Genomic DNA, 288,358 nt, shown 5'->3' on the forward strand with positions numbered 1-288,358 from the left:
TAGGGCATTTAAAAAAAAAAAATTAAATCAAAGGCCTTAGTTAGGTCAAACATGGTCATGTAAAAAGCTCAGTGCTGCTTGTGGAAACATCACATCTCTAGCAAAAATAGAGCATTTCTGGTGTACCTCTGAGTGGGCCGAAGGAACACTGGGATGTGGGCAGACTCTCCTCAGTCAGGAGAGTGAGTCTATTGAGAACGCGGGTTCCTAGCTATGGACAGGAGTGCAATACCATGAACATTTCTGTAATCCAATCTATCTCCTTACTTGAATATGGTATGGTGACAATTCTGAGATCTCTAATATCACTGGAAATCTGTACAAGTTTCCAGAATAAAGGGGTCCAAACATGTGCTCTGAGAACTGTTCATACTTTGTACATTGAACAGTAGTAGAACAGACACAGTCTTACCAACAAGGACTTGAATCAAGGTCCTCCTTCCCAGCCATGCACCAAAGTGTTTTTTTGTGTTCCCTCTCCATACTTCCTGTACTCTTGCACCCCTTTATGCCCATGGCCCAGCATTAAAAGGAGGTGGGTGAAGGATGCTCCCTTCCAAACTATTCTTATAGCCTAGTGATCAGGAGAGATGGGAGATGTGGGTTTGAACCCTCTCTGGCTGAGGGGAAAATTAAAATTATCTCCTACTTGAGGTCCGTATGCTATAGTTGCTCGGGTAGAAAATAAAAAGTGGGTAGTAGTGGCTCCAGCACCTTTTATAAAGTATGACCCCCTGCTTCATATTTCAGTGAATAAGTGGAGGCAAATCACCTGGGAAGAGGAGTCTGGGATCTGAATCCTAGGTGGATGGAGATGCCGTCCTGCAGCCCTGAGTTAGGCTTTCAGGTTCCAGAGAAGGGTGAGATGTGTAAGAGTTAAGACGCATTACATGCTCCGGTGGTGGGGGGTTGGAGGCACTAGGCTGGGTACAAGGAGAACTTAGACACTTAATAGAACTAATACACATTTCAGGTGCCTATGTCCAAATTGATAGTCCACCCTCCCACCTCCATGGTTGCCTGAAGCTCTCTAGGGACCTCTTGTTGTGACCAGAAGGGTCCCAAGGTGACTTCAGTTCTGCTGTCTTTGCATGCCCTGAATTGCCCCTGTCTGAGCAGGTTGGTAACTAACTTCTACCTAAGCCCCATTGGAATCAGAAACCAGCTATCTCCAGGTTATAGGGTCTGCTGGGTGAAGGACCTCTTGGTTGAAGATGCACCGCTGTGCAGAAAGGAAAGCCAGAGTCCACGGTGACAGAAGACCTCGTGAGATGAGCATGTGGCAAGTGCCATTTGAGCATCTGAAAGGTAATTCTGGGGCAGACATTCAAAACCCCTGTTTTTACACGTATTAACCTTCAACAGCAAGAAAACAAGCAATCTGACTCTGTAAGCACATAGTGAAGACTCTCAGCTGGGAGGTCATCATGGGATCTGGTCCCAATACTTTTTGGAAAAGGTAGGGGAAATGCTCATCCATGTAATATCCATTTTCTATTAAACATGCCTTGCATAAAAGCCTAGAAATGACTCCCGTGTGCGGACTCCGGTGAGGAGGGGCAGAAACCAATGGCACCAGCACCATCTCCTCCTCCCCTTCCAAGCACATTTTAAACATAGTGAGGCCCCAGAAAAGACTTGTAGGTGCCAGCTGTGAGGACTGCTGTCCAGCTGCCAGGCTCTAGGGTCCAGCTGGACAGAGGTACCTCCCTTTTAGCCCTATTTCCGGCACCTAAATTATGGGGCAGGGCAGGAGTTTGGATATAGCCTTGTGCTTATCATTTCCTATTGGTGAGCTCAAACGGGCTTTGGAGTCATGTGCTGGATTTTTTCGATTACCCTTCTGAAGTGCTTAATTGCCCTCCCACACAGCACAGGGGGCCTGTGTCCCCCCAAATGGCACCTGGATTCCCTTCCGTGCACCAAGTGCCTACAAGGTAAGCACTGCAGCACCTAAGTTTTTTTATTGAAGCACATCCTAGATTCCCCAAAGTGGACTCACAGCAAAACTACCGAAGTAATGTAAGTCAATGCATTAGCGCCCTGTTAACTCAGCTGTGCAGAAACTAACCTCTGGCTAAATAAAAGCAGCAAGCAAACAGGTGAATTCTACTCCCCAATATCCCATTTGTGTTAATGGGGCATAAAATCTACCACCTCATTCACCTTAATCAGAACTTGCTTTGAAGCCTAGCTGGGGACCATTAAAATGCTTACATTGCTAAACATGGGCAATTTAAGAGAGAAACATTCAATTGAAGGTTGAGGTGTTGTTTAACAATTGTCTTTTTGTTTTGCAGCTACTTTTTTCACCAGGCTGGAAGTGTTTTTCAGGATGCAAAATGAGAGACGGGAAGGTTTATCCAGTGATTTATTTTTTTTTGGCAGAGTAAGGATTTCCATCGATTGGGCAATACCTTGAGATTTGGGATGAAAACAGGGTGTCAACTTTTGTTGACTTTGTGTCACGAGAAACATGTTTATGGCTGCATAAACTGAACAACCTTGGTTTCTTTTGTTGCGCTGCAATGTGGTTGCCACAAAAGGCAGCGATCATTTGTGCCAGTGGATTGTGATGGGCATCTGGTTGCTTTATGGTGGGAGAGCGTGGGCAGCCGAAAGCTGCCTTCCCTCTCCAGCCACCCGGGGCAGGTAATCTCAGGGCTCGAAGGGCTCTGTCCTGCTTGTTCTGGGAAATCAGGCCTTGGGAGCGCCTGCCCAACTTTCCCTGCTTCCAGAAATGTAGTTGGGGGATTCTGGGGGGTGCATCTCTGGAAGCAGGGGAAATTGGGGTTCCCTGCTTCCCCATGATGCCGCAGCAGTCTCCTGGGCACATTTCTAGATGTTTGGAAAGCCTTTCCCTGCTTCCAAAGGTGTGCCTCGGAGATTGCCTGATGTCCCCCAGAATCAGTGGGGAGACGGTAGGTGAAGGGTTTTGCCCAATAAAGAGATCAGCTGTGCTGGGACATATTTGGCACATCTGATCCATGTCTACTTCAATCCTTGGAGCAGTAGATTCAAATTTCTCCTCTGCCACAGACTTCCTGTGGGATTTGGGGCAACTCCCTTGTGTTTCAACTGTCTGTAAAATAGGACAATAGCTCTTTGAGGAGTTGTGACAATAAGCATGTTAGTAATAAAACAAATCTTAATGTTTTTGCATACATATGTAATGGAGGCCATATAAATAATAGACATTTCTCAATTCTTCTTTTGTAGACGTTTTAATGTTTGGGTTGTTTAAGAGGTGTATAGTTAGTGCAAAGCGACTCTTATTTGTGAGCGTTCGCTGGACTACGTTGAAGTGCACTTAAAACTGCAACCGTTTGCCAAAAAAGTATGTTTCTTTGTGACTAGCATTTTACTTTGTCAGCACCTATTTAGTGTCGCTGGTTTGCTTTTATTTTGCTTATCAGCTGGGATCACTTGTCTGTGCCTAATCAACCTGCTAACAAGCCCCTGTGACCGCTCCTTTCCTTCTGATGGCTTGATTGGATTTCCCTTGAAGACTGTGAATTCAGGTTGGCTTTTTAACATGTAAATGAGATGTTTTGCCTAGTCTTTGATACAGGTGTTCAGAGCAAAACTTGTGTCACTTGTAAGTGTGAAGGCACAGAGAAAGCTCAGTTCAAACCATGCTGCTTTTATGCTGTTTTTCCATCCCTCCCCCGGAGCACTGATCCTTCCTTGGGGTTCCTTTCAATCCTAGTCACTGGCCAGCTACACAGTCAACATGAGAGCAGTCCCTCCCCGCTCTTCCCCCTCCCTCTCCTTACTTTCTCTTTAGCTTCAAACAAGCCCGACTTTGAAACTCGAAACATTTCGAAACTCTTGAAACATTTCGACTGCCCTCATTTCGTTTCGAGACTGTTTCGAAGCCTTCCATTTCATTTTGATTTCACTGTTTCAAGCTTGAAACAAGTCGAAACGAAACAGCTGGCAAAATTTCGTGCGGCCCTGCTACGTGCCTCAGTGGGGTGATGCTAAAACCCTGCATCCTGAGTAGGTGGCCACCTAGCCCTGGTCAATAGGAAATGTGTAGCCTATGGATGTGTTAGAGTTTAGATGCTGGAATCAAGTTTGCAAGGAAAATGTGTCCTTCCACTCAGGATCTGGCGTCTGGAGCCCACTCCTGAGGTTAGATACCTATGAGTATTCCTTGAAAGCACCAAACTGAGGCCGAACTGCAGTCACCTTTGAACTTTCAGGTCAAAACGAAGGCATTTTCTCTTCAGACCCAGAGTTGGGATGTTTTGGATCTCAGTTTTGAACATGGGTGCCTAAAGTCATCCAAGTTGTGTCTTAAAGAGCCAACGTTCCTTTTTCAGACTTGACCCTAAATGCTCAGTAACTTGCCTAGGAATCAGGTTGCCACACCACTGACATTAATGTCAAAGGAAGCCTTCAGATTAAGCCTTGGGCTGCTCAGCAAATAGGTATTTAGGTTGTGATGACTACATTGATGTTTTCTTATCTATAACCATTTTAATAGCAAAGCCAGAGGAGCACATTTTATACACGTGTATAAATATGTGTGTATGTTCATGTGTGCGTAGTTAGAGAGCGTCTTCTTCCTGTGATCTTGGGAGGCATGGGGGTCCCGAAAGAGAATTGCAGGCATTCAGGGCTATTCAGGACCTGGTCTTTAGAGCCGGATTATACATTAATGAAATGAATAAGAGTTGGGAGGAGTTTTGGGTCCAGAGGATAAAGCACTAGATCAAGGACCTAGGAGAACTGGATTTTACTCCCAGCTTTTTCAAGATGATCTGGTTCATGCAATAACCATAGGAGACGTGGCTTCACGTCTCTGTATCTTAGTTTTGCCATCAATAACATGGGAGTATTGACAGCACCCTCATGAAGTGTTTTGCTATTTACTGATTAAAACCCAAAGAGGATCTGGGTATTATTATGCTTCAGTGGGAGGGGGATTGGGCCCTTTCTGCTTCCGTTGGACATTGCTACTGGTATAATCCTGACTGAGGGACCCCGATTGAGAGAGCATGAGGTCTCGGGTATTACCATGGGAACCACAAATGATCACATAAGGGGTGAAGAAATTATAAGAGGTTTTAATTGAGAGAAGATGAGGTTTAAAGTAGTTACTATGGAAACCAGAGTTGGCATCCAGAAGAGGGTGCTTGCTTATCTGATATTCTGATTGGCAAATCACTATTTAAATGTTCCAGCGGTCGAGGGTTTGGGGTGTGAGATGGGACGTCTGTGGCATAAATGCCACGGATTCTGTTAATGCAAAATACTTAAGCAGTCCTTGGAGTGGGGTCTAAAATGCAGAACTGCCCACGCCCAGGAGAGCGCACTAAGTATTGGTACTCAGTGCTGGTCTCTTTTGCTCTGGATTAATGAATCCTGAATTCTCTTCTGCAAAGGGGAGCAGTGTGAACTAAAGGGCTGGAAAGCGTCCCTTCAGCCCCAGAATAGACTTTTGCCGGGTGGTTAGAGCATCCTTCTGGGAGATCAGAGAGTCTTGAGGACGTTCATTTGCGAAATGTGGTGGAAGAGGCACTGAAAGCCAGGTTTCACACAGTCTGGGCAAGTGCTCTAACCACTGAGCTATAAGATACCAGTTAGGGTGGGCAGTAGGTCCCTTGCCAGTCATTTGTGAGAATTTTATTTGGAGAGCCCTGCTGAAGTGCTCCTGGTTTACAGATCCTGATTGGGCTTAAGTATCATATCAGAGAGGTACCAAGCTGCTGAAACCTGTTAAGACTGAGGCACTGGCAGAAGCAGAAAATTAGATGCTGGGGGAGCTTAAATATTGAAATCTGAGATGCTTATATAACATAGGCCCTTCTGCATTTCGACAGCAGGCGGGGGAAAGGGCTTGAACATCATCAATTTGGTCTAAATCCCATTTTGCTCCAATAGGGCACGTGAAAGAAATACGTTGTAAAAACTCTCGCATGCCGACAGCTTGCCAGCGTAGATCCCCATGTGGACGCTCACAGCTAAATCCTGGTTCACTGTATGGACTGTAACAGGCCATAAAGCGGTACAAGTGCAGCGTTTGGCACCTGTGCACAGTTTGTGGCTCAGCTGTATTTCTAAACTCACACGGAGCCTGCTCGGTGGGGCTGTGCTGGTCAGCAGCACAGTAAAATAGAAGTATCCCCATAGGCACCTGCATTAGGCTGAATAAATCCTACAGTTTTAAGCTGCAGAAACACCCCAAGGAGCAGACACTAATTGAAGGAGAAGAGTCCTTCCATCCTTTGGCACAGTCAGTTAACGGGTAGGGCATTTACCTAGTGGTAGGAGATGCTGGTTGGGGTTTTGAACATGTATCGCCTGCTTCCCAGCAAAGTGGTCTCACCACCCGGCTGTAGGCTAGGCATTGCCCAGACTCCTCTTTGAAACCCAAATAGCCTTCTGTATCCAGAGTAACTGAACTGGTACAAAATCACACCTAAGATAAACCAGTGCAGCTCTGTTGTAGAGATGCCAAAAGATTATGGGATAATTAAGCCAAAGTACATGTTTTTGAAGATTGCTTATAGTGATTAGCTCCTAAAGTGTGCTGTGATTAGCAAGACTGGTTCATATGCCGGCCTCCTCTCCTCCAGGCAGTATGACTAGCTCAGGTAAGGTAACCGTGATGGAGTGGAGCGAACAAGCAGTCTGAGCTGAGTGAATAATTTGCAATGAATAATTTATAGGAAGAATTTTTTCCCTTCCTTTCTGTTCATAAATTGGCCATGACGAGGTTGTGATTGAAATTACATGCTGAATTTCTGCAACTAATTCTTGATCTATCATGGACATTTTTCTCCGAGTATTTGATTGACAATATTCAAGCAGGTTTAACTGGACACATTACATCGCTTGTTCCTATTCTACAATTGGATGATGGTAGCACACAGGATAAAGCCTGCTGGAAAAAAAGCACTCGAGAATGCAAATTCCCCATCTGCTTTTTGTAGTATTCAATTCCATTTCAGTGCTCTTGTAACCCCTGGTTAATGTGCGCACCATCTTTCCTTCTGTGAATGGTCTAGAGAGGATGTGAAGCCCTTAAAGATTCAGGCTTCTTGACTCAAGCTGAAGAGACTCCTGCTTTCCCCTGTCCAATCCCTGCGTCTCCTAAAATTGCTCGTTGTTTAGTATCTCTGTCAATTGAAATGGTTTTTTTCCAGCATTTAGTGCAACGTGAATGAAAAGGTGGTCAAGCACAGTGAACATGAGTTCTTTTAAGTCTTTGGATGACTATTCATACAAACTAATAGTACAATCTTTGCCCAGTTCTATGCAGAGTGTAAAAAGCCCCAAACATCTGGGGTTCGGCCCTTGAGAATAAGAGGTGCCTTGAAAGTATCCAGACACGGTGTCCTAAGCTCCAGTAAGGCGGACTTGGGCAAATGCAAAATATTGGAAGGAACTGTTGATTGCATAATCTTCTGCACAAAAAAAAAAGAGGCATTTATTTATAGAGCTACTAATTGGAATACAATCCTCACTTATTGTGATAACATCCATTAGTCAAGAAGCACAGATGTCACTGTAGTGAGTCAAACAAAAATATAGAAGAAAAGAAATAAACAGAAGCAGCACTTGACAAAACGATAGTCTACATCTATAACACGCTTCTCAGCCACAAGGCCAGTAGAGCTCATTTTCTCTCTCTCTAAATTGCTCATGTCTCTGAAATGAGCATGCATACGGCTGTCTATCTGCATATGTGTATATGCAGGACTCACCTTGTGCATCACAAATATCTCCACTTCTGGTGCAACACTACAAACTGGTTAGGATATGAAATCATAAATAATGTATTCCATCAAAATGCTAGGGCATGTTGTCAAACTAGATGCACTCAGTTCCTTCAGCTCTTCCCCATGTGCTTTCCTATCCCACCCATTTATCTTCTTCATCGCATAAATCTGGATCCTTTTCAGTGTCTCTCTCTATTCTTCTTCACATGTGGTGTGATAAATGGAATGCAGTCCTCCAGCTGGGGTCTAACCAGGACTGAGCAGAGTGGTACTGTCACCTGTTGTGTCTTACGTGCCATGCTTCTAGTAATGCAACCCCAAGTTGCATTTGTTTCTCTTGTGACAGCATGGCATTGCTGACTTGTGTTGACTTCGTGATCCACCACAAGCTATAGGTTGTTCTCATCGGAGCTAATGCCAAGCCAGTTATTCCCCATTCTGTGTTTGGAAAAATCAAGATGATATTGCCTACAGAGATTAGCAGAGGATCTGAAGTACTGAGATTATAGCTGTATGGCTTGTAGATAAATCATGCAGGACACTGGATGGAATAATAGATAGTCCTTGTGGGAAAGTCTAACTAACCTAGTAAATAATATAATTACACAATACTTTTCTCTCCTACTTCACATATAAATAGGCAAAGTATAAAACCAACCCTTTAATAATAAAAACATATTTCATCTGTATGGTGCTGATCAGTGAACTCAGTGAAATATCCAAGTCTTGTTGTGTTTATTACCACTTTAGATGAGGTTTTCATTGCAACAGTTTTTATTTGCTCCGGGTCATAAAGCCAGTGAGTTTGACTACTGAGGATTGCCAGTGGCATGGAAAGATTCCTTAAGCAGTATAATAGTGCAATATTAGCATTTTTATACTGATAATAGCATAGGTCCCACTCCTGTTTCCCTGTTTCACTGGGCACAGCTTGGTTAAAGCAGAATACAGGGCTTCTTGTGTGATGCTGCTGCCCAACTGTCAAGCGTTACCTGAATACTTGAGCCAAGGAAACTGCTGTGAAAAATATTTCATTTCAGTTGTATCAATTTATGTTAATCCAGGTTCAGGGCTAACCCCATATTTTCAAATTGATGCTGTATGTTAAAGTATGCTGAAAGGGAACTTCTTTTGTGTGAAACTATTGGCTTCCCTCTGTCTTCCTATGTGATTATCGGTGTTAGTGAAACAGCATATTATAAACTAGAGACAATGCAAAAACGAAAATCTTAAAATATCATTTGATACCTGTGGGGGGAAATGTTGACATTTGCCAAAATCAAGAACTAGATTAATGAGAATGCAGGAGCAATGTAATGAGCAAGTGACAAGCTAGATCGGTATGAAAGGGTGAGAGAAGCTGAAAGCGGACAAGACACCAGAACTACACAACAGGGAGCTAGAGATGTTCACAAATGCACAGGGCAGGGAGAAACCCACGGGTGTTTGCAAGACAATTTCACACTCTTGTTTGGTGCAGGGATCATTACTGATGCCTAGATAAGACAGAATTAGAAAAGATGCACGGCAGCATTGGCCAATGGATATAGAATAAAGGTTGAGGATTATTTTTTTTAGACGAATTATGTACGTCTCCGTAGAATGACAAATTGGATGGAATTCTCCCGGAAAAAAAGAGGTGCATCTTGCTTCTTTTGAATACATACAACTGTATTTTATTGAGACGTTAATTATTGCAGATGATAACAGAAAAAAACCCATTCTTTGCAAAAAAAGGAGACACAATGGAATAATAGCATCACCCCCGTATCGGAGTAAAGAAGTCGGAGCGCCGAAACACTGCAGCCTGGGCTGCTGCAACAGTCACTCCAGTACAAAAATACCTCTTCCTATACAGGTCATCCTGGCTCTATTATTGCTTTAGCTGGTGATTGGACAGATGAATGGGAATGAGTCACTTAAACACTGAGTGATCTCCTGGCCCACTGCAATCAACAGGAGTTTTGCTGCGGACTTTAGCTTATAGTTCTGAAACTTGGGTATAAGAACGTTTACTTGATGTACAGTGGGGATGTTAGTAATTAAATCATGTTTGGAAAGTGCTTGGATGGACACGGTGCTACTGCAAGGCTTGCTGAGTTCGGGGACTGGTGTATGTACACTGTCCTGCTCTATGTATCTATGTACAAGACCTGCTGGTGTACGTACAAGTCCCGCTCTACGTACACTGCATTACAACTTGAGTTTTCAAAGCAGCTCCTGTTCATTACTTGTCTCCTTATTGTTGAACACTACTCAGATCCCATGTACAGAAGCTGAGAGGTCAAAGCCGCCTGCAGGACTAGCCTGGGTCTTGGAGCTAGTGTTCTGCAGCACCGTTGAAGGCTGTAGGCTGTTAATGTACACACAGACCATCTGTGACGTGTCAGGCATGAGCGCCACTTTGATGTGCCTTCTCCTGCCCTAGCCTATTTCCAACACTGCTGCCTTTATCAGTCTATTTGAAGATGTAGTCAAGTGCCCTTCTACTCACAGCTGCTCTACTGTAGCAAATACTTGGACACCCATCACAAATCTTATGTCATCCTGAGGATTTACACGAGTCCTCTGTCCCAGGGTGAATATCATTCTAAATCCGTGACTTTGAATGGATGATGTGTAGTCTGTCAGTGGATGTAGCTGTGAAACCAACACTTCCCACCAGGAGCTCCAGACTGATGCTGTTGAGTAAGACTAGGAGGATTCAGATCGCATAAGGATGTTGAACGTTACTGCCTAAAGTAAGTTCCATTTTTAACAGTTACCAGCAATTTAGTAGTGGTTACTTAAAAACACATGCCTTACTTTATACTAAAAATGCCGTTCTTCTTCCCAATTCAAGAGAACATGGCCCTGAGACCGGTTCACTTGATACTCTAGATGATTGCTTTGATTGTGTAGTAGAGGTGGGCAACAGATCTGACCGTTTTTAGTGTCGTGTTTTCTGTGTAATGCGATTCAGTGGATTTCTCCAGTCTGCTAATGTAATGTTGGAATAATCGCACTGAAGCCAAAATTACTCCAGCTGACACTCGCTGAAGATCTGGCCCTACGTGTCTTTGATACGATGGTGATTGCAGGTTTATTCCAAAGACCCATGGGTACAGACTTCACATTTTTTCCATTAAGTTTTGCCTACTTAGGAGCAGCACAGTCCCCATCTACTACACCCCTGTGGGCTCAGCGGGCTTGGTTTCAGTTCCCAGTTCTGCTCCTGATTTCTTGGGTGTTCTTGTGCAAATCATGTAACCTGCCTCCATTCCCTCCTGGAAGATGAGCAGAATAATTATTCACTGGATTTCTCCTTCCTGGGATGATGTGAGGAGAAATCCATCAGTATGAGGTGCTGACAGATAATATAGTAATGGTGGTCTATAAATGCCCTGTCACTGTATTATTCAACAGAGTGCTTCCATCTTTGGGGCCAGATGGAGGCACTCTGTTAAATTATACAGTGATAAGAGCCATATTTTCCTATTTGCTTTCAAACTGCTTTATGCTCTATGCTGAAGCAGAAGGCAGTGAGATAAATATCCTAAACACAATTGCACGGGGAGAAGTGTTTCCAAATAAATATGTGCACGCTGGAAAATGCTCGTTTAGGTTCTGGTGTCATTGTCAGGCTCTTGAAAGACTCTGGAAAAGAAAAGTGCTGTTTTGAGGCTCCTGTCCTCCCTCTCAGGTCGCTGCTTTTCCCTCTCTCTCAAGCATCGTGACACGTCTAACAGTTAGTAGTGCTGTTTTGCAGGATCAAATTCACCCTCTCCCCTCGCTGGCTTGGAGCCCATGGTCCACTCCTTCACTACAGAAGTTGTGCTAGGAATAATGTAACGATACAGTCAAACTGGAAGCATTGGGTTAAATTTTGAGGTCCTTGCTCAGTTCATTTGCAGCCCAGGCTCAAGCCAATTCCCAGTGAAGCCCAGTTATGTATACCAAGGTCAGGCTTTATGATTTATTCAGGCACAAGAAAGAGCAAGGATTCAAGCGGATCGTATTTAGTAATGGCATCAGACTAGCTGTCCCTTTTTTGACTGGTGGAGAAACTGAGGCACCAATAGGTGAAGCGAGTTGTACAATGTGATGCCACCACCTAGTGGCAGAGCCAGGGATAGAAATCAAGTCCTGCACCCGGTGTAGTGCCCTGTGCAGTGATTTCTGTTCGCTTGCTGCTTCTGGGTATCGTGGAAAAAATAAAAGTGAAAAATAGAAGTGGAAACTTGAATGAGGCACAGCGAGCGGCTTGGCAAATGAAGGTGAGGCATGGAGCTGACAGAGGGATGGCAAGATCAATGCAGCACTGAATATGAAATGACTGGCGGAGAGCTGGAGGGAGGTAGATGGTAGAAAATCCAGCTGTTATCCTATTTCATCCTTCTATTGCACTTAATTAACAATAGGTCTTTAAGTGGGATGCACTCAGGCATGCAGCGCACAAAGCAGTTAGTAAGAGGGCAGCGTACAGGCATTTAGAGCATGGGAGATGCAGAGATTCTGGGTGGATTTGAGCCACCGTTTTATCTTGCACACCTGACATTTACTCTGGAAGGGAATGTACAGCAGGAAATGGAGCACTGTTTATTGCATGACATTTATATGAAAAACACTCAATCATATTCCTTACTCTTCATGCAGTAGGTAAAAGAAAGAGATTGATAGCAACTTGCATTACAAACCTATCAAGCAGTTTCTTACTTAGGGCTCAACTTGCTGTCTTTTTCTTTAACAGGGCTTTTCAATCTATCCAAAAGTTATTATCCTTGCCAAGCCATGATCTTCAGGGGGAGGGAAACCTCCTCTGGCTGACTCAGCAGACCAATAAATAACATTTGCCATTTTCTCTTTAGACTTTTGTTCCATAACTCTTAAGCTTGTGAATGTGGCTGTGTAGCAAATGCACTCCAGAAGAGAACAGCGCTGTTTCTACACGGAAGAATGCCGTGCCATTCAGATATTCAGTCGAGCTCCAAATAAGCTAGGTCAAGTAGCTGAGCATAATAGCGACATTAGTGCAGAGCAGAGCTAATTGGCCTGGGTGGAGCATAGTGCTAAGATGACTACTCCATACCACGGAGCTAGCTCTGAACCAGCTAGCTCACATTTATCTTCGTGGCCTTGGAGTTTGCTGTGCAGAGGACCCCAGCGTAGATATGCAGGCAGAGCTGTGCTTTCAACAGGTATAGCTTGCCTGGCTAATGAGAGCTGGTGCCATAGGCACCGACTCCAAGAGTGCTCCGGGGCACAAGCACCCACCGAAATGAATTAGCAGGTGCTCGGCATCCATGGAGCTGCACTTGCAGATGTTAAAAAGAAAAAAAAGTGCTTTACCAGAAGAAGCAGCATATTATTTCAGCCCAGCTGTGCAGCATCTGTAAAGATTGGGTGCTTCAGCGGGGCTTTTGGCACTTTTAGGTAAAGCTGATTCAATCAGCTATTACATAAAAGTGCGAAAAAAGCCCCACTAAAGCACCCAATCTTTATAGACACTGCAGAGCCAGGTTGAAGGAATACGCTGCTTGTCCTGCCCACGTGCGGGTTTTGGTGTAGGAACGAGCCGAGTTAAAAGTAAAACACTGTTTTTTTTTCTTTTCTTCTTTTTTTTTTTAAGTCTGCAGTCACCCACTGAAAAAAAAAAAGTCACCGCCTATGGCTGGTTTTACTACATGGGGGAAATGGCAGGTTGCCGGTATGATATGGCTTCATCCACATTAGGAGTGCCTTGCTGGAGTGCTTCTTTGCCAGGCTAAGTGCTTGTAAGGTAGACATACCCTTCGTCTCTCTGCACAATCACTATTGAGTGACAGTCTGCTCTCAGGCCTAGCTTCTCCCTAAAGTGGCTGAACAGGAAAATCCTGGGAGTGAGGATCATTTGTGTGGCTACACTAGGGCTTACACCATTGCGGTTCCCTGCATGCAGGAGCTGCATTGGAGATACTGGCCACATCTATATAAGATGCTTGCTGCGCAGTAGCTCATTACTACGGCGCAGTAGTGTTGCACGGCATGAACTGTGATGCAGCGCTACAGTGCAGGAGTAACAAGCTACTGTGCAGTCTGCATCACCAGGAAGCTGTGTGGGGACACTGTAGCTTTGGTTACTGCACAGTCTTGAGTACTTGGGTATATGCAAGTACTAAATGACTGCGTGGTAACAACTGCACAGTCAGAGTCCTGTATAGATGCGGCTACTCTGTCTCAGGAGCAGGTGGGAACGGGGAAGTCTGTTTTCCCCATGCTGCCAGTTTGTTGAGCAATTGCAGGCTGAAGTGTGCTATGCTCCGCTTCCTCACTATTACCTATTGTGCAAGAAGAAAGCCTGAAGACGAGCTGCACCTCAGAAGCATGCCTTTGATATGCAGTGCTTGCTTGGAAGCACTCTCAGGAACGTATGTGCTACCCCTCATTCAGGTGTGCGGCTAAAGGCACAATCTACACCACAGTAATACTGGGTAACTACACTGAACAGAGGACCCGTCCCCCAATACATCCTGAACTGAGAGCTGTGCAGGGGAGACTGTACTCTGCTATGGGGATGCTAGGATGCAGCTGTCACCTCTCTTTTCTCATCCCTGCCCTGAGAAAATTAAGAGGAGAAACCAGGCAGGGACTACCGAAGCAGCTACTGAAGCAGCCAAAGCTTCAACAGCTCCACGGCACGCAGAGACCCGTCCGTTCTGGCCGCACTTACTCTGCCCTGGGCTGAGTGATTCCACTTCTCTCCATCCCCGCTCCGTTGAAGTCCCTGTACCTCAACTTCCCTCCTGCTCTTTTGCCCTCCCTGTCTCTTCCCCTCTACCCAGTCCCTCTCAAGTAAACCCCACCCTGCCTCCCCAGCTAATTCCTAGAACTGAGATGACATTTGCCACTGTCACACTCTTCACTCTGCTTGCGAGAGATGCTCCTTTTCCCACCTTTTGACTCTCTAGTCTGTTTAGCTTGTAACACCTTTGGGACAGGGATGACCTATTATTTGGTCTGTTCAGCACCTAGCTTTAGAGAGCCGGATTCTTGGTTTGTTTATTCGACGCTACCATAGCAAACGCAATAAATAACAGTTCCTCCGTGAGGGTTGTGTTGCACACCTCCCTGGTTCAGCCAACCCCAGCTCTGACAATCGGGCTAGGTAAGGAGTGCTGAATAGAGTCCTGCGTCTGTGACTGACTGCGGATAAGGTATTTCTCACTGCACATTTCATTGTTCTGCAAAAAGACCTAAACTAGCGGAGACACCAGAAGCAGCAGAGCCATGTTAGTGTACTCTGGCCAAGGTGCATTAGCCCTCCTGAGAAGCAGGGTGCATTAGCACAGCTAATACTGCTTCCAGAGCCTAGCCCAGCTCAGTGCCTCCTTATGGCCCTGCATTGCACTGTACAGAGGCACGGCTGAACTCTAGAGGCAATAGGACCATCATCATGTTAAGCTCCTAGTTTTTGAAGTTTATAGACCGGGAGGGGTGAAGAAGTCCTGGACTTGATGACGCTTAAAGCTTGAGACATTTGGCCATACTGGCCTGTACTAAACCAGAGCCATGCAGGAGCACTGCTGGATGATCAAAGGGGACTGAGTTTAGTTTGTGGATCTGCCACTAATTCACTCCTTAAACTTTGGCAAGTTGTGTGACTGTTCTCAGTGCCTGCTAATTACCAGCTCCTAGGGATGTAGAGAGGCTTAATCAATTAAGGTTTAAAGGAAGCTTTCAGATCCTGGGACAAGAGGCATGATGTATATGCAAATCATTATCATGTATCACTCCATTAGATCTTGGTGTGAAATCCTTATCCTGGCACTCTTCTCACATGAGTTTTACACCACTGTTGTTTCTCAGTGGAGTTGCTTCTGATTTACAAGAGTGCAATGGGGATGAGAATTAGGCCCCTTGTCTTCAGGTGAGTAGCCAGCACAATAAAATGCTGCGGAGAGATCCTTAATACTACAGCCACCTGTGCTTCCATGGGAATGGAACTGAAGTAAGAGCCTTATTTTGTCTCTAGAAGTGGGAGAATTGCCCCCCAACACCATCACTTGACCCATCACCTGGCCTTTTCATTGCAACCCATGTTGCTATCATTGAATATTACAGAAAGCAGCACGTGCAGCTTGACTGCTCCAAGCGATTCTTCGAATTGTCCAGTTGTTATACAAACGCCGTCCTGCCAAATTCATGGCGCGGAGCGGCACTAGACTGTTCTATCCGGTGGGCGGCAACACACTTGGATTTCTCTCTTTAGGCTCCTGAGAGGCGGTTGGATGAGACTGTGTCTCCCACTTGCTCTCTGTGAGTAAAACGGTGATCCATGCTTCAAAGACCTGCTCTAACCTTTCGTGTATACGTAGGTTGAGAATTATTTTGGACCAGCTTGAGCATCAGCAGTGGCATCGGCACAGCTAAACGGAACTGAATTAGCTCAGATTTAGGGCTCTGCTCTAGCCTTTTTTCCGCTATAACAATACTAATGTTTCGCACTTAGGCCTATTTACGTATTCAAAGAGCTTTGCAAATATTACCTGCTTACTACTCAGGCCACCTCAGAGAGGTGAGATAGCTCTGATACTTGCAGCATGCTGATGGGGGAGCAGTAGTATGCTGCTTGGCCATGCAGTTGGCCACAACCTAGTTTAGTCTCTTCTGTACACGTTCTTACATTGCATCTCTCCCCACAGCATCTGGGTGTGTGGTCCAGGGTTTGAAGGACTTGCATTGGCAGAGGATCCTTTCTGATCACCTGACCCTTTTAATGCTAACTTTTAAAAAAAGGCTTTAAAATGACCCAGGAATAACAGTTCAGGAATGCTATTCTCTAGCCAAAACGCGAGTCCTGATCTTTCCTCCTAATCCCTCTATTTAACCACTGGCGGTTCCTTTATCTTTCATTTTCCCCCGTTCCCAACCTCAAGGTCATCTCCAGTGCTTGTCTCCCTCTCCCTTGTGTCTGACCTCTTGCTATATCCTCTCACTTATTCCCCTGAGATATTTGTATATAAAAAAAAAATGCCCCTTTTCACTGAGTGAGAAATAGAATATTTTCTATTTAAATACTGTATATTTTTTCTTCCTGTTTATAAATGGTTATAGACACGCACGTTTACAGAATCATTGACTTGGATTGTAAACCCTTTAGAAGACTTATTTGTTTTCCATGAGTGTATATATTATAGCAATTAGCACAGTGAGCCCTGAGTGCTAATCGCAACCTCCATACAATTTAGTAATAATGATAAAAATGGAGTCAGGGCTAAGGACTTCCAGACTGAGTATAATGCCCTAGATGCATCCTTCCCTGTAGGAAGAGAAAAAGGATGGCTAAAACAGTAGGTGATAGCTGGGGAAACTCAGGTTCAATTCCCCGCCACACCACAGACTTTCTCTGTGCCCTTGGAAAGTCTCTCTGGTTTGGTGTGTTCAATAAGAGGGTTACAGCACAGGTGTGTGGTGAGAACAAGCACTTTAAGGACTGAGGTGTGCAAACCCTATGATGATGGAGGCCATCTAAATGCCCCAGATGATAAGGCAGGCAGAAGTGGGTGCATTGTGAGATCTTGGTAGGTAAGTGAAGAGTAGACAGATTCCCATGTGGAAGTTAACTGTGGCCCCAGAGGCCCTTTCCAGCCTTATCTTGTCATATCCTAAGAGTGAAGAAGAAATAGGAAGGGATGAGAAGAGTCACTCCTCTTTTTTTTAAATAGAGTTATAAAAATTCAGATCACCTCCAAATTGGGGATAAAAGTTGCCACCTTCTGCTTGGATGAGCAACATAGAGAGATCAGGGAGTAAATTATTTTTACAGTCTTATTTTAATTATTCTAAACAATCTGGCTTCTTTCATTTCTTTAGGAGACAGTTCCACAGCCTGGAAATATTTCTGGTAGGCGGCTTCTCTTTTCCCCTCTTTTAGTTGCATCCCAGCAGTGCTATTTATGGTGCCCCACTCCCTTGGAAGTCCCTTAAGCAATCCAGCTCCTCCCTTGGTGGTTATTTTTATAAGAGTCACGCTTTGCAAATACATGATAAAGTGTTTCATTTTCTTGGTACTCATTGCAATGGGAAAACAGCTACCTCTTCTGCTGCCCTCACTCTTGGTAATGATAGAGAACAGGACTTGGTCAACGTAGGGAATATCATTCCTCCTTTTTCAGACTTTGGTGCATTGTGCTCATCAATATTGCTCAGAGGCAATTTCAGTGTGCAAGAGCCATCTGAGGGGCAGTATCCAAAATACATATGCATTAAGGACAGTGCCAGGGCTTCAGCTGCAAAGGAGATGGAAGTGAAAGCCACTTTTGGGGCATTTATAAGAACACACCTAGAATCTCAAGCCTGAGAAACTTGTGCTGGGTTGGTTTTACATTGAAGTGCAATGAATTTACCAATAACCCACAGCTTTCTAGAATACTATTCAGTGATGCCTGGTTCTTTGTAGTATGCCATAGAAAGCTGGCATATATTACAGTCCAAGCCTGGTACTGTTTCCTTAAATGTTTGTGTTAAAATAAACCTCTGTGTCTATATATAAAATCTGCATTTGAGTGAAACATCTCCCATATCCTACATGGTGACTCTGGAGGGAACTTTTGGCTTGAATACTAAGAAGCGAAGTCACCTTTTCTGCTGCGCACAAATTCTGCAAAATACAAGTGATACATGAATATAAAAATAGAACAGAAGAGACAAATAGTTGGACCAGATGCTTAGATTCCTGCCACCTAGACTGATTTCATCGGAGTATTTTCACTTGAAAAGTATATAAGCGATAAAAATGAGAAGAGTAGGCTGGACCCTACTCTCTTTACTTCTGTGAGCAAAGCTGCTGTGCATGGCTAGACCCACCAGAATCGTGCCTTTCTAGAGCAATTTTCACTGTAGTGTGTAGGGTACAAGTTATAGTATCAGTCCTGTTTTGCCATCGGCTCAATAGACACAACTTGGATAAGGGAAAAATATGAAAGAAATTGGACCTGATCGTGCACACACCTCACTTTGTGATGGAGAATCCTAAAGCAAATGGAGCAAGAAAACATAGAAGTCCTCCTCCATCTTAAGCAGGAGCAGGATTCCTCTTGCAATTCCTGCAATAGGTGGATATTTGACAAATGTTGCTGAGATTTTGTAATAACATAAGGGTGACAAGAAACACATGACAGACAGAGTGCATTTGGCTCTAATGGGAGGTTTGTCTTGGTAAAGATCATCCCTCGACAGCTTTATGGGAAAGGGATTAAATTCTATGAGAATTCTTCAATAAAGGCCTAATGAAAAGGCCACAGAAGTCAATGGCAAGGCCTGACTGCAGTATGCTTTGGATCAGGACTTCCGTATTTAAATGGAATATACTTCTCAGTGCTTAACAGTGTAAATCTCACCTCAGTGCTGCAGCTGCATGATGAAGGATAGTTTTCATTCATAGCCAAAGCATTCCCTGAATTATTTTTTAAACTTCCAGGAGAGAACTTTTTATTCGGGAGCTGTGCAGAGCAATTCTCCGTCACTGTCATCTTGGCGCTTTTCTCAAGCGTGGCGATCCTCACTTTTTCAAGCATTGGAAGCGTTATGCATCTTTAAGCATTAATCAAACACTCTCCTCCCGTATCCCATGTGGCAATAACCTCTCATTCTGTCTGATCACCCTTCATGAAAACAAAAGACCACTGCTGTTCAAAATACCATCCCCAGTGATTTTCTATAAAGCCCCGTTTAGTTGAGAGGCTGCTTTTCATGCCTTCGTGTCTTGCTGTGTTCAGGGCACGCTGGGTGGGGGTGAGGGGATCAAAAGTCCTGCTATATTCTGGTAATGCATAAAGGTCCCGATCAGGATCATGCCATTACCGTGTCTGATGTTGTCCATGGTGTTGAAGTGATGATGTAACCATAATGGTCCAGGAATTATGGGAGAGGCAAGGCTTTCTTCGGGTGTTATCTTTTATTGGACAGACTATGGAGTTGGGATACTGTTAGAGAAGCTTTTGAATGCAAAACACTCAGGTGGCCTGAAGACGAGTGCTTTGCACTTGGAAGTTGGTCTAACTTTATCCAGCTATACATCTGGACATATAAAAGATATCACCCCCAAAATCCTTCCCTCTGAAACTGTATATACACACACTGATTTTTCCTTGCCCTGTTTTCTCCTTCCCTCCTCGCCATCCCTGTATTTTTTTAAAGGCTATATTGCCGTTTAGATGGTTGTCTTGAGTGAGGGACAACACATAGCTGCACTGTAGCATCCCAGGATAGGACTTGTCTCTCTGAAAGCCACATCAAACCCCCCTACTGACTGCAGGTTGCTCTTGCCATCTTCTCTCCCTCGTGTGCTCAGGTAGGCTGGCCGGCTGCCAATGAGGGGCTGCACAGAACTGAGACGTCACACTGTTTGTCTGGGGAAAAATACTGGGTATGCAACTCTTGCTTTCTCAACCCTTCTGCCCTGCACCAGGTAAGTAGAGCGGCTATGCCCAGCTTTGCAGGAGAGTAAAAACCCTCCCATACCTTTCTGTGCCATGAATGCTGGGCCATGATCTGACCTACGAGAAAGAGTTATTCGAAGGTAAGCTGGAAACGAAAAACAACTAGGGTATGAGATGACATGCTCCTAAGTTAGGTATAGAGGGCCCCAAAGGTTTTCAGGTGTTCTTCTATTTGATTTGTCCTTAGATAGAGGTAGCAGGGATGGCTGCTTTTCTTCAGTTCAGCTGGCAGCCAGCTTGGGTGACTGATGCATTGTCAGCTTTTAGCCCTGCGCTGCATGAGCAGGGGTGTTAAATCCTTAGCTAAGGGACCTCCTTCCTTATGTGTCTGCATCGTGCACGGGTTAACACGAGCAGAAGCAGTCTCCACTCACAGTTTGGGCTTGTCTTCATCACAGAGTTCACTTGAGTTTTAACTTGAATGTTGCCAATAATTCAACTCCTCTCTCCATTCAAAACCCCTCAACTCAAACACGCTGGCACTTCTTTTGCTAGTTGGCTGGCCCAACGAGGAGCTTGCGTTAACATAGATCCTCAGCTTCTAATGCGGCCACTGCACGGTTGGGGTGTTATTTTGCAAGGTGGCGGCTTTCACTCAATAGCCCATGCCTAGAAGTCCTCTGTGGTGGCAGAGCCCTCCTTTCTGTGGGCAGAGTAATGACAAGTTTCTGCTAGCAGCCAGCAAAGGCATGTGTAGAGACTCCCATACTTTTTGCTAGCTGCCGCGGTTCCTTCAGCAGCCAGTTCCCTCCAGAGGTGCATTTTGTCTCCTGTGCAGTGGGGGAGCTGCCAGAAGCACATGGGTGCACATGCACTGTGGAGGCTGCGCGGGGGCATTGCTTTTTGCCACCTGCCCTTCTGGCAGCAGAGCAAGGCATGTGTAGACAAGGCCTCTGTCGAGCAATTGTCAGTTCCTTCATCATCAAAAGCCTTCCACAGGTGACAAGGCCTGAATTTTTAAGAAAAAAAACCATTCTTTTCAGGCTGCTATCACTTTTTTTCCCATCATAAAGCAGCAAGAGGTGATACCTGCCCTGTTCCACCCTCTTCTTTATGTGCCACTTTACATAGAAGCATATTTCCAGTCCAGCAATCAGATTGACACAGGAGCATGGCAGTATCGTGTGCATTGAATTGCAGGACTGAGGACTGATGCCCTGCTGCCCTTTTCGAACTCTGCCCCTCACTCTTTTTTTGCTATTGTCCACCTCTGCAGCTCAGGAAGAATGAGCGAGCTGGGACAGTGATTATTTTGTGCCCAAAGCCAGAAGGTAAGAGAGATCCTACTCTTCTGGAGATGCAGGTGACAAGGGAGACTCCGCGTGAGATATTATTTCCCTCCTGGTTCCAATCTGGATTCAGTTTCCAAATTCACTAAATGAGCAAATATTAGAAATGCATAGAGACAGAAAGGTCTCATCAGAATAATGGCAGCTAATAAGAAAATCCCAAGCACTGGCGCTCTGGGAGAAAGAAAGAAATATTAAAATGTGGTCATGGCTTTATTGAGGCGCTCTCACAATACAGCGATGAGGGCCTTACAAATACCTAGCTGGAGGGAGGAATATTTCCTGCTCCCAAAACATCACCAAAGCATTAGCACTTAGACATTTCTCCACAAAACCGCGCCGGCTCCCGAGTCTGATGTTTCAGACTGAACGGAGGGAAGATTAGAGCCAGGCTGTGTGTATGTGTCCCCTAGGCAAAAAGCAGGCATTAACCTCCCGGCTTGTACACATCGTACTGTACCGCGGAGCCCCCCTCGGCTCCAGGCTGCTTGCAGGACACGCTTCGGCCTAACGCTAAACATCATTTTCCAGCTAAAGGTTAATTACTCAGGGGGACATTTTCATCCAAGCTGTTGCCCGCAGGTTGCAATCCCTGCCTGAGTTCTATTTTTAGCCTCGCTCCTTCCTTGCTATTGATCCCAGCCACCCTGCGTTAATTAGATACACACAACACACACCACATTTGCAACTCATTTATCAATTCAGTTCAGCACCTCCATCCCCTGAGATGTAATTTGGAGCCCTCCTTGAATCATGCTATTGATCTTCCCAGCAACTTTGCTATAGGATTCTCTGTGTTGTAAACTATTTATAGATCCTTCCCCTCTTCCTCTCCCCCTGGAGAATCAGAAATGGGCAGCGTTAATCAAGCTGCTATTTTTAAAATGGGGCTGACGGGAAACCAAGCATTTCCTTTTATTTGTTCAGTCGGTGGCTAGACGCCCCTTCTTGCATCTGGGAATCCTTGCCGGCATATAGGTTGTTACTATGAGTTTGGCAGTGCACAATCTGCTTGGCTGACATGAGAGGAGATTTTGCTTCGCTGCAATCTTGTGCTGTTGGCACTGTACACTCATCCTGCCACTCCTTAAATCGCTGGTATCCATAGCGGAGAGTAGGGGTGCTGGGTTTGGAGATGCCTCTGAACAGGGCCTGATTTTAGTTGCTCAGCACTCAGTCTGGTGCCAGGAACCCAGAGCTTCCTGCCTAGAGGGTCTTTCTCCTCCGCTCGGGGTCAGACCCATCATTGTATTTGGGGTCAGGAAGGAATTCTACCCCGGGGTCAGATTGGTATGGACTATGTGTTTTTGTGTGTGTGTGCGTGTTTTTGCCTTCCTCTATACATGTTCCTCTTTCTGGGATTTTTCCAACATACTTTAACAACCTTTGCACTAGCAGGATGTTGGAGGCCGTGGTCCTCCTCCTTTACCTGTGGCGGGTGCGGGTGTTATGTCTCGTGTGGTGTTAAGAGGCTAGATTTGTGTGGGGTGGTGGGATGATCCTGCCTCACACGGCGGGTCATAGATGACCTCTGGAGCTCCTCTGTGACTCTGCAAGGCACTTCGCAAAGAACTGGTCCCTGCACTGCCGGTGCCTGTGGAGAGAAAACGGCCCGGGCTCTTCAAGCAGGCTAACGCAGGGCTGTCAAAGTCAGCTGGCTGCACGGGGGGGGGGGGGGGGGGGTCTGTGGCCTGGATTGGCCCCTGCACACCCCTTCCTGCCCTTCCCAGCATACCAGCCAGCCTGTGCCCCACACAGGTGGGGTTGAGACCGAAACTAACTTACAGTCCAAGCGTCCAGGATCTAGAAGAGACTCCCCCAGAAGTGGCGCAAGCATTTACTCTGCACTCCTTCACAGGGCGTTTGGATGCTCATGTGGAGGGGCCACTTGCCTGCCTATGGCGGGGTGGGGGCTGGGTTGGACACCCCTGAATGCGGTGCGGACCCCGGACCCCCCGCGCTGCCCCTGCCGCGCGTGTCCCGTGGGTGCGCAGCGCCCGGAGCGGGCTTGCGCTCAGCCCCAGCACCCCCTGCCCCTGCTCCCGCACAGGGTGCGTGTCTGGGGTGCCCTCTCCCACCCACGAGGGCCGGCGCCCCCCGCCCGCCCGCCCGCCCGCGGCTGCCCTGTGGCACGGGGCGCGGGGCCGGGCGCGGCGGCGGCGGCGGCGGCGGCGGCGGGGGCGGGAGCCCGGCCGGCCCCGGGGAGGAGCCGCCCGCACCGAGCCGGGCGCCTGACGCGCGAGCTCCGCCCGAAGGCTGCGAGCGCCTCGCCTCGCCGCGCCGCGCCGCGCCTCGCCCGCCCGCCCGCCCCGATGCCGCCGTCCTGCCGCCGGGCTTGAGAGCTCCGGGGCCGGGGCCCCCGGGAGCGGGTCGCATGGCCCCGGGGCGCGGGCGTTGGCGGCTGCGGGCTGCCCGGGGGGGCGGGCTGGCCGTCCCCGTCCCCGTCCCCGCGCCCGTCCCCGCGCCGAGCCCAGGGGGTTTGGGCGCGCGCGGCTCTTGATGGCCCTGCGCACTGGGACGGCTTGGCTTGGGCAGGTCCTGCGCACAGCGTCCCGGCTGCGGGGCACCTGGGCCAGGCGCTCCAGCAGCCTCCTGTGCCTGTCCGCCGAGCCCCCGCCCGGCCGCCCCCCGCCGCTGCCCCCGTGCTGCTGGCGGCTCCCCCCCGCCTGCCGCCGCTGCTGCTGCTGCTGCTGCTGCGTGCTGTCGGATCCCCGGGCGGCCAGGGGGGGACATGGTCCTCGCACTCGCCCCTTGCTGGCGGCCATGAAGAGGCAGAACGTGCGGACCCTGTCCCTGATCATCTGCACGTTCACCTACCTGCTGGTGGGCGCCGCCGTCTTCGATGCCCTGGAGTCCGACCACGAGATGCGGGAGGAGGAGAAGCTCAAAGCCGAGGAGATCCGGCTCAAGGGGAAGTACAACATCACCAGCGAGGACTACCGGCAGCTGGAGCTGGTCATCATGCAGTCCGAGCCCCACCGCGCCGGCGTCCAGTGGAAATTTGCCGGCTCTTTCTACTTTGCCATCACGGTCATCACCACTATCGGTGAGTGCCCGGGCATCTGTGCACTTGTTGGGCGTCCCGTGCCGTGCCCGGGTCTCGCTGCCCCTGGGGGAGGCCAGGGCAGGGGATGTAGGGGAGGAGGAGAAGCCCCTCAACGTCCCAGCCAGGCTCTGGCTGCTTTGCGACTCGCTGGGAGAGACAGGGCGGCCTCCCAGCCTGGCAAAAGGGGATCCCCAGGTTCCCCCCCTCGGTGGGTGCTGTGGTCTTGCACGCTCAGGTCCCCTGTGCTTATTACCTTTACTTCTCCCAAAGTTTTCCTTTGGCCCGGTGGGGAGCTGATAAGTCAGAGGGTATTTGTTATAGCGGGGCCTGCATTTGGGGGTGAATGGGTTAATGGCCGGATGATCACTGTGGTTCATTCAGTGCCTAACTTCTGAGCAGAGTTTCCAGAGATGGCAAAGTGATCGAGCAACAGTGGACAAAGCCACAGGCTGTCGGTTTGTCCCGGTTCAGTTGCGTTTCCCTGAAATGCAAACCCGTGCCTGGATCTGCAGACACAACTGTGTCTAGAGCTGTTATTTGGGCTTGTGTTGTGGTCGCACTTTGTACTCGCTCTGTATGAAACAGGATGGTTTTCCGAGGCAGCTGCTCCGTCCTTCTCACAGCACTTTGAGATGCTCCTCTACCAGCTGGGGAGAGCTGAGAAGGTCACTCTGGCTCTGTGGATGGTTGATAGTGCATTATATTGAACAGGACATGAAAGCCCAAGCTCACGGTTGTTAATGCAGGCACACACTATCTTCTTACTGTTTAGGGCTTGTTACAACAAATCTGCACATTACCACCTGCAGACACTGTCAATTTTCAGCCCAGTCTCCACTCCACTCTCCTTTGAGTTGTTGGGGGGAAAAAAGTGTTTACTTACATTTATATTTTTACTTTCTTACCTGGGGCAGTAAATCGTTTTTTCTTGAAAGATCATCTGACACCGTGAAGCCTATTTTCCCTTACGGAAATGATGAGATTTTTTTTTTTTTTTAAGGGATAGTCCCTTTTTTTTTAAAGCAAAATCTTGTTGAATAGCTTTTTTCCCCTTTTTTCCATTGTGAGACTTCTTTATAGGAATAGAAACTGTGTTAGAAATACTATGTGTATTTTCTCAGGCCAAATGACACACATTTATTATGCATTTACTGCAAAGTCAGAACTGGCTTCTTAGTTTGTGCAATGGGACGTCTCTGCCTCAGTTTCATTGTATAATTTATTTGTGCCTTAAGAAAACATTGAACGATCTTATCCTTATGGATTATGTATGGGGCTTGTGGATGTTTGCCTGTTTACTTGCTGTACTTTTGCGTTTGTGACTGTTAACTATCTTTTTCAGTCACTGGACTATGCTGGCACTAGGCAGGGAGGGGGTCACGTGGTTCATTGCTTAAACAAAATTTGCTATGGCAAGGAGCAAAACTTGCCCTTGTTTTTAAAGTTGAGGGAAGTGGAGCAGCACTTTCCTTTCAGGGGCACCAGACCTGACTTACGGGAAAAGCAGAAGTCCATTTGCTTTAGTTTAAAAAGAAGGCTGAAGTTCATTAATATTAGTAGCAGTACATTTAATTATTTTCTACAATGAAAAACTTGGATACATTTAAGAAAATCAATTGCATTGGCTGTGTATATTCCTTGCAGCAGGTGATAGTCTTCTCCCCACTGAAGTATTTTGAGAAGTCAGCATGCTTTTAACACTGAAATGTGTATAACAATAGTGAAGCACTGGAGGAAACAGCGGTGAAGAAAAGGAGCCCTACCTATCTGTTATGCAGAGGAGTAGTCTCTAGCATAAGGAGGATCAACGTCCTCAAGTTTATTAATAAACAGTTACTCTGTATATCTTACTACAAAAGCACTTTTCCCCTCCTTACTCTGGCCTGCAAAACGTCTTTCCAAAATTCAAGTTACGCAATGCTGTCGTCCCCTATAACAATTGTTCTAAAAAATGAGTCACTGAAATTTCTCAACATTTCTTTTGCCTAAAAAGGATGTTTCCAGGAGAGAAACTTTCCCCCCCACCCACTACTTAGGGTTGTAGGCCCTGAAAGGAAATACCAAAGCATTCTGCATTTTTGGTGAGGCTTCTTGCATTATGCAATAATATTACATGTTCAAGTTAATTTTTGGTGGCCGTTCCCATGTTTAATCTAACCTTGAACACGCTGCTCCCGCACACCTGGCATGATCCCTCCAAGAAAAAATCAAGAAGCACATACATCTCTATGCATGAGTGAAGAGGCTCTCATCACTCACTCACCCTGTACAGTGACTTGTTGTTATCAATACTCTCATCCTTTTTGCATGCAAAGATAAATTGATGACAAGCGTTTGTTGTATTGCGTGGCATGCCATATTCACCCCCACAGACTGACCTCCAGAGACCTGTAAAGCAAATCAGTGCATCAAAACCTGTAGCAGTCTGCATATGGCAGTGGATTAATTTACGTCTTCATTGAGCTTTTTGATATGGCCGTGCTGGCAGCATGTCTGAAGCAATTACCTTTTTACTGTGTTTACTGTATGGCTTTCATTTGATCGGAGGCATTTATTGTGGACCTCGAAGCGTGGTGCAACCAGAGTCGATCACCTCCAAGAGGCTATTGCCAAAGGGACCCAAGCAAATGCAAGGTCGGTCTGCCTTTTTTGGGCTTCGTTTTGTGTTCCCACTGCACGCGCATGGTGCTGAATTGGACAGCTCCCTGCAGCAAATGTCCTGCAGTCTTCACCTTTTGCCAAATTGGACGCCACAAGAAAAAGGCCCCGCAGCTAGTTACTTCATTTTAAGCCTAGACGATCAAAGACCAGTTTTAATGGAAATATCATTAATCTGAAAACGTCCAAGTCAGTTGAAATAATAGGATTCGGCCAACTTTTTGGTTCTGGGCTAGGTAGGACATTTCCCATTTCTCTTCTAGCAGTAGTTACTTGTTGGTCATGTCTGGCTTGTCAAGCCCCAGAAAGGACAAAGCATCGAGTGAGTAAGAGGGTTTCTATTTTGTACCTAGGAGATCTTTCCCAGTCACAGAGTACAATACACTTTTAATTCTGCTTCTTAATGTTTCATTGGCAACAACAAGTAACACCATTTCAGTACCCCTATTCTTGAAATCCCGCAGCAGATCGGATGAACCATCCTTTTCTGAAGTTTTTGTCCTGTTACAATGCGGAGAAAATGTCCCATTGGCCAAAGGAGCTAATTAGGTGCTCTGGACTCGCGGTGCTCTCTGCTTTTATTGCAGTATTTTTCTCACTTCATTGTTAGCTGGTTGCAGATCCCATCCACTTCCCATTATCCGGCTGAAAAGATGAGAGAAAGTGAATTATCCCAGTATTTCAGTCACATATTTATCTCTTAAATGTTTCATCAACATTTATACCACTGAGTAAATCAAGAGGCAGGGTATCATGAATACAACACCAATTTTTTTTTTTTTTTTTGTAAAGCAAAACCCCAGGATAACTGGTAACATGGAGCTCCATCTTCTACAGGTTTCTAGCAGTGAGTAAACTGTTTTAATTTAGGCAGGTGTTGGCACTGTCAAAATGCGTTATTGGTATGGATATCACTCCATCATTTAGGCTTTTAAGGGTGATAGTCATACTTGATTTAACACTACAGAGCTCTCGTAAACACTGAATATTTCTGGAGGCTTGCACAGAATGGAAAGAGCCAAAAGCTGCTTATGGTGCCCTAAATTGAATGGAAGCAATAAACAAGCAAAGAAGGCTCTTTTCCCCAGAGAAGTGTTCACATTAAGTGGGCCAAAGGGGGACATGGCTGGTAAGATGCAGCGGGAATCTAAAAAAGAGCCACTTTCTAGCTGTTTGACCTGTTGATATTTTAAAATCAGTCCATACCTTACTACAGAAAGAGAGAGCGATGCTCAGTTCATACCTTACTACAGTAAGAGAGATCAGACAAGTGCGGACATTGTTGGAGACCACTAAACAGACAGCCCCTGCAGATCTACCCAATTATCCAATCTCTATATACAAATGAGAGGAGTCCTTAGTGCTAACAGATGTAGCTGTCTGACAGAGAGCTTAATCCTGCATTCAAGAAAACAGTTACAAATATGTTTTAGTCCTTTCCTATTCAGAATGGGAGCTGACTGCTTTAACCTCTGTCCCTCCCCTTCAGTTTACCCTTCTGCAAAAAGTGGTGTAATAGTACTTAGGTATAGCATGGGTAGTGTGAATTTTTTAAACTAATATTTATAATGTTTCTAGGGAAAGGGCTTGATAAGCACAATGTTTATAATGTTTCTAGGGAAAGGGCTTGATAAGCACTCCTCCCTCTAATTGGCATTTGGATTTGGATTTTTGACCTAGTCCATTGATGGTGGAGTGAGGGAAATCAGAAAAAAATGCTATAAGAAGAAAGTTAAAAACAAAAAAGTGCGCAAAAAGCATGGGTGGTGTTGGGAGGGGGGTATAGGAACAAAGATTTCCATGCTCTGGTCTACCAACCAGTACATCAGCAACTAGCCATGGACCTGAAGATCTTATCTAATTCAAATAAAACAGATTGGATTGGAGCCATTCGTTCACTAATGCACTCAGATCAAAGTGTAGGGCCAGATCCGGTGCATATAGCTCAACTGAAGTCAATGAAGCTATGCTGATTCATGCCAGCTGGGAATCTGGCCCAGAGTATTAGATACTGGGACTTTGCACTCTGTTCATTGCATCTTCGTGGTTTAGCCGCATTGTAGAGCTCCGACCACTCAGCCGATGGATAAAGAGGCTCAGCAAATCTTTTAAGTCTTCTCTTGTATTTCTCTCTGCATTCAACTGTTTAAAACATTTTTGTACTAAAGCAAGTGTGCTGCTTGTTTGGATGATTCACAACTTTGTTAATGTGTGTGTGTGTGTTTTAAAGTATTCATGAGACAGTGAAAAGAAAAATGCAGGGTTTTCCCCCAGTTACATCCTGTCCGCCATTCTTTTCACAGTCATATTAGCAAACTGATTTGAAAATAGTTCATTAACAAGGCAGAAGTGTAGTTTAGATTGGTGTTTCCCTCATGCAACTTAGGGAAATTTAGCTGAGTTTCTGGAGCTATCAGTCCCTAGTAAAAACTTACAACGGGCCTGAGCAACGGGTGTCACATTCTTATTTCTTTTTAGCATTTTGGTGTCCTTCCACTCTCTACTCCTTGCTTCTTCTTCCTAACATTTTTGTCTCTTCTTTTTCATGAAAGAAAGCCCACAGTCTTTTACATGGCCCCTTGATTTCTTTCTGTTGTATAGTTTCTATATGTACTTGTGGATTATTTTCCAATGTCTGTATCAGGGATTTCCATTCTTTGTGGCCATTGCTAGGCATGTCTTATGGGACTATATTTGCACACCTCTACTGCATAAGTGAGCACTGCCCTATGCATCTTTGGGAATGGAAACTAGGTGCAAATAAGCAGGCTGGTATAAAGGAAGAAGGTAGAAAAGGATCAGAGGCATGGCTGGAGAAGGAGAAGAAATTGTGGGGGGAAACAGAGATGCAGGAGGAGGAGAAGGAACTTGAATGACAAATGGGGGGAAGGTGGTGAAGTTGTTTTAATCATGGGCTTGTTCCTACTGCCAGTAACATCAAAAGCAAACTGTATTAATTTACTTGGACCGACCGGGCATATGGGATCTGATCCAAAGGACAGCTATTTAATGGAAAGATTCCTTTTGGGTCTGGTCCAAAGCCCAGGGAAGCCATTGTTATCATTTGGTCTGATCCCTGTGGTGTTGCTTAAAGGCAATAGGAATTGAGGGTGTTGAACACCATCTGCTGGGGCCTGTTACTCGATAAACACCCAGGGTAGGGATCAATACTGTATTATACAGCATCGCGTGGAACTTGTGTTCAAAGTGCCGTAGAAACGTTCAGCTGTCGTTCCTTGCACCACCTGTCTGGGGCTGGTCAGCTCCTAGAAAACCTCCTCCGTTTAGGGCCACGGAAATAAAGTAACTTTTCTCAAGAACCAGGATTAAAATGAGGCATTTACTAACTTCCCAACAGCCCTGTTCTTATTGCCCCAGAAGCACCCAGTTTTAGTTTATAGCCAGATTAAACAGACCTTCCCAAAGCAGGGATGAACCAGTGGCATGACTGTATTGTGGATTTATGGTGATATTAATAAACTTCTTTGGCTTGGGTCTCAAGGCTCATTGTAGCAGCTGTATATAGAAATGCAGCCTTAGTATACAGGTGTTGTTGCTGTTCTATTGTTATTTTTGCTTAAGGGAGTTAGGCACCAACCTTTACTGACTCACAGAAAATCCACTGCTCTGATGATGGCTGGATGCATGATCCCTGGTCTGTGTAACACAGGCCAGCACAGTAATGGTCCTCTCAGCTTTCAGGCTGAGTCAACAGGTTGCTGCTGACTTAAGCAGATGTATTTATTGTACATCGGAGACTGTGGGTAGCAGTCTGTTCCTGCATTACCTGGATTTGACCAGGTTTTGTGATTTCGGTGGCTGCAAATAAGGATGATAGTACCAAGAAGAAAGATGCAGCGTAGTATTTTGATGCTCTTTGAAGAAAACTATGAAATGTTAAGCAACTCGGGACTTGTCATTTAGGTTTATTCAAAAGCCACTGCAACTACTGCAAGGGCTAAAGCTGATCAATGGGCTTTGGATCAGGCCTGCATTTGACATGGTCTCCACAGTCCACATAGCCGTACTTTGTAGCAAACGAGCTCCTAGAAAAATCTCTGTAATAATACAAAGCAATAACAGTCATTAGATGAGGAGAGTGTGATCAATGTATTGACCTAGAGCTATCAGCTCTCCCTGTACAAGTCTCGTTTTCAGGCATGCTCTTTTTCTTTCCCCTTTTTAAAAACAAACAGCAAAACATTCATGCTTTGATTTCTAAGTTTATCTCATTGAAATTGATAGCTTGGCTTAGTAAAAGTTTTTGCAGAAGTGCAGCATTAAGCAACACATCTAAGTTTCAGCAAAGAGAAATCTGAAAGAAGGATGTCTGTGCCCTTTTCTTTTTGCTTCTGTTTTATAAAAATATTATGCTTTCTTTTTCCATCGTCTGACAGTTGCCAGCCTCTTCTGATCAGCTGAGAGACTATTATTTTAAGATGAACTTTCTTACTTTCTGCTTCAGGGAAAAAAAAATATCCCTCTAATTTTCTTGGAATGTATTGGAGAATGAATTAAATATTTTTTTGGTGTCTGACATGCTGTCACAGAAGACTTATGCAACATTAAAGTGGCTCAAGGCTTGCTATTCTTTTAAACTGCTTTCATAATTGAGATGATTAGGCTATCAAAGTGAAAGGCAAATCTCTGTTAAGGGGCACGTGCATGTTGGTTAGTGTGATTAGGAGGGAAAGAATATTATTTTTGTCCTTTGACTCAGTTCTTGAATCAGATTGGGGCAGTACAAGAAAGAAGAGCATGTTGTGGAAGAGGAAGCTCACTATGGGGTTCAAGGGATCTGCCATGCAGCAGATGGTCTCCTGTCATTGAAACGGATAGCTCTCTGTGCTAAGGGTGTCGGCCTCCTTGGAAAGCTGTGATTTTACTGAGAGTGATAATACACAGAACAACAAATTCAGTCTACAACACCTCTTTAATTGTACACTATGAGAGGTTATACCAGGAGAAAGGGCACTGGTCATTCAGGGTGTGAAAATTCATAGCAAACATATTGAAAGGAACCTGGAGAAGACAAAAATCCACAAACAGCGAAGGCTGGATTTTGTCCCCTTGCAAGTTTACACCAGAGAGGCACCTTGCACCAGGGAAACTTCACTATGCTGCTCTCAAATTATTCTGTACTCCCCAAAGCTATTGGATTTATGAAGCTGGGCTGGGATTTTGAGAGGGATGTGTGTCCATATAAGATTCCTGGTACCTTCTGTTTCTGTGAGGTCTGGAAACACTGAAAGTTTGCCTTTTAGCAGTTGGGTATCAATAAGATCCTGGATGAGAGAGGCATCCCATAAAAAAAAAAAAAAAATACTAACCAGCTGTTTCTGAGCTCAGCAGAAATTCTATTTGGGACTCAGATTGTGGACACAAGGGGCATGTCTACACATGCATTAATGCACCTTTTCTAATGCTCATTAAATTTAGTACCTCCAGTCTGAGGTACTAAATTAATGTGCATTAGGCTGTGCTAGTAGTGCATTTCCATGCTTTTTTCAGTGACAATGCACAGTAGACTATTTTACATTGGATTACGGCAATGTCATGGTTTTTTTATGTGATGCTTTAATGCACAGTAAAATAGTCTACTGTGCATGTGTAGACATCAATGCACAGTACAATAGTCTACTGTGCATGCGTAGACATGCCCAAGAGGTGTTTTTTTTGCATCTGAAAAGGTTTTCTCTTCTCTAAGGTTCCATATAGTATGCGCACCATTTAGCTTGCTACAGTAAGACACAACGTTGGATTATATTCGGAGGTTTTTGGGTCCTATGCCATTGATCAATTACTATTAAAATGAGATCAATTTAGTTCCAGGAAGGAAATAATTGAAAGAGTAAAATCTCTTCCCTTCTTTCCCATGCAAGAGCATCTGAACTTTGCCTTCGTGCCCAAGCAGCAGCACATACGTATCCGAGAGCAGAATCTAATGCCAACTCTATTGATCAAGTGGAGAAATTTAAGTTCTTCATGAACATGCATGGTTGCACATGCACATCCATATAGACTCTTCTTTCATTTCCCCCCATGTTGCTGTTTGTAGTGACAGACTTGGCAAAAGAGGAAGGATATGATAGCATTTGCGGAAATACATGTCCAATATTACCATATCCACTTGATTAGAAGATGAGGTTTACCTTCCTATTTAATATGAGGAAAAAAAGCCCCTCACCTTGAAACTGAGGATGAGGCCATGGGGGAAGGAGGGAGGGGGGGACCTGGGGCTGGAGCTGGAGCCAAAGTTGCAGCTGCCCCCTGCGCCCCCTCCTCAAAATGCCCTGCCACTTCTCCCCGCAGCTCTCAGTCTCCCCCCCACCACTGCTTCTCCCTCTCCACTGCACGCTTCTTTACCTTTGCTCCATGCTGGCAGGCTCCGTCACTGCTGCAGCCCCATAGCAGCAGTGCTGGCTCCCTGCCATACATGAAAAAAATTATAATACATTTATAAATTTTCCATGTGTAGAATCTAATTACAGGGGTGTGTGGGGGGTGTTGTCTTACATTCAGGGTTGTGTTATATTTGAGTAAATATGGTAGTTTCTGAATTTCTTTTGGGGGCCTCTGTTGGATGAGACCATCTGGCGTTTGAATGCAAAAGGTTTAAGCTCATGATTTGCTCTTAAAGCAGGTCATGACTAGTACAAAAATGTCCATTATTATTTAAAGGGCGCTTTCCAAAACAATGAAGGTTTTAGTAGTGATGTGTTTGTTTCGATGAATGCAGAGGGGAAGTCAAAGGAGCCAACAGAAGCTGATGCCTTCTCACGTATGCCGACAGAGGCAAATTATGTGTATTTTGAGTCAGTTCATGAGTGTTCATTAATGCGCACAGAGGTTACTTTATTGCTTGAAGCACTAGAAATGGGTTGGAATGGCTTCATTTTTGTGTTCTTTTTCAAAGACTGACCCCAATCTGGATTTCCATTTAAGAAATATATGCACAGGTCTTCTGTGTTCTTGCGGCTACAACTCAGTGGGCCATATATATCCGTGGCATATTTTATCCGACTTTTATGTCAGGGTGAATTTGAACCTATTCATTATCATGTCCTAAGTCCTATTTTCCTTTCAAGCACACTGGGGTCTATTTACAATCCACAAAATAACTTGATTCACTCTTCACAGAGGCACACTATGCCTCTCTTGAATAGAGGAGGAAGCCAATGTTCTGAGTGAGTCTTTTTTTGAACCTAAGCTTTTATGACCAGGTCTTAGGATCCTGCCCCTTGATCTTCAAAATGAATTTCCATGGGTGATCTCTCTATCATTCAGGGAATGATATTCTTGGGCTGGTAAATCTTTTGCAACAACATTTTTTTTCCCTTCCTGATTTTAGATGAGAAAGGAAGAGCTAAAATCAATGTTGTGAATCAACTAATATATATATAGTTATAGTTATATACTATAGTATGTATATGTGTGTGTGTGTGTGTGCGTATATATATATATATATATATATATATATATATATATATTTGATTCACAACATTGCAAAAAGGGCCAAAATAAAATGTTTTTAAAATGTTGAAACAAAATGGAAGGATTATCCCAAACTATTTATATATATTTTTGCATTTTTCTCTATAAGTAAATCTTTGAATTGTTTTTCCCCCCAAAGTTTGAGCGATTTTTTTCTTTTTTGAAATGTAAAATTCATCAACATTGCAAGTCCTTTGGGCTTTGAGGAATCATCTTTGATTTAAAAAAAATGTTTGAAGAAACACTTAGTCAAATCGAACCATTTCCTGCCTATGCAGGGGATCAGACTCGATGAGCTATTGAGGTCCCTTCCAGCCCTAATGTCTGTGAATCTGTGAACCATTTCTTTTCACTTGCTAACTCATTTGAAGTGGAGGGTATTTACAGTATGTGATCACATGGCTGGAGTGGACTAGAGTGGTGAAGTACTAGGTCCTGGGTGGACCGGCTGCCGTGTAAGGGCTAGACTTTAGCTGCACTGGCATGTTCATGTGGCAGAAGAGTGGCGATGGTGTGCTCGTCTGCCTAAGGGAAGGTGGCCGTCAGGGCGTGTGCTCCATTAGCAGAAAGCCGAGGAAGGTTTGCATAGTAAGTTTGCGTAGTACTCTGAAAGAGAAAAGCCTAGGCAGGTTGTGCTGTGTTCCTACTCGCTCCCTGGGAGCTGGAGCCTGGCTGTTTGGGGACCCCGCACCTTCTATCCAAATGCCCCGCTTGCTTCTGCCTGCTTTTGTCCTATGCAGACAATGCTTCTGACAACAGCTACATGCCTGTCTCTCCTTCCTGCAGCATACTCGCAAAGCCACAGTCTAGCCCTTAATTTGGTGAACAGCTATCGCTACTCGGAAGGCTGCTGAAATGCTGTTCAGTTGCAATCTGTTTCCCTTAAGGCAGGTAGATGCCCCTTCTGTGGCGCTCCTGAGAGCCCTGGTGAGGAACACAGCCCGCTCTGTACACACTAAACCCAGAAATGAGATGGTAAGACTCCCCCATCCCTGCTCTCCAACATGCCAGCCATGGAGATGATCAGAGCACCAGGACAGGGGATGGGAAAAGGTTTCCCAGGGTGGCTTATCAGAGAATTGAAAGGGAGTCAAGAGCCATCCAGTCCAAACCCTGTAATATGGCAAGGTTCACTCTTTCTACATCATCCCTGCCTTTCTGTCATCTTGAAAATCTCTGAAGGTGATCCCACAGCTCCCCCGGATAGCTTGTATGATTGTCCTACAGTTTTTATGCTTGGGAAGATTTTTTTCTGAGATTTAATCTATATCTGCTGTCCTGCAGTGTCAACTCACTGTCATCAGCTCTCTTTGGATAGGGAGAATAGAGGACAGCGTTCTTCCTCTTCCTCCTTTGTGGCAGCCTTTCAAATTGAAAACCATGATCACATCCTCCCCTTATCTCCTTTTCTCCGAACTAAAAATATATAATTCCTTCAACAGTTCCTCGCGTTGCTGGATTTCCAGCTCCTTTATGATCTTCATCTTTTACCTCTGCACTGCTTTTTTATAATGCAGTACCCACATCTTGACACAACCCCAAATTGCATTTGCTTTTTTTGTGACAGCATGTCGTTGCTGACTCATTTTGAGTTTGTGATCTACCCTGACCCCCAGGTCTTGCTATTGCTGAACCTATTGTGCCCCATTCAGGATATATGCATTTTGTTCCTTCTCAAGTAGAACCTCCTGTTGTCTTCATTGGATTACTTTTGTCCTCTTTAGCCCAGTTCTCAAGGGATTTATCAAGATCCCTTTGAATTTTAAGCCTGTCCTCCAAAGTGTTTTCAGCACCTCCCCTTTTTGCAGGTTTGATCACTCCTCTCCTGATCCCAGAATATGAGTCATTTGTAAAACTGATCAACAGAACTTGACTCACAACTGACCCCATGGGATCCCACTGCAGACCTCTTGTCAGTCTGACACCAAGCCATTTATAGTTAATCTCTGCATGCAGTTATTCAGTCTATTAGGTATCTGTCTCATGCTAATTCTGTCTAGCCTACACTTTTCCCGCTTGCTTCTGAGACAAGTGTGAAAAGCCCTACTGAAGTATATTATGTTCATTGCATTCCACTTATCTCCCAAACTGATAAGTCTGTTGAAAAAGGAAATCACCTTGGTTTGACATGATTTGTCCTCAACAAATTATGTTGGCTACTAGCAATCCTTCCTCCTACTCTGATTAGTGATAAACTGACTGCTTCATAGTTTGTTCTACTAACTTCCCAGCTCTTGACATTGGGCTATTTGGTCTATAAGTGCTACGTTCTTTATTTTCCTTTGAATGATGGGCACTATTAGCCCTTCTCCCATTGCTTGAGACTTTGCCAGTCCTGTGTGAATTTGCAAATATAATTTCCATTGTTTTGGAGATACCTTCAGCTAGTTTCACCAACAGCCTGTGGTGATTTCCATCATGCTCTGCTGTTTCAGAACAAAAGTGTCTATGTAGTTTCCCCCCTATTTGGGCTAGTTATATAGGCGGTAGTGTATCTTTGTACTTCTACTAGCTACAGTTGTTGAAAGCATTGTAATATGCCTTCAGTTCATGGGATCGATTGCTATGGATCAGGGACTCCAGGAGCCTTATTTCAAGAACCAGTTCTGTCTTTGGATGTGTGGGCAATGCCTTCCCTTGAAGTGAATGCAGTAGGGGGCAGAGGTACAAAAGAAAGCAGGACCCTGGATACAGGTTTGGTTCGCAGCACTTCTGAAAACTGTAGGTATCCCAGCAGGGGCTGTGGGATGGCGAGTACTTCAAAACTGCAGACCTTATTTTGATGACTCATTAGAAACTGAGCCTTTTTGAAAATCTGCTCCAGGACTGAATGGTGAGCACATGAAAGTCTGGCTTGATTGTTGAAAAAAATCCATTTGGGAGAGCATTTCACACACAGCACAGATCAGGATTCGTTTTTGAAGAACTTAAATATGGTATACAGGCAGCATCTTGGATCTTCTACCTGGCTTGCTCAGTATCTATGTGAGTTTTTCACTGGCCGCATCTAGAAGAGCGGCAGACTGTGCAGTGGTTACTGCGCGGTCATTTAATACGTGCATAATCAAGTACTGAATGACTGCACAATAACCAATTGCATTGCACAGTAGAAGCCCTGCATGGTTTTTGTTTCCCCTGATGCTATTGCACAGTAGCAACGAGCTGCCGCACAGTAGTTCATTACTACTGCGTAGTAGCGTCGTGTCCCAGTTAGTGCCTTCCAACGCTACTATGTAGTAGCAACGATCTACACAACAGCTCATTGCTACTGTGCAGTAGCGTCTTGTGTAGACGCCGCCATTGTGTCTGTTTTGTTTGAGGCTTTCCTGCTGGGTTATTGGAATAACTCCCCAATTCTGAGTAGCTGTGCAGGCGTCCAACTACTTTTCTAGGAACCCTCTGTTCATTGTCAGCAGCAGTACACTAGCGCTACAGCTGACTTTTGCACAGCTGTATCAGTAAGGGTCTCAAAGGATTGGAAAAGGGCAAATATACTACATATCTTTGCAACTGGGAAGAAGAAGAGGACTTGGGGAACTATAGATCAGTCGGCCTAATTTCAATACCTGGAAAGATACTGGAACAAATTACTATGAAATCTGTTTGTAAGCACCTGGAGGATAATAAGGGCAATAAACAAATCATATCAAAACCACATAATTTCTTTTTTTGGCAGAATAACTGAGCCAGTGAATGGGGAAAGGAGTGGATGTGATATATCTTGACTTTTCATACAGTCCCAAATGATATTCTCATAAGCTTACTAAAGGAATGTGGTCTAGATGAAATTACTGTACAGCAGATGCGCAACCGGATACAAACTCTTACTCGGAAAGTATCTAGAGTTCACTGCCAAACTGGGCAGACATATTCAGTGTGCTTCTGTAAGGGTTTGTCTTGGACCTGGTACTGTTCATTGTTTTTTATTCATGATTTACTGTGGAGGGGGTTTGCAAGCACTACGGATGATGGGATTAGAGTTGAAAATGATCTTGATAAATTGGAGAAATGGCTTCAAGTCACTAAGATAAACCTTAAAAAAGACAAATGATTACACATAAGAAGGCAACAGTAAAAGCACAAATACAAAATAGGGCTATCTGGTGAGACAGAAGTACTGCACAAAAGGATCTTACTGGGGATCACAGATTGAAAAGGAATCGGCAGTGTGATGCTGTTGCAAAAAAAAGGCAGCTCTCATTCTGGGATGTATTAGCGGGGATGTTGTATCTAAGACACAGAAGGTCATTATTCCGCTCTACTCAGCACTGGTCAGGCCTCAGCTGGAGTACTGTGTTCAGCTCTGGTCACCATGCTTTGGGAAAGATCTAGACAAATCGGAGGGATTTGAGCAGAAAGTGACAGACACGAAATGAGGTTTAGAAAACAGGGAAAGAACTGGCTTGGTTTAGTCTAGAGGAGTGAACACTGGAGGGGAGGCATTATAGCAGTCTTCAAGTATGTAAAAGGTGGTTAGAAAGAGAGCCATCAGTTATTCCTTATACCCACTGGTGGGGGGTGGGGGGATGGAGTAATTGGCTTAATTTTCAGCGCAGGAGATTTAGGTGATATATTAGGAAATATTTTCCAGTTAAAAGGGTAGTTAAGCACTGGAACAGTCTCCTAAGTCATGTCCTGCAATCCCTTTTTAAGGCAAGGTTATACAAACATCTCTCCGGGACTGTTGATACACACTGAGGATCCTGCCTCTGAGCAGGGCACAGCTTGCTTGAGGTCATTTCCAGCCCTACATTTTTGCGATTCTATGAATAATGTACAGAAATGTTTTGCAGCACTTACATTTTGACAGCAGGCTTCATCACTATCCAAGCTGAACCCTACAGCACATGAGTCAGTGCATCTACTGCAGCCTCCCTATTTTGGAGTTTCTTATTGCACATTATGTCACGCTGGAACAAAGTGGTTTCTCTTCTTTCCTTGGGTCACATGTACATGAACACTGACATTTCCATAACAAGGGAAATCATCTAGTCTCATAACCTGGCAGTGACCAATGCCTGGATGCTTCAGAGGAAGGAAAGCTATCCCATAATGCACTGTCATGGTGGTGGTGATTTTGTTGCTAACACCCGCAGCAATCAGTTTATGCCCTGAAGCATGGGATTTGATTATCCTTGTCATTATCTTAGCTACAAATGTTATTAGCAGCCATAAAATCGCCCATTAAAGTGAGAAGGATTACTTGCCTGCATCAAGAAGAGAACAGATAATTTAGTAGGCAGGTTTTTAAGTCCAACCACATTGCTCTTTTTCCAAGGGTCACCCATTATTGGACCTTTAATTTTTTGCACTTTATAATACCTCTTGCCCTTCCCCCCACATACTCTCTTACGGTCTTCATGCTGTGGTGACTCTCCAGGAGCTGTGGAGGGCTGGGTGAGGTTGTGGCTCTGCCCACTAAACTGTCCTGAAGTGTCCAGAGGAGTCTATAGTACAAAGCAAGTTGCTCCTTCCTTATCCCCGTGGGCTGTGCAAATACCTCCACTGTAGGCAATGAGCTGAATGCTCATTGCAAACCACAGCTCTGTTCCTCTGATTAACTTCTAGACTCTACTACTTGTCAAGGATATGTTTTTCTTTATGTGGCCCAAGCCCATTAAACTGAACTTTTGGGTTTCCCTGAGATAAGAACAACATCTTGCACGAATGGCAACAACATTTGTGTATGAGGGCAGAAAGGGAAAGAGCCTTTCAGTGGTAGCTCATGTACGTTAAAACAGTTTAATGATTCCCTCCACCCACCACTTTTGTTTTTGTTTCTTTGTATCACTGTCATCCCATCCTCCGCTGTCAACAAGGAGTGGGAGAAGGTCACTTGTCTGCCTCACCCTAAACCCCCCCCACAAAAGGAAGTGGTCTGGCAGACTGGGAAATGTTCTGATCACTGTTATGTCTTTGTAGATCCAGCTTGAATCCATTGGTTTTTGTGAAGTCGCTCTGGATTGTTATGAAGGCGACTGAGTTGAGAAATCTGGACCAGAGACTCCATATTTTGAGAGAAGGTTCCCCGGCTCCTTCCTTCCTTCTATACGCAATGCATCCGTACTGGTTCCTGCAGCAGCCTGAAAGGAACAGAAAATGTTCCCAAACACAGCTATACATATTTTACAGTTAAATACCATACTTACTTGAATATAAGACGAGGTTTCCCCCCCAGTCAACATGGGGGGGGGGGAGAAAGCCCCTAGTTTTAAATTCACATAAAAGGAGACCTCGTTAAATACACTGTCTATATTTAAATTGCTGCCAAAAGCAGCATGTGCACAGTAATAGCAACCAACAATGAAGTTGATTAAATGCGGCCAAAACTGAGCATGAGTAGCATGACTATAAATACATAGCCCATAGGAGCAAACATACTGGTGAGAAGTGTGTGTGTGTCCCTTTTTAAAAAGACAAAGACCCCAAAATACGTGAGTTTTGGGACCTGGCACTGGGCCTGGAGGTACTGAAGTGCCAGGCTGGCACCAGGAGGGCCAGAGCCAGCCTTGACACCCTCCCATTGGTGCCAAAAGTGTTAAGAATCATAAAGCATGGTGGAGGGAGTGAGTTGAACAAAGAAGTCACTCAGTCCATTGAGTCCTATTGCTGGGGTCCCAGGCTCCAAGCTGCTACATTTGATGTTAGCCAAAAAAGCTAAGATGCTGATAGGAACCTAATATCATTTTTTTAATTTGCAAAAATATATATTTTTATATATATAAATAAATATATTTATGTTGCAATACTTCTACCAAAAGTGTCCTGTGGCTGATGTGGCTAACCTGACAGTCCAAGACACATCATTGCCATTGTATCATATGCATTCCCATCACAATATCTGCACCAGGCTCCCATGTGTTCATGCCTCTGCTTGACTATCACCATTACCATAGCCTGTCACAAAGTCATGCAACCTTCCTCTATACCCTAAGTTTACCTTGTCCCTCTTCCCCACTACCCCCTCCTTTACCTACCACAAGGCTAGGCTAGTGCTTCCCATCTGAATGGTAGTGGCCATTGAGCATAGATTCCCTCAGAGCCAACACTTTTTCAAGTCATGGTGAGCCACTACTGCATATATTTTAACTTTCTTTTCACTACCACATCTGAGGTGTGGTTTTCTTTCCCATTTCTGATGATTCCTGTTTCTTCACCTGCCTTTAAATGTCTGTAAAACATCACCAAATGGGGCCCCAAACAGTTTCCCCAGAATCCCTGTCAGCCCTTCTCTCAGCCTGTCACATATGATTAGTGTGGCCCTGCCCTCCATAAGGTGAAGCCAGAGCAGGTTGCCCTGTGCCTCATCTGCATATAAACTTTTGGGTTATCCCAGGACTCATGACAAGAACACCCAGTTCCAGTCAGGAGTGGGGAGCTGTTTAGCACATGGCGGGTTATCTGGAATACACACACGTGGAGCACTGCTGAGCTGTGGGGTCACCATGGCTTGAAATGCTGTTGACTTTGTGGAGCCCAGCCTGATGAACTCTATTGTAAATGATGAGCATTTTGGCTGTAGATTAATATCCTACATAGATTGTATGGGAGTCTCCTTTCTAGCTTGCTCTGAAGGCCTTATGGCTAAGGGCAAGAAAAATTCAGAGGCATCCAAATCCTAAGCCTCTGGGCTTGAGCCTGCATGTAGGATGCCCACCAAAGGACTTGGAAACATCTGAAGACCTGGTTGTGGGTGGAGGATGTTTGCTGGTAGTAGGGCCACTTATGGTTCTGGACTCTTGGATTTTGGAATTAGTTTTGGCTATTTGGCCTGGGCTACACAAAATAAAAAAAAATAAGTTTGTTCTCTCTCTAAGGAAGTGTTAAAGTGCTAGTTAAAAAGTGTGTTTATAGAGTATTTGTGCTAAAACATGCATCAGCTTAAAAAAAAGTAAAATGCATCATTTCTGGATAAACTAAGTCCATGGGCACTATATGCAAATTGCTACAGCTATGTTTATTTCAAGGTCGGGTTTTTAAAGTTTGCTCCTCACTTCCATGTGCTCAGGGAGAATAGGGCCTGAAAGTAAGGGCTTGGGGGGAAGGGGTGGCAGGAAGAGGCTGGGGGGGGGGGCAAAGGGGCTATCTAACCCCGCCTCAGATTTGTTTTCCCTGCTGTAGCAGTGGGAGGTTGACAAATTTGAGACAAACCTCCAATAATTAGATTGTATACCTGGAAAGCTATATCAAATTAATACATTTTCCATATATAGAATGTAATTACAGGATTAAGGAGTTGTCTTATCAGGGTCATCTTATATCCAAGTAAATATGATATTATGTAAGCAGCTAAATTAATTTATGTCTCTGTTACTCACTGAAAACACTCATGTATTCTTCTACATCTTGCACTAACTGTATGTCAGCACTGTGGCAAAATACAGAGTTCAGGAGCCTTGCTTCAGGACTTAAGGCTTGTATATAATGTACAGGACCTTGGACAGAGGTTTTGAATAAGGGTTAGGTTAACTACTAGAAAGGACATTTTCTTCTAGAGGGCATTAAATGAGTAATATATGTTGACCAGTCTCCATGCAATCACTCTATGAAGTGATATTATTAGTGAGAATATACATCTAAAATTGATATGGCTTCATGGAATAGTACACCTGAAGTAGCTCTTGGAAAGTTGGTCTTTCTGAGTCATCGCCACTGACTTCGGTGGACCCGTTCCTTTTATTTTTTTTGTGAGTTGACAGGAGAAATAAGTTCAGAAATAATGTCCTTGCCAATCCAGGGAGCAAGAGAGTGTCGCTGAATCTCCTGCATGGCAGTAAAGCTAGGCTTTATGGGTTTGCCCTTCAGCACTAATCAACATAGGCAGCTTGTCACAAAAAGTAGTAGAAACTGTAAAAGTTAAAAAGATAAAGCAGCCCATTAACATGGAACTTTATCTGGGTGAGTGAGTGACGTGGATCTGAATTCTGGGACCTTTTATGGAATCCTTCAAATCTGAGAGAGTTTTACTTGCATATTGTACCAAACCCCGCAACCCCAGAAACTGGCACAGGAAGCTGGCAAGACAAGTTCTCACTTTTATATAGGAGATGCTGTGGATTAGGGTCACAAATTAAGGGTTGGGGGAGAAAGGGACAGGCATAGGTGAATAAACATTAAGGTACATAAACTTAAGATCCAGGCAACAGGTAATAAACAGTGACACTATGGTGAAATCACCCAAGAACACGTAACATATATAAATACTTATAAATACTTATATATATAAATACTTATACTGCAGTATATACACTTGAGAACCCATAAACCCTCCCACAATTTTGGAGTGACTCCAACTCAGCTTCTGGTCCCAAAAATTCTTAATTGTCATCTGCTAGGGCCCCCATGTCTGAGCCCTGGTGCTGCAGCTCGCAGTCCTGGCTCTGACGTGCTCCTTTTGGGTCTGTGGCCACACATCTCTCAGCTGCGCGTTCCACACGCAAGTCATTGCTTTTCCACTTTCTTTGTCCCCTGCACCCTTCTGGGTATTGTGGTGCACATTACAGTTCATTCCTCCAGTCCCCTGGAGGCTTCTGGGAGTAGAAGTTCACACTCCCCTTCTTTTCTCTAGTCCCCTGGAGGCTTCTGGGAGCTGTAGTTCACATTACAACATTACAGTTCATGACATTCAATGTTACAGTCCATTACAATATACAACAAGCTGACCAGTAAAAGGCAGACTTGTACAGCAGATAAAGGGGACTTTGGAAGCAAAGGTGGTGCTTTCCCTCTGGAAAACCGAGTGTGATTCTTTTATTAGGATCTTGGGGACCAGATTGGTTCATTCAGTTAACTTGCTGAAACCAAATGGGCTGTCTTAGATGGGCTTCAGTCCGTCTGGTTTTCTACCACTGCATTTCCAAAGAAATGTGTATGTATCCCAAGGCACAAGGGGGTAGGAGCTTTCCTTTAGTGTGTGTGCATGTTTTCCTGTTAGAACCTCAGCATCATTTGACGAATATGGATAATCTCTCATATATAAGCTTTTAATGCGACTTGCTCCATTTCCCTTACAAGTCGCAGGAGGCTCTTTTCTAGGCCTACAGCCTTTAATCTTTCAGAGGAGAGAGACAGCTTTTGTCTCTCTTCCCCTTCACCTCCCAGCTGCTGCAGCACTTGATACGAGCCCTGCTGCTTTAAGTGCCTGAGGCATGAACAAGACCTAGGGGCCTAGACTTCCCCTCCATATTTTGTTTAACAACAGTCCATGCTCCTATGTTCAGAAAGAGAGAATAAAATTAAAAGCTCTGCATTTAAAATTAAAGTGCTCCTGAATCTGAGCTGATCTTACAACAAATGTTCCTCAGTTCAGTAGTAATTAGGTAGAGAGACTAACGGCCTGCAGAAGTTTGCTTACTGCTCCACAATAAAATGTAATGTTTGGTTCTTCTCATTCATACCAAACTGTTTTTATTACACCCAGTGATCGCTACAAGGATGAAGTGTCCAGGATCACTGGGAGTGTCTGCATTTGCAAATGCTGCTGAATGGGTTTACTCCAGAGTAAATTACTCCGGAGTAAACCCATCTTGGTCAGGTGCCTACATGAGCGGGCATTTGGAAGCAGATTTGCTTCCAGTAGGAGCAGCCCGGAGAGGGGTGCTCCAACCTTGCACTGCCTCCCTGCAGCAGTCCAGGGGAGGTCCAGGCTAACCCTGGGTACTAGCCCAGGGGCTGGCAAGGAGCAGGATGCCAGGAGACAGCTGTCTCCTGGTGAGAGCTGGGAGATTGCTGTTTGCCCCGCTGAGATGCCTACTGCAGCTGCAGTGGAGCCTGGGTGGGAACACTGTCCTCTTGCCACAGCAACAGGGATCTCCTGGCTTGGCTCCCTGATTGGGGCAGGGGGATTGAAAAGAGCTGCAAGAGAGGGGCAGGTCCTAGCCCCTTACACTGATCTGCTGATGGGACAGCTAGCAGCAAGCCCCCAGCTGGGCAGGGATTCCTAGCCAGGGGCTCACTGCTAGCTGCCCCACTAGCAGATTGGGACAGGGCACTGGGACCTGCCTCTCCCTGCAGCTCTTTCCAAGCCCTGTTCCTTGATCACTCGATTGGAGCACAAGGCTGGAAATGAGCTGTGGGTCTGGGACCTGCCCAAGATGGGGACAGTCCAGGAACAGGAAGGGGAACAGGAAAGGTTTCTACAAGTATATCAGCAACACAAGGCAGATCGGGGAAAGTGTGGGTCCCTAGTGACAGAAGATGTCAAAAAGGCTGAAATACTCAATGCCTTTTTACTTGTCTTCACAGGCACGGTCAGCTCCTGAGTGCTGCACCTGACAGCACAGTTTGGGGAGGAATTAAGCAGCCAGCATTGGCAAAAGAAGAGATTAGGGGCTATTTGGAAAAGCTGTATGGGACAAGTCCATGGGGCCAAACAGGATGCACACAAGGATGCTGAGAGAGTTGGCCAATGTGATTGCAGAGCCACTGGCTATTATCTTTGAAATATTTTAGTGATCAGGAGAGGTCCTAGTTGATTAGAAAAGGGAAAATCTAGTTCCCATCTTTAAGAAAGGGAAGGAAGAGGATCCAGGGAACTACAGATCAGTCAGCCGCACCTCAGTCCTTGGAAAGAGCATGAAGCACGCCTTCAAGGAATTCATTTCTAAGCAGTTGGAGGAGAAGAAGGTAGTTAGAAACAATCAGCATGGATTCACCAAGGGCAAATCATGCCTGATCAGCCTGATTGCCTTCTATGATGAGATGACTGGCTCTGTGGATGTGGGGAGACCAGTGACAGTGATATACCTTGATTTTTGCAAGGCTTTTAATACAGTCTCCCACAACATTCTTGCAAGCAACCTGAAGAAGTACAGGTTGGATGAATGGACTGTAAGGTGGATAGAAAATTGGTTGGCTCATCAGGCTCAAAGGGCAGTAATCAGTGGCTCGATGTCCAGTTGGCAGCCAGTCTCAAGTGGAGTGCTGCAGGAGTTGGTAGCCGGGGCCAGTTTGGTTCAATATTTTCATCAGCGATCTGGAAGATTGGATGGAGTGCATGCTCAGCAAGTTTGCAGATGACATAAAGCTAGGGGCAGTAGTAGATATGCTGGAAGGAAAGATTCAGAAAGACCTAGAGAAATTAGAGACTTGGACCAAAAGAAATCCCATGAAGTTCAGTAAGGACAAGTGCAAAGTCCTGCATTTAGCATGGAGCAATCCCATGCACTGGTACAGGCTGGAGACTGACTAGCTAAGTAGAAGCTCTGCAGAAAAGCACCTAGGGGTTACAGTGGATAAGGTGAATATGAGCCAACAGCGCGCCCTTGTTGCCAAGAAGGCTAACAGCTACTGGGCTGCATTAGTAGGTGTCTTGCCAGCAGATTGAGGGAAGTGATTGTTTCCTCTATTCGGTACTGGTGAGGCCACATCTGGAGTGCGGTGTCCAGTTTAGGGCCCCCCACTACAGAAAGGATGTGGACAAGTTGGAGAGAGTGCAGTGGAGAGCAATGAAAATGGTTTGGGGGTTGGGACATGTGACTTGTGAGGAGAGTCTGAGGGACCTGGGCTTATTTAGTTTGCAGAAGAGATGACTGAGGCAGGATTTAATAGCAGCCTTGAACTACCTGAAGGAGGGTTTCAAAGAGGATGAATCTAAACTGTTCTCAGTGGTGGCAGATGACAGAACAAGGAGCAGTGGTTTCAAGTTGCAGCAAGGGAAGTTTAGGTTGGATATTAGGAAAAACATTCTCACTCGGAGCGTGGTGAAACACTGGAGCAGGTTACCTAGAAAGGTGGTGGAATCTCTATCCTTGGGGGCTTTTAAAGCCCAGCTCAACAAAGCCGTACCTGGAATGATATAGTTGGGGTTGGTCTTGTTTTGAGGATGGGGTTGGACTAGATCTGACCTCCTGAGGTCCCTTCCAGCCCTAATTCTCTATGATTCTGTGATACCTGAAGGGTGGTTCCAAAGAGGATGGAGCTAGACTGGTTTTGGTGGTGACGAATAACAGAAAATAATAGCAATGGTCTCAAGTTGCAGCAAGGAAAGGTTAGGTCACATATTAGGAATAACTTTCTTAGCAGCATAGTAGTAAAACACTGGAACAGGTTACTCAGAGAGGTTGTGGACTCTCCATCCTTGGAGGTTTTTAAGACCAAGCTAGACAAAGCCTCAGGTGGGATGATCTAACTGGGGCTGGTCCTGCTTTGAGCAGGGGGTTGGACTAGATGCCCTCCTGAGGTCCCTTCCAAGCCTAATTTTCTATGATTGTATGATACCTGGATCAAGGTACCAGACTGGCAGTAGCCCATGTTCACCTTTTTGCTGTGATTGTGCCATCCATCTTCTTCCTAATAGCCTCCCAATTAGAGCACTCATCCATGAAATGGGTTATAATGGATCAGCCTGAGGAAACTCAAGCCAATGACTCAGTTCTCAGTCACGGGATAGTCTGGATGGTCCCTGGTGCTAGAGTTGTATTAACCAATGACCATCTAATGACCATGCATAGTCTTACAGCAGGGTCCAGAATCCAGGACTCCTTTCCCCTTAGAGACTACTGTCATTACTGGGCTACATTGTCATCTTCCCTCTTGCTTACTTTCCTTCTGGACCCTTGAATATTGCTGTCTGGCTACTCAGTAACCCAGTTTTAACAGGGTCAATGGAAGGCCCCTCCCCAGACTAAGCTACAGCTTGATGGTGGGAATGGGAGTTTTGTGTCTGAGGTCTCTTCAGGCTGAGGAGGAGCTAAACCCAACTCTCTTCTCCGCAAGAGAGCATGCTAACTAGTAAATACTTGGGCAAAAGACAGATAGTGGCACTTCCACCACCTCTTTCTCTGGCTTTTGGATTTAGTAATGAACTACATGTATGCTGGTCACAAATAATTGCTAAATGTCCGCTATTGCTGTCCATGGAATTAGAGATATTAGATACCTTTGGGCACCTATCTGATCACAGTGCCTCTGGGGCAGGAGTTAGGTGTGGAAGTGGCTGATCTGCTTCACTCCTGAGCTAACACAATAGCCCAAGTTACATGACTTGAGTATCTTTTCAAGCCAAAATTGTGGTACCTGATGAACTAGGCGTGCAGTTCTGCGGGTGAAGGGCGTGCAGTCAATTTAGATGCTTCTTATGACTTAAATTTAGGCATTTAAATACTACCTAAATCCTGTTTAGACACCTACAAGACTGCTTTGAATCATGTCCTAAGTGATCTCAGAGCTGAAATCCCACTTCCAGAAGTGACTTTTGTTTTGGGAGGCTAAATTCCATTGCTTTTCAATGGGACTTAACCTTGTAAGTGCTAATGTCATTTTGAAAACAGAAATTAGGGTGCAAATACCTCACTAGCTTTTGCTACTGTTATCCCAAGAGAATGAAATGGGCACTTGCCTTCCACTGATTGCAGTTAGAGATAGCTGTATAAATACCTTTAAATATCTGGCTGAAGTTCCTGCTCTGAATAAGTTACAGTCTCTTTTGGAGCATGACATGAAGGAGTGCAACAAATAATAGGAGGGAAGGGAAGACAGCATATGAGTAATGTGGTTGCAATATGGTTATGTGGTTACATAGGGAACTTTGTTCCAAATTATTTGAAAGGGGTGTTTTTTTTCCTAAAGTAAGTAAACCTATGAAATCAACTCTTCTGTGCCACTGAGGGTGCTGAGCCCTTTTCAATGTAGAGATTTTAAAGCACTGTGCAGAGCATGCATGTATCATTACTTCCACTTTACAGACAAGGAAACTGATGTGCAGACATTTAGGCCAGGCGTTGCAAAATTGGGTCTGCCTTTGCATTTCTTAATTTTGGGTGCCCAACTTAAAGCATCAGAGTATCCATCACCATCCTGGGCTGGCTGATGAGTTCAGACCATAAAAGACCTTATGAGTTACTTCCCGTAAGGCTTTTGTGCACGCTAGGGCTGCAGGGAAGAAAGTTTGGAGACATTTGTAGGAGAAGCAGACAACTGTTATTCACAGCTGGCATCTTTGGGCTAGCAGATGGGGGAGCAGGTGAGATGATGAGAGACTGGAGGTGATAGGAGAGAAGGGGCAGAAACATATGAGATGTTGAAGGTGATCACAAGACATTTGCAAAAGATGTGGGGGACGAGGGAACTATGGCTATAAAAGGTGGGGTGTGAGATGGCAGGGTTGGGGTGATGAGTGAAGAGTAGGAGCTTGGCAGCTCTGTTTTATCTTCAGGGGCAAAAAAATCCTGTTGCTTGCATGTCAGCTCCTTGCCTCTACCTGCCCTTGCCACCGTCCTGCTGTGAATGGAAATCATTTCTTTGATTTTCTTTGATGTTTGCAAAGGTAGGCGAGAATTTCACACCTGAGTGCCATTGCCTGCAGGTGTTGAACATCACAGCTTTTGGGAGTGTCAATTAGAACCAATTATAACTTGATTGACCTGCATTAAAGCGCCTGTAGGACTTGTATGTGCACAGCTGAGATTCGGGATCTGAAGGCAGAGCTTGCTCAGAAAGAGTCTTAAAGGGCCTTACACTAATTTTCAAGCATTTGCAGTAACAGTTCACAGTGCACTTATCCTAAAGACCTACCAGTTTCAATACAACATCCCAGACCAAATGAAGCTCAAACCAGATGCATAAAAATAGGGCTCAGGCAGTCTAACCACAGCATCCACCACCCATAGTGGCTTTGTCTATAACACAACTATTGTCCCACAAAACTTTTGCTGCTGCTGTGAGTCTACAATATTGCTACCACCAGTGGAGGGAGTGGGAGACTCTTGTGGAAGCAGTGGGAAACTCGATGGCCCTGCTCAAAAGGAGTAGGTGATATGGGGACAAAACACCAGAGTTGCAATCGGGAGCTTCCACAATCCTAATTTTCCTAGGCAAGACCAAACCCTTCTTTAAGTCGGGCACCCAAAACTGAGAAATGCAAAGGTAGAGACCACTTTTGAAACATCTGGCTCAAATCTCTGCACATCGGTTTCCTCACCTGTAAAGTGGAAGTATGCTTTGCACAGTGTCTTAAGAGCTCTATGTTGAAAAGGGCTCCGCAAGTACTAAGTACTGTTGTTATTCCTGTGATTAGAGAGAGCAAGATTGCCTCCATAAATGGAGCTGCCAAAATCCATTCCCAGGACCCGATTGCCCTGACTAAGAATGACTGCATTCACTTTCCTATAGCATAACTCAGCACCAAATAGTCTGGGCTTCAGTCGCTGTTGTTACTGTGGTGATGCTGAGACAGCCGTGCCGCTTCCTTAGGGGATTGTGTATGTTGAGCACGTTTTGGTAGTGCTCTGAGTTAACATTTTTTTCCTTCCTCCACACTGCCAGTCATTGGATTTTCTTCATTTTGGTGATTAATTGCTCTAAATACTCTGGCTCCTGGACTGCAGGAGTACAATTTCTGAGATGTATTTCATTTGAACTTGCAGTGCAAATACGAGAGAATTTGGGGGAGTGCGTACACCCACGTATCGCTAGGTAGAGGTGGCTGCCAAAAGGACACCGAGTAAAAGAACAGTTAGTTCTTAAACAAGGGTATAATCTAATCAGCCAAAAGGAGAAAATTACATATGAGAATATATAGCTCCTTTTTTTCCCCCTTTAAAATTTACAGCTAGTATGAGCCATGACTAAAGCAGCTATTAAGTATATATAGGCATCTGTGCTTCTAAGAAAAATGTGTGGTTGATTGTTTGGGGATCTGTGTGGAAAGAGTTGGTGGATCTCAGCTCAGGTCCTAGGAGCCTAATTTTCATTTCACCAAGACCTACTGTGTCACTGAAAAGCACCCAAAACGCTGGGGCTGACCGGTGCATCGCTCCTTCAGGTGATGCTGTCTGTCTTGGCTACTTCTGTAAAGGGGCTGTATGTGAATGCTCATGGGGTGCATCTTAACCTTTTCTCTACCTTAGTCCAATTTTTCAAAAGGCAAACCATTTCTGAGCTTTTAATCAATGTAACTGTATAGAAAGGGATGGGGGAATCAAAAGCCTTCTCTACCTTCTGAAAACCTTGGTATTGCCTTTGCTGTGTTCGGAGGAAGTTGGCTGCCAGCGTCATTAATCTAGTATACATGCTACATTTGCTTCCTTGCATGCTCATAGAAGGTATTCTGTGTAAATATATTTTAGTTTGCTGAGCCCTGGTGGGCTGGGCTGCGTGCTGATCACATCGTGTGCCTCCAAAAGCACAGTGCTTCTCCTGGCTGAAAGCAGCACCCTCCTTTTGGAGCGGTTTGACCTCACTTTGACTTGGAAACTTCAACAAAATGTTAGGTTTATTTTACCAGTGGTATTGTTGAAAAGTAAAGAAAAAAGCCAGACTGACAAGCAAGGATGGGGGAGGACTAGTGCTGATAAGACAGAGAGCAATCTACGTAAGTCCATGAAGAGCCCATGGTTCCTATTCATGGCTGGGCCGATTCAAAAGCTGAAGGGCAGTCCCTTGGGAGCCAACTTGCCATTTGTTGCCTTTGTCTGGAGATGGCAAGAGTGACTGGCATCTCAAATCTGTAATAGCTTCTGCATTGTCAGTTTAATGGAGCACTTAGTCTCTCTTTTTGCCTCTCTCTAAAGGTGAGTGACCAGATGGAAAGGAAACACAAAAGACAAGGAGGAGCATGTCCCTTGGAAGAATGCATCAGTTACACTGGGCCAGGATATATTAGAGAGGATCAGGGTAATTCTCTCTGATGTGACACTACTATTGGATGTCCTTGGTAGCAGAATCAGTTGCCTTAGTCACTCAGGCCCACTGTCTTTCACAATAGCATATATGGATAGGGTATGACAGTTGAGCCTAACTTTTTCTGGCAGGCATGCCAAAAATTAGGCCCACACCTTCCCTGAGTGCCACTTCCATCTCCTTCCCCTCCCCAATGAGTGATTCTGCTTTCCCTTCCCTGCCCTGTGCCTCTACCCAGTCTGCTGCTCTGCTTTCTGTTCCCTGCTCTACCTGCCAGTGTCTTGTCTGTCCCCTCCTTAGTCTGCCATGCGCCACACATGGAGGCTGCCTGTGCGCCTTGTGGCACACGTGCCTCAGGTTGGCCACCCCTGGCGCGTGACACCCATCACAGAGCCTGGGTTCACACCAGATGGAAGTGGCCATGGATCTTCCTTCCAAGGATGGTGGAATGAGTTCAGACTTCAGCCTGCTTAGCGTGCAAGTCAAGGGCCACCACTTTGCTGAATGTCTGCCTGGCCTTCACTGGAAACCAATGCAAAATATGAGGTCGAGGGGTTTTTATTCAGCTGGGACTTAGGAGGCCAGTTTCATTCCCAGGTACCCCTGAAGCTCCCTGGCTTTAGATAAGTCATGTAGGACCAGACTGAAAAGGGACTGAAAAGTAAGTGCCTGGCTGGGACTTGGGTGAAAGTTAGATGCATGTGTCCAGAGCTGGCTGCCTGATCCTGGGCTCAGCTTAACGTTAGAGATGTCTTACTTTTTGACATTATAATTTGCCAGACATCTGCAGTTGCACTGCTAGGCTTGGCAGGGTAGCTCGATACCAAGCTGAGGCCTAAGCCCCATTGGGAATCACAAAGTAGGCTCCTTAAATCCCCTGATGGGCTCAGTTTGGTGAGCGCTCTCAGGGCACTGACAGATGTGCAGCTTCCCACTGTAATTCACAGTGCTTACACAAAGTGCCATGAGTTACAGCAACCCGACCCCATGACCCAACAGATTTTCTCTGTTGGCTGGGAGGGGAAATCGATCTCCACTTCGATGGAGAGAGGCTGTGTGTCTGCAGCCTCTCTTTGCCTAGCCTTGCCCCCCCACCCCAGCTCCAGTGCTGTCATCAGGATGGGTGGGGGAGAAGGCAGGGGAGGGAGCTCCGTTCTCTGTTCTGTGTTCAAGGAGGGGGCAGGTGAATTGGAGCCCCCCACTTTGGGGGCCTCCAATCCATGCACCCCCTCAGCCCCTTGAGTGCAGGATGGGCAAATCCTGGAGCGGAGCTCCCTCCTCTGCCTTCTCCTTCCTCCAATCCTGATGACAGCACAGGGAGTGAGGCTGGGCTGCATCAGATCCGCCCTGGTCCTGGGCACGGTCAAACAGAAGTTAATAAAGGTACTCTGCTTTGGAGCACCTTCATCTGAACCCTCATTAAATGAGGGTTAATTTGTTGCACAATGCAGTACTTTTAGACTGCTCTGCAGCCGTACAGTTCGGTCAAGGCACTGCTGTAGAGGACTCTCAAGGGGCCAGGTGTGCAACAAATATCACTTCTGTCAGCACCGCACCCTCAGAGTACACCTAAGCCAGCCTGACAGGATGGGGATCCTCACCCAATACAATTGTGACCATGGCTTTGTTTTTAACTTCAGCTGAAGGAGGATCTTTCCCCTTATTTTTATTGAAAGCACTAGTCCAGGAAGTGGAAGACCGAGGGCTGATTCCTTCCTGACCATGAGGAGGGGTTCAAATGCACCTCTTCCCCAAAACACCTGAACCATCAGGTGATAAGCTATTCTTGGTGGTGCAGAGGGTGCTCTCCAGTCCTTTTGTTAATGTGTGCCTCTGTGTAGAATCAGATTCAAGATTCATGAGGTCAGAGCGGGAAAGGGCTCAATACTGTGGCCTTGTGGTTTGAGCGTTGACCTGCGGGAAGTCCTTGATTCTGGTTGTTGCTGCATGGACTGTTTCTGCAGTTTGCATCAAGCAGTCACTGAAGAAAATGCAGACAGCCCTGAGAATAGGGGCTGGGATCCAAGACCCCTGTGAATCTAGGTTAGAGTCCTGTTCTCTCTCTAATTATTCTTGCTCAGAATAGCCTACAGGGTGGCAATTAAAGCACTGTCCTGGAAGATGGGACAGGTGGGTTTCATTCCCTTCTGGCTGTGATGGGACTTACGCTTGGGACTCCCACATCCTGAGCAAGAGCTAAAATCATTAGGCTGTTTATGTAAACAGAGGAGGTTGGGCTCTGGCCCCAGCATCAGCAATGATGTTAAAGAATGAGCTAGAGCTGCCGGTCGTTATCTTCAGGAGAGGACTTCAGGCTGTGGCTACCAAATGGAGGGAGATGCCTATGCTCCACAGAGGAGCAGGATTCAATCACGCCCCTGGTCTCACTTTCCTATTGGCCACCTTAGATAGCTCCCTGCTCACTGCCTGGCCTGTATGGATCCCATTTTGATGCCCTGATCTTTCCTCATGCACTGTCTGGGACAGGGCTCTGCTCATTTTCACTTACAGCAGGTTTAATTAATACAGCCCAGGCCTAGGGTGGGCTGAGGGTTGGCCATACACACTGCAATGCTTAGGAAGGGTCTCCAGCTGGCTTGTCCCTGTGCTGGCCCACCACAGGGCGTTCTCCCCAGCCTCTGTGCCCTACTGACCTGTTTGCCTGGCTGCACGCTGCATCTCTCTGTCCAACACCATGCCTGCATGCTGGCTGCCACCCACTCCCATCCTTGCCTACCTGTTGCAGGAGCAGCTGGCAGTAAAGTTGGGGTTTTCCTGTGTGCTTCATGGTTTCCCACCCGTGAAGCCACTGTTGGGCCTTTTTCCTGACTGTGGGGGGCGGGGGGATTGGAGGGTTTGCAGTGATCTGCAGTGGGGGAGCCCCAGGGGAGGAGGAGAGCAGTGAGTAGGCAGCAGGTGGTGCGTGGTGAGCTGGATACAGTCTTGGTGGGCTGGATCTGGCCTGGGAGTCATAGGTTGCTGAGCCCTGCTCTAGGAAGCCGGGGGCCTAAGTTGGGATTTTGGATTATGCTGGGGTGAGAGCAGTCATCTTGTGGTTGAGTACTGCTGCACCTGGCTTTTAGGTGCCCAATACTCTTTATTGGATGTAGCCTTTGATCTGGCTGTGTTTTATTTCTGCACTTTTCAAGTAGGTTTAAGAGTACTTCCTTTCTTCTACTCTTTGTCTGTCTAGCCTTGGTGGACGGTGAACTCTTCAGGGCAAGGAGTACCTCATGTACGCTGTGTATAGCACCTAAGTGAATGGTCGAGGCCTCTTGATGCTTATGTTGAAGAAGAAGGAGGGAAGAGAAGGGAAAAACAGAAACGTATTTTTTCTTTATGGAGTGAAGTCATTATTTTGATTTCTCACATGCATCTGTCATTGATCATCAGGTGCACAGAAAATTCAGTCGTTTAAAAAACCCATGCTTATTCTGCCCCAGGAGGGTTTAATTTGCAGGTATAATTAGGGTGGAGTAGAACATTCAGTATTTCGAATGGCTTTGAAAGCCTGCTGACACGATGTGAGCCACCTTGCACTGCTGCTTCATTGTGTTTGGTCATGTCCTACGGATACTTTTTGTTATAACAGCATAGCTGGTACATGCCCATGCGACTGCTCCACGCTGGCTGGAATCAGAACTGCTCAAGTGTGTGTCACGACATCTATCATTCGAACCCCTCTCCTTGGCGAGGTATTTGTCGCAGGACTTTCCGGGGTCTTTCTGCTGTTGCTGTGGTGTTCTGAGTGCAGTATGAGGTCACAGGGAGGACAGCATTGTTATAAAGAGTATTTATGCAGTGGTCTCTGCAACCCCCTATTGCAGGCTATCTAAAAACTGCCAAAGTTAATTGGCAAGATTAATTAAAGTGGAGTAGTAGTTAATAATGGCGAGGAATGGAGCAGCTAGATGAAACAACATGGGCAAAGGGGAAAATAAAAAGAATCCTGAGCAGAAAAGCCAGCGAGGAAGGGGAGAGAAAATAGGCAGAACCTCCTCTAAGCGTTAACTGGGCAAATGTTATGGCATTCTGCATGGGCACATAAGGCTGTCAGTGCAGCAGGAATGCACATTGGCTTGCTAGGCCAGGGATCATGCTGGCATTTATACAGCCCCCCCGAGTGCTAGAGCTTGACAACCTTTGTCTAGTATGAACAGACTGGGGGCAAAAACCCTTGTGCATTGTGTGAGTCCACAGCCCCATTTGTGGAAGAGAGGCTGCACATCACTTGCAGCCAGGGGCAGAGCCAGAGCGGGTGTGGTGACACTGCTGTACCCCCGCTTTGGCTGTGCACTGCACGTGCAAGGAGGTCTCTGAGCTCACCGGCATGTCAGCAGAGCTCCTGCTGGGAGCATCTCATGTGCCCTGAGTGCTATGAGATCACCAGCTGGTCTGCCTGCAGTCCCTGCTTGCAAGCAGCTCCAGAGCCTGTTACTGTTTTTCTTCCCCTTCTTCCCCCCAAGGCCATCAGTAGGGGACAGGAGGGGTTGAGCAGCAGTGGCAGGCCATCGCAGGATCCACCCATGCTCGTGGCCCCTCCATGCAGCAATAGAGTGGCTGCATGCAAGTTTGTTTTACTCCATGAGGAGTATGTCATTGAGCTGCTAGACTCACTTTTTGTATTATTCTGCTGCTCTGACTTCTCTGCCTGTATCCCTCTGGTCATCTCCTCTGTATTGTGATGTTCAAACTCTGCATTTTCCTAGTCCTTGTCAAACTAAGAAGAATCTAGTTGGTGTTAGACTGCACTGAGGGGAGGGGGACTAACCTAGCCAGAGCAGCCCATGTTATGTACCTTATGGGTGCGTCTACACATTGCAGTATGGCGGTGTTGCTACAACGCTGTGCTTTAGTACTTCCTTTTGGAAGTACTAAAGCATGGCACAGTACGGGCAATTACTGCGCTGTGAGGGCAGTACACGCTTAGGTTTCCCAGGTACATCACCGTAGTGCTGTGCTAGATCTGGGGAGCTGGTGACAGACCCATGTGATCGCTACATCGCTGTAGTGCACCGTACGGTGACATAGCACGCCACTGCATTGCCATAGGGTGACGTGTAGATGTGCCCTATGAGTAGCAAGTGGTTTTCCCAGCTATGTGGTGAGGGACTGAGGTATTTCACTAGCGGCCAAGAAGCAAAGAGTGGTTTTCTAAGTGAGGGGTGAAGACAGTGTTGTGGAGTGTGGGAGACCCCGGTTCAAGGCTGTGCCTTGATGTTTCTCAACACCCCAGGTGAGTACCCCGACCGCTGGGCTGTGGAGTCAGTCTCTCCAACTTTGTGCAAATAGTTCATTGTTTGTTACTTTAGAGAGTGAGCAAGACAGAGAGATTGCTTAGTCCAGCATTCAGCGTGCTCGCGTGGGACGTGAGGCTCTGAGCCCTGCTGCGATGAATGTTTAATCATCAGGGTGGAATGGGTCCAACAAGAGAGACGGAGATTCAGAGACCTACCGCAGAGCAGTCAATAGAGACCTCGTTTGGGCATGCCCGGGGCTGAGGAGCGAAACTGTAAGGCTCATATCGGGCTCTGGGACATGTCCCATCTCTCAGGTGCACGTTAGTTGTGAGCTTCCAGCATGGCAGGCAGACCCTTGGGATTACACTGCAATAATGCAATTTGGGAGATAAGTTTCCTTGGCCATCCTCACAGCTGGGAAAGACTGAAAGGAGCTTTGAGAGCCAAGTGATGAGCTAAAAGCTTTGACTACAGCCACACGGATTGAGGGAATTGAGGATAGAAGCTGTCAGGCGATACCTGACGGGCAGACCAATTTTCACGATGAACATGTCGCTGATGGTGGACAGGGAAGCTTTATTAGAATGACTTCAGAGCCCAACGTGACGATATAGCCAATTTAATGCATTTTCCAATATCCTGTGAACAGGAATAATGCGACCGAGTTGCTTTTTCTTCTACCCCTGACATTCATCATAAAACAGAAAACAATGATGTTGTGACTCAGCCAACCCGAACGAGCCTGGCAGTTCTTTTCTGATGAGTTGGGACTGAGTTGTGATTTGGAGTCATTTACTCTTTGTTAGCTTTCAAGTAATAAGGATTTCAGTCAAAGGCCCCTGGTGAGGCAAAGATGGGGCACTTAGAAAAAGCCATTCCTTACCTAACTGTTTATATTCCTGTTAGGAGCATCAACACTGGGAAGAAGAGAATGGGGCATGCTTATTTTCCAAGCAGATTCACACTAAGTATATTAAAAAAAAAAAAAAGAAAGCATCATGGGACCCCCTACCCTCAATGACTTCTAAACCAGTTTTGCCCAGTTTACAAGTCAGCAATTTGTTGCCAGCTGCCATTCCCATAAGCTCAAGCCAGTTTCCGAAAATCAAACCGTGGTTTCCCCATTATGACGGTCACCGCCAGTAATCCTCTGCAATCAGCACACAGGAAACAGCTTTATTGGCAGTATGTGAGTTAGTTTAGAGTCCATTCTTTACGGTAGCGAACTTATCACGTGAACAGCAGTAAAGCCTTGTTTCATTCAATATAACAGGCAGGTGTAGCTCGTAGACAGATGGAGAGCTGCCACTTTGAGTAAGAAGAGGCGGCCACATCTTACTTCGGTCAACTTTCTAACCGCAGCCACATTTTTTATATTTTGTTTTTGGCTCGCACGCTCGTGTTTGCGGTTCTCTGCTCTTCTGCAGCCAAGAATAGGATTGCAAGCCGAGCGTGTCTTCTGCCTATCAGGGGGTAAGGAGGTCTTGTAAATACATACATCTCCCTTTGCCACCCCTGCTACTCTTTGCAAAAACAAACCAAGACACAAATCCTGTAGCATGACCACCTGGGACCTGGTGTGATGCATGGAGAAGCCTATAGGATAGTTGAGGCTGATTCTGCCCTGTGCTTTTTGTGGGGTGAAGTTCAGGAAGAGGACAAGGACTGATCCTATCAAGTCACCTTTTGCACCTGTGGGATTTTGGGCTGCCCTGGGGGCTGGCGCAGCCTCTGCAGTAAATTAGAGAAGCCATCAGGAATTGACTGCATTGTCTGGGAACTCAAGCTGGAGCAGCCTGGACTCCCTCATGGCACTCTTGCCCCCACCCCCTCCTCCAGGTCTGCCTCTGATTCCCAGCCCCTCTCCCATGCCCCTGCATTATAGTGATTCTCCTCTGGCCTCCGGGGGTTGTTTGCAGCCCCTTTGCTTCCACATATGGGAGTCAGAGCAAAGGAACAGAAACTCTCTCATTGTTTATTGGAAAAAAAGACCTGGAAAATCTTTTTAGTCGCCGAGTTCATTTCCTAAGGGCAGTACAGGATTGTTCTCTGCGGCATTCACCGCTGTGTTTTGTCTTCTCTCATTGTAAATGTCTACTCCTTTTAGAAGAGTTCCATCGACTTTTAGAGAGGATGCTATTTTTACGATAGGATGTTTTTTTTTTACCTCCTGAGAGAATGTAACAGAGAGTTTTCTCTCTACCGCAGCATTATATGAATTGGGTCAAAAAAAAATGATACAGCGTCTATCGTGCCCTGTTAAAGCCTCCAAAATTATTCTAGAGGACATTTAAAACCTGACTACACATTAACTTGTATACGTTTGCAGAGTAATCTTGGTTGGCTCCTGGTAAATGTCAGACGGTTCTGATCAGTTTCATTCACTTACACATTACAGGGTTTTTCCATGAGAGATCACTTTGCTTTGGCAAACATTTCACAGAATAATAGACCTGTAGTCTGGAGCCAGTTTCTAAATTTTCAACCTACTTCTTCTTGTGTATTACTTCCTTCTGTCCCTTCTAATTTTATTCCCTTTTACTACCTTACATCAAATGTTTACATCCCTCAGATATTTATAGGCTGTTATCAAGTCCTTGTCATAGTTTGGCCAAAGTGTATGTACCTTTTTTGCTCCTTTAGCTTCTCCTGATTAGCTTTCCAACTTCCTCAGAATTTATTTGGTTGTTCTTTGGGCTTCCTTCTCCTCTTGAATTTGTTGATCTCTTTCTGGTACTGGGTGGTCTGAAAAGAGCAATCAGAAGACATCTTTCTCCCCCTCATTTTCCCATCAGAGCATTCACTTTGATTATATCTTTCAACAGCTATTTAATGTTTTAATCCTGACCTTTCTCAAGAGAGTGTGAAGGCAAGAGATTTGCAAATCTGACAGCAGCCTTCTCAGCTGGTGCCTAGACTTGAACCGGGGATTTGCAGAAGTCACAGTACACTCTGTTGTATGAGCTGTGGTGCCTCACTCTGTTGGAAAGGACCCAGGGAGGGAGGTGCATACTTCCTCTGTACAAAGAAAGGCTGTCCCAGGTAGCATCATCTTGGCCAACAGAAGAGATTCAACCAGAGACCTCTAAAGCTAAAAGCACCAATCTGTTCATTTCAAGCTAAGAAGCCAGTTTCAGCAATTTAAAAATTTGACAACAACGTCATCCTCTGTGGACAGAGGGAGATCCATTGTACAACAGCACAAAGGACACACAGACTTGCAGTCTCCTGCTCTGCAGCAAAATGGGAACTTTTAGCATCATAGAACTGAATTCGAATGTACTGGGCTAAGTACAGACAGTCAGCAAGCCAGAGGCTGAATCAGTTCAATCTTTGCAGGTTAGTCTAAGCTATGTAGATTGAATGATAAGCAAGTGAACAGACATTCACTTTTGAGACCCGAAATACAGCTTCTTGCCTGCAGTGGCCCAGTCCAGAAGCTGCGGGGCACTAGAACATGCCTCCCTGCTCGGCTGGAGCAGACAGCTTGGGCAAAGGCTAGCCTGCCCACCCTGTGACGGAGGGTTTGCGGTAGAGGTACAAAGTATCCTGGGATGCTGGGGATTGTGAGTGCAATTGAATTTGGAGGGGATCTGGGACAGAAGTTCATTAAACGATTTTAACCGAAATCAGTTAAGTCTGACGCTACATTCACATAGGCTTCTCTTAAGCTGGTTTAAGCTCTTTTGAAAGTGGTTTATGCGCACTTCTGTTAGTTAGAGGTTTCTGTTTGCTTGTACTTGTACTTGTTTGTGTGTAATTTCTGTCCCTAGCCTTGGTCTAATGCACTGTTCACTCCAAAGAAGAAGAGTCAATGGGACACCCCACGGCAGTGAGTCTCAAACAGGGTGTCAGGACACCTGGAGTCAGGAGATAAGCAAGAAATAAGTGCAGGCTCCAGCTCCTCCATGCCTGGTCACTGCCCTCCCCCACTGCCTTGCTCCTCTGCAAGGATGTAGGCACTGTAATAAATGAATTAGTTTTTTGAACTCAGTTCACAAGTTAGGGAAGAGTGCCTGGAGCCTAATGGGGGAGGGTGCCTCGAGTCTGAAAAAGTTGAGAACCGCAGCTCTAGGGAATCTGCAGTGGTGCTTGAAATTGTTGCTATTAAATTTGTTTATATGGTCATATAGTTACTCAGAAACAGAAACAGGTGGAAAATGTGCAACCTGGGAACAGACGGGAGATGATCATCACTTATAGTACTGCCAGGATGCTTCCCTCAGGGATTAGGCCTCCCTCATGTTCATCACCATACACATACAATGGATCCCTGCCCCAAAGAAACCCTGTCATTGTAGGTATCATCTTAGTGCCTTTTTTTTAAATTTCCACTCCCATATTCTCTTCCGAAACCCTTGTCGTCCTGTATTTGTTCACTTGAGCTAGCCACCAAAACGTCCATAAAATTGCTACCTATAAATTTCCGAGGCAAGGCAGAGGTTTAAAAATAACAGGAAAAAGAGAAGTTTCTTTTTATAATTTAACAGTATTCTCACTTCAAAATGAAAAATGAAATATAAAGGCCACTTGGGGGACAAACTGTGATTACAGAGCTCCCCCTAGAGGCTTCGAGGGAAGCTGGCAGGACGGAGCTGACCTGCACGTACACCTGGTCAGAAAATGGAAAAACAAAGAGACTCTGTTATCATTTTCTACTGTGTACTTTAGCTTTTAACTGAGAACACTGGATGCAGGTTGCTGCTGGGATTCAAACAGACCAGAGCCGTATTTCAAAGCATTCATCTCTCCTAAGAAAGCTTTCGAGAGTAAGGCTCCTCTGATCTTCTGCAGAAATGCTTTTCCTTTTCTCCCTTCGAATCTGTTTTGTTCGTAGAATTAGGCATTTCTCTCCCACCATCTGCTAGACAAAAACAAGCATTATTAGAAGTTGATAAATCAGTAATTAAGCCTGCTTTGCTAAAAAAAGATTTTTCTTGAAACAATTTAACACGCTTATTTTTGGCATCAGCTGTTTAAGGGGTATTTCAGGTTACAAGAGATTTACATAGTGCTTTGAATGTACAAGAATACTATGTTTAGCCTACCTATATAGATAGACTAAACATACCTGATGTTCCAGTACCAGCTAGTATTAGTTCATAGACACTGTAAGGTATTGGGGACTTTTTGCAACAGTCCCTCTGGCAGGGCCGTCCCTTGTGGGGGTGCGAATTGGGGCGACTGCCCTAGGCCCCATGTTTTGGAGGACCCCGTGGACCTGGGCGGAGCAGTGGCAGTGTGGAGCTGGGCGGAGCGGTGGCACCACATCCAGCTGCTCACTACCCCCTCCCCCTCTCCTGCCGCCAATACTGCCAATGGCAGCGGCAGCTTCTTCGGGTCTGGGGCCCATGGGATTGGAGCAGGGGCGGGGCTCCACATGGGCTGATTTGCCCCAGGCCCCACACCCTGCTCAGGCCTCTGGGGACCTGCCTTTGATATACTGGTTTTTGCCCTATGTGGCATTTGGCCATACTTCTAATTCTTCCCAATCGGTTGAATTCACTTGATTAACATGTCTTTAGGTGCAGTTTATTTTCAAAGGAGTCCTTTTACCATCCACAATTACATAGTTGTTGCTTGATGGCTTGTTTCCCATGTGCATGTAGCACTTGGAACATTTTGCTTTGATTCTCCACCTTCCCCAGCCCAACCATTATGGCAGAAAAATGAGTGCAAATGTGGCAACATAGGCCAGTGGTGGAGTTGGCTGTAAAAACTCCAGTAGATAGCTTGACATTGGTTGTATACGCTGGTTGGAAATGCTTGTGCAAGGAGCAGTTGGAGAAGCTATAGAAAACTTATTGAGGTCAGACTTAAAACTGTGCTGGTAAAATACGTTAGCGATGCCTTTGGAATAGAGATGGTAATATCGGTCAAACTGGTTGTTATGGGGCTTCATTGATTGACATTTGCAAAATATTTTGAGACCTTCAACTAGGGTTTGCTGTGGAATGGCTGTGTCTTCAGTTAATGTGCTTATTCTGTTGGCAATCTCCAGGATCTCCAGCAATTACATGTTTACGGAACAAGCAGGGACACATTATATGGGACTTTACATGTTGCTTGTACCTGTTACATGGACCTATGGTGAGATACATGGTTATCATTAAAATGAGTTCTTGGTGGCTCCATTACTGTACTCCCTGAGACGAAAAAGTATAGACATAGATCTTTGTATGATCTATGAGGCTTTGGACCGGCTCCAGTTAAGCAGTGGACTGGAAAGTGAATTGCAATTGTGGAATTATTGGATCCCGGTTATTTATTTGTTGTGAGTTTCAATTTCAGGAGCATGGTTTATGGCTATCCATTTTCAGCCTACATACGCTTAATATGACATTCCTCATATACAGCTTCTCTTTCTTCCTTTTATCCTTGTTGATTTATTGAGTACTCATCTGGGATTGCAGAAACAATTTTGTTTTCCTATTGGATTTCTTTTTGTCACATGCATTTGGTTTATTATAATTGGCTTCATACTTACTAGACATTCTCAGGTATTTCCTTCATTCTGTTGACTCTGGAGACTGTTCGATTCCCTACTCGCAATAGGGCATATTTAAAGCTGGAGACGATAGATGGCTTTATGGTTAAGAATGATATTTGGGAAATTTGGGTCCAATTTCAGACTCTGCTGTATGCACCCTGTATAACACCGGGCAAATCATTTAACCTATTGAGCACCAATTTCATCTCTGTAAAGGGGGAAGAATAGTTTATGTGTTTTTAATCTGTGTTGATAATTAATAGGAGTGATGCGTGGTTTTAATATAAAAGATTATACCTAGACTTCGAGCAATTGACTACTACCCTTACTGCGCTCAGAGGGTAGTAGTCAATGGCTTGATGTCTAGTTGGCAGTGAATTGTGGAGTCCTAGGGGTTGGTCCTGGGCCTGGTTTAGTTCAATATTTTCATCAGTGACCTGGAAGATGGGATGGAGTGCATCCTCAGCAAGTTTGCAGATGACGCCAAGCTGGGGGAAGTAGTAGATACACTGGAGGGTAGGATTCAGAGAGGCCTAGAAAAATTGGAGGGTTGGAACAAAAGAAATCTTGTGAAGTTCAATGGGGACAAGTGCAAAGTCCTGCCTTTAGGATGGGAAAATCCAATGCACTGGTAAAGGCAGGAGACTGACTGGCTAAAAGCAGAAGTGCTGCAGAAAAGGACCTGAGCAGTACGGTGGACAATAAGCTGAATATGAGCCAACATTGTGCCTTTCTTGCGAAGAAGGCTAATGGCATACTGGACTGTATTGGTAGGCATGTCGCTAGCAGGCCAAGGGATGTGGTTATCCCCCTCTATTCAGTACTGGTGAGGCCGCATCTGGAGTCCTGTGTCCAGTTTTGGGCCCTCCACTGAAGAAAGGATGTGGACAAATTGGAAAGAGTCCAGCGGAAAGCAATGAAAATAGTTTGGGGGCTGGGGCACATGACTTGTGAGGAGAAGCTGAAAGAACTGGGCTTATTTAGTCTGGAGAGGAGAAGACTGAGCGGGGTTTTAATAGCAGCCTTCAACTCTGTGCAGGGTGGGTCCAAAGCGGATGGAGCTGGACTGTTCTCAGTGGGGGCAGATGACAACAAGGAACAATGGTCTCAAGTTGCAGCAAGGAAAGTTTAGGTTCGATACTAAGAAAAACTTTTTAGGAGGATAATAAAATACTGGAACAGGTTACCCAGAAATGTAGTGAACTCTCCATCCTTGTGGGGGGGTTTAAAACCTGGCTAGACAAAGCCTTGGTTGGGATGATCTATTTGCAGATGGTCCTGCTTTGAACAGGGGGTTGGAGTAGATGTGACCTCCCGAGGTCCCTTCCAACCATAATTTTTGATTTTATAATGTTCTCCATCAGCTGCATTTGATATCAATGAGAGGTCCCTGAAGACTCAGGCCCTACCATAATATCAGATGGAGTTTAGAATAGCACTTAAGTCTCATCGAAGTAAGAGAGATATCAGCTCATTCTTGAAGTTAAGCAGATTCTTGAGTGCTTTGCTGACCTGGGACTGATCTAACCCTGAAACACACCAGTCTGCAGTGCTTTACTAGAAACCTTCCCTGCTCTTTGTTAACACAGGATTGAGTCTATGGACAGCCTGCGAGTTTCTTTATTTCTAATCGTATTACTAATTTCAATACCCTATGCACATTATATAATAATAAGCACTGTAGTGCTGTACAAATATATGATTATGTGTTTTGAGGATTTAGCCAGAAGTTTTATACATAAATGACAACTATTTATTTGATAGGCTACTAATACTAACTGAATTAATTTCAGTATATAAAGATTCAATTTGTAATAAAGTCCAAAACGCATTATTTAGTTCCCAAGATCCAGTTAACTTAGACCTGTTTGTTGAATATGAAACACCCACGAGATTAAAAATGAGCCTCACTAATATGGCAGTAAGTAAATACAAACATATTAGCCTCTGGATAATAGAATTGTAATGGAAAGGAGGAGCAGTGTTTCATCATATTATTCAGCAGAAGAGACTCCAACATTGGATGCTATTGTTGTATACATTTTTTTACTTTCTTTCAAAAAATTTTTAATACCGGAAGTCAACAGAAAGCCTGTATGGCTGCAATAAAAACAAAAATCAAACTTAAGAAAAGACAGTATTATCCCCCTCCTGATGGACTTGACTCTGATAACATTCTCAGATCTGAATAATTTGACTTTTTATCAAAATGTTCATTTTCCTCCTTTTCCCCCTTGATTGAACTATTCAAAAATGCCACCACTTGGTTATAGTGCTTGTGACCATTTTTAGTGCCTTTCACAATACGATGTTTGGAGGGAAAAGAAGTGCAAAAGGAAATCCTCATTCAGGAAAGCTTAGGCATTTGTTTTTTCTTTTAGCTTGGGTGGCACTACCGATTTTATTTGCAAAAATATATTCCTATGTGTGTGGAAAATTATGGATTTATCCATCATTGAAAGAACACTTAGCTTCTGCTCTCCACACCACTGGCAGCAATGATCTAAAAAAAAAGACTGTCAATGATGCCACTCTACTGCTTTGTGGGCTGCTTAATCTACAAACTCCTTTGTGCTGTCTCCTATGCCTGCCCTTTCAGATGGGAAAAAACTCTTCATTATAATCCATTTAGCTCTTCTCTTTTACATCACTCTTTCAGACTTGCATTAACTGTTATGGGCATTGAACGATGTCAGCTGAGAATTGTTGGGTGGTTAGGGCATTGGCCTAGTGCTTGGGAGACCTTAATCCTTGCTGCCCTGTAAACTTCCTGGGTGACCTTCGGTGAGTCCCTTATTCTCTCTGCATCTCTGTTTCCTATCTGTAAAGTGGGGATTATGATACCTGCTCTGACTCTTAGGTGTGCTATGAAGCACTTGGATGCTGTATCTGTACCAAGAGCATTGCTTATGGAAAAATGTGCTTTTCACTGTCATTGCTTAGCCTCCCTTTGCCTGGTCAGTCACCTTGTGGAGTTCTGCTGTAAGCCTAGCTTCTGAATTGCCTAAGGCAGAGGTTGGCATCTTTTTAAGAAGGGCAGGCTGAATTCACGTAGCCCAGTCCAAAGACGTGCTATTGTTTGTGATATCAGTGAGATGCTGTCACTGCCCTGGCTTGCCGAACTGGAAAAAATATCTTTGCAGGCAGGATCTGACCTGCAGACCATAGGTTGCCAACCTCTGATCTAAGAGGGTTGCCTTTTTTATAAAGACTTAACCAGAACCTAGCCCAAGGGGTCCTTCTCTGAATAGTGCTACTCTGCTAAAACAATGCATGATAAAGTTTAGAATAAGAGGTTAGTCTCAGCAGCTCAAAGCAGAGGTCTCAGGAAGTCAAAGTCATGCCAGACACCTCTTTAGGCATTCTGAGAGTGGCCTTTGTGATGATGCCCTTGCTTTTTCCTTTTCTTGAGATATCACAAATGAGAGGCACAACAGCAAGCTCTAGAGAGAGCACAATGCAATTCTCTCCCAGCTCACGCAGACAATGCGATTTAGGGAGAGAAGAGAACTGGTTGGAGAAAAAAAAACAACATGCTGTGCAAAGCTACCTTTTAAATTTGGGTGAATATTTGGCCTCATCCTAAATGGATTGAGTAGAGAGCCTTGTAATGGATTTAATCCCATCGCAGACTTTGTTTGCTCTATCAGGCGGGTAAATGGCTTTAAGCTTCTTGCCTCAGTTTTCCTAGCTAGTCATAACAATACCTACTTAACTCCCACCCAGGAGTATCTATGGGGCTTAATTGGTTAATGGTTGTACAGTGCTTTGAAAGTGAAAAGACCAATATAAGTGCTAATTATTAACACAGTTGATAAAATGATCCTTTGCACTATAATTCATTTCTTTTTTTGCTGGATGAAGTGGCTAGTGGCAAATTAGCTAATGTTCAAAACAATTCATTCCAAGGCCCTGCTTAGCTGGGTTTATCAGCCATTGAATTATTATCCCAACTTTATTGTGCAATATGTAACAATGTGCTATCGAATATGCGTCAGCAAAAGCATCCATTAGCAAGACAAGATGGGTGTAATGCTTTAAGGTACAGCCGAGCCCAATTACTCTGTGAAAACTCCTCTCATGTTCAGCAGCTGCCAACCATTTCAATTACATATTAATGGAGTTTACAGTATAAGTGGCTGTGCCATTTTCTCCTCCTCCTTTTCCTCTGGCAGTGGCTCATTGCAGTATGCAGTGTTAGGAATATGTCTTTGTGGCAACGTTTCAATCTGTTACTGAAAGGACTGGTCTGATTTCTCCCTTAATCATGTCCCTGCAAACCCATTGGAAAGCTGATAAGTTTGCAGAAGCATAAAATGAGACCTGAATTCATTCCACCCTTTGAATATTAGGGTGGGGAGTGCACATGGCTCTCTGCAAGTCACTGGCTTGAGGTATTTAAAGAAGTCAAACTTTAACATATGTTAAGGGCAATAAAATGTTCAAGTACAGCGAGCTAAAGTGTGGTGGCATGTGACTGCCCCCATGGCAGGTAGGGCGAGAGATTTTTCTTTTTGTGGGCTCAGTCCTGCTGCCCTCAGATGATGTGTCCATTCCTGCAAATGGATGGGTTGCCAGGATCAAGACAAATCTGTACAAGGTCACATGCTGCAATGACTCTGCCCTACAAGCCCTCTGAGCCAGTGGGCTGCAGAGAAGGTGTTGCATTCAGTTACTTGTTCCAGCTCCGGGTCTGGCCCAAATTAATGTATACCCCGGTGCTTTTTCAAGACAGTGTTAGATGACCCTAGCAGCAGGTTTGCTCCTTTTAGCATGAGATGGAGCAGGCCCATAAACTCTGCACCGTGAGAATATGGCTCGGGATACCGACTTGGTCACTTATGTCAAGAAATGTCAGTGAAGAGATGTTATACTCCTCATTACAGCTACACAAGCTGGAAAAGGTAGCAGCTGCCTTCCTTGGGGCTGTCAAGGTTTCAACGAGTCTTCCCAAGGAAGACTGGAGGATGAATTTATCCTGGGACTGGCATAGATCATAGCCAAGGGGTGGGTGAATCCAGCTTGTACTTTCCTCATCCTGGCACAGGTTTGGCAACCAGAGGATCAGCTCTGTCCCAATCCAGAATGTCCTCTGTGCCTGGGAAAGGGGCTCTCGGTCTCTTTGAAGCTAATTTGCATTGGCAGATTCCCCAGGGAGATTCAGCATATGGAAAAGCCACATGGGGCCATGGGGGATTTAACTGCAGGCTTTAGCTGACATTATTTACTAGCTAGGGGCTGTGTGATTTGCAGGTTCTGAGCCAAAATGCTATAGAAAAACTTGTTTTTGAAAGCATGCGAGAGGGAAAATAGCAGTATGGAGAAGTTTGAAAAAAAAGGGAAAAAGAGAGAAACACGTCTCTATTTATCCTGGTGGGTTGCAGATGTGTTGTGAATGAGCAGTTCACCTTGGGACTAAATGTGAGGGTGCCCAGCTAGAATAAACTGAGAGGGAGAATTTGTTTTAGGATGCCAAATTTGTATCCCTGCTGAAATCCTAGTGGGGCATTAGTAAAATCCTAAACACAAAGGGCTCTTTAATGCCCTCCTAATTCTTCTGTCACCATGAGGGTGAGGATAGAAAACTCAGAGGGGCTGATAATGGGAATGCAAAGTATCTAGAAATACTTTACCTGGAGTTTTGAGTTGCCAGCATCTCTCAGGATCAGGTTGCAGATCCTTTGATCCCTGCCCAACTGGACTTGACTTTCTGAGAATATCTGCAGAATACCTGGCCCTATGGTGACCCTTGTAGAGGGACAGGGGTTTACCTATGATACATATTTATCTTTGGGGATCTAGGAGGGGCAAAGAGCATCTGCATGTGGATGCATTTCCATCTGTGGTCCTTTGTTCCCCATGGAGGGGGAATCTGCTAAGACTATGCATAAACGTGTTCAATATTGCTGTGTGGATTTTGAGAAGAGACATCACCTTGTTGGAGCAGGATACGAAATAGTATTTTTAGTCCAGGGAAGAAGTATTGGGAATCTTTGGAGAAATCTTTTCTTGTGAGATTTCCAGCCCAGATGTAGAAACCCAGGAGGGGTAGATGTTGGACGAAGGACTGGAACTGCTGGATATTCACGTGAACTAAATCTCTGACCCTTTGGGGGTTTATCTCTTGCTGCTTTTAGTATTCATCGTCACAGATGCATGGCCATATGGAAGCCGCATTCCTGAAATCTCTCTGCATGTTTTCTGACAGGACCTCAAAGAGGTCTCCCGGTAGTAGATCAGTTCATTAACACACTTCAGCAATCCTTGTGTTGTAACAAATTTTTCTGCGTTGGTTTTTTTTCAGCGATTCCCGCTTCTTATGGCATATTGGAAAATGTTTGCATTACAATATAACTAAGCAGAGACCAGCTGACTGGCACTGAGAGCTCAGGGCTGAAGTATTTAAACTGACAAAGGCTTATTACAGAATTCATTCTTGATCCATATAAGGGTGCTGGACAGCACAGAGCTGGAGCTAATTAAAAGTGAGCACATATAAGGAGAATTAGAGGAAATAGCTTGCAGGGAAAATGGGAAGTAGCTGGCTTTAGCGGTCCAATCCAAAAGGAAGTTGTGAAATATTAGCTAAGCCGAAATTGCATCTCTTTCTGGAATTGAATGCACTGAAGACACATTAATTAGTTTGAGGCTTGTGTTTTTGTGGAGTCAAAGGGAGAAGTCTTTGTGATTTTTGCTTCTGAAATCAATAGACACCCCATCCGGATTCTCACTTTACGTCACCCCTTACAGATTACTGGTACCTCCACTCTGCGTAGGTGTAAGGGAGTGCAAAACCTGTGGACACAGTGCAGCACCTTCTCTTGCCTATTCCCCCAGGGCTGGATGGGGAGCTTTATTGCACTGTGTTGTTTTTGCTCTTCTCTGATCACAAGGAGAGGAACTGCATCTGGGACAGAGCGAGCAGAATTGTCATCACATGCCACTATCCCTGATGCAGCCAAATCCATCTCTGGAGCAAAGCTGGGAAAATGCTAATGAAATCTGTGAAACTTTCACCTGCTTCCCCTCCATATTGCACCAGGGTGATGTGAAGGTATTGCTATCACTGCAGTGGCATCCTAGACCATCATGTTACCGTGCAAGGCACTAGACAGACACGGTGGATCCTTGGAGGACTGTCTGACAGGGTGGGAAAGGTCATTTATGTAGATAGGAGCTTACAGATAAAAAAGGGGGCAGACTTTGATTGGGATGGGGAGTCTTTTCTGAGGGTTTTGAACACAGATGGACCCTGCAAAGTCTCCATGCTCCGCTAGGTTCTGCTTTGACTTAGGATCTGCACAGATGTTGCTCTGAAAAGGGCAGAAATGGATGAAAGAAGGCATGAATTACATTACACCAGCAAGAAGCAAGCTGTTTTTTAGAAAAGGCTGTGAGATTTCCAAGGGGAGAGCCCTAGTTTCCCTGTCTGCTCCTATTTGGGCAGATTTCAGTGGGAGCTGTGACTGAGTGAAGGCTGGAGGATGTGGTCTCCTGTTGTGGAAGAGCAAGGCTAAGTTTCCTGTAAGAAAACAGGCAATAACGTGCAAGGGCCAGGCTGTTTTCCTGGGGAGCTGGTTTAAAAAAGAAGAAAAAAAAAGAAACAAAGGATTTCATAAGGGGCAGAGAAAAGAGCTAGCGCCACTTGCAAGCATCTCAGTTTGCCTTCCTTTCTTTAGAGTTCAAATCGTGCCCTGCTACTTCAGCGGCTAATAACGAACCGTTTCTCCTGCAGATCTGAGGCCAGCTGTTGCTTGCAGGAGGGGACGTTGCAGAGGAAAAGCTGTATGCTGATGGGAATAAGTGGATGGCCTAAACTTGAAAGGTCTGCTTGTTTCTCTGGCATTGTTGGCATCCTCAAAAGTCCTATTGTACTCTAGAGCGAATCACATACTCACCCCATCTCTATACATGTGAAGTTTTATGTGTGTGTGTGTGTGTGTGTTTCACAGTTGCCCTTTCCTTTCATAATTTGGTCCTTTTTAGAGAGTGCTCTAGAGATTTTGAATTGCTCTTCTAGCACATGATGCTCCCGCAGCGAACACAACCTTCACCAAAAACTCTCCAAAGAACTCCAGCAGCTAAGATTAACTGGGACACCTGCCAAATGGGAGGACTCGGAGAGAGAGAGAGAGTGCACTGTAGCCTAAAAGTGACACAACTATGGACAGCCGTAGCAATGACCTTATCTAAGGGTTGTGGTCACAGCTCTTGTCCACCTTCCCAAAATAGTTTTCTGCGAGCTAAATCCCCTTCTGCACAGGGGCATCTGGAATAGTAGCATCCACGTGTTCCTCATATTCCATTGAAATGTTTTGGAGGGTGATAGTTAATTTAGATGTTGCTAAGGGGGTTAAATGACATCCATGAGCCTTCTGGGCTCTTACTGCTGAGGTATGTATTAAAAACATCAAATGGCAGTGGAAAAAAATCAGAAATGAGTGTCTGGTGGAGGGAAGGGGAATGGTAAAGACATATAACCAGTCTGGATCAAGAGATGAATACAGGCCCAACAGCTGGAGTGAAGCTGATTTCAGTACAGGTTGACAATAAAAGTTTCACAAGCTAATATTTCAAGTCTGTGCTAGCCTTCAAAATGTTGACTGATATTCTGTACCCATTGTGTCATTGCCAACTGTAGATGCCAAACCCTTGCAGAAGGTTAAATTGGAAGCTGGGTCCAGTTTGTGTCCTCTACAGCGCTATATCACCTCCTGCTGATTGCAGGGGCCTATTTCCTTTCATCCAGATCATGGTGGGATGTCTTATTCTCATGCTCTGAAGGCACAATGCACAGCCACGTTGAAGAGCTGGAAAGCATGTGTAATAACAGGGGTGTAGGCTGTAGCCGTGTTGCGTGAGAACAATGGTTTTGTTCTTGGGCTTCCTGAAGTCACTGGGAGTTTTGCTATCGACCTCCATAGGAAGAGGATCAATAGGCCAAGTCTTGAGAAGTTCCTAGTGCCAACAATTCCAGTGCAATTGGTAGCCTTCAGTTTAGGAATAGTGCATCCTACATTTGGGCTTGGGCTTGGATTAGATGATCCTCCTGCAGGTCCCTTCTAGCCCTGTGGGCACATCCCCACAAGGGCACATGTGCATTTCCCCACGGACAAATGGCCGCATCAAATTGCCCTGGGTGGGGTAGGGGAGGCTGAGGCCAGCACCTGGCCTAGCCCCAGAAGCCTTATCTGGGGTCCTTCAAAGGATGCAGTGGTGGCAATCCAGGCACACAGCATCTGGCCAGCAGCCTAGCACGTGGCCCTGGCTGGTTAAGCTCCTATTTCGAGCAACGCGCACTGTTGCTATGTGCACCGCCCTGCTTTTTTTTGCCCCCTTTTTTTCTTTGGTACTGGGAGTTCCTGATATCTAATTTTGCCTCTGCACTGCAGCTGTGCTGCACGGAGAACCTATTCATGTGCACTGTGTGCATTTTGCAGTGCCTCAAAAGCCTTCGAGGTGCCGCAAACGCACATTTCCACTTGTGGGGATGTGGCCTATGAGTCTGGTTTCTGTGCAGAGCAGTTGCTAATTGGCTTTCTCTCTCTCAGGGCTGTGCCCAGACAGGTAGGGGCATACAAATTGCCTCAGCAGACACCTCTGCACATGGCTTCATTGCGAGAGAAATTGTCCCGCAACGGGCAAACTGCCCTTGCACAGCTCTCCCAGCTCTTCACCTGTGCTGGCCCCAGTAGTCTTACCTGGTGGTGCTCAGGGGCAGCACAGAGGCCTGGCCAGCAGCCACAGCATTGCTCTGGATGGCCCGGCCCCTGTCTGTGCGGGCGCACTCTTGTGTTGTGTGCTTTGCACTCCTTTTGTTTCTGGGGTTTTTTGCTACCGGGACATTCCAGCAGCCAATTTTGCTGCTGCATTGCAAATTTGCAGCTCTGTGCACATTTTAACACTCACCACTTGCAGTTTGTGGTGCCACGAAGAGGTTTGTGGTGCCACAAAGAGGTTTGTGGCACCACAGACTGCACACCCCTGCTCATCTGGACATGGCCCATGAGTCAGCCTGAATACTGCAGGATCTGATGTAGCAATAGTCTCTTGTTCTTAATTGTTCTTATGCCTTCTCATCCATACGTAAAGGCAGGGGGAAACTGCAAAAGACAAAGATTTATGTTAAATAAAGTGTAGCCCAAAGTCCTCAAAAGCAGTTGTGGCGAATATAAGTATGAAGCCTTGCTAATTTGCCAAATGCTGAGTAACACAGAAATCGAGTCACTGAGAAATTCCCCAAAGGCAGTTGTATTCCCAAGGGATGTGAAACCAGCAGCGCTTAGGATTTCATGGCTTATTGCTAGGTTTGACCTTGTCTTGTTGTTCAAGCTTAGATGAGCATTCAAATATCCCTCGTCTATGAAGTGGATGCTTAGCTGCTTTTTAGGTGTGTTAAATGGCTTAAGTGCTTGAAGGAAAAGGAAAGCTGGTGTTAAGTGTTGCTCAATTGTTGTATCAGTCCACCATCTTGCAGGAGGCATAACTCAAATGGCAACAGATTGCCACCTTTGCTTATTAGTTGAGCTTTATTTTAAAACAAACCTTATCTAGACTTAATTGTGTGAAAGTGCCAAAAGCATGATAGGCAGGTTGGCCAGCTGGCTGGATAAATAGACCAGTGCACTCAAGCACATGCAATTATAAGTAAGTACATGTAAGGAGAATCAGAGAAAATATTCTGCAGGGAAAATGGGAAGTATCTGGCTTTAGAGGTCTGATCAAAAAGGAAGTTGTGAAATATTATATCAGCCAAAATTGAATGCCCTTCTGGAATTGAATAAATCGAAGGCATATTCATTAGTTTGATGTTAGTGTTCCTGTGGGGTCAAAAGGAGAAGTCTTTGTGATTTATGCTGCCGAAATGAATAGAAGCTCCATCCGGATTCTCACCTTGCATCACCACGTACATACTCCTCTACTCTGCATAGGTGTAAGGGAGTGTCTGTTTGCCTGACTTGCCTGACAGCAAGTTTGCCTGACTAAAGAGTGTGTGAACAATAAGTAACCCCTGAGTTTAGTATTCTGGACTTGATGCTTACTGAGGGCTCTTGTCCTATAGAAGAAATTCAGTGTTAGTAGAGGTTCCCCATGTCAGGTCTTTATCTGTATATTCCACTGTTTAGATGAGACTTGTTCTACCCATCCCTTAATGGAACAAACTCTAGGGTGCAATCACCTAGTTGTTCAACTGCACACATTAAGGCTTCACATCCATTTGTGAAAGGTTAATACCATATCTGATTGAGACTCTGGAAGAACCTATGGCAGGCAGATTATAAATCCTCTTGCAGGGATTGGGTCAGGATGCCAAGTCTGATCCTTATGAAAATTGCCAGAAGATCCTTATGCCTCTCCTGAAAGGCAGCATTTCCAACAGCAGAGTATATCCCAGGGGTGGGCAATTATTACAGGGGGGAGGGCCGCTTACTGAGTTTTGACAAGCCATCGGGGGCCGCATGACAGGCAGCCGGGGCAGATAAATATTAATTTTCTAAATTTTTTAGGGGCCCTGCGGACCAGATAGAATGGCCTGGTGGGCTGCATCTGGCCTGCGGGCCGCATTTTGCCCACCCCTGTTATATCCTAATGCATTGCCTTTGGGCTACCTATTTAATCAGCAGCACCACCTCTGCAGCACTTGGATTTTGTGTTATCATTGCCTTGCACTTATTAGTCACTCCTGTCTGTGCAAGGCATTACTACTTCACAGTATCATAGTATCATAGTGCTTAGGGTTGGAAGGGACCTAAACAGATCATGAGGTCTAACCCCCTGCCCCGGGCAGGAACGGGTGCTGGGGTCATATCACCCCAGCCTCCTCATATCTCTCATACCCTCCTCCTCATATCTGTCTAGCCTCTTCCTGAAGACCCCCAAGGTAGGAGAGAGCACCACCTCACCTGGGAGCCCATTTCAGAGCCTGGCAGCCCTAACTGTAAAGTAATGTCTCCTGATGTCCAGCCTGAACCTTCTCTCTAACAATTTGTGGCACCACTACTTGCATGAGTGGAGAATTATGATGGGGTAACAGAATGATTTTAATAACCACAAATGATGCAGTGCAGTAGAAAATTAGGCCATTGGATGATTCTTAGAGGTCCTCCACCCAAGTACATTTCAGATCCAGTCCTTTTCATCCTATAGCAGTGGTGAATGCATGTGATGAATGCACATGATTTGTAGGCTAAGTACAGACAGTCAAAACTCCCAGGCTGAATCGATCCAATCTTTACAGGTTAGTCTAAGCTGCATAGCTTGAACGCATAAGCAAATGAACAGACATCCATATTTGAAACCGGAAAGGCAACCAGACCCCTGCAGTGACCGATACCAGTAGCTGGGGGGTGACAGAGCATGCCTCCCCACCTGCCGGCCACTGCCAAAGGCATCCACATGCAGGTAAGCAGAGGTCATCCTTGATCGGCTGCCTAGCACCCCTTGCCCCCGAACTCTTGTGGCCCCCCCAGGAGATAACAGTCCTTCCAATCAGGGGCTGGCTGGGTCCTCCAGCCTCAGAGGGGGTTCCCGGCCCCTGGCAGGGTCCCTCAAGCCCTAACCTTGATGCAGAGAGGAGATTTCCACCCCCTTAATATTAGACTTTTGACTTGAGCGGGGCAGGTCCCCAGCGTGGAAAGCCTGCAGCAGGGGCCGGAGAGCTGGGAGGGCAGCTGAAGAAGGGGATGGAGTCCCCTAGCCACATCCTTCCTCAGCCTCTGGGCCAGCTGAAGAGGGGGAAGCCTGCAGCAGGGGCTTGGCTTCACCCCCCACAGAGCCAGGAGCTGGGCTGGGGTCCCCCAGCCACGCCTCCTCTTCAGCCTCTGAGCTGGCTGAGTGTGGTGGTTGCTGGGGGGAAGCCTTCAGTGGGGGCTTGGCTCTGCCCCCCAGAGCTCAGTTGGTTCCCCTCCCCATCAGCAGGCCCAGAGGCTGAGGAGGGGTATGGCTGGTGGACCCCAGCCCAGCTCCCAGTTCTGGGGGGGTAGAGTCAAGCCCCCGCTGCAGGCTTCTCTCCCCCACTCTTTCACCAGCAGCACCTGGTTGGGGGTCTGGTGCTGGGCTGGGGGGGTGAGTTTTTCCCTCGCAGCCGCTCTTCAGTCAGTCGGAGGAGTGGTAGTGCTCCAGCTGGGGAGCAGAGGGTCAGACCCTGCTCCACTGGAGCAGACAGCAGAGTCCAAAAGCAGCTGGGGATGCTGGGAACTGGTATATGGGACAGAAGTTCCATAAACTGATTTGACCTAAATCAGTTAAGTCTGATATTACATCCACCCAGGTTTATCATAAACCAGTTTGGGCCATTTTGAAAGCAGTTTAAGTGCACTGAACTTCTGTTCTGTTACAGGTTTAAACCGGTTTCTGATCACTTAAACTGGTTTATGTGTAACTTCTGTCCTTAGCCCCATTGGCTTATTAGGTGCAAACGAGCTAGATAAAAGCACCTCTCAGCAAAATATTTGTATGTAATATCTGCTAGTGAGGCTGCCTAACAGTGTGGATTACAGACATTTCATTCAACTACGTTTCTGGGGATCTCAAAGGTTTTACTACTGGAAGTCAGGGGAAAATTTTGATTGGTTCATAGATGTGTTGATAAATCATGGCCCAGCGGGCATGTGGATTGAATGGGACGGGGAGCAGCAGAAAGCCAAGTGCAAACATCTTTCTTTTTCTCTGTCTCCCCGCTCTGCAATCCCTTGTGCTTGCCATAGACACTCAAGCAATCTGTGCAAGTCAGGAACACCACCTACATTTAGATGAGCTCCTGACCCTTTTTTCCCCCCTTCCTCTTTATAGTGGGCATAAAATTGACTACAGCAATAAATAGAGAGCAGTAAAGTGTTTCCCAATTTATTGGTGAATTTATGTATAAAACTGAATGTGAAATAATGGCTTGCCGCGGGCACTTACCTAAATCCTGGCCACTGTGATGTAACATAACATCCAGGCTGTCAGGGGTAGGACCTGGGGACCCCTCCCGTGCTAGACTCATTCAAGCAGAGTAGATCAGGCCTTTGATAAAGCTTTGGCCTCCCCGCTGCTGTATCATTTCAGCTTCCTTTCCTCTCTGGGTTAATAAACAACCAATTCACCCTGTTCTCCCTGGTTACAAGCTAGCCAAGATGACTCTCAATACTAGACCGTCAAGGTGAAAAGGAAGCAATCGTGGGGGATAAAGAGAGCAATTACATTATTTCTGTGTATCCATCTTTTCTCAAGGCGGTGTTCAAGCTCAATTGGAAGGATTTAGATGGTGGATTTCCCTTTCTTGAATGAAGTTTAATCTCTATCTCTAGGTAGCGCTTGAACTACCCCTGAAAGGACCAGCCGGTGTTCCAGACCCAGGGGGCTTCTGTGGCATAATTACTCTTTTTCCCCTGAGGTCAAAGCAAGTAGTATTTAGAAAGAAATTGTTTCCAGGAGCTGAGGTTACATGATACTGTGGGAATTCATTTCAGGAGGCCTTTTGCTCTCAGTGCCACCAAGAATTTGGCTTACTTGTTACGAGGAGAAAGGTAATGCATTGTCTGGAAGAGAGGTTCAAGACGGTAGAGTCGTGGCGCTGATTAAGAAATGCAGGCAAAGCTATGCAGAGCCCCACTAAATTCATCTGGCAGATGTGTTTGGGCAGAGGGTTTTGTTCCTAGGGAACTGGGGTCGAGGCCAAGACAGACTGGAAATCTCCTAGGGGAGTCCTGAAAAGAGCTAAGGAACTAAGTTCTTTCCTGTAGCTGAACAACTGCAGCGTACACCACTTGCAATGCATACCAGATACACGCATAATTCATTTACCTGCATAACACAATGCATTGTCACCTATTGCTTATATTATAAAAAGCTCAAGCTAAGTCTATACTGGTTAAATGCATAAACCACTTAAGTCAAGTATCCAGGTTATAGCCGTATTGGTCTAGAGGAAAAGGCAATCAGGACTTCTAGTAGAGATGATATCTCTTATTAGACCAACACGATTTTTGCAAACTTTTGGGCACAAACACCCTTCATCAGGCATTGGAGAAGAAATTGTAAAAGTTTTCCTGGGTGCAAATGAAAGCTTGTATTTTATAGGATTTCACAGCTGAGTCAATAAGTGGAAAACTCCTCTGGGCAGTCAGTTCATAGCTGATATGAAGCCTCTCTCCTCCTGTGCGGATCTGTGATGATGCAAATGACCTTGAAACAAAGGCACGAGCAGGATCTCAGGTTTTAGGTGGTCACAGTTGCTTCCTGCTTCATACCAGCTATGAACTGTCTGCCCAGAGGAGTTGTCTATCTATTGACTCCTCTGTGAAATTGTATGAAATATGAACTTTCATTTCCACCCAGGAGAACTTTTACAATCTTTTCTCCAATGCCCGATGAATAGTGTTTGTGTCCGAAAGCTTGCAATTAAAGGTTTGTTTTTTTTTCAAAAATCTTGTTGGTCTAATAAAAGATATCATCTCTACTACGAGTTCTGATTGCCTTTTCCTCTAGACCAATACGGCTACAACCTGGATACTCTGGTTAACTGCATACTCATTGTAATTGCAGCAGTCTAATTTGCAACTAATTTCACTCTTTTTAACAGCCCTAGAACAAATGAAAGGGAAGCAAAGGTGTGTTCAAGAAGCCTTGAAAGGTGTGTTTCACAGATGCTATCTGCCCTTATCTTCAAGGCTTCTAGTAGCAGCCCCAACCAAGCTATTAGGAGCCTTGAAAATAAGGGAAACTCATTGATTCTGGGACTGCTAATACCACAGTGCTGATGGTCAACTCAATAAAGCTAGTTAGGGATATAACCTGGAGCAGACTCATTTCCTTCATTTTTAAGGCTTCTAATAGATTTGGAGTTACTATTATCCCCCTTAAAATGAAGGTAGCCAGCCAATTTCCCTGTTGCTAATACCCCGGCACCAACAGTGCTGTGTACTGACCACGCGCTGATTATTTACATTTAATTGAGATAAGTGCACATTGTGTAAATGCATAACTTTTCTTCAGTCCCGAGGCTACGTACATAAATGGAGTACATTGTATGTACTTTACCATTAAAAATAGTTACACCTAGATAAGTAGAAAATCATCTGATTTAAATAGGGTTAATATATATTTTTGTGAACCAGTTGCTAAATGCACATAAATTTGCTTTAGGGGCAGGGGGAGGGTCTCATCATCCACTGATCACAAGCATTTGGCCAGATGCCGAGTATCAGTGAAAGCATTTTCCAATCCTAAAGGTTCAGTGGCGTTCATTTGAAAATTCATAGTACAAGTGCTACTTGTTTTATTCATTATCTTTCGGTTCAAATTGCTTCATCCTATTAGGGAGCAGATACAAAGCACCATGTGACTTGGGTGTTCAACCACACAATATGAATAGTGAAGAATAATACAATTAGTTTGCAAATAACTTGGTGTCTGAATAATTTTTGGCCAAAGCTATTGGGTGAATGCTTATAAGCAACCAATATGTTTAAAAAACATCTGGAATGGTTTCCAGTTATTTTGCTTACCAAAACTGGGTTGAATTCATAATAAATGCTGTTTATACTGAATAATTTGACCAGGGAGGACTGGAGTGTGGCCAGCATATCCATCTATTTAATAGGAGCTAAGGGTGTTCCAAGGAATTATAAACCTCTTGGTCTTATTTCAGTAGCAGGAATAATAATTGAGGAATGAATTAAAGATGCAGTAATAAAGCACCTTGGTGAATATAAATTAAAAGTGACAAAACCCACGCAGCTTGGAGGATAAACCTTTCCGTGACTCAGTTCCCCCTCTATCACTTTGGTTCCTTTGTAGACCATAGGAACTGCCATTTACTGGTTAGACCACGGGTCCAATTTGCCCAGCATCATGCCTCACACAGTGGCAGGGAATGGATGCTGAAAGGGAGAGCGAACAGCATATGGCCAGGGTTTTTTTCTATTGTTTCGGTCTCACTTGCAACCTCCAGCATTTAAGGTCTAGGTAGTTCTCATCTCCCTTTGCTAGTTAAGATTATAAACACCCTGGGAAAGCACTTTTCCTGAAGCATGTCCAGTTCATAGCTCAAAGGGACCTTGATCTCAGCTGGAACTTTTCAGTATACAAATATTAAGAGCAGGAATAAAGTTGCCTCTTTTTAAAATGAAAAAAAACAACCCTCTTAGGTATTTTTGAAAATAACTAAGCAAGTAAAAGGAGAACTGGCGAATGCAATTTATTTAGATGTGCAAGATGTTTCTGAGAAAGTAAGTAGCTATTAAAAATTGGTAACGTGCTGGAAAAAGGAAAGCACAGGTTTATATTAAAGAGTGGTTAAGGCATAAGGAAAAAAAAAGGATAGGACAAAGAATTGAAGTCTTTGCTAGGAAAGAGGTTAATCACAAGCTCCCCCCAGGATTAGGCTAGTGAAGAGTGATGATGAATAAAAGGGACTCCATAAAGACTGTAGAAGCCTCAAAAATTGTGAACTTGATGGCAGATGAATTTCAGTGGAGCCAAGGATAAGGTAACACACCTTGAATGGAACAGCTTAAATGCTTTGGACACACTGATGGGTCCTAAATTAGTTCTGTCTTCTCCATAAAAAAGGCCCATAGCCGTCATTGTTGAGGGCTCAATGAAGATACCTGCTCAGTGCATAGTGGGGGGTTGGAGAAGTGAATATGGCATTCACTTGAATTAAGAAAGGAGTTGCGGAGGAGGAGGCTATGGATAACAGGAGAACTGACTGTGTATCCTCACTCGCATGCTGAGTTTGGTTTTGACTCCCCATTTTGTTAGAAGGGAGATACAGCAGCACAAATGGAAATGTCCAGAGAACAGCAATGGCAGTGATCAGCAGGATGTGGTTCTTCCTTTCAGGGGGAACTAAAAATGACTAAGGATAATTGGTTTGAAAAAGAGAAGATAGGATAGATATATTTAATAAAGCAAATAGGAAAGAGAGAGGGAACTTGACACTTATCAGTGTTTCTTTTTTTCAGCGCAGTTCCTTGTAGTGTCATAGCCATAAAGGTAGTAGATTTAAAATGAATACTAGGAAGCATTTTTCATTCAGCCTGTAGTGAATCTGAGGATATTTTTGGGGAAAATAGGTATAAAGTGATGAGGAGCTGTAGACGGGAAGGAACATCATCTCATGGAGATAAATCTACTTAAAGAAGGTTTCAATATGTGGGAGAGAGGGTTGGAGCCTCAGGTTATTCTAGCACTGGTTGTGATGATATCCTGAGGTCATCCCATTGGTGATGACGTCTGATGATATCCGATGGGGTTGGTGTGTGGATCATATATATTGCCAAACCTGAGCTTCTGCTCGCTTTCCAGCTTATAAAAACTGTGGCATGTACTAACAGCTATTTGCAGGTCCAGAGATGGATTTGGTTGCCAAGAGGCAGCCGATACACACGGGCACATGCATTGTGCAGTGGAAGCAGATGTGTTAATAGAGAGTTAATTCCTCACAGGCATCTACTGCCCTGCTCAGTCCCATGGATGGATCTGAATTTTGAAAAGGGGGTGTGGATGGAGAGGCGCATCATCACATATAAAAGCAACAAATATTTTTCTCTAGTTAAAACTAAACTAGAAGCTTTGCGAATACAAGGGGCTACGGCGGTATTATTCAGTTTAAGATTGAAGTAGAAGCAAATATAACTTCACTGGGATGAGTTAAAGACTATCCGCAAGGCTGTGCAATGGGATCTTTGTTACCAGGAGGAGCTAACAGACAGCACAACTGCAGAATGAAGGATAGCTTGATTGGTGGAACATCAAGACCATTAAAAAATAGAGAGGGTCATTAACACATATGGGATGAAGAGTTTGGAAGGGATCAGGTAGATTATAATAAACCATGAAGTCAATTGACTCCCTCAGCACTACCTGACTAGAAATGCTGCTGCCACTGTCAGGCAGTTGGTTTTAAACACCGGGTGGAGCTGGAATCAAAGATGCACCTGAGACCTAAGTTTCCAAAAGTGGTTTGCAAACCTGAGCCTGAGTTTGAGACAGCCCTGGCCAGGATAATCATGGTGACTGATTTCTGCTTTTGCATGTAAGGCTTGCCGTCTTGCATATTTTCACAGGAATCTAGAAGAAATCCAGCTTTTTGGATCCACTTGGTGTAACTCCACCAGCATCAGCGAGCTAATGGCAAGGATGAGGCACAAAACCAAGTGTACCATGTGGCCAAACTGTGGACTGGCATCCGTCCATTGGGTCAATAGAGTCATGCCAGAATTTGTAGAAGCTCCTTTAAAGAGGAACCCCTGTGCTCGTGGAGACGCTCATCCTGAACCACTCTGTGGTTTTATGTCTGTTCACGTGGGGGACTAGGTAGTGGGAAAGCAGGGAAGAGATGTCCTACCGTGTGAACTCTGGGGGCAATCCTGTTGGTTCCTGGGAACAAATACTGTATAAGGATTCACCACTCACTTCCCCGGAGCTAAATAGTATCCACCAACCGGTGCCAAGAGGGAGGTCTTCCTCACCCTGTTCCTCCTCACACCTCTGAGGAGGCTGTGGTACTATTGCCATTTGCTAGGCCAAATGTGGCTTGCCATTGTTCACACACACAAAAAGGGTCATGGGAAAGAAAAGACGAAGGCTCCTTGTGCTCCCTTCTCCTTCATTGCACATCTGTGCAAAGCAAGCTGCAATCTGCCAGAGTTAACACGTGCTGCTCTAGTAACATCGTCGTTAAAAAGCAATGCATATTCTTCAGTACATGGACCCTGCAGAGAGCTGTCGGGAAGCTGCAGGCATCGGTCCTGCTAGCTGAGTGATGCTGCTGACCTGGCTCTCTCACTTTCTACCAGAGCACTGCTGTGAGTTTATGGGTTTATCTTTGCTGCACACCTGTGAGCTGGGGAGGTGCTGGATCCCTGCTCTACAGATGAGAGCCGAGGCACAGACTGATTAAAGTGAACTGCCCAAGTTGCACTGGGAATTGCTGCCAAGTCTCCTGAGTGCTTGTCCAGAGCTATAGCTGCAATATCCACCTCCGTGTCTTTGTCCTTCCCCGCTGTCCTTTTCGTTATCCCCACCCATTGCACCGTGTGCTTTCTGGGCACTGACCACATCCTCTTGTGTATTTGGGGAAGCACTGTGCTTACAACAGGGCACTCCAGAAGTGGATACTAATAATGATTCATAAAAATCAGTGCTTGGTCATAGACACTTCATGAACAAATCCATTACATCCTAGGAATAATTTTTCCACTAGCAAACCTCTGCACCATCCCGTCCCCCTACAAACAAGACTTTAAAAGGGAAAGGTCCATAGAATAGATCAGTCCTGCTGGGTATGTTTTGCTTAAACTGAAAACTGGGTGAGTTACTTTATTTGGAAAGGAGCAACTGGTTCGGAGACAGTTACTGCTTTTCAGCCTTAATTATAGGAGGGCGCTGTTAAGCCTCAGATTTGCTGCGAGTCTGTGGATCCGTTGGCTCAGATCCTTTCTTAGGCACATGCTGATCTTATGAGTCTTATTGGTCAGGTCACTGATCCGTGGATAATAGGCCACTGGGAGAGGAGCAGTTTTAAGCTGTACCTTTGAGACTTTGAGGGTGTGCTGAAGTTGTGAGGAGGATGAGGGCTGGTGAACTTATACTCACCATGGAGCACTTGGAAGTATCTTGGGCAGTGTCTTTCATGTGGGCATTGACCCTGACCGAATGGCTTCAGGAAACAGATTTACATGAGAGGGGGTTTGTTAAACCATGGCGAGAAAAACCTGATGTTGGTAGCATTCAGTTGATGCTGTTGTTACTTATTATTTATTAAGCAGGTTGGGGCCTCGCTGGGATCAGCACTGTAGAAAACTAGTTGTAAACATATGGCCAAACTCTGGACTGGCATCAGTCCATTTGGTCAATGGAGTCATGCCAGCAAGAACTTGGCCTACAGTCCCTGTTCTGAAGAGCTTATAATTGAAGACAAAGCAAGATGCAAAAGGTTGGAGGTAGAAGGACGGTCAGATACAAACAGTGTGTGCATGTCTGTCTTGCCTCCCTTTTTTGTAATTTGACCCATTTTACAATTTGTCATTTGACCCATTAGAGGGGCGGGCAATTAGTTTGGCTGGAGGGCTGCTTAATGAGTTTTGGTGAGCTGTTGAGGTCCGTCCCTTGACAGTTGCCCTGCCCCCTGGTCACCATATTGGGACTGGAAGTCCCACCCCCTAACCCCTGACCTTTGCCACTGGAAGTCCTCCTTGCCCCCCCCACCCCAAAATACTTCTTTGTGGGGGTGGGGGGGCCAGGAGGGGTTGCCATCTTGCAACCAGAAAGAAACCAAATCATATACTAAAAGTCAAACACCTACTATAACATATTTTAATTTTATTACAAAAAAATATTTCTCGTGATTTGTGTTCATGTACTGTATAGAGGGGATTCCATAATAACTCAAAAATAAAGTCTTACTTTTGTATATTGTGTGTGGGTGAGGGGGTGTTGCTGGGGTTGGGTGTGTGTACGGTGGGGTGTGTGTATGGTGGAGTCTGGAAGGAGTGTGTGTGGGGACGTTTGTGAGGGGATGTGGCTGTATGTGTCGGGGGCGTAGGGTATGTTGGGGTATGTGTATATGTGGGGGGGTTGTGGGGGCAGGGTGTGTGTGTTTGAGGTTTGTGGACTGTGAGGGAGGGTGGGGGTGTGGGAACCCCCACACACTCCCTCCCCATGGTGTGCAGCCCCCATTGGTGGCAGCACCAGCAGATGGGAGTGCTCGTGCCCCACTCAGGCAATAGCTCCTGGTGGCCCACGGCTCCAGTCAGTGCTGCTCATGGGGGCAAGGAGTGCAGTCTGGCTGGCCCGTTTCTATTGTGGGGGATCCATGCAGTGTGTAAGCAGCTCCCACACTAGCACGGCACCGAGGGAAGCCCCATGCTGGAGCCAGCTCCCTTCCTGGTGCGCAGGTCCCGGGTGTCGGCTGGAAGTGGACGGGAGCCCAGCATCCCCCTTGCTCTGGGCAGCAGATAGGGAAGCAGTGGGGATAGAGGCAGGGCTGGGCAGGGTAAAATTTGTTCATGGGTGCCTGTGGGTTGGATGAAAGTGCTTGGCGGGCCAGCTTTGGCCCGTGAGAAGTATTTTGCCTGCCCCTGCATTAGATCAATGTGAACCTTCCCCTAATACCCTTCAGCTGCCTGCCTGAACCATTGCTGTGTCTAATATCAAACTTTTCCTGTAGCCATCAACATAGAAGTGGGTCTCAGGAAGAGGGATGCAAGAGGAGACTGGCCTTATGGATGAGTTTCAGGGAGGTGATTCCAGAGGGACAGCTAGGAAAGGAGCATAAAGATGTTTATGGGAAGCCTGGGTTATGTGGTGGTAGAAGCTGGCATCATTGACAGAAAAGAAAGAGAAATGGGTTTCTCAGTAAGATACAGAAGTCAACAGGGAAGTTGCTAAATGCTTGAGTTTACGCTGCATGTACATGCAACTATGCAGCTGTATGTGCACCTGCATAATGATAGGGGAGCATAGTTTGGTGTAGTGCTGTATCTATATACATAGAGGCATAGCGCATGTGCCAGTCAGTGCACTAAATTGTGGCAATCTGGCTGTCAGATTTTAACTCCATCTAAGAAAGATCTCAGGACTACACCAAATTCACGGTGTGAGATGAGACTGAATGGAACAGGCGCCAGGCAGTGGGACTGGGCAATATCTTCTCATCCGGCACTGGGCTCTACTCAGGTGCGGGTCAAATGGGCTCTGTGAAAGAGCCTAATATCTTCATTCTGTTCCTAGTGGATAAGGGCCCATGCGCCATAAGAATCAACCCCCTTGTTGGCCATGGTACTTCGAAACAATAGGGCCTGGCTCACATATACAGCCTGATGAGAAAAGTCTCTGCAGCTGAACAAACATGACAATTGAACTTCCTTCGCCCACTTCCAAGTAAGCCCTGAAGCTCAGAGAAAAAGCATGTTGGTGGGATGTGGCAGAGAGTTTGAAATGCTGACAACCGTGCCCACAGTGTGGTTAAAGAGAAGTTGGTCATATCCAGGCAGGTTCATCTGGACCTACCAGGCAGCATGAAATAACGCTGCCACTTCATCCTTACCACGCGCTGCTGGATACTGCAGTAAGATCTGAGCAGCAAGCGGTCTCACAGGCCCTCCTCTCACAACCAGTGTGGCTTTGCTGACTTCTAAGGATGTGCGGTGCTGGGAGGGAATCCGATCTTAGGAGCCCCGAGTTGAAACACTTCATTTCCTTCCTCTTTGTAAGTTTTCTCTTTAGCAGACTGATATTACTGGGTGTGAAAGAGGCTCTGCCAGCTTCAAAGAGAACTGTGCTTCTCTGCCTGCCTGGTTATTTGTTTAATGCCTAATGTCTTCAAAGCGATAGGCAGTGTTACACCTCCCAGCGAAGCCCGCTCAGGCAGGTGGCTAAGCACTATCCTCCCCGTACTTCAGATAGGTGAAGTGAGAGGCAGTACGTGAGTGGCAGAGTCAGATCAAAAGTTAGGAGTTCCTAACCTTTAAATTAATGTATAATCCACTAGGCTGCATTCTCTTCCGACAGCCTTCCTCCTCTCCCAGATATGCAGATAGCTGCATCACAGATCAGATCTTTCCCTTACTCCTTTTCATCCACTCCTGGCTGCACTTCTTGCTTTCACTGGTGAATGAGGCTGGAACAATGGTTCTGGGACTTTACTTTGCGTACCAAAAGCTGCTATTTAAAGCAACTTTTGGGCAACCTTGCCACAGCAGGGCATTGGCTGCCATGGTTCCCCTGCTCTATCTGTGGCAGGTTAGGGTGTCAGGGTTGACTTTAGTTTTGCTAATAGGTTAGACAGTGGATTTGTATAGGACGGTTTGGCTCTGGGGTTGGACTAAAAGACACCTGGAGGTCCCTTCCAGCCCTACTTCTCTATGAGTCTATGAATTACACCTGCATGATGGATCTCTGAACATCCTCTCTCCGGATTATATAGCACATTCGAGGTGCTGAGATATCTCAGCCGTTTGATTACCATGGTGACGTGTGCAGTATAGGAGTCTGACTGAACTAAAATTGAGTAGAATCAGTGTCGACAGTGTGTAAAGTATTTGTATTGTGCAGCATTCGATTTGTTATTTAAATCAGAAGTGCGTAGTTGTGGAATTTAACATTTGGAGATCATCTTCCATCTGAAGACTGCACTGGATGGGCTGTGTTGAGCAATTGCCCTTAATTCTGATTTTCTGCTCCCATTGACTCCAGTGGGCACTTCAACCGCATAGAAGAACAAAATATCAGAGGTACCCAGTAAGGCCTGAACTGACAGTTTTGCCATCTAATAACATGGTTTGGTATGTTCCTATATACTATAACAAGCTGGCTAGCATGGCGTTCCTCTTGCTATTGCTTTTGCCTTGTGTTCATTGTCAGTTTTTATACTGTTCTATATGATATTACTATATAGTTTATAATTAATTGAATAGGCCCAGCCACAAGGGAGCTGTATTTCACCCGGGTGGGAAGATACAGTCCTCTGTACAAAGGCAGAAATGGCATTAGTGCGAAAATCTGTAACTAAGCTGTGCATATTCTATTAAAACCCACATTTTTGTTTGGATTGTGGTTTTTTTATTTACTAGTCATGGGAAGTGGCAGCCTCTGGGGCATCAGCCATAGGAAAATAGCTGCTGGCTAAAAGTTTCTACCGCACAATTTCATGTCGGTGGCTTCAGCTTCTGGTTGCGAGGATAATCATTTTCATCAGTCCATATCTGGAAGCACAGATGAGCCAACAGATTTCACAGCAGTTTGTCTGTAAGGGCTACAATACTCTTTGGTTTCCTGGCTACTGCTCTGTGCGCAGAGAAGGTGAGCCAATGAAACGGGTCAGTACCTAGCAATACGGTGACTGGTGTTTAAGAGCAGAGAGTGTTAGTTAGCCACGGTAGTCTGAAGTCGGGCAGAAGGCAGTGTAGAGATGCACCGTATAGACTAACTAAATCAGATATCTTGCAAGACTACCTAAATAAAATATCTTCTTTAGGAAAGATATCTTATTTAGGTAGTCTGTAAGATATCTTATTTAGGTAATCTGTTAGGTACATATCTACCCTGCCTTCCATTTGGTGTTTCTCCAGCCTTTTGCAGCCCTCTGTTTTTGCTGGAGGCCAAAATGACATGCTCCTCTCTGTGAGCTCCCCACGTGGTCTCATGGCTGAGAAGAATTCCCTTTCTCCTCCCGCTCTCACCTTGCTCACGTGCAACAGGAAATGCTGACTGTTTCAAGAATTGATGAGGAAAACTTGCTCTTATCTCTTCATATGCCTGGTTTAGAAGCCAGGATGAGGTCAAATGCATGCATGGCCCTACACCATCTAACAGCTGCCACGGGGAGATATTGCACCTATCTACCATCTTATATTCCTTCTGCATCGTGATGCCATTATTTCAACAGTTTGCTGTACGGCTTCTCTCATCGCGCCATTGTGTGTCTTGTTTATACCGCATGTTGCAGACAAGCTGTTTTGCAGATGTTTTAGGGAGCCATAACATTTCAAAATTAGGATGATGTTGTTCTTTTTCTCCACCTGCAAGGCCAGGTACCTTAGTTACTGTGAGTCCCACTATACAGGGCTTGGAGAGAGCCAGAATGTGTCTAAGAATCACTTAAATTGCTTTTCTGGAAATATAAATGCCACTTCTCAATATCTTTCAGGGCTAGAAACAAGCACCATCTAGCACAGTGGAAACCTGTGACTCCTTTCTACTGGTCTGACTCTCACCTTCTTTGCACAGCAGAGTTCGGACCATAAAGCTATAGAAGATCATTGTGTGTCCTAGGCTTCAGTGTGCTATAAGGTTTGAGGGGCTTTTAGACTGTTGTTTTGGGAGGTGGGTGGTTGAGAAGGAGAGAATTTCGTTAAAGAAGAAAATGTAGATTCAACACAAATAGCAATGGACATCTCAGTCTGCCCAGGGATGTTGGATGTTTGTAAACATGTGGGACTGTGCCCCAAGGTGGTGGATAAATGGCATAGTTTTGAGGTGGATTAGATGCATAAATATAATTTATCGTGGGGTTATGCCACTTACTGCGCAAACAACTCCTCAGAGGTGGTGGTAAGGTCCTGGTGGAAGTTGTGCCTATGCAATCTTTTAAGACACATCTTTAATCTGTGCAAATCTGTTTAGCTGCAATAATTTCAGCAGACCTACACTGATTTCCGCCAGCTGTAGTCCCACACCATCGCTTGCAGTGAAATGCTACTCCCTCAGTCGCACCCTGCTCATCAGGGAGGTGGCAATATTACGATACTCAGTATAAATATTCAGTATTATTTCAAAACTAGAGGTTTCAGCTTACTTACTGTAGCTGAAATTCTGCCAGAACATCATGTTTAACTTTCTGGCGCTTTAAGAAAAGTTTGCAGGGATTTCGGATGACTGCAAATGGTCAGGCATTCAGCTTTACCACTCATCGGATAGACAACACCTTCGACAGGCTAATTCCCCAAGCACATGTTGGACCACTGGGTCAGCACCTGTTTTGAGAAAAGAGCCCAGCTAACTGGCACATGCCTGCCCTGGCGACCCTTGCTTTGATTTGTGTGTGGGAGGGCTAATTGTAGAAAGTTCCCAGCCTGGAGATTAGCAGAAGAGGATGATTGGATTTTGCAGTTAGCTGGGAAAGGTGAGTTGTTGCAAAGCTGGAGGCTGATGGAAGTGTGGAGTTTATTGTGAAACGAGGGCCTGACCCCCGTGCCCTTTGAAATCAATGGAAAGACTCCCATGGACTTCAATGGACTTTCATTCTAACAGCATGAAGACCATGAGAATTCAAACCTGCTTGATGCTCCCAGATGCTTCATTTTTCCGGTTGCGTAGACAGACACAGGTGGCTTGGGTATCCCCAGAGCATGCATAAGGGATTGGGCCTGCTGGGAAGGTAGATGGAGGAATGCCTGTTTTGCGAATCCTGGTTCAGAGCCTCCAGGATGTTGGCTGAAGCTAGTGCTCTGAGCAGCCCATTAGTTATGGGGTGATCTTAGCACTCAGGTGATGTTGGCATGCTCAATCAAGCACGTAAAGACTTTCTGAAGCCATTTTAAGCCTAATATTGTATCTGTTTGCTGTGTCCCCAGGGTTTTAAGCACACTCTTATCCACTCCCTACAGAATTACCTTCTTCAGGATGTCACCTAGGAGTCGAGGCAAGTGTCTCCTTCCTAGATGTCTCTCTCTCCCTATTGGTTTACTCCCTGTAAGCCGTTCATATGAGACCACCCCCATGAGGCCCTTCTGTAGTGCCCGTCACCACGTAACCAAGTACAGCTTGAGGACACTAGATATGCAGTGAAATGTCTTCTCTGGACTTTGTGGACTCTTCTCCTCTACCATACCTAGTCATAGGAATCTGCATGGGAGAGCATAGACAGATTGATGGATGGGTAATTTTAATTACATTGAGTATTGAGCCAACCTGTCTGTCTGTGTAGTGCTGATGTAGAATTGTATTCTCCAATGGCCTGTTCAACCCCTGGGTCTTATACCACCCTACATTAGGGACTTTTTTTGTCATTTATTTCACCTGTATTCTCTGTTGACTGTTGTACATGCTATTTTCCAATTCCCCTCCTTGCAGACCTTTAAATGACTGCTCCCCTGCTTTTCTTTTTTAGCCCGTTGAGGTTGGTTTCTGTGATTATACTTCCCATGGAGTTAGATGGAGCAGCAATATGCAGGATGCTTACAGACCTGGCCTTGGATGTCAACGTATAGCTATTGTGTCACTTTTCCTTTACAAAATTATTTGTCTGGATGCTGAGCAGCAAGAACAACCTTCCTTGCTGTCTTGTGCAAGATGTCTCTCCCTGGTCAGTTGGTCACCCACCCCTTTCCTCTGCAGTTTGTCCTGGTCTGGTTTAGGCAGCTCCCTGGGTGCCTAATTCAGGGCTGTAGACTCCATTGGGCACATCAGAAGTAGCCATTGAAACAATCTGCCTTACAGCACTGAGATGCGTTTGAGGGATTTAGCTTGAGTGTCCACCTTGAAGCTCCCATGGAATTAAAATGATATTGAGATGCTTGTGTGTGCATTAAGATGTCTCAGAAATATTGGCCTTAGTGATTTGTCCTAGATCAGTCAGGCGGTGCATGGCTGAGCCAGGGATAGCATGCACGAGCCCTACGTCCTAGTCTCCCACACTAATCAGGATACGGCACCTTCTTCCTGCCAACCTGGCTGATGGTTCATTCTTCCATTTCCCTTCCTTGTTGCAATACACATCAAGTCTGATTGAGTTTTAGAAACAGAGAGTCTATGAGTCACTGGTAGTGCAGGGTGATGTGTGTAGAGGGTTGCTCTAGAAGATTTATTTATGGCATGCTCCGAAATAATACTGTAATATCCTTTTCCATCTCAAATTCTCCGTCTGGTGCCTGCTTACTACAACGCTGGGTTTTTTTTTGTTAAATAAGATTATAGTGTATTGAGGTTGAAGCAGGATATTGTTGGGATTTTTCTCTTCAAATGTAAGACTTTAAGATGAACTGAAAGTCTTTGATTAATAATTGAAAACTCGATGTACTAGCATTGGGTTTGACGTCGTTCCTTCCACCCAAAGCCCCGGAAAAACTCGGCTAGGATTCGGAGGTTACCTGAGGTAAAGGTGGAAAACAGATGGGTGTGAACAGATGCTGCCGGTGCTGGCTCCCTGGCACTCAACGAGAGTTCACAGGCAGTAGATCTGTCTCAGTGAAACACTGTGTGGCAAGTCATGCTTCACTAACGTACTCATCTACCAGGAAACTATTTTCAGTGTATGTCCATTTGAACAATGAGATATAGCACTGCTCCCAGACTGGTTGCACTATCCGTAAAGCACTCCTGGCAGGCCCAAGAGATTTAGGCTCCTTGTGGGTATGATGGAATGAGACTACCCACAGAGATTCACTGCAGCAGGAGCACAAGTATTCTCTATCCTGGGCCAAAACCTGCGCTGTCGAGCCCGGTGCCTTGCCTCTGGCAGTAATCAGGACCTAATGCTTTAAAACAGGGGAAACCAAGGTTTTGCCTGAATCCTAACCATAGTCTAGAGACTGTAAAAGTGGTTCCCAGCCTCTGAGGAAAACGCATTAGCTGGAGATTTCTGCTGATGATACGCTCAGCCAATTTCTATGACTCTATTACGGACCTGATCAAGTATTATCTTGCATTTGCTTATGCTATAGTAAAATAAGGGCCTTTACACGCAAATGTGGTGCATTTCCCGGCAAGTGGCTAGTGCTAGCTTCGGTGTCATTGAGTTTAGGTGGCCCTGCTTCAAATAAGACCATATTTTCCTCCTCCAGAACGGAGCCTAGCCATTGCGCTCTGCTGGTGAGCACCTTACAAACACGAGTGTCTTAGCCTGGATATGGTGGCTACAAATTCTAGGCAGCCCATCTTTTATACTGGTGGATCAGCAGTGGAAAAATTAATAACGATAGCTGGATAGTATATAGGGTGCATTGGAAAGAAACAGGTTTCTTCAGCTTGCTGATAAGCCCGAGCTGCAGGGAGAGGGAGTAGCTATGGTGATGATGGCTAATGCGGGCCCAACAGACTGAGAGAGCTTTACAGCTTTTTGCATGAGATTATAACTGGAAAATGCCATTTGAAGTGGGCTAATGTCAAAGACTGCTATGGGGACAGTGAAGCGCATATGTTAAACTGAAGGCCCAGGATTTCTTGGGTTAGCACTTGCAGATTATGTGACAAGAGAAATATTCTGCCCCATCAGGGTCTGAGAAATTTAAATATTTGTCTCCCGTCGCTCAGAGGCTGAACGTCTGGAGTCTCTGGTCCCCTCTTGCAGAGCTCGCACTGAGCAGCCTGTTGCTTAAGTTATCCAGAATAAATTCTTAGAAGAGGAGCTGACGAAGTTTCTGAGCAGTCAGATCATTTCTAGCTTGAATTTCCGGGCATAAAGCGATCGGTGCATGGTCAGGAAGCAATTAATCCCTGCCGACAAGGAGCTAGTTGCTTTCCGGCCCTCAGGTATTTTGGTATGAGAAGTGCCTTTCAAAGGAGCATCTGACAAGGATTACTCCAGAATCAGTGACCCAGTGTACGAGACCAAAGGGCCTGATTTGGAATAGATGGTCCTCAGCAGGTATATATTTATGATGTCCTATTAGCTTCAAGAAAGGGCTGTCAACTGACCCCAGCTGAAGACGTGGCGCATGCTTTTGTGCAATTCACTGTACAATCTTTCCCCAGGCATTATTTGAATTCTTCCTCTGCTTGGGGATTCGGTGTGGAGACAGATACAAGAACTTATATTAGGGAAGTAACTTCAGGACACATTTAAAGCTTCACTGATGCATTTATTCCTCTCATTTCTTCATTTGGGCTCACAGCGTAAAGCGGTAACCCTGACTGATGGGTTGTATAAGTGGCCAATGTACTCGGCGCGGTCTGTCTTCACCGCTTGGAGTGCTGTAGGGATGCCTAATCTTTGCCCAGCAGCCTACCTACATCCCAAGGATCGTACTTATTTTGCACAGAATAAATCATAGTACGGCTGCCTTGATATTCGTTTCACAGGACTAAAATCCCTGCATACGGTGCTGTAGCTTGATCACAGGAATAAAAAAAAACAATGCCTAGTACAGCGGGGCTGGGATCTCATCTATGGCCTCTGGGCACTATTATCATACAAATTAATAACAACAACAACCACATGTATGCCCAGGCCTTCAATCTCCATTGACAACAGCTTCCTATTAAAGATGAGGACTGCTACAGGCTGCACTGTGAGCTTCAGTGGGTCTGTGAGATTGCCTTTTGACTATCATCGGTGCACTACAAACTGTTGAGATTGATGCATGCAAGCACCCAAGAGTGGATGGATAGGTAATCTTGGACGCGTCTACACTTGACGCTTACTGCGCATTAGCCTAATAACACCATGCAGTAGCGTGGCAGTTAAAAACTGTGCTAATAGCCTACTGCACGGTATTATTAGGCTAATGCTCAGTAAGCATCACACAGTAACTGTGCGCTGGTGCTACTGCGCAGTATCTAGTTACTGTGCATTTAGTTAGTACTTCATTAAGCAAGTACTAATCTAAATGTGCAGTAACTAAGGTGCATTAATGAACGTGTAGACGTGTGCCCCATTTTACAGTGGGCTTTGAATCTAATTCCAAGTCAGCAATATGGATACAGCCCAGGCCTGGTGTGGTTAGATTTTGCATGCCTCTGTGCTCAGTATGATTTGATTGCTTTTTCATTGAAGACTCATTTGTTTTGTTCTTAAAAAAAAGAAAAGAAAAAAAAAAAGGCTGCAGCTAACACGGGACAACAAGGTTCGTTGCACAGAGCTCATGACAAGGTTTGTTATATAAGCAAAGATTAAGGGCCTGAGTTTGTTCCCACCAGAGCCTCTAAGGTGACCAACCAAAGAGCTCTCAGCATCACCAAGTGATTTGGTAAATCTGAACGAGATCAGCAGTCCTTGCTGAGGGAGGCTTTTAGAGCAAAACAAGTGAGGAAGCAGAACGTAAAACATCAGGCAGTATTCATGCCAATGAAACTGGACTGCATGGCTTTATGTAAATGCTGATCGTATGGAATAAGGGCCTGGAAGGAATCGGGGCTAAGATATGCAGGAGACAAGTAGATAGCGATGGCAGAGGGGAAGGCTATTTTTGTGGTGCACGTGCTGACGTAGGTGTTGAATCTGGGCTCTGCTCATAGCTCTGTTGTAGACTCCTGCGTTCCAGCAGTGGAGATCGAGAGAAACGGGTTGGCTTTACTCTGCTCCCCAATGCTCGCCTCTTCTTGCTGCTTCACGGGGAGGTTTGTGGCATTGAGACTAATGAGGTGTTGCAGTACAGGGATGTTTGGGCAAAGATGGCTGTAGGTAGAGTCCGGTATCTTAACATTGTCTATCCAGCTGTCACTCTCACCATTCTTTTGTTCTTACGTTTGCCTCAATTCTGCAGTGCTTGTGGGGGGCATCTGGTCTGCAGCATGGCAGGTATCCCTGCCTTGCCTGTTGTACTTGCTTGCCTTCTTGCCATACTCCGGACAGTCACAGAAAATGGATGTCAGAGCTAATTCTTCTTAGAAGCTGCATGGTGCCCGGCCAAGAGAACTGGCAGCTGGCCTGACATCTGGCCCATTGTGTCGCAGACCAGTTCCACACTAGGCATGTAGGCACAGAGTCCATCACTGGAGAGTTACCAGCCAATATCTACTCTGGTATCTGAGCCATTATGGTTTGTACAAGGAGGTACAAGGTTATCCTGCATACCCATGACAGCTGACAAATGCTAGCATTGCAGAGGTGACAGTTGGAGGGGGCAGAGACTCTGCGATGGTGGGCAAGGGATGAGCCGAGTCTGACTTTGGTCTGTAAACTGGTGATGTGGAAACCTATCACCCAGAGACCTAGCAAGGCTGAATGCATTGATGCTTGTGAAGGGTACAGAGAGCCTGACCTGGAAAGCACTGTAGAAGTGCAGAGTATGGAAAGAGGGAAAGGGAAGAGGGCAATAATGAGAGAGCTGGGAATCATGGGTGTGCTAGAGGGAAGCTCCTATTTTAGTCTCCTCCTCAGACCAGTTATTGAAACAAAATTTTCTCATGTCAGGTCGAGAAAAACAACAGTCAAAACAGCTTCATGTCATCCCAGCCTCCTTCAGTGTCGCTGCAGGTGCCGGTACAGGGCGCTGGCGTGAGCCTTGTCTGTCTCCAGGAGCATGGGCGAGAAGCGGTTTTATTTTACCTTCGTCCCCAGTTGGCAAGGAAATGTCAGACTCCCACAGAGGCAGAGAGCGCCAGTGCGCAGAGAACGGGGGGAGGCATTGGTGCACACTCCCTACAGCACATTGCGTGGCCAGCAGCAAAAACGAGCTGTGACAGTGTCATCATAACTCTCAAGTTAAAACAAAAGGAGGAGAGAGAAACACTGTCCCTAATTTGTCAGGCAGCCAGGGCTCTGATAACGTGAAGAATGGAAAGTGACAGCTGGTGGCACAAGGACCACTTTTCTGTTGAGAGGGCTGTGTGTGCACGCTCAGCCCTGGGCTGCAGCCCACATCATATCAGCACAAACCAGAGAGCTCCTTTCCAACTCACAGTGCAATTATCCCCTCCCCAGCTCTCCCTCACTCATACACGTTCCCTGATACCCAGGAGAAGAACTGCTGAATAAGCTACAAAACCCGGAGAAATTGATACTAACTTTGGCAACGAGGAAGTTCTCTGAAAATCATTTATCTTAAATGCAACTGCCTGCCTGGGTCACGTCATTCACTTGGACTCTTCTGAGAGTGTAGGGGGGGGAGGTGGGAAGGGGGAATTAGAGGAATGTACATTGCAGGGCAACATTTTTAGTTGGAGGGTGTGTTCTTCCAGCATAATAACTATAGCTCTTTTTATCTATCATGACAATGAGCACAGCTAACAGTCCAGCTGGGCTGGTAGCTGTTCTCCATGCTGCCTGAGTATATAGTGGGTGGGTGGCAGGTGTATGGTATTGTCTTCTTTTCACAGAGCAGGAAACGGCGATGTAAAGGGGTTAAGTGATCCACTGCATGACACACTGCTTTTTATTAGGGGGATAGAGCCCAAGAGCTGAGATGCTCGGTTTCCCGTATCACCTGCCATTTAAGCATGGCGGTAGACACCATCGCTTTGGGACATGAGGGCTAGGGGCAGACATTCAAAAAGCACGATGCTGAATTGATTCAATCTTTGCAAGTTAGTCTAACCTGCAGAGCTTGAACCAATTTGCAAGTGGATAGATGATCACTTTTGAATCAAGAAATGTAGGCACATGCCTGCAGTGGCTCAGGCTAGAAGCTGGGGGGTGCTAGAGCATCCCTCCCTTCCCTTCTGCAGTGCTGAGCTGAGGGGGGCATGTGGTCAGGCCCCAGCAGGATGCTCTGATTAGGGAGGGATTTAAATGCCCACCTTGGCCTGCAGAGTCCCCAGCTGTGGTGTGCTTGGAGGGAGAAGGGGAAGCAACCCTCACCAGGCTTTTCCTGGCTTGCTGCTCAAGGGGTGGGAGTCTTGCCAGACCCTGGCCCTGGCCCCAGCCCCCAGCTAGCACTCTGAGGCTAGGGGAGGGTGTGGGGGGGAAGGACTGTTTATGTAGACTGCATGCATCTGTTGATGATACTGAGCTTTTCAATCTCCCTCTCCCTGCTTCCTCATACTGGCTGCAGCAAACTGACAGACAGTCCAGCCACCAGGGAGCTGATAACACAAAGTTTATCAGCCCATCAAGAAAACAAAAGTCTCTCTCATTAGTTCAAGTTCTTAAACAGCTTTTGCCAAGGAGGGACATTACCAGATGACCTGTTGATTAGCTCCAAAAGGCCCTAAGCAGACACTGTTCTGTCTGCCTGTCCCAGTAAAATTGGAGACACACACGCAGATACCTAGCATCTGCTAGCATGGGTGTGGCATGACCATGACCAGATGTTGGCTAGGGTCTTTGCAGCTGGGGTCTGTGCTGTGGGAGAGGGGAGGGAGGGAGGGAGGGGGGGTGGGATCCCTGCTTGAGCAGCGAGTGGTGGGGGGAGGGGGGCAGGGTGAAGCCAGGCAGATGCTGCTGTGGTTGCAGTCCCCCATCCCCCTTCTCAGCCAGCTGGAGCTCTGGGTAGGGAGGAGAGGGGCAAGGCCAGACCTCCTCGCTGGAGCAGACAGCTCAGACCAGCACAGGGCTGAAAAGCATGCTGGGGGACTCTGATTTAACTTAAACCAGGAAGGAGCATGGGACAGAAGTTGCATAAATGGGTTTGACCCAAATCAGTTAAGTCTGATACTACCTTCAGCCAGGTTTGTCTTAAACCAGTTTCAGCCATTTTGAAACTGGTTTATGTGCACTGAACTTATGTTCTGTTACAGGTTTAAACCAGTTTCCGATAACTTAAACCAGTTTACGTGTAACTTCTGTTCCTAGCCGAGGCATTATAACTCCCTTATTACCCACTGGGTGTTTCTGTAGAAGGTCTGAGGGATGCTAGGGTGCATCTGTAACTCGGTAGAACTTGCATAGCTCTGTTCTTGTGCCTTTTATTCCTTTCGCATCCTTGTCATGCCCTCCAGGCTTTAGGTCTTGAGAATGCCTGTGCAAGGGAAAAGATGTGAAATAGCAAAGTATTCCAGTGTATCCTCGTCCTGCGTGCAAGTCTCACTGGACTCTTAGCACGATCTCTCAATGGCAGTCCTCATGCCGGTGGGGGCCTGGGGAAGAAGTGGCCAGCTTAGTGCCAGGAGGTAAAAAGTGCAACACTGCCTGGAAGTTTTTGCCAAGGCAGCTGATGGGGCAAGCTGCTTGGCACTTTGAAACCAGAGCAGCTATAATGTTAATACATTCACAGAAGGAAACAAACCTACCCTGGACTCTGAAGAAATGATCTCACAGGTCTTTCCTGCCATACACAGGTAGTGTAAGAGTGATGTTGTAGCCATGATGGTCCAGAAATTATGGGAGAGGCAAAGAATTCTTAGGCTGATATCTTTTTTTGGAGCAAATATGTAGTTGGGATGATGTTAGACAAGTTTTGAGTGCAAGGCATTGTGTCAGAGACACCTCCGGCAGGGGTTTCTGATGAACAAAGTCTCGCATTCAAAAGCTTGTCCAACTTCATCCCAACTATGTACTCACTCCAGTAAAAGATATCACCCTAAGAAATCCATGGTTATCACACACAGGCATGAACGGTGGCCGCTCAACTCTAGGATCTATTTATTTTTAATGATACTAGGAGTGCTTGAAGCATCTTCTGAGATGCAGTTCTAAACAGTAGCCTTTACTCAGAGAAAAGTTAGATCACAAGAAAACGAGGGAGGAGAAAATAAGTTTGGGAAGAATCAGAAATGCACAGATCTTTGCCCATCTTTGTTCATAATTTCCCCTGATCCTTTTTTAATGTTCTGACAAGTTGACAGTAGTTAGTGCTGGAGCAGAGCATCCCAGTTAGAGGTCTCACAGCCATTACCCCATTTCACCAGTGGTGAAGCTGAGGCATGGAGGGGCATGACTGCCCCTCGCTCCGTGAGTTTGCAGCTGAGCTAGCAGCCCTTTCCTTTCTCCCGTCCTTGCTGTCTCCCCTGAAGCCTGCTGACTCCCTTTATGTTCGGATATATTTGTTTCCAGTTTCTTGGTTCCTGCCAGGGTTGGAGCCTCTGAAGTACCAAAGTACTGTTGGGAAGTTGTTATTTGTGGGTGCACTTTTCGAGCCCAGAAATGCAAGAAATGGGATCCTTATGAGAAAGCGTTCCTTTTTCGAACTCAGCTTTTCAGACTTGAAGCACAATTTGCAATCTTCATTGCAGATACCTCTTCACAGACAAATGGGGAGCCTTTCCATGTCCTCTCAGCCATAACCCTGGAAACTTGTCCTTAAAGCAGGAAACAGCAAAGTCCTTATTTTCTCCTTCACACCCACCGTTGTCTGATGAAGGGTGTTGCAATAGGTCAAAATGTACCAGCGCACAAACCTTTGTTTGTTTGTTCATTTTTCATCCGGCCAGCAATGAACCCGAGGCAGCCACCCGCCTGAGCACAGATATGGGGAAAAAATAAATGCAAAGAACAGATTATGAATCAGACCCTAGGGTGGTTAGAAGTGCAGCAGGATTTTCTGGTGAGCAAATAACAAACAGCAACGCTTGTCCCACTCTGGAGATCATAGGGGTCCACTTTAAGTCAACCTTGGAGGTGTTCGGCAGTTCCCTTCTGGGAGAGAGGATGCTAATTGCATCAGTGCATCATATTTCTGTCATATGGGTTTACTCTTGGTGTGTGTGTATGTGTGTGTGTGTGTGTGATATTTTAAAAACTGATTTTACTTTGCACCCCCTCCACCCACTAAAACTGCAGCCCTGACCCCTGCACCAACAATTTAAAGGTGCAGGGTCCAATTCTGCTCCTAATTATTTCAGTGTCAATGTGCACTCAAGATTTACCCACTGTAAGTGAGGGCACAATTTGGTTTGTTCAGCCTGGCAGCAGATCAAACTCCCATGATCATAACGGGAGAATTTATAACACGCATTTTTACAAAAGGATGTGCTTGGATTTTTCTTGTAAAGCAGCTGCTATTGCTCTAGTCCAGTGGCTTTCAACCTTTATTGGACCAGGACCCATCTGTAAACATGGATGACCAGTGCCAAACCAGTGCCCCTCACTCCTGACCTGCTGCCCCCTGTTCCCCAGTGTGTTAGGCAGGGGGTGAGTGTGCAGGGCATGGGGGCAGCCTCACGCAGGCTGGAGCTCTGCCAGCCTGCAAGGGAAAAGCCATGATTTTTCCTGGTTTTGTCTTTGAAAGGAGAATCCATTTTTAAAGTTTGTTCACAACCCTTTCATGTATTGCATCCCGCTTTTGGGTTGCGGCCCACGGGTCGAGAAGTGCTGCTGTAGTGCATGGTAGAACTAAACGAAAAAAAATGGTTTTCTCTGTGGGTACAAACTTTCCATCTGTAAAGAGCTCACACTTCCCTCATCCCAGACAGCCGCGATTCCACCATTGTATAGGAAGAAAAGACGCTGGGATGCACTAGGAAGCTGTCTGTTCTGCGTTTGTTGGAGAACGGCTGGTTCACGACGGATGTTGGATGAAAAGCTCGCCGGGTAGTTTGAGGCAGATTTCTTCACAACTTTCACACTATTCTAGAGGAACCACGTTCATCGCCGATGTCTTTACAGCGCGGATGTTACTCCATGAGGCAGCTGCCCGTTCCAGAGGAGTGCCACCTTCTAGTTTTAAATGCAAAGCGAGGCACTGTTGTTTCAGACAGGAGTGTCCACACGTGGAATAGCTCTAGCACTCTACATCACACCGACTGCAAGCCAAATTCACTTCCCAGCGTACACAAGCCCTAGGGTCCAAAGATTCAGAAAATATTTTTTACTCCTTCCTAAATGAGAGCACAGAAGAGAAGGCAAACAGAAACCAAAGAGCTGAACTGGTGTCACTGAAATCCATGGCACAAGCCCCAGGTTGTACACTACAGAAAAACCTTCTGCTGGGCTCCGCAATCACTGAAAGCTGGGACATTGTTAAACTGGCGTCCACGTTCCAAGCTGTACAGCTAAAATCATGAATTTGCCTGATGTTCAGACACCGTAGTACTATTTAATAACCTGGATAGAGTAGAAGAAAATAACGTGCTGCTAACTTCCCCAAGCACTAAAATAATCTAAGAGACCGAACACGGTCTCATCTCTGAGCTTTGGCTCTGCCGTGAGCCAGTGCTCAGTGTGTGTTATGTATATGTCCCTGCTGCGCCCCATCCAAAGGGGACGTGCCAGTCGCTGCGCGCAGCTATGCAGGCTGTGCCTGATCCGCAGAGGAGGCGAGTCTGTCGCAGCTTCCAGCTTAACCCAAAGAACCTCGCCTGCCTGTGTCCTTAGACCAACATGGCTATAACTACACCCCTGACAGAGTATTGCTTTTGCCATAAAAACCCTAGAAGCAGAATATGATGCTGAGCAAGGTAACCATTTCAGGAAGCGAAGTTCAACAGCTGGGGTGAATGGCAAGGGTGCTCTCTCCATCACATCTGTCCCATCTCACTGCCCATATAGGATTTCTTGGGCATCAGAGGACCAATGCTGGTTGGTTTGTCATGTTTCCTTATTAAATTTTCAAGGGGTGGGGTGATATTCTGGTTATTTTCAGTTTGGGAGACTTGAGTTACCTTTGAAAAATGGTGAGCTCTTTTTGGGGGTGCAGATATGTCACATTGGGTCTGATGTTTGGTATATAGCAGGGCTACAGCATTGTAATTTCAAAATGAAATTTGTTCCCGTGTGCATCCGACTGCTTCTCTCTGGGAGGGTTGGGTTAGCACATGGATGGCAGTGGTGAAGTTCTGCATGCAAACAGGTCATGGAGACCCTCTGGAAAGGGCACTGCCTTCCAGAAGAGTGCTTCATCCAGGGCAAGCAAAACAAGAGTTTGGATGGGAGACAGGCAGGATAAGAGCTGCTTTGTCTCCCGATGCCTGCATGGCAGGAAGGCCAACGTGTTGCATTGCCCTTCCAGTCCCCATTGGTCTCCTATGAGCAGGGCAGGAAGGGGCTTTGGCCCTGACTGCTTCCCAGCTCTGCATCATGAAAGCACTTAACTCTTTCTTAATGAAAGTACTTGGCTATTTCTTATGTGTTAATCAGTTTTCTTGCACTGCTCCCAGATTATCAGGAGTGGTGGCTTTGTGCTTTTGGAGGTAGGAGCTTGTGGTTAAACTCTCATCTGCAGTTGTACACATCATTCAGGAGCACTTAGGGTTATTATTAATAATAACTGCTTTATTAAAAGTTCTTTTTTTGGTAAAATGAGACCCTTAGCCAATAATCAAATAAGAGAAACCTCTGATCATTAGGAAAACAATAAAGGATCAGACTAATGATTCTTAGGGCCTCATTTGCTCTCCAGTTAATTAAACAGACAACACAGATGCTGCTCCTGTTAATAATATCATTCAATTACTGTGCTGCTAAGTATTATGGTCCCTAGGAAACCATTACCCAGTGCTGATTGAGAAGGGGAACTGTGAAGGGCTACTTAGGGGCCAATAAACCATGCCTGTGCTGAAAGAGGGCACTGAACGCAGTTTTCACCAGTTTTTTGGCAGGTTAAAGCCAACAGGGCAGAGGAGAAGGAATGACCCAGCTCTGAATCCCTCTTCCCTTGAATTTCCCCTTGCCAGCACTCTTCTCTCTTCCCCCTGTTCAGATCCATCCTGGAGCTTTTCTGTTGGGTTTGTCTTTGTACCTGGAGGGATTTGTGATCCTGCAGTACCACAGTGCCCGCAGACCCCAGCTGAGGATGCTGCAGGCCCTGTCTACCATGGCAGTACGGACAGCACAGCCTGGGGTTAATGGCCCATGTTTGGTACTCTCATCTGATCTTTATTCCCCAGGAAATTTCCTGGGTCGTGATTGTAATTGCTCAAGTAATATAAAGAAATATGTTTGAGAAAATACTTGGCAGTAGCTCTGCTCAGCTGTGTTGCTCTTGTCCCTTGCTCTGCTGCATTTACGTTGTGGGTGCAGTGCTCTGTGCAGTCCTCGGTGTTTTGCTTTTGCATTGGACTGAATTTTCCAATAGCTGATGGTGTCTCCGAGGTTAAGCAAAGGAACGTGGAAGCTGTAGTTCAGTGATCTCAAACTTTCTTCAGGCTGAAGCGTTTATCCCATCAGGGACTTGTACTATAATATGGTCTGCTCGTGATGGTGTAGAAGAAACGCACCACTGCTACCCACAGAACAGTGGGTCACCTTTAAAGTCTTCATTCTCAACTTTAAGGCTCTCCGTGACATGGACCTACTGAAAACAGGTTGAAAGCACTAATTATGTTTTGCGGGAAATTTCTCAAAAACGTTATTTTGGGGACCAGGGACCCTGCCCCCCCAGTGAATTATCTTCATTTTCTGAAGACAGTTTTTTAAAGAAAACATAATTCCCCTAATTATTATTTTTTTAGTGTTTGACACTGATAAATGACATTTTTACTGCAAAAATCTTTTATATTTTTAATTCATTTTTTGAATGTATTCATTTGTTGAATGACGAATAGGAAAAATGGTTCTTGTTGGTTGCAAAAGTGCTGTAAAAATTGGAGCCAGCTCTGCCCCTTGTTAACTTAGAGCGTGAGCACCTCAGCCTCTAATATGTTTGCCCTCACATTTATCCCTGCGTGAGCCACAATTTACAGAATACCAGACTTCTATATTATTATCATCATGATTATAAATCAATTAACAAGAACTGGGTTATTTTATTAGCTGCATCATAAATCTGAGGAGCCCGAGTCAAAGATCAGAAGTACTAGGCATGGTGCACCACTTTATACCCAGATAGATATATTCTAAGTAGCAGCTGCATCTCGCTGGATGTATGCAACTATCCACCTTGAGGGGAGGGAGCTTTCTTAACGGGTGGTTTAAGATGATAGGATTGTCTTCTAGAAGATGTAGGCACAGACCTCGGTCTTGTGAGCACAATGCAAGGTGAGTTCCTGAACCTGGCTTTACCACAGTGGCATCAGAAAGGAAAGCAATGTAGGGGAAAAGAGAGCACAGAGAAGGGAAGAAATGTGTGTAGGTAAAGACATGGTGTGCTACTGCTGAAAGAGGAGGATCCAGTCCTACAAGTTGCAGCCAGGGAGGTTTAGGTTGGATGTTAGGAAAACTTTCTCACTAGAAGGGTGGGGATGCACTAGAATGGGTTAATCTCCATCCTTGAAGGTTTTTAAGGCCTGACTTGACTAAAGCCCTGGCTGGGATGATGTAGTTGGGGCTGGTCCTGCTTTGAGCAGAGGGTTGGACTAGATGTGACCTCCTGAGGTCCCTTCCCACCCTAATCTGTGATGCTAAACTCATGGAAATTAGAGTTTCTGGAGTACTTGTAGTATGAGAGAGCTTCTAGGTCAGCCAGAGCAGGAAGGACGCAGCTCTGTGCGCGCGCTCTCACAAGTCTGTATATGTGCCTCTGCCTAACTATTTCCATGTGCAGACTGCCAAAGCAATTTGAATTGCTCCTTAGGACTCGGGTGTCTAACTTCTGCCTGAATCTCTGTGAAAGGCTGACTGAGACAATTGAATCCAGCCAACAGGGGATCAATGGCAGATCTGAGACTCAACCCAAGGACTTTGGGCTGAGTGCTGCTCTCACTGATAATATGTAAATGTATCAAGAATGGCATCTCTGGGTTAAGAGTGAGTGAGAAGACAAGAGGCTCTGGGACTTTCATCCTTTTCTCGAACCACATCTGTAATAGGGGAGATTTACTGTGCATGGAATCGCTCTCTGCAAATCTTCTCTGTTGCAAGCAAAGCACTTCCTCGTCCCCTTTCAGTCTTTCTCTTTTGGCACAGACCGGCCAAAGGCAGCTTGCACTGTCTGTGCTCTCAGTTTCCTTTGAGTCAGCAGGAACGGAGATCGTTCTCCTAAGGAACACACCACTCTGTTTTTTTATTTTCTTGAACGGTACATGGGCCACGTGGGAGAGAGCACGTACACCTTCTCAAGGGCTGCTGCATCTTGGGGGAAGCGATCACAGCCAGCTACTTCCCCGTTCACACCAACCTGTTGTTACTTCCCCTTTAGCCACATCGTTACCTACCGTTCAGTTCTTGTGCTAATCCCCACTTTCTTCAGTTCCATTAGTAATTTCCACCGAGATTGCGCGGATTGCCTTTCTTTTGTGTACACAAATCAGTTATCTTATTAAAAAGGTATCTGCTGCTTTTGGAAGCATGTCATCTCTTTTGCCATTTATTTCCATGCTCTTAATTACTGCTACATTTGGAAGCCCTTTGCTGCATGTCATCTCATTTGCCATTTATTTCCATGCTCTCAATCACTATTATTTTCTCACAACCAAACCTCCCCAAATAAGACATGCAACTTGTTTTTGAAAGACAGAATAAAGAAAAAAAGATTTCTCCTGAGTTATGGTTATATAGACTAGGGGCTGGCTCTCACCCTCCCTTTCCTGCTTAACCAAAAGCTTAAATCCTAGCTGCTGCTGAAGACTGGTCTCTGTGAGCGGATCTGTGATTTTGAAAAGAGCTAAAGAGTCGCCAGAACTTGAAATAGAAGAAGAGAAACCAGGAGCACCTAGCTTGAAGAAAGGTTAGCTTGATTGGTGGAACACCAAGACTTCAAAAGGAGAGATGAGAGTTAGCACCTGTAGAGTGAAGAACAATGAGGCAACAAGTCACTCAACTCCCCCAGCTGCCTGAATAGAAATACCTCTGCTACTGCCTGGTAAAGCAGGAATCAAAATGAGATGTTTCTAGTCTGGGCAGAAAAATCAGCTTCCCTGCTGAAGGTATGTGTCCCAATTGTGGGGAGGGGGTGATTTGTGGAGAAAAGGTGCACACGGTATACAAGTAAATACAGTATTCTCTCCCTCAAATGTTTTGTTCTAAAAACTCTGCAAACTATTGAAGTGAGACGAAAGGGCTTGCGGTTGCCTGGATCACATTTCCCACCATACAGAGAGTACACCAGTCATATAGTACCAACCTTAACCTGATGGATTCATTAAAAATCCTTGTAACCAGGCCTGTGATTTCCTATGCCACTGGCCTGGAGATTATTGAGGCTTGTGAATGGTGTGTCTCGAGCTCTTTGAGTTTTCCTTCTACCTCATGTGCAGGAATATCCATTTCTGCTCTTTTTTTTCCCTTCCATAGTTTCATAGTTTCATAGTAGTTAGGGGTCAGAAGGGACCTGAATAGATCATCTAGTCTGACACCCCGCCACTGGTTGGAGCACACCCTGGGATCACACGACCCCAGACAGGTGTTCATCCAACCTCTTTTTGAATTTACCCAAGGTAGGAGCGAGGACCACTTCCCTAGGAAGTTGGTTCCAGATCCTAGCCGCCCTGACAGTGAAATAGTGCCTCCTAATCTCTAACCTGAACCTATTCTCCAGCAGCTTCTGGCCGTTGTTCCTCGTCACCCCAGGTGCTGCTGGGGGGAATAGGACTCTTCGTATTTGCTGCTGATCTCCCCTAATGAGTTTGTAGGCAGCCACCAAATCCCGCCCCCCAGCCTCCGCTTGCTGAGACTGAACAGGTTCAGGTCCCTCAGCCTCTCCTCGTAGGGCCTGCCCTGTTGCCCTCCAACCAAGTGGGTGGCCCTCCTCTGAACCCTCTCCAGCCTGGCCACATCCTTCTTAAAGTGCGGTGCCCAGAACTGGATGCAGTACTCCAGTTGAGGCTGGACCAATGTCGCGTAGAGGGGGAGTATTACCTCTCTGGACTTGCTTGAGATGCATCTTTGGATGCATGACAAGGTATGGCTGGCCTTGCTGGCTGTGGTCTGGCATTGGTGGCTCATGTTCACCTTGGAGTCAGTAATGACTCCAAGATCCCTTTCCGCCTCTGTCCTCACAAGGGGGGAACTCCCCAGCTTGTATGTCATCTTGCCTTTACCTCCATTTTCAACAGCATTATTTCAATTAGATACTGAGCCATAGCATTCATGTGGTTTTCAGGCCATAGCTATACTGTCTTTAATCTCTTTCCTCCCTTTCTTTATAGTAGTCACATTTTCTTCCTTGCTGGTTTTATGTGGCTCAAGAGCCTTTCAATATTTGTTTTAATTTCCTTTGCAAGGGCCAGGTCAACTTGACTTCCAGAAATTCCTACTTTATCCTTTTTCATTCCTTGTATGCTGTCTGTTGACCCTTACTATCTTTTTTTGAGACGGTTACTCATGCAGTTAGGTTTGGAGCCCTTCTGTACACATTTTTTACCCTAGCATGGTAACAAGTTACTAAAAGCAAGACTAAAATAGCATTACCTGTTGGTCCCATGACTAGTTGGTGGAAAAAACCTGTAAGCTATCACCCCCAAGAATATCTAGGACCTACCATTATTAGTAGGAACTGTTTCTCCAATTCATACCTGTGATGTTGACACCTCCCTTATTACACATTTCCCAGTAGCATTTATTTCTCTAATAATACAGAGATCCCAATTTTGACCTGATGAGGGTCTATATTATCACTTGCATAGAACCTCTCTTACCATTCTGCCCCAAAGTGATTTGACCCAGACAGATGCTGTTTATCATTGCACTCATCTCTTATTTCTTTTTTACTGATCATTTCTTTACATACAGGGCTACCCAACCCCCTTACCTGTATGGCTGTCTTTCCTGAACAGTGTATAGCCTTCAATACCAGTCTTCCAGTCCTGTTCCACCTGTTTCTGTTATATCCACATTATGTGCAGACCCAAGTCATGCACCAATAGTTCAAACCCTTTTTACTTTGCCCAAGCTCCTTGCACTAATTTACAGACATTTCAGTTGTTTCTGAGGCTAAGTACAGGCAGTCAAAAAGCCTGAGGTGGAATTGGTTCAATTTTTGCATGTTCGTCTGAACTGCATAGCTTGAACCAAGAAGCAAGTGAACAGACATTCACTTCTGACTCCAGAAAAGCAGCCATGTGCCTGCAGTGGCCCAGGCCAGAAGCTGGGGGATGCTTGAGCCACTGCCAAAGGGAAGGGAGGAGAGAAGCCCTCCAAGGCTTTCCCTAGTTCCCTGGTCAGGCGGAGGGGGTGTGCCCATGCCCCAGCCTGGGGCTCACAAACTGAGGTGGGGAGGTTTTAAACTCCCTCCCAGTCTCGCATGGGCCCCAGCCCTGGTCCTTCAAGTGGGCAGCCCCTTTCAGGCTTCTGTCCCCTGCTCCTTGCTCAAGGGGAAGAGGCAATCCCTGCATTTTGCCCCTTCTTTGAGCAGAGATAGGGGGGCATGGCCACATCCCAGCCAGGGGCTCGCAGGCTGAGGTGGGGAAGGAGGGGGTTTAAACCCCTTCCCTGGCCTGGCCCCCAGCCATGCTTTGCCTGGGGGTCACCCCCTGCCAGGCCTTTTCCTGCCCCTTGCTACTCACTGTGGGTGGGGTGGGGTGGGGTGGGGTGGGGGGGCATGGTGATACCCAGGCCCAGGGCTTGCAAGCTGAGGTGGAGAGGGAGGGGGTATAAACCCCCCTCCCTCAGCGTGCCAGTTCTGGGCTGGGGCATGACCACGACCATGAGCCCTGCAAGGGCTGCCCTCTGCCCCCCCCCCCGCCCTTTAGTGGGGAGCAGTGGGGCAGAAGCATGGCACGGGCATGTTCTGTTATAGGTTTTAACTGGCTTCTGATCACTTAAACTGGTTTATGTGTAACTTCTGTCCCTAGTCTTACTGACCCCTGAGTTTGAGCTGAAGAAATTTTTCTCATCTTTCCCTCTCTCTATCACTTTATCTTCTCTCTATCGTATCTTTTTCACCACCTTCTTCTTCACTTGTCTCATTTCTTTTCCTGCTTTTTCTGTCTCTGTTCATCTTCTATCTTCTTCACTCTGCTCTTTCACTAAGTTCTTGTTTTCTCTCCTGTCTTTTCTCTCTCCTCTGCTTTTTTCTCTTTCTCTTCCCCCACTCTCTTCTTCTTTCTTTTCCTTTTCCTCCCACATTTCTTATTTCGACTCCTTTCTCATAAGGAGCTAAATTCCTCCCATGTATATAGGGCCCTATTCATATCAGGCAGGTCTTTCCAGTGTGTGCCTCTCCCTCCCTTAAGGTTGAAATGCAAAGCGGTTGTAGGAAACCACATTTTGAAGCCAGTTAAAATGTAGTGAGTTTATAAAGCATGGAGCACATTCATATACAGCGAATCTATCTTAACTAATGCCTTGAAGTGACAGCTGAATTTAAACAATCAAGAGTGGCATGGCTCAGAGCTCGGGTGCGCACAGGATTACTCAAAGCCCATGCAAATAATGGTATTTGTTATCTCCGGTCCCTGTGTTTAACAAGCAGTTTGCTTGTCTTGCTGAATGCTGCTGGATTTTACAAGACGCAGTTTGCACCAACTTGGAGGGGTGAAGAGAAGGCAAGTATAAGTAGCCAATGTGGCTCATAGGTCTCCCCTTTTGAGTTGGTGGTTCCTGTGTGAGAGGGGAAAGGAGGCATTGAGGGAAACAGAGAGGAAACTAATATCAGATATGAGTGGAGAAGAGGATAGGCATGAGGGGTCTGGCCATAGGATAGGAAAAGGGACGGTGCTGGTGGCAGGCAAATGGATTAGGGGGGTGGTCAGCATAGGGCAGCATGGTATCTCTTAGCCATCTCACATTCCCCTTTCAGAGAGAAGTGCTGCTGGCTTGGGTCCCTTCCCCCTCCTGAAATCACATTGGGCTTCAAGGAAGTCAGCATCATTTTCATTAGTGGGTCCTTGCAGCACGGTAGGAGCACAACCTGGCCACTTTCTCTCAGGGATCAGAGTCAGCTTGGCAACAACAAAAAAAGAAAAGGCCAGAAATTGTCACGTGGCCTGGATTAAAAAAAACACCAAAAACATAAAAAGTATAAAAATGAAGCAATGACTGGTTGGCCAATTAAGCTAAAAGCATTTCAGAGTGTAATCCAGCTCGTGCTATCAATAATTCAAGAGTCCACAATCATTCTCAATGACTGAACACCTTCCGCAACAGTCAGCCTCTAATAAGACAAATGAAAAGTCTTTTGTATTATCAAATTCCCATTCTGCCCTCGCAGAGTTAAAAGCTTACCAACTTTTCTTTTAAAGAGTTTGGGCATTTTTCCTCTGGATGGAGAGGAATTCAAGGCCAGTGTCAGTTTTTAAACAGGAGAAAACCAACGCTGCCTGCTCCCTTCCTTTGGTTCGGACCTTTTGGGGGGCTGGTGGTTGCAGAAGTGCAAGGCGACAAACTTGCACAAAGCTTGCTTTGTTTCTGAACTGCTTTCGTATCAGCGGAGATGCATTGGTGGAAGGGAAGGTCTCTGAGGACGGGGTGTTCTGGAGTCCGGTCTCGGTTGTCTCAAGATTGAGGTATGCACTAGCACTTGTAGTGTGGCAATCCCATACCTCCAGACTTTTGCTGGTTTCCATTAGGGGCTGGGAAGGACTATTTTTTTCCCTCTTGATGAATGCTTCTGGCCTGTTTTTATTTTTTCCACCTCCTTTGAGGCATTGGGTGGCGGGCTGCCACTAAGGCTGGGAATTTTTGAATGAGGTGCACTCATGCTCCTGCTGCTAGGAGAAAACTTGGAGGCTGGAAGGTTTTGTTCTTCTGTCTGGAGCCAGTCACAAACTGGGGGTCAGGAAGGAGTAGTTCCCCTGGTTCAGGTTGGCAGGGTTGTGGGAATTTTTTGCCTTTCTCTGTAGCACGAGGCACGGCTCTTTTCCAAGAATTTTCTGAGCGTGCGTTTCCCAACTTCTCACCTCCCTTTGGAGGGGCAGGGCATTGGCAGTGCTCTCATCTCTTCTGCGTTTCCCTCTGGCAGGTTTTAGAGTCTTCTTTGTGCTTTGGGTATGGTCCCTTGGAGTTGAGTGTGACGACTTGAAACGGTCATTTTGGGGATTCCTTGGGTTAGCGACTGCCTCAAAATGCCTTGGTCATTGGTCTCTTCTTGTCTGGTTCTCATTGAGCTCAGACCGAGTTTCCCAGAAAGTTTTGCTGCTGTTTGTGCAATGATCTCCTAGCATAGGCCTCAGTGGAGTTTTCATTTAGGACTGTCAGCAAAATGAACTTGGTTCAAACCTTGCCAACATCTGCAGATTTTGCTGGGCTCTGGATCAGACCCCAAAACCACCTGAGCTGGAGGACTAGTGCCATTACTGAGTGTTCATTACTTAGGAGTGGGAGTAGGTTCTTACTTTTTATGTGGCATCTCAACACAGTCTCTACTAATGCTAGACTTAGCCAGCTGTGTGAGCAAACCAAGTCCCTAGCTGAGTACATCGGTGTCAACTGAGCTGCTCCGTTCATCCTCTGTCAAAATCATGCATAGCTGAGCAGGTCTGGAAAGTTGGTTAGGGGAAAGTAGGTCAAACTCAGCAGCTTTGACCGCACTCTTTTGTTTGGATTTGACACCAAAAAAAGGTACCTTGGAAGAGAGTGCCGTTTCACCTGGCATGAGCCTGCAGGCAGCGAGTGCATGGGCACTCACAAGGCAACATTGCTAGGTCTTGCACGGGCACAGCTGTGATCACAACTGTTTACGAGAGAATGGTAACGTTGGGTAGAAGTCGTTTGTCTCTGTGTATACGCAAGTGCCTATTGCCACGGTGAAAGCAGTGGGTGGGCGAGGCTTCTCGAAACCCAAACACCGACACGGTCACACTAGCTCACTCATAGACACAGGGCACGTTTACACATTCATTAATGCGCAGTAGTTACTGTGCATTTAGTTTACTACTTACTTAATGAAGGACTAATTAAATGCTCAGTAACTACAGTTACACAGTAGTGTCAGCACACTTTTTTGTGATATTTACTGCACACAAGCCAAATACTATGGCGCAGTAGCATATTAGCACTGTTTTTGCCCGTCACACTACTGTGCGGTTTTATTAGGCTACTGCGCATTGAGCATCTCATGTCGATGTGCTTTCAAAGAGGGGCTGTGAGGTCAGATCTTCAGCTAGTGTAAATCAAAGCAGATCCTCTGACTTCATAGATGTTAGATGTTAGGGTCGGAAGGGACCTCAATAGATCATCGAGTCCGACCCCCATTTCGGACATGTAACAAGAAGCTTTGGGATTTACAGACAGCTCCTTCTACAACCGGGCCTGTGGCTAAAATGAGGAAAGTCCTGGGCTCGCCTGCAAGTCCCACAATCCTGGTAAGGGTTAATCTTTTCGGTGGTGGGGCAGGCCACTTTCTGAGGAACCCCTAAATATGAAGACCTGCTAGTGACTTCCCCCTGCATCCTACCTGCTATAATTACATATGCTGCTCTGTGGCAAGGGAGAGAAGGAGTAAATGTGTTGGGGAACAGCTTCGTATTGTGTCGATTTGCCTCTGAAATGTTATATAACCGGCTCAAGCGCTTGAACTAACCAAAGGACAGTTGCTTTATATCTCAATCTAACAACTTCACGAGGCCCATTGTTTCATAGTGCTGCTGCATATTGATTCTGCAAGTACCGTTGAATTGTGTATTTGTGAATACGATGGGTCTCTTTTCCTCTGCTAAGGATGGCTAATTTTATAATATAGTGTGCAGGGATTAATCCTGTCTAGGAAGATAGGGTCAGTGCTTTATAGCTGGCTGTTATGATCATAGAGCAACTGTTGTTTGACATGATTATAGGCCATAAAGTTGCCTAAATTGTTGAGTGCTATCTGAAGAGGTAGATGCTTCCAGTAGCTAATGAAGGGAGAGGGAGAGAAGGGAACAGAGGGAATGAAAGAGTGAGATGCAGGCATGAGAGAGGAGAGAACAGAAAGAGGAAAGGAAAAGAGAAGAGAGCAGGTAAAGAGAGATGGGAGAGAGAAAGCAAAAGAAATAAGGGATGGTAATGGAAGAGAAAGGAATGGGACCGAGAAAGACATGATGGGGCAAGGAAAGGGGAGGAGGAGGCATGGCAATGAGAAAGAAAGAGAGAACAAGGAGAAAGAGGGCAGGGTAGACAAGATCTTGTTTGAGGCACTCTGTCTCAAGATGATTTTTGCCCTCAAAGGGTATTTTTTACTTTCCTCTCCATTAGGCCACATACCACCCACTTCCTTGGTAATAAAAAACAAATGAGCTATCACCGCCTGACATTCTGGTGCACTGGGCTTCGGTCTCGGAGACAGATTCGTTCAGTCCATGAGCTGACACGTTTCAGAGGCAAGGACGTTTCCCACATTATTGTGCTGCTGCGGGTGGGTTAGGAGGTCGTTGTGGGGAGCTCGGAAACAACTGGCGTTTCTGCTCGAGTGTGTGTGCACGATGACAGCAGCTCTGTCACGCTGCTCTGGGCTTCTCCAAAGAAACTGAGCTCTGTCAGAAATGAGGCACAGTGCAAATTGCACCCAGCCTGGAAGCGGAGCTTTTAGTATAAAGTCTGAAAGAGAAGCTACTAGCATATACGGGGATGTTACATTGTGGAAACGTTGCCTCCACCAAACTCCAGCAGCCACTTTTCTTTCTCATTCAGAGCCAAACTCCCACTGAAGTCACATTAAGCCCGGGGAGTGTAAAGAATATCTTTGGGGAAGGCTGATCACGATGGGCACTTGCAGCGTTCAAAAGGAAAGATAAACATCATTGCATGTGACAGATAGTACAGACACAGGAGCATTGCTCCCTCTGTAGCAGAGCCCAGGATATTGCTACAGCCAAGGCTTAAATCCTATGTTAGGTTGCTGATCTCTCAGTCGTAGCCAAGCCGGTCAAATCCAGGCTCAGGTAGTATCGGGCAGAAGCCAGATTTTCCTATTTTACAGATGCTCTGCCTGAGCGACCTAATATTATTTTTGGTGTGCTGCGTAGCCAAGGAGAATAGCACACCCATTGAGCCAAATTCTGCAGCTGCCTACCTGCAAATCTGTAGCAAGTGAACTGAATTCAGGGGAATTTATCTGGACTTAAACACGCTCTTGGAAATTAAAGATGGAAAAGGCCCATTAGGTTAGCTCACCCAATCTTCCAGCAAATGCCTGGTCCAGCTTGGTTTTAAATGGCTTTCCCCCATTGCTCCTGGGAAACTATTCCACAGTTCAACAACTCTCCCTTCCTTTTTTGAGAGTTCATCTAAACTTTGCTTTTCATCTCCTCTCTCTTGGTTATGCCTTCCTATAAAGTCAAGTCCGTCCCAAGGCCTCACCAACCATTGGGGCCCCTTTGATGTAGCAGTGACTTTCCTCCATTTGTTCCCGTCTTTTGCAATCCTTGTACAATCGATCGGTTTTAATCCCACCCAGTCTTTGATGTTGTGGTTCAGCTTGTCCTAGGTCTTCCTCTTCTTTGCCCATCCACAGCACCCTGCAGGATGGTGTTGGTACGGGTGCCGGGGCTTCTTGTTACAAGTCTGAACCGCTGCATCATTCTTGTTCTTACGATTTCAAGTAAGGGTTCATATTTGCCAACTTCTTGTCTGATTTGATCTTTCACAGATTCATTTGCTCTGTGTGCAGCATAGGGTATGCATAGAAGTCCTCTAAAGCACTGCATTTCCAAGGTCCCAGTTTGCTTTTCCCATGCCCTAGTGAGTGTCCACGCCGCGCAGCCATAGAGAATAGTCGAAATGACAACAGCAGATAGTGGGTGGAGTTTCACTTTCACTGTGATGTTATTGCTAGCCCAGATATTCTTCAACGTTGTGAGTTGTCCAATGGCGATGGCTATTCTTTATTTTTTTTCCTTCTTTTTCTGCCATACCATCTTCTGTGATGGCTGCTCCAAGGTATTTAAAGTATATACCTTCCTATAGCACCATAATTAACCTCCCTCCCTCACTGGCACTCCCTCTACAAGGTGAAGATAATTCGCAAGTCCACAGGAGTCCTGTAAAGAATGAAAGACCTAATTTTTGTTCGGTGTTTGTGAAACGTCTCCCACAGTGAGTTCCTGGACCATTTCTCAGGTAGCCAGACACTGTGGTTCTACAGATAATAATGATATGATTCAAATTGCCTGCAAGCTGCTCAGAAATCACAGTAAAGAAATATTTTGATTTTGTCAGTTTGGAGTCAGGTGTTGAGAGGGGCCCAGGAGCTCAGAGGGGAGTGAACATGAAAAAATATTTAGTTACAAATATTAGGAGCCTATTTTTAACCTAAAAATGTAGAAGGAAAGAGGAAAAACACTAGGTTGGGGTTCTGAGCAAAGCTTTGATAGGTAGCTTTTGTATTTTCATCCAGTCAGTTTGCCTATTCCTGTTTGATGGGAATGGAAAACAAAAATGATGGATGACTCTGATTATGCTCAGTCAGGAACATTAAATGGTGTGTCTCACTCTGCTGCCTCCCCCAAGCCTACAGTAGGTTGCATATGTCATAGACTGGCATGGAAAAGGCTGATGTTTGTAAACAGTAAAGAAGAAAAAGGGAATAAAAACTCTGTGAGTTGTTTTGTGCGCACAGATCTGCTGATGACTAGCAGCCCACTGAAAAGGTAAAAGCCTCCTGGCTCTTAGAATTGCTAATTGGCATGGGCATCAATTTTAAGATTCAATACTGTACTTATCCCATCCTGCATTTCATGGCTCATTTACTGGACAGCAGTTTTTTTGTAGCTGGAAAGTTGGGTGTATAGCCTCAACCTGGAAGGTATTAGCATGCTGCTGGTTCAAATACTCATCTCCGATTTACCCCCTGGGATGGACTGTAGAGGTGTGTGTGGGGGGTTCAATCTGCAGCATGCATGCCACAAGCGGCACAGGCAGCCTGTGCGTGTGGCATGCAGCTGATTGGGAAGGGGGCAGGAATCACAGTGGCAGCTAGGGCAGGGAGCAGAAAGCAAAGCATAGATTGGGCAGGGAGCACAGGGGAGGAAATAGAAAACAGCGGGAGATCGGGCAGGAGAAGGGGACAGGGGTTGTGTTCAGGGATGGTGTGGGGCTTAATTTGGGGTACACCTGCCGAAAGGATTGGCCCTCACTGGTTTTATTTCTGCTAGGTATCCACTTCTGTAAATTCACTGACATCAGCAAAGGTCTTCGTCCCCTGGCAGGTATGCAAGTGAGGGAGTGATGGGATCTGAAGCAAGATCCCCCACAATTGTGCTTCCTGTCATGCCACATGTGTATGGCATGAGGCAGGCTTATGGGATCCAGCATCAGATCCCATCATGCCTTATTGCCGGTGAAGGGGGAGCCCGGGGTTGTGATCCCAGGCTCCCCCTGCACCCCCATGGAGCCCAGATCAACTGACGGGGCTCCCCGCTGCAGGAGCACAAGGTGCGCTCTGGTGGCTGGCAGTCCGGATCAGACGATGGGGCTCCCAGCCGTGGGAGCTCACCCTGTGGCTGGGAGCCCCAGCCTGGCCCCGTGTTTAGTTAATGGTGTGATAGGAACCAGCCATGAAGTTATTACACATTTTTTTGGGCAATAACTTCAGGGCTTATTCCTTGTTTTATCACGCCATTAATTGTATCAACATGTGGCTGGTTAACAAATTAAGACCTGATTAACTGGTTAATCACATCGTAATGGTAATGTGTGCCAGGGGCCTTTATTTATCTCACTATAGCCGAGATCAAAATAAAATCACGTGAATTTTTGTGGACAGGTCAGAACCGTTCATCTAAACCTATTTATCCAGTTTGGGTCGAGGAGCTGCTTCTTGGTTCAGATCCATGGATCTGGTCTTCCACTTCAGTATCAGTCCCTCGTTGAATCTTAAACTGGAATGAGCCTGGTTTTGAAATTGCTGGTTTGGTTATGGATGGCACATTATAAAGTTCCTGCATCTCCATGGGTGTCTGGTGCCTCCTGAGACTGGGGGGGCACCGGATCGCCGACGGGGGGTCCCCCAGTGGCCGATTGCCGAGCCAGCGGTGAAACCAGAAGTGCACTTCCGGTTTCGTGGTTGGCGCTTCCAGGGGGTGCATGGCTGATCTCAGGGGGTGCACATGCACCTGCGTGCACTTCCTCTGCATTGCTAGTGTGTATCTCTACATCTTCAGTTCTGATTACTTCCATCCAAGAAAGAGGATCCCAAACTGGACTTGGTGCAGAGCAGATCTCCTGGGATGATCAGGGCAGTAGGAATGTATCTGAAGAAAGGCAGCTAATAGACTGTTTTTTCCCCACCTATGAGGAGCTGTTTAATCTGACTGGTATAAGTAAAAATGGACATAAACAATCCATGAATACATTTACGATGAAAATTTATAAGAAAGTCTCTAACTATCGAAGGCACGCGGTTCTGGAGAGGTGGGGGATTGAAGATGGACCTAAATTTGTTCATAAAAGGGATTATAGGACTGGATTGCATGTGGGAGCAGAGAGCAGATTTAGGGACCTAGGAGCTCTCCTCTAGTCCTCTGTTCCCAAGGAAGTGAAAAATCTTATAGTGATCCTATACCGTTTCTGTCAGTCCCCCCGAATGAAAGCTCCTAAATTCTTAGGATTTATTTGAATGGGCACATCACTATACTGGCACAACTTCCTCTTGGACTCTTTTATTCAGAATACCAGTGACCTTTTGAAAAAGAATAAGAATGTCCTCATGGGGAGATAAACTGGTATGATGAGAATACCACAGCAGTAAATCATACCCCACCCTGGGGGTCTTCAAACGGAGGCTAGATAATCACCTACCTGGGGTCATTTGATCCCAGCATTCATTCCTGCCCGTGGCAGGGGGTCGGACTTGATGATCTGCTCAGGTCCCTTCCAACCCTACCAACTATGAAACTATACCAATGACCTGTGCAAAGAAGTCCTGATGAGTGTGGCTGAATCCTGACCTTCATCCTTTCTCTAGCTCACATCCGGTGGCCTAGGACAAGCCTAGTGCAAACTTGAATATAGCCCCTGCACTCAAGTTATGTATAAACAGAACTAGATGATTTTTTTCATTAACTTTGTTTTCAAGAAAAAAAAATTGAAAATGAACATTTTCATGTGCAATTTTGCTTTGGTCAAAATATATTGTTTTTTTATTTACATACTCTTGAATGGAAAAGAGCAAACACAAAACATGACAAATGATTGTTTTGTAATTTTGCTTTGTGGGTGGAGGTGGTGGGGAGCCAGCAAGATAAAAGGAAACAAGAATCTGAAATGAAATATGCTTTGTTTTTTTGGTTTTCAAATTTTTTAAATATATGAAAAAATGTATTGAATCCTCCAACCCCCAGACAGCAATAATAAAAAAAAAAGGTGTTGAGCAAATGTGTTCATTTCCTTCATGATCCTTTGATGGAATATGCCTTTTTTTGGAGTGTTTCTCTCTATCTCTGGCTGAATCATTATTGGATCTTTGTATAGGGAGGCCAGGAGCACTCAGCTGGACTCTCCTTGCTCTGCCTGGTATTGCTGCTGCTTACAGCCAGCTTGTTGCTGGTAGATCTTCTGGGGTAGCACTGACCAATCCATGCAAAAATACATGGTTAGCCAGGCTGAGAGCACTACCATGGGAGATCTTCTTTCCAAGGAGCATAAAACAAACCCTTTCACTGACACTAAAAGGAAAACTGTGAGCTTGCAAAACTGGAACCAGGGAGACTAGTGTTTAATGCCATTCTGGAAGCTACAGCCATCCAACCCTTCAAAGGCTAAAGCTGCTTGCAGACTGCCAAGCCCTTCATTATGATTTGGATGTGATGACACAGGAGCAACAAGAAGAGTTAAAAATCATCTGAGAAATTCAATTGTTTGCAGATTTGGAGTTACTGAGCAGATGAGTCTTAATGGCCTGTTATCCTCCTATTGCTGTGATGTTCCAGTCCATTGGCTTTGTGGCCTTTTTCAGCCAGAAAGAAGTCACATAGCCTCTGCCTCCTCTGATAGGGAAAGCCCCAGAGCTAGTTTCTAGTCCACCTTTTAAGCATGGAAGTGCAACTCTGATTGACACCATTCCAGTCCTGAATACTGTCTAAGGCATCTCTTTTGTAACACACTGGGCACATCTACACATGCTGCTATGGTGCTGTTGTTACTGCGCCATTATTGAGTACTTCCTACAGCCTGCATTGGCAATGCGTAGGGCATGCACGTAGGTGCACGTGCACCCCCTGAGATTGGCCGCCACTGCCGGTGGCATCTGTGGGCTGTTGCCGCTCACCACCTCCCCTTGCTGCCAACACTGCCAGTGGCATCTGCGGGATTGTCACCCCCTTGCCCCAAGACTGCTGTGGCCGCCTGTGGCTGGTTTCCGCTCAGCCCACCCTTGCCACCGATGTCACCACGGCCGCCTGTGGGTGGTTCTTGCTCTCTGCCACCACACCACCACTGCTGACACTGATGCTGCCGCCTGCTGCTATAGCACGGTGCTATGGTGACGTAGTGCTATGTGCAGAAATGCCCACAATCCCTTTGCCTTTAAGACTGAATTAGAAAAATACTGCATTTACTGCTTCTCATTAACTGTTTTTCAAGGTGGTAGGTGCCTAAGGCAATATATGGGTCTAATGAGTGGAATGTAACCCAAGATATAGCGTCTCTTTGGAAGCTAAAGAGAGTGCACTCAAAATTTCATCTATACCTTGGCCTCTTCTGAGACTATACAAAGATGCCCATTTACAAGTGTTTCATTTGTACTGAATACAGTAGCAAATAACTCAAGATTTTCAGGTAATCATACTGAAAAAGTACTTAAGAAGGTACTTGTTATGCACTTATAAGTGTTATCTGTATAGAAAAAAAGATCACTTATAGAAACAAACCATTCCTAGATCAGCGGTTTCCAAACGCTGACAGACTGAGTACCACCAATTTAAAATGATACAGTTTTAAGTACCACCAGCAAATTTTTCATGCACATAGGTAACAGACTATGTAGTAAAACAACATCAAAACCTTTAGTGACCATCAAACATTGTTTTATCAGGTACAGTAGTCTTATAAAACAGTTGTAAATTGGAAAAAAGACAGTGTAAACCAGGGGTAGGCAACATTTTTGGCTGGAGTACAGAAAAAACTGCAATATGTACTCTGTAAGGTGCTGGAGTGCCAGCACACAGAAAAACAAAACTGAAGCAGGGGTACATGGCAGGACGCACTGCATAGTAATATAGTTAATAATCATAAATGTTGCTTTTTTTTTGTACACAAAATACCAGGTTTTCGAAAAAATCTAAACCTGGTGACAATAAATAAAACTTCATGTACTACCTTTGTTCTTGTGTATTCTTTTTTCATAAGCATGTTGTGATGAGAGAGAGGGAAGAGAGAAGAGTCGGGCGAAGAGAGGGAAGGGGGAAGAGCGAGAGGAGACAGGAGAGAGAACTGGAGAAAGAGAGAGGGAGAGCAGGCATGGAGGGAGGCGCTGTGGGCAGGCTGGCCCAGCTGGGCCCTTGGGTAGGAGGCAGCTGGAGGAGAACGGGGGCCGGGCAGGGAGCAGGGGCTGCCCCGGGGCTCTGCAGACCTGGGCTTCAGTGGGGGTGCCCAGCAGCACTGGGGGTGGGGCCCAGCCTGGGCTGTGCAGCTCCATGGGGATGGGGTGCAGCCGCCCTGCCCACAATTAAACACTGCCTGGCTGGGGTAGGATGCTGGGCTTGGGGGGCTGGCTCCCTGCTCAGCCTCTCTGCATGCAGGGCAGAGCCCCCCTGGGCTGCAGCAGGGACTCCCTGGGCTCTGGGACTAGCTGCCACAGGTGGCACTCAGAGCCAAGCCATCCAGGAGCCTGCAGTATAGTGGTTCTGTGTGGTGCCTGCCCTGGTCCTGGCCCCTTGTGGGGGAGCTGCGAGTGGGCAAGGCTGGGGCTCAGGCAGACTGGGGTAGCTGTGGCAGCTGTTCCCAGGAGCTCCTGTAGCCAGGCCCTTGCAATGGGGTCGGCTCCACCCCACTTGCACTGTGCCTGGCATGTAGGGAGGCTGAGCTTGGAGCCAAAAAGGAGCGTGCAGGAAGGCCAAACCTGTCATCCTGCCTCAGCCAGGCGGTGTCCCCTCAGCTGTGCGGGCCCAGCCAGGGCCCACCTTAGGTGCCACTGGGCACCTCTGCCCATCACTGCTCTTCCCAGGGTGATCTGGGCCTTTCCAGGGGTGCAGGGGGCAGCCTGTTCCTGCCACAGCGTGCACCCTGTGGTAAGCACAGGGGCCACCTGCCCCCTGGACTTATGTGTGGGGCAGAAGTGGCTGCCACTCCACGCTGTTCTCTGCTCCCCACTGCTGTTATCCTGGGAGCCGCATGCAATGCCATGTGCGTCTTCTGCCACTGGGTAGCCAGTGCATGGAAGGCACATGGTGTCATGTGTGGCCATGAGGCAATGGCAGCCCACCTCAACCCCGTGCACAAACCTTGGGGGCAGGCACCCCCTGTACCTACCCCAGGGTTGCGCACAGTGGTGGGAGCCCCCCTGTGCCCCTGGATGAGCTGTCCAGGGCTCCCCACCCCAGGCTCCTATTCACCCCTGCCCCTGTCTCTGCCCCACTCCCTCCATCACTGTGGGGGCCTCAATCTCCCCACCACATACCCCTTCCTCCCAACACACTTACCTGCTGGGCACTGTTGCACACGCAGCTGGGCTGTGTTTCTCAGTGCCTGCAGCAGGTTGGGCTGGGTGTCTGCATGTGTGTGTGCCCCTCCCTCTGGCCTTCTGCGTACCACTCTCAGGTTGTCTGACTACCATTGGTGGAACATGTACCACAGTTTCAGAGCTTCTGTGCTAGGTCATGGGTGAGTTTTTTTCATGGTTCCTAAGAACCTCCTTAGCTACCCTATGTTCTCATCTTGTTTCTCCCAAAAGAGCTTTCTGTATGTGCTTGAATTTATGGGCTAGATATAGCAACTGTTCAGGACTTACAGCCTTCATGAGAAATGCGGTGGACTCTAGCAGAATGGGCAGGATGATGATGATGGCTAAGTACAGACAGTCAAAAAGCCCAAGGTTGAATCAATTCAATCTTCCCAGGTTAGTCTAAACTGTGTAGATCAAACCGGTAAGCAAGTGAACAGACATTCATTTTTGATTCCAGAAATGCAGCCATGTGCCTACAGTGGCTTAGGCAAGAAGCCAGGGGGTGCTAGAGCACACCTCCCTGCTCTGCTGGAGCAGACAGCTTGGGCCAAGGCAAACTCAACCACCCTGTGAAGGGGGGGGCGTGGGTTGTGGGGTAGGTGCAAAGCATTCTGGGATGCTGGAAGACTGTGAGTTAACTTGAATCTAGAGGGGATCTGGGACAGAAGTTCAATAAATCTAAATCAGTTAAGTCTGATACTGCATTCATCCAGGTTTATCTTAAGCTGGTTTCAGCCATTTTGAAAGTGGTTTATATGCACTGAACTTCTTTTGTGTTACAGACTTGAACTGGTTTCTGATCACTTATACCAGTTTGTGTGTAATTTTTGTCCCTAGCAGCTGAGTATAGAGGAAATGACTCATCACTCGTGATTCCTCATGATTAAGGATGATCACCCCCATGGGTCAAGTAAAGGGATGTAGATGAGACGGAAATGACTAATGGGGAGGACGTGATTTTTTTTTTTTTTTTTAGTTTGCTGTTTTAAAACATTCTGCTTGCTTGGTTGTTAATATGTCCTTAACAAGGGGTTCTGTTAAGGTCCAGGGCCACAACCTCATGAATAAAGACTAAGGAAACTTCTGGTCCACCTTTCTCCGACATTCAGTGAACCCTCCTTTAAGACCAGGGAAAATCAGACTCCACATCTTTGATGTTTGAATTTTAAAAATAAATAAGCAAGTTCCAAAAAAACCTCATACATTTCTCAGTTTCTTCTCTAGACGTTGTAGCATAGTGAAGGAAGAAAGAGACCTGATTCATTTTTGGTTTTGCAGGATCATTAGCTCACAAGCCTTTGTATTCTTTTCCGGATACAATTTTTTTTTCTTCCTACTCAGAAATATCATTCAAATGCAACTCCTGATCCACATTACATGAGTCAGTCCTCTGCCCTTACTGAGGGCTCCCACATCACTGCTAGTGAATTATACACAATTGCAATAAAGAAAATAATAAAAATTTGTCCAGGAAGGACATTTCCATTTGCATGGGCTAACATTTCCCATTGCATGGGCTAAGAATCACTGGTATAGATATGCACAGTATTATTGTTGTACACACAGACACACAGACACACACACACACACACACACACACACACACACACACACACACAGGTATGTGTGTATATATATATAACTGATCTAGGGAAATAATCTGAATCAGAGATATTTGGTAGGAGGAAGTTTCTTAGAAAGCAGCAATGACAAATGAGACCTTGGGGTGTTACAGTATGAGAATTTCAATGCGAGTTTGTAGTGTAATGGCATAAATATTTGCTAGAAAGCCCTGCTCATCCCGAGCTCTGTATGCGAAGGCAATGGATGGCTACCAAGGAATTTATAATCCTGTTGATTATGGTCCCGTGTACTAACTAGAACGTGCTGTCCAGCTCTAGGGAAGATATTGAAAAATTCGAGAGAAATCAGTGAAGAGTAATAAAAAGGATCAGGGGAGGGATTCTAAATTGGTAAACTAAATTTGTATGGTTTGGTGTTTCTCAACAGTCTTCGTCCCAAGGCACCCCTTGTTAGTCTCAACACATCCCTTGGAAAATGCCAGCTCTTAGCTTTCACTTGTTTTACGATTGCGTGAAAAATAATAGAGCAGTTTTTCTGTTGTAAGGAACTCAGAAAGACCACGGCCAATCAGAGTGTTTTTGACACTCTGATTCCTATTAGAAATCTTGTGGATCGTTTTTGCATACGTCACCTTACTAACATTGTATGGCACCCTGGAAGGGATCTCAAGGCATCCCAGTGTATCGTGGCGCATGGGCTAAGAATCACTGGTATAGATACGCCTCACTCATTAAACTCCTCTTGATTCCCATGTTGCAGGATTGTGACCTAAATTCTTCTATACATAAATCTTATGGGGTAAAATGAGACGTGGCCATCCAAGTATTTCAAAGGAATAAACAGCAAAGAAGGAGAGCCCTGTTTTACGTTGGCGTGGGGGTGTGGAAGAAAAGTAATAACATAGCAGAGAAAAGCATAGGTTGTATATCAGAAAAACTCCCTAATGGCAGGTTCTGTTATACAGTGGGATAGATTCCTAAAGGAAAGGACAGAAGTGCTGGCATTTTAAATCTTTTAAACAAGTTTGGACAAAGCCCTTGAGAGTATGCTGCAGAGAGCAAGTCTGCACTGGCCCCTGGGATTGAATGCGTGTGACCTGATAGGTCTTTTCCTCTTGGCCCCAGTGATTCTTTGCAGGTTGAGATCTTGTTCTGTGCATGATTGGGGACCATAAACGATAGGTGTTTGGGGCCAAACCTCTGACTGTGTGAGAAAAGGGGAGGGGAGGAAGTGGAGAGAAATGAATTCTCCACAGCCCGACATTTTCTTCTGTTGTTTCTGTCACTGTCAAGGAGGATGTAAAACACACGAACTTGGTTTCGGATCTGCTGTCGCAATCTTTGATTATCCTTTTCCTTGGGTGTCTGCTGACTGCACTTGCACATTTGAGGCAATGTTGGGTTTCTTTGTTGATTTGTTGATCATGGTTTATCAAGCAGTTGTGATCCCCACCTTATTGTACCGAGCTGAGACACGGACAACATACACAAGACCCCTCAAGTTGTTGGAGAAGTACCAGCAATGCTGCCTGCAGAAGATCCTTCAAGTCCAGGAAGAAGATAAATACACCAATGTTAGCGTCCTTTCACAAACAAGCACCACAAGCACTGAGGCGATGATCATCCAACGTCAACTTTGCTGTATCGGCCGCAACATCTGGATGTCTGTCTCCAGACACCTGAAGCAAGTTTTATTCTCCCAGTTTAGCCAAGGTGTATGCTCAAGACGAGGGTAGGGAAAGCGCTTCAAAGATGTCCACGAGGCCAACTTGAAAAAAATGCATCATTGACATCATCTCATGGGAAAATATTGTCCAGGATTGCCCTAAATTGAGAAGGAGTCTGCTGCAAGGATCTCAGTACTTTGAAACCTTACGATGACAACCGGAGATGGAAAAGTGGGAGCAGGAGAAACAGTGTGCCATGAACTGAATCAAGGATCTGTAGCCACCCACCCTGCATAGAAACACACAGCCACCGAGTCTGTCCATCCCACATTGGTCTCATCAGCCATCTTCAGACCCACAGATAAGACAGTCATGGAAGACAATTACCCTAGACTGAGAGGGATTGCCGAAGAAGTAAAACACAACTGAATGTGAAGTCCATTGATTTAAATGACTGCATGAGGTAGAGCATCAGGCTCTACAGCTGTAGATAATTAGATAGTCCATACTGTGATGATACCTTGGCTTCTGAACCCAACGAATCACAGTCAGCTGTCTCCTTTCCTTTGCCTTGAATTACTTTGGAGGATGAGTTATTCTGCATGAGAAGATGTCATTCTACTTTTCCAAGCTTCCCCTGGTACCTGCAGATTGAATCCAAAGTGAGTTTATACCATTCAGTATCTGGCTGCTGATTCATAAAATCATTGATTTCTCTAGCATGCTATCCAGGCTCAGGTGTAGAGCAGGCAAACTATTGACAACTTGGCAACAGGAAATCTAGAGCAGAGTCACTGTTGGCATAAGGAGTGGGTAGCACTGTCTAGTTAGATGTTACAGTACATTGCATCTGTGGTATGCCTGCTATTAGAAATGACTTGTTACTAATTTGCAAAGCTCCCGTGAAAAATTCACACAAAACTTTTCAAAGTGGCAGTTTTAAAACAAAAATGTTCTTGGAAAAAATTCTCTTTCAAAAATGTTCATTTTTAGGAAAAAAGACACCCCCCCTCTCTGCAAACATTTTGGTTTTTAAACACTGCATTTCCAGGTTTCATTTTTTTATAGGAAAAAAAAAAGCACACGGCAGTTTCCACAAAAAGTTCTCTCTCTCACTATTTTCTGACCGTTTCCAATTATTTGTTTTTAAGCAGTTCCTCTTTGTTTCCATCTTTTTTTCCTTTCCATAGATGGATGAATATTTTAGTTAGGTTAGATTCTTTCCTCCAAATACTTGAAACATTAAGTGATAAGGTTAGATGGTCAGCCTGAACCCATGTGTCCTCCTTTAGCAATATGGTGGGGAGAGGGGACAGGGGGTACAGCCTATGCTGCCTCTAAAGCACTGTTCTCTGTCTGCTATGGCGGTTGACCCGTTGAGGATCCATGCTAGCTAGAAGTCAAGGCTTGGTGTACGACTTGTATTGATCTCTGAAGAAACTAGTAAGAGTCCCTCAAAGGTAGCACCACCTCATGGGCTGCAGCATGGGTTCAGGATGTTGCATGCAGTATTCCCTGTTGATCCTAGCGGACCTACAGTCTATATAAACTTCACTCTCTTTTCAGAATGATCATGGCTGCACTTGGCTTCATTTCATATGCTGCTGTCAGACCACTGATAAATCAGCACTTTGTCCCTTGAGTAGGCAACAACTTAGGCCTGTCTGAGATGCTGGTCTTCTTCCCAAACATGGGCAGTGTTTGAGATCAGCCAGGATGCTCTTGCTATTGATTCACTGAGCTCAGTATCCCTGCACCGGTCATTGAGTTCACCATTTTCACTCCCTCTGATCGTCCATAAGAGACTGAGCCTGTTTCTGAGCCTGCTTTCTCAAGCATCTGCTTGTTCCTAGAGAGTATTTTTGATGTTGTTCACTCTCTCCTAACAAGCTGTCTATTAACATCTGCTGGTAACGGTTATGGCAATGGTGTATATGCCAACAGTTATTATGGGTGATGCATACAGATTACATGGACTTGAAGTGTTTACAGCCTCTTGGTGCTACAGTGCGAGGGCTTGGTTCACTACGGGGAAGAATTACAGTGAGGATGTTAAAGGAAACAATGCCAGCAAGTCAACTTCTAAAACCGAAAGTTTAAGTTTCAGAGAGCAGTAATGCCGCGTGTGGAGTAGACTGTACAAAACCTGATGATGATCCAAAAGAACGTAAGAAACAGGATTTAGAGCAGAGGTCGGCAATGTCTTGCCTGTGGGCTGGATCGAGCCTGTGGCGGACTCCATTTCCCAGCAGCCCCTGCCCACGTCGCTGTGGTTGGTTTCCATGGACCATGACAGCGTGGGGCAAGGTTTTCCATTGAGAAGGAAGAGCAAGAGGAGGACATATAGCTGGGCAAGGAGAGGCTCTGGGGCTGGGGTTTTGCAGCAGTGAAAGCATGGTCTGGATCCAGGGTAGTGCTGTGATCCGCTGACCACGTGCTCCTGGCAGGGGCGTGCCGGCAGGAGATCACAGCTCTACCCTGGCTCCAGACCATGTGGTCACCACTGCAAGGTCCCAGCCCCAGCCATGGAGCAGCTCCCAGCCCAGCTGCGTGCCCTGCCAGTGCTTCTGGGGTCGGTCTTCATGGAAACCCTGGCCCCACACTGTCACAGCACCACCGCCTCTGTAGTCTTCATGGAAACCAGCCTCAGCGATGCAGACAAGGGCTGCTGGGAAATGCAGTCAGGCCACTGGCCCAATCTGCCATTTTGCCTACCCCTGATTTAGAGGAACCCAGCATCTGACTTGGATGAGATGCTGGGGGTGCTGCTGAATCATCCATCTTTTAGGTGAATCGGTCAACTCTGCAGCTTTGCCATCATCTGCTCAGTGTGCTGACAGGCATTTGAGTTAGTCTGTCGGATCTGCTTGCAGACATCCTTGTGCCTGGGGTAACTTTGCATGCCAAGGTAGTCCCCTGTCTCAAGTTGTGATATACAGAGGTATGGCTTGACCCTCTATCCTCCAGTATAATGATTTGCATTGGTGCCATTTAGCAGATCAGAGGAGAAGGAGCTCACTTTTTTCCTTTTTCTCCCTGTCTGCTTCTGAAGGGATCTGCAGACCACCCTGCACTTCATTGCACCTCATTTAAAGTTGTTTTACTTCAGCAACTTAAAGCTTCAAATGACGTTCGACAGGAAAGATTCCCACACTCTTTGCAGAGAGTACAAGTCACGTGCCAAGTCACCTGCTGCTTCCTAGCTATACAGGGTTAAGGACATCATGTGAACTGTTGACCGTTACATGGTCTAATATTACAGCAGAGGTAGCAAGAAGATTATACGGGAAGGTAGGTTGTGTGAAAACAGGAAAGTGGAGCAGTGGTCTGAGACTCCCTCCTACAAGGTGCCTGTACAGGGCTGACATTAGTATCCTGATCTTCAACTCTTGAGGTTAGGCTTGAAATAGGTTCCTACTGGTGACATTCATGTCTTGGCAGCTGTATGGTTTCATCACACGACAGCGAGCCATGGTGTTGTGTCGCTATGACATGTCTTCAGTAGCTGCATTTTTATGAGCTCAAGGGGTTGATGTAGGATACCAGGTGGCAGGAACTGTAGTAACAGGACCTCAACCTGGCTGCAGGGATGGAAAGAAAAAATTGAATCATGGACACATGCAGAAAGGAAAAGCAGCAAGATTTGGCTATAACTTGGGTTTATAAGACAAGGGAGAGGAAGGAGTCCAAAAATAGCCCAAGATTAAGTGCTTGAGTGCCCGGGAGAATGACTATAATAGCACATTATCTTTCCTTTAGTTGAACCAGGATTACATGGGGCCCAAAAGATCTACTGCTTTTCTGATGAGAGTTTGATTTCTAACATGCTTTCTATAGGTAGCTGAATATTTTAGCTGGGTTAGATGTCTTTTCAACTATCTTTAAAATGCAACCACATCTGGGCTAGAGCATGACAGCTGTTTAATATGGCTAGCAATGCTATGCAACAGTTTTGGATAGGAAGGGAAAAATACAACTAAAATTATAAGCAGGAATTTCAATGAGCTGAATATTATCATCTAAGTAGGAAGGTAGCCAGGAACTGGAATTAAGACCTTGGGCTTGCAGACACTGGCATAGTCTATTAAATTAAAGGCAAGTGATCAAATCCTTATACAGAAGTTGAGGACGTCCAGGAACATGGTGCTCCCTAGCACCACGCTGTGTCATGCCATCACAGCCCCTCTTTTGTAACTGTGGGGAGAGGGGGATTTCCTTGGAGGTCTCCCATCCAGTTAACCATCAGGCCCAATCCTTTTTTAAGAGATCTAATTAGAGCCCAGCTTGAGGCAGCATGACAGCCGTCGATAACATGGTGGAATAAATTGATTTCTCCGTTGAAAATCTGCTTGGGAAAAAGAGTGGCAAGCCCCTTTTTATTCATGAACGTGCTTTAATAACCAGGATCAGCTTCTGGTTAAGTGTCATTATGAAGGTTTGCCTCTTGCATTGCTCCACTGTATCTCTGAGGTTCTTGTGTTTGTAACAGTTTGTAGTGCTGCTTTTGGCTGGGGCCTCGTCCTTATTTTCCTTTGTGAAACTTAGCACCCAGGAGGAGAGCCTGGCTGGCAGTGCGATGGTCTGAAATCTGTCCAAAGGAAGGGTGTAGCATGGACAACAGCAGAGCAAGCTTCCATGCACAACCCCTGCTAGTATCTCTCCAAAGTGAAGGGTTCACCTCCTGGGATAAGAAGAGAATTGCCCGTGTGGCTCATTCAGGCTTCGGCATCCCTGATGCGGCTGCCAGTTGTGACAAAGTTTTTCTTTTTGCTTCTGGATCTCAGCCAGGTGGGAAGGCTTTTGGTCACAACCACAGTCAGGCCGGTAGCACAACCAAGAGGCCGCATCACTCCGTTACCAAACTCAGCCTTATACCCATTTTATCTTTGCAAAAAAATGGTGTAGTTTCTTCTCCTTCTCATTCAATGTGCAGGCACTGAATCCAGATAAGAGACAGTTATTCTCTGTGGCACTTTCCCTGACGTAGATAAGCCTCTTAAGTGAGCATGTGACATCAGCCAAGTTTTATCTGAATTATGCCTGCCTGTCTGAGTTGCAGGTGCCATTATTCCCTTTTCATTCTCTGCTGTACAGAGCTGCGGCCAGAATGCGTAAGAAAGGGTTGAGTCATGGGGCTGGCACAGTTCATTTTTTTTTTGCATGCTCTTGTCAAACAGGAGACGGCCTAGCGAGAGCTGCCAAGTGTCCATCACTAGAGTGAATGATACACAAAAGAAAGAGGGGAAAAATATCCATGCTACTCATTGCAGGGGGGGGTAGGGGGGTGGGATGAATGGACGAAGATGACTTTCTCCCATGAATAATACAGAGAGTTTTGTTGCTTCAGAACTCCTGACATCTCAAAAGTGTCTGCAAATTTAATTCAAATATGAGCAAACACTTGCAGTGCTGCAGCTATAAAACAGATTTAATGTTGATTACAAAGACCAAATAGCTTCTTGCTGGAATATTTGTTTTATAATGATGAATCATTAAGCACTGCACACGTGCTTGGCCCAGTATTAAGGCACAGAACGCAGACGGATCCTGTCCTAAAGTGCTGACAGAATAGGGCCCTGTATAGAAATGCAGATTGCTATAAACTGCTTAGTGTCTAAATGAGATGGCCACAGTGCTGGCACAACATACTAGAGGATATTTAGGACTTCTTGCTTTTAATTTATCACTCCTATTATCATTGACTGACTTAGTCCAGGTGACAAGGCGCGTAGTTGCAATGACACTCAGTTGCCTGTTGAGAGGTTCTGGGATTTTACAATTCCTTGCTGTCTTTCAGGAAGAAGAAGATCAGGGAAATGTGTGGGTCCTTCACTGAAGGGAGGAGGCAACCTAGTGACAGATCATGTGGAAAAGACTGAAAAGTACTCAAATTTCTTTTTTTGCCTCGGTCTTCACAGGCAAGCTCAGCTCCCAGACTGCTGCACGTGGTAGCACAATTTGGAGAGGAGGGATTAGATGCAATACATTTAGGGTGCTGAGGGAGTTGGCAGATGTGATTGCAGAGCCTCTGGCCATTATCTCTGAAAGTTCATGGCAGTTGGGAGAGGTCCTGGATGACTGGAAAAGGGCAAGTATGGTGCGCACCATTAAGAAAGGGAAAAAGGAGGATCCAGGGAACTACACACTTACCTTAGTCCCTGGAAAAGTCATGGAGCAGGTCCTCAAGGAATCCATTTCTAAGCATTTGGAGGTGAAGGTGATTAGAAGCAGTCAGCATGGATTCATCAGAAGCAAGTCATGCCTGACCAACCTGATTGCCTTCTATGATGAGGTGACTGGCTCTGTGGATGCGGGGAGACCAGTGGATGTGGTGTACCTTGACTTTAGCAAGGCTTTTGATACACAAAACACTCTCCACAACATTCATGCAAGCAAGCTAAGAAAGTAAGGGCCGGATGAATGGACTATAAGGTGGATAGGAAAGTGGCTGGTTTGTCAGGCTCAAAGGATAGTAATCCATGGCTCGATGTCTAGTTGGCAGCCGGTCTCATGTGGCATGCCCCAGGGGCCATTCCTGGCACCAGTTTTGTTCAATATCTTCATTAATGACCTGGAAGATGGGATGGAGTGCACCTTCAGGAAGTCTGCAGATAACACCAAGCTGGGTTGGCGGGGGTGGGGGGGGGAGTAGTAGATATGCTGGAGGGTAGGGCTAAGATTCAGAGAGACCTAGACCAAGTGGAGGATTGGGTCAAAAGAAATCTCATGAGGGTTCAACAAGGACAAATGCAAAGCCCTGCACTTAGGATGGAACAATCCCATGCACCGGGACAGGCTGGGGGCTGACTGGCTAAGCAGCAGCTCTGCAGAAAAGGACCTGGGGGTTACAGTGGACAATACGCTGCATATGAGACAACAGTGTGTCCTTGTTGTGAAGAAGGCTAATGGCATCCTGGGGTGCATTGGTAGGAGCACTGCCAGCAGATCAAGGGAAGTGTTTCTTCCCATCTATTCAGCACTGGTGGAGCCACATCTGGAGTCCTGTGTTCAGTTTTGAGTCCTCCACTGTAGAAAGGATGTGGGTTCCCTTTGTTGGTGAGAGGGCAACTGAAATGGTTAGGGGGTTGGGGCACAAAAGCACCAACCCACTGCTAGCAGGTCAGCCTGTTAGCTCCACACTAAAGCACCCTCATGCCCCAGCCAGCCCCTCTATACCATGTTGAGCCAGGTTGGAGCAGCCCCAGCCTGGCAGGATGACCTCCCCAGGCTCCCTGCCAGCCGGGGCTGCTCTGACCTGGATCAATGCGCTGTAGTCCTGGGTGCATGTGTGAGTACGGTGCCCAAAAGCAATAAACTCTGGTCCAAAATGCACTGGAGTTTATTAAGTTGAATTAGCAGCACATGTAGACATGCCCTGTGTTATTCAGAGAAGAGTCTGGGCATCTTGGTGGATTGCAAACTCAATATGAGTCTGCAGTATGATGTAGCTGCACAAAAGGCAAATGTGGTTTTGCGATGCATCAATAGTAGCATCAGGTGAAGGATGCAGAAGAAGAAGTGCCTCTTTACCCAGCACTGGTTAGGTCTCATCTAGAGTTGTGTGTGCAGTTTTGGGCTCCACAGTTTGAAAAGGACATGGAGAAGTTAGAGTCTAGAGGTGCAGACAAAAATGATAACAGGCTTGGCAGGCAAGTTAAATGAGGAGAGGCTGAAGGAAATTGGTATGTACAATTTGCAAAAAAAGATGCTGAAGAGGGGTTATGATACTGGCTTCAAATATCTGAAGAGCTGCCATATAGAAAACAGACCTCTTCTCTCTTGCTGCGGAGAGTAGGATGTGGACCAGTGGCTTGAAGTTTCAGCAAAGTAGGTTTATACTGGAGATCAGGAAAAAATTCTTCGCTGTTAGAACAGGGAGGCAGTGGAATAGATGTCTGAGGAAGTTGTGGACTCTTCTTCACTGGAGGTGTTCAAGAAAAGTCTGGACAAACATTAGTTATGGATGATCTAGGAGCACCTATTTCAGGGGTGGCCAACCTGTGGCTCTGGAGCCACATGCAGCTCTTCAGAAGTGAATATGCATCTCCTTGAACGTTTGCACAAGCACACGGTGACCAGCTTCCAAATGGAGGGATGGAAGCTGGTCACCATGTGCTCGTGCAAAGATTCAAGGAGACGCATATTCACTTCTGAAGAGCTGCTTGTGGCTCCAGAGATGCAAGTTGGCCACCCCTGACCTATACTAATGTTCAGCTGTGGGTATTTCCCATGCTTATTGGGCTTTGCTAGTTCTACATGAGGCTCAGAAGAAATTGCTGCTCATGTGTCAGTTCTTCTCTCTCTTTTTTCCTGACTTTGGATGTATTGGGTGTTGGCTGCAGCCAGGGCTGGGGATTTTGAGTGCTCATGCTGGGACTTAAACCCAGAGGTTTTTGGCTAGAGGGTCTTGCCCCTCCACTCAGGGTCAGACCGATTGCCATATTTGGGGTCAAGAAAGAATTTTACACCATAATCAGATTGGTGTGGACTGTGGGGTTTTTTGCCTTTCTCCATAACAGGGAGTGTGGTGTGATCATCTTCCTTGGATCTTTTGAGCATATATATATTAACTTTTACAGAAGCAGGGCATTGGCCGCTGTGGTCTCCCTGCTTTACCTGTGGCAGATTAGGGCGTTATGCCTTGTGTTGTGTCAGGGTTGGCTGTGTAGGTTTACTAAGAGGTGAGATTACAGATTTGTACAGGGCAGTTTGGATTGGGATGATCTTGCCTCAGGCTGGGGGGTGGACTAGATGACCTCCAGACATCCCTTCCAGCCCAAATTCTCTATGATTCGAAATTCAACCTGCAGGACACATGGGACTTTGAGATGCCAGGGCCGTGCCTTGCTATTCCTTCAGAAGTGCATGAAATGAAAATAACCAAGCATTTCTCCTGGAGTGGGACATGCCTGCTTCTAAGTACCCAACGGTGGATTTTCTTTTGTGTCATCTCTCTCTCAAAAGTCAAAAGCAAGCTGTGGAAGAGCACATGCTGATGAGGCAAAAGAGGTTGGAAGTCTGCCTTGAACAGAGCAAAAAAGGCACTGGTGAGGCCTTATTTGTCAGTAGTGTGGCCTCACCTGGAGTACTGTGTCCACTTTTGGCCCCACACTTCAAGGAAGATGTGAACTGATTGGAAAGAATCCAGTGGAGTGTGACAAAAAGGGTCAGGGACTTGGGAAGCAAGCCTAATGAGGAAAGGCTAAAAGAACTACGGTTATTTAGTTTGAAGGGGATTTCCTAACAATCTTCAAATACTTGAAGGGTGATTATAAAGAGGATGAAGATAACCTTTCCTGTGTGGCTAGAGCTAGGGCCAATGGCCTCCAACCACCTCCTGAAACAAGAAGAGCGTTCAGTCTCTGTGACCCTTTCAGCCTTTGGCTGCCTCCAGCTGCAGCAGAAGAAATTTTAGGTTGGAGATGTGGAAGAACTTCCTCACTATGAGGGCGGTCAAGCATTGGGACAGAAGCTGTGGTCTCTCCATCCCTGGAAATTTTAACACCTTGGGGCATGATACTTCCTCATCCCTTGGTGACCGTCATCTCCATAGAGAAACAAGAAGGCTGAAGTCTTTTGTGAATGCTTGGGAAATTAAAATAAAAAATGAAGCAACTTTGGCCCCTTGTTCAAGGTGGATGTCACTCATGTTCTTCGTATTCTTCCGCTCTACTTGGCATTGGTGAGGCTGCAGCTGGAGTACTTCATCCAGTTCTGGGCACCGCACTTCAAGAAGGATGTGGAGGAGCTCGAGAGAGTCCAGAGAAGAGCCACTCATGTGATTTGAGGCCTGAAAAGCAAGCCATATGAGGAAAGGCTGACAGATATGGGACTGTTCAGCCTACAAAAGAGAAGACTTTGGGGCATTGGCGACGTGTAGGGGGTGCATGTGGGTGCATGTGCACCCCCTGAGATCGGCCGTACACCCCCTGGAAGTGCCAGCTGTGAAACTCGAAGTGCTGCTGGAAATGCATTTTTGGTTTTGCCACTGGCTTAGCAATTGGCTGCTGGGGGACACCCCTCCTCCTGGTTGGCAGTTGCTGGCTGGGGGACACCCCCCCATCAGTGGTCTGGTGCCCCCCCAGACTTGAGAGGCACCGGTTGCCCATGCTTTGGAGGGATTTGGGGGCAGCTGACAAATATATCAAGGGAGAGCATCAGGGACTAGGAGAACAACTATTCACCAAAGCGCCCCAGGGGAAAACCAGGAGGAATGGTCATAAACTCCTAGAAGGAGGTTTCCGACTGGATATAAGAAAAAACTTCTTCACGGTTCGTGTGATCAGACTCTGGACTAGAGTCCCAGGTGGGGTGGTGCAGGCACCTACCTTGGCCATCTTCAAAAAGAGACTGGATGCACACCTTGCTGGGGTTACTTGACCCCAGCAGTGTTTCCTGCCCAGAGCGGGGGGGCGGGCTGGACCTGATGATCCCATGAGGTTCCTTCCAGCCCCTAAACTTCTGCGTGAATCTGTGCTCCATCTAGGCATGTCTCACACCTTCGTTTTCCAGTTCCCCAGCTCAGAGAAATCAGCCTGCTACTGCCCTGGTCCTAGCTTTCTGCAGCAACAACCAAGCTGGGTATTAGAAACAGGAAGCCTCCTGGTTGTATTGATCGTTCTCCAAGGTATGGCTTCACATACCCAAGCTCGAGCGAAGAGCTGTAAACAAGCTGGAAACACTTGTAAAGTTGCTTTCTCGTGAACGTGGCGGGGGAAGCAGCCCAGGATACTTCTACAGAAATCTTTTTGTTCTGAGATGTGCTCATCCCACTGGCAAAGCGAACCTAGCCATGTACAATAAGCAGAACGTGCCTTATGTCAGGAGAAGGCGTTTTCCTCTTTGCCCATGTTGCGCTCCCTGATGTAGGGGTCGTTTCACATTTACGGATACTTTCTGCTTTCTCATGAACACTCGAATTCCCTGGGTTTCTTCCAGGCCTCCAGCCCTTAGCTTAAGTGGATGCATTCTTAATATCATGGTCTTAGTGTCGTCGTCCTGACTTTCGTCCCTTCTTCTTCACCACAGGATGCTGAAAAAGATCTAAGCTCAATACCATCTGACTCCTTTAAACCAGTTTTGTTCCAGTTTCATATCCAATGTCGTTCCAATCGAGTCTCTCTCACCTCCCAGCTTGTAAGTCCTTCTCTTAGTATCCTGCCAAAGTGCAGCGGCACGGTGCTGGAGAACTTAATAGGAGTTCCCAAACACCCTGCACTGAAATTCAAATTCTGCTGTTCAAGCAGTCACTCACGCCCATTCAGGCCTGACATAAATAAAAGCTATCTGCTCGTAGCCTGACCTTGTCCACTGAAAGAACACTGCTTACAGGTAAGAAAAATTATCTTTCCTCCTCTTTCTTCTTGGCAAACAGTAACTTCTCTTACACTTCCAACCCTGGCGGGGAGGGCAGCTTGAAATGTTGAATCTGCACAATTAAGGCTCCAGGAATGTAAATGTCCCAGTTTACCTTTCACCTGCTCCACGTTTTGGTTATGGATTGACTCTGCATCAGTGCTGGAAAAGAGAGCTTCACCTTTCCTTAATGCACTTAACGAGGTCCCTGTGATCGGTGCCGCAGTGCTACAGACTGTCCAGATTATTGTCTACGCTACAGAAATGCCTCGTGGATTCCTAAAGATAACATCTATTTTTCAGGTTTCATTACAATTGGATAAATAACGCCCCGTCTGTCCGACATGTTTGTTATCACACTACATTATACTATAACTTATGATCTGATGCAGTGAGGAAGCGGCTATGGCCTAATGGGATAGACTAGAAGTCAGAATCCCTCAATTCTGTTTCCAGCGATGTGACCCGGTGAAAAGTCACAGATACCTCCCAGTATCTACATTTGCCTACCTATAAAATGGGGTTACTAATATTTACCTATCTCCCATGAGTATTGCGTGGCTGCATGAATTACGAGATCTACGGAGTGCTTTGAGAAACTTGGATGAAGTATGTCAGTGTATAATATTAAGGTGTTATAATCTTCCTAAACAGTCTCTAAGGATCCTTAACGAGTGGGACACGATGATTTCAAAGGAAATCTTTTCTCGGCCCTAAACATTTTCTTTAGAGCCCAAAGTGAAAGCTGTTTCTACCAACTGCCATCTCTGTAACCATCTGGAATATCACATTTTCTGAAGTGCTCCTCCTCTTTATCAGCTGTAACTAAAGCTATAAAATGGGAAGATGTCCCTGGTTTAATTAACACCCCTGTAGTTCAAAAGCTGATGTTAGTAATGAGAAGCAATTACAGCCTTTACTGAGGGACAATCAGGTGGAACAAATCCAACATCCATCTTTGGGAGACACTTGTCCCCCAGGTAATTTGGAAGCTGCTTTTTGTACTCAACTGACAACCTGGCCTGATGCAACAGGTGGATTTGCAATTAATTATAGCAAATTATCTGTTCTATAATCTTAACAATAACTTGTTTCTGTTTTCTAGCAGACCTGTTTTTCTGTCCTTGTCCTGCTGCCAGCATGCAGCAGTTTAAGGAAGGAAGTTAAGGGAGGAGGCCTTGTTACGTTTTTGAGGACATAGTTGCTCCCTGTCACCCCCCCCCCCCCCTTGTTTTTCTAGCTTAGTTATTCTTTTTTTGTTGCAAATTGCCTGGCATTCAGTAGTGGGCTCCGAGCCAAGTGCATTGATAAATGCTTGCTTCTGTAGCCAAGTGCAGGGTAATTTACTCCCACCCTCTGCAACAGGGGCCAAACTGCTACTTGTATTGCATTCAGTGTCCGTCGCACTGTCAGCTGGCTGAAAACATCAACTTCAAGCTGCAGTTTTGACTGGTGATGGGCAAATGTTAAAAACATTACCCAGGACATGACCAATGAACCAGCTAAGTTTCACATGAAGTCTTACTTGAAGGCTTAGGTTGGGCATTTATCTTGCACAATTCCTTTGCACTGGAGCAAATTCCATGCTCGATTAAATTGAACACGGATAAATATCTACAAGCTGGGTCTTTTATCCAGCCCTCCTGTGCTTGTCCTTCATTGCCAGGGAAAAGGTCTAGATAAGGACAGAAGAATTGATCCATCTTCCCCAGTATGCTGTGTCTCCCAGTGGGAGGGAGTGGATGCTGAAAGGGAGAGCAAATTGGGTAGGACCAGGGTTTTTTCCACTGTGCCTTTCTCACCTGTAGCCTCCAGCATTTGGGTCTGGGACAGACATTGCAGAAACTGGTTTGAGCTAAACCAGATAAGGCTAATACTACGTTCAACCAGGTTTATTTCACTGGTTTCAGCCATTTTCAAACTGGTTTATATGCACTGAACATCTGTTCTGTTGCAGGTTTAAACCAGTTTCTGATCACTTAAACCGGTTTCTGTGTAATGTCTGTCCCTAGCCTTAGGGTCTAGGACGTTCTGATTCAGAGGCTGTATCCCTAACCCGCATGCTCCGTAGCTAGTGAATGGAGCACTAGGGGCTACAGCTACCATTTAAGACACTGGTTCTCCACCTTTTTAGACTCAAAAGGCACCTCTTATTAGACTCAAGGTTCCCCCCGTAACTTTTGTGAATTGAGCAGCACCCCCTTTCAAAAGCTAATTTATTAATTACTGTGCTTACCTCTTTGCAGAGGGGCCAGGCAATGGGGTCCTGAGCCTGCCTATATCTGCTTGTCTCCTCACACTTGCTGTGACACCCTTCAAAGGATCTTACGGTTCCCCCAAACCCCAGTTGAGGATCACAGATTTGGGGACGACTTAGAGACAGCTGGTCATCAGACCAGACTCCAAACTCCCGAGACTGGACTGTCAGGTCCCTGTGCAGTATATGAGGAGAGATGGGCATCGCATGAGAACATGCCGACAAGAACGTGCTTTTCTTTAAACTGGAAAACAGCAGAGATCCCCCAGTCCTTCACTAGATCCTTTCTGCATGCAAACGAACACCTGGGTTTTCCTTTTCTACCTATATCAATACTTTCCCTCCCTCCCCCCCACCCTGCAATATCTGCTTCTCTAAAGCCTGGTCATGAATGCTGGTATTAGCCAAGGATTTACATGTGCCCATTTGGGCAAATGCTCTGGGTGGGAAAAATCTTCGGGATTGATGAGACGTTTGACTTTCTCTTTGCTAATGATTGCACTAACTCTAAAACGAGAGGGCATGGATAACTCCCCACTGATTCTCTATTCTTTTCATTTCTTTCTGCAGGTTATGGGCATGCTGCCCCGGGGACTGACGCAGGGAAGGCCTTCTGCATGTTTTACGCTGTCCTGGGGATCCCACTGACACTGGTCATGTTCCAGAGCCTGGGCGAGCGCATGAACACCTTTGTCAAGTACCTCCTGAAACGCATCAAAAAGTGCTGCGGGATGAGGAGCACGGAGGTCTCCATGGAAAACATGGTCACTGTGGGTTTCTTCTCTTGCATGGGAACCCTCTGCATTGGAGCGGCAGCCTTTTCCCAATATGAGGAATGGAGCTTTTTCCACGCTTACTATTACTGCTTTATAACATTGACTACGATAGGGTTTGGAGACTATGTGGCCCTGCAGACCAAAGGGGCCCTTCAAAAGAAGCCGCTGTACGTGGCTTTTAGCTTTATGTACATCCTCGTGGGGTTGACAGTCATTGGGGCATTTCTAAATCTGGTTGTTCTCAGGTTCTTAACCATGAACAGTGAGGACGAGAGGCGGGATGCTGAGGAGCGGGCATCCCTGGCGGGGAACCGCAACAGCATGATTATCCACATCCAAGAGGACTCCCAGCACGGTCGGCCGCGGTACAAGGCCGAAGTAACAGACCTTCAATCCGTTTGTTCCTGCATGTGTTACAGGTCCCACGAGTACACCAGCCGGGTGGTGTCCCACCAAAATTCGTTCAGCTCCAAGCTGAACCCTCAGTACTTTCACTCCATCTCTTACAAGATAGAGGAGATCTCACCAAGCACATTAAAAAACAGCCTTTTCCCATCTCCCGTTAGCTCCATCTCACCTGGGTTGCACAGCTTTACAGATAACCACAGGCTGATGAAAAGGCGAAAGTCCATTTAAAGCGATCGGTCTTCTTTTGCTCTTCTTGTTTCCCCCAATTCTTTTTTGGTTCCTTGAGTGAGACGGAGCGAGGCCAAAGGGAGTATAAAAAGCCAGTCCTCCTCCGAGACTCCGCTCTTGAGCATGAAGCATGGATTATTACTGTTCCAGCAAAGTATGCCTTACATTACCCCCTCGGTGGATTTCAGAGGATTCGAGGTGACGCGAAGTGGGTACCAAATCCAAAGTTGCACACAAAGCTGGGAGCCTTCACGTGCCAGCGGCACTCCTGACCTAATAAACTCTTTTCCTCACAAGCAGGTTGCTGTGTGCGTGCGTGCGTGCGTGTGGGATGTGTGTGCGTGCAATTCCACAACTAGTGCCATGTGACAAAAACTCAAAGCATCAGGTATTAATTTTTCCCCTTGAAGCAATTGTGTTCCAGCCTGCTTTTAACTTTTAGATTGCTTCCAAAGGAACGGGGAGGGCGGGGGGGAAGGGGAGCCAATTTGTTTTGTTTCTGCCAAGTCGAGCATGCGCCAAAAGCAGTTAATATACCAGGTGTATCATGATAAATTTTTTAATGCTAGATTTTAGATTGTATTAACATAAAAAGAGGCAGGAAAAGATGGGATCATTTTAGCTTGCCGGTGGAAAGGTAACAAAAAATAAAATAAAAAATAAAAATAAAGCATGCACTTTGTAAAACTGGTATGCATTATAAAAACACAAGAAAAACTAGCAATGGAATTAATAATCAAAAGCAAATAATATTATTGATTTAACTACATTTTACTTTCACCATTTGCTACTGTTCCAACAATTTGCTGTTCAAGTGGATTTTTTTTTTTTTAACAAAAACCCGGAAAATTGTTGGAACTATAGAGTGTCTATTTTGTTATTTTCGCTCTTATTTATACAATTTTATTATTATTATTATTATTATGGCTATTATTTTATTTTATTTTATTGTGCAGCAACTACCTGCATGAATAGGAGTTATATTTTTTGGAATGCTTGGATTAGGATGGGTATAAATAGGTGGATGTATATTTTTTTCTTATATAATAGTGACAGGGCATTCCTTGTTTTGAATAAAAAAAATATAAAGATGATTGTCTCTTCAATGCTTTTGATTTGTAAATAATGGAAAGCCTTTGTTGGTCTCAGGAAGAATTCAAGGGACAGTATCTTGTGTTTTGGCCTACTGGGAACCTGCAAGAGTAAAATTGGTTTTGGTTTTTTGCTAGGCCAAGAGATAATGTATTTATCTGTAGGGGGGGAGAAATAAGTGCGCTCTGGTGTTTTAAAGGAGTCTTTTGGGACTGGACTAAATTAGCCAGGTGGAATGAAGGATGATGGCACCACTAAGAGAAACCATTGCTTTTGAGATCGTTTGTCACTCAACGATCTGACTAAAACAGAGGCTTTGGGAACTGAATTAGAGGGCTCGGTCCACCTCCCACTGAAGATAATTGGAATTTGTAATGATGTATGCCCGTGGGATGTGTCCCACGGCGTGTTTTACCTTTGACTCCAATGGGCAGGATCCAGACCCCACTGCACTGCTCTCTCTAAATGGATAATCCCACTTCCAGCGTTTGTTCAGTATTGTCTCCCTCTGCAGAAAGCATTCACTGGTTGGCACAAATCTTCTCTCTAGCTGATTCTGCTGTTTTTACATTCAGTGTAAAAGCAATAATTCCCCATACAGGCTCTAAGTGTACTTGGATGGTATGTTTTCTCAAGTTTTTAGTGCAAACCTCAGTTTCAAATCTGACCTCTGTGTGCTGATGGGGTGTTAACTGCTTTCCAAAGATTTATTTTGTCAGACGCATCAATAGGCAGAAGCCAGGAATTGTCCTCTCTGCACTCTTCTTCCTTGCTTTATACATTCGGTGAAGCCAAGAGGTATAATTCTCCCCTTCTGATATTTGCGTTTTCAATTCTTTCCACAACTTCCAAATCTTTGTATGACTTCCCCCTCTGGGAGCTTTATCATTATGGCACTGCACAAAACCACTCAAAACCAAACCAAACAAAATCCTTTAATAATCCTCTCCCAATCTGCTGCTCTGCATTCTGCTCCCTGTCCTATCTGCTGCTCCGCATTCTGCTCCCTGTCCTATCTGCTGCTGTGCTGCCTTGTCCCCTTCTCAGTCTGCCATGTGTCAGATAGAGGCTGCCCATGCTGCTTGTGGCATCCACGCTGCAGGTTGGTCACTAAGGGATCCAGTAGTCCCTAAGATCTATGAGGATGACACATGGTTTGACCCAAGTAGGCATTTGGAAAGCCGTCTTAATGTTTTTGTTCACCGCTGCTTTGATAACCATGTAGAAATCAGATTTGAAAGGTGAGAGCCGCCTGGTCTTTGAGACCCGCTGGGCACATCCACGTATGCCATTCATGTGACACAAGAAATACCAGCACCTATTGCACCAGAGTTTATTGCTCCTGGGTGCCGCATTTATTTACATGTGCACTTGGGACTGCAGCATGTTGGGTCAGGTTGGAGCAGCCCTGGCTGGCACAGAGCCCAGGGGGTCAGCTTGCCAGCCCAGAGCTGCTCCAACCTGGCTCAACGTGCTGCAAAGGGGCTGGCTGGGGTATGAGGGTGCTCCAGCGTGGGACTAGCTGGCAGGCAGCCCCCATGCTGAAGCACTGTCATGCCCCAGTCACCCCCGTCAGCGCCTACATGCAGTAAAGAACACTGCTGTAGGATAGATAGTACTTGTATTTACAAGTACTAACCTACAGCAGAGTTAATGAGTTTCCTGAGGCCTAATACTGCCGTACGTGTAGACACTGAGACTTTACTGCAGAGCGAATTAGGTAGCTCCACAGTAAACATGTCGTGTAGATGTGCCCGCTGTAACATAAGGCATAAATGTTGCTGATGCCATTGTAAGGGCCTTCAAGAGTAAGAATTACTTTGCTGCAAAGGAGATAAGATGCACATATGTAATATTCATGTACATAATGTGTGTGTATGCTGTATATATTAGAAACTGGGGGGAAAAAAACAGGCGTTTGGGTTTCATTAACCTCAAGTGTACCAAATTTTGCCCGTGTTTGAGAGGAGACTCTTTTGCGAAAACTGGAGATATGTGGTAAGAAACATTTTACAGATTATTTTTCAAAATAATGTTCATTAGCTGTATTTATTTTTACATGGGGAAAATAGCTTTCTAGTCTCTGCGAATGGAGTGCTCTGGGTGGCTTTGACTTCTAGATGTTTGGAGCTGTAGCATGTTCTAGGTTGTGTAGTATAGTGTCTCCCACCTGAAATGCGACAAATTCGGCCTAGAAAGAAGGTGCACATTTTAATAAAGAGCAGAGACATAACAATGAGGGTGTGTGGATGGGGTAGTTTTGCTGCCATTCTTGTGTCCCCTTTTATGCCTTGGTCATCCAGCCCTCGTTACGCTTATGATAATGACGGTATTTAACCATTGGGACAATTTATCGAGGGGCATAGCGAATTCTCCGTCACTTGAAGTCTTGACATCTAGACTGGCTGTCCAAATGAAAGATCTGTTATGGAGTTCGTGGGCTTGGTGCAGATATTACAAGTGAATTGTTCTGTGGTGTGTTATGCAGAAGATCAGAGTAGATATTCAACATGGTTTCTTTTAACTTTAAAACTGACTAACATTGTGCGTGTGCATGTGTGGTTGTGTGTGTGTGTGTGTGTGCACGCACACATTTGGGAAAACACTTTGGGGGGAAAAATGTCAATGCCTTCATTTTTTCCCCCTTTCCCTGAAATCTCTATGGTTGTGTTGAAAAGATTTCTGGCCTCCTTTGTTAAATATGACCTTCATGTTTCTTTGTTGAGTTCTTGATGCCGGACCATTAACCAGAGCCAAAAACCCCCTTTTTGTCTGAACACTTGTAGTACAGTTGCTTTGAGGCTATTTCTCTCTTGAACTGACTGGAAACGCCAGCGTATACTTAATGGTATACTGATATTGCGTGATGGGAAGAGCTTCAGGTGGTGCAAGCAGGGGAATATTAAAGCAGGTTGTCCCAAAATCAGAGTGAACGCGGAGCTGTGGGTGGTATAGTGGCTCTGACTTTTCTCCCTAGGTCCAAGGGAAGGGAGTTGAGTCCTGATTGTGCATGAGTGATTTCCTGGTTGATGCCAGCAGCTGGCACTGCTTCAACCAGCCTGCCCACTGCTACGCGTGGTAGCGGGGAACCACACGTGTGCCATATCAGCGCTGAACTGAGAGGAGCTGTGCTGAGTGCTCTTCAGGTGCAGCTCCCGTTCCAAATGAGAATGTATGTCAACTCAAGGCTTGACTGTGCCCTATTTGTTTTCCTCTGATTTTAGTCCTTCACTATTAGTTATTCATGTCGTATGGCTGGGCAGCTGAATTACATGCTGTTGTTTCCATTCCCCCCTATTCATTGGTTAACTGAAATGTTTGTCAGATGGATAGGCAGGAGAATCCAAGATATATCAAGATGGCCACCCGTATACTTCCTACACAAAGCCGTGCTTGTCCATCTTTGGGTGTGGAAACCATATCCATTGGGCTTTGTGGAACTGGAATGGGCAGAGCACAAGGGAACTGGAATGGGGTGAATACTATCATGCATAAAAAGACCAAATCCTCTTTGCCTTACTCCCATGAGGATTTTTATATATTTCAGCAAGATGCTTCATGAGTAAAATGAACAAAAGGCAGTGCCCAAAGAGCCCCAATTCTCCGGACAAGGTCAAGAGTATCTAATATGTCTTCTCCATTTCTGACTCTTACGATTCCACATATATACTCTTCCTTTCCCCCGGTATCAGTCGATTTGTATGCATGCATTTGTTTTTCCATGCTTTAATCCACTTTAGATGTTATCTCACTGAAAAACAAGGCCGCTGGCTTTATGCTCCCTCCCTTCAAATCCCTACCTTTGAAGCTCTAAGTGGGTAGAAGCACCCAGTACTAGAGTTAGTTATCATTAAGATATCAGACCACCCACAAGACCTGAACAGTGTCTCTACAATATATGGAAATGTGCACTACCTTGTTGTCAGGTGTCTCTTCTCTGCCTGTCCTCATTAGTAAGCATTAGAAATAATAATAATCACATTGGTCTATTTATGTCACAACAACGTGCTCTTCATCAAAAACAACACAAATATAGCTTCCCGCAGTCAACTTTGATTCTGTAACAGCCTTGTTATCTTATTACATATTATCATCAAAGGGAAAAAATCAGTTTGATCAGTGCAGGGCTAAAATAGCTTTGGCTGAGCATGCTGTGCTATGGAAATGAGAAGGGAAACTCAATAGAAATGCAGAGTAACTCTACACTTAGTCTTTATTACTGTGTAAGGAGTGTGCTGATTGAGCTAACTGGGGCTGCTTTGCTAGATCTGTGTGTGTAAGATTTGCAGAGATTTCTGCAATACAGTGTCTTTAATTAGACTGCTCTGGAAGACAAGTTTGGATGTTACTGCAAGGCTCCAAAATAGCTTCTTGGTTATTAAGAAATAGCAAAGATGAATACCGAAACTAAGCAATGGGGTTTTTTTCTGCTTGGACTCCTCTATAACAGTTCATTTAGAACAAAATCAGTAAGAAAAAGGAACGTGACCAAGTTAATCTACTGTATTGTAGGTCATCTCATTACTTATTCTATTGCTCCAATTGAAAGAACACCTGGACAGCAACCAAGAATCTCGAGAATCCAGTCCCATCCAAGTAATTTATCTTTCTTTCTGACAGATTTGAAAGCTGTTTTTCCCCCTAAGAATATGTATAAAAAAGGGATCATTAGTTGGTAAAAGGTAGAAAGGGCAATCAGTGGAACTAGAGTTGGGGAGCGGAAAGATTCCTAAATGATTGTGTTCATGGAGGCGAGGAAGAGGAGAGTTTTGGCGGTAATCGCCAAGGGTTGATGTTTGTGGCCTGATTTTACTTTCTGTTATATTCTTATTAATATCAAGATCTAATTAAGACAACCATTCAAAGCCTTTATTGGGGAAGCCAGAACAAAGAGCTGTGTCCGTTATACTAATGTTATGGACTTTGTAATGCATATTTTCGTAAGACACTATTACTAACTGGAATATTAAAATCAGAGGCACAGTGTTACTAATTTGACCAAATAAGGCCATATAATGTCCCCAGAACCAGAAAAGAAAGATTGGCCTGTCTTTCTAGCCAGCCTGTCATCTAACTTTAACATCAAACTTTATTTTAGGAAACTCAGCAGGATAAATTATATGGAAAGGATTATTCTCCACAAAGATGCATGGAGAGCAAAACGATTAGGATGATTCGGGGGACAAAGATTGATTACAGATAGAATTCACTTTGCGACTCTTATGCCATTTAATCTGAGCTTGGAAACTGAATTGAAGCCACAAAAACTGACCTTACTCATTGCTGAAATATGATTTGCAATTATTTAAGCTGGAGATGTCCAGGATGGCGCAGGAACGTTCCCCTGAATAAGCTGAGTGAGGCAAAAATAAATAATGATAAATCTCACATGGAAGCCTTGAACAGAAATATGGTTTCCATGTGATATGGGCACGTTGTGGGTCTGAGGACAGTGGTTGCGTTTTGCCCCACTTGGGTTGGGGCTTAATTCTCTAGCACGCTTTCTGCTTCTTACCTTCTAGAGTTAATGCCGATACCTGATGTATTCAAATGAACCTGAGTGGAAATGAATGCGACCCACAGCAGCCTGTTTCTGTTAGCACCCAATCAATGTAATATAACCACCATTATTTCATTTGCTTTTTCTTTTCATAACAACCATGTCTCCATGTTTGGATCTGGGTTGTGAAGCAGGGGGCTTATGGGATGTCTTAAAAGCTGTGCTACTCAGTAGCTCTCTAGAACTATGGAGAAGAAACCTCATAGAGATTCAGGGTCTCCTTGTGCATGGTCATGATCTCTGTAGATCTCCCAAGGTCCAGAGATTTGTAAAGGCAGAACATTTTGCCCACTATTTGTTCCCCAAGTCCTACTCTGCACTGAATGAATTTTAGTGGTAACCCATGGGGTGGGAATTCAGAGTTTCTGGTCTCTGCCTTAGTTTTACGTGCACACAGATAAATCTTTATTCATTGAATTAGGAAGTGGGTGAAAAGACATGGCATTGATCTGTACAATATATTATACTATTACTTATTATAGTTCTGGTGCCATTTTCTGTATTGAAGTTACCTAATGCACCTAAACTCAATAGGACTCAAGAAAGCCCTGAAGTTGGTCTGAAGCCCATACGAGTTTTATCTAACTACGTTTTGTCCAAACAGGCCCTAAATATATAATTTCCATGGAAACATTGCTCCCTTGTTTTTCTCCCCAAGATAGAAGCAAATCTTTGCTTCCCCAGAGTTGCTGAGACATATCGTCTTCAATCAAATGGCAATAAAAATGTACTTATACACTTTATTGGAGAAACCAATGCATGGAATTGCAAAAGGAAGTATTTTACTTTCCCTTTTATACTAATAATTCCACTTGCTTCAATTAGGCCCTGCAAGTGTATAATGTTAGATTTGGATGTGCTATAGTTGCACTGTTTGCTGCTAAGTAGCCATTTGTAGGAGAAACTCCACTAAAATTAGTGGAGCCAATATACCAATATAAAAATATAACTAAGGGAGGAAGCAAGCCCAATAGGCCTAATTTGTATCTCATGGATGTTTTCCATTATAGTAACTCAGATTATTTGAATGCAATGCAATTCATCCCAATTTACACCAGTCTGATGGGGATCACAATATGAGCCTGTGACCCTCCTATAACAATCCCTTCACCTAACGCTTGCCATTAACCATTCTCCCTGATTATTGTAATGATGGCAGCAGCGCTGTCACAGTCCTAAAGACAACAGCCAAATTATATAACTTATGCTGCAGTGTTTTGCTTTATGATCCTGGAATCCTGGCAACAAATCTGGCCAGCTAAATTTAGGCTGGAAATATTATCCCTGGAGCATGCAGCCTCCAGTCGTCTCTCCTTCTGCAAATGTGACATACGAATATTGTAATTAACTCAAATCCCAGAGCATTTCATTTTTACTTAATTTTCTTGTCAGTAATCCTCCACCTTGCATGCTGGCTATGTAAGGAGCACGGTTGTACATCAACACACACAGCATATTTGGGTGGGGGGGAAGATTAATGGTGCAATTCTGTTGGTAATTAATATTCACAGTTCCAAGCTATGTTGTCTGGGCTCGCTTTGAGAAATGCAGAACAAACAGCAGCGCACCAGAATTGATCATAGCTGGCTAATTCACAAGTGGGTCTAGTGAGTGTAATAATGGAAACTGTGTTCCATAATGCATCTTTTTCATGCATGAGTTCTGAACCTGCTAGCCCGCCTTTGATAAATTGTTTATCTGGGATGTGGCATAGCTTGCTGTAATTCCTCCATCCCAAACACTGTATTCGGTGCAGTGGAGGAACAAACGTCCCTTGTGCAGACAGTCTCTCTCTGGCTTTCTCTCTAAACAGCCCCCCTACCTACCTTTGCATTAATTCATTATCTGGCCATTCAATAGAAGCATATTAATGTCCAGGATCATCGCATGCTGTACTTTCCCCCCATTATGCATTAATGAAGAGCATTATATTACAGAACAACACCCTGGGGAAGAAAATGTTCCCTTCTAATTATTGCTGACAAAAAGAAATATACAGATTGATTAAAAGCAAAAACAAGGGAATCAAATGGGAAACACAGTGCAGGCAAAACTGCCCATGTGCCATCTCTCTGCTTTCTGATTAGCTGCAATCTGTAGGCCCAGGGAAAAAGGTTTTTTTTAAAATCTGTTTCTTCATGTGTTTGGGAGAAGAGGATTTATAGACACTTGTGAAGGGAAGGGAGCAAAAAAAAAAAAAAAAAAAAAAAAAAAAAAAAAAAAAGCAGCAGTAAAACAATTAGCAAAGAAAATGAAGCCATGAAAAGGACTTTTGTTCATATCTAATCAATGGGATTTTGATTGAACAGCAGTCTGGTGGTTTGCAACCTGGCTGCTCCTCCCCACCCAAAGCAGCTGGGTGGAGAATGGCTTGAATACAGGCTCTATGCCTGCAAAATGCTGCTTGAGCTGGTTAGTTTCCCATTGGGGAAGGTAGTCGGGTGCCTGTGCTGTAGGCCAGCACCAGATCACCAACCCTGGGAACAACTGGTAAGCAGAAAGGAAACTATCTCCTTCAGAGGCACCTTGCCTGGGCAGCACAGCACCGGTCTTGTGGCAAAGCCACACTCTCCCCCAAGAAGTAGACCATTGCTACTCCTCAGAAAGGGCTATTTCTCCAAAGAGAGGTCAGGGAATCGCTGTGTTCCATGATGATATTCATTTTGTGTGTGGAATAATAATGCAACTTGACTCTTGGAGAAAGAGCTCAACATTGCTGGCTGTTCCAATGACTTCTTCATGAGAATGATCATTAAGAGACTAATTCATCTGATGACAGTATTTAATTAGATTAGAGATAGTAAAATGGATTAATGTATTGAGTCACTCGGCCTGACATCCCATCTGCACCCAGTATTTTTTCGGAGAGTCTATTGTCACCAGGAGAGCGCCGCAGATGGGCAAAACCTCGTCACTCCATTTGTGCTCATCACCTTATATTGACTTTAGCTGATCTGCTCATTGGAGCAAAGCAGAGCAGGATTAGGACCACAGAAGACTGGAGGAGGGACTATGGGTCTATGCCACTGACCCTTTGTGTAGCTTTGGGCTGACGTAAGACTTCTTTGTCGGCCTGCCCCACTTTGGGGAAGATCATGCCTGTAAGATGCAGCCTGTGGGAAGAGTGCTTTGATGCTGAACCTCAGAGAAGCATTCCCTGAGCTTCCCCCAGGTATGGGGAACATGCCCAGCCCTGCACTGCTTTATACATGTAGCCTCCTTACCTGGGATAGGTAAGTGTGACCATAGCATCGGTCCTTCATAAGCCCTTCCTTCCCGAAGGGAAATGCTCTGCTCTCCTACAGCACCGCTGCATAAGGACTCCTTTGGATCACAGCATATGGTGTCAGGGTCTGTATATGTCTCCCTCGTTGAAAGCTGTGCGTCACACCAATTCCCTGCTTCCCAGGCTGTTGTGAGGTTCCTTTCATGAATGTCTCTGCGGTACTTTGAAGCTTGTAAGTGCTAAGCTTTATTTCCATACAGCAAGCTCGGGACAACAATTTGCAAATGACCCGGGGGAAGGGGGAGGAGGGAGCCAGACTGACAGCAACTTTTTTTTTGTTGTTTTTTTTTTGCAAGACTTTTCTAATTTTAGTTGTGACTTCAGCCGCACGCGGGGAGAGGCATTGGGACAGATCTAATGTGACTTGTCTTGAGGCATCATGTCATGTAGAGAACCCAAAACAAATGTAACTAAACATAGTCCTGAGAGAGAGGGAGAGATTAACCCATCCTTTGGACTGCTTAATGATTGGACCCCTTAGCCAAGCCCTTTGCTTCATTTGGACATTTCTTCCAAACCTTTTACATTTGCTCATTTTATTTCTTGACCTGCAGGGATGAGCAGGACGCTGTGAGACCCCCTTTAGATAGGAAGTGATGGCGTAGGCAAGTTTCTCGTACTACATATGTGGATAGATCGATGATGGATGCTCATGCCTTTAACTGAGCAAAAGACTCCAATAGGCCGGTGGGCCTATTCATGCAGAGCAGGGTACTACTTATTTTTTGAGTAAAGCTCCCAGAATCCAGGCAAATTGGTTTTGTTTGCTCTTGGGAGCCTATCATCTTGCCTTGTGATTGGATGAACGTCCACAGGGATTAATAAGTATTACCGCTGCAAGATTTTCAATATAGAGTTACTCTGTTCTCTTCACTTCATATTCCTCTCATATCCTTAAGTGTCTGCATCCTTGCTGCTTTATCATGGGTGGTCTCTCCAGATGATGAGATTTTTGTTACCATTGTAGAACTTCTCTTATTATCACTCAAATGCAGATAACACGCTCGCTGAGATTATCCTCGGAGAAAATAATTTCAATTTGCCGTTTAGAAAGATTTTGTAAGATGATTGACCGGTCGCATCATGCTACAGCTTGTCTTCTTCCTAGCTGCTAAATGGCATTGCAACGGCATTGAATACATCAGAATTACATGGCTGGCTTACCTAAGCAGTTGGCCGAGGGACACAACTCAATTGGCAGTGGAACGGGAGACAATCTGAACAATAATGATGTGATCCTGATCTCTTATTAAAATGTGGTCCTGCTCCAGTAAATGTTTTTTCTGCAAATCCACGGTCATTTCAAAGGCATTGCCCCACAAGTCTTCAGGGTGGTAATTCCCATTGAGGTTAAGGCGGGGGCGGGGAGGTCTAGATGGTGAGGACTCCTAAATGGGATTCCACAGTAAAAAAAAATGATGAGATCACACCTGATGCTATTATAGCTGACACCAAACTCCTCCCTACCAAGTCACTGACAGACCAAAAGGGTAAGAGATGTGCTGATTCTTCAGCCTGCTTACCCAAGAATGTACAATTTATGTTATTTGCTATTTATCCAATTACCCAGCTTGCTTTTTGCACAATTCAGGAGTAAACCATGGACATAAAACACCAGTTTATTCTTGCAGCTTGCTTTTCTTCTCAGCTCATGTTACTTTTTTTCCAAGATTTCTTTTCCTGTTCATTGCTATCAAGGAATATTTTCTGAAAACATTGGATCTCAGTGATATGCGCAAGGGGGAAAAAACCCCCAAACCATGTGGAGCTGATATATAGTCATTATGAGGGATTATGGAAAATGAATTGTTTCCAGCAGGCCAAAAGAATGTCGATACTGTCTCTTTAAGGTGCAATTTCTTACTTCAACAAACTGTTTATCTATGAGAAACAGGGATAAAAGTGTTCAATTTGGGACCCAAGGAGTTTATACAGAAATTCTTGGAGTTCTTCCAAACACACATACATACAGAAAACCAAGTGTGGGTTCTACTTTGGAATCTGAGCCGCTTGTGCTCAGTGAGGAGTGCGTGCGTGTGTGTGTGTGTGTTTGTGTGCGTGCGCGCGTCAATGCTGTCTCTCTTTTGGATCTCTTGACACTTTTTCGTGCATTTTTGTACTTTTATGAATGTGCATATGAGGACTTATCGATGGTATTTGGACGGCATTCTATAGGCCCTCATCAGCTAGAGAGAGCGAGCAAGCTAAATTTCTACCCTGGGTGGTAAATTTTCTGTGCAGTGCATGGAGAATCAAGAGCAAGGTATGGAAACTAGGGAGTGGGAGCGCGATAGATTAGACCGAAAATTTACCTCCAAGAGGCTGTCTAGTTTGAGACGAAGGCTCAGGCCAGATCTCAGACCTTTTTACTATAATACCAGTTGTTGAGCTGGTCCAAGGAATGGAGAAAGAGCAGGTCGGAAGCATCAGGATGCAGTTTGTGAAACCAGTGATAACTTGATTGCAGAAAACCAAATTAAAGAATCTTTTGCGTTTTCATTTCTTTTTCTGGCCGCCTCCCTGATCAGAGAGGAGGCCTTCACACATGGCCTTAGAATGCCGTTGGAGTTAGACCAGAACAACAGTCAAATGAAAATAAGATGTATTGCAGCTTACATAAAGAACGAAAATTGTATCACACAAATGTTTACAAGTCCAAGTAGACAGTGAACCCATGTACAATATGTAATTTATGCAAGGGATTGCATCTTTCTTTTGTAATGAATGCACTAAGCAACCCTGTATATATTTTACAATGTCTTTACAAAAAAAAAAAAAAGAAAAGAGAATCATTTACTGTAGTGTTGTAAAATAATGCACTTTTCTAATTTTTTCATTAAAAATCCTATGGCACGTTTTCAAATGTATATTGTTTCTTTTATATTGAATGTGGAAATGTTAAACTTCCTGTACCATTGCACCGCAGAAGTAAAATCCACTGATGGGCCATATTTTGTTAAAAGAAAAGCCTGTCCGTGACTGGGAGATGTTTATGATTATACAGTATACGTATATATATGTATATATACATACATATATATATCTAGTACTATGTATAAATATATATATGACTTATATATTGTTCAAATTTATATATGAATGTATTGATACAATATCTATAGATTGATAAATATCTATATATGTGTATATATATACGTGTATATATATATATATATACATACATACAGAAGACTCATGATGTACAAAAAAGATTTATTCAACAAATTTAAGGGGGAGGGGGTGGAAAAGAGAGATGTCATATACAGAAGATATTTTGCATTGCAATAAAGGCTTTTTTGACAAAAGTATCTGCAGAGTGAACTATGAACCTTTATCAAATCCTTGACCATGCTGTGACCAGGAGACTCAGATGTAGGAAGACTAGAAGTCAAGTGAGTAGGGAAGAAGTAAATGCCCAGTGAGAGGTTGGAGACCTGGGGCTACTTGTGGTCTATTGGCTCTTTGCCACTAGGTTGCCAGTGGGAAGATCAAGGGTGACAGAACTTCAATTGATATCTATGAGGCCAGGATTTTAACATGAACATGGTTACCTTCTGGTGCTTGCTCAGTGGTATGGGCAGGTCTTAGTCCCAGTGTTAATGGGCAGCGTCCATACCTCCCAGCCTGGTCGGTGGTCTCAACAGTTAGATGAAGCCTTACTGGGCATCTCAAATGAATCCTCCAGGACGTTCTGTGCCTGTGGGATTTAAGCAGTGTCACCTCCAGTGCAGCATCAGCCCTGTGGTACATGAAGGGTCTTGGTCTCTAGGGCTGTCAAGCTAGCACCAGAGAAAGCCTTGCCAAAAAAGAATGAAACGCTTTCCTTGGAACTACTGCAACCAAATAGCCACAAGGAATAAAAAGGCCTTACCGATAACCCGAGTCTCTACCTAGTGAAATAAAGGGCAGGTACGCTCCATGTCAGTGGAATAATTAGCCAGTAAAATACCTTCCTTTGGGGTTTGGATGAACTCTCCATCACTTGCGGTCTTTAAATGATGGCAGAATGTCTCTTCAAAGCCATGCTTTAGGTCAAACAGAAGTTACAGCCCTGAGGTAGAAAGTATTTGGCGAGGTTCTTTGTCTTGTGACCTACAGAAGGTCAGAGTAGATTACTGCACTCCAGGACTCTCCAGTAGCAGCCTGCAAGGTGTTAATATGTGGCTTCTGGGCTCCTCCTTATGCACTGCCCCCTTTATTTCTCTCGGGCTGTTGCCGCAGCTGGGATCTGTAGGCTTCCCCTGCCTCCACATCAGCTTCTGCTTTCTGTTCCTGTCCTAGGGGTTGGGGCAGTGCAGTCCATAGCATCGAGGGAGCACATGGTGCGGTGCAGCAGCGTGTGCGGATGGGCTGCCCACCTGTGCAGTTCGGGGGGGGGGTGCCCCATGGCTTGCACTAGTATGCCCCCCTCCCAGCTACTTAGAAGTTGATCAGCCCTGCTATAATCTGTCTTACCTGGTTTTTGAATCTCTGACTCTGAGGCTTCCTTGCCAACCTTGAATAGGGCTGAAGTATATTGATATGTCTCCATATAATGGACACAAGCGATCTCATCTACATGCTACAGTCTGTCACTGGTTTATATTTAAGTAAAAATGATGAAGGAGCAAGCCTCGGTAGGTTAGATTGGTGTTCTCCTGGCGCAAAAGGGACAGCCATTTTGACAATACGTACGCCCAAGCAATCTCGCTTTACGATGCTGTTATGTGCCACGTCAAGTAGTGTCTTCATTAGCAGTCAGGCACAAGCATTTTCTTTGGGGTAGGTATTATGATCAAAGCCATTTTTGTTTACCAAAATGAAGAGACAAGGCAAATTCAGCAGGTGAAATGGTGTATGAACTTTCCTTTTTACTGCTTGCAAGCAAAACCCTCTTGGAATTAAAAAAAGGAAAATGCTGGCTCTAATGCCATATGTTTGAAGATATCCAGACACAAAAAAATGCAGGTGAGATTCTCAGAAGTGCCCAAGGGTCTAAATTCCATGGCAACCCATAGGAGTTAGACATGTAGGCTAAGTACAGATAGTCAAAAAGCCTGAGGCTGAATTGATTCAGTCTTTGCCGGTTAGTCTAAACTGCACAGATTAAATTGAAACAGAAGTGAACAGACATTTACTGTTGATTCAGGAAATGCAGCAACATGCCTGCAGTGGCTCTAGCTCTAATCTGGGGGTGCTACAGCATGGCTGTCTGGCATGTAGCTAGTATGGGCTGCATGTTTGCTTCCTCTTCCTGCTGCCCCCGAGGTCTCTGGTATATGTAGTCCAGAATCACAGCAGCAGGACTCTGCAGGGTTGTTTATCACTATCTCTTCCTGCTTCCAGGTGCCTCTGGGTTTTGTAGTCCACGGTCACATCCAGCAGTAAGTTTTAATGCGGGGAAGGGGTGTTTAAGCCCTCTCTCTGGCCCCAGCCTCCAGCTTGGGTTTGCCAGGGTGGGGGCAGCCCCCTCTCCACAGATTGGGCTACATCCCTAGACAGGCTGCATCCCCAGCTGGGATTGTCCCCCCACCCCCTTGTCAGCCAGCCCTCACTGCTCCAGCCTGGGAGCAGAGGGGAGGGGCCAGCCCTGCTCTCTGAAACAGACAGCACAGCCCAGCCCAGGGCTGAAAAGCATGCTGGGATGCTGGGGGACTCTGATTTAACTTGAACCTGGAAAGGGTCTGGGACAGAAGTTTCAGAAACCAGTTTGACCCAAATCAGTTAAGTCTGATACTACATTTCCCAGGTTTACCGTAAACCAGTTTCAGCCATGTTGAAACTGGTTTATGTGCACTGAACTTCTGTTCTGTTACAGGTTTAAACCAGTTTCTGATCACTTAAACCAGTGGATGTGTAACCTCTGTCCCTGGCCTAAAAAACCTACTAAGTGGCCTTTCTACATCTTAGGCACCGAAATACTTTAAAAAGCTGATCCAAAACCACTAATGCTTGATTGTTCCTAGATCCTTCATGGGCAAATATGCCTGTTTTGTCTATGAATATTTCAGAGGAGGAATAAAAACATTCTGCACCACAGTGAAAACACGTGCGCCTTGTGCAGCAGCAGGCACCGAGCAAAGCCTTAGAGTATGTGAAAACGAGATAGAGAAGATGATAACAGCATTGTTTAACTCAAGGGCATGCTGCTCTCCTGTAATTATGTTTTCAGTGCTGCTCACTTCAGGGTGAAAATGGTGGCATGGGGAGAAGGAACAAATAAGGGAGACATGAGAGCAGTGTACAAAATGAGGACGATGCAGTAAATTAGGCGTTCTCCTTTACCATTTACCATAGTAGAAGGTGACATCCAACTAGATAGAGGAAAGGAATTCATTTTTAGGCCATATCCAGGAAAAAGCGGTCCTTTCATAGCATCTTACAGCTTGGCAGACCTGTGGCTTGATCAAAAAGGCACGAAGCAAAGATTTGGAAGGTGCATTTCAAATGGCGGTTCAGAGGTATGGGCATAGACTCAGCTTTGCTCCAAAGCCCTAAGTGCTGCTCACATCACTTAAGAAGGCTGTCAAGATTAGATGGCAAGGCTGGAGCACCAATTCGATGGTGAATGGAAGGCACGGCAGCTCTCTCTCACACCCAGAGCTTGCCCTGGTACTGTGGAGGGAAAGGCAACCCTGCCACAGCTAAGTACAACTCCCCTGCCTTGGTGGCTGGATTTTACCCCCTGGGGACTCACTTACCGAATATTGAATGAGTGTGAATTACACTGTTTGGCTTCCCTGCCCTCTTTATTGAGACGTTTGCACGGGCCCGCTTACACTCACCCTGTTTGTCACTTCCAGTGCTCTTCATATTGCGGAAGCCTGATCCTCCCTTTATTTTCACTAATTTTTATGTCCAGATGCACGGCATGTGAGACTCGCCTTTTCATTGCTCCCGTATGCATACGGAGGAGGCTTTTATCCATGTTCTGTAAACTCACCTGCCCACAAGGATTGGTCACTGAGAAGTAGCTCCCCCACAACCATGAAGTGTGTAGAGGTGGCAGACGGAGATGTTAATGGCCTCTGGTGTGTTAACAAGAGAGTGAGCGTCTGTAGGAGGTAATTGCGATACGAGCATAATGTAGGAAGCATCCAAACTATGGCTGTGTGTGTGAACTTGCATCCCGGGGTGCTAAATCATTTACATTAATCACACACGGCTGCTGCAGCCACTAATTAGCGTGCTTTACCGAGGGGGTGGGGGAAAGGAAAAGGGAGCGAGTCACACTCAGCTTGTAGCCCTGTAGTAGCTCTCATTTCTTTCTATGGCTTGATTATGGGGCCGAGGAAATGTTGCAGACTGTGAGTCTTTCGCACATCTCAGGCTTGAGTTTCTGACACTTATATGGGGAATTCACAGAGCACACACAAGCCCTTTAAGGACTAGACCCAGTGTTTCTGTAAATGGTTGGTTTTGGAGGCCTGGCTGGAGCAGGGAGGGTGGGTGGAGGAGTAGAGCTGCCAGTAGGGTTGCAGAGAGCTCCTTGGCAAAAGGGATGTGGTCAGCTGTGGTTGCACCTGGAGATCTTAAAACAGAGTTGGCTCCTCATTTGATTGTTCAAAGCCACCTGGCGGCATTCGTGACAAAGCTGTCATGGGCTAGCTGCTCGGTTTCCTATGTGAAAGGAATTTGTGCCCGGCTATTCACATCGAAATACCCTCACCTTCTAGTGGCCTTGCAGATAATCACACAAGGACTGGGATGGACTGTAGAAGCGGAGGTAACATTGCATAGCGGAGGTCCCGGCAAGCAGGGCAAGGCACGCTGTGGTTATCTGTGCTTGATACGTTCAGTTGAGGAATGGCGTTCAGCCCCAGGGTGGTGTCCCTGACTGCCACAAACTTCACTGAGTCAGCGGAGCAGGTCAGAGCAGAACAGGTAGTGTTGTTACTGAACAACGCAAAGGATGGGTAAAAGCCCGAGCATGGGCCCTGGGGGTATTCACCCTGTGGCATTTTTAAGAAAACATTCACCGTTTAATACCAACTCGGGCTCTCCAGTTGTTTCTTGTGGGATGCTGCTAACACCACAGATGCTGTTATGCCACCTCACTCGCTGCCTGGCTTGACCTACTCTCAAATTAAGTCTCTGTAGGCAGTCACTTTAGCCATATCTCCCAACGAATATCTATATGTGGGGCAGCCAGCCTCCTCCCCTTCTTCCATGCTTTCCCTAGTCTCACTGCTGCTAGCCTTTCACACTGTGGGATTGGGATGCCTGGGATGTATTAGGGAATCCCCTGGGAAAAGTTTCCTTATCCAACTTCAAACTTATTTTTATTATTTTTTTGTTATTATGCAGATTACAGTAGCCCCAAGACTGGGATCCCACAGGTGCTGTAGAAAGACACAGGTAAAGGCAATCCCTACCCTGAATTAAAAAAAGAAATTAAAAAAAAATCTTGTTGGTCTAATAAAAAATATCATCTCTACTACGAGTCCCAATTGCCTGTCTTTACCCTGAAGAGCTTGTAAGCTAATAAGAGCCTTTAAACACTGTACTGCAGTATAGTGCCTACAAAACTAACCATTTCACTCCAGTGCAACTCAATTTGAAACCAGTGACTGAGTCAGGGCAGGAAATCAGGACCATAGGTTTTTTCCCCCCAGCAAGTAGCCAGTCCAAGGAATATGCATTTTTCTACTGCCTGGATACCCGAGAAGATCATCTCTCCCAGAGCTACTGGAGAGGAATAAAAGGCTTATCACCTACGGCAGCTCCAGGTAAGGAATGAAGTCACCTGGGGAGCTACGCTCCATAACACCTGAAAGGCAGAGGGAGTTACTTGATTTAGGATGCTACAGTATGGGGTCCTGAATTTAACAAGGTCTATCCAATTGTGGCAACAGATGAAATTGTTCCCAGGGAAGCAGAGTGCAGAACAATGTCAGTGGCATGCCAGGTACTCTCTACATGCAGGATCTCATTATTAGTAATAAGACTGCAACCCAGTAAGTCCTTTTACCCTACCGGGATATGTTCAATTATAGGGTCTGACCCTGCTCTCAATGAAATCAAGGGAGATTTCCACTGATATTAATACATCAGGAGCAGGCCTAAACTAAGAAAATTTTATCTATCCTGCCTCTCCCCCTACATGTGTACAGGCTCTGAGGGCACCTACTTGGAGCATGCATATAGCTCCCTCCCTCCCCGCTGGAGGTTGCTGGGCTTGTTCATAAATGCGCAGAGCCCCTGGGATTAAAGCTTTTTGTCTGCAGCACCGTGGCCTCCCGGGGAGCCCTATACTTTGACTCTGGGAAATGTAGACAGACATTAATCATTCACGACTGTGAAGAGACGGATGACTGAACATGCGAGGCATTACTCGCTTTTAATTCTCCCAGCAGCCCGCGATAAGCAGTAGCTGGGTTGTAGGAACATGATTATTAGTGTAGCTGTCTGATTGCTAGAGAAACAACAATATCCACTACATTCTGCTTGCGACCTCCGCCAAACACCCTTCTGCTGCAACAGCGGATCAGATGGCAAGACGATAGCACAGACGTACTGGCCTGCAACATGTGCAAAACATCAGGGCTGACCTGGCAAGGGCAAGCAGCAATATATTTGCAGCAGCCAGGAAAATATCTAGGGGGGACCGCCCTCTCTGCTTCCAGCAGTGCAAATGCCCCTGCACATCCAGTGGAGAGCTGTACATCCACAGTGCTGCTTTCCCAAGGAAGAGCTCTGCATTTCCGGTTCAACGCATGTGGAAGGGGCTAAAAAGGGTGGAGACACCAGCTTTCTGCAGCCTCATTACCTGCTTGCCATGTCCCCAAGCAAGTTCCTTGTCTCAGCTCAGGCTACTGAATGGAGGGGATGGACTTATCGGGGCATCCAGCTTCCTGTAGCTCTGCTACAGAGAAAGTGGACTTAAAGATGAGACAATTAATCAGCCGGTTATAAGAGGCAAGTGTCCATGCCATAAGAAGACCATCCAGATGGGTGCTAAAAGATTTCCCTTGTGAGCTATCTCATCCCAGAGCCTCAGGGTGGAAGAAGACATGGGTTATGGACAGCCTTTCACATCCACAGGGTCTTGTTGGTGCAGAAGCAGATGCTGTCTGTACTATATCTAATAGAAACAGTTTAACATCTTTCAAAGGTACTAAATCCAATGTCTAAGCAGTTAAAGGAAACACATGGAGAGAGTGGGCACATGTGGGCAAAGATCAAACACTTTTGTCATTTAAAAAAAGGCCCACAATGCAAGAACACAGCTGTGTGGATGCATGGGTTGTACCTCCCAGGATGTCCTTCCAACTTCTAACTCACTGCTCTGCTCACTTCCAGTCCACGGCTACTTTGGTTTGGCTCAGCCTGTTTTTTACCCTGTATTGCCTAGTGCTGTTTTCAGAACAGAGCATCTGATCTCTGCAGCTGCCGGACAAGGAGATGCATGGACTCTCATGGCGTCCTAAGAAACCTACTCCCAAAGGCATGCCCTGTGGCTGCAGCGTAGTGTTCGGAGGGGGTGGCAAGGAACATTCCCATTCAATTTTCAATAAGCAGATGGTACGCAGCTTGTTTTATATCTTAGTGAATTTTGAAGTCCCCACTGGAAAATAAGAAAAGCAAGAATATTTGCTTTTATTTCCAACTATCACTGTTTCCATGGCGATATCCCAGTGTGGTACCAAGAATAGATGCTGGGGAAAGAAATATTAACTACTTTAGTTTCTCTGGATTAATAAATGCAGTACTGAGTTTCAGACAACAACTTTAAAGAAATCATGTTTAAAGGGGAGGAAAAGTGACTGTGAGAGTGCACCATCAATGATTTACACTGGTGCCTTTTGGGAGTCCAGCATCCTGGGTAGTCCTTGGCAGGGTGACTTGTTGGACAAAAAACCTTGGTCCTGATTTTCTGCCCTGTCTCAGTCACTGGTTTCAGACTGAGCTGCACTACAGTTAAACGGTTAGCCCATTCCCCTGTAGGCAGTCCAAAAACCCATTGAATATCCATGACCTTGTGCGATTCCTCTCTGCACTGTTGCATACTCTCAGGTGCATCTTCTTTCATAGATTCATAGATCGTAGAGTCGGAAGGGACCCAATGGATCATCGTGTCCAACCCCCTGCCCCGGCAGGAAAGAGGACCGAGGTCAGACGACCCCAGCCAGGTGACTAGCTAGCCTCCTCTTGAAGACCTCCAAGCTAGGTGAAAGCACCACCTCTCTCGGTAGCCCATTCCAGACTCTGGCCACCCTTATGTAAAAAATGTCTTCCTAATGTCTAACCTAAATCTATTCTCCACTAGTTTGCACCCATTATTCCTAGTTATTCCCTGGGGTGATCTGGTAAACAGTGCATCCCCAATTCCCTGCTGTCCTCCCCTGATAAATTTATAGGTGGTCACAAGGTCACCCCTGAGCCGTCTTTTGTATAGGCCGAAGAGATCCAGATCTCTCAACCTTTCTTCGTAGGGTCTTTCATGAGGACCACTAATCATGCGAGTGGCCCTCCTCTGAACCCTTTCCATATCCTCTGTGTCCCTCTTGAAGTGCGGCGCCCAAAACTGGACACAGTACTCCAGCTGCGGCCTGACTAGTGCTGCATAGAGGGGGAGCATCACCTTCCTCGATCTGTTGGTCATGCATCTGCTACTACATGACAAGGTGCAATTGGCTTTGTTGATGGCCTCATTGCACTGATAGCTCATGTTCTTCTTGGAGTCAGCTATGACTCTAAGATCTCTCTCAGTCTCTGAGCTGCTGAGGAGGTCACCCCCCAACCTGTAGGTGTGCTGGGGATTCCCCCTCCCTAGGTGGAGTACCTTGCATTTATCTTTGTTGAATTGCATCCTATTATGTTCTGCTCATTGATCTAACCTGTCCAGGTCGGCCTGTAACTGCTCCCTGCCCTCTGGGGTATTAACTTGTCCTATAATTTGGTTTCATCTGTGAACTTGGAGAAGGTGCTCAAACCAGCGTCCAAATCACTGATGAAGATATTAAATAATACCGGCTCAAGGACCAAACCCTGTTCATATTAAAGTGGCTTAAACAATGGAGCTTCTGCTACCACCACTGGAAACCTTTCCACAGTCCTATAGACCCAACTTTTAAGAAATTAACGATAAATTTCCTTTTCTTTTCAGTTTTGGTGAAGGCATTTAGCAGTCCCTTGATTAGAGTATTACAGGTGCCTTACTGATTTGTTGTATCAGGAAGTAAGTTAACCGCTCCATTTGATGACTAGTATCCTTGGGTATATGAACAGCCACACAACAACACATGTCTTTGGAGTAAATGTATACTGGAGGCACCAACCGACTGGGACTGTAACAATGTCAATATGAAGAGATGCAGCCTAAGCTGTGGCATGTAATCTCAAAGGCAGAGAAAAGGATGTAGGTAAGGGGTCTGAATACATGAAATATCAATAGACACATTGGTATATTTTATTATTCTTATTATGCCCTAGGTTCATGGCATATGTCTACATGTACTGCACGTGTTGGATCATGAATGGCCAAACCGTGGCAGCTTGATCACAGAGGAAAAAAAGCTTTTGGGTAACCTGTGCCAGCCACAGCAATATAATTTCTTGAATGAATAAGATGATTCTTTTCGTTTTCACCATTCGGAAGGACTTCGCAGTCAACTTTGGCTTAACTCCACTCATAGACAGTTTTATTGGTATCGCACACACTTTCTTGAGACACCAAACTGCCTTTACTTCAGTACTTTCATAGCTTGTCTCCTGTGGTGCACTGCCCACTGCCATCTGGCAGGATGGCACCACTGATGAGTTGTGTAGCGCCGTCTGATCGGTAATGATTGCCAAATCCCTGTAAGTTTTCTGGTTTCATCATCTTCTAACACTGGGGGTGGTCTGTGTTTATACTAAGGGGTGGTGGCATTGGTTAGAGTTCATGATATGCTAATTGCTGACATATCACTTTGCTTATTGCTTTGTGATGTGCAGTGACTTGACTTGTGGGGCCTGACACTCGACTGCAAAATGCTGTGGGTTGTGACAACTGCTGCTACATCATATGAAGAGCCCGTTCCTTTTGGTGTGTATCAGGTGTTCTTCGAGGACACCGCATAGATCCACTCCCTCCAGGGAACATGGATTGTTTTATGGATTGGCCACTGATGAGGCCAAACGGCAACTGGCAAACTGTAAGGTGAATAATACCCTCTTATGCCCGTTCTCAGGGTCAGGATATCTTGTGGTATTAGGAGCATGCTACACTGTCTCATCCCTGGAGATCACTTGTTCAAGCCCACTTGAGTTCAGGAGAATGAATGAGGAAGAAAAATGTGTATCCAGTGGAAACTGCAGGGGAGAATATTGCTAGCAGACACTACTTCTCCAAAGTGAGTATGGCCAGGATATTGAGGCTGGTTTGTATTCTTGTACTGGATCTTTAATAAACTTAGTGAATTAGGACCAAAGCCTGATGTCCCATCTAAAACCTGACAACCTATCAACATGGCAATACCAGGCAGGAGTAATGGTTCCCTACTGACTCAAGAGGAAGAAAGTTTCCCCCTGCCTTCCCTTCTGTATCATCAGTATAAGATGATGCAAAAGACACCAGTAAACTGCCATGAAGCCAGTGGGAGTGACTGGTTTCTTGCAAAAGGGGAGGTAAAGAGAGAACATATACACACACATACATGCTAACACGCGCACACTCACACCCAAATGTGTGTGCTCTCACTCGCCCTCTTTTTCTCTGTCTCACCAGTAAAGAACAGCTCAGGACTCTTGCAGGCTTCCTGCAGAATTAACCTCAGCCAGCAAAGTCAGTCCAATGAGGGAAATGCAAGGCTGAGTGAATTGTTCTAAAAAAGCCATGAGCTGGAAGGTGGCTTGTTTTCAAGGTTCACTGTCAGTAAATTTTTGTGGCATGTGCGGAATTGGGAAGATGCCTGCAGATTTCAGGAAGGCGTGACGCGGGGGCAGAGCGCGGTGGGGCGAGAGAGACGGAGCGAGCGAGAGAGACACCCTGCAACGCTCTCTGCTAGAGGTTTTTTTGAAAATCAATATTAATAATATTAACATAGAGGGAGGCTGAATGTAAAGCAAACACGCCAGGGCTGGGATTATTTTTAGCGTGGGTTTTTCAGTGGACCGTGCAGGACTGCGATAAGCGGGTGCGTGAGCTGCTTTTGGAGTCGGATCCAATAAGGGACTTAATGCACCTAGAAATCAGACGCGGCAGCATCTAATGTTTAGGCACCTGACGGGGGAGTGAAATCCAGAGTCCCTGTGCTAGGCAACGAATCCCCTTGTAGGATCCATTGGAAAGGTAGTCACTTCAGAGCCAAACAGCCAGCATGGTGAACAGGGAGTTGCCCAAAGTGACTGCCTGGATCTAGTCAATAGTCTGAGGAGCGGGCATATATTTTATATGAAACTGTCACTGGAAAGCATACAGAAACCAACTTTTCTCCTCCCGGGTGAGTGCCCCAGCTACTAGGCTGGAAAGGCATGTTCCCTCTTATACTGTCCCTGTCTCTCTCTCGCTCCCCCTCCCTCTCTCTTAATTTCTCTCCTTTCCTGCCCGATTCATCTTGAATTTTTTTCCTAGCAGTGGTACAGCTTCAGTGGGAGAGGTAAAGAGCGTTCCTCCCAACCCGCATCCAGTCTTCTGCAGCCTGTTGTCGGGATGGTTAGGACACTTCCTTGAAAGGTGAGAGATGTTGATTTGAATCCCTTCACATAGAGGAAGGATCTGACTCCACAGCCCGCACTTCCAAAGCAAGTATCTGAGTGCTTGGATTCGATACTAATGGATAGCAGCACTGTCTCTACTTCTTCCAGCCATGTTTTAAAAAAATAAAAGCAAAAAAATGTCCAACACATCAGTCAACGAGCCCATTCCTTCCGATGGGTGAGGTGTCCTCTGAGGTTAGCACGTAGATCTGCTCCCTCAGGGTGCAGATGCAGCTGAATGCCTAGATGCTGGGTCCTCCTCTGACTCAGGCATGTCAGCCAGGGGCATGTCATGGCTGGACAGATCTAGGGGACCTTTTAGGCCAAAAAGTCAGGTGCCAGCTGAACTGGCGGAGAGTGGGGGTGGGTTTCAGAATCAAAATTTTGGATCTAGCCACCTGCTTATATTCTGCTCAGTCCTTGTTTTCCATTTGGCACTCAGATCCCACATCCCTGGGATGTATATAAAGGCCGAAATGCTATTAACCTCAGGGGAAAAAAAAACTGCAATTAATGCAACAATTCCTGAGTGTGCTGCTTTGTTTCTGAAAGTAAGAAATAACGTGAAGACAACAAGGAGACTGGAAGTCGGGTCAGGCAAGGGCGACATAAATCTGCAATCCAGCTCCACAATGGCAAGGTCTGCAGAGCTCATGGGGCTGGTAATGGGGTCCGGAGCTTTTTTGTCTTTAGACTCTAGCTTATATTTGAGACAATAGTGGCTGAAAGTTGCTAGCATCTGAGTGCTGCTAGTGACCTGTATGAAACGTCTTAGTCCCATTGTAGAGCGATGTCAGAACTGGCTTCTCTTTTAGCCATTTCAGGCCAAGAGAATGAATGGGCCCTTGTGACAGAGCGGCTTACTATTCAGTCCCTTCAGATAAGGGGGAAATGCAATGCCAAGATAGTGTTGCTAAGGTCTGTGCCGTCCCAATAGAATTGGCCTCTGGAGATGTCAACGGGATGCAGTCAGTGAGATCAAATGATTACAGATCAAATGATTTAGGTTAAAACCCTGCCCCTAACCCTCAGGACATGCACCCAAATCCAGTTTTCCTTTGGGCATACAACATAATTAAAGTTAGCTGGGTAAGTGGCATTTTGAACCATTTAAGTAGAGTTTAGACTCTGTTTCCCTTTGCATAACTCACCTGGCCCTTCTGGGCATGATCAGAAAGGATTTGTTCTGTTCTGCTGTGACATTAGTCCACCCAGGAGGACATGCAAGCTCCATGTAAGACCCTGAAATGTTATCAAGAGAGAAGCCACAGCTGGCAACTGTTTTAGGAGGAATTGTCTACTTTTTAGTCCGATGGCACAGTGGTTAGGGCACAGAATGGGCATGTGGGACCCAGATTCCAGACCCTCCTTAGCGAGAGGAGTCTGAGCCTTCATCCTCTTACTTCCTAGCAAAGCATCCTAACCACCAGGCCACAGGCTCAGTGGAGCCAAGAGCATCCTGTATCCGTCTGGTTGAAGCTGTCCCACTCGGCAATCACGAGAGGAAATATGGCTAGCACGAGAGCCCCTGCTCCTGCCCTGATGGCATGGAAGCTGCCCTACTACCTCTCTCATTTTATTCAATGCCCATTAAATGCAAAATGCAGAAATACCATGAGACAGGGCCAGAACCCAGGGCCCTCTCTCTTCAAAGGTAGTGCCTACCTCAGTGGGCCATACCCCTTTGGCTTGCAGGTCTTCTGGCTCTAGCTGTTGTCCTTTAGACAGTTTCTCCTCTTCCTCCATCATGTTACAATGTGCACTGCGCTATGTGCCTTCCTGGCGGAGGGGGGGGAGTCGAGCCAGTGTCACCCAAGGGCCTCACAGCACTGTAAGTGCTACTTCATAGATGTCATCGACATTAGGGCTGGAAGGGACCTCGAAAGATCATCGGATCCAGCCCCCTGCTCCAGGGGCAGGAAGTCAGCTGGGGTCAAAGGATCCCAGCTAGATAGAGTCCAAACGTTTCTTAAAAGAGTCCAGAGTATGTGCTTGCAAGCTCTATAACGCAGGGGAAAATCCCCTTCCATCCTCCACAGTGGTTGATGGCCGTCTTGAGGTTGACCAGGTTCGGCTCCAGGGCAGGTGTTGAGGAGCAGGCTTGCAGGAACACATTCAGGTATTTTCAATCCCCCATGTGTCACAGAGACCTGCTCCACAGGGGCCTCTAGATACCCTTGTTCAGTGAGGCTAGGGTTTGGATGAAGCCCGTGTAGGCCATTTACTGCAGAAAGGAGTTGCAGCAATGTAGTGAGCCCCCTGAAGCGCTGGGGTCTGACCAGGAAAATTCTGTTTTTCTAAAGCCCAAGATGAGTTGCCCAATACAGAGCCCAGCTGCCTGCATAGCACTGGCTACCATGATCCTGATGAGGCCCGTTGAGCTGTTGTTGTTGTTCATCCTTCATGGGTGAAGATGACCGCATCCAGCAGGGAAAGGGGAGGGAAGAAGAGAGAAAAGAACTGGGAAAGAAAAAGGGAAGGAGAAAAGAGAAAAGGAGAAAGAAGGAAAAGGAGAAAAAAAGGGGAAGGGAAGAGAACGAAGCAGGGTGGGACCTAGGTCACATGAGTACGTAGGTGACTTAAGTCCAATCTTTGCTTTGAACAGTCTGCTGCAGTAGGGGCAGGAGAGCAGTGAGGACTGGATATGGGAGGTTTTCGTTTTCCTGGCCACACGTTTCTTCATTGCTTTTGCCGTGCATTGCTGTTCAGAGGCCATGGCTCCGTTCTGGATTTGGGACCTCCAGGTTGGATGGTCATGAGCAATTTGATCCCACGAGTCTGGATCATTGCTGAAACTCTTTAGGGTGTCCTTGTACTGCTTCTTTGGTTTGCCGCAAAAGCGTACTCCATTTGACAGTTTGCCATTGAAGACTTTCTTTGGGAAGCGAGTGTCGGGCACTCTTGAGAGGTGGCTGGCCCGTCTTAGCTGTGCCAGTTTCAGCAGGGTGTGGATACTGGGGAGAGTTGATCTTCTGAGCACTCGGTGTCCAGGATCTTGTCCTGCCCCTTGATCTTTTGCAGGCAGCATGGGTGGAAGTGGTTTACTTTCTTGGCACAACACTGGTAAATGGTCCAGGTTTCGCAGGCTTTGCTATACAAACTGCCTTTGAGCTGGACTGCAATACAAACCACTACTAATGACAAAACCAGCCAAGCTTATTCTGATCCAGTGGTGGCTTTATATATGTTTCAGGATCATTCCCTGACTGTCTCAGTGCCTCTTTGTGGCATGATCCTGCAGGCTTATGTACCTCGATGGTTCAGGATGTAGTTGCTTCTCATGTAAATCTCAACATATCTGCAGCTGAGAGAGGAACTGGCTAAGGCTCCCTCGTTGGCATGCAGAGAACTAGCCCTAGAAAAGATGCACAACCCTGCAGAATAATAAAACAGGCTCCCCAGGTGCTTTAGGGGGTGCTCAGCTTCCAGTTTGTAAGAGACAGGCTGAGTATTGGAGGAAAGCGGCCTGGCAATGAGTGCAACTCCCTCGAGGAACAGTTTCCCTGGGGAATGAAGTGCTTGAGAAGTTAACAGCTAAGCTGGGAAAGAGCCTCCTCCTCTCCCTGTGCCCTCCCCTGTGGGAAGCAATGAGTGGTGGGCAGGGCTGAGACTGAGGGAGGAGGGAGAAAAAAGAGACTGCCATTTGGTTGGTAGCACAATATCAGTACAAATGCAGTCTCATTCATAGTAGGGAGTTTGCAGGGAGGGCGGAAAAGCCAGAGAGTGAGACTAGGATGAGGAGTGACTGCAGATACGGTTAAGGAGCAATGAAGGTAGCTGGCAGAAGACCACTGGGAAATAGAGACCAGGCCTACAGAACTAGCAGCACCAGACTAAGCACAAGCCAATAGTGCAGTGCCCTGCAAAGATACCCAAGCTTGCCCATTCAGCTGCATTGTACCGTGAAGACAAATCTTGAGTGCTGGGAGCCTCATGGGAAGGAAGGAGGGGAATTTAGGTGCTGCAAGGAAGAAACTGTCTCTCAGACAATTTTATGTGGGGGAAGCAGTTCAGCCACATCGGTTGGCAGCTGGACCTCCTCAGGGCTCTAAAACCAGCTGCATTTGAGATTCACTTCTGAAACTGCCAGCAGTTGGTTGCGGAGGGGTGGGGGGACCACATAGGATCTTCAAACAGCCTTGAAAGTAAATCCCACCTAGTAGCAGGGTCCTGGTGTCCATCCTGTAGCATAACCTTTTGATGCAGCAATATGCTGCAGTGCTAGTGAGTGATTACTTGGAATAATATGTGCCAATGAATTATTGCTCTCTTCTGCTTGGAGATTACCACTCATCGCCACAGCATAAATTATTTAGGATGTAATTCTGAACCACTATGAAAGTGTGAGAGAGATGGTTACTGTAGAGAATTATTGGATATAATTTTTTTTATGGAACTTTGCTCTCTTAAAAAGAGCCATGATGTGATTTCTGATATTTATAATCAAGGTGCAAGCTGCTGCTAAGCAGTAAAATGCCTGGAACAAACGGAGTTGAAAATTCTGAGCCAAGGGAATAAATCCATTCCTTACAGGTACACAGTGAACCCACCTGATGGGGTGTTTTTGTTTTTTTAAAATTGTTTTTGAACCATAGCTCCTTCCTGATGGCAAAATGCAAGGTAGAATCTCCTGTGAACAGAACAATATTCCCTATGACTTTGTATTCCTGAATAGATAAACCCAGTTTACCATACTCCTTCATGCCCCTGCAAAGTCTGGCTTCAATTTCATTCTTATCTCATCGAATGAGCTTTAGTTTAAAGCACCTTGACACCATTTTTCGGCGCGGGAATGCAGATACACATGACACCGGAGTCTGCTGGAGTGCGGTAATTATCATGCTCCAGCAGACTAGATTAATTGAGTCTGCTCTGATATGCTGGAATTACAGTCCATTGGAGCAGCCTCCCTGCGTGGGTATAGGAGCCCAAAAAGGAGTCGTCATGGGGCTGACCTGTATCCTAGTAATACTAAAAGAGGCCTGTGCCCATCTGGCCTCGAACATCCGGTCCTGTGCGGCTCTGGCCCGGAAGTTCAATGCTGCTCGCCTTACCGTCCCCGGTAGTCTGTCGAGAAGGTGTTTGCTTCCGATATGGTCTTCCCCAATCTCACCTGCCATGACTTTGAATATTATTTCAGTGGAGGGTCCGACCATGTGGGGTCTCCAGATGGCGGAATGTTTATCCGGCGATCTTCTGCGAGGCTCCACCTGCCCTATACCTCGCCCTTACACCAAGCCTAGATGGATCACGGTTCTTCTCCCGGCCAGGCTCCCGACTGTGACAGCTGAAATTATGCCTGTGTGATAGAGATGCTTGCTGAAGGCCCTATGAAGATTAGATCAAGTGTTTTTTTTTTTGGATTTGTTTAGATATTAAGCTATACGTTGTTGCTAAAAGCCTAATTAAAGTCTAAGATGTAGTGAGGCCTTGTATAAAGTAAGGCCTAGTAAATATAGCAAAAACTTGAAGTAGTCAGGCCCTGTGGTGTAGTTAAAATTACCTTATCAAAGGAATGCAAGGCTTGTACTGCTATTGGTCAGTCTAAGGACAGTTAAAGTAAAAGGAATCTGAGTGGTTGTATGTTATCAGAACTGTTCAGAAGCTTTAAATTGGCTGGAATATCTGGAAACCATTCAGAAGGAAGATACAGCTCTGTGAAAAGGATTAGTTAGCTGTTGCCTGGATTAGTGGGCCCGTGGACCTCGAGGAGCCCAAGAACTGCATTCCAGGGTCCTTCCCGGTACCCTTCGGACAGCGCTGTTCGGGGAAGCCTGACTTTGCTGAACTTTGTGGAAAGAGAAGCTTGCTGCGTATCAGGCATCGGAGGGGACTGCCGATAAGTTGCCAACGCGAATTGCTTTTGTTTGTCATTGTTTGTCTTGTTCCTATGCGTAGTTGTGTTTTTTGTTAAGTCAATAAACCTTTCCTACCTTTCTACCCACGACCATACTCTCAATCCTGAACCCTCCGCAGGTGGCTGGGACACCCAACTGTTGAGCTGCCTGATCACTTCTGTAAGTGGGGATTCTCCCTGATACTGCTAAGGCGGCCTAAGGTCACCTGCCCGGGTTGCTTGATTGCCACTTTTTCCCGAAGGCCAGAACACAACCCCAGGGTTTACCTAACACTAAGGTCCTAACAAGAGCTCTGATCCTCAGCTCCTCCAAAAGGGGGAAACATAAAACCCAAAGAAAACCTAATATTGCACTACGAGGGATCCAACTGTTCCCTTGCCGGGCCCTTCTGCTAAGTTGCCGACCATCCGGCCTTCAATACAATGGGTCTAGGTTAAGCCTTGTGGCTGGGGTCGCCTGTGGGCTCTCTCCCACTATTCCTCTCCCCCAACACCCAGCCTTTTGTGTCTTCAGACCCCCTGCGGTCCCTCAGAGGGATCCTGTCCCCTAGTTACTTGCTGGGTTGGTGTCACGCTGCTGATGACCATGCTTCGCAGTTCCTCACACTGCCTTTGCCTCACTTCACCCACTTGGTATTCCTCTCCAGCTTCTCCATTACCTCCAATGGTCCCACCTGGTATGGTGCAAGGGATTGCATTAGCCTTTCCGGCCCCTTCGTTATAGTCACTGGCGTCGGGGTCTCTCTGCACCCTTCTGCTCCTGTACCCAGGTTCCCGGCCATAGGGAGCTGCCTCTGGCTTTCGACTCCTTCCGCTGCAGCCGGCAGTCTCTGGCTTGCAGCTCTTGCTGGAGGGTTCTTCCCTGATGGGGAAAGCAGCCTCCAGCTCTCCTCGATCCTGTGGGAGCTTTGAACAGACACCTCCTGCTGGTGTCCCTGCCGGCACCCCTCTGCCTGCTTCCTCTTTGCCGGTGGCCCATTTTATTTCCACCAGCCATAGATCACTGCTGACGTCACCGGCTGGCTGCAGGCATGGCTGATGATCCATGTGGTTTCTTCCTCGGGTTCTGGTTTCACTGCGGGTCCCGCTGCAGGTAAGTATTTCCCTTTACCCTGGCTTTTTTCTCTATTCCCCTCTGTAGGTTCCTGAACCCGGGGTTCCCCCTTTGTATTTTTCCTGTGACAGGGCCATTGCAAGAGACACTGACCTCTGCTTCTAGCTGCAGAGGTCCCTAACAGCCCACAAATAAGAGCAGCACAAGTGCCTCCCCACTGTCTCTGAACCAGTTTCTCCCAGCGGTGCTCAACCTGCCCCCCAGTGCAGTAGCAAGCAAGCTTTTTGGCGTGTCTGCCAGAAATAGGGCTCACACCCTCCTTGAGTATCATTCTGATCCCCTTCCCTTGACCAACCTGCTGCTCTGTTTTCTGCTCCCTGTCCTGCCCGCCTTTCCTTTTTTGCAGTCTGCTGAGTACACGAAGTGTGGTGAATTGCTAGTGGATTGCTAAAAACCCTAGCTCCCTGTCTCTCTGTAGGCAGCACATGCAGCCTGTGGCTCTCACACCTCTCCTTTTCCTTCTGTTTTACCTGTAATCTGCAAAGCTTCTGAAAATACACAGGAGCCCTAGCAGAGCAGCCAAAGGGAATGCAATAATTGTCAGAAGCTCCGTTACTAGGATGAAGACTGGGGGATTTTCAGCTCTAGCCTGGGAAATAGGTTGCACCAGCCTAAGGTCTTCAGGGAATAGAAGGAACTGTGCACATATTGAACTTCCCCTCCCTCGATTGTAATGAACTCATGCTGCTCCAAGCTATTTTCTCAGAGATGTTCACACAACTACCATCAACTTCAGCTGCCCATGCACACTTTTCTCCACTGAATTTTATTTTACACCCTCCCTATTGTTCCTCTGTTGTCCCAATGTAGGTAGCAACAATGAGGACAGTAGTCCTGACCTACTGTCCCATCTAAACAGGCTTTAATATGGCAGGCTAGACAATATGGCAGCACAAATGGTGCTGGGTGTTCTACACAAGGACTGCCCCCAAACGAACAGCTCTGGGGTAATAGCCTGTGATTGCCACAAGCTCAGGACAGATGCTATCCAAGTATTTGTCTGAAGCCTAGCCCAGTCTCCCTTTAATAACAGCAAAAAGAACAGGGCAGTAGCCAGTTTACTATTGTTCTGGTAGAAATTTGGGAGTTGTTGATAAATAACTTTCTGTAGATTTGACACAAATAGTCAGTGGTCTCAGATGACCTTCATTTCACAAGCACTAAATGCAGCCCAGCCTTCATAAGTCTGCCCATGCTGTAGGCACAAATGAATTCAGGATAAATTGGGATAAATTCAGCTGTGCCAGAGCTACTGGACCTTAATGGAGCCAGGCGCCTTGTACTTTGAGCTCTGCCTGATGCTAGATTTTTAAATGCCGGGGGGTGACAATACTGAATCCCAGAAATCTGTTCCTCTGGTATTACCAGACCTTCAGAGTTCCTGCCATACCGACCTTCCAAAACTTTGCTGTTTAACTGGAAGTGACCAGCCTAAGTAAACTATTAGACCTGAATGAAATGTAAAACTTACACAAACAGCACAAATCTATTAAAGGAAATTTAGTTTAATAATCCAAGTTATTATAGGCAGAGACGAGCAAAAGCCAGAACCTCAAATCCAAACCCAGACTGCTGGATTTGAAGAGATATGGAGATCTGTACAACAGTTAACTTTGTCACCCTAAAGCTCTCATTTTCTGTAGCTGCCATGCCTTTAAATTTGTGACCATTTTTCCCACGGGCGGCCATTTTCTACTTATAGCTCAATAGTGATTGGCTAAAGCAGGGCTGTTCAACTGGTGCTCTATGGGCTGCACATGGCCCACAAGGGGTTGATGTGCAGCCTCCTGGGCTTGCTACTGCTGCCTCTTGCTCCAGCTGCAGCACCATCCAGGGGCACAGGGCTCCCCTCCCTCCCCCCAGCTTCTGCTGCATGCCCTCATCCCAGGGGGTGGGCAGCTCAGTGTAGCACTGTCCAGAGCACCTGTGCAGCAAGAAGCTTCAAGTGAGGTGAGGCACTGCAACATGCATGGGGTGCCCACCCCCCATGTTGTGCAGCAGGGTGGGGGGGTGCCTGCCCATGTGCATACATGGCCCATAGTCCCCTCTGCTGCAGCCACCATGGTGCGTGGCCCCTTAGAAGTTGGACAGGCCCGGTTTAAGGAATTGCGTCACTGTACTTGCTCATGAAGACTTCACCTTTCTGTTTTCTTGCTTTGTCTCTCTTCTCTTAAGTCTGGATAGCCCTTTTCCTCAATTATTGATCTGATTTTGTGATGCACGATGGGTGAATACACGATGAGATCCTGACCTAATTCTGTGGATCTGACCTGGAACCAAAACTGCCAATAGTGAAGGCAGCATGTGTGGAATGTGGTATAAGTTAGAAACTGTGGGATCAATTCTAGATTTCATAGATTTCATAGATATTCAGGCTGGAAGGGACCCCAGAGAATCATCGAGTCCAGCCCCCTGCCCCAGGGGGAGGAAGTCAGCAGGGATCATAGGATCCCAGCAAGATAAACATCCAAATGTGTCTTGAAGGCATTCAAAGTGGGTGCTTGAACCACCTCTGGCAGCAGTCTATTCCAAACCTTGGGGGCTTGGACAGTAAAGAAGTTCTTCCTTATGTCCAGCCTGAATTGGTCGTGGCGGAGTTTGTGACTGTTCAATCTTGTCATCCCTTGGGGTGCTCTGGTGAACAAATGTTTCCCCAGATCCTGGTGAACACCCCTGATAAACTTATAGGTGGCCACCAGATCACCCCTGAGCCTGCGCTTTTCCAGGCTGAAGAGTCCCGTGGCTCTCAGCCTCTCATCATAAGGTCTGTTTTCCTGACCTCTGATCATGCGCGTGGCTCTCCTCTGCACTCTCTCAAGCTTCTCCACATCCTTTTTGAATTGTGGAGCCCAAAACTGCATGCAGTACTCCAGCTGTGGCCTCACCAAGGCTGAGTACAAGGGGATAATGACGTCCCGGGATTTGCTTGAGAAACATCTATGGATGCAAGCCAGCGTTTTGGTCGCTTTACTAGCCGTAGCATCACACTGAAGGCTCATGTTCATCTTGTGGTCAATCGTGACCCCCAAGTCGCTTTCATCTGTAGTGCTAGCCAGTGTAGCACTGCTGAGCCTATAAGCATGCTGCAGATTTTTCTTCCTTGCATTTTTTAGTGTTAAACACCATCAGGTTCTCGTCCACCCATTTCATGAGCCTGTCAAGATCTGCCTGGATCACCCTCCTGTCCTCAGGTGTGGATGCTTTACCCCAGAGTTTGGTGTCATTGGCGAACTTGGCCAGTCTACTTCTGGAACCAATGTACACATCATTAATGAAGATGTCAAAGAGTATAGGCCCTAGGACAGAGCCTTGAGGAACCCCGTTGGTCACCATGCACCATGACAATTCACTTCTGTTGACCACCATCCTCTGGGTCCTGCTGCAGAGCCAGTTCCCCAGCCAGTGGATCGTGGTGAAGTCAAGGCTACAGTTAGCCAGTTTTGCCAAGAGGTGATCATGGGATACCAGATCGAAGGCTTTTTTACATCAAGATATACGACATCAATCCCTTCCCTCTTGTCCGGGTGATAGGTCACCTGGTCGAGCAAGACCTACCCGCAACAAACCCATGCTGGGTACCCCCCTCAGGATATTGCTAGTCTGTTAAGGATTGGCCTCTTTGATAATCTTTTCCAAGACCTTCCCCAGGATAGAGGTCAGGCTGATGGGCCTGTAGTTTGCCGGATCCACTTTCCTCCCGTTCTTGAAGATAGGCACCATGTTGGCCTTCTTCCAGTCTTTGGGCACTTTACCAGAACTCCAGGAGTTCTCAAAGATCCATGCCAGGGGCTGAGCTATGATGCTAGCCAGCTCCTTCAGTACCCTTGGGTGTAAACCATCAGGGCCAGATGACTTGAAGGTATCTAGCCTCTCAAGGTGTTCAACTTCGATGGAGGACAAGGAGGACAACTTCGATGGAGGGTAAGGAATCTCCCTCACCTGAGCATCCCTGACCCACAGTGGGCAGGGGTGTCCCATGGACTGGTGAAAAAGTGATGCAAAGTACCCATTTAGCAAGTTTGCTTTTTCATGGGCATCAGTTATCAGTTGTCCCATCTGGTTTAGCAGGGGTCCAATGTTACCCTTACTTTTCCTCCGGCTCCCCACATATCTAAAAATGGACTTTTTATTGTCCTTGATATTTGCAGCTAGCTGGAGTTCCATCGCAGCCTTGGCTTTCCTGGTTCGCTCTCTGCAGGTCCGGACCAGACCAGAGTATTCCTTCTTGGTGGTGGTTCCAGTCCTCCATCCTTTTTAGGTCTTCCTTTTAAGGTGCAGGAGATCTGCTAGTTCCCTGCATAGCCAAGGGGGATGCTGTGTCCTTTTGCTGCCTTTCCTCTGACACAGGATGGACTTTGCTTGCGCATCCAAGATTGCTCCCTTGAGGAGCAACTACTCTTCCTGACCTCCCTTCCCATTTGGGTTGTGGCCCTTTAGGGCCTCCCTGATGAGCCTCCTTAGCTTGTCAAAGTCAGCTTTCCTGAAGTCAAGGGCTTCTGTATTACTGACTGACTTGCCAGCTTTACGGTGGATGGTGAAGGAGATCAGCTCGTGGTCACTGTCACCCAGCTTCTGTTTGATCATTAGCTCACTGATTAGGTTGTCCCTGGTTGCCAGTACCCGAGTGAGCAGTGCTTTACCTCTCATTGGCCCATAGACTTCCTGCATGAGATACAGCTCATCCACGCCCAGCGGAGAGAGGTGGAGGCCATCACTTCCCAGCAGCTCGCTGCCTCTCTCACCAAAGAGCAGACTGTGGTCATGGAAGCCAAAGCCTTCCTGATGACACCAGCGATGCAGTCTTTGGTCGACTACCTGGATCCTCCTCTCCCTCCTCAGCCCATAGCCCAAGACTGGGAGGATCGAAGAAAATACCACCTGTGCCCCCAGACTCTTTAGCCCTGCTCCCAAATCCCTGTAGTGCTTCAGATGCTGACTAGTGGTGTGACTTCAGGCAAGCTTGGTTTGCCCTCGGACTTTTGGTCTATGTTGTCTTTGTACAGTCCCTCTTGCAGAGGGGCCCAGATCCCAGATTATACTACTTTATACTAACAATCATACCAGGCAATATTGAGCACTTCTTCTGACAAGCTGAAGTCATGATGTATCCTAGCACAAGACTGACCAGAATGAGGCCGAAAATCTATGGAGGAGAAAAATGCGCACACGCAAGAGGCACAAGATTCCTCCTTTTATTCCTGAGGCTTCCTGAAGCCTGTACCAAGAAAATCATTATTACTGAAAACTAACTTCAGCAGTTAAGTAAGAAATGCAGGTAGCCAACATGATCTTCCGGCAGCTGCAGATAACCTTCCAGGACTTATAGCTAGGACGGGAAGGTAAAACATAATTCACAGACAATGTAGAAAGCAGGAAAGAGAATCTCTGAAAAGCTTCCATAAAAGAAAATTGAATTTAGGGAATGAATTTACCCCATAAATCTGGGAGTAAAAATAGCTCAGGCCGGCTGATAGTAGTCTGAAAAATGAGTTCAGTTAGAACGGTCACAGAAGTGATGGATAGAGGAGCCACTTCTTATCAGGTCAGGCCAGTAATGGAAAGGCAATGGGGTAATCATTAAAATGATTCTTTTTTACTACGTATCAGTTACACCTAAGTGGTTGCTTTACAGAACTGGTTAACTGGTGACAGTAAATCTGAGGTCGGCTTGTACACACTAAATGAGGATCTCATCACACACTTCCGTCATTCATTCAGGTTTATTCTCTTTTTATATCTGGTGGAGAGAGCATTGCCTGGGTTCACTCAGATTAAGTATATCTGCCACATGGTAGTGTCCCCATAGCATATGTAAAACAACTTGGTGATGCTGGTCTAGTAGCGAGCAGGCAAGACAAGCAAGCCCTGCTGCCTAAACTGGTAATCCTATTGCTGGTCGCAATAGAAAGACAAGCCGTAGATGATTATAGGGACAATCTTTGCATCATGAAAGAAGGCCAAGGTGATGACAAGGGCCCCCAGGTAGTACAGCAACATAGATGATGCTGATAGTCACACCGCAACAAAGTGGTTCTCCTGGCCCTTCCCGTTCATTGATGATCCCATAGCAGGCACTTGTTGCAAGAGTAAGAACACTAGGCCTGATTTCCAGGCAACATTAGACTTTGGATGGGAACATTTTAGCTACCTTGGATTTTCTTACATGTGCATTTGGATACAGAGTTCTTCATTTTGCTGCATGTAATTGTGGAGTGCAGGGCAGAAGTGAGTGCATTTCACTACTGGCTGAAAGAATTCCTATGAGCAAGTTTGGTGAGGGGAGTAAATCACTTTGCAGTGAGTCAGGGTTGTTAGCTGGATACACAAAAGGCTCCTATGGGATGAATAGCTGCTTCTACAATTACCTGAGCCCACCATTAGAGCCTCACAACCCTTGCCGAGTTGCTGCCTGGAAGCACCCACAGGTACTCTGGAAGAACCTACAGCCTTTTCCTAAGTGTCTACCTAATCTGGTAGGAACACCCATGTGAGTCTGGAGCAGATCAGGACTTAGGTCATGTCTCAGCTCAGTCAGAAACTGGGACTGGTCGCTGCCTCGCCTACCCCCAGCTCAGTCTGCTGGATTTTGTGTATCCCAATCTTAAGTGCCAACTGTTTTTGTGGCATACAAGGTTCTTTGGGTAGATATGATATCTTTTATTAGACCAACTAAATAGTTGGCAAAATTATTCTTTGCAAGCTTTCGGGCACAAACACCCTCCTTCAAGCATATAGATAGTCAACAACCATTGCTGTGCTCTGGAAAAGGAAGCTGGACGCTAACTCAGGAGGCTGCATTCCAGCAGGTAGCAGGGCATCTAAGAGTTAGGTGCTGCAACACTCGGCGTTGCAATCCAAAGCCCTTTTGTGCATCTACCCTTGTTTTTCTTTTTTCAGAGTCAATAGCAAAATACTCTCTGCCTCCAGTGGTAAAAGATGAGCATTGTAAATGGTCCTTGCATATCTCTCCTGGCCTGCCCAGCTATCACATCAAACAGAAGGCACCTGTCTTCACTTCCAAAGTCCTTCATAGTTTTTCCCTTCCTTACCTATCACCATCAAGTGGCCATTCCTTTCCCCATTATGTCACCCTCCATTTCCTACTTGCAATATTCTCAAGCTGGCCCCTTTGTGTTTTCTCCTGTGTTTTGCTTTGCATTTGGAACAGTGCCCCAGATGCATCTGCAAAGTTGCCTCTGTGGTTTCCTTCAAATTTCTCCTTAAAACTCTCCTTCACTGGGATGCCTGCAAAAAACTCAACAACAGTTAGAGTACCAATACCAAGACCAGTGCATCCTGTGCTGAACAGCCATTTGTTATTGGTTCCCTGTGCTTCCTCATCTCTCTGTTTCCATCTGCTATCTCTTGTTTTATATTCAGCTAAGGCCATCAGGGAAGACCTGTGCTTTTGTTCTATGTTTGTAGAGGTGTAGTGTTGTCCAGGCCCAGAGAGGGAGAGGCCATGTCTTCCTAACCCCTCTAGCAGTTGCCTGGATCCTCCTCTTCCCTTGCCTGCTCTGACCTTTCTGGTGCTCCACCTTGCCACCTCTCCTGCCACGTCTTGAAGTTATAGCTGGACTGGGAGGCTGCTCCAAGGGCTTTGCTTCAGATTCTTGCCTGGGCTGTGACTCCCTGACCTTGGCACCCTTTACTTTAGCTGTGCCCCTTTGCCTGAGGTCCACTATCCCAGGACCGTAGGCTCCCAGGCCCCAGCCCTGATGGGTTCTGGGCCTCTCAGCCCCTGTTTCACCCTTTGCAGGCTCTGGCTTTACACTTTCAGTCTTTTCTGCTGCACACTACATGCCTCCAGGTGCTATCAGTATTCCCCACCAGGCATTGCTTGCAGCCTCCAAGCTTCTCAGGGCTCACACATGGGCCTTGGTCCTCTTGGCTTTAGTTCACTTATGCCACCTTCCCCCTTTTGAAGGATTTAGGACCTGGGGTGCCCCTGGCACCCTTCTCGGTGGTCTCCTCCTCCCCTACAGCCACAATGCAGTCCTCCAGTTGGAACTTCAACACAATGAAAAACATGAATGTCTGCTTCCAAACAAAAGGCTTCCCTCCACTCTGGGTCAATGCTACACTGTGATAACAAGCTAAAGCATAAGGCCAAAATAGTTAGTTCTGCTGCCTGGTGATGCTGGAGCTTCCCTGCAGATCCCTGTGGTCTGGAGTCTTTCCTTCTTGATCAGACCACCCCCTTCCTGAGGCCTCAGCCACGGTCCTGGCTTTATAAGGTCTCTAACCTCCTTTTTAGGTTGCTTGACCCATCACTTCTGCCCTAGGCCTGTCAATCACTGGCTGCACTGTGCTGGCCACACCTGAGCTGAGTGGCAATTTTATTAAAGTGCCCACTGCCTCATTATATTCTTCTAGATAAACTGAATGACGGTGATGTAGATGATTACACTGTCAAGTGGGTGGTAAATTGGCTTAGGGGTTGCATCCAGAGAATGGTGGTGGATGGGTTGGCATCAGCTTGGAAAGAGGTGGGTAGTGGAGTCCCACAAGGCTTGGTCCTTGGACTGGTGCTGTTCAATGTTTTCATCAGTGACTTGGATGAGGGCGTGGAAAGCACTCTATCCAAATTCACAGATAATACCAAATTATGGGGTAAAGTTAACGGAACAGAATAGGATGCAGCTCAATAGGGACAAATTCAAAGTGCTGCATCTAGGGAGAAGGAATCACCAGCACACTTACAGAATGGGGGAAGACCTTCTCAGCAGCACAGCAGCAGAAAGGGATCTTGGAGCCATGGTTGACTCCAAGATGAACATGAGTCATCAGTATGATGAAATCATCATTAAAGCTAAATGCACTTTATCATGCATTAGCAGGTGCATGACAAACAGGTCCAAGAAGGTGATACTTCCCCTTTATGCGGCATTGGTCAGGCCACAGGTGGAGTACTGCATCTAGTTTTGGGTGCTGCGCTTCAACAGGTATGTGGACAACCTCAAGAAGGTTCAGAGGAGGGCCACTCGTATGGCTAGGGGCCTGCCGGCAAAGCCCTCCGAGGAGAGATTGAGGGCCCTGGATCTTTTCAGCCTCCACAAGAGAAGACTGAGAGAGGATCTTGTGGCTGCCTACAAATTCATCAGGGGGGAAGAGCAAGGAATAGGAGATGCTCTGTTTACCAGTAACCCTCAAAATAACCAGAAACAATGGCCACCAACTGACAGAGAGCAGATTTAGGTTAGACGTCAGGAAGAACTTCTTTATGGTAAGGGTTGCCAAAATCTGGAATGGGTTTCCAAGGGAGGTGGTGCTCTCCCCTACCTTGGGGGTCTTTAAGAGGAGGGTAGACATACACCTGGCTGGGGTTGTCTGACCTCAGCGCTCTTTCCTGCCCAGGGATGATCTCCATGATGTGCTGAGGTCCCTTCTGACCTAAACATCTATGAATCATGAATCTACTAGTCCCTCCAAGGGTTTGAAGCCAGCCAGCTGGTCCCTGGATCTCTCTGTCCTTCAGTTCATCACAACAAGGCCCACATATTTTGTGTTTGTACATAGGATCCCATCTATGATTAAGGGTTCTTGATACTACAGGAGTGAATAATACCAGGCTACCCCACTGCTGTTGACCCATGAAGGATGGAGGCAGGTCCATCCTCCATAAGTACAACTAATCTCCTGGTACCAAGTAGTGTCTGGAAACCTCCTGGACAGTGGTGTCTGTTTTGTCGAAAATCACAAACCTCTTTTCCTAGAGGAGAGAATGGTTCCCTTGTCTCGCATCCTGTCAAGGTCAAATTTGGAGATAGTCTGTCTCATCCCTTCCTGGGTGGAGGATGTTAGTGGGAGGAGGAGGAGGTTGTGTGCGTGAATGGCACGGAGGTGTTTGGGCTCTGCATCAGTGCTAGGAAAATGATATCGTGGTGGAGACGCCCGAGGGGGAAGAGACACTTTGTTTTGATGTTGATTTTATTTGTTCATGTGAGTAGCTTTGCCACCGGTCTGGGATGGAAGTGGATGGGAGTGATTTAAGGGCCCGCTGGGAAAGGCTAGCTCAGGGTTGTAGCCTGCCACAGGCCCTGTATAAACACATTATAAGCATCCAGTGATGAGATTAAAATGACTAATGTGCCAGGGGGTGGCTTAGTTCTCTGGCTTTGGGGCTGAAATATTCTTCCATGCCTTGAGGACTAGCCATGTACTTGTTCCTGGCAGGCGACAGTAACCAGAGTGCCTGCGTGCTGCAGGGACCTCTCTATGTCAGTGCAATAGCTAGATGAGAGACAGCAAGTGAATGCATGGTCCCTGTAAGTATAGGCTTAGTGGTGAACAACAGGACCCTAGAAGTGAACAGGGCACTAATGTTGGCATGATGCAATAGGTCTATTTTATTCCTTCAGCGTATTCTCTCCAGGGACCATCTTTTCCTCTGTCCAAGGACAAGGACAAGGGTTTGATTGCAGTGGCTACCTCAACATAGATGCACTCTAAGATGTGCCCACACACTTTTGCCCCTGTGACTTCCCCCATCCCTGATCCGGCCTCCAAAGAAACATCCACAGAAGGAAAAACATGCCGTATTCCTGATGTTGATGCTGATGTTGTCCTTGTGGTTGCCATCAGTAGACCCCGTACCTCTGTGCTGCAGCAAAGGAAGAAGCTTTGCACTTGTCGTTCCAAGGCCCTGTGCTTTTGCCAACTCAGGGCTGTAATTAGGGAGGTGACTTAAAGGAAAACTGGGTCCCAGTTTCCTAGATGCCATGTCAGGAGGCACATCTGTCAGAGAGGCTGTAGGCGTCCTCTAAGAAATGTTTGCCCTGCTTTTCAGAAAGCTGGGGCCCTTTGTTCCTTCTCATGGCAGCTTGACTCAATAATTAATACTTAGCACTGTATAAACATTAGCTAATTAATCCTCACAACACCCCCGATGGGAAGGTTTACTGTTTCTACTATGGAGATGAGGAAGTTCAGATGTAGCGGGTCAGACTAAGCTGCCTTCTCCCCTCATGGTAAAGGACAGAGAGCACACGCTCTTTGAGTGCATCTCATAGATTGTCCTTTCCTACAGGAGAAAGAGACCTGGAGACCTCAGGGTGATGGCAGTCCAAAAGCAAGGCGATGGGGGATAAAGTAGCACTATCTCAGCAGAGGGTCTGTACCTTGGGGGTGGCACTCTGTCTTCTCCTCCCTGCTGGAGCAGAAAACCACACTGCCTGCAAACCCAGCCTCTCTGATGCTACAATCCTTGTTGCCAAGCGTGCAGTTCACTCCTCCATGATGTCAGCTAGGATATCAACCTTGCTCTGAAGGAGTAAGTACGTCCTGGATGATAGCGGCTGCCTGGCTCCTACTGTCTCCAGAGTGGTCCTTTGAAGGCCGTTTTCTCATGAGGAAATAGGTCATTGGTGAATTGAGGCCTTGCTACTCCCTCTCTTGCTCCTCCTCTCAATGAGGAGGAAGGTGGGATCCAGAGAGGTTAAGTGACCAGTGCAGGATCCCAGGAGGCAAATCCATTCCAGGTCTAAATTCAGGCAAAATTTACTCCAATCAAAATCCTTTAATGTTTGTCTGTTTAACCTTTGAGTCCAGATGAAGCTGCTTGGAGCATCCTGCTAATCTAGGACACACCAGATGTTAAACCCTGCTCTGATGAATGTTGCCTGTGAAGTCTGCACATCTCCCTGTCCTGGGAAATGTTGTCTGCTTCCCCACCCTCCTGGATGGTGCCTCTAATAGAAGAGCCAGAATTCCCCACTTCAGACTTCCTGGGCAGCCTTTGGACGTATGCTACTTATGCTATGAAAAATGTGGTCACTTCTGACCTCTTAAAGGCTCCAGCCAAGGCTGAGGCCACCCGGCAGCACTCATGGTATATATATAGCAAGAGACTTCCTCTCTGAAGAGTTTACAGTCTAAATAGACTGAACATATAAAGGCAGGATGGAGGATGGGGTGGGATTGCTGGCCTCCCAGGTCCTAAAAGAGCTATATAAGTGCTAGAACATATTAATTTTGGACATCCTTTATCTTGGATGTGCTCAGCACATGCCTATGGGATTGAGCCCCCCTGGTGAGATAAACTTGAGTATCCTGCCTCTGATCTGCTCAAGATCAAACTGAACGTTATCCGGGGAGGTGGACAGCATTGATCCTCAAGTGGTCTGGAACATGCCTTCCAGGGGAAACTTGGGTGCCTGGAGTATTTAGGCACTGTAGGGTTAGGTGAAAATTGAGCAGTGCTTTTGGGGATTGTCTAAATGGAGAATTTAGGCACTAAAAGGGTGCGTGGAATGGTACTTTTGATGATCTGGGCCTAACAAACTTGCTGAAGAGCACTCAAGAAATATGTGCAATGGCAAGGCACTGAACCCAGAGGACAGCAAGGCCTGCTTTGAGGGCTGTTGTTAGTTAGCCCATAGACACGAGACTGCATTGCTGCAATGCTCTTGTGCCTTTGTAGTCTTTGTTCCTCGCTGCCTCATGTGCACATGCATTGTAGCTGCAGCTTGCCGAGCCACTTGGTCTGTGTATTGCCCTGTCATCGTTCAGAGCAGAACATGGACGACCAGCAAAGAAAAGACACCTATGGGAAATACCGCTGTTTGGTAGGGTGACCATATTTCCCTATGCTGAAAATGGGGCACCTGGTAAGCTTTTACTAGTGTCCAAGGGAGTTCACTTACCTATGCAAAAACAGATAAGAAATATGCAATACGGTGAAACATGTTTAATATCACTTCAAAGAGATGGAGTGGGGTTGACTTTACAAGTTAACCAATACAATAACTTCCCCCTTACAAACAGCATTACCAGTGAAGGTATGTACTTACAATAAAGGAGTTACCGATGGTGTTTCCTTGTCTTGCTGTCCTTCGGGATGTGAAGTTGCTTGTTGCCAGTTGTATTTCTCTGATGATGCTAGTTTGTCGAGGGTCTGCTTGTCTTCCAGCGGCTTGTCAGAGCACGTAGCAGAATCCAGATCAAAAATTAACTCATCCAGACAATATAGCCTTCATGGTGGAGACATTCAGATGTGGTTTTCCATCGTTCATTATTGACAAGACACGTTCTACAGGGGCAGTGGTGCCTGGCAAACACAACACATTGCACAGCCGAAGCTAGATCTATGTATCGTACCTCCGGGTTGTCCGTCTCTTGAAAACCGCTTGAGGACCTTTCAGCAACGGGTATTTCCTGCCCGTTTCAGTCAAAAAGATGACGAGAGATGATGGATTTTGTTTTGGCCCACCCATCAAAAAGACAATTCTCATCCAACATGTGGGAATTGCAGTGCGGCATGTAGTAAGGCTGTCTTGTATTTCATCCCCCACTGGCACATTTCTCAGCAGGGCCCACCCAAGCTTTCCGGTGCACTCAAAGGCAGGTTTCCAATGCTCTCAGTAGGGCAGGCACATTGTGTAAAAATTGTCGACTGCATTGTAAAATTCTCCTTTTATTTGCCCGCAGTCTACAAGAGACTGCAGTAGGGTCTTTGTTTCTGTTGTGACAAATCTTTCTCTAAGCCACTCTGTTAAATTATCCTGCAGGGAATATATCTGCAGCGCGACTTCTGTCGCCGACAAACCGCTTTTCTCGATCGCCTCTACAGTCTTCTGAAACGTGGCAGGTGTCATTCCTGGCAAAAGCAAGCCACGATTTAGTGCAAGGGTCATGGAAGACTTTCTTTAGCAGTGTCGGGCATTAGTCTTGAGAAGAAAAACATGCTTTAAGCCCATCGAAAAGCAACACAATTCTGCCCAGCGCTGGTCCCAGAGACAGGACTTGTGTGCTGTCATGCTCTAGTACTTTAAAATACTTGAGATCGACAAATCGGCAGAAGTCTTTCAGCTCTTCAACACGTGCCGTTGTAAATGTGAAGGTATTTATAAACCTTTACAGCAAAGCTCTACAAGTCCCTGGGAAGACAGTTGACTGCAGTTTGGAGGCAGTTATGTACAATATGAACACCACAGCCAATACCAAAAATCTCTTTTCCTAGTTTGACTTGGAGTTTTCACCATAAATTCTTTATTCCAGCACATCTGGCACCACCAAAATTAGTGTTGGTATTGTCTGCTAAAAATCCATCAAGCTTGGCACTAAGAGTACTTTGCAATCACTTGCTGGAGAAACGCACGCTGCACATCTGACGTTTTACCCGGTGGAGAAGCAACTTGATAATTTTTGTGTTAACTCCCCTAATGGGAAGAAAATAGTGCACAAGAACAGGAAATAGCTTTTGCTCCTTTTTGTTTGATACATCCACACTAAGTGGAGTAAATGAGCTCTTCTCCAAATCACAATGTACTTCTTTTGTTGATAGAGGAACTAAAATGTTGCAAATTATTGCCTCAAACTTTGTGTGAGCAAATGAAACCTTCAGTTGGCAGAGTTTCTTAATTAATTGTGATGTATAGTCACTTCACCTGAAACTGTCTGTGATGCACAAAAGGGTCAGCGAACAGTCAGTAGCAAAAATTTGATTGGCTTCTGTGTTTTGCTTAACAAAAAAAAAAAAATGCTGAAATGCTTGGAGTTGCATACTTACTTCTTTTGGCCTCTTTTGTGTTTTTTGTCTGAAGGTGCTGAGTGACGTCACGGCGGCTGCCACAAGCCATTGAAGAATGTGCTCCCCAAGTGTGGCAATAACGTGGGTATGGTCAGCTGCTGATGTTTCTTTTTTTTTACAAAAACATCAATTGATTTTGTAGGTCTTCTTTAAACAAACAGGCACATTTTTGTGATGTTTTATAGCAAACACTACTGATAACCTCAGTAACCTCACTTGTGGGAGCTGACACTGCACCGCATGTGCACCTGATGGGGGTAGGTAGATCCCAGAGCTGCTGCCTTATGCCGTCACCACCTAGCATAAATCAAACTAAGTTGTAAAATGTTGGGATGTTCTTGTGAAATGGAGGGAATGAAAAACATGGAATTAAGTTCATTGTTAGGCTATATGATACAATTCATATTTTATTATGAGTATGCAATGCATTAGCTGGCAAAAGAAAATGGGACAAATTGCCACTTTTGCAGGAAAAAGTTGGGACGCTTTTCCTGACTTTTGGGATAGGGCTTAAATATGGGACTGTTTCGGCCAAAACAGGATGTACAGTCACGCTACTCCTTGGGAATGGCTTTCACGCAGCCCTCCTAGCAAATAAGGCAGTGCTGTTGTTTTACCTACTGCTAAATGACATTCTCCCCTTTCCACCCTGGCAGCTTATCAGGAGTTTCTTAACGGCTTAGCTTCTCCTTTCGCTGCAACTCCCTGACGACTGCAAGGATGACGCAGCAGCGACTCACGGCTGAATCATATTGTCAACGTCTGGGTGATGAGCCACGCAGAGCAGTGACAGAAGAGCGAGAGCCGTGCTTCCTTCATTTAAATTCCAGCTTCTCTCTGAAGCCAGAAAAACACTTCTAACATCGCCCGACCGTCGTGTTCAGCCGAACCTATGGGCCCCGTCACTCTGGATAGCTGTCTGTGACAGCGGGCCTGCCCTCTGATTCAGAGCAGCCTGCTTTTTTTAAAATCAGACTTATATAAATGCAATGCAAAAAAGGAAATAAAAATATGTTCGCAGGCTGGTTGCTGGCACTGAGGTTAATGCAGTAGCCCTTCACCCAGAACAAGTCAGGGAAAGGGATTTTTAGGATCTAAATGAGAAGCGTACAAAGACAGATGATCTCATTGGAGCCAAAGCAATGGAAAGAGTTGAATGTTGCACAGGCATCCCTGGCACCCTGTGTCTGCTAATTCTTCTTAGTTTTAGCCTGAAAATAAACCTCTGCTTTGCCACACTGTGCAGCTGCTCACACTGTTTCTTCAAGGCAGGCTCCCAGTAACCAGACTTCCCCCGACAGGTATCACAGACTGGATTCCCCCTAAATCTTTATCTCACCGTCTAACAATGTTGTACCCTGTGCATCATCTGCTTTTGCAAATTTTAATCCAGTTTGAAAATGACACTCTGCCAAAGCAGCTTAAATGACCTACAGTTTATAATCCCCACTTCAATAAAAAGTCGAGGCATCAGACACAAAATCTCTCTCCATGCAGAATTTAATGTTATAATCCGAGGGGCTCTCATTTAGGAAGAAGGATAACATGTCTACTGCAGGTGTCATTACCACTCAGACGATCCCCCAGATGTTGAGTCATTATACCACTGGCGGCTCTGTTTCCCAAGCTGCTTCTACTGTTTAACTCTCTGGGGATCCTATATGTTACCACAATGCAAATAATTATTAACGGTCATTGCACTGGGTAGCACCAGGTATAGCACACACAAGCAATGTCTAAGACTCCCGATCCAGCTCTGCCATGGCTTTCTTTCCGGATGTGTAACACTAGATGTTCTAGCTCTCTCTAGTCCTGTGCAGTGTTATGAAAATGCCTTTTGTGTCCCAAGTAGAGCCTCAAAGCTAAAGAATATGCTCAGTCTTAGGAAGGCTGAATATGAGAGCAGCAGCATCAACCACCTCTTTGTCCAGGCAGGACATCCAGAGTACACGGTACCACTTATGGATGGTAGGTATGGGAGAACAAGTTCCCCTCCATCAGCACTGCTGCAAGGGGGTGGGATGGGATGAGAGCTAAGCCATGCGGGTGATTGCCCAGACGTCATGAGGTGGAGGTCACAGCAGAAGCACTCGTGTCAGGTGCCAATGAATTTGCAGATTCTGCTAAATACCTTGTTACAAGGACATGAGAAGGAAGAAGTGCTGCTGCAGCTGGAAGACCATGAAAGAGCACTTTTGCTGCAGCCCACAGAAAGGAGTGGAACATAGGAATGGCCATATTGGTTCAGACTTATGTTTCATCCCATCCCGTACCTGGCCTGTGATGGGTCTGTGTAGGAAATAGCACTGTCAGCAGACACGAAGCAATCTGCCTCATCAAGGTCTGAACTTAAAACCATGAAATGTTTAGCGGGGTTGTGGACTCTCCACCATTGGAAGTTTAAGAGCAGGTGAGATGTGTATGGACTAGTTTAGGCCGGGGGTACTCAACTCCTGGCCCACAGGCCAGATCCAACCTGTGGAGCTGTAGTGTCCAGCCCAGGGGCCTCAACACGGTCTGAACATTTGGTGGTGGGGGAGCGATGGCAGTTAATCACTGTTCTCTCACTGACAAATTTCTGGACCCATGGGGAGGCCTGTGGGCTGGATAGCATGGCCCTGTGTATTAGATAGGGCATGTGGAGCTGATCAGGATGCATGGGGCCGATTTGGCTGCTCAGGGCAGTGCGGTGCCAATTGAAATGGCATGAAGCTGATTGGGGCAGTGCAGGATGGCGCGGGGCTGACTGGGGTGGCAAGGTTGATAGGGGTGGCACGAAGATGATCAGGGTAGCATGGGGTTGATCAGGGCTGATTGGTGGGGGGCACAAGGCCTGATGCTGGTACATAAGCCAGGTGGAGGTGATATGGGGCCTGATCCTGGCACATGGGGCTCATTCCACCCAGAGACTGGCCCTGTGCCACTTATCTGGCCTGCGGGGCCAAAACGTTGAGCGCAGCCTCTTCTAGGCAAGGATGATCCTGCATTGAGCAGGAGGTTGAACTACATGACTCCTGAGGTCTCTTCCAGCCCTATGTTTCTAGGATTCCACGAAGAATGAGATTTTAATTCCTTTCCAAAACTTGTCTTAGTGTTGGGTGCATCTACACATATGCCAGACTGCACAGTTGTTACTGCACAGTCATTTACTACTCGCTAAAGTTTAAGTACTAAATGCCTGCACAGTAACCAACATTACTGTGCAGTCTAGATGCTGCACAGCTCTTTTCCTACTGTGTAGTAGTGTCGGCATTAGGGTTCATACCAGCCAATGCCACACCACTAGAGCAACTAGCTACAGTGATGTAGCTCATCGCTACGGTGATGTAGCATCTCGTGTAGACATACCCATTAACTAATATAACTACGGCTGTTTACTGTTTTCCATATACCAGTATTTATCCAATTGCTCTTGCTAAAATCTTGGTACCAGGGACAACACGTAGTAATGAATTCCCCTCCATTCACCCACTGAGTGGAAAAGAATTTCACTGTCAGTTTTGAGCTTGTCACCTTTCAACATAATTGAAAACTCCCTGTGTTGTTCTTGTCTCAGAACCCAAGAACAATGGCAGTTTCAATTATTTGTATAAGCCAGGGCTGAAGACATGAAGGCAAACCCATGGGAACTCAAAGGATGTCTTACCCCTTTCTAAGCAACGAAATAGCACACTGAATTTGAGAGCGTTTCTGCCAGTTCACGCCTCATTGGGTTTCATGTTATGAATAACTGAATTCTAATTGTTGCTGCTTTCATGGAAGAAGGGTTTGAAATGCTGCCCGGCTATGTCTGTAACGGCGGTATGTAGTTCTTCCTGTGCAATGAATTAAAGGTGTGTCACTGTTGTAGTGACTGACGTATGACACCTGTATTGCTGACTAATATTATCTGATACTACTTTCCAGGGCCTCTCTGGTTGTTGTGTCCACACCAAGCTACAGCCTACACGAACGGCTGTCATGCAGTTCCAGCTGAAACCTACTTATCGCGGCACAGACCCTAGGAAATTTTCCTTTATCTCTACCTCCAGAGCAGAGGCTCCCAAATTTTTTACCATTGAGCCCCACTTTTATGAAAGCATGCAAGAGCCAGGCCCCGCTTCATGTGTGCTTGAGCTAACAGTCATATCTTTTAGACAACAAGTTCTTTGATGGCAGGGACTGCCACCAATCACATTTGTACAATGCTTAGCAAAACTGGCCCCAAGCTAGTTATGGCCTTTCAGTGTTATTACAAAATAAATGTTGAATAGTTTTGTCTATGAATGTCATATTAGGATACCAAAGGCTACATAGTTATTATATGGGAATATTGTTATGTTATTCCTTCCCTGAACATGTTTTTATGAAGTATATGAGCTTGTACCTTCACCTGTAGCTGTTCGAGATGTGGAAAGATTGGTCTGTATTGAGTTGGAGAGTGATCATGGGGAAAAGCATTCCTCTCAGAGAAACTGGGCTGTCTGGATGAAAGGGACAAGGATCAAACTCTTCCTCAGCCCGTCACCTTTGCTCTTTGAACCCCACCTACTCTTCATTGAGTCCCAGCTTGTCCTTCCTGCTTCACTTCCCATATGAGGGGAACATTTGGCATCCATCAGCACCATATCTTCCTACTCCTCTATTTTAATGTACTCAACTTCACAAGACCCCTGTGAGATAAGGAAGTATTATTTTTATAGAGGGGGAACTGAAGTATAGTGACTTGCCTAGAGTCTATGGGGGTCTATGGAAGAGCAAGAATTAGATTCAGGTCTTCCAGATCTTAGGCTGCTGCCCGAACCACCAGCCCCTTCCTCTCTCTCAAACAGGACACAGGGCAGCTGGCTAGTATCAATGCTGCTTTCTCTCTGCGGTCTGGCTCCAGGTAGGTGGGGAAAGCACATACCGTGCTCAAGAAAGACAGCCTCCCTTGCTTACTTAGCAAGTCCCGGGTGGCTACATGTTCCTGCAGGGGAAGCCGTACTTTGTGCGTGCCGTCCTGTTCACTGCCAGATGGAGACTGGAGTTGGAGCCAAAACAACACAGTGAGAAGTTTTGCCCCATAGGAAATTCCTTTCAATATTAGTTCTCACCACAAGCTGAGATGAAAAGTGGAAAGTTTTTCATTAATGGAAATTTGGAAGATAATCTCCACTTGAAACGCCAACCCCTCCCAAATCCGAACATTTTGTCTTGGTTGACTGAACCAAACCAAAACCACTTCATTTCACGTGGCTAATGAGATCAGAGGATTAGGGCTCCGACAACCTGTTTATCCCCCAAAGAGCCACGCCCCCCTGTCAAGCAGCCCTCCCATGATGAACCCAGAATCATGGTATTCCCATGGTGCATTGCTCTGCTCCAGGTAGAAAGTGATCTGAACTGTATCACTGGAGAGTAGTCTTTCAGGGAGCCCAGCCACGAGGAAAGCTCAGGGGTCTGATTTACAGCTCCTCTACGATAAGGCGTTGATATTTAGTATTTTGTCAAACCCATTGAAATGCAGTATGTCTATCAATTAAAAATCATCAAACTATTCCAGTTTGAGTCCAACTGACCTGAAGTGATATATCTCTGTTCCATTAATTCTATTTTTTTTTTCCTGTGGAAAATTTCAATTTTCCAGAAGCTGCATTTTCCACTGGATCATCAATTCAGCCAGCATTTCTGACCAGCTCTAGTCATAGGAAATGTCAGACAGTCTCAGGCACCTATTTGCTTTCTCTTACTTGATTCAATTTGTAATCTGAAAATAGAACGCACGTTTCTGATTCTAACTAGATGCAGCCCAGTTGGAGACAACCTGTTCTGCCTCTGTTTTATATTCCTGTCATGGTGTGGCAGAGAAGACCCACATGAAAGGATTTGTCTATAAAAGGCTGCAGTTTATCACTGAGAAGGAGTAGAACAGATGCATCTTTTGCCTTAAGTGAGTCTTGAGGAAGAACTTATCCCTTTCTCCTGATGCCTGACAGTCAATTCACATGTCTAATACGTACTCCCCATATGGCATACTTTTAATGGTTCAGAAGCCCTATTTCCTAGTGCTGTGGATTGAGGAAATATCAGACTTTAATAGCTGGTACAGGACTGAATCTTACCACCCATGGCTTAGCCCAGGTGGCAGCAACTTATAGCTTGCAGGCTGGATCTGGCCCTTGGAGCCATTGGATCTAGCCTATGGATGTGGGGGTTTAGTGGTGTTCAGTAGCAGGCACTACCCCTGGTTCACAGTGCAGAGAAATGGCATTGGGTGCGGCAGCTGGATCCTAGTGTCTGTCTGCCTGCCCGATTGACCCAAGCTGCATCTTCCTGGCCAACAACCTGACAAGGTGGCTGACCGCTGGCTTAGCTCACTGTTATGATGCGTTGCAGCTTGTCAATATAAGAAATAGCAATAGCACAAAGAGGGGATACAGTCGGTCAATGGTCTTTGGGTAAAATGTTTGACAGCTCGAGGAGCAAAAAATGGATGAACAGGATTTAACCTATAGCCATAAGACCAACTAGCACATGGTCAACAAGTGACCCGATGAACTGCTGATAGGGGCAGAGTGGGTGCAATGCCTAGGGCAGGGCATGCTTGAGAGAGGTAAAGCACTGACTGTTCCTACCACATCCTAACCATGTGTTTCCACTGCATTAAACAGACGTTAGTCTGGTGAGAGGAGCTGTAAAACAACCCAACAAATCATTGTGCCCCCAACATTTGTAGGATAAGGAAATGGGCAGCACGTATGCATGTGCAATTTTGTAGTATAGAGGGGCACTGTGGGGGTATCTCCCCCTTTTGGGAAGACAGTGCTTGAACCTGCTCCTAGGGTTTCCACAGCATGCATGAACAAAGACAGGGGCAAGCCTTACTCATTGCATCTTTTCTCTATTTGGCTTCGCAACTTGCTATTCTTGCATATATTTTTGGTTTCTAATCAGGTTTGCATCCAAGTGACTTGTCTTCACTGGCTACCCTCCATGGACTGCTACAAGCCTAGAGGCGAAATTAGTGGAACTCATGAGTCTTGGATGCAATCAAAGAGCAGATACAGTGTGGAAAATCTCATATTTGAAAGGGAAAGAGGGAACCATTGTAACATCTTTTTAAAAGGACATTTGTTTACAGCTGCTAAATTTGAAATTTAGAAATAGTCTTGCAGGGGATAAATGAGTGGTTAAAATGCAAAGTTAGGTCACCTATTATAAAGTTATCACCACCAAAAATGAGACAGGTAGCTGCTTTAGGTGTGTTCAGTCCATTAAAGATGTCTCAGAAATTTAGGAAGATCCTATTACTCATGAATAACCCTTTTAGACCTCATTTACTTACCCCTTCCCCCTTCTACAGAAAAGCAGGTTCAAATGCAATTAGAGAGTTATAAAACATTTCATGGGTTCTGCACTTCCTTCTGTAAGGCCACGTTGCCTTAGTTACCATCTGGCCAACTACAAAGGTGAAGGGGAAGAGAAATTAATACTAACACATTTTTTAGATCTCTAAAGATCTTCTGAATTGTAATGTAATATTACAGGCAAGTTTGTAGCCTGGTATGATACAAGAGGATTGTGAGCACAGGGACTGAAATGGTAGCTCTCTAACACGATATTGCACTCATTCAAAGGCTTACTAATTCTAGCAAACGATGGGGCTTTAAAAAGCGATCATTGGTCTTTTTTGACTATTTGTGGGTCCTCATTGTGGGCTGTGTCATACGAAGTCCCTGGCTTGATACATTCTGTATTTTGGGATGGAGCCAGGAGGAGGTTTTTTCATTTTTAAATGGGAGGGCAACTTATATATAGACGTGTGGAATTGCATCTTGATAGATATTGACCTATACAAAGCTGCTGAAAATCATGCTTCACTCAGAAGTCTAATGATATATGATGTTCTTCATTAAACAAGCCTCCACTGCCTGAATCAACAGCAAATTCACGAGATACTCAGTTTTCATTAGAAGAAAAGAAGACCCTACCCTTCATGGCTGCAGTAATAAAGGTTGACGACACAAAGTGAGTACATCCCAAGGATTCGGAAACAGACAGCAAGCAAACACGCAGAATCCAAAGTCTATTATTTTAAGCCAGTCTTATAGTATTCTGAGGTCTAACTCATGGTTTGGAGCTGATGGTGGGATGAATGTATGACTAACCCACTTGTTCCTAAGGGCCAGATCCTTGTAGATGCCTCTATTTAGGTGTTATAATGTCTGAAAAGTAGGTGCTTTCCCTCAGGAAGATGATCTAAATAGGCCAGGATAGGTGCATAGTCTCTTAGCAGAATTAACTGAGAGAGTTAGATGGCTCTAATGGGTAATTCAGGACACCTATGTTTTAACTAGATAGGCACCTGGAGTTAGCCAATAAGAAAAGAACAGACACAGGAACTGAACTCCATCCCAATCCAGAGGCAAGGTGTCTAGTTCAGGTCTTTTCATTAGGTGCTGTCATGGACTGAAGAACTAGGGCATCCAAGAGGCAGGTATCTAATCGCCCAGTGATGGGGTGTCCGTTACCCTAGTGGTTAAAGCACTTGCTCAGGTGGCTCACCTGGCTGTAGAATAGACTGTGTGGAGTCCTTTCCACCACTGCTGTCAAAGCTAGGCCATCAGGTACCCAGTGTAAAAGTGCAGGGTAACAAGAAAGAGGGAATAAATGTCAAGGAAAACATTAAAGCCTTAGCATTAATGCTCCCATCTTGTATACATTCTATGAAATAGGAGCCGTATGCTGTTGCTGTAATTGTGTAACTTGTAGGAACATAGAAAATGATCGTGGGAAGGGACCTCCGGAGGGCATCTAATGCAACCCCCTGCTCAAAGCAGGACCAGCCCCAACTAGGTTATTCCAGCCAGGATGGAACTGGGGTTGTTTGAGCCAGGCTTTAAAAACCTCCAAGGTTGCAGCTTGAAAGAATAGATACTCTGGAAGAGGCTTCCTGGACCATCCCATCACTGTAACAGGACTATAACGTGGAAGGTATCAAAATCTGCCTCCCTAAAAATCCGTGCCTCTCGCATCATTCCTGGACCATCATGGCTACTACATCATTCTAACTGCTAGAAATGCTGGGTAACCTTGTCTGAAGACTGGTTTGCAAGGCCATATTTTGACTGATTGAAGCAGGAAAGCACTAAGTGTTTGACCATAGTGACACAAACTAAGTAACTGAAACCTATAAGCAATAACATTCATTGCCAAGAGTTAAAACCTAAGGTCTCCTCTACACATGACATGTATTGAGCAATTACCTGGTTAATTGTGTAATTAATGATCATGCTTTAAAAAGGTCCAACCAGTTATAGAGGTGGAGATGGAAGATGTATAATAACTTTATAGTTGGTTTCTATCCAGCTTTAATTTGAACATGTAGCATAGCTATGCCCCCACCTACCATAGTTACTCAATTCCAAGATGAGGTTTCTTCTCCTATTTAATGTGAGGCGGAAAAGCCTCTCATCTTGGAATCGAGTACAAGGCAGAGGGGGCAGACAGCTGCTGCAACTGTGCTTCTGGTGCTGGCTTCAACTCTGGTCAGGGCCAGAGCCACAGCTGCTGCCCACCCCTGCCGGTCCTCTCCTACAGCCTGGGGTCCCTGTGCTTCCCTGCCTCCCCACTGCCTCCCTTTCCCTGCCTCCCCACCACCTCACCCCTACTATGACCTTTGCTCTGGTGCTGACAGACTCCATCCCTGCTTCAGCCTGGAGCACCGAGCATGGCCTCAGCCAGCTCCATGCAGTTGCCACAGGGCTGAGCTGGGGCCATGCTCTGTGCTCCAGGGGTTGGACTACATGACCTCCTGAGGTCCCTTCCAACCTTAATTTTCTATGATTGTATAATACAGTAGGTTCCTGGCCTTGCTGCTGGGACTGTTTATGTATTTCACATTACGCAGTGATTGGTTAAAGACCTAGACTAATCCTGTCACCAGGGTTCTTAGAAAAAATCATTAAGGATCACATTTGTGGGGGCCAGCAGGTAATACAATGTTAAGGGGAAACCAGCATGGGTTTATAGCGGGCAGCTCCTGCCTGACTAACCTGGTCTCTTTTTATGACCAGGTCACCAAGTGCTTAGATGCAGGAGTAGAGGTAGATGCTAATTCCTTGGATTTTAAAAAGGCTTTCGACACAGTATCGCACCCAGTTCTTACAAGTAAACTAGCTGTGACATGGAGTTTTTTACAGTCAGGTGGGTAGAAAACTGGCTTATGGGACACATCCAGAGAGCAGTGGTAGATGGGTCAGTTTATACCTGGAGTGGTGTTCTCCAAGGCTCTGTCCTTGGACCAGTGCTGTTCGATATCTTCACCAGTGATTTGGAGGAGGGTGTAGAAAGCACTGTATCCAAATTCACAAACGACACCAAACTAAGGGGTATAGTAAACACACTAGAGGGTAGGGAGCAAATTCAAGTGGATTTAGATAGACTGGGGAAGTGGGCAGGTCAGAATAGGAATAAGTGCAAAGTGCTGTACCTGGGGAGAAAGAATCACCAATATACCTATAGACTGGGAAGTGACGTTCTAAGTAGCACAGCAGTAGAACGGGATCTCCAAGTCATAGTCAATGCAAAAATGAACACGAGTCGCCAATATGACAAGGTAATAAGTAAAGCTAACCACACTCTTTCCTGCATTAGTAGGTGCACCACGAGCAGGTCTAGGGAGGTGATACTTCTCCTCTATGCGGCATTGTTCAGGCCGCAGCTGGAGTATTGCATCCAGTTTTGGGCACTGCACTTCAAGAGGGAAGTGGATAAACTGGAAAGGGTTCAGAGGAGGGCCACTTGAATGGTTGAGGGCCTGTGGGTAAGATCCTGTGAAGACAGATTGAGGGACCTTCACAAGAGAAGGCTGAGAGGTGATCTCGTGGCTGTCTACACACTCAACAGGTGGGGTCAGCAGGGAATAGAAGATAGTCTGTTTACCAGGGCATCCCCCGGGGTTACTAGAAACAACAGCCATAAACTGGAGGAGAGTAGATTTAGGTTGGACATCAGGAAGAAATTCTTTACAGTGAGGGTTGCCAAAATCTGGAATGGGCTTCCAAGGGAGGTGGCGCTCTCCCCTACCTTGGAGGTGTTCAAGAGGAGATTAGACAAGCACCTGGCTGGGATTACTAGACTCCGGCGCTCTTTCCTGCCCGGAGCAGGGTGTCGGACTCGATGATCTAATAGGTCCCTTCCAACCCTAGAAATCTATGAAATCTATGACCCCTGGAGATCTACAGACTATGTCTAAGGGGTCTGCAAAAGATGACAATGATCAATCAAATGTATGAGTTCCACTTCTCCCAGGGGTGGAGACCACTGAGTTATTCATCCTTTTTCTTTTTCTCTCTCTGGCCCCACAATTCCTGCATTCCTTTCTGCTCAATAGCCCAACTTCAGCAGGGGTTCCTCACCCTGCCCGCTCTGCAGCCTGATGGTTAGGGCAAAGAGATGTGTGGAAGATGCAGGTTTGCAAGAGGGCCTAGATCCCAAGCCTCTGAATGCTGGGGTGAGTGCTCTAACTACTAGACTCATATATTCTTGTGTGGGAATGACCACAAGCCTTAGTTTGTCACTAAGAGCAGGGATATCATTGTGAACTTTGTGTGAGGCAGAGTTTAGGCACCTCCCAGATCTGATCTGGATTGCAAAACTGTGGGGGGATTTACATACCTGTCTGCTTGAACTGAATCACTTCTGCACATGTGCAGAACCCCAGGTCTAGGTGCCCAGGGATCTTTGTTAGCCAGATTTGAAAGAGGATCCATCTGGGTTGCTTTTCTGTCATTTTAGGTATCTAAAATTTTGCCTAAATCATCTCCAAGTGCCTAACTGATCAATTTGGGTCTAGCCCTATATCATCAAAGTATGTATCCACCACCTTTGATCTGTCCTTTGCAAGTGATAAAAGAGATGAGAATTTACAGGACTAAAACCAAAAATAGTTTAATGTAGAGGCTGGTATGCTTGTCCAAGACATTACAAAATAAATGACTCCAGCCACAAGTGCAGGAAAGAGTGCTGCTATGTTGGCAGCCACAGAATATATAGTAAACATCAAGTAAAACTATACATGCATTGGCATTAGCAGATTCAACAAAAAGTAACTTATGATTCATACATGCATATTCAGCACATTCACATATTTCACAGAGCCTGTGCTGCCCTATGAAATACCCAATGATTTTCAGTTATTAAACTAATAGCTTGTATTTAGTTGAGTAAAATATTGTCCTAAGTGTGGAGACAGCATTTCAAGATGGTTTAATCCTCAAATTCCTTCCACGTTTTTCTGCCCATGAAATCTTTCTTGGCACTTTCAGCTATATTGGGCCTTCAGAGAGAAATTGGTACAGAACAAAGGCAACGTTTCTATGAGAGAGCACATAAAATGTGTCTCCTTTGACAATCTGTACTCAGTTCTGAGAACAAAATGGCCACTTAATATACCCACAGGAAAAGGCTTATTCAAGCCAGCATTTTGCTTCATTTGGCCAAAAGAGAGTGCAGGAAGCAGTAGGAACGAAGTAGTTCATGTAGAGTGTTCTGCATCTCTGAAATTGCAGGACAAGGCAACTTTGCTGAAAAGGCCTGGGAAAAAATCTAGAATTAGAGGGTAGCTCTTACCAAAGATAGACAGAAACTGTTGCTGAAGCTATGTAGGGATTTTTCATTGAGGGAAGCAGGTAGGCAGGCTGCACCCAGTCACCTGCAGTGAGCTGAGGCAATCAGGGCATGCATGGGGGTGGGAGAGTTTAGACAAGGGGAAACACCAGGCCTAGGGAGTCTGGTTGTTTGAGGCAGGCTTGCAGCGCTGTTGTTGCAGAAGGCGGCTTCCCATCTGCATTGCTCTGAAGGCAGGTGAGTACTCTTCTCGCTGTTACTTCCTGGGGAAGTTCTTCATTTAAGTAATGCTTGGTCTGCTGGGAAATATTTTGTGAAAATAGGGTCAAAGCAGGGAAATTAGCTCTGGCTGCATTCGTCTTATGGAATTGAGAATCAGGCATTAGCTAGCTGGTTGGGATCCTGTGTTTACAGGAGCAGAGCCCAGTAAAATGAACGTTTTCCCTTTCTTACCTGATGTAAGTGATTCTCTGAGATGGGGATGGTGACCTTCAGCTCTGGAAAACTTTTTTTTTTCAATGGGGTTTACATGCTGCTCCAAATACCTGTACTAGAGGCTACAGATTTCTATTTTGCCAGCAGCTGAGGGTTGGTCAGTGTTAACCCATGGGTGGGAATGCTGCGTCTAGCTCTGGAGACCTCAGGGTGCTTGCTGATGGAGACCTGAGATGTTTGGAAAATAAGTAAGAAGCTGTCCTTCTCGCGTTCTGAGTGGTGAAGGGGATGCACATGACCCATCAGAGTTATGCCATAAGGACTGCGAAATCCTCTCGAAAAGAAGATGAGGGGGGATGTGTACATAAGTGCAAATGTTGTGTTGGAGCCTTGCTGTTCCATTTAAATCTATAACTATGTAAGGAGAGTCCGAGGGCAATGCCAGGAGCTATAGTGTCTACTAGGTTTTGATGAAATGTTATTTATAATGGTCCAAACCCTGTTTACTGTATTTTGCATTATTTTGTAAATGTTTACTGTGTGCTTTCATCCTGGGGTTTCTCAAGACATCATATGGTGACTGGAAACTACTTAGTCCTGTTACCAGGTTTTTAAATACAAAAGCGTGGAGGTTTCACACTGTGTAGTCTTTCTTGAAAAGGGAGCCTCTTCCTCAGCAAAATGTAAACTTTGGTGCAAAATAATGGGAGCAAAAACAGTTCTCCGTTATATTCCCCCTGCATTCCTCTTCCTAGCTGCTCTTAGAGATGCTGCAAAAAAGCAGAATAAATCATTGCTGTCTTATAGCTGTGTACACCATAGTCATGTTGTTCAATCTTTGGATAATCTTCATCTGGGAAAAAGTTCCAGTCTGAGACTCTTGAATCATTGTTGTTGCAAGTATCTAGCCACTGATAGCTCAACTTTTCCATTAATAATGGCTGACATTTTTTGATTTCTAAACCTACTATAACATTCACGGTATCTAAATGACAGTTACTTGGGTTTACTTGCTATATATTGATGTGTAAGTAAACTTTGCCTGTAACTGAATTGTGCACAGGTGTTTGCTAGTCCCACATTCCTGAAACGCGCTATAGGGCTGTTTGATATCAATGCCATTGGGTAGTAATTGTGTGCTGACAATAAATCCATCTAAATTAGGAAGGAGACCAAAGAGACATTGCCAACCAGTAGTGTAACTGCAAGTGGGCAACCAGGACACCAGCCCCAGGTGCCCACTTAGAAGGGGCATAAGGATGGCACCAGCTGTTGCTGCTGATCCAGCCATCATCCCTGGTGGTCAGAGCATACGTCTCTGCAGTGGACATATGGATATGGCATTTCTCGTTCTCTAATTAAAAGCAGAGGATGGGTGTCTGTGAAAAGTCTTGTGTAATTAGGAACTGGTATAAACATCGGCAACAGAGTTTTGACCAATTCATTTCAGCGACGGAGCAGGACAATTTCAAAGAGGTTTTGACTGGTTGTCCTATCACAGCTGGTGTCAGGCTGACTCGAACCTATTTGTTTTTTGCTAGACCTATGAAATATTTTGCCACCTAAATCAGGATGTTGTGAGATTACAGGTTAATATATTGCTTCCTGTCAGACTTTTTGACAGCTCCTGTTCTGCTCATACAGCATAGTACTGAAGAGCTCAAAAACTGTATGTCTTGATTAAAGCTTCAGGAAAACGCTATATTCTGCAGAAGTCACGGTAATGGATCGCTACAGTCAAGAAAATGTGCAGTGCAATGTGGATAGGCTGGCGAGAACAGAGAGAGCATTGCTTACACTCAGGTGGAAGTGGGCACGCACTCTCTAAGGAGCACCTCAGCACAGCTGGTAAAATGAGTTTGCTCCATAAATGTCCCTGGTTTCAAATGCACACTAATTCAGATGTGCTCTTCATAAAGGTGGCATCATAACTATTGCTCCCTTGTGACAGTAGCTCTCATGAGGCCGAACTGTCTCTTTGGAGTGGGACTCTTTGGTATCATTGCTAGATCCCTCACTGAGGTACTGTGTGGGGACACTTGACTCTGCTTTTCTTCTCCCATCTACATAATGGATTGAGTGATTCTTGTCCTATTGGGGGGATTAGATATTAATTGTTTTAGAAAATGCTTTGAATCCTAATGCACGAGTCCCTTTGTAAGTGCTGTTGCTAGCAATATTCAGGCACAGACAGAAGTGACAATTTTTACCCAATCTGGCCCCTGAAAGCATTTTACAGCCACGACCACACACAAGTGCACAGGTGCCGACTGCTTTAAAAGGGCCGATTCCCATGACAATCTGAACCCTCATTGCACGAGGGTTCAGAGGAAGGTGCTCCAAATTGGCGTGCCTTCATTAACTTCTGTCTGTGCGCTCTGGGAGCAGGGCTCAGCTAATGCAGCCCACACTGCTCCTGGTAGTGTTTTCAGAATGGGGGAAGGGAAAGGGAGCAGAGAAAGCTTGTTTTGGGGGTTGCCCAGCCAGTGCTGGAGGATGGGGTGGGGGGACTGCAGCCCCCCAAGGTGGGAAGGTTCCAATCCAGCCACTGCCTCTGCTCCAGTGCAGCTGGGGAAACTCCAAACAGACCTCCCTCCCTGACCTTCTCCCCCTACTATCCTGAGACTGCACAGGAGCTGGGACAGAGGGGACAGAAGATGCTGCAGAGACACAGTCTCTCTCCCTTGATTGGCTCTAAGTTGGAGCTCACTCACTCACCCACCTACCCTCCCAACCCAACAGCTAACATCTGTTGGGTCAGGAGGATTGATCAAATGCATGGCGCTTTGTATGAAGCGCCATGAGTTAGACCCCAGAGCTGCACTTCTGTCTGCGCCTATTTATTTCTAGTGTTCCTGACTTAATTGGATGGGACCTAGATATACAAATATTGGCCTGGAACCCTAATCTGAATGCCAGTCAGCAGAGCCTACATCCCAGCCCCCAGGTTCTTTTACTGACTTGAATGTTTGAGGCATATTGGATATTTTTTCTCAAGTAGTGTTAAACATAGATGAGTAATTCTTATAGACTTTAAAAATAGCCCAGGCAAAGAGCTACCATCTGCACAACTAACATTGTTATAACCATTGCATCTTGAAATTGCCTAGCCTCCTTTTAAAAATGGTCCTCGTTCCAGCTATTTGAGCTTGCTGTAATGATAATTATGGCAATGTTGTCACTCCTGATGTGGCGAAGAGCTCAGAACTGGTTAGTATTAAATTACTCCTTAAGGTGACTTGAATCTAGACAAATATATAATTTCTTTTTCCAGAGCTGTATTAGTTTGCTGGCTGAGTGTTTACTGAAGGCTCACCGACTCCACTTGGCAGTATAAAAGCCTGATTGCTTTTTATTGTCACTCTTGCCCAATGCAAGACTTTGTGTGTGACAGCCGCTCCTAAACTTCTCCATTTGGGATCTTCATTTGCAACTTGTCAGGAGGCATTGGACTGTATCTACCAACGTGGTAATCCATTTCTTGTGGGACGTGGAGTCACATTCACCCCTCTACAGATGCTGAGTTCTGAGGGACATAGCGTGTGCTTCCTTGGGGTTTGTGAAGGTGTGCAATAGGGATGCCTTAACCTAAACCCTGTTGCAATGAAACCAAGCTGGCCGTATGCAAAAAGATTGGTCATGGGTTCAATTTCAAGTTCTGGAGGAGATGGCAGTTGTTCTAACCTTCTTTCTCAATCATACATCTTTCCTCAACCTCTTACGTTTCCAGAGTCCATCACACTGGGTGACTTTTTTTTCTGCTTCTTCTTCACACTGCACAGATTCTCATCCCTTTACTCTGGCTGCTACAGAAGCTCCAGGCAGCTAGAAAGAGCAATTACTGGGAACATTTCTACTTGCTCTCTCCAGAATTGGACTAGACTAGAGCATGCTCAGTAGATACAGAATTTGAGGAGAATTTAATGCAACGTACCTTCCTAAGCACATGTTAATTGTCATTTTTCAAAGACTTACACTAGTGGTTCTCAACCTCTTTGACTTGGGGCAGTCCTCAGAAAATGCTCACTCGTAGTTTTCACACACACCAGAAAAACAGAACAATTCTTCTGATACAGAGAGCTCAAAAAGACTACAGCAGGTCAGAATGTTTTTAACATTTTAAATTCCTATTTGAAATATCTGGGTTTAACTTGTGAATCATGTTTGCACACCTAGCAGTGCTAACCTTGTGTGGTGCTCTCCATCACCCTTGAAAGGATCACAAGCCACCCTTTGATAATTGCTGGCTCGCGCCTTAACCAAAGTGCTTGTGAACATTCATATAAAAGCAAAGCATATCTTTGCCATGGAGGTCACCAGTGCCAAATTTTAAGTTCCTTCTTCAAAGCATACGAATAGGAGAGTTTCTTAATGTAAAACTATAGTTTCCTAATGAAAAATTTGCAAGTTTGTTTTTGTTGCTGTTATAATATAGGTAAAAGATAACTTAGTTTCCCTAGTCTCAGGGTGTGTCTACACAAGACACTAAATGTGCAGTAGACTAATTCTACTGTGCATTAGCACATCACGACAAAAGCTGTGCTAATGCATAGTAGTATAAATCTACTATGCATTAGCATCACAAAAACTGTGCGCTGACACGACTGTGTAGTAGTGTGAGATACTGCGTGTCCAGTGAGTATGCGCAGTAACTCGTTGAATGCACAGTAACCACAGCACATGAATGAATGTGTAGACGTGCCCTCAGTCTCTGAAATGGCTGAACCATTTCTGCTGGAACTCTGTCAGAAACATCCTGAGACCAAAGGCTGGCAATGAAATGTTCAGCTCAAGGAGTTAAACTTTGAAGTTTTGCAACTCCTTGAAATCAGGGTCATATAATGGGAAGTGTCAGGCAGCTTCAGCTAGAAGCACTGCTATCATTTTGCTGGACAATGCAATACATGATAATTAGGAAGAGTTAAAAGCAGCATAAAACATGTCTTAAATGGTGGCCCGGGCTTTCCATATCTTGTAGGTAGATGTAAATTAATTACCCGATCAAAGCATGCAGATTTCGCTCTGGTTCCCACTGTCTGCAGATAATGACAAGGACAAAGTAAGTAACTTTCTACCATTTTTTTTTTTTTAAATGGAAGGTTAATCACGCAGGACAAAGATGACAGAGACGGGAGCACAAGGGACACGGAGAGAAAATCAGTCAGAATGTGTCAGAACAATGAACGCATGCATTCATGTTTTGACTGCTCAGCTTTGCTTGTTTTCCTCCAGCTAAAACTGCCTTTTTCTGCACTGGGGAAGCGTCTCTTGTGTCATCGGAGATGACGGAGAAGGGCTGCCTGGGGCAGAGGAGGGAACTGAAAATCCAAGGGCAAATTCTGCTCATGATTCACTTTTGTGCTTGATCACGATTTCAGTCTCGCTTACAGGGACACAGGTCCTTGGGGAGTTTGCCGAAGCATTTATGCACATACAGAAGGCTAAAGGTGCTTACTGGCATTTACAGCAGAACCTCAGCGGGGAGGTGTCTAATCCTTGCTGATTTCCTGCTTGGTCCTTTTGGTGACTCATACTAGGTTCATACCATGAATCTTGAGGTGCCTTCATCTGTCTTACCTCCCCAGCTCTACTTTCTTCTTGTGCTCAGCAGGTTCCTTGACTTGGCTGTAGTTGTATTATAATGAGGTCTGTGCCTGCTGTCATTTTCCCCAACATCAGCGGCGTTGATTACCAGTATATGTTCTCTTGATTTGCTTATTCATCCTGCTTTCTGTCACCTCCCTTCTTAATTAGTATAATGCCTCAATGCTGTCTTAAGGCATAGGATCATAGGGCTCTGGCTCCAGGCTCTCAATTTGGAAAATGGTGTAGACCTATCAGCTGCCGCTAAAATAACACAAGCAAAAGTGGGTCACTGTGTACAGGATGCAAATGTTCCAGGCCACAAATTGGAGAGAACCAAGTCTCCAGAATTCAAGTACAGGATTACAAGGAATGCCAAATGATGTGCTCATATTCACACTAAGCACATTAATGCACATTAAGCACAGTTATTGAGACAGCTACCCCATGACTGAATGATAGGATCCCAATTCACTTTGTATCCAGAGCCTCCTTTAGATGGCCCTGCAACTCCCTTTTCAATGCCTCTGCAAGGTTTGCTCTCCCCTCCTTCTTTTATGTCTCTTGGAAATAATCAACACGTGATATAAATGTTCTCTGATTTTTTTTTTTGGTAATGTTTGAATTTTAGTCCAAAAGCACAATGTGCAACTTGGAACCCCATGTTGAATGGGAACAATTCATTCCCAAACAAAGTTTTATCATCCATCAGTTGTTTCTTTGCTTACGCATTACCTGTAAGGAATAATTCATCCTTGAAAAGAAGAAATTCTAAGCAACACATACTAGGATGGCTTGAGGAAATTCAGTGGATCACTTACAAAGGCTAATTCCAGGCAAAGAGCTGATGAAATCAGTAGTGCTTTATTTTTTTCAAAAGGAAAGGAAATAAGAGAAATAATCAAACTTTTTGGATGAAAAGCTTTACATGGTTTTGTGTTGGTTTCAGATGCTGACTTACCACAAAGATGAAAATAATTGTGTCCAGATATCATAGCAAGTCTGCGCGATTCAAATTCCATACATTTACTCAGACGCTTGTGGGAGACTAAGACAGACACAGGATAAATCCAGACAAGAGACTCCTACATGCACATGCTAAATCGAGATCCTACTGTAAGTGATTCTCAGGGATCTGTTACACACGGTGCCTTGAAATTTCAACGTTGTGCATCATGCTCATTTCCTTATTAAACAAATGTTTTCTAAATCTGCCCCTGTTGTAAACAGTCCCCCTGCCCCATCCCTGTAACAAAATCTGCCTTTCTAGTTATAAAATACAAGGAAACACTTCAATGAAGTGTTTGGTAACGATAAAAAGAAATGGAGTCCCTAAATAATTTGGAATGTCAAACTGGTGTAGCCCAGGTTCACCTGTTAGACTGCTGTTAAGAGAAGCCAGTTAGGATTTTCAGTGAAGAAAGAGGAAGGGCCAGCCTTGAATACTGTAATCAAGACATTTATCATCTTGGTGGGTGGGATTATAGGTAGTGCCCATAGCAGGTGCATAGTTAAAGCTAGCACTTAACCGATTCCTGCTATACATGGAAGATCTTACTTGGCATTGCCTCGTGTTATCTCACAAAAAGTTTTCTGTTGGCCTCTAATTTGTGATGGGTGATTCACTTCCTTTACACACGGCTTAAAGGCCAGCAAGGAACATTATAATTTCCTAGTTTAACCTTCCCTGTTACACAGGCTACTCAAGGTCATGCAGTATCTACCTTGGCTGATGCACTGAGCCCAGTAACTCATTTCAGACTGCAGCATATCTTCTGGAAAGAAACCCAAGCTTTATTTAGAGACTGCAAGTAATGGAAAATGCGATACTCCCCATGAGAATCCCTTCTAGGGGCTAATTACCCTCATTAATAAAAGAAGAAAATGTGCAGCTGATTTCTAGTTGATATCTCCCTGACTTCGTTTCAGTCCTTGGATCTTGATTTGCTTTTGTCGGCCAGAGTTAACAACTCATGCTCTAGCATCCGATATTCCTCAGCATCAGCATTTGTCAATGATCAAATGGGCTTATCCAAGAGAGGTGAATGTGAACTCCTTTTATATCCCATTTTAAGTCCCCTTTGTCAGACTACAAACAATTCTAGCTCTTCCCTGATCCCTCTCCCACTTTTCAATATTGTTTCTAAAGCCTGAACACTATTACTGGGCACAACAGTTCAGCCATTGTCTCACCATAGCTCTATATGCAAAGTGTTATTGTTGCCTTTCTGTCTGTACCTGGTAGCCTTCCTCTATGCATTTTGCGTGGCTGGAGAGAGTGCAGTGAGATGATTCAATGGTGTTGGTTTAATTGCGTTCTTTATTAGGATATCCTACAAAGACGTGAGGAGAAAAACAATTCCTTGCATCTAATGCTTCCCCCCTCCCTGCCAAATCAGTTGTCCCCTACTTTTGATTACCCCTGGGCAACAATACTGAGCAAGTAACATGCTGGGAACAGCAGGCGTTGTCCTCAAACTCATTTCAAATTGCAGGGGACAGGACTAGGAGCAAGGGCGTTAAGCTGCAACATAGGAAATTCAGGTTGGCGATTAGGAGGAACTTTCTGATTATGAGGATGGTCAGGCATCAGAATGGGCTACCTAAAGAAGCGGTGGACTCTCCATCCTTGGCAATTGTCAGAAACAGGTTGGTCAGCCTCTTGGCGGGGATGGTCCTGATTTGAGCAGTGGGCTGGACTAGATGACCTTATGAGGTCCCTTCCAGCCCTATCTTCCTATGATCCTAACTTTTTTATTTTATTTATTGCAGTCATGACCAAAGTTGGAAGGCCTCATTGGCAACATGTCCACGTGCCAAGGGTTGGTGATCATTGCGCTCACCGTTAACATCAATAGAAACCTGCCTGTCTGCCCGTAGAAACACTTGTTTTAGAGACGAGAACTGGATATACAGAGGATTTTTAAAAAATAGATAAAACCCTTTACACTGTGACACAGACACTGTCTTCCTACAAATAATTGCAGAGATTTCTTGTTTTCCTCCGAGGAAATTCATAGCCTCTGTTTTATGACAGATAGAAATATTTTTAATAAACATACGGCATGGAAATTATTGTGCTTTCCATGAGCAGCACAGGGACTTAAACAGAACCACCTCCACCTCCGAAGAAGTGATCAAAGAGCATTCGTTATAAATACTCCACTGTTGTCTAGTCTACTAGGCTCTGTGCTATCTTTCCACAGTGTCTGATGAAGTGAACTTGGATTCACAAAAGCTTGTGCTCTTTCTCGCTCTATATATACATCTTATTTAGTTGGTCTATACAGATGCATACTTATCCTGCGTTCTAGTCTACTTCCAAACAGTGATTGCACATTTTAAGAACCTAAGAAACCATTGAATGTATTTATGTGCTGTCTGCTTTTTGCACTTTGTTTCTTTTTCTTATTGGAAAATATCATCAGACAACTAGCCAATCGGCGAGCTCTGTACTGCATGGCTCATTAACAGTCTTGCTACAATTGTTCATGGCTCTTTCCACCAGCCGCACCACTACTGTAGTCTCCATGTCAGGGGTGGGCAATTATTTTAGGTGGAGGGCCGCTTACTGAGTTTTCTTAAGTCATCAAGGGCCGCGTGACAGGCAGCCAGGGACAGATAAATATTAATTTTCTAAATTTTTAGGGGGTCTGCGGGTTGAATACAGTGACCTGGTGGGCCGCATCTGGCCCATGAGCTGCATTTTGCCCACCCCTGCTCCCTATATATGTGTATCAAATTTAGTATTCAGATTTAGCCTGTCCATCAACATGAGTCTCCGCTTCCTCTTTATACTGAATAGTCTTAATGAGAGTTTACAGCATGCCATCACACGGTTTGTCTCTTCTTACTCGACATACCATTCTATATTGCTTTAACTATTGTCCAGATTTTAACCCTACCCAGCTCAGTTTTCACACAAGACTACTTAATCACAGTAGAGTTCAGTGATTTAGCAAGAGGGGAGGAACTAGGAGCAAAAGCTTGGCTGATAAGTGGGAATAGGCAGATCAGTGGTTACTCTAATCCATGTTTTTGGAAGCATTGGATGTGAGCTCCTGCAGAACCATCTCAGTACTACCCCTTGGGACTACAACTACAATCTGGCCTGTGCACAAACTTTTTTCAGACACTTGTGCATTCCTACTAATATGGAGATCATTCGCATGGACACCCAGATTAGCCTGTCATTCAGTTGTTTCCTGATTAGGGATCTCAGTGCTATAGTATGAGAGAACCTACTAGTGTCCTCCTCTCCTGCACTGATGTAAAGAGCAAACACCAGAAGTTCTAATAGTCAGTTGGGTTTCTGTATTCTTTGGTGCCCATTTTCAGGAATATGGGGTGCTGTGAGACATTAAAACATAACTGAAATCCAAACTGGGCCCATTAGCCTAGAAACAATCCCCATTAAAACCAAAAATGGATATGCAGATCATACAAAAAGGAAGGAGTAATAGAAAGTGGAGGTATTTCTCAAAAAACCTTTATGTAACAAAATTTCAAAGACAGATTTAGTCTATGGGCTAGCTTCACAAATATATTGAAAAAGGCATGTGGGTGTCTATAGATTTCCAACAGCAGCCATGTGAGTTGGGTCCTCACTTTCTCAGGCACTCTTGCAGTTCCCAGTAGGTGTCCATCTGAGAGAGATGATGGGATTAAGCACCTGAATACCTTTATAAAACCAGTTTGTAGTGATCCATACCTTGCATTGCAGAAAATGTTATGATGCAGCAGTCAATGTCTTCTTGTGCAGTTGCAGAATAATTCCACGCATTGATGCATAAACCTGAGTCATTATCCTGCACTGAAATCAGAGGTAGTTTTGTCCCGAGTGTTTAGTACCAAAAGGTTTGGGCTCATGATCATGGGAATGTGTGAAATATAAGAGAGTTGCCATAGCAGAGTTGTCAGGAATATATTTTATTTAGTGAGGATGTGACACTGTTTTGAGTACAAGGACTTACCTGTAAGCACATGGCCCAGCAGCTCTCCTACCACCCAGGAGTGCCAAGTGGGCTGGACTTGCAGCATTTGATGGCCTCATTCTTTTCCCTGGAAAAATGAACTCAGTAGCAGCTACAAGTGATAGCATCACCATTACTCCCAAATCAACCAGATGCTTGACAGGAGTAGGAGACTTGCCTCTTGGGGAAGGAAGGATGTGCCCCCTCATTCTCATCATACTCCCCACTGCAGAGACATAAGCCAGCATTCAGTTGGATGTGCTGCTGCTAACTTCCTTCTACAGATGCAGCCCAGCTCCCGGCAGAACCGGGCTGCTCCCCACCCACACCCATGATCCTTAGACTAGCACAAGCATTGTGTAGGTGGGGTGCTGTGGAGTGAGTGGGAGGCAGTAGATACTGGAGCTGCACCTGTTGAATGCCCTGGAACATGAGAGTCACTGAAGAAGGTGGGAAACTCGTGTTCTGACCTGACTCACCCAGGAGTTTCTGGAGATCATCTTCCTACATACACCTGTGTCCCCTCTTTAAAGAGTTAAGATGTTATCTGCCCAGTGATTAGCTGCTAAGAAGTCTGCCACTCTCAATACATTTCTTTCTGAGTCTCACTCTGTTGGGTAGTCTCAACCCATCACAGCTCTGGGCCTCGAAAGATGGTTTTGTGGGTTTGACTAATACTCCTTGCATTAAAACATTCTTGTCCTGGTTTGTCTCTTCTTTTCATTGCTAGGAGAACAGGACATGAATGTTCTCCAATACCTTTTATGCATATCCTTTCCAACGTCATGCCTTTGGGCTGTACATCTATCAGCAATAGTTTCCTCTGGTTCATTCAACAAGATACTGGGAGTATATGCTGGCTGTTATTCACCTCTGATACCAAGGGAAGACTTTTTTTCCCATGTCAGGGTTGGACAGTGGTGGTGAAGGAGGCTGCAAGGACACTTACATTCTTATATACAGCTAACCAGAGACACTTCGCCTTCTCCAGAGCAGTCAGATATGTACCTTTCACAAACAGCTTCCCCTTCCCCCCCAAAATTTTAATGGCTGGTGTACAGGGCAGGCTGAAGTCTCAGCCCTTTAGGCCTTTGATTTCTGGAGAATACCTTAGTTCCCCAAATTAGGGTAGAGATTGTACAATTGAATCCCTTTCCTATCCCTTCTGCTGAGAGAGATTGCAAGCCCTGCATATGGTCTTCCCGATAACCTCCTTGTGATGAGGAGCCTGGAGGGAGAACATAATTAGCACTATTAAGGAGACCCTGTGAGGGAAGAAGTAGGTTAATTGCATCCATTATCTTTTTCTATTCCAGTCTCAAGCTCTTTGCCTGACTAGTCTTCCTTTCAAGATCAAGGAACCAGATCTGCAGATTGAAGAATACTTGAATTGGCAGCTTGTCAGGCTAGCTTTTTTCCTTGAAGCCAAAGGAGCAGTAGTCTTGAGAGTGAGCCTGGGAAGCAGGCTGATGCACGTTGGAAAGTCCAGAGCAGTGGGTCTTCTTCCATGCTAAAACTCCCGACTTCCAGCTAGCGCTAGAGAAGGGCTGAGGTGATACAACTTGGGGCTGGGTTGCTGCTCTTGCCCAGGGCGGTGGAATTGAGGCTAAAGGCAACAGGGAACAACGGGGCTGGACAACTAAATGGGTATGTTGTTTAACAAATTATGTCTTGGCACTCAATGTGTTAGGGAGATAATGGTCTTTGGGCATGTAATTTAGTCAAACTGTGTTACATTGTGGTAATCTGCCTGGGATATTAGGAAATAAGGAGGAAAGTCTTTCCATCTCCACTGTTCAGAATGGAACAAGTGAAGAATGATGAGCGGCCAGCACCTTTCCTCATGTGTAGGTTGACTGAAGAGATGTATTAAAACAATGAAACAGGCTTCTCATTCACCTGCCAGACCTATCTGTATAGCATCAAGACTATTCCTGTTCCTTTGAGATTGTAAATTGGTCAGGGAAACTTTGTACATTGGCTTGTACAAGGCATCACACACTGCTTGCACTCAAATTACGATGATAAACGATACTGTTTAGTGGAATAGTATCCTAAAAGAAGTGATTGAGGATCCCCCTTCCCCCCCAGTTGCCTGAGTCCCTTAAAACTGGGCTGGATGGAGACCTGAGAAGTCCATGCAGAGAACAATCGTATTCTCCTCTCATAACAGACTGGTGGTTGCCAAACGGTGGCCCGTGGGCCGTGTTGGTCTGTAGTGCACTCACGGGTGTTTTGAGGAGAGCTGGCAAGTCACGCAGTGCTGCTTGTCTCTCTGTGTCCAGGGATAGCACCCACTGTCTGCTTCCATCACCTCCCTATGAAGAGTCCAGAGACCTATAACAGAAACTAGAAATAGGGAAGAGGAGGATCAGTCCCAGTTCTATGTCTATAGAGATGGCCTCTCTATAAAGAAAGGAAACCAGAGTCATTGGGAGAGCTGCAGTTACCTTCCAGTAGGAGAGGAATGGCTAGGAAGCAGAAAAGTTAGCATGGCTTTATGTCCTTGAAAGCTTAACCATGCAGGGGGAGACAGCAGTAGGCGGGGAAGCATTTGATGGGAGCAATGTATAGGCTTGCTCTCATAAAATGTATATGTATAGGATAGAGTAGGCCAGACTGTACGCAAGCGAACAAAAAGGAACAAGGTGCCGTGAAAGGCAGTGGAGACAGTGGGTGGATCGAGCTGGCAAGGCATTGGGTTGGGTTCTGGTGCTGGCTCTGCCTTCCTTCCCTTTATCTACAAGATTTAGACCCATGATTTTCAACCATTCACAAGATGAAACCAGGGATTTCAAATGAGAATCCATAATGTGAAAACCATCATGACCCGTTGTGGTCTGAGTTCTGTGCAGCAGAAAAATTGGAACGGGCTTCCAAGGGAGGTGGTGCTCTCCTCTACCTTGGGGGTCTTTAAGAGAAGGGTGGATAGGCATATGACTGGGGTCATCTGACCCCAGCTCTCTTTCCTGCCCAGGGCAGGGGGTTGGACTTGATGATCTGTTGAGGTCCCAACCAACCCTAGCATCTATGAATCTACAAAAAAGTGCTGTACTATTTTTTTGTAGTGAAAAAATGAGTGAAAACTAAGAGCTGGCATTTTCTGAGGGGTGCCTTGAGCTTAAAGAGGGGTGCCTCAAGTCTAAAAAGGGTGAGAACTGTTGATTTGGACACCAAAACTCTTCAGAACAGGGCTTGTCTGTTCCTATGGGGCTGTGGGAGAAACTCGCACAATGAGGCCCTGATCTCAGCCTCTAGGGGCTACTGGTGATGGGTGATAAAGAGATGGAGCCAGTTGGTTGAGACGACAGTTTGATATGTCATCCACTTGCCTGCTTTCTCTGTCCCGATCCTATAGCAACCTGGGCACATCAGAGTCTCATATGAGGACACTCAAGAGACTGAGCTCTCCATTAAGGTGAGACCTACATTTTTGGAAAGGTCTTGAGGGACCCCAAAAGTGTGATCTTCTCACTCGACCCCAGTTTCTACTATTCTTTCCCCACCTGTACTCAAGGGTTACTCTTGTTGCCTGGATTGTGTGTGTGTGTTTAAAAGGTTCTTGATGCGAAATAATAATATACAAATAAAAGAGGTTATTGAAAACATTACAGACTATTATTTTAATAAATGCTGGCTCCTGTCACAGTGTTCGCCAGTATTTATAGTTTTATATACTGCCAACAGATCCAAGTGTTTTGTCTTTTTGACAAACATTTCATGCAATCATAAATTAACTCATTTTTCAATGAAATCTGACATCAGCAGTTAAGCTGTCAGTACACAGGCGAACTAGGGTTGGCAGAGACTCTCCCATAATAGAAACAAAGAGGCTTAAATGAGTCCCAGCCAGTGAGAGAGGAGTGCTCCTCTGCCGACTCTGCTATCACAGGCCATGCTGGCCACGTTTTTGACAGAAGGTGAAGTTGCAGCCTGCACGTCGGCTAAGACAACTGCGCGAAGCTTTAGACAGATGTATGGTCCTGTACAGGTAGGCAAAATGGACTGGTGCTGGGAAAAGCCGCTAGGATCCTGGGTGCTTGCTGCTGCCAGGAAAAATCAAGCCTCTTTTATTGTGCTTCCTATGTGTGCTTGTCTCTCTCTGTTAATGGGCTGGATTGGAAAAGCTGTTCCACGTCAGATGAGTTTCCAGGTGCAGCTCTTAGAAACCAGATTTCTTTCCAGCATCTAACCCAGCATCAGGCCTGGGCCTGCAATTCAGCAAGCTGCATTTAGCAGATACCTAAATGAAAGTTCATGTTGCTAAATCAAGGCACACTCACTCCTCTGGTTGAAAGACAGGGGGCTCTGAATTCTGCCTGTATGGAGGAGCCCGGATTAGGGGCTACATCCAGGGTTAACTATAAGAAGCAGATCCCTGCTTGCATGAAATATAAACTGCAATTCAAAACCATCCCCTTTTTTGCTCAAAGGCTTTTGTTTTAATCAGTGCCATTCCTTTCACTACCTGCCCCGTTCCTCAGCTGTTAGCAGCCAAGTGGATCTGGCTGCTAGAAACTTTCTGGCGGGGTGTAGAGAATTGGAGCCTTCTGTCTGCAAAGACCTGGCATAGACAGGTGGCCTCCCAGGGCTCAAGGGGTGAAGGCCACCTACCTGAGCGATACTGGGTCTCATGTAGAGTCCAAGTGCATTGTCAGCATTAAAGTGGTGGATAAAATGTTGGCCATCCAATGTTCCCTCTAAGGTGTAGCGGTTCATGAGCACACTGCTTCAGTCTGTTCCCGAATTGGTCCTGCCTCCCCCTTTCGGCGCTCATCCTTCCAAGGCTTCAGTCTGCCCCACAGTATAACAACAAAAGATGATACTATAACCTCAGCCATCCTAAGGGAGAAGTGCAGGAGAAGAGAAAGGGACTAGGAAGAGAACCCTGAAAATTGCTGGCAGAGAGGGGCAGTAGGCCATAAATAGGGCATGCTGAGAGATTGGCTAGCCAGTCTGAGGAAACTGGGATGCTATGGACTCCTGGAAGCTGAAGCCTTGAATACATCTGATGCATAAAGGTTTAAGCAGGAGCTGGGAAGTCATAGGTCTGGAAGCATCCTCAAGGGTCCATCTCCTGTGCAAATGCAGGATGTGCTATTTCTGTACTATCCCAGGAAAATGCTTATATAGCCTCTTCTGGATAAGAAGACCACTGCTGAATGAGATTCCACACCTTCTCTGGGTAGCTTGTTGCACTGCCCATACCCGGCATGGAGTTGCAGCGTGCCTCAGGCTCGATGTCCCGTGTCACCAAGGGAATTAGTACCTATGTGAGGCAGGAGAATGGACAAGATTGACTAATAACCAAACCCAGAAGGACAGATTTTTGAGGGGTAGATTTTAGGAGTTGGCCGATGGCATATGAGGCAGAGTACAACAATAATGGGGACCTAATCCAATGAGGTCTGGAAATCGTACCACTGCCCTTAATGAGCACAGAGACCAAACAAACTGGGCACACACCCAGAATAGGGATGTCCCAGTTAGGCTCTTTGTGGTTTTTTTGGTGTTGTCTAGCAACCTAGGACCTTCCAGACCAGTTATGTCACTAGAAGGATCTTTTGCATCAGGGCATCTTTCCAAGGCTGAGTACATTGGCTTAACATTTTGGTGCAGCTACGTTGTGTTGCACAAGGCTGGAATCCGAGTGCAGGATGCAATCCAAGGTTCTTCAGTCTCACAAGTATATAAGTGTCATACACGGCAAACTTGGTTGGTGGCTTCCAGCATGTTCTTTTCAGGGGAAGCTGATTGCTTAATTAAACATGGTTGGCACGCAGATCACGCAGATTTTGCTATGAAGTCACAAAACAAACGGCGTTTAGTGGCAGTCTGCTGATTAGCTGGTGACAGTAAAAGCGGGCCATACCAATGCTTCGCTTTCTTGGTTGACTGTTCCCACTTCAGCTCACGTTGACTCTCATTCATCATATCTCTTCAGCGTTTTGGCTTTTCTCCCAGGCAGGAAATGTTTAGCACTTTTTTTTTTTCTTAAAGGAATAGACTATAATAAGAACCATATTTTGCTTCATTGCTGCACAGTATGCAGGGAAGTAAATGGGACATGAATCAATCAAAAAATGAGGCAACAAGAACGTTTGTTTTGCAGTTGAGACACTGGTGAGCTACTCGGATGGCCCCCTCAGCAAAAAACATTTATTGTTCCATAATTCTGGGAGTTTATATACAAATGTTTGGAGAAGGAGTTTGTACAGCAGCATCTCCAGCATGCAGTGCTCCTTTTGCCTTCATTGCTTTCCTGTGAAGCTTTCCAAGATTTTTTTTCCCCTCATTTCTTCTGCTCTGAACACAAGAACATATGGAGTACTTGAATCGGGACAAATACAGCACGCTTACAGGCCCCAGGCTTCTTGGTTCCATTGTTATGTATAGAAATGCGTCATTCCTGGCCTGTGGGGGGGAAAAACAAATCTGGATCTTGCTTGTGCTGATAGGCTATGAGGATCTGAAACAACAGGTCCTTCCGAGGCAATTTTGTGTACTGAAGGCAGGGATGGTACTACATCTTGGCATTGCCATTGCATCCTGGGAAGATCTTGAGTTGCTCAAACTTAGGCTTCTGCCCATATGGAGAAATATCCCAGTTTAACCAGTGAGGTGCCTACCTCCTCCCTATGCTCTGTTTCAATCTGAACACCACTCAAGTCAGCCAAGGGCCCTAACCCAGTGTGCGGGCTCTGATCATGTTCAATGCATGCCAATGCCAGTGGGTTGAGTACAAAGTGAAGGCATCGCAGTCGCTGTCATGCAATAAGACAGCTTCAGAAGGTTGTGATGATGCCCATCTTTTGTATAATAGCCCTAGTGGATAGGGCAACCAGCCTGGGGTGGGGTGGTTCTTGTTCTTGCTTTTGGGGGTTATCAATAATTCCCTCTTCCAGCTAAATGCCTTAACGATGAGCCTACAGTCAGAGCTCCCTTTACTTTCTCTCCTTCTGGCCCCATGACTGGCACTCTTGGTTGCATTAGTGTTTCATTTTCAGCAAGCAGGGGGGTGAGGTTTCCATAGCCTGGTGCCTAAGGCATTCTCCTGGGAAGTTGGGGATATGGATTTGAATCCTGTCAGGCTGAAAGCCTCTGCTCCTTAGCTTGTTCTATGAAAGATGAGGACAACTTCCTCCTCTTCTTCCAACTTCCTGAAAAAGATTAAGCACCCGCTCTTCTTGGGGAACTGCAAGTTCTGCATCACAGGCAGATGGTGGATACCCAAAGTTTAGGAAGGGCCGGGCACTTGGACACACTCCTGCAATTAGTATTTCCTTCTGGCTTCCTTGAGGTGGTTCCTCAGTTAGCAGCTGGGTCCTCTGAATCACCGTTCAAAGGTGCCTGACACTCCCTACTGACTGTATAGCGGTCCAAGGCAACTCACTTGATTTTAATTTTTATTTATTTATTTTCAACCACCCCTTGGAGGCAAGGTGCTGCTGCTTCTTTTTTTTAAGTGCATGGAAGCCTAAACTGGAACATCTAAGGGGCCAACCTGGATTTTGGCCGAAGTGTCCTCCCAGTATGTCACAAATGGTTTGAGGAAAGAGCAGGGCGATCCTCAACAGGTAGAGATATTTAGTACAGGGAAGCACCTAAAGGTCCAGATACTTATCTTCTAGAAGAAGGTGGATATTTCACACAGTACTGTAGGAAGGAGGGGTGGGGGGTGAGTGGGGAGACTGCCCTGAGTGCCGAAATGAAGGGGCACCAACAGGTGCTGCCCAGCTGGGGCAGGGTGTGGGATGGAGCTGCAAATGCCTGGCTTGGGAGGCATGGGGATGGGGGGAGGGCAGCTCCTGCCGCTGCGTGCCTTCCCGGGCAAGCATGGGGACCGTGTGCTCCCTGGATCTGTGCATGGGGAGAGGGTGGGTTGCTGCTGCGGGTTTGCCCCAGGCTCCAAACTTCCTTGCTATGGCAGGGGTTTTCAATCTTTTTGGGTCAATGTACCCCTGGCGGCCAGTCGAGAAAGAAGGAGTCCCATAGCAGCCAATCGGCAAGCGGGGGCCCCTCTGTGGCCAGTCAACGAGCAGAGGGGATGGGTGGGGGGGCTCCCCCAGCAGCTGGTCAGCTGGTCGGTGAGCAGAAGTTTCAGCGGCAGAAGTGTTGGTGGTGCAGCGGTGGTGGAAATGGAGGAAGTGGCAGCGCCTGCTGCCAAGAACCCCCTGAGGCCTTCCCAAGTACCCTCAGGGGTTCGTGGACCCATGTGCTATGGTACTGATTTCACAGCAAGCTTGTAGTGATTAGCTACTTGATAGCTGCTCTCATTGATATCTAAGCATTCCTTAGCTTTGAAGTGTGTGGCCCCTTGTGTGCTGTGTATTGACTATGATAAGTGTAGAGCCTCTTCCTTGCTAGTCCGGCACATCATCGGTTTGAAGATGGCCCTTTGACTTGACCTCTGCAAATGGGGGATTTAAGCTGGTGCTTAACTTCAAGCATGAGTTTAAATGGCTTCTTGAATTGAGATGACTTCTTGACCTTGGGCCTAAATGACACATGCAAAGTTGCAGTGCTAATTGACAGCCCATCAGGAACTGCCACAATCTGGATTCTTATTCACTTATCGTAAGTAAGTCTATACTTCTAGAGTTCAGAGGCCTAAGCAAATGGTTAGTATTTAATCGAAGGCAGGATAGACAAAATGCAAAGCACAAAGAGGAAGGTTAAGTGGTGTTGAAAAAACGACGAGACAGATGGCCTTAGATTTGTGCATTTTTTTTTAAAGAGCTGTTCACAGAAAAAGGGGATTTCAGGGCAGACAGCTCAGTGCATCAACTGCTGCTGGGGGAAGAGGAAAAAGTAACGAGATTTTATGAGTCAGCATTTGAGAAGAGATCAAAGTATGTGTATGGGGAATCATCCTGTTGCATTAGGCTGCCTATACATGTAACTGGTGGGTGGTGGGGGGTGCATTTTAATGAGAATGGTTCCCGGACAGCCACTCTAATTTAAAATGACTCACCGTCATGTGTGTTAAGCCCCTATGGCTTTGGGATGCTTTATGTAAAGCTCATTCAATGAGATTTAGCTAAATTTTGAAATGTGTTGGGGCTTAATCCCCATGATGGCGAGGCGACGCTGGAGGGTTCTAATTAGAGTGCCACGCCGACTCGATTAGTCGAGTCCACGTCAGTGTCCTAATGACAAAGTGAATAAACAGGTCTATATACCCTGTAGGGGACTGATTTGAGCCCAGAGCATTTCCCTCTTTCCTCGAGCATGTCTATTTTATAGGTGCTTTAAAACTCAGGGATTGTATTAACGAAAAAGTCTAAACTCCTTTTCTGTATAAAGGGAATACCACCTAGCCTGCAAAAGTCTCCAAAAAGTAAAAAAGGGGAAATATGCCATTTTAACGTAGACCTTTGGTAGAAATGGACAAAAATCCCATGGGCAGTGTCCTAAGCTGCACAGCTAATGGGCAAGGAGGGGAACCTCAAGCTGTCTCAAACTGCAGATGCTCACCATAAAACTGTAATGGTACTTGGCATTCCCGTAGCTTCTTCTGCGGAGGCACTAAGAGCAGCTCCACCACTTCAGTTGCGGTTGGATTTGTACTTTTTGCCAAGTATGGATTCTGACTTTGCTGCCTGACATTAGGCTTCTAAATCCTTTCTTAGGTACTTAAGTAAAAACAGCCTGGCTTTCAGGTGAATTGAGTTGTGACGACAGTGGAAGCTGCGTAAGCCCAGCACCTTTGAAAATCAAGTCACTTTGATTTACCAGCTAAATATTGATTTAAGAGCCAAAATGAGGTACTTGAGTTTGAATATCTTGGCCTCCCGCTCCTGAGGATATTGATGTGCTTTAAAAGAAGAACTCATTTAGGTTTCAGGACGTGCCTGTGAGGCAGGTCTATTATTACTTGTATGTCATACATGAAGTGAGGAAAGGCCAAGATGCTTTTAAGTGCCCACTAATGCTGAATGCTTCAATTGGTGGGTGAACAACTGGAGAGACTTGACATCTGCTTTTCAGAAGGGCTCGTAGCACGGCAGCTCTCACTTCATCTAGAGTTGTGGGTATTCAACGCCTCTGAAAATCAATCCTGTGTGCCTCAAAGGGGGCCCCAAAAAATCAGACCGCCCCAAATTTTCGTGCTTTTCTAGGAAACTTTGTAGAGCGAACATCTCATCAAAAGAATGAGTCTTGCCAAGCATTTGTGATGCTAATGCAGCCAGTTGGGTTGCAGTTGGCTCCAACCCTAACTTTCAAAAGGTGCATTTTTTTTCTTTACCTACAATTCAGTGGGTGAAAATCTCTCCTATTTTTTGTAACTATGTTTAGAGCTAATATCCCCACTCATTGCTATGGGGAAAGAACAAACACAACACAAGTTAAAAATGACTTTTGCAAAGTAGCTAGCGTTGGGAACAGAGAGCTGAACTATAACCAGGGTCCAGATTCATTACATTATGGGAACATTGCCACCACAGATCGCTATAATTGAAGCTGAACAGGGGAAGAAGTGTAACTCCCTTAGCTTCCACAGCATGTGAGCATCTGGTTCGGGCCACTTTATTTCTGTTTGGAAGAGAAGAGACCTGTACATGACTGTGTAAAATCAATCTTCTTCAAACACCAAGTCTACTTATATGGGTGTAATTGGCTTCCTTCTGGGATGCAGACAGCAAAAGTGCTAAAGTAGCTCTGAGCAGTTGTTAACTGGAAGGAAGTACCCCATAAAGCTGAAGACATATAAAAGGGACAGGTGTGCATTGGGGAGGATGGCATTAGTAGGAACTCGGAGTAGTTACAAAAATAGTCAGGGCCTGGGTTCTTTTTATTTGGTAGCTAAGGCCCTAGCAGAAACAGATGGATATCTTGGGTTATTTAATGCAAAAAGGGAGAGAATCTGCCTGGATATAAGAAGATAAGAAGAGATCTAAACAGAAGTTGATGCCCAGGTTAAGGGCCTACGTGACTGTTAGAATGGAAAGAGTGTCCACAATAATGAAGAGAGCAGGTGGTAGGGAGAGCTTAGGTTGAGGGGAACGTGAAGACCTGTTTTAGCCATGCAGAGCTTCAGAAAATGTCAGATATTCTGTATTACCTTCAGTTGGTCCCATGTAGTAGTTCATATGTATCCATTAAAGCACAGGGACCCCACTGCAATGAGTACCGTAGACAAGGAACAAGACTGCACTCTGCCTTAGGGGGCTTTAGACTCGAGGTGTGTGATAAGTGGATAAAACACATTGATGTAAAGGGATGAACAAAGTAACAGATGGGCATAATTTGCGTTGTGAGTGCTGAGCTCACCTGCTGGCCATCCGTCATCAAATGGCAGCATTTTGTAGGCATCATGGCTGAATAGGTCTTGAGATGTGGTTTGAAGGGCGGTAAAATGGCATCTGAACATATCAAGATAGAGTTGTTGCCCTTTACTGGTAGGAAAAATGGGGAAAGCACTGAGTTAGAAGAACTGTAGCATTCTTGTAGGCTAAAAGTATACATTTTTAAAACCACTTTTAATCCTTCGTAAACTGCTTAAATTGTTTCCCATCTAGTTATTTTTCTGCTAACACTGCCAGTGCTACTGAGTTCACAAGCCTGCTTGAATTCAGCAGCGCTCTCTGTAACACAAAAGCTCATGTGTCTCCTGTTAATGGCCCATCCACTCTGACAGCACCTATTGTTCTCACTTAAATACTTTATTAACTCAACTCTATGAAAACGAGTAAATCAACTTCCCCTTAACTCTTCCTGCATGCACTGGCCCATCTTAAAATACCTTATTTATAAACACCCAAGCTGAATCTTGTGCTACAGTAGTATATCTTAGCCATAATGTGGCAAGTGTTGGATAACATCTTACAGCATTAGACAACATTGCAGTAAATTATGACAGTCCTTCTACAAAGCACATTAACAGCGACTCTTCAGATGAATACATCACCAAAATTTTTGTCATTTGTTTATTTTATTTCCCAGTGCAAATCAGGTTATAAATACTTCTCTTTAATATACGGTACACTGAGCATTTCATTGTTACTCTCTTCCTGTGTGCTGTGGGGGGCAATCGTTGTCTTGAAGCTACTTTTTGTGCTCTTGAGTTTTGTTGCTTTCCCCCGAGATGAGCACTTCCATTATCCCTTGGATTTTTATGTGCACCGTTCAGATCCTGGTTTTCCTCTGGTTAAATCCCATTGATTTCATTGGATTTACTCCTGACATGACCCACTTCAATATCAGAATATGACCCAGAATATTAACATGGGCTTTAGCTGGCCAGGCCCCTGGATGCCTCTCAGCCAGGAGGGATGATCAAACTCTATATCTTGCTGGCATTGTTGAGGCAGTTGCCTACCTCCTCTGGAACAGGAGCCGCCACATCTGTTGATCTCCTTGTCTTCCCTCAGAAGGTGCATTAGAGAAGCTGAATAAATCATGCTGGGCATTTTATTGGCAGATAGGAGGATTTGAATGCTCAGAAGCATTAACCTGTGGTCTGTATGTATAAAATCAGGCAATTTGCTTGTATTGTATGGTGCCTTAAAGTCAATTAGCCACTTCTTAAAACCACACTGAGATATAATACCCATCCTGAAGAAGTTATGATGCAAATAGCCTGCACACAGCAATCTGCTCTGGTTGTATTTCCAGCATCACCTACCTATAACAGCACCAAGCTTAAGCCACTCTCCCTCCAAGAGTGGCGGAGGAGAGGAAGAGAAGCTACTGGTCTGTGGATGAGGGTGGTGCTGGACTTCTGAGATGCCATCTCTTTCCTGCTCTCTTAAGCCTCTTTTTTTTCAGTGTAAATCATTTGGATCGACTTATCACAATGCTGTGTTCATGGCCTCAGCGAGGCCCACTCTGGGGACTCTAAATAATCTAGCTCTAAAGAGTTAATTAAATCAAGCCCTTATCCACAGCAGAAATATCACTGCTCATGCTGTTACCTGGACCTTTGCATTTCTTCGGTCAACTTGTGGTTGGGAAATGGAGGAGAAGCTTGAATGAAGAAACTCATTTCATAGAGCACCCGAGGTGTGTCTGTAGTCAGGCCAACGGTTTGATCTTCCCAATTTTAAGTTTGACGAGGTTCACTTAGGCCTGTGTTTGAAGGGGATAGGGAGAATTGCAGGAGAGCAACGAGACCGTTGAAGGAACGTGTACCGCTGACTGTTTGCACTGAGTCAGACCTAACTTAATGCCTCCTGGGGTGATGCTCTTGTAGGTTATATTTAAGACCTGGGATCATGCCAACTAAATCCTCTGGCCCTTTTTGCGAGGTTAGTGATATTAGCCTAGACGCTCTGACTAAATTCTAGCATTGAGTAACAGGGTGAGGAAAGCGACATGCTTTTTCCTTCTCCCCCAGGTATTCTAGCTTTCCAGCCCTGTTTGTCCCCAGAACGACTTTCCCTAGGTGCAGTCGTACCTTGTTTCTGGTGCAGTAACGCTATGCATTATTAAAGGGCTGCTTGTCTGACCTCATTATGAAGTCCTTCCTTTGGCTTGTAGTGACTAAAAATAGCAATGCAGGCTTGAAACGGGATATGGAGATAAATGTTTAACAACACAAACACATAGCACGCCAAAACAGGTGTAGTGCTAGATGGTTAAAAGAATCACGTTTAATTAGGTTTCTGTGCAGCACCGAAAATTTCATTTATGAATGCCATTAACATAATCTGCATTGATGCTCATTTGCATAATCAAAATAGCACTTCATTTCTTATTCATGTTCCTTTGTAATTTCTCTCTGCTGCGTGGCTAAAGTGCAGTGAAAACTCTGCTCCCAAGTACTGCACAGCAGAGACAATTCTGTAAGTTTTTGGACGTGTGCAGATTTTTTTTCCCCTTAACCTATGGAAGATCCCACATGGGAGGTGAGAAAGAACTGTGCACAGTGGCCTTTGAGGAGGTGGTAGTAATGATCTGACATTTATCAGGCTCGCCATCGCATAAACATTAGTGTAATTAGTTTCACTTTTCTTGCCAGTGAAATGCAGCCTCCTCCAGGGTGGAATACAGAACTCGTTTAGCGGCACATAGCAATATGACTGTGGCTTTTCAAATGACAAGAAGAATCCCTTTTCCCCTGGCAACTGAAAGGGAGGGGCTTTAGAGACCGAATATAGTTATTAGTGGGGTTTTCTTAAAATCAAACCCCAAGAATGCACCAAGCGTATATTAGGTACAAAAAAGGAATGGTTCCAATTTATTTGACGTGATATTGGTTTAATTTGTTTGAACCTGTCTCTACTATGCTTACAATGATTCACACAGACTCTTTTAAATAGTGGGACTTTTGAAGTCCATGGTCCTGATTTTTTATTTTTTATTTATTTATTTTTTACTCGAAGCTGCTAGCAGGAATGGGTTTCTAAGTGGGTGGAAATCTGATTTACTTGAAACAATACCTGTGTGTGCATGGTGAGGTAGATATTAGGGGTGTGCAAAATGGGCCATATTCAATTAGGATTTGGCCTAAAGTGATTTGATTCGTTGATTCGGATCACTGGCCCCGATTTGATTCAGCTGAATCCAAATCTGAAGATTTGGAGAATCAGCGATTTGGCCATAGACACAGTTGTAAATGGTTTTTCTACATACTTCGAGGTACCAGGCGTGGCTCATGAAAGCTGTGATGCTGGGCTGAATGGAGCGTCCCACAGGAGCACTGGGGGATCCCCTGCGTGCTTGGCGGCGAACTTGGAAGCAGACCGGAAGCACTTCTGGTCCGCTTCTGGGTCTGCTGGGGAGTACACAGGGGCTCCCCCTGTGCCCCCACAGCTCAGCGATCGGCCGCAGGGGGACCCAAGGTGACCCCCCCCCAGATCCAGGAGGCACCAGTCAACAAGGTGGGGTGGGAGCCGGGCTCCCCACCCCTGTGCTCACTGGCGGACTCAGAAGTGGACCCAAAGTGCTTTGGGTCCACTTCCAGTTCTGCTGCTGTGTGTGCTGGGGACCCCTGTGCGCTCCCATGGGACGCTCCATCCGCTCCAGCATTGCAGCATTCACAAGCTGCCTGGTACCTTGAGGTATGCAGAAAAAACATTTAAAGCTGTGTCTATGTCCGAATCACCGAATCTTTCTGAATCTCTCTGAATTGATTCAGAGGGTTCTGATTCGATTCAGAGAGATTAAAGGGTTTCCTGATTCGATTCAGATTTGGAGATTCGGCCACCGAAGTGGGTCGAATCGCTGCCGAATTGAATCAGCGACCAAAGCTGCACACAGCCCAAGTAGATATTGGGTTGACTTTCTTTTGATTTATGCACACTGTTGGAAACAAAAATAATAAAAAGATGATATTTTGACTGACTATTAGAGCAAACCTCCTGATAGTGAGCTCTCCAGGGCTGTAGAAGAGTCTTGCAAGGGCAGGGAAGAATTGTTTGGGGGTCTTTGAAAGCAGACTGTATAAAACACCTGCTTCTGTATCATGCCGTAAGAGAGAGAAGTGGCTATGCGACCTAAGAGGCCTTTTTCATCTTTTATGTTCTATGATTGAGTGAATCACCCTGCTAGTGAGTAATACAAAGGGAAAATATTCATCTCATACCTGACTGCCGCTAATTGCTGATTAACAGGCTGGGGGAAGGAAGAGAGGTATGTGGGAGGTAATTTTACTTTTGACAAAGACAAGGGTCTAAACAACAAGAATTTCAAGTGTCAGTTAAAGAAGAAAAATACCCCTTATTTTTGTTGTTTGTGGAAAATGAATGGACTTCTTATTCTCTACTGTCACAGAGGCCAGAGTTGAGCCAAACACAATGTCAGGCTGTCAGGCTGTCTAAACTACAAGAACCATAGAGAATTAGAAATCAATGGTTAAAGTAAATACAGTCCTCCTCCAATAAGCCTAAATTATCAGAAAGTTTATAAACATGGATGGGAAGGTTAACATGAGATGGAAGGTCTGGCTTTATTACAAATAATACAGTCTTATTAACTTTGGTACAGCTGTTTGTGTACCTGTACTGAAGATTGCTAACTATTGTTATTCTTACTTTCATGTGCCTGGAATATACTCACAACTGTGGGGTACAGATACATTGAAGTGTGGCTAAACTATACCAATGAATTGGAATCAGCTATGTGAAGAACATGTCTTAGGAAAAAAAAAATTATTTCTGGTATGAAGCAATGAAGAAGTGTTTGTGTTGGACTTTTGTGGGTTTCAATCACTCAAGACCAAGTTTATCAAATATTCAGGATTTAGATGGTATTTGTCACAGATCACATACTAATAACAGATAACCAAATTTATGAGGAGAATCTCCTAATAGATTTCAGGAAAAGGGAAGTCATACAGATTAAAATGAGTATATGGGTAAAAAAAACTTGCGGGGTATACCCAGCTTGACCTTGTAATTTGTGGAACAATAGTTTTCCGGCCTTGGTTTTAACTTGTAAAAGTGCATCCAGATAATGTGCGGTGCTAGATGATTGGAAAAGGGAGAATATTGTGTCCATCTTTAAAAAAGAGAAAAAGGAAGATCTGGGGAATTACAGACCAGTCAGTCTGAGCTCTCTACCTAGAAATACCATGGAGCAGGTCCTCCAACAATCTCCTGTGAAGCACCTAGAGGAGAAGAAGGTGATCAGAAACAGCCAGCATGGATTCTCCAAGGGCAAATCATGCCTGACCAACCTGATTTCCTTCCCTCTGTGATAAGGTGATAGGCTCTGTGGAACTGGGTAAACTGCACAAATGGTCTGCAGTCAACCAGGTGAGATTCAGAAAGGACAAGGGCAAAGCCCTGCACTTGGAATAGCAGAATTGCATGCATAAATATAGACTGGGGAATGACTGGCCAGGCTGCAGTACTGCAAAGAAGGACTTAATAGACCGTAAGCTGAATATGCGCCACAGTGTGCTCTTGTTGCAAAAAAGAACAGCAGTATCCTGGGTTGTATTAACAGAAGTGTCATTGCAAATCAAGGGAAGTGATTCTTCTGTTCTGCTCAGCACTGGTGAGGCCTCCCCTGGAGTACTGCATCCAGTTTTGGGCCCCACACTTCAAGAAGGGTGTGTACAGTTTAAAAAGAATTCAGCGCAGAGTAGCAAAAAATGATTCGGGGCTTGGGAAGCAGGACTTAACGAGGAAAGCCTGAAAGAGCTAGGATTATTTAGTCTGGAGAGGAGCAGACTGAAGTAGGATTTGATAAGCCTTCAAATACCTGAAGAGCAGTTATAGAGATGGTGGATATGGGCTTTTCTCTGTGTCTGTAGGACTAGGGGCAATGACCTCAAGCTGGAATAGAGGGAAATTTTAGGTTGGAGATTAGGAGGATGGCCAAGCATTGGAACAAGCTATTGAGATAATTGGCAGACTTTCCATCTTGGGAGATTTTCAAGATCATGTTGAGCAGGCACTTGACTGCGATGATGTCATCAAGGTTGATTCTGCCTTGAGCAGGGGGCTGGACTAGATGACCTAATGATCCTATGATTCCTGGTTTAATAGGTAGTGATTGGTTGATTTGTTATTGACAACTTTTGTTACAGTAATCCTTAGAGACACTAATTAAAATCCAGGCCCTGTTATGGTGGAAGCTACATTGGTCTTGAAGACCTTATAGACTCAGTACAGATGAGACATAAAATGGGGGTTAAAATAAGTAGCGTGAGCCCTGTTTTGCAAATGAGGACCTGAAGGACAGAGACTGGCCAAAGATCACCCAGAACATCTGGAGGCAGTAGAGATCTGATTCTAGGGAGTCAAGACTGTTGTTGAGAGTCCAAGTCAGGATACAAGGGCTGGTTGAGGAACCAGGTCTGATTTCTGGGACCTGCAGTAATTTGAGAGAAAAGAGCTGGTTTTGAAAAAAATGGAGGTTTTGTAAGTAAATCTTTATATAGCTGATTGAGGGAGCGTGAGCAGTTGCTTACTCTGGGCAGTGCAGAGCATTGGGATCTGGCCTGCAAGTGGGTCCTGCACCACTCATCTGGCCAGCTGTGCCTTCACACCCGACCAGGCTGGCTCTGTGCCAGCACGTATGGATCATGGCACTGCAGGTGGGACCCACACAACATCGGGCTGGGTGGGCTCTGTGCCTCCATGTGTAGCTTCCTGCAGGAGTGCTGGAACCCCCACACAGAAGCATGAAACTGGCTGGCCCAGTCTGATAGCACGTGGACTGGGAGCCATGCACCATCAGACTGGGTGGGCTCTGTGCTTCCATGTGGGGCCTCTAGCACTCCAGCAGGAAGCGCCATGTGGAGGCAAGCAGGAGCCCCCCTGGCCCAATGGTTCACACAGCTCCAGGTACACATGACATTGGGCTGACTAGGCCAGTCCTCCACATGGGGCTTCCAGCACTCCAGCGGGAAGCCACATGTGGAGGCATGGAGTTGGCGCCATTGGGTTGGGCAGGCTCGGGCTTGCCTCCACGTGTGGCTTCCCACTAGAGTGCTAGAAGCCCCTTGTGGAGGGCTGGGTTGGCATGTGGATGGCAGCAGCAGCTCAACACCCATCCACATGCCGCAGTATCCTTGCAGTGCTATGCCATGGCCACTGCCTCCTCGCAGGAGTGGGCAGCAGGGCAGGTACCCCAGCTGTTCAACACTGCTAGGTACATGGGTGAAAGACCCTGCCTATTCACCCATCCATCCCTACCCCTGGCAGAGTGCAGGGATGCTGCCTGGGTCCTCCTGTGCTGGCCAGAAGCACCCACAGATGCCTCCTCACTCCTTCAGGCCTCACCCAAACACACCTGTCCTGTAGGGGTGTGCGAAACAGGGCCTATTCAATTCGGATTCGGCCTGAATCAGGAACAGTGATTTGATTCATTAATTCAGATCACTGTCTCCAATTTGATTCAGCCAAATCCGAAGATTCGATGCTGATTCAGAGAATCAGTGATTCGGCCATAGACACAGCTTTAAATGTTTTTCCTATATACCTCAAGGTACCAGGTGCGGCTCATGAATGCTGCGATGCTGGGGCAGATGGAGCATCCCATGGGGTGGGGGTGGGGTACTTCTGGTCCACTTCCAGGTCCAACGGGGAGTGCACTAGGGGAACCCCCTGCACCACTTTGGCTTGGCAATTGGCCACAGGGGGACCCCGGGTGCCCTCTTAGACCCAGGAGGCACCAGCCACCAAGCCTGGGGGCCCCCCAGGGTGCTCCCCAGCAGACCCAGAAGTGGACTGGAAGTGCTTCTGGTCCACTTCTGGGTCTGTTGCCAAGTGTGCTGGGGACCCCCGCATGCTCCTGTGGCATGCTCCATCCACCCCAGCATTGCAGCATTTATGAGCTGCCTGCTACTTAGAGGTACATAGAAAAAACATTTAAAGCTGTGTCTACATCTGAATCAATTCAGAGGATTCTGATTTGATATGGAGCGATTAAAAGGTCTCCTGATTTGATTAAGATTTAGAGCTTCGGCCACCAAATCAGGACAAATATCTGCCAAATCAAATCAGCAACTGAAGCTTCGCACAGCCCTACTACCCTGTCCCCTACCTGCCCTGCTGGCTCCTCCCACAGCCTGCAATCCCCCCTTGCCCTGGTAGTCACCCACACCCGACCCGCAGGGCCTTCCCTCACTTTACCCCTAGCCCTGCTGCAGGGGGTCCCTAGCTAGACCCAAGTAAGCTTTACTTAACCCAGAGGTTTCAGGATGGAAAGTGAGCCTGAGCCAAGCCCTGGCTGAATCAAGTGTCTCAGGCCTCACTTCTTCCCCCTCAGGACACGGCTTAGGGTTTCCTGCCTTTTTTGCAAGAAGCTCATGCAGACTGGAACTCTGCGAGCCTGCACGGAGCTCTTTGCAAAAGTGGAAATCCATGCGTTTCTCCTTTAAAATGAGAATCCACTTTTTCTCAGTTAAAAGGGAATATTCATTGTTTTTTTCCCATTTTTCTATGGGAAGAAGAAAACTCAGATCCCCAGTAATAAGGAACTTTACATAGTAGATGAAGATATCCAGGTATTTCTATTAAAATAGTCTTGGTTCTTGTGATTGCAGTGCATCATGGGAATAGGACTAAAGGTTTAGAAGATGTATGATGAATGCATCATTTTGTTCACCTACACTTTCCTTATTGTGAATGTTTTGCTGCAGGACAAAAGCAAATTTGGGTAGACATCAGCAATGTTTTTTTAGTGCTTTGTTTGTGTGAATGGATACCACTCTCAAATCAGGTGCTTTCTATAAAAGTAGGTTGTTTTTTTAATTTTAATGCTTGGGTTTTATTTTAACAGATGTTTCCAAAGGTACATTTTTTCTTTTCCATTGCATTTACCACCTTGGAGCCAGACAATCTGCTGGCATAGATCCACTGGCTGTGTTGACTACTTTGGAATAATTGAGGAGCTAGTCCCTGAAGTGTGATTTAACAGAGAGTGTTTTGTTTTGTTTTATTTTGAATATCCATAAGACTGGAGAAGAATGAGTTGTCATGTGTTGTAGGAAGAGGTAGGCTACAATGGGATTTCAGGGTTTTAATCTTCGCCATTATGTCGTAATATATTGTAGACGCATGTGAAGGCTTGTGAACTGAAGCATTAATGCTGACATTTTAAGTGGAAACGTGATTATTTTTTCCCCATCTGTTCATTCATTCCCACAAATTAAATAGGGCCTTGTTACACTGTAATTTTGGGCGACTCCTGGAGTTATTAACCCCTGGATTGGATTGTCTGCACATTAACACCTGGGCATGGTTTTAAGTACTCATGATGCAGCTGAGTCTACACCACTCTAGGGCAGGATTATCTTTGATGCACGTGACGCGACTCCTGTTCCATTAGGGTTTGGCTACCCCCACAGATGTGCCGCCCAAATTGAAGTCCTCTAGTATCCTGTGTCATTCCCAAAAGACCAAGGAGTTAAATTTATAGAACAATAAAACGTGTTTATTCAGAGATCCTTCTTAGCCTACTGGTCTGCTGTTCCTTCCTGCAATCCCCTGACCAATGTAACAATTTATACATAACCCTCTTAAAGGTACCCACGCATCTTTACCCTTTACATGTAACTTATCCCCGTGTAATACTAACATTGGAAGTTTAGTTCAACCCATTGTTAAAGAACATTTTAACAGGTCTCTATTAGTCGTTGTGTTGGCTTTTTAGCTCTAAGTGATCTTTTTGGTTTCTCTGCATTCTCAGTCCTTAGTGGCTCAGTTCTCGTTTGGTTTCCTTGTTTATATGTCTGTACTTCTGTGTCATTTATAATCTCCTCTGTCATTTCTTGTTGCTCTGTTGTTAGCTCTCCTCCCTTTGGTGAATCTCGTGATGCTGCTTCTTTTCTCCCCTTTATGAGCTGGAAGTGTTGTCTGTTCCTTCTTAACTCCTGTCCTTCCGGTGTGATTACTTTATAGGATCTGGGAGCTACTTGATGGGAAGTTAGTGCTTTTTGTTTCCACGTTCGTCCATCTGAAGTCAGCATCATAGTTTGTTGTGCAGTTGTGGTAACTCTCTGAACCCCTGTCATAGTACCATTTGTTTGAGTTTGTTGCACTTTTAAAAATGTTTTTGCATCTTGCTTTTCATTCTAATGAGTGTCCTCCACAAGATTTGGCAGCCTGGTTTTGAGTTTCCTGTTAAACAGCATTTCTGCTGGGGACAAGCCGTGTTTCATGGGTGTAATTTAATTTGAGAGTGACAGGTAAACATCGGTGTGTGAGTCTGTAGCTTTTTTTCAACACTTTCTTCACTATTTGTACTCCATTTTCCACCAGACCATTGGATTGTGGGTATTTAGGATTAGAAGTGTTGTGACAGCATCCATATTTGCTGGCAAACTCTCTTTAAAATCAAGACAGTTGAATTGAAATCTGTTGTCTGTTCTCATAATTTTGTGGAATCTCATGTCTAGCAAAAAATTGATTTGATGTGAGTTATGACATGGTTTGCTGTTGTGCTTTCAAGAAATGCAATTTCAGGATAGTGAGAATAATAATCCAGCACTAATACATAACTGCATGCATGAATGAGTCAATGCCCACTTGACACTGTGGAGCTCTGGGCTCCTCCCTGACCATCATGGGGCTCTTATCTTTGCATTGATCTGTAATTTAGGTATGCTGTACAAGCCTTTATAGCATCTTCTGTCATTATTTATGTTGGGCCAGAATAGAGCACCTTTGCTCTCCTTTTGCATTTTTCAATGCGTATGTAGCAGGCTCGCTTTTCAGAGCTTGGGTTGAGTCCCAGGCTTGAGATCCTGCTGTTTTGATTGGTGGAGCCCATCCACCAATTGGGAGGCAGCAGAAGAAATTCAGTCACACCCCTTTCCACCTCCCCAAGGGAGGTGGTGCTCTCCCCTACCCTGGGGGTTTTCAAGAGGAGGTTAGATGAGTATCTAGCTGGGGTCATCTAGACCCAGCACTCTTTCCTGCCTATGCAGGGGGTCGGACTCGATGATCTATTGAGGTCCCTTCCAACCCTAACATCTATGAATCTATGAATCTTTCCTGAGGGGAGGGGGAGAAGAGCTCCCTTGGACCTGATTGAAGACTGTAAACTGTCAGGTCTGGAAGACTTCAGGGGTGGAGCCCTGGAGAGTATAAAAGGAGCGAGGGGCAGATGCAGTGAGCGACTCAAGAAGAGCAGAGCCAAGAAAAGCTGAGGCGCTCTCCCCCAGCAGGCAATAGCCCCAAGGCTCCTGAACCTGCCACTGGAGGAACAGCCTTGGGAGCAGTCTGAGACTGCTCGTGCTGTTGATGGCGCACAGGGTCAGTGTGCAGAGACCCAGCCCTGGGAGCAGTGAGACTGCTCAGGCCCATCACAGTGCACAGAGCCCAGGCTTTGGGAGCCACAAGCAGCAGCTTGAGCCTGCAACCCTGGCAGGGCCTTGGGGGCCACACTGAGGTGGCTCAGGCCCCATCTCGCAGCAAGTGGCCAGGTCCCTCAGTGCGCAGGACGGTGCACAGGCCCAAGCCTTGGGAGCCAGGGAGCAGCGGAGGCTGCTTGGGTTAGCCACTTGGCATGAGGATGGCTGGCCAGAGCCTGAAGGGTCTGGCCTGTGCTAAGAGAGCCCTCAGTGCTGAGCCAGGGCACAGGGAAGTAGTAGCACTGCAACGTGAGGCCCAGCACCCAGGAGCCAGCAACAGTGATGCAGCAGCTGAGAGGACCTGAGCCCTCAGTGCCCAGAGTGGGGCACAGGCTGGAGAGAAGCCCAGTGGCACAGGAGAGGCCTGGGGAGGCACTGCAGCAGAGGAGACCCCATCGAGCTGCACCCTGATCTCACAGGGGAAAGACGTTTGGAGCAGGCAAACCCAGAGAAGGGGCTTGGTGAGCAGCCCCCTGCCTAGTCCAAGGCCCTAAGGGGAGGGGCCCCTGGTGCTTCCTGGACACCCTACAAGGGACCCCATTGGAAGGAGGACTATCTCTTGCCATAGGCCAGGGACTATAACAAGGAATTGATGCTATTAAGATTGTTCATGTTTGTGCCTTATATTTTGTAATTGAAATGTTGTATTGTGATGTTGTAAATAGTGTTATTTAGGGTTTGACCTCGGTTATTGGTTAGTAGTGTGTGTGTGTGTGTGTGTGTGTGTGTGTGTGTGATACTTAGTTTTATGTTTATGTATAATTGATTGTATATAGTTAAAAACTTTGGGCTTGGGCTAACTCTATAGAGGAAGGAAGGAAGGATCTGCTTGAAATTCTGGCATCCCTCTCACAGCACCCCCTCCTGCCTACCCATCCTATTCAATTGAGAATAGGGCACACCCTTGGGTGTACCCAGGTTACACACAGTTGCCCCTCATGTATTCTGTTTAACATGTCTGTCTTTAGTACTACTGGGACAAGAAGTCATGGACCTTTAAACAAACTGCCATCCAGTACTGACAGCTCTTCCTTGAACTGAGAGTAGGGGCTAGGTATATGTTTTCCAGGCCAACCAGCACACAATGCTGTTATTGCTTTTTGCAATGTGGTGTCCTGAGCAATAGCTTCTGCAATTAGTGCCCACATTTTATCTGTGACAGGAATCACTCTTTTAATTAGATGAACATGTACTGTGGCTGAGTCTGGAATTCTGTCATTTTCCGTTGTGTCGTACGCTCTGGACAGTGTATCTGCAATAAGCAGATGTTTTCCTGGCATGCACTGTATGTCTACATCATACATTTGCAGTTGAAAGAAAAGTCTCTGTAATCTGGGTGACATGTCTAATAACCCTTTCTTTGCTATAGTTACCAAAGGTTTATGATCGGTTTCAGCTATCACAGGTTTCCCATAGATGAATATATGAAATTTCTTACAGCCATATACCAGAGCTAAATTTTCTTTCTTAATTTGTGCATGTAGACGCTCTGACTTAGAGAGTGTCCAAGATGCATATGCTACTGGTCCCCAGCTATTCCCATGTTTTTGAACCAAAGCTGCTTCAATGCCTACTTTAGAAGCATCTGCTGACAATTTAAAGGGGCTTTTAGGGCCATAGTATTTTAGTGCCAGAGCTTTCATTATTTTTTCCTTCAAGTTTTTAAATTCTAGTTCATGTTCACATTAGGTAGATATTTCCCTACAAAATGGATCATTCCTGGAAATCTTTGCACTCCTTCCTTATCTGTAGGGGGTGGCATGTTTGTAATGGCTCTAGCCCTTGCAGGATTGATTTGCCCCCTTTCTCAGAGAGCTTTTCTGCTAGGTATGTTATTTCTTTGCCTCTGAATTTGCATTTTTGTTTGTTCAGTTTCAGACCTCCTCTTCAAGCTCTTTCCAGTGTTTTTCTTAGCCTCAAGTCATGTTCTTCCATAGCATTTACCCAAACTAATACATCATCAATATAAACCATAGTTCCTTCAAGACCTTCAAAAATGTGTGTCACCTTTCTGTGAAATAGTTCAGCTGCAGAACACAGTCCAAAAGGAAGCCTACAAAAGCAATACCTTCTGAAAGGTGTATTGGAGGTACACACTCTCTAGTGCTATTCTTTTCTCAGGGGACTTGCCAAAACCCAGAAGAGGCATCCGAAGTGGAGAAATATTTAGCTTCTGCCATGTTGCCAAAAACCTCTTCCCTGGTGGGAATGGGCAAATGCTCCCTTTTGATGTATCTGTTCATTTGCTTAGGATGCAGACACAATCTCAAGGATCCATCTTTTTTTTTTTCTGTTATGACAAGTGAATGAACCCAAGCATTTAGTTGCTTTACTTTTTCTGTTATGTCCATGTTAACTAATTTAACTCTTTTTTCAGTTTCTCCTTTAGTACAAGGGGAACATTTCTTCAAGTATGTATTTGGTGGGAGTATTTGGTTCTCTTAATTCTGTGTTGTACTCAGTTGACAGTTTCCCTATGCCTTGAAACACATCATAAAACTCTTCTTTTATGTTCTTCCTTTCTAGTCCCTCAATGGCATCCATTCTCTTAATCCAACCGAGAATTTTACATGTTTGCAACCCAATTATTGGCACTAGCTTTTCTGAGACTATTACAAACTGAACTTTTACTCTATTACCCTTGTGTCTAACTTGCAGTGCCCAAACACCCTTGGTTGCAGTCATGCTCCCATTATATGCTCTAAGTCTCACTTACTTATTCTCACAGTACAAAGGTTTCGTTTTCATGTTTTGAATAATGTATTCTGTTATTACATTGACCCGTACCCCTGTATCTAATTTAAAAGTTACTATTAGTCCATTGGTGTACAGGGTGATTGTCCAGTTCTCAGAATAATTAATTTCTTGCATTGTGCCAATGAGGAATTCTTTCTTTTCCTCATTGTGCAGCATGCACCTGCTGTTTCTTGTGTGTTGTATCCTGCTCCTTTCTGCAGACTCTTGCAAAGTGATTGCATCTTTTGCATTTGTTGCAGTGCTTATTAAATGGAGGGCATTGCATGGGTTTGTGGTAACCCCCACAGCACCTGGAGCTGACCATTGTTTCTTCAAGCAATTCCCTTTGGCCTCCACTTGCCTCTTTCATAGTGAGATCCTCCTTTCTGTATCATTTATGTGTTGCCTTAGGTTTTTGCAGTCTTGTAATCTTGTCTAGTTCAGATTATTCTGTTTTTTCCTCCAGCATCTACAGCCTGGCATCTGTTATCTCAGCTACTTGGCACATTCTAACTGCCTCTTCTAAATTAAGCTCAGGATCTTTTAGCAGTTTTTTTTCCTGAGGCTTGTATCCCTTATACCTAATACTATTTGGTCTCTGATCATGGACTCTTTTAGATCTCCAAAGTTGCACATCTGGCTCAGCAGTCTGAGGTCTTTGATGAACTCCTCTGTTGTCTCACATTCTTTCTATTGTCTCATGTGGAAATTATACCATTCAAAGGTTTCACTTTGGGTATATAGTATTCCTCAACTTTTATTTCAGTGCCGTAGCTTTTCTGTTTTACTTCTGACAGTTGTAGGCTGTTGTAAAGAGGCAGAGCTTCTGGGCTTGCTATATTTAAAAAAAAAAAAAAAAAGCTATCTTGCGTGGATCTTTCTTTTTGTAGCTCCACTGGCTGTCACATATATGGTAAAGCTCTGCTTAAATTTCTTCTAGTTTTCTGCTGCATTACTAGACAGCTTTAACTCCTCTGGAATGCTGAGCTGCTCCATTTTTCTGTCTTTCTTTGCACCCCACTCTTGGTACCATGTGTTCTTCTCAAAAGACCAAGGAGTTAAACTTATCAAATGATAAAGCTTGTTTATTAAGAGAGTCTTCTTAGCCTACTGGCTTGCTGTTCCCTTCTGCAATCCCCAGGCCAATATAACAACTTATACATAGCACTCTTAAAGGTATCCACACATGTCCCAATATTTCTCGCATGCCTGCCCACATAGAAGCCTGTCCAGAACAGACATCACAACTATAGCTCTTAGTCCTGTTCCTGCTCACCAGGCCTCTAGTGGCAAGTCACAGCTGTGCAAGTGGGGGACAGTCAGAGAAGTTTTTTAGACTAACAGTGTGATTGCTCCAAACTCCAGACTAGCACTAACACTGATCAACATTTGAGCAGCTCACAGCATAAGGTGTAACAAGGCCCATAGATTAATTACCACCATGTTTCCAGGCAATTAGGAATTGGTATGCAAAGATTTTATTTTGCATTATTGACGGACTGGGATGAAGCATGTATTGCTGTTAAGAAATAAACTGTGGTAAAGCTCTTGAGCACTAGATTCAAACTGGTCTTAAGCTACAAAATCTTCCTTGTCTTTTGAATATGTCCTAGGTAGACATCTACAAATATCACAAGAGGATAATCTGTTCCAGCTGTTCAGGGGATCCTGAATAATGTACAGTGCTGCAGGTCAGGATACAGGCACTGACATCTATGTTTACAAACAGTAATTTTTGCCTTGTGCTATGGTTTAACTATAAAGGAATAATGTCTCTAAACTGCATAACAGACCAAAGTTTCACAGCACCAAAAACATAGTACATTACACATGAAGTGGCAGACCCTTCATTATAGGTCAGGAGATCCTGAGCAGGTCTAAGGAGGTGATACTTCCCCTCTGTGCAGCATTGGTAAGGCCACAGCTGGAATACTGCATCCAGTTTTGGGCACTGCACTACAAAAGGATGTGGATAACCTTGAAAGGGTCCAGAGGAGGGCCACTTGTATGATTAAGGGCCTGCAGGTAAGGTCCTACAAGGAGAGATTGAAGGACCTAGATCTCTTCAGCCTCCGTAAGAGAAGGCTGAGAGGTGATCTAGTGCCTGTCTACAAATTCATCAAAGGTTTGGAGAAGGGGTGGCAGCAAGGAATAAGAGATACTCTGTTTACTAGGGAACCCCTTGGAGTAACTAGAAACAGTGGCCACAAACTGATAGAGAGCAGATTTAGATTAGACATCAGGAAGAACTTCTCCATGGTTAGGGTTACCAGAATCTGGAATGGGCTTCCAAGTGAAGTGGTGCTCTCCCCTACTTGGAGGTCTTTAAGCAAAGAATGGACAAACACCTGGCTGGGGTCATCTGGCCCCAGCACTCTTTTCTGCCCAGGGCAAGGGGTCAGACTCAATCTACTGAGTTCCCTTCCGACCCAAAAAATTGATTAAATGTATGATCCCATTTTTGTTGCGTTGATGAAAACAGGGTGTTTAGGTTTTTTGGGTTTTTTCTTCTTTCAAGTATTCTGATAACCTGAATATACTGCTGTGTGTTTTTATTTTTTGTGCCCCCCCAACCACAAGAGTACTAACCAGCAAAAGGTAGAGAGGAATAAATTACACATTTGGTAAAATCAAAATATACTTTAAAATCAGTTGCATTAAAAAAGTCAATAAAAACAATCAAACAATGAGGAGGAAATTGATGATGGTTGTCTTCCATGTCTGTCCTACCTCTGGGTCCAAGGATGGCTGATGAGGCTGATCTAGGATGGACAGACTCTTGCCACTTGGCTACATGTTTCTGTGCAGTGTGTGTGGCTCTGAATCCTTGATTCAGTCCACAACACGCTGTTTCATCCGCTCCTTATTTTCTGTCTCCTGTTGTCATGGTAAAGTTTCAAAGTACTGAGATCCTTGCAGCAGGCTCTTCCTCCATTTGGGGCAGTCCTGGGTGATAGTCTTCCATGAGACGATGTTGATGTTGCATTTTTTTCAAGCCTTGAGGATAGCCCTGAAGGGCTTTCTCTATCCTTCTCTTGATCATATGCCTTGACTGAGCTGGGAGAATAAAACCTACTTTGGGAGTCTGGAGTGGGACATCCAGATGATGTGGCCAGCCTGGTGAATTTGATATTGTATGATCATTGTCTAGATACTTGCTTGCAAGAGGACCCTAATGTTGGTGCGTTTATCTCCCCACTGGATTTGAAGGATCTTCTGCAGGCAGTGTTGATGGTACTTCTCCAGCAACTTGAGGAGTCTCCTGTATGTTATCTGTGGCTCAGCTCTGTACAGTAAGGTGGGGATCACAATTGCTTGATAAACTATGAGTTTGGTTTCAGACCTGCTGTTGTGATCTTCAAAAACCTGTTTCCTCAGGCATCCAAAGGCTTCACTTGCACTTTTAAGGGGATGTGGGATTTCTTCATCGATGTCAGCCTTCTGCAAGAGATGGTTTCCAAGGAATGGGAAATATTCAACATTTTCCAGCCTCTCCATAAATCTGAATTACTGGAACTGAGGACTGGAAAAGTGCAATTAAATCTTGCTGATGGAGGATCTTAATCTTCTGAATTTTAAGCATAAGTCCCTTTTTTTTTATGCATTGGTAAAGACAATGATGATTGCCTGAAGGTCTGCTTCTGAGTGAGCACAGAATATAGCATCATCAGGGTACTGGAGCTCAAGAAGAGTGTTAGAGCAATGATGCAGCTTTGCTTAACTCCCATCTTAACCTCAAAGTGAACTGTGATAGATCCATTACTGAGAACAACCACCATCATGGAGCAGGCAAAGAATGGTGATGAATTTTGGTGGGCATCCATACTTCAGAAATTTCTTCCACAGTGCTTCTCAGTTGACAGAATCAAAAGCTTTCATTAGGACAAAGAAGGCAATGTAGAGCGGCATATGTTGTTCCTGGAATTTTTCCTGTGGCTGGAGAGCTGTGAATATCATATCAGTTGTGCCTCTTGGTGCCCTAAACCAAGACTGAGATTTCAGCAAGTGGAAGGAGACAGTTCAGGACAGTTCTCACAATGATCTTTCCTTTGGTGGACAGCATGGAGTTTCATAGTTCATAGTTGGTAGGGTCAGAAGGGACCTGAGCAGATCATCAAGTCTTACCCCCTGCCACGGGCAGGAAAGGATGCTGGGGTCAAATGATCCCAACAAGGTGATTATCTAGCCTCCTTTTGAAGACCCTCAGGGTAGGAGTGAGCACCACTTCCCTTGGAAGTTGGTTCCAGATCCTAACTGCCCTGACCGTGAAGTAGTACTTCCTGATGTCTAGTCTGAACCTACTCTCAATCAACTTGTGGCCGTTATTCCTTGTTACTCCTGGTAGTGCCTGGGGGAACAGGGACTCTCCTGTTCCCTACAGGTTCCCCTGGTAAGCTTATAGATTGCCACCAGATCCCCTCTCAGCCTTCTCTTGTGGAGGCTGAACAGGTTCAGGTCTCGTAGCCTCTCCTCATAGGGCCTGCCCTGCTGTCCCCTGATCATGTGAGTGGCCCTCTATTGGACCCTCTCCATGCTGTCTGCATCCCTCCTGAAGTGCAGTGCCCAGAACTGGATGCAGTACTCCAACTGTGGCCTAGCCAGTGTCTCATAGAGGGGTAGGATCACCTCCTTGGACTTGCTCATGATGCATCTGTGTATGCATGACAAGGTGTGGTCATCATGCCCACCTCTCCCCACATCTTAGTGTCATCCATTAATTTGAACAAGGTGCTTTTCACCCCCTCGTCCAAGTTACTGATAAAGATGTTGAACAGTATGGGCTTGAGGACCAAGCCCTGGGGGACTCCACTGCCCACATCTCTCCAGGTCAAAAATGACCCGTCCACCACCACTGTCTGGGTACGGCCCTCCAGCCAATTGGTGACCCATCTGACTATGTAGGCATCAACACCCCAGTTGCCTAATTTTTTAATGAGAATGGGGTGAGAGACAGTGTCAAAGGCCTTCCTAAAGTCCAGAAAGACTATGTCCACTGCGACACCTGTGTCCAAAGATTTTGTGACCTGGTCATAAAAGGCAACCAGGTTGGTCTGACAGGACCTGCCCCTAACGAACCCATGCTGGTTGCCCCTAAGCATAATCTCCCACGCTGGTCCCTCACAGATGTGTTCCTGGATAGTTTTCTCCAAGAGCATCCCCAGGAGTGAGGTAAGACTAACGGGCCTATAGTTACCTGGGTCCTCCCTCCTCCTTTTTTTGAAAATGGGGACCACATTGGCCCTTTTCCAGTCCTCTGGCACCTTGCCAGAGCACCACAAGTGCTCGTAAAGCCGTGCCAGGGATCCTGCAATGACCCCTGCCAATTCCCTCAGCACCCTGGGGTGGAGATCATCTGGACTTGCGGATTTAAACACGGCCAGCCCCATCAGAAGTTCCCTAACTAGGTGCTCCCTGACCCTAGGCCAGGCTGTACCTCTCCTGAGTCTGTCCAGAATCCCGGTGGGGGGGATGTCCTGGTCCCTGCTCAGAAAAGTGGAGGTAAAGAATTTTTTAAAGAGGTCAGCTTTTTTCATCTGGTGCAACCACCAGATTGCCAAGCGTGTCCTGCAGGGGCCCCACATTACCCAGTTTCTTCTTTTTACTTCCTATGCATTTAAAAAAGGATTTCTTGTTATCTTTGATCCTGGTTGCTAGACCTAGTTCCGTCTCTGCCTTAGCCCTCCTAACAGTCCCCTTACAGTCTCGAGCAACAGAGGTATAATCCTCCTTGGTGATAGCCCCTCCCTTCCACCGGGTGCATGCCTCCTTTTTAACTTTCAGACATTCCTGAATGCCTCTGGTGAGCCATGGGGGCTTTTGAGCACTCTTGCCCGCTTTGATTCTCGTTGGGACTGTCACCCTTTGGGTTCAGAGAACTGTCTCCTTAAGGAATGACCATTCATCCTGGACTCCCAACTCCCCTACCCTCCGGGACCTCAGTGCCTCTCTGACTAATCTCCTTAACTCATTGAAATTGGCCCTCCTGAAGTCAAGAGCTACTGCCTTGCTGCAGGCCTTTGACACCCTGCGCTGGATGGTGAAATCCAGTAGGCGATGATTGCTATTGCCCAGGTGGTCGAGAACCCACAGTCCCCTCACCAGGTTGTTGCCTGTGGCCAGGACCAGGTCCAGCAAGGCACTTCCCCTGGTGGGACTGTGCACCTCCTGGGTTAGATGGAGGTCCTGTATCTCAGCTAGGAACCTACATGAGCGGTCAGACCCAGCTGACTGCTCCTCCCAGCAGATGTCCGGGTAGTTTAGGTCACCCATGATGACCACATCCCTTGACTTAACTGCCTCCGTGAGCTGACCTGAGAATTCCTGGTCTAGCTCTTCCCCCCTGGTTGGGTGGTCTGTAGTAGACACCCACTGTTAAGTCCCTTTCCCCACAACCCTCTTGTATTCTTACCCAGAGAACTTCAGTCTGCCTCTCCTCTGACCCCATCCTGTTTGTTGAGGACGTGTATTGCTCTTTGACGTAGAGCGCCGCACCCCCACCTTTCCTCTCCATTGTATCCCACCTGTACTGTCTGTAGCCCTTGATGTTTACCACCCAATCATGGGTTGGATCCCATCAGGTTTCAGTGAGCCCCACTATGTCCGGGTTTGTGTTAGCTAGCAGGAGGGCAAGTTCCTCCTGCTTGTTCCCCATACTATGAGCATTAGTGTAGAGGCATTTAAGGCCTCCTATGGGTGCATACACCACCCCCTTGATCCTAGGACTATCTGGACCCATGCCACTTACCTGGGTACTTGTGCTCATCACCTGTCTTGGCTGGGAAGTGTCCTCGTGTGCCCCTGTGCCCTCATCCCCCGGTGAAGCTAGTTTAAAGCATACTATATGAGACCAGTCAACCTGGAAGAAAAGACACACTTGCCTTTAGGGGAGAGGTGAAGCCCATCCCACCTGAACATGCCCCCTGCGTGAAAATGTGGGTCGTTGTCAAGGAACCTGAGACTTGCCTGGTAGCACCAACTCTGAAGCTGCCGGTTGACCACACAGATGCAGGCCTCATGGCACCGTCCACATCTAGTTACTGGAAGAATAAAGGAGAATACCACCTGTGCCCCCATCTCCTTGAGCTTGGCCCCCAGGGTCTTGTAGTCCTTTATGATGCAGTCTGGACTGCTCCCAGCTGTATGCTTCATTCCCACGTGGATTAGGACCATGGTGTACTGGTCCAAGGGTTGAATGAGGTCCAGGATCATCTCTGTAACATCCTGAATCTGAGCCCCAGGCAGGCAGCAGACCTCACGTGCCATGTGGTCAGGTCGGCAGATGGGACCCTCCATTCCCCTCAGGATGGAATCCCCGATAACGAGATCTCAGCGTTTCTTCCTGGTGGTGCTCCGTCCTTGCTCAGAGGTGATCCCTCTGTAATTTTAACAGTTGGACTTGTCTCCCTTGTTGAAGACTGTACAATCATGGTGTCCCTGAGGTCACCCGGGACTTTCTCATCATTCCAAATCCTTAAGATGAGGGCATGGAGCTATGATGTGAGCTCCTGAGGTTTCAAAGGGGTTGGTTCCTGAGTGCTCAAAGCATAGATGGCTTTGGCACTAAAAAATCATGTATATCATGGATATCAACAAGATGTTGAATCTTCTTTGCCTTTTCTTCCCACTGTCTGTTCCTCATATTGTGGATCTTCCTTTTGACCTCTATCTTGGCTTGTTGGTGATTCATTTTCTTTTGCTTGAAGTTGACGTTATTCTGCAAGGTCTTGTGCTTGTGGTTGATCAAATCCTTGGATCTCCTGGTTATGCTCATCAAACCAGTCTTGATGTTTCCTGGTAGAAAATCCAGCTATCTCTTCACAGGCATTAATAATGGTGGATCTGAAGGAAACCCAAGGGCTGCCAATATTTTCCCATTGTTGTTGATTTGGAATTCACCAGGTTTTTTCATTGAGGTGCTGTTGAAAGAAGTCTTGCTCGATTGGTTGCTTGAGTCTTTCAGTGTTAATTTTTTGTCGGCATTGCTTCTGCTGTAGCTGTTGTTTGGGAGCCTGTTTGAGTGACATAACCAAGTGCATGCTTCAGTGATCAGTCCAGCAATAGTCAGCTCCTAACATAACTTGGGTGATGTGGACATCTTTGTGATCCCGGGCATGAGCAATGACATAGCCAATCAAGTGATGGTGCTCAGATCATGAGTGTTGTCATGGTGTCTTGTGTCTTTTTTTCTGGTGGAACAGTCTTGGTGATTGGTGAGTCTGTGTACTATACTTTGGTCAAGAGAAGGATACTGTTGGAGTTGACCTTTTCTGCTCCTTCCTTAGTGACGGTTCCATTCCAGAGGTCTGAGTCCCTTCTGACTCTGGTGTTGAAGTCACCAAGAGGAATAAGTCTATCTCCATGTGGAACATCAGAAAGGACTTGGTCAAAGTTGTCATAGAATTTCTTCTTGGTTTCATCAGCGGCCTCAAGAGTCAGGGCATACACACTGATGACAGTGGTTTATTGGCTTCCCACCAATTTAAGACCAAGAGTCATGAGCCACTCATTAATTCTGATGGGAAACTTGCTGAATTAATTTATGAATTCATTCTTAATGGCAAAACCAACTCAGGGAAGTCGGCTTTCTCCTTCCCGGTTACCTTTCCAGAAGAGGGTAAAGCTGACTCCTTGTTTTTTGAGCTACCCGTCTCCCATTCACCAGGTCTCATTCAGGGCAGCGACATCAATAGTGTTGCCTGAATTCTTGAGCCAAAATTGCAGTGCAGTGCTCTGGGTGTTAATATTATGAATATCGATGAGCGTCCTGATATTCCAGATTCCCAAATTGTTTGTGTCTTCATTGATTTTGACCACAATAAAGGTGATCCCACTGGACGTGGTTATCTAGTCAGGAAAAAAGTGGGCAGACTATGTTTAGGGCACTTTTTCTAGCCCTCTCCCCATGTGGGGTGAGTGGAGTAGATCCTGAAGAGGGCTTCTCAGTTGCAGTTACCATTGCCGATTTATGCTTCTGCCTTGTCCAAGTGCTAGATGACCTTCTTGTAACTGCCACCTTCATGCCACTTCATGACTTTGAGCTTCCAGATGATCACAGTCCTGCTTCCATCATCACTAGCTTGTCACCAAAGGGCTTGAAAAATGTGCTAAAATGTTGTTTTCATGGGAGATGCCTGCATGTGATTTCTTTTATCATGGAGAAGCTGCTGCACATTAGCTTCCATGAAGTTCCTGACAGAATGGCACCTAAATCCAATGGCAAGGAGGCCAAACCAATTGGAGATATTGTTCTGCTGCAGCCTTCCTCTGCCTTTCCAGCTATTGAGATTCTAACAACTTCTTTCCCCTGCTCCGCAGATGAGAACCCATAGAGATTCACGACTGGGGGTTGAACAGGCTTCTCATAGTGGTGACCTGTACTTACCATGTTGCAGCACCGTCAATGGATATATGACTTTTCAGTAGGGAGAGCAACTGGCATCTGCTGTCGCCACCACATCCTGGTGGTGGTGGTGCTGCTGCTGCTTGGTCCCCAACTGCTTACTTGTCAGAGTTACCCCTGCTTATTTCACAGCTAACTTTTCCTAAAGGTCATTCCTTTATCTGCCACCTGTGGATGTGCTGTGTAGCAGTACAGCTCTGCTGACTGCAGGAGATCTAACATGAAGGGAACAAGAACTTCCTACTGCCTCCACATGTATTACCTCCAAGTTGTGATTTCTAGTCAGTTCTCACTACTAAAATAGGGTCAGGCTAGGTCAGTACTGAGGTGGGAGACCTCCAAGGAAGGCCTACAGTCTGCATGAAGTGTCACTAGTCACAGCATGCTCTCCCTCAGTCAATAGACCACTGATTTTTCTTATACATCAGGGAGCATTTTAATGTGGGAGGTATCATCTTATGGATAAATAGGTAGTAGGACATCCTGGTGTCATTCTTAAGCTGTCTATTATTTATAGTCTTTAGCGAAGTCGAATTCTGTGGAAAGATCTGGGTTTTTATTTAGCTAAGTGAAAATTTTGGAGTTGCTTCAGGTACCACTGAATGTGGTCACTGCCTGGTCATTAGTCATTTAGATAATGAGGCTTTACTTTCTAACATGAAGGAAGAGGGGTAATATTGGAAAGGAACTCTCCAGCCTCCCAGCATCTCCTCAAACAATATGCTGAATCTACAACTAAAAAGGACTAATATTTTATATACTCTCCAAAGCAAACCAGAAATTTGAGTCAAGCTTGGTGCTTCTCTTGTGCATCAACACCAGCAATCTCAACTGAGACATCATGTTGGCACCATTCAGTTGTATGTTTCTGAGCATTGGGAGGACAGGAGGAAAAGAGTTTCCTTAGGGTGATGACTTCGGCTCAAAGGCAAGAACTCTCTTTCCCCAAAGTAGCCCTAGACCTGAAGGCCTGATTCAAAGCCAGTTGAAGTGGGACTGACCATGAACATCAGTGGTCTTTGGTGCAGTTCCTCCAGCTCTTATTATCCAGCCATCCCTGAAGGGTTTGGATGGAGTGGGCAGGGTCAATGGACCCTGGTACTGCACTGTGTCCTCCATTCTTTTATTTGAAAAATGAAAACGCTCTTTGCAAACCAAACATGGAAACAGTTAAATATCGCAGCAGTGGAAAGTGCTGCATTCTTCACTTCCTGTAGCTACTCCTGGGGAAACTTTGCTAATAGGATTTAACAGTTTGTTGCACAAGGAAACAAGTGGCATTTCCTCTCTTGCTGATTTCTCCTTTGTTTAAAGCTGCTAGACTTCAGTTGACTCAGTAGACATGCAGAGGCTTTAAATTGGCTCTGGGTTAGCATGGGTTGAAATAGGAGAAATCCCTTCCCCCCATGTCTACTTTAATTTACTGCCAGAATCAGAATATAAATGGAAAAGAGTCATTAATAGGAATTTAGCATGGAGTGTGATTCACTTCTCCATGTGCTGAGGTGGTTGTGATGAAGAGGTTGCCCAAGTTTTATAATTAAGCCAAAAGAGCTTTTGAATGACATTATCTGGTACATACATCATCCTCGGTATGCCTCCTTCTGATGATGTATTACACCAATACACTGTGGCATCAGAGACCTGTCATGAGGAGGAAGAAGATCTATTAGTGAAATAGATCATTTCATCACCTCTTTCTGATGGGATGTCTCCCTTAAGATGGCTGTAGTCAAGCTGAGGAGCAAATTGCAGTTTGGAACAACGCAGATGTAGGCTTTCTTGGAGCTGGGAATGACGGTCCTCCAGGCAGTTTCTCTCGTGTTGCTTCGGCTGGTGTACTAGTGCCAGATTTCTAAGCTTGTCTGGCTTCTTTCCCTCCGTCTCTTTGGATGAGGACCGTTCTGTTTTAAAGTAGTGCAGTGGCAGGAATAAACCTACCACTGTAGCTGAAAATTGAGTGATAATAGATTCATAGATTAATAGATGTTAGGGTCGGAAGGGACCTCAATAGATCATCAAGTCCGACCCCCTGCATAAGCAAGAAAGAGTGCTGGGTCTAGATGACCCCAGCTAGATACTCGTCTAACCTCCTCTTGAAGACCCCCAGGGTAGGGGAGAGCACCACCTCCCTTGGGAGCCCGTTCCAGACCTTGGCCACTCGAACTGTGAAGAAGTTCTTCCTAATGTCCAGTCTAAATCTGCTCTCTGCTAGCTTGTGGCCATTGTTTCTTGTAACCCCCCGGGGCGCCTTGGTGAATAAATACTCACCAATTCCCTTCTATGCCCCCATGATGAACTTATAGGCAGCCACAAGGTCGCCTCTCAACCTTCTCTTGCGGAGGCTGAAAAGGTCCAGGTTCTCTAGTCTCTCCTTGTAGGGCTTGGTCTGCAAGCCCTTGACCATACGAGTTGCCCTTCGCTGTACCCTCTCCAGGTTATCCGCATCCTTCTTGAAGTGTGGCACCCAGAATTGCACGCAGTACTCCAACTGCAGCCTGACCAACACCCTATAGAGGGGAAGTATCACCTCCTTGGACCTATTCGTCATGCATCTGCTGATGCACGATAAAGTGCCATTGGCTTTTCTGATGGCTTCGTCACACTGCCGGCTCATGTTCATCTTGGAGTCCACTAGGACTCCAAGATCCCTTTCCACCTCTGTGCCACCCAGCAGGTCATTTCCTAGGCTGTAGGTGTGCTGGACATTTTTCCTCCCTAGGTGCAGCACTTTGCATTTCTCCTTGTTGAACTGCATCCTGTTGTTTTCTGCCCACTTGTGCAACCTATCCAGGTCTGCCTGCAGCTGTTCCCTGCCCTCCGGCGTGTCCCCTTCTCCCCATAGCTTTGTGTCATCTGCAAACTTGGACAGAGTACATTTGACTCCCTCGTCCAAGTCGCTGATGAAGACATTAAAGAGTATCGGTCCAAGGACCGAACTCTGCGGGACCCCACTGCCCACACCCTTCCAGGTCGAGACTGACCCATCTACCACGACTCTTTGGGTGCGACCCTCTAGCCAATTTGCCACCCACCGGACTGTGCAGTCATCCACATCACAGCCTCTTAACTTGTTCACCAGTATGGGGTGGGATACCGTATCGAAGGCCTTCCTGAAGTCTAAGTGTACGACATCCACCCCTCCTCCTGTGTCCAGGCGTTTCATAACCTGGTCATAGAAAGAGACTAGGTTGGTCAGGCATGATCTGCCCACCACAAACCCATGCTGGTTTCCCCTCAGCATAATTTGCCCTGCTGGGCTCTCACAAATGTGAGCCTTGATCATTTTTTCAAAGACTTTACCAAGGATGGAGGTGAGACTGACCGGCCTATAGTTGCCCGGGTCCTCCTTCCTCCCCTTTTTGAAAATGGGGACCACGTTAGCCCTTTTCCAGTCCTCTGGAATAATACAATGCAACCTTGTTCAGTTGAACACAGCTCTTGGTTCCCACTCCGTGGTGTGCATCAAATGTAAGGCTCTTATCACCACTTTGAAGTCTCCACTTAACTCTTCCCCTCTTTACCCTTCCTCCTTTGCAAAGCTACTTATCACCCTTGTTCCCCTGACTCCTGCACTCTGCCAGTGGTCCCAGCTTTGTCTACTCATTTATCAGCTTCTCAGACAATCACCTCTGCTTTCTTGCATGCAGTTTTTTCTTCAGGATTCAACTTCCTTGCGCTTACTGCACTTGGGCCTTCCTCTATTAACATCTTAAGGACGCCTCCTGTAGTCTCACATGCAGTGAATTGAGCTGGCTTGGAAACAAACTATTTTTTAACCTAGATTCTGTTCATTCTTAGATCATGAACTCTGTGCAGAACAAACCATCCCTTCTTGGATTTTAGAAGGGATGGTCGACACCGTTTGGATGAAAACTTGAACATCAGTTGTACCTCAAAATGCTTGACTTAGTTGGTGTAAATGATTAGAGATGAAGCAGAAAGTGGAGGGGAAATAAGAATGACAGGTGAGAAACAGACAGGGAGGAGGCTCTTCTCAGCCAGACTGGCTGACCTGCTCCACCGGGCTTTAAACTAAGCCCGTTGGGGGACGGGGGGACTACCGCCACTGCTGGCCTGCTGAGCAATCCTTGCAAAGTCAGCAGATCACGGCACTCAAGGGAGCCCACCCTGGCCCCAGCCCTGGTAAAATCTGTGGGCAAGGAAGGAGCCCCCCAGGGGGCACTTGCCTGCCTGTACACTAATGCCAGGAGCCTGGGGAATAAGCTGGAGGAACTCATTCTCCTGCTCATTGCAAACAATTATGATGTCATAGGGATAACGGAGACCTGGTGGGACTCCACCCATGACTGGACCACGGGGATAGATGGCTATACCCTGTACAGGAGGGATCGTGTAGAGAAAAGGGGCGGGGGTGTAGCTCTCTATGTTAAGGAAAGCTACGCGTCCCTGAAAGCCGATATTGGCGACCAGAGTGGACGGCTGGAGACCCTCTGGGTTAAAATCTGTGGGGAACATGGCACAGGGGAACACAATGGTGGGAGTCTATTACAGACCTCCCACCCAAAGTCCTGAGCTTGACCAGGAGTTTGCCCAGGAACTGGCTGAGGCAGCTTGCTCCAGGACCATGGTTGTCATGGGTGACTTCAATTACCCGGGCATCTCGTGGGAGGATCGCTCAGCAAAATCTGAGCAGTCGCAGAGCTTCCTCTCGTGCGTGGATGACCTCTACCTGACTCAAGAAGTCTATGGGCCAATGAGAGGCAAAGCGCTGCTCGACCTGGTACTGGCTACTGGGGATGACCTAGTCGGCGACCTAGTGATCGATGGGAAGCTGGGTGACAGCAACCACGAGCTGATCACCTTCACCATCTGCCGAAAAGCTGGCAAGTCAGTCAGCAACACGGAAGTCCTTGACTTCAGGAAAGCCGACTTTGACAAGCTCAGGAGGCTTGTCAGTGAGGCCCTAAGGGACTGTGACCACAGGGAGAGGGGAGTTCAAGAAGACTGGTTGCTCCTCAAGGAAGCGATCCTCAATGCACAAACTAAGTCTATTCCATCTCGGAGGAAAGGCAGCAAGAGGGCACAGCAGCCCCCCTGGCTCTCCAGGGACCTAGCAGACCTCCTGAGGCTAAAAAGAAAGGCCTACAAAGGATGGAGGATGGGAGTCACCTCCAAGGAGGATTATTCTGCACTGGTCCGGTCCTGTAGGGAGCTGACCAGGAAAGCCAAGGCTGCAACTGAACTCCAGCTAGCTTTGAGCATCAAGGACAATAAAAAGTCCTTTTTCAGATATGTGGGGAGCCGGAGGAAAAGCAGGGGCAACGTTGGACCCCTGCTGAGCCAGATGGGGCAACTGACAACTGACGCCCAGGAAAAAGCCAACCTATTAAATAGGTACTTTGCATCGGTCTTTCATCAGCCCCATGGGACGCCCATGCCCGCTACAGGGCCGGGAAGTCCGGGTGAGGGTGATCCCCTGCCCTCCATTAATGCTGGCTTCGTGAAGGAACATCTTGAGAAGCTGGATACCTTCAAGTCAGCCGGCCCTGACAATCTTCACCCCAGGGTACTCAAGGAGCTGGCGAGCATCATAGCCCAGCCTCTAGCGCGGATCTTTGAAAACTCTTGACGCTCTGGTGTAGTGCCCGAAGACTGGAAGAAGGCCAATGTGGTGCCTATCTTCAAGAAAGGGAGGAAAGTGGATCCGGCTAACTATAGGCCCATCAGCCTGACTTCTATCCCGGGGAAGATCTTAGAAAAGTTTGTTAAGGAGGCCATCCTTAATGGACTGGCCGACGCCAACATCTTAAGGGATAGCCAGCACGGGTTTGTTGCGGGTAGGTCTTGCTTGACCAATCTCATTTCCTTCTACGACCAGGTGACCTATCACCTGGACAAGGGAGATGAGATTGATGTCATATATCTTGACTTCAAAAAAGCCTTTGATCTGGTGTCCCATGATCGTCTCTTGGAGAAACTGGCCAATTGTCGCCTTGGGTCCTCCATGATCCACTGGCTGGAAAATTGGCTCCGGGGTCAGACCCAGAGGGTAGTAATTGATGGAAGTCACTCATCGTGGTGTCCTGTGACCAGTGGGGTCCCCCAGGGCTCTGTCCTTGGACCCATACTGTTCAACATCTTCATTAATGATGTGGACACTGGAGTCAGAAGCGGACTGGCCAAGTTCGCCGATGACACCAAACTTTGGGGCAAAGCATCCACACCAGAAGACAGGCAGATGATCCAGGCTGACCTGGACAGGCTCAGCAAGTGGGCGGATGAGAATCTGATGGTGTTCAACGCCGATAAATGCAAGGTTCTCCATCTTGGGAAAAAAAACCCGCAGCATCCTTATAGGCTCGGCAGTGCTATGTTGGCTAGCACTATGCAAGAAAGAGACTTGGGGGTCATCATTGACCACAAGATGAACATGAGCCTGCAATGCGATGCTGCGGCTAATAAAGCGAGCAAAACGCTGGCTTGCATCCATAGATGCTTCTCAAGCAAATTCCGGGACGTCATTCTCCCCCTGTACTCGGCCTTAGTGAGGCCGCAGCTGGAGTACTGCGTCCAGTTTTGGGCTCCACAGTTCAAAAATTATCTTGCTGGGATCCTATGACCCCAGCTGACTTCCTGCCCTTTTGGGCAGGGGGCTGGACTCGATGATCTTCCGAGGTCCCTTCCAGCCCTAATGTCTATGAAATCTATGAAAAAGAAGATAGAAAAAAAGGTTTTCTTTTTTTGCCTGTCATTCTTATTTGAGGGCTCTTCCAGACCTTAATTCCTATGATTCTATGATTTCAACTGAGGTTAGCAAGGAGAGATGGGTAGTTGGTGTGGCAGATGTCCAGGTCTCAGGAGCTGCTGGGAAAAGAGCTCTTGTACCAACTGTGCTAGACAAGAGTAGGAGAGCAAGGGAAGGGATCGAAAGAAGTGTGAGGCAGGTTGGGGCAAGGGGTCTACTGCTGGGAAGGGAGCTATTTTGGACTGAAATGCTGAATTGGGGAAGTTGGGGAGATGTGGTCTCAGCTTTTTGGCTTATGTGAGAAGGCAGGTCGAGTCCCACCACCAATGCAGGTCAGAGAGTGGTAGTTAGCAGGTCTGTGTGAAGCGGCTAGTATTCATTTCAGATTCAGATTTGGCTGATTTGGGGGACTGTGATTCGATTTGGTGATTCAAATCACTGTCCCAAATTGATTCAGCCAAATCTGATGGGTATTTTCGACCTGGTTCAGCTGTGCCGGCTCCCTCTGCCCCACTTACCCTTGGGGGATCAGCTGTTGCTGCCCTCACTGCTGACTCCACAACTGCGTCCGCCTCTGCCTCTGCCTCCACCTTAGGTCAGGTAAGGGGGCACACGTGTGTGTGGGACGCACATGTGCCCAGTTCCCTCCTCTCTTCTCTGCTCCTGGCTCCCAAGTGCTGGGGGCTACGTCAAACCATGACTTTTAAAGGCCATGGTTTGAATTTCCTGTGGCTGCCTCAACAATCAATCAGGCACTCCTGGCTTCCCAGAAGTGCCTCCTGGCAGTCCCGCCCCCTATGTTCTCCTGCTGGGGGGATCCAGTGCTGCTGGTGCCTGTGCCCCGAGGGTTAGCCCCGGGGGTGCTCCCTAGCCCTCCCCCTGTTTGCGCACTCTGTTCATGTGGTGCGGCTCGGGAGCACGGCTCCCTACTGGTTCAGCTAGAAGGGATCAGTGAGGACCTAGTCAGGGAAATTCTGGAGGGACTGGATGGATCTCCACCCCAGAGTGCTGAGGGAATTAGCAGAGGTCATTGTGGGACCCCTGGCATGGCTTTATTAGCACTCATGGTGCTCTGGCATTCTGCCAGAGGCCTGGAAAAGGGCCAATGTGGTCCCCATCTCCAAAAAAGGGAGGACGGAGGACCCAGGAAACTATAGGCCCGTTAGTGTTACCTCGGTCCTGGGTAAGGTTTTTGAGAGAATTAACCTGGCGCATGTCTGCGAGGGGCCAGCAGGGGAAATTATGCTTAGAGGCAACCAACACAGGTTCATTAGAGACAGGTCCTGTCAGACCAACCTGGTGGCCTTCTATGACCAGGTCACAAAATCCTTAGGTGCAGGTGTAGCAGTGGACATAGTCTTTCTGGACTTCAGGAAGGCCTTTGACACTGTCCCTCACCCCATTCTCATTAAAAAAATAGGAGACTGTGGCATCAATACCTACACAGTCAGATGGGTCACCATTTGGCTGGAGGGCCGCACCCAGAGAGTGGTGGTGGAAGGGCCTTATTCGACCTGGAGGGATCTGGACAGTGGGGTTCCCCAGGGCTCAGTCCTTGGGCCCGCACTGTTTAACATCTTCATCAGTGACTTGGACGAGGGGGTAAAAATCACCTTGTTCAAATTCACAGATGACACTAAGATGTGGGGAAAAGTGGGCATGCTAGAAGGGAGGGACAGGCTGCAATCAGACCTGGACAGGTTACAGGGGTGGGCGGATGAGAAAAGGATGGTTTTCAAGACTGACAAGTACAAGGTGCTGCACCTGGGGAGGAAGAACCAGCAGCATACCTACAGGCTGGGGAACGCCCTTCTCATCAGCACAGAGGCAGAAACTTGGAGTCATAACTGATGCCAAAATGAACATGGGCTGACAGTGTGGGGACGCGGTCAGGAAGGCCATCTGTACCTTATCATGCAAACACAGATGCATCTCAAGCAGGTCCAAGGAGGCGATCCTCCCCCTCTGTGTGGCACTGGTCAGGCCGCAGTTGGAGTACTGCGTCTAGTTCTGGGTGCCACACTTCAGGAGGGGTGTGCACAACATAGAGAGGGTCCAGAGGAGGGCCACTCATGTAATCTGGGGGCAGCAGGGCAGGCCCTACGTGGAGAGGCTAAGGGACCTGAACCTGTTCAGCCTCCACAAGAGAAGGCTGAGGGGGGATCTAGTGGCCATTTACAAACTAGTCAGGGGGGACCAGCAGGCATTGGGGGAGTCCCTGTTCCCCTGAGCACTACCAGGAGTGACTAGAAATAATGGTAACAAGCTGGCAGAGGATAGATTCAGGCTAGACATCAGGAGGCACTACTTCACAGTCAGGGTGGCTAGGATCTGGAACCAACTTCCAAGAGAAGTGGTGCTTGCTCCTACCCGGGGGTCTGGATGAACACCTTGCTGGGGTCGTTTGACCCCAGTACTCTTTCCTGCCATGGCAGGGGGTCGGACTTGATGATCTGCTCAGGTCCCTTCCGACCCGACCAACTATGAAACGCTGAAACTATGATTTGGAGATTCGGCTGCTGCCAAATCTCCGAATCTCAAAATCACCCAGACCCATCCCCCTCCCACTCTTCCAGCCCAGGAATGGTTGCCTCACCTGCCCCATGTTGCATAGGGGGCTCTGCATGAGCCCCTGACCCTCCCCTCGCTGTCCCAGGCCTTCCCCAGCTGCCCTGCCCACTCCCTCTCTAGCCCATTAAGACCCCCCCCCCCCCAAAAAAAAACCCAACAACCCTCACTCATCAGATCCTACCTGTTGGGGGGCAGTCCCTCCTGTCCCCTGCTGCCCTGTGCGATGTGGGGGGTTCTGCATGAGCCCCATAAAGCCCTGAGGCCACTGTAGGAGCTGGTGATTCTGGGGGATTTTTTTGGGGGGGTTTCTTAAAGGGCTGGAGCTGGGGTGGGCAGGGCAGCCATGGGTGGGGCTGGGAGAGTGGGGGGTGGGAATGGGGGGCTCATGCAATGGGGAGCAGTGGGGATCGCCTCCCAGCCAGGCAGCACCCAGTGAGTGGGGCTTTATTTTAAAGCATGGGGAGCTGGGGCGGGCAGGGCAGCCATGGAGGGGGCTGGGGAGTGGGCAGGGTTTGCGGGGGGGGCTGGGGGATCAGGCAGGGGATGGGGCCTGGCAGTGGTCCCCTCATGGTCCCCGCCCCACCTCCCCTGCCCCCTACTTACCAGCTCCAAGTCCGGCTGCAGCAGGCCGGGACTGCCTGAATCATCGAAGCTCTGAGCTTCGGAGAGCTTTGAATGGGAGAGCTTTGAATCAATTCATACCTTTAATTGGTCCCTTGATTTGATTCGGATTTGGAGATTCGGCCACCAAATCGGACCAAATCTCCTCCAAACTGAATCACTACCCAAAGCTTCGCACAGCCCTACTAGTTAGCCATGTTAGCCTGAAGTCAGGGAGAAGGCAGGGTAAGGTGGCACATAACTGGTTCAGAGAGGCATACATATGCATAGGCCACTGCATCTGGTAAAGTAGGCTATGTAGATCACAGTGCATGGAGTTGTGGTTGGGGGCAGGTCTTAAAAACAAAAGGACTGCTGTAGTTATGGTACAGAGAGACAAAGCCAGGGGAATGAGAATTTCAGTGGCTGTGAAGTTGAGATGGGCATATTTATGGAAAGCAGTAATACATTTTGAGATGCAGCTGTGGGAAAAGAAGGGAATTCAGAGCCGAGGGGTGAGTGATTAATGTCACAAAATACTGAATGTGCAGCACTCATTCTAGGTGATTATTGGAAATGCTTCTGTCTCTAGACCTCTTTGAATAGTTGATTCAAACCAAATCAACAAAGCTGGCAATCATCCATTCACATAAAAAGAATCAGCCAGGCTACTGTGAAAGGCACGGTAGGCCATGTCATGCTAACCTAGGGTGTTTGATTGCTTCTTGTCCCTTTCACAGTGGCCTATTATTAGCATCGATCCAAGACGTGAATGAAAACTAATGGAACTAATTCACATTGTGCTAGAATGTTCAATATTTAGGTCTTCAGGCTGTTACTCTGAACGGTTTTACTCCTTCTGATGTAGGGCCTGATTCAAAGCCTCCTGAAGTCAGTAAAGCCTTTCCACTGACTTAAATGGATTTGGGATCAGGTCCTCAGAGTGAGTGCAAAGGGATTCTGTATTGCATTGCTTGCTTGTGCAGACAAGCAGGCCGTTAGGATGGCTCTCACTCCTTCCAAGCGCCTTGCTCAAATAGGGTTAAATTTGTACCGGCCAATATTTCTGTTTTCTAGCCTTTATCTTAGCTGTTTAAGAGATGGGGAGTTGAAGGAACTCATTAAAATGAAATGACTCATCCAATAGAATAGTTAAGGACTTAATTGGATCTCTAAAATGAGTAACTCAGGTTGGTCCACGGAAGGGTAGAACAGGTGTCAAGCATGACAGATATCTTGGTGCAGCTAGTGAGCCTCGTCTGTGGGTTCAAAGCAGTGAGGGGATGGCAAATGCCTTGTCCTTGCATCTATAGTATAATAATGACCATGCATAAAATCATCAACACGATCTAAACGGCCCTGCTTCTTTTGGGATCCTCATAGAGGAGGCTCAGTGTAAAAGTCTCTGTGTAACAGGAGTTTCCTGTAGCGTTAGCCATTAATTATCTCTGACTGCGCCCACTAGGATAAGAAGGGATGAGACATCTTAAATGATGACACATAGGACATTTAGAAAACCTGAACTAGATACTGTCTATCAGATATGGATTGCAAGTTGTTTAATAAGCTGTGATTAGATACTTTGCATTTAAGTACTAGGGGTCAATCCAAAGTCAGTTCAAATTAACAGAAAGTTTCCCTTTGTCATAAATACAGATTGTGTGAGGTCCCTTCCAACCCTACTTTGTCATAAATACAGATTGTGTGAGGTCCCTTCCAACCCCACTTTCCTATGATCCTATGAACTTCAGTTCAGGCCCCCAGCTAGACTGAGATTTTTGGCTTAGAAAGGCAGGCTCAGGTTCTGCATCCAAGTCTAGAGCTTCGATTCCTCCATCCAGGAGTTTGCCTGGGATGGTCTGGTGCACTTGCTTGTTTTTGGATGATCTGATATGAATGGGGCATTTATTCCAGGATAAGAAAGGCATGCATTCATGCATATGTCCACACAGGATCAACTGAATCCATGGTGTTCACATGAGGGATGACCACTTCATGCAGGTGTGGTTAGAGGTATATTTCTGACAGCTGTGACATACTTATAGCAGTCACCAACTGAAGCTGGTCATCTTTTTTTCATTTTTATTCCACTGAAGCACATTTAAAAATGACTTTATTACCATTGTAGAAAGAGAGTTCCCTTTTAGCTCCATAAACAACTGACACTGGCTAAAATGAAATATTCATCGAAATTTTGTTGCTATGTCTATGCCTTCAATATTTAGTCCTTTTTATTTTATAACATATTCTTCCAAAAGTATGTAACCTTTAAAAATAACTTTTTAAATAACATAACTCCAAAATGAAAGTGGTTTCAATGTTTTAGGATGCCTCTCTTCAACTTCCTGAATTGTTTTTTATTGTTTTATCCATCATGGTTTCTTTCTGATGAAAATGTCAATCAATAATAACTCCCTGCAAAAGTGTCCTACTTTTTCGTAATTATGTATCTCTTCACGGAAAAGCTTTGAATGCAAACTGCCCCAATCATCTAATATAAATGATATGAGAGCCCATTCCCCAATAATATGCAAAGACAAACTCTTCCTATTCTTCAGTGTTTCCTTTGTCCTGTTATAGTTGCTGGAAAAACAAGGGAGATGTGAACAATATGTTAGGTAGTATGGGACCCCCACAGAGATTATCTGAAAGCTAAATAGACATTGAACAGCATAGACTTCCAACTCCAAAATACCTGAAGCAACCAATCATATTTACATAGAAGAAGAGTAAAAGATGGATAGAAGAAAATAATTAGGACGCTGGCATCTACATTTTGAACTGAAGCAAATTACCTGACTAGAGTGTGTCCCACCATGAGGCTTGTCTCTTTTTGGAGACACTGTACTAGGGCAAAGGAAATTTGTACCAGTGGGGATCCTGTACTAAGGGCAAAATGAAGTTGTCTTGGAGGTTGGCTCTGGATTTAGGATTCAGATACCTTGTTTGGGAGGAAGTGGGGTGGGGAGGACCAGCCCTCACTACAACCTTTCCATTCAATAGTAGGCAAATTTATTGATACACAGTAAAGCAGAGAAAAAGCAATATAAACAATCCAGCAATTCTATATATCTCCCAAATCCTAGGGCTGTCATCGGAGTCAAAGTACATCTGGCCAGGACACAGTCTTCACTCTGAGGCTGTCTCTTAGGTGTCAGATATCAGCAGTTTGGAGGTGGGATGCCGAGGCCCACACCCTCGCAGCAGGGTGTATGAGACGGGCTGCTGGTATGCCCTCTGTCCATGGTGGGCTCAGGGACCGTTCCTCGGGGATGGGGATGGGGATGGGGAACCCTCAGGGGGAGAAGGACTGGGAGGGAAACAGCAGGGATGAGACAAAGGAAGGGACCAAAAGGAAGAGAAGGAGGACCCCCTTTGTTACTCTCAAGTCTGCTTTTGTATTCTCGTTCCCTCCTGATGACTCTTCATGACTCTTCATCTGTGGCTCTCTTTGGCCAGTCCCTCTGCGTGCTCACACGTTCATGTAGCCTTTTGAGCCTCCTGATTTGGTCTGTTCCCCCAAAACCACGACTTAGGTCCCCCTCTGCTTTGGGGCCTTTCAGGTGGTGTCACTTGTCTTGTCTTATGGGCAATATGGTACATACTCCCTTGGTTCCCAGGCTGTTTTACCAGACTATGTGTCCTTTTGTGTTAGACAACCTGTCTGCCTTGAAGGCTGTGATCTTGTGTTATGGCATGCCCCCTCAGTTTTTAGATTATGTGTTCATCCATTGGCCTTGTTGTGTTAGACAGCCTGTCTGCTTCCAAGGCTGGGAGAAACTGTGGCTATGAGACCCGAGCTTCTTAGAAATCAGTTAACCCCTGCTGTACATATTAAACCTTTTTAATACATATATCTATACCTATAAGCCATTTCCCAAAAAACAAACCTTGTAAATACCATTTCTAAGCCAACATCAGACAGGGACATCTTTGAAAGGGAAAGAATGGAACAACTCCACCATGCCCATGTGTTCACCCATCGCAGAAGAGTATCTGCTTTAGCCTGCAGCCCATAATGCACCTCCCACTGTGCAGGGGCCACAGGCCTGGGTAGCATTACTTGTGTGTTGTAGGGACTCAGATGTGGAAGCAGCTGCTAGCAGTGTGGTGACACCTGGGCTGATGTGGGAGGACCCCAGTCATAAAGAACCTGCTACGGTGTGGTTGGAGGAGCTGGGAATTGTGTGTAAATTCATTGTGTATAAGGGTCATCAGTAGTGTTTGTAAATAAGTATTCAATAACTCACATAAATATTAAGCAGGTTATTTATTAGTGCTTCAATGTCTAATTATTGTTTATGGTTCTCCTTTATACCAATATCGTACCTGAAAGGTTATCAGTTTGTGAACTCCATAGGCAACCAAGTGACTATTTCCGTACCACTAGGGCTCCTTTTGTGTATTGTATATAGAGTTATTTTCATGGCAATTTGTATCCACTTTAGTTAAGTCTTATTCTGTGTGTAATTGAATTGTATATTCAAATATAATAAAAGCCATAGCACTTCTGTGTGTGTGTGTGCCTGTCTGTAATGCTCCTGGCCAACCACTGCTGGGAGCCTTATTGATAGACAGACAGACAGACACACAGGTGAGGCAGTGGGAACCAGGGTGTGCTCCTCTGTGCGGGTGGGGAGGGGAGGGGAAAGGAAGGGGTGTGGCTTGTGGCCCTGCGGGGGGCCATGGCACATGGCAGGGTCTGGCGTGTGGCTGCAGGGTGCCTTAGGGAGTGGGCGGGGGGTGCATGGGGAGTGCTCGCTGGCAACAGCACATGGCTGTGGGGTGGGGCATGTTCCTCAAGCCCACTCCCTGTGAGGCAGTCTGTGGCTGTGCCCCCCCCCCACCCCGTGGGGGTGACTGTCAGCTGTAGCCATGGGGAGTGTTGGGCGGGGGGGGGGCAGGGCAGGCAGCCACAGGGTGCTGTGCGGGGAGCTGGTGCGGGGGGTGGGAAGGGGAGCAGGGTTGTGGCGGCCCTACCACTGCCACTGCTGGGGGAAGGGCCAGGGGGGGCTGGGGTTGAGGCTGTACTGGACTGATCCTGGCAGGGGCTGGGCTGCGCTCAAGCTGGGCTGGGCTGTGGGGCCATGGGAGCCCGGTGCCTTCTACAGGGCCGAGGTGGGTGGCTCCCACCATTGCACAACTTATGGGGGAGCTGGGTGAGGGGGTGCCACACCTTGGCTCCCCAGTACCATGCCCCTGCATGAGCTGCTGGGCTCTGATGGCCCCACAACCCAGCCTTGCTGGGCTGGGCCGTGGGACACTTTGAGCCTGGCTGCAGCTGTGGCCTCCGCTCCACCTCTGATCCACACCTCGCTGCCCCTGCTCTGACAGCAGCTCAGTGCCATGTGATTTCCACCACGGGGTGGGGCAGGATGGGCTGGGCAGTGAAGCGTGTGTGTGTGTGGCGTGGGAGTTGCATGTGGCTGTGGTTGTGTGTGGGACTGTGTGTGCATGGTGTGCAGCATGTGGCTGTGTGTGGTGTGTGTAGCATGTGGTGTGTGGCTGAGTGGGTGTTGGCTGTGGCTGTGTGTGTGGCATGTGGCTGGGGTGTGTGTGTGTGTGGCATGTGGCTGGGGGTGTGTGGCATGTGGCTGGGGTGTGGCTGGGGGTGTGTGTGTGTGTGTGGCATGTGGCTGGGGATGTATGTGCATCACGTGGCTGGTAGCTGGGGATGTGTGTGGTGTGTGGCTGGGTGTGTGTGTGTGTGGGGGGGTGCACAGCTGGGTTTTTTTTTTTTTTCATAGACTTTAGGGCTGGAAGGGACCTCAGAAGATCATCGAGTCCAGCCCCCTGCCCAAAGGGCAGGAAGGCTGGGTGTTTGTGTGGTGCATGGCTGGGGTGTGTGTGTGGGGGGTGTGGCTCCGGGTGTGTGTGTGGTGCATGGTTGGGGGGATGAATGTAGCACATGGCTGAGGGTGTGTGTGTGGCACATGGCTGGGGGATGTGGATGGATGGGTGGGTGTGGCATGTGGCTGTGTATGTGGGTGTGCCATGTGGCTGGGTGGGTGCAGCATGTGGCCGTGTGTGTGTGGTGTGTGGCTGTGTGTGTGGCATGTGTGTGTGTGTGTTTGTGTGTGGTGGATGGTTGGTGTGTGGCTGGATGTGGGTGTGTGGCTGGGTGTGTGTGCCATATGGCTGGATAGGCGTGTGTTGTGTATGTGGTGTGTGGCTGGGTGGCTTGGTGACATGTGACTGGGTGTGTGTGGCATGTGTGTGTGGTGTATGGCATGTGGCTGTTTGTGTGTGTGGTGGGTGGCTGGTGTATGGCTGGGTGTGTGTGTGAGTGTGTGTGCACGCGCGCGCGCCATGTGGCTGGGTGGTTGGGTGACAAGTGGGTGTGCTCTGTGTGTGTGTGTGGAATGTGGCTGTGTGTGGTGGGTGGGTGGTGTGTGGCTGGGTGGGTAGGTGTCTGTGCCATGTGGCTGGATGGGTGTGTGGTGTGTGGCTGGGTATGTGTGGGTGGGTGTGTTGGGTGGTTGGGTGATGTGGCTGGGTGTGTGTGGTGTGTGTGTGTGGAGGGGGTGGGTGGGTGGTGTGTGGGTGGGTAGGTGTGTGTGCCATGTGGCTGGATGGGTGAGTGGTGTGTGGCTGGGTGTGCTGGGTGGTTGGGTGATGTGGCTGGGTGTGTGTGGCGTGTGTGTGTGGAGTGGGTGGTGGCTGGTGTGTGGGTGAGTGGGTGTGTGTGCCATGTGGCTGGATGGGTGTGTGATGTGTGGCTGGGTGGGTGTGGCGTGCAGCTGGGTGCGTGTGTGTGGCATGTGGCACATGGCCGTGTGTGCGTGTGTGTGATTGGGTGGGTGTGGTGTGGTGTACGGCTGGGTGGGTGTGGCATGTGGCTGTGTGTGTGTGTCGGTGGGTGTGTGTCAGGTGTGGGGGGGCACACAGGGCTGGACACAGAGCGGAGGCGGAAGAGGGTTGCGTGTGGCCGGATGCAGAATGGCGGCAGCACGAGGCGGTGGGTGGTGGCACTCCAGCCCTGCCACCCTCCCATCATTCTTGATAGGCACTTTGCTAGTCATTAAATATTTTAAAAGAAGGAGATCAGCTGTTGCAAAGAGTTTGTCAGTGCGAAAGGGGCCCTCCCTGATGGAAATCCCCAATTCGGCTCCTAGGAGAGCCAAGTGAGGCTTATGCTGCTGGGTACCCCAGGATTCAGCCGTGGCATGTGGGTAGCACCATGTGCCAGGGTTATACCTAGTTCAGTTTCTTGGTCATTATCTCCAGGATCAATGAAAACTCTTGTTTGGCGAATCACTTATATTTAGTGAAGATAAAAACATTGGCAGCCAAAGAGAGATGGTGGCTGATCTTTTAACGAGTCAGTGGCCTTCCAGGACCTCGGAGATCTTCAGCAACACTGGATAATATGCCCATTTGCACTTCGTTGTCATGGGTAGGGTAAGAGGTTGTAACAGGGACTCTTAACTCCCTGTTACAAGGGAAGGGGTGATACTGCTGAGGGACTTCTGACTTTGCTTCCCTCCCACCCCTTGGCTTATTTGCAGAAGTCAGACACGGGGTAGAGAGAAGGCCTACCAGCTGTGAACCTGAAGGAGCAGGGCTGCCCTTGCCCCTTGAGGTACAGATCAAGGGTGAAGCAGGGGCAGACACTGGGAAGACCAGGGCACAGCAGGGTGAGATCCTGCCCAGTTAGATCAGTGATTCTCAATAATATAACCTTAGTCTCCCCCACCACAATATCTTTTCTGAATGTCTATTTTACTGAACTTCTTCTGGGGTTCTGTGAAATTAAGAAGAGTTATGGAGGGGGCCTTGAGGCTTAAGAAGCTGAGAAGTACTGGACTAAACTCTGGTCCTTGGTGGGTGGCCAGAAAGTCTTTCTCTCTTTGAGGAAAGGCTGCCAGAAAGAAGGGGTGCAGATACCCTCAGCACGGGGTTCCAGTAGTTAGAGAAAGATTAAAAACCAGTTGGTGTCTGGTCTGGCCATGAGGAGAATGAACAGAAAACGGCTCACTGTAGTCTCCCCATCCTGTCCTCCATGAAGCTCTGAATGCATCTGCTCTCTTTTGCAAGAAATAGGATGTGTCCTATGCTCCTTGTGTCTGCTGTCTTACCTCCCAGCTCCCTGTGACTTTGGGTAGCCCGCCCCGTTCTTCTTTAGGGATTATGGAGCCTTTTGCTGGCTGGATGTGGAACAGGGGGTCCATTCACCCTGTTTATTGCAGGACTTAGCCCTCAAAGCACAGTCTTTCTATCGAACAAGCGATTCTCATTGTACAAGCAGAAAATGTGAGGAAGATTTTGGGCATCAAGCTTGTTTTGAACCATACAGAATAAAGTCATAATTGTGCTAAGTACAATATGGAAATCCAGTAGACTGTCAGAGAGGTATATGTGACTGCTGGATTGGGGTATTAATGGCACTAAGAGGTAGGTTTTGTATGGAAACCCTAGAACTAACTGGATTTGAGTAGGCCTACACCACAGACCACATCCTGGCTGCAGCTCCTTGAGGGGCTAGCGTTGAGCTAGTTGTTTCAGGTACTGCGTGCAGTGTAGGTGCAGCAGCCAGAGGTAGGTTGAGTGTGGATTAGCCACACAAGTAGCATCCCGGAGTTGGGATTCAAGATCAATAATGTAAAGCCTTGGCTCCAGGTTCCCTTGTCCTCATCCCTGCCTTCTCTTAGCAGGAAGGTGATTATCTACCAGTCTCCTGTTTTCAAATTCAGGATGCAATTCCTTCCATTTTCCTATCCTGGGGTTTTTATTCTTCTGTGTATCCTTTCTGAAGAACTAAAGGCACTGCCTGTGAGCTTGGGGAGAAGGAATGATGCCATGCATCCAAGGCATCCAATGTTTACTTGACCTGACCCTGGGCTTCCTAATGGGCTTCCTGTTTTTTCCATTGTGGCCTCAGTGAGAAATGTCTCTTGTATAATATCTTAGTCCTGGTTCCAGAATATCAAAAGCAATAGAACTGTACATTTTAAAACCAGCCCTTCCACTCCCCCTCCGTTTTACAAGCTCAGAACTGTGGCTGGGGGGACATTTCTATTCATGGTTGTGTGGTTATATTGGAGGTGACGGGCAAAATTGTTAGCTTGGCACTGGTTTTCTCATCCCTCTGGGGGACGTGCATTGCTGTCACTTCCTGAGGACTTTCACAGGGTTTCTTTTTAATCAGGAGTATGGGAATGTGAAGAAATCCTCTGCCCCTCACTGTTACGTCTCAGCTGTGTGTTCTCGGGAACCCTGGCACAGGATGCAGTCTGTCTGACTCACCCCCCTCCCTCCCCTTCTCTACATAAATGAAACTGATTAAGATGCAGTGAGAGACACACCTAAGACCCTCCAGATAAGGGTGACAAGAGTGAAACAACTGCCCTAGGTCTCATTTGCATCCGAGATGGAACCAGGTGACCATTCATTTACATGAGAGATGGAGAACAGAAAGCCTGAAGCAGAGACTGCAGTGAATTCTGGGACCAGAGAAGCAGGGGAGCACTGCATGATGGGGAATCTGTGCTCCAAATGCTAATCAACCCATGTTCACACACACCCAGCTCAGCATTTATCAGACCAATTCTAATCTGGACTCCCCCTCCCGACACACACACACCTCTAATTTTAATAGGCATCTCGGGCCGTACATTCCCCAGTCCCATTATGGGAGGCCTATTTAAACTTGATTGACTAAAACTCGGTTGCCGGGTTAGGGAATGCTGAGGCAAGAGACCGAGTCAGAGGGGGTATAGGCAACATTTGAACAATGGTTAAGGGTTCATCACAACGTCCAGCCCGTTGGAGCCCTAATCACAGGTGTTTTCATACTTTTCCCGAGACGACTGGTGGGAGTCCTCTCCACAAAAGGTTACGAACACCCCAATAATTGCTTTTAGTCTGTTAAAAGACTATAGTAAGATCTGGAAAAGTCATGCTAAGCTGAGGCTTGTTCACAACAAGTAGAAATCCAAAATCCTGATGCTGCAAGCTATCTATTGTTTCTGAAGAAACCGTGAGATATCCCATCAGTATATCTGCTATCCATAGGAATTTCAAGCTGGCTCCCAAGTATCTGGTAACTCCCTAACATTATGTGTTTCCTGATTATCAATCAGTTTCTTGAGATGTTCCAAACCAGATAACCCCTTGTCAATAGAAGAGACAACGCTTTACACAATTGAGGATGCTTCGAAGCAGCTGAACTGAGGGTATAAAAATCTGTAAAAAGTGTGGGTGCTGCAGAGAGAAAGAAAAGAGAGAAAGAAAGAAGAAAAACTCCTGTGCTGACACCATCTCCTGTTGTTCTTGGGACGCTGGAAGAACAGATCATCTCCCTTAAAGGACTGTGCCTGTCAGCTTTGCAGCCTGAGTACCTTGGACTGGTGAGATCCCAGTGCTCTCTTCCTCTCTCTTCACTCTAGGCATACATTTCTGAACCTGAACTGTATTAGTTAAGCTTGAGCTAAGTTTCCCCAAATACTTAGTGAAACCAGGGTAGTACTGTAATAGTTTGTGTTTGTTTTTCTTTTGCATGTCTATTAGTACTAGTACCATTATATATTTCATATGCTTAGCAATAAATAACTTTTATAGTCAAACTGATAGTAACTGGGTATATTTTTCCTTCTCTGCTCCTCTTTCCTCCCGTGCTCTGCAGCAATGCTGCTTTTACCTAAGCTAAAGATCCCTGTGAAGCCCCAAAATATTGTGGGGTCTGCTCATCAAGAGGCCAAACATTGGGTCGTGCTGAGTTTGAAACACATAAGGGGATCAGCTTGTACGGGCTGATTGACCCAGTTTGACTCAGACGTGCCCTAATGAACTGAAAGCTGGCCCATGAGGGTGTCAGCTGGACACCCAGCCGGATTCAGAGGTATTCTGCTTGCCTGTGTGCTTGTGTCTGACTGCAGTTTATTGTTGCTCTGATGAACTGATTCTTGGCATATGAGGTTGTCAGCCTATCCGTGCTGATCAACCCGTCCGGGTCAGGCGTGTCACGTTAATTTGTGTGTGTTTGTGTGTATGACTGATTTGGTGACTGGAGGAACCCAGCCCCATTGAGATTGAGTCCTGCAAGATAGCTCCATTGGGGGTGAGGGCTTGCAGAAGGGAGAGATACAGCTCCGTATAGTAACACAAGCAGCACATTAACAGAATTACCAAGACCCTAGAAACTATCCCTAATAAATGAGCACACCCCAAAGTAATGGGTAAATCTAGTAACATCACTTGGGTCAGCCTAGGTGACTCCTCCCTCTCTCTCCTTGCTTCCTATTGGTTCAGGCTGGTCAACCAGGTGACCTGGGCAGATACAATTTCTAGGGGGAGAGGGGAGCTTTCTTTTCCTTCTGGTGGGCATTTTGAAAAGATGCAAGCAAATGCCCCAGGGTGCTGCATGGTGATTTTTCTGTAAGTAATAACCTGGAAACCTGCCAGGGATTAGGAATTATGTCTAGGCTAGTTGCATCTTTAAAAGGATTACTGTGTCCAGTCTCTGTAAGAGTCAAGTGCTTATGTTTGCTCACAGTGTATTCTGACTTCCTTGTTCTACATTCCCTCCCCCCTTCCCCCCCATCATTAAAGGTGTTAGGTTACAGTTTGCCTTGCTGTGCTACCACGGAGAGAGGGAACAAAGCCTTCTGCTGTCTGCTTGACCAGTGAAGTTTGTCTTTTTATTTCCCCCCAGTTCTACCTGAGGCTATCTTGGGATGCTTTGGAATGAAAGAAGCACCCAGAAATATTACTGTAGGCAAAACACCTCCAAGGTTAGAAGGGTACATGTGCCCTGGGATGCACAGAGACCTACCAGAGACCATTGCCCGGGTGGTGGCAGTGTTACCCCAGGCTTGCAGGTGTTCTCCAGGAAGCAGGATAACCAGCAGTAGGCTCCCTGAGGGAGACTCCCAAAGCAAGGTTATTGGGCCTGGCACATTAAGGTGGGTGGCTCTGTGTATTAGTGCCCCCTACTTTGCCACTACTGTGTAAAGATTTGTGCCATAGAAGCCACTTCATTGACACTGATGGTTTTATACAAGTTAGTATTGGTATCAGTAAGAGTCTCAGGTCCTACACGGTTCAAGCTGGTGAGCTGCAAAAATATGAGGTGAAAATGCTTAGCAATGGAAAGAATTTTACAGAAGGACTTTTTTTTTTACCTTCATCAGACCACCAAGAACAAAATGGGCTTTGACAGTCTCTCTTTTTAATCATCTTCCCTTGTAGGTTAAGTTTACCTCCAACCAGGAGCACCACAGGGGCCAACAACCCTGTAGGATTCTCATTAGGAAATATCAGATAGAATGGAAGTGGTGATCATGGCAATGGGCAGGAAATTGGATTAGCCAAGAGCATCTCAGATCAATGAGGGACTTTTGCATGATCAAATTATGTAATAACTTTTATGAAGAAAAGCAAATAGCTACACTCCCTGGAAAAGTCAAGTCTAAGCTCGTAAAGGCAGAGACTCCTTTGAACATGTTGGCTTTATTGGTAGCACTGCCACCAGAAAGCTCTTGTCAGTACTGCAGACTGGGACAGATGAAGGGGAAGCGTGGTGATGGTATGCAAGTTGCTATCTGTTTGTAAGAGATATCTAGTTACATCGTATTTTTATAGAAGCAGGAAATTGGCTGCCTTGGTTCCCCGATGTACATGTGGCAGGCTAGGGTGTTACGTTTTGTGTTTTGTCAGAGTTGATGGTAGTTTTACAAAGAGTTTAGAATATGGATTTGATTAGGATGGTTTGGATAGGGATGAGCCTGCCTCTGGTAGGGGGTTGGACTAGATGACCTGTGGAGGTACCTTCTATCCCTACTCTTCTATGATGTGATAATCTTTGAGGTGAGGGGAAGGCTGCTAAAGTGTTTAACACCCAATGCAGATCCATTCAGCACAGTATTAACTGGTGAAAATGGAATCCTACCGTAAGACATTTTGATACCAATACAGGTTCCTGGAGAACAGCACATAAATCAAATTCACATAAAGTGAACCTACTTTACAATGTAAGAAATAGGGATAGGTTCCCATGGCAGTGAGAGGGAGGAAGGAAGGGAGTGAGGCTGGGACTAGGGAAGGGATGGGGGGAGGGGTGACACTCCCGGGGATGCGCAAGGCAGCAAAGCAGAGGGAACAGAGCAGTCCCTACTAACTTCTGCTCCTGGTCTGCGTGATGCCCTGGTGCAGGCAGCTAGTGATGGCTGCTCCCAGGGCTACTGTAGCCAGGGCTGGGGTAAGTGCTGTGCCCTGAGCTGCCCAGGGCTCCACTTGCCCACACTCACTCCAGCCCGTGCTGGAGCAGCTTCAGGAGCAACAGACACCAGCTGCCTGCACCACGGCACAGCGCAGCCCAGGAGCTGGGGTAAGCCCAGGCCTGGGGGGAAAGGAGGAGCATGGTGCAGCCCAGCGGCTGCAGGCAGCTGGCACCAGCCGCTCTTGAGGCCACTGCAGCCGGGGCCTGGGTGAGTGGGGCCATGGCCCTTCCTCCCCCACCCCCCCAACTTACCTGCTTGGTCGGTGGGGATGGGGGGCATCTATGCTGATCACATAAGAATGCATTTACCTCGCATATAATGAACATTGAGCCTAAATATGCTCATCGCATAAGAGCGAATTTGCATATAAGGAACCCACATAAATTGAGGGAAACCTGTAATTATCACATACTATATCTTGAAAGCATTTTAGCAGCACTTATTGTCTCAAAGACAGATTCCGGGAAATCTGATAAGTCAGGGATGGGTCCAGGGGAGGAGTGGGGACAGAAGATTATTGGAAAGCCAAAACTGTCATGTCCTCCTCCCCCCTCCCCCTGCCCCCCCCCCCCCCGCAAAAAAAATAGAAGCTTCATTTGTTTTATTTACATAGCCTTAATCCTGCGGCACATGGTTCATATCCTAAAGCAGAATGTCTGATGGCTGGGAAAGAACAGAGGTTGGCAGGATCCTTGGAGCCTACATTTTTGTCATTCTCTGTGTAACTGCAATGAGGGCCACAGCCTAACTCAGTTTTGGACTTTATGTAATTGTTTCCCTCAATGCTTCATTTTATAACCCAGAATGCTGTTGTTTTACAAAGTGAGAAGGCCTCAGGAGAGAAATCAAGCTGAGAAATAAAGAAGGTGTTAAAAGATTAGCAGTGGGAAAGGAAGCCTGTTCTTATGGTGAAGAAGAAAAATGACTTCTATGTCCTCCCAGACTAGATCTCTTCATCGTTTCTTGATGAGTTGTCTTCCAATTTAGTATCATTGCTAAATTGCATTAATGTGCTGTTTACTCCCTCCTCTGGGTCATTAATGAAGGTGGTAAATCTTCAGTTTACTAATTAAAACTGACCTTGGTGGGGTAGTTTAGACAGATGCTACCAAGTGGGGAGCAAGAAGGGAGTTGCAGTAGCTGAAATGTGGACAGCTGACTTTCTAGAAAGGCAGTGTAAAACAGAGTAACTACTTTATGGAAAAGTGGCTATTGAACCCAAATTATGAGGACTGCTATTAGAAAACTGGGGCGGGGGGAAGCAATTGCAGGTTTTCATTGTGGACTTGGGCAGTAGAGCTGGTCAGAATTTATTTATTTTTTACCACACTTTGTTTTATCAGTAGATGCAGATTTGTTGGGCCCAAATCTTGCTTGAAACATTGTTGGCAATTATGATGATGATGATGATGATGATTATCTGACTCCAAGGCAGAAAGTTCTTTTGGAAACCCAACTGCATTCCTGGCAGTGTCCCAGGGCTGGGGACACAATGCTCCTACAACCCATGGGTTGTGAGTCGGTAAGAGCCTGGTCTCTCTCAGTTCCTGCAGGGAGTCTGGATGCCCTGCAAAACTCCACCAGGCACCAGAATCCTCACAGGTTCCAGGTGCTTTGATGCAGAGCCTGGATGTGTGGACAGAAACCGAGACTTTGTGGTTCTGTGTCATTGCTCTGCGTCATGGTAAAATTGCTTTGATGCCAAAGACCCTGCCTTGCCCTCCCACCCCTTTGACTTACTCAGAGGAATTGTTGCTTCCAGCAATTTTACTTGCTGCTTTTCCCAGTGAAACTGACCAACATGTCAATTTCACTGAGCAGCTGCAGAGTCTGGAAAGCTCCTGATTTGTGGGGAACATAATAAAGTGTTTGGTTTTCGTGTTATTTAAACCAAATTGACAACCGCTCCCCCCCCCCCCCCAAATTTCCCATTAACTGGAGGCCCTGACTTTTTTCAGCCAACCCTGTGGAGCAGTTGACAAGTTACTTAATATTTTTATGCCTCATTCAGCTCAGGAAAAGCAGATACGGGAGCTGGACTTCTTGGAAATACACAGGACTCATTGCATTCATCCAGACATAGAATCAGCAGAGAAATATTTTGCCTGTTCTTACTGGAAATCAGGATATGGATCAGCCATTGGTGCAGCTGTAGCTTGTGCACTGACAACCTCCTTCATTTATGGTTCTGGTCTTTATTACCAATAAAGTAATTCTGGTATTTATTACACAGTGTGAGCTGGAGTTAGCATATACAGATACCAGCTGCTGCTAGTATAACAATCACATAGACTGCTAACAGCAGGCAATTGCAATATAGACCACACACCCAGCTTGGAAGCTGGGAAAAAGAAGCCTGGTTCTTCAAATTCAAGGCACAGATCTACCTATTAGTTAATCTTTAAGCATTGTTCTTATGTTCTAGCAGATTTAAGGAGCAAATTTGTCCCTTAGTCAGTATGAATAAGGGTTTTTTTGTGTTTTTGTATGTTTTGTTGCTCTAAGGTTGGTGTTATAAAAACCCAGTATTGGTATCAGCCAAAAAAACCTCAGAGCCCCAGGCTTTAGTAATAGAGATCTCGTTTCTAAAAATGTTCTCAAACAAACAAAACACCCAAACTGCTGAGAGCTTCCCCACAGATTTCTGTTCTTCAGTGGGAGCTAGGTGGATGCTCTGAGTATATCTACACTGCCTGCTGAGCAAGACTGACCCAGTGCTGGAATAAGGTTCACCCACGTGCATGCAATACTGCATGTGGATGAGCCTTATTCCAGCAATAGTTATTCCATCTAATACTGCAAATACTGTGGACTCGGGAGTTCAGAACATTCCTGAGTGCATGCTTGGGTGCAGGAGAAGCTGAACACAGTACAGGGCCATGCACTCTGGGCCACTCCGCGGTGTGTGTCCTGCAAAATCACAGGCTTAATCACTTGTGGAGTGGGTATGAGTGGCAAGTCCCAGATGTGCCTTTGGGTCTCTGAACTTCTAGTTATCCCTTTCTGGGGCAGCGTGGCAGCAAAGCAAAGACAAGTGTAGCCCAGGTAACTTGGGTATGTACTCCCCCTCTCCAATCGAAGGGGATTGTTAGCTGGCAGGTGTGCTGTTGGGGGGAACTGCAGACGGCTCAGTTTCCCTCTGTCCCTATGGAACCAGGCCAGGACAGTCAGGGGACTGAACGATATACACATTTATCTACATTAACTTATTACTAGGGAAAGGAACATGGATATAAACATAAGTACTATATATATATATGATATCTAAACCAGTAACACAAACAATACTCTGTGGGTAAATGACATAAAACCTTATACCAGTGTTCCAGATACAGGTAAGTACCTGATCTGAAACAGATAAACCCCAAAGATAAACTCAATCCCAAGGGGAAACCCCAATGCCCTTGGATCTTTCCTCAACCCCTACAAGGAAGCTGGTAAGTTCAGGGAGGCCCTCCCAGTGGGACCTCCACTTTCAGGACCCCTTCACTAACCAGGCGGAGCTCCCTCTCCCCCGTGAGAATCCTCCTTTCCCTGCAACTCACGGCTCCCAGGCCTGGAGGGTGGCCTTGTTCTCTGCACCAACCTTCTCTCTTGCCTGCAGTGGGCTTTGGGGGTGGGGTGGGGAGGTCGCTGTCCCCTGGAATAGGTCTCCGCTATGCAGGGCTTCTGGGGCCTCTGGCTTAGCCCTGTCTGCTGGCTTAGTAGCCCAATCACGGTCTGGCTCTCTGGACTCAACCTTTTGCTATGGGTCGGAGACCTGGGCTGGCTCGTGCAGCATCAGGCTCGGTCCGCTCCTGGACCCTCCATGCAGCGCCTCCTGCACCGAGCTCCCAGCCTCGTTCCGGGGGTTGAGGACCTGAGCCGCCCAAGTGCTCCAAAGGTCCTGCTCTGTGCACCGGCCTGTGCACTGTGTCTCTGGCCGCACGCCAGAGATTGCAGATCTGACCCGCCTCATGCAGCTCCCAGGGTCTGGATGCCGTGTGCTGTACTGCACACCGAGCGCCTAGCTGCTGGAGCTGTCTGCCATTCTCTACTGATGGAAGTCTTCAGAGGCACTCCTGGGCTACTGCTTCGCCCTGCTTCACAGCTCTCCTCAGCTCTTCTAAGTCCCACTCTTCTCTCTTGTGTGTCCTGGATGTGTTCTCCCTGGTGCTGAGCACACAGCTCCTTTTATATGCTCCAGGGCTCTGCCCCTGAGGTCTTCCAGACCTGAGTGTTGCAGTCTTCAGTCAGGTCCGGGAGGAGGGAGTGAGGGGGGTTAACTCCTCTCCCCCTGCCCTCAAGAAAGGGGCATGACTGAACTCCTCTTGCTGCTTCCTGATTGGGGGATGAGCTCCACCAATCAAAACAGCAAGATTTCAAGCCTGGGACTCGACCCAAGCTCCTAAAGGCAAGCCTGCTACAGAAGCAAAGGTCTTTCCTAACCACAGGAACTTTACTCTACATGCATTTGAGTGTTACAGGTATTTGAAAACAATGAAAGTCTTAATTCCACTGGGCCTGATCTCTGGTTCCTTCATATGTACCAAGTCTGTCAGTATGTCAAGCTGATCAGACTCTCTCCTGTCCTACTCATGTGGAGTGATGATTGGTTTCCTGCTCCTCTGCTCTCTGCATTGTGCCTCCTCTTGGCATGCTTGCCCACACCCCTGTGTGGGCTCTCATGCTGTAAAACCCTTGTTCATGGAGGCGAGCCTGAAATAGTCACTTAAGATTGATAACTTCAGACTGCCAAACTTAATAGCTTCAACAAAGTGTCAAGAGGCTTTCCCAGGAAGAACACCTACAGTGCAGTCCAATGGGCTGCCCTCAGGCAGGTTTTTGACATGTGTTCCATGCAGAACACCAAATGAAGATCACCATTTGATATGCATACATCCTACGCTGTCCTAAGACCATTTTGGCATGCTTTGACATTAGGACAAAAATTCTAGTTTTCTATCTTGAGTGGGGTTCTCAAATCTATAGTTAGCGCTCGTCAAACGATACATAATAATTCGGCTTTGTTGTGATTAGTAAGGCCATCATGTTTGGACAACCACATTCATAAGATCCAAATACATTTCATGATTTTTTTTTTTACTGCCCAGAAAGGATTGTTTGCTTGAAAAATCATAACAAATGCATATTATCTGTCATTTGAAGGTTTTAGTCATCCCATTCAGGACCATACACAAAAATATGTATAGGTAAACAATCAATATAATGCAATAAGAACAGATTAGGGACTATTTAGGAAAGTTGGATGTGTACAAGTCTATGGGGCTGGATGCAATGCACCCGAGGGTGCTGAGGGAGTTGGCTAATGGGATTGCAGAGCCGCTGGCCATTATCTTTGAAAACTTGTGGTGATTGGGAGAGGTCCCAGATGACTGGAAAAGGTCAAATATAGCGCCCATCTTTAAGGATGGGATGAAGGAGGACCCAGGGAATAACTGACTAGTCAGCCTCACATCAGTCCCTACAAATATTATGGGGCAAGTCCTCAAGGAATCCATTTCTAAGCACTTGGAGAACAAGGTGATTAGGAACAATCAGCATGGATTCACCAAGGGCAAGTCATTCCTGGCCAGCCAGATTGCCTTCTATGACGAGATGGCTGGCTCTGTGGATGTGGGAAGAGCAGTGGACATTATCTACCTTGACTTTAGCAAGCCTTTTCATACGATCTCCCACAACATTTTTGCAGACAAGCTAAGGAAGTACAGGTTGGATGAATAGACTGTAAGGTGGATAGAAAACTTGCTGGCTTGTTTGGGCTCAAAGGGTACTAATCAATGGATCAATGTCTAGTTAGCGGCCGGTATCAGGTGGAGTGCCCCGGGGGTCAGTCCTGGGGCTGGTTTTTGTTCAGTATTTTGTTCATCAATAACCTGGAAGGTGGGATGGAGGGCACTCTCAGCGAGTTTGCAAATGACAACAAGCTGAGTGAATGGTAGATACACTGGAGAGTAGGGCTAGGATTCAGAGAGACCTTGGCAAATTGGAGGATTGGGCCAAATGAAATCTTATGACGTTCAGCAAGGACAAGTACAAAGTCCTGCATTTGGGATTGAACAATGCCAGGCACCAGTACAGGCTCAGGGCTCACTGGCTAAGCAGCAGCTCTGCAGAAAAGGACCTGGGGGTTACAGTAGATGCCTGTGAGCTGAATATGAAACTAATCTACTGCGCAGTAAGGTGTCACCATATAACTGTGCACAGCAGCTACTGTGCAGTAAAACAGGCTAATGCATGGTTTTCTACAACTGGTAAATACAGGTAGTAGATTAACTGCACATTTAGCTACACGAGCAGTACTGCACAGTAGATGTTGACTGGGAACAAATTTGCTCCTCATCAGCCACATCAGCAGGGGGCCACGGGGGGCAGGGGAGTTCTGTCCCTAGTCCTTGCATAGCTCAGCTCCTGGTTTGCTCCAGAAGCTGATTAGTACAGGGACGGAGTCACTCTCTGCTCCCTCTCCTGTCCTGGTACTGCATGGCTTCCATCTCCCCACAGGAGCTGGGAGCCAAGCAGTGCTGTGACTGAGGAGCTTTCTGCTTCCCCACTCAGCTGGGCTTGCTAGCATCTGTCCTGATTGTGGGGCAGCTGCCAGTGAGACTCAGGCTGGTTGGGGATTCCTTCACCAGCAGGGGGCTGGCTGGGAGATGCCAGTGAGCCCCCAGTATGCAGGGATTCCTGGCCCAGCAGGGGGCTAGACAGGAGGTGACCCATTTGTGGGGTGGTTGCCAGTGAGCCCTGGGCACTGGGCTTGCTGGTAGCTGTGTGCAGGGGGCTGGGAGAGCTCTGTCAGCTGCAGTAGTAGTTGTATCCTGGCCCCCGTGCTCATCAGGACTCCTCCCAGTGTGCACAGGGCCAGGAAACAGCTGCTGCTGCAGCTGGAAGAGCTCTCTTGGCTCCATGTACATTGGGACTAGCTGCTGTGCCCCCTGCCAGCCCCTGCGCTGGCACCCTGGAGAAGCCTGGAGCATCCCCTGGTGGTTGCATGGGGCAGAATGGGGCAGAAGCAGCCTTGTACTGGGTGGCTCCTGTTGGGATCAAATTTGCTCCCAACAGGGTGCACATGTAAATGTGCCTGGGGAAGGCTTACTGCACAGTATTTTACTGCACAGTGAGCCTATATTGCATTAATAGTATGTGTAGACATGCCCAGAGGAGATTTAATTGCAGCCTTCCAATATCTGAAGGGTGAGTTCAAAAGAGGATGAAGCTAAACTGTTCTCGGTGATGTCAGATGACAGAACAAGGAAAAATGGTCTCAAGCTGCAGCAAGGGAAGTTTTGGTTAGATATTAGGAAGAACTTTCTCCCAAGGAGGGTAGTAAAACACTGGAACAGGCTCCCCAGAGTGGTTATGCGATCTCCATCTTTGAAGATTTTTAAGACCCTGCTAGACGAAGCCTTAGCTGGGATGATATAGTTGGATGGTCCTGCTTTGAGCAGGGGCCTGGATTAGATGACCTCCTGAGGTCCCTTTCAGCCCTAATTTTCTGTGATTCTGTGAATAAGCAAATCTGATTGAAGAAGGATTCGTCAACTAAAAAAGGATTCTGTTTGTTAGGTAACATATTCACAATGAATGATCTGACCAGCCATTTAATATCTACCTGATTTCTTGAGACCTGGATAGTGTTAATAGATTTTGATTTGCCTCAGGAAATTGATTTCTTCTGTTTGCATGTGACAGGGAGGAGGCGAATGCTTCCTCACTTGTTTCTGTCTGTTTGCATGTGATATTATGTTTCCTGTTATAAAGGACTGTGGCAGATTGACTATATTTGATAATTAAAGATGTGTTTCTATCACTTATTGATACAGGTGGTTCTGGAGCATTTTGAAGGACTGTCTGTATCGTTGGGAAAACTCCTCCGGCCTAGAAAAGGAGAGTTCCCCATTTGTCTTTCCTGCTGGTCAGTTAGCTACCCTCATCTTTGCAAATTTCACTTGTGGTTTTTTTTGAGAAAGAAATGGGGACTGAAGCCTGTTGGAGCTGATAGCAAATTCTTGAAAGTCACTGATCCCAAGGACATGTATACTAGGACAAAAAATTATCTAAAAAATAATAAAAAAGCCTTTTTTGCAAATTTAACCAGAGGATAGTGTGGCAATAAAATCACATGATCAGTCTCTTGTAAGTTCTCTGCTGTGATAGCTTGCTGCATTGACATGGAGTTTGTTGCCTGGGGTTTGCCTTGGTTTATTCAGTTGCCGATCCAGCTGGCCAGCAAGTTCCCTCACCCCTATCCATAAATCATTACAAAGATATTTTGTTATTCCAGGCACTGCTGCTCCGGTTTGTTGATTCTTGTTTCATTTGGGGCCGCAACACAAGCAAAGCGGGTCATTATTTGACTTATGCAGCATTTCCAAGAGGTTTTGGTAAACTGCTGAGAATCATTGCTGGCCATGACCTGTCCACGGGCAATGACCTTCCTATGGGATGGGTACTAACAGCAAGCACTGATATAATGATCTACCACTAGAAGTTTGATTCTATCTTATGATGAGATGGGTATGTTATGTGATGTTTAGGAATCGACTTAATTTGCAGGGGCTGCTTCCCCTGATTTTTTGCAGGCTGAATGCTGGCTCAGGTAGTCATTTCACGGGCAGAGTGCAGCAGCCCCCTGCCCCCATCTGGTCAAGAGTCCCTGATGGCCCCTACCCCTTGCCACGGATTGGCTGCAGGGGCTGTCCATCATGCAGTCCCACCCCTCACCACTAATTGGTGGAGAGGGGCAGGGCCACACGATGGGCAGCCAATCAGTGGTGAGGGGCAGGGGCGGCAGCCATATTGCTGGCAGCCCTTAGATCAGGCAGGTCCCCTCTTCCCTGACCCAGTGAGCTGCTGCAGTGCTCAATATATTGTATCCATAAAATATATAATAATTTCACAGATTCCACGGATTTCACAGGCAATGTCAGTATTTTGCAGGCAATGCCGGATTTTATGGAAACCATGAAATTTGCAAAATTGTAAATTCTGTATGTCCTTAGTTAGGTTGGATCCTGAATTAAGGAGAGAATTTTTGGACTAACATCTTTGTCAGACTGTAATTTTTCCTGGCAGGCCTCTGGGATTCAAGAGCTAGCATTTCCCTCTTGTGCAGTCTGTGCTTTTACCTCCAATCTGTTTTTCCCTTTCTGTAAATAGACTTAATAGAGTTACTTTTATTTTCCTTGTGGTATTACTTAGGCACTGTGCAATGAAGTGCAGGGCCATGTAATGAAGCAGCAGTCCCTGCACCACCAAATTTGTAATATAAGGAGGCAGACTAGGATGGTGGGACTAAAAGCATCAAGTAGATTATTCTGAGTGCTGTGAGGAGCAGCGGTTACAACACTGTTTCAGCTACTTAACCAGCTTTTATGCTGTGTCTAAGGAGGGCTAGGGTGTCCACACACTAGGCTGGAGTTTCATCAAGAAAGCTGTTGATTTGAAGAGAAAAACTGACTTGGAAAACCCCTTCCTTCTCCCCCCCTCTTCTTCCAGTTCATTCTGATGCCCAAATTTACTACATTTTCCTTGGATGCCATCCAGAAAAGGGCTGCTTGCTGTGTTAGACATTTCACCCAGGCTGTGAACTGGTCAGTGAAGTGATGCTGTCTCCAGAGATGCAATAAGGAGGTGATGTTCAGATTAGGATTCAGCAGAGGGCGAGGGTCAGGGTTTGCAGAAGCATCAAAGTGGATTGAAGGTGTGCATGTCACGGAAATTACATCCTCCTAGGAATCAAATTTGGCCTTTGCGGGACAGTTCTTGAATAGTGCTGCCAGTGAAGAGCTGTTTAGCATGAATGAGTTGTGGCAGGTGCCAGACAGATTTGTCACAGACTGCTATGATTTATACTCTCCCGTGAAGGGGGAGAGGTTAATTAGTTTAGGAGGAGGTCTTTGGATGTGGTGGAGATGGAGAAGCCAACGATTGGCTGATGGCTTCCTGCTGACTGCATTGTGTGTCTGCACTCTGAGTGGCCTTGGAGCACTCCTGGGGGGATCAAATATGGAGCTAATCCTTTCAGCACACTTCTGATTCCCTACTTTAGCTCTGCTCCCATTCCCCAAGCCCTCTGGGTACTTGGACTCAAATTATAAGCTCTCCCAGAAGTGCTGTGAGCTGGGCAAAAGCCTAGCATTGCCTAAGCATCCACAACACTGTGGAATTGGTGGCTTTCCCCATGCAATTTCTGTGCTGTCTTTCTTCCATTAGACCTGACCTCTGAATGCACTTTATTGTGTACTAACTCCATCCCAAAATGCTGCCCAGATTTCTATCATCAGTCCTTCCAGGAAGACAGAAATTAGGAAGGGAGATTTGGTTGCAGAAAAGATTTAGAAATGAAAGAAGAAGAGGATGAATGGAAGAATTTTTTTTCTATCCTAGCCTAGTATGCACATGGCTTCAGCTTTACCTGCAGGTCATTGGCCAGAGGGAAAATATCCCATGTTGCAGGTATAGTTGTGTGTGCTTGAGCTGGCTAATTTTATCTGTATTCCTTTTTTTTTAAGGGTAAATCACAGTAAATAAGGCTGACTCCATCATTATTTCAAGAGGCAGATCGTTCTGTTATTTGGCTGGAAGGGAAGTTCATTGTTAATTAACATGAACAAAACTTTCCGGGCTCCTTTGCATCAAAGCTAAGGGGAGAAAGAGGGAGGGATGAAGGCGGGCATTTGTGAAGTGCAGAAAGGGCTTTTAACTGAGCCTGTCACATTTAGTCATACTGGTAATTTGATTAATAATAAAACGATCAAAATCTGAAGTGCAAGGAGCATAAACAGCTCATTTTACAAGACTGGAAGGGGATTTAGCCTAGAGTAGCAGACTCTAGTATATCATATTTACTGCTGGTTCATTGAGCTGAGGGTAAAGGTGTCCCACCCACCATTTGGAACAAGGAAGGTCCATTAATTTTGGTTTTTGGAGGAGTAGTATTATATTATCATCATCTTCTTCCCCACCCCCCTCTCCTTTACCCACACAGCACTTCCCTACCATAACATTGAAGGTCATGGTTGGTTCCAAGTGACACTGAAGTTCCCCATCAGGGCATTGGTTGGACCTTGTTGCATCAAAAGTCAAGATGCTAGGTCACATCATACAGACTAAAATGGCTGTTATCTGTTTCAGGGCAGGGCACAATGTAGAAATACCCTTCATCTTTCTGTGCGATAGGCCTCCTTTTGCAAAATGCGGGGTGGGGGCAGCATGGACTGGCTAGTTTTTAATTCCTTCTGGGGTCTCAGCAATACATGGGCAGTAGTAGCTTCAATATCCTCTTTATAAACAAGTACCCGTATACAAAAGCCGTATAGAATGTGATCCATTGTTTTTACTGTAGGCAACCCCATCGATTCATAGATATTGGCCTGGAAGGGACCTTGCAGATCATTGGGTCCAGCCCCCCCGCTCTAGGCAGGAAGACAACTGGGGTTAGGTGACCCCAGCAAGGTAACCATCCAGTCTCCTCTTGAAAACCTCCAGGGCAGGTGACAGCACCACCTCGGCGGGGAGTTTATTCCACAGTCTGGACACCCTGACTGTAAAGGAGTTTTTCCTGGTATTAAGCCTGAAGCGGCCTTCCAGGAGTTTGTATCCATTGGTCCTGGTCTTCCCCGGGGGTGCCCTAGTGAACAGTTATTCACTGAGCTCCTGATGCACTCTTCTGGTATAGTGGTAAGCCGCTATCAAGTCCCCTCTCAACCTTCTTTTCTTTAGGCGAAAGAAGCCCATGTCCCTCAGCCTGTCTTCATACGGCTTGCCTTGCAAGCCCCTGATCATATGGGTGGCTCTTTTCTGGACCCTCTCGAGTTTTTTCCATGTCTTTATTGAAGTGCAGAAGTCTGATGGAAGGTGTTCTGTCAGTTTAAGTAGCATTACTTTCAACAATATAAATAAGCCATAGTAAAATATGAACTGCTCATGCCTTTAAATGCAGCCTGATGTTTAAGAATAAGGACTAGATAAGGGTTTTCTTTTGAAGCACCAAATGGAGTTGAAAGAATGAAAGGTCATAACAGCCAGAGCATAATGTGGTTTATGGGAAACTGCCCCAGTAGACTAAGGAGATGTTACTGCAGAGCAATACATGGAAGCTGTATGTAGAGAGACGTGCTGCTGGCCAACCATATGCCTTTGCAGAATCAAGTCAAGAGGGCACTCTCTTGAATATGACACTATTTGGGGTCTTGAATATATCACATGTGGGGTCTACTTCTTTGGTTCTTCAGATGATCCCCTACTTGGGCAGCTTTGGAAGTTGCTGGACTCCATGACATCGTGGCCAGACCTTGGAGAGGCTAAGCCAGTGTCGGCAGAACTTGTCCCAAGTGCAGGAGGGTGAACGGAAGGAGAGAAGAGCAGTCCAGCTAGATGTCCTCCTAGGCTGGGGACCAGTCATCCAAAGCTGGAAGCCTGTTTCTTATCTGTAGCAGATGAATGAAATTAGTATCATTAAGAGAGCAGCCTGTGTTGCTTTTCTATTCTCTTTTGAACTCTTGTGCACTCATGAAAAGAATGATTTCGAAAATCCTTGACCTGGCATCCAAGAATGGCTTGACATATTTCTTTCCTCTTTCTTGCCTCAAGAAAGACTTCTGGTGCTAGCAAGTGACCATTTAAACACAAAGTTTCCCTCTGAACAACTTCACTGATGGTGAAAGAAATAAAAAGGAGCTTTCCAAAAAGAAAATTTGCTTTGAAAATGAGCATTTTTAGTGTTCTCAGGCTCTTTGTGTGCACCTTGAAAAATGTGTATAAGGTTTCTTGTGCAGGAGTTGCTACAGCAGAAAATTAGTCAGACCTTTTTTCACTAATCAAAATTCACTTTTTAATGTTTTAATGGTGAAAGGAGGGTTCTTACTGACCTTCACACCTCTCTGCACATGAACCCAGGATCTCAACAAAGGAGGAGCAAAGTTTGGGCGTCGTGAACTTCAGCGCCAAACAAGTGAAAGTTCTTCAGCTTGTTCCAGAGTGGAGTTTGGCATGCTTTCCCGCCTCAGGGTTGAAATGATTTGCTCAGTTTAAGCCTTCAGTTAATGTTGCTATTGCACATCCCCAGTGCTAGAAGTGGGTCTGGATCCAGCCTGTGAATGGCCCTGTGGTCTCAGCGGACAAAGGGAGTTAGACATCCCTTCTCTAGGGCGTGGAGGGTCAATGCCAAAAACTCCTTCAATGCTTGCCTGTGGACTGAGATATACCTGGTCTGCTAGCAAGTATCTGAGAAGACTCAGTGCATCACGCACACTGTCACTGGGGATGCCGACAAGTCTCAGTTGGAGAAATGTCATCACTCATAGGATCGAGCATATGAGACCTGCTCGTTGTTCTTCCAGCTAGGGCCAGCCCAAAGGGGGACTCTCACAGACAAAATGCCACTTGTGGGATTTTAAAAGGCAACCCAGAGCTGTGAGCATCTTTAATGCATCTCTTACACAGCCTGAGCATGCCTGTATCAGCAGGGAGTATCAACTTGCCACACGTGCTGCAGGACTGTGAAGCATCAGACTGTATAGACTCTCTTGCATGCGGCGGCAGGTCTACAGTTGTACGATGAACAACTGCAGTGACTGAGATGGAGAATACAGCCTGGCTACATGACAGCAGCATTCAACTGTGCTGACTACAGTTGAGTAAGTCCTGCAAACTGCCACAGTCTCACCAAATGACACCAGAAATTGCACTCTGGCAATTCAGCCATAGCTCCTACCAGAACTCCAATGCTGTGCTGTAGCCAGAAGTGGAAGGAGCTTAAGACTTGTGAGGATTTTTTACACTTTGGCCATTCTGATAAAATGGAATAACTATTATTACAGGGTCTACAAGACATAAGTGAGCAGTTCTGCTTCTGTCCAATAGAAGGCAGTAGCATGTGGACCGTTCAGTTCATTCCACTACAGAGATGGGAGCTTGGCTTGGGTTGGGATCTTGGCTTCAAAGACACCATTAATATAAAGAGAGACTTTTAAAAGTTGTTTTAGATGAAGAGGAGGATGGGAGAGAGCAAATAAATATTGATGAAAAATTAAACTGAGCATATATCACTGCATTCATTAGTCCTCTCATGAGTTCCTGTGATGCTTTATGCATTTAAAATGAGCTAGTTTACCAGAGGCCAGGTTAATTTATACCACCTGGAAATTCATATATATATATTTAAGGTGTTTCTGGAAGCAGAAGGTATTCATCTGAGTGTATGATTTGCTCTGCAAATCTTCATTTTAAATTGAAGAATGTCTCATAAATAATGATTAGCAACTTCCAGAACATTAGGCCAAATAGAAAGAGGGGTAAAAAAAATCTAAATGGAAAAAATTATATACTTGCAGAGAGAGAGATGGAAAAAGACAGAGTAGGTCTAAAGAGTGCATTGAGATACTTTTTTTGTACTGTTTCCATGCAATATGAAATAGAGAAGTGTTTCATTCAGGTGCCCTGTTGGTGAATATTGGTATCATATTTGTTAGTTGATACTGTTGTAAAGCACTCTAGTCTCTTATGCAAAGGTTGAGAATAAGGCACTTCTTTATCCTATCCCAGAATTCCTGAATCCTTCTGTGAATTTAGGCAAATCATTTAACTAGCTCCAGATTTTGCTGCTTTTTAGCAAGGTTTGTGGTTGTGCATAAGTTGCGAGATATCCTTGCTAGAGTCAATACACTTTGTTGGGTGGGTTGTAGGCAGAACTGTACCACCTTCATGCTCTAGCATGGTCTGAGCTATTTCTGTAGCAATGGGTATTAGAAGAGAATCACTCATCCAACTGCAGGTATTAGGCACATGTAGGGAGGCATAACAGGGCAGCCGAAGCCAAGACTCGGAGCATGCTGAAATCTTTGTCTTCTCAGGGATGACAGTATCTTTCCAGTCGGTGGAAATATGTTGATGAGACACTGTGCAGAAGGCTGGTTATGTTTCACAGAGACATGGATGATGATTGAATGCACAATTTCTGGTCCATTTTGAATGAGAAGCAGCAGACAGTGATGCTGATGGCGCAGACTAGAAGGAACCAGATAGTTGATTTGTGTGATTACAAATGTCTTCTGTTAAACACGAAAATGCTAATTAGGGGATTAGTTAGTCTGACAGTAAAATGAAAAGGGGTGGGGCTTATGTTTATTGAGCATATGCCTGTAGCCTGGCCCCACTCAGCACAACACCAATCCATTTAATAATAAAGAAGCACAACAACAATGGAGGGGTCATCAACAAATACCTGAAACAACAATGCTAATAACAATGCTGAACCCTGACACAACGATACAGATGACAAACAATACCAATACCAAGGCTCGAGGGTGCTAAAGATCAATCGGAGCTCTCACCAGCAGCTCACACACTGCGAACGGCACCACTCATACACACTTAGTGGCGCTCAACTGTGCGTGCACACACAGGGAAAGAGGAGCTATCGCCTGCCTGGGCTCTCACCCCCTCTTACCAGATTCACACAGCGGGTGAGGTATTGGCAGCACACCTGCCCTCCCTCACTCACCAGATGACCAACAACAACCTATCTTTCCTTAGACAGTTCACAAACACAAATTCTCACAGTCTCCAGCCTTTCTCATGGATGCTCAGTCCCCTGGGATCCTCTGCTCCTCAGGTGCAACCTCATTTTATATAGATTTCATAGATTTCATAGACATTAGGGCTGGAAGGGACCTTGGAAGATCATCGAGTCCAGCCCCCCGCCCAAAGGGCAGGAAGTCAGCTGGGGTCATAGGATCCCAGCAAGATAAGCATCCAGTTTCATCTTGAAGGTGTTCAATGAAGGCGCTTGAACAACCTCCGGTGGCAGGCTGTTCTAGACCTTGGGGGCTCGGACAGTAAAGAAATTCTTCCTTATGTCCAGCCTGAAACGATCTTGTAGTAGTTTGTGACCATTCGACCTCGTCATCCCTTGGGGCGCTCTGGTGAACAAACGTTCCCCCAGATACTGGTGGTCACCCCTGATAAACTTGTAGGTGGCCATCAGATCACCCCTGAGCCTGCGCTTTTCCAGGCTAAAGAGCCCCAGGGCTCTCAGCCTGTTGTCGTAGGGTCTGCTTCCCTGACCTCTGATCATGCGCGTGGCTCTTCTCTGGACTCTCTCAAGCTTCTCCACATCCTTTTTGAATTGTGGAGCCCAAAACTGGACACAGTACTCCAGCTGCGGCCTCACTAAGGCCGAGTACAGGGGGAGAATGACGTCCCGGGATTTGCTTGAGAAGCATCTATGGATGCAAGCCAGCGTTTTGGTCGCTTTACTAGCCGCAGCATCGCACTGCAGGCTCATGTTCATCTTGTGGTCAATGATGACCCCCAAGTCTCTTTCTTCCATAGTGCTAGCCAACATAGCACTGCCGAGCCTATAAGGATGCTGCGGGTTTTTTTTCCCAAGGTGGAGAACCTTGCATTTATCGGCGTTGAACACCATCAGATTCTCGTCCGCCCACTTGCTGAGCCTGTCCAGGTCAGCCTGGATCACCCGCCTGTCTTCTGGTGTGGATGCTTTGCCCCAAAGTTTGGTGTTATCAGCGAACTTGGCCAGTCCGCTTCTGACTCCAGTGTCCACATCATTAATGAAGATGTTGAACAGTATGGGTCCAAGGACAGAGCCCTGGGGGACCCCACTGGTCACAGGACACCACGATGAGTGACTTCCATCAATTACTACCCTCTGGGTCCGACCCCGGAGCCAATTTTCCAGCCAGTGGATCGTGGAGGACCCAAGGCGACAATTGGCCAGTTTCTCCAAGAGACGATCATGGGACACCAGATCGAAGGCTTTTTTGAAGTCAAGATATATGACATCAATCTCATCTCCCTTGTCCAGGTGATAGGTCACCTGGTCGTAGAAGGAAATGAGATTGGTCAAGCAAGACCTACCTGCAACAAACCCGTGCTGGCTATCCCTTAAGATGTTGGCGTCGGCCAGTCCATTAAGGATGGCCTCCTTAATAAACTTTTCTAAGATCTTCCCCGGGATAGAAGTCAGGCTGATGGGCCTATAGTTAGCCGGATCCACTTTCCTCCCTTTCTTGAAGATAGGCACCACACTGGCCTTCTTCCAGTCTTCAGGCACTACACCAGAGCGCCAAGAGTTTTCAAAGATCTGCGCTAGAGGCTGGGCTATGATGCTCGCCAGCTCCTTGAGTACCCTGGGGTGAAGATTGTCAGGGCCGGCTGACTTGAAGGTATTCAGCTTCTCAAGATGTTCCTTCACGAAGTCAGCATTAATGGAGGGCAGGGGATCACCCTCACCCGGACGTCATTCACTCACTGACGTGGGTCAGTCATTTGTTCTACCAGTCAGATGGCCTTCATCACCCTCACCCAATCAACATCCACATCACCTCACAAGGTGGTTCTTACCACTTTTGCACCATCTCAGCTGTTGCTGGGCCATCCTGAGCACGTCCATCCATAAGGGGATCATCTCTCAGCATAGGTCAAAAGTTTACTCCAGCTGGAACTTTACATCCCTTACCAGTGGATGCTGTGATGTGGTTTGCTTGTCAGTGCTTCCTCATCACCCCAAGATGTGAATCTTTACTCTGTCCAGTGGCTGATCCTTTAAAAAAAAATGCATGCCTTTATTTACCTTCAAGAAGATCCACTTCTTAATTCTAGAGTATGTACATTTTCTAGTGTCCATTTACCTTTGAGCATATTGTATTGGAGGAACACACTGGAGGACAGGAGCACAATTTGGAAGGATCTTGATAGATTGGGAACATGGGCTAGAGCCAATAGGATGAAATTCAATGCTGACAAGTGCAAGGTGCTACACCTAACGTGCATTACACATTAATGCGAAGCAGTAAACTCCGTCGCATATTGCACTGGAGTTTATTACACTTGGGTGCTGTGTTTACACATGTCCAGGACCACAGCACGTTGAGCTGGGTTGAAGCAGCCCCAGATGCGAGCTCCAGGCAGCTGCACCATAAATTGCCCAGCAGTTGTGAGGGGAAGGGGCCACTTTCCTCTGCACCAAGCAACACTTTCTGCCCAGCACTGCTGCTGCTGCTCAGCCTGGATGGGCAAACCTGGAGCCAGTGCAGGGTGTACAGAGTCAGGCTGTGCACACTGGTGCCCACCCCACTGGGGCCAGCAGTGTGAGCTGCAAGGGGCTGCCCCACCCCTGCTGCATGCCCAGGGGTGGCAGGACAAGCCATGGCTGGGTGCTGCAGACTGGGCACGGGGTGTATTGGGGCTGTGCACTGCTGGTGGAGGTGGGAGGGCACCACAGGGTGCATGGGCTTCAGGCTGTTGTGGGGCAGGTGCAGACTGGCTCAGGGGGGCACATGCAGGGGCTCCCATGCACACCCCACATACCCTCAAACCCTCCCCCACACACAATTACACACCCACAAATACTATACCCACACACACATCTGTGCACCTCTGGGGGCTGCCCCACTCCCTGCAATAGGCACATGCACCCACAGTCTCCCCCAGCCACCATCCTCCTCCACATACCCCACAGCCCCCAACAAAACCCATACCTACCCACCCACACTTGTCACAAACCCCCCACACTCACCCACCCACATCCACACACACCCGCAGCTCTCCACACCCCACACAATCTACAAGAATAAGATTTTATTTTGAGCTATTATGCAATCACTTCTATAAATACAGCACAGACACAAATCAGGGCAAAAAATATTTTTAATTAAAATATATTAGTATGGATGTTTGATTATTTTGGTATATAATTTGTTTTTGTTTTTTTTTCTAAGAAGGCAAACCCTGTTCCCAAAATGTGTACTTCCAGGGACAGTGGGAGGGACTTCCTGTGTCAAAAGTCAGAGGTTAGGGGCAGGATCTCCAGTCACAAGATGGCAACTAGAGGGAGGGGCACTTGTCAAGGGGTGGGGCTACCCTTGTGGCCCTCAACAGCTCACCAAAATTTGTTAAGCAGCCCTCCAGCCAAAATAATTGCCTGGCCCTGATATAGAAGTAGCTATGCCAGGAGTGCTGTATAAAAGTAGCAGTGAGAAGCCCAGGAATCTGACACATGCACTGATTTGCTAGGAGATACTGAGAAGAACTCTGCTGACTAAAGCAGGTGGGCTTTGGAGATGACCAGGCTCAGCTGCAAGAAAATGAAGCAGTGCTCCACTCTTGGCTTTGTTATTAAAGAAGATTAAAGGAGCTGAGACAAGTTTATAGAGGGAGTCACAGAACGGGAAGTTTTGGCTGTCCAGTAAGAAGGTGTGATGGGTGAAGTTATGCGTGCGGTCTCCAGTAGGGGTGTGTGAAGTGGGCCGTATTCGATTTGGATTTGGATTCAATTCAGCCAAATCCGAATCTGAAGATTTGATGATGATTCAGCAAATCAGCAATTTGGACATTAGAGACAGTTGATTAGATTTGTTGATTTGGATCACTGTCCCCGATTCGATTCGGCCGAATCCGAATCTGAAGATTCGATGTTGATAAGGAGAATCAGCGATTCAGACATAGACACAGCTTTAAAAGTTTTTCTACATACCTTGAGGTAGCAGGTGTGGCTTGTGATTGCTGTGATGCTAGGGCACATGGAGCATCCCACAAGAGTGCGGGGGGGGGGGGGAGGGGGCCCTCCATGTGCTTGGCAGTGAACCCAGAAGTGGACTGGAAGTACTTCTGGTCCACTTCTGGATCTGCTGGGGAGTGTGCAGGGGCTCCCTCATGCCCTTCTGGCTCAGTGATTGGCCACATGGTAACCCTGGGTGCCCCCCACAGACCCAGGAGCACCAGTCGCTGAGTTGAGGGGGAAGTGGGACCCCCCCCGTGCGCTCCCTGGTGGACCCGGAAGTGGACCAGAAGCACTTCTGGGTCTGTTGCCAAGTGCACTGGGGAGCCCCCCATGCTCCTGTGGGATGTTCCATGCACCCCAGCATCGCAGCGCTCATGAGTCCCTGGTGCCTAGAGGTATGTAGAAAAGACATTTAAAGCTGGGTCTATGTCTGAATCTCTGAATTTTTCCAAATCGATTTGGAGGGTTCTGATTCAATTTGGAGAGATTAAAATGTCCTTTGATTA

The 288,358-nt window shown here is 46.1% G+C and overlaps 1 protein-coding gene across 1 annotated transcript; it reads left to right on the forward strand.

The window, feature by feature from the left end:
- The first annotated feature begins 23,815 nt into the window (after window positions 1–23,815).
- On the forward strand, window positions 23,816–141,113 carry KCNK9 (potassium two pore domain channel subfamily K member 9). The gene is made up of 2 exons (XM_006258703.3): window positions 23,816–24,526; window positions 139,815–141,113. Exons 1-2 carry the CDS (start codon window positions 23,980–23,982, stop codon window positions 140,654–140,656), a joined length of 1,389 nt encoding a protein of 462 aa, XP_006258765.2. The 5' UTR covers window positions 23,816–23,979; the 3' UTR covers window positions 140,657–141,113.
- The last annotated feature ends 147,245 nt before the right edge of the window (window positions 141,114–288,358 follow it).

The sequence above is a fragment of the Alligator mississippiensis genome, chromosome 3, assembly GCF_030867095.1.
Source record: "Alligator mississippiensis isolate rAllMis1 chromosome 3, rAllMis1, whole genome shotgun sequence".
NCBI classification, from domain to species: domain Eukaryota; kingdom Metazoa; phylum Chordata; order Crocodylia; family Alligatoridae; genus Alligator; species Alligator mississippiensis.

Excerpts from the sequence above, each read along its gene's own strand:
- KCNK9 (XM_006258703.3), top strand. The coding sequence starts at position 23,980 with ATGGCCCTGCGCACTGGGACGGCTTGGCTTGGGCAGGTCCTGCGCACA. Across the intron at positions 24,527-139,814 it reads CACGGTCATCACCACTATCG|GTTATGGGCATGCTGCCCCG; the intron begins GTGAGTGCCCGG and ends TTCTTTCTGCAG.